Genomic DNA, 231,056 nt, shown 5'->3' on the forward strand with positions numbered 1-231,056 from the left:
CAGCAATTTGTGAGCACACCCTAAAGGCCGCCATACACATGACATAGATGTTGGATGCTCGTATGGCCAAGAACTATCGGATGTCCATCAAACTGAAATACACATTTCCAAAATCTCCTGCAAAAGTGAAAAAGTTGTACTCACTGATGATGTGAGAACAAATTAACAGTAAATAACAGTAAACCACAGCTAGCTTAAAAAAGATACATACTACACAATATATCGTGAAAGGCTTCTACCAGACAGACAACACATTTCCTCCATCTCTCTGCCGGGTGCGTCATTGTGGTGTCAGCATAGCTGAAAATTGTACTGATGGTCACAGTGTGTGTTTTTAAGTTTTGGTTCGCATATTCAGAAGCAAGCACATCTGTATAAAATGTTTCCTTAGTGGTAACATAAAGGTAGAAGTGATAAGCTATGGAACATTTCCTGTACAATAATATCATTGATGAGCAATTTTTCTTAGTCATTTTTGTAATTAAAAAAAATGCAATCTTGTTACAGGTATTAATTTAACTCATTCAATGTATGTACTGTATACTAAAAGAATGGACCTTCAGGCCTCATGTACACATAAGAGCCTGGACAGCAGCATGTGGAATCACAACGTACAGCAAAGACTGTATACTGTATACAATCTCGCCAAATAATCCTGTCATTGCTGGACTCAGCCCAGCAAAGAACAACTTTTGACATGTCAATCAGACATGTTTTGATTACATCAGGTCTCAATCCTGAGACTCGCTGCATTCCTTAATTACAGGCTGGGGAGCTGAGTGCAATGGCGCCCCCACTTCCCTGGTCTGTCATTAAGGATCGCAGTGGGTCTTAGGACTGAGATTCGCTGCCATCAACAACTTTTGTCATGTTTCATTGACTTTTTAAAAGTTGTTTTTTAATACTGTGGCCCTAACTCCTTGGTAGTCTGAATGCATAGCACTCCACCTGGCAGCAGGTTAAAGCATGAGCTGTGCTCACAGCTTACTAGCTGTGGGTACAGCTCAGACCCAACATTGCCAGGTTCGGCTGAGCCCAGGTTCGTGGGGCTCAGCTTACTCAACTCTAGTTCTTACTAACCATAACCCTTTGGGAGTTACTTGTTTTACTTTTGGAGTAATCTTGTATTCAGATCTCCCTGCCTAGGCATGTTCCCTCATGAACATGCCCTCATGTTCTTGATACATATGTGTAACTAACAGGGTTGGGGTGATGAATTTCTCTTCTTTACATTCCCCCAGATGCTTCTTTCAACCTTTAACCCTGTTATTGTATTCTTATTTTTAACTCTCTATCTTAGTTTTTCCCATGTAATATGTCTCACAGGGGCATTACAGACAATACAATGTATCACAATGTAACCCTTGGATGTGGAATTCAGGTGTTCCTTTAACTAGCCATCCATGAAGGATTGTTTCTTGACCAGAATGCTGCAAGCTGTACACCTCTTACATCTGTTCACATGTTACCGCTTGGTGGGAGAGAAATCATTTTGCAACTAGTTGTATTTTTGCAACAGCTGGAGGCACACTAGTTAGAAAACACTGGTCTTTTGAATGGAATGCAGCTCATTTGTGTTTTAATGGGTGGGGTGAATGATGTGTGGGAGGGATTAAAGGGACCTCACACTTGCAACCAAGGAACTATGGGATTTGTAGTTTGAGAGAACCAACTCCAACAGGTAAAGATTGCCACAGTATTATAGTAATCTCAAATCATAGGCATTTAGCACCAAGACAAGCAGTCATGAGCTGACACACAGAACTTTTATTTTTGCTTCACCGAACATTTTGTTTGTGTTTTTTCTTTTCATTTCAGATCCGTCTATCCTGTGGGCTACTTCAGATTTGGTAGACTACCATGACCACCGTTTTTTGTTTAATATTAACAAAATTTTGTAACGAGGGCTTTCAAGGGAGTGTTTTTTGGAATAAAAGTTTTTAAATGTGTTTTTTTTATCTACTTTACAGGCTTAGTAGTGGGAGCTGTCTTATAGACGGAGTCCATTACTAAGCCGAGGCTTAGCGTTAGCCCCAAAACCAGCTAGCGCTAACCCCCAATTATTGCCCCGGTACCCACCGCCACAGAGGTGTCGGGAAGTCTTTTTGTGTGACTTTTTGAAAATGCTGTCATAGGCAAGTTTGTAAGCCAGGTCTGACCTTGCTTACAATAGCGACTTTTTGAAGGGGGTTTGCGACTTTTATTTGCTTACGTGCTACTTCCGCAATGATAAATCCTGGACCCCTGCAAAGTAAAAACTGATTGTAAAAATTGCTTAGGTAGGGCAGATTGGTATTTTTTGTTTACCCACAAAAGCCGCACAAAAAATTGCTTAGGCGCACGTGCGACTTTTTGTGCGACTTTTGTAAGCAAAAAAAGATACTTAAATCCCTTGATAAATCTCCCTCTATGAGTTTTCAAAAGCAAGATGAAAAAAATGAAAACGCAAAATTTTTCAAAATCGCTGCATCATTAACGGATAAAAGACATGTATTCTGTGTGGGAGTACGTTCTGTTCTCTATTGGTGTTTTTTATTTGAGTCTTATTGTATCAGTGGAGCAATGGTTTGATGCAGCCATTCACTGCTGAATGTGTTCATGAAATGATTGGCTGTTTGATCTGTCAGTCATCTGATTACCTGTCAAACAAATCACATACTTACCTTGCATTGGTGATCCTTCCAGATGATTGACTGTTTAAGTTGTCAATAACCTGGTCACCTGTTAAAAGCAGCCGAGTAACCTCTGTTTCGCACTTACCTTTTCCTTTGGTATACAGGATATGTCAGGAGCCAACCGTTGGGCATTCTGTGTCTTTTGAAGAGTATTACTTTGGGACTTTGAATCTTCAAGGTGCTCTTGGCTCTAGTTTATTAAATGTTGTATTGTGTTCATGAATTGAGTCTGAATTCCCTGCACTGAAGGTGATCCTGCTGTGATCTTTGTTGGTCGACCAGTCCTGGATACAGTAATAATGGGCTTGAATTTCCTCCATTTGTACACAATCTGTCTGATTGGTGGAGTGTGAACTCTTTGGATTAATGCCCTCTTCTGAGGTTCTCAGAAATCTTCTTTGCTTATTCTATGATACTTTTTCACAAACGTGTTGTGAAGCTCAGACTTAGGCTAGGTTTCTACTTAGCAGTTTTTGAGCCAAAGATAGAAGTGGATCCCGCAGGAAGGAGATGTATAAGTCCTTACCTGTATATTTCCCATTCCTATTAAATCCATTCATAGTTTTAGCTTAAAAACTGGCAATTTGTAAAACCCAGCCCTTAGGGGGGCAATATATTATTGTACGTACACAGCTTTTTGTGTACATTTGTTGTAGGTTGCACAAAAACTGTAATTTATGTAACACCTGATTGTCAGCCCATTGATTAAAAATACCTCACTCTAATTTTACCTTTATCTCCTAATCCTAATGGTTCACATACTTTTTTCATTTACAGATATTTGATATTGCATTATTCTCCTCAATAATAGTGTTGAGCGCCAATATTCAAATTTTTACCGCAAATATCAGCACTGTGAGTTGGTGTGGGGCGTGAATATTTCGTAAATGCGAATATGCAAATATTCACGAATATTGGCACTTCCGGTGGACACTGATCCCTCCCTTCTTTTTGGTGAAAGATATAATCGTGCATGCGCACTATGACTTTTCGCAAATTTTCGCATGAAAAAAAAAAGGGAACGAACATAGCGAATATGCGAATTTCGCGAACATAGGAGGAATATTCGTCCATATATTCGCAGAATATCGTGAATTGGAATATGGCCCCTGCTGCTCATCACTACTCAATAAATAATACCAAGTCTGATATCTTTTCAGCCATTGTTTTTATTTGGTTCTCTTTATTTACTTTTAAGTCTTACGGAAGTGCAAAAAATTCTGAAGCATTCACAAACTTTCAAGAGCCACTGTAGCTAAAAATATTGATAAACATAAATATCCTTTAAAGAAAAACAGCAGCTTTACAGATTTCAGCTCTGAAGGAAATATTATTTACAGATATCATACATTTATGTCATACAAATAAGGGTATATCGACATAAGGTAGATGTGCTACATGAATGATTGCGACTGAAAATCTGTTTAATGCGTGGGAATGAGCACTTTTTAAATATTGACAGAAACCATAATATACTATGATAAGCCAAAAAACTAAATACCCAATTATTGGAACTATAAGACTGTGTAGCTATTTTTCTCCACTGATGATATATATTACCCAAAGCAGAGGCGCCCATGATTATGTACTTTGTGTGTTTTCTACTTTAGCAGGAGAGGAAGAGAAGACGCTTGCGCACCTACATTCTACTCTATAACAAACCTACCCCAATGCAGTTACCTACCCACTTTATTGTGCAAGACTTCAAGGGGGGCATTATTACAATTTGTGGCACTATAGGTGGGGAAAGGGGGCTGGAAAAGTGTGCGCTAAAGATGCTTGTCTGGCAGGATCTGAGCAGATAAGTTGTGGCTGGAAGAAATTGTCCTTTGGTCTGGGCCGAATGAGGGAGAAAAGGAACTATTGTGATAATTATATTGTGGTGGTATTATTTAGGAAATATGTAGGAGTATCATAAGTAATATCCTTTAGGTATCATTTTTTCAGTAGCAGTGCTATATTATATGTATATAAATCTTAGTCTTTAGTCTTTTTTTTTTGGCCCCTGATGTACATATATGCTTATAGTTCAAAAGACATAGGCTATTCTATCTCACCCTTGGAGTTGATAGAGGGGTTAACAGCTCCATACCCAGACACCGTTAATCTCTGAACTACCCAGGACTAGTATTCTCACCCTGGGGTTTTTAAGGGTGCATGGAGCAGGCTCAGGACCTTCAATGCTGGCTATATTAACTGTGAAGATGTCACTGTCATACAAACTGTTATATTTTGTTCAGTGGTTGGGTAAACTCCCTGCAATGGGATCTTGGGTAGCCAATTTGTTTTCATGGCTGTCCGATGTGGATTTATTAAGTCAAAGCAATGCAATTTCAAATAAAGAAATAAAAAAAAAACAAAAAAATTTAAATAAATTAACATATTCGTTTTTCACGAATGCAGAAATCTTTAAACTATTAATATATAATGTTAATTTATCCGCGTGACGAATGGTGTAAATGCAAAAAATAAAATCAACAAATATCACAATTGTTTTTTTTTTGTAACATTACATGCTACAAATAAATGGAATAAAAAGTCTGATCAATGTCACAGTGGTACTGATAAATACAAAAGATAATGTTGCAAAAAGATGACCTCCATGAAGCTTTGTATGCAAAAAAGTCAAAATGCTATAGGGATCAAAAATGGCAAATATAAACCCTTGGAGGACACGCAACATACATGTACTATGCATCACAATGAACAGTACTGTATTCGCAATCAGTAGATTGATAAAAAATTGTCCCCTACGGAGACATAAAAAATGTAAAATTAATATTTAAAAAAATGTGAATAAGCCCTTCCCCCAATAAAAAAAATTTAATTACCCCTTTTTCCAATTTTACTAAAAAAGTGTAAAAAAATGTAATCATATTTCACATCTGCATGTGCGTAAATATCTGAGCTAACAAAATATAAAAGTTAGTGGTCCCATATGGAAAATGGGGTAAACGTAAAAAAAGAAAAAATGACAAAATTGCTGCTTTGGGGTCACATCCCATCTCCAGAAAGTTAATAAAAAGTGATTAAAAGTTTCAAAAGTGGTACTGATTAACACTACAGATCATGGCAAAAAAATAAAAATAAAAAAAAATTAGCCCTCATACAGCCACATATACAGAAAAATGAGAAAGTTATAGGCTGTCAGAATAGGGCAATTTTAAACATAGAAGGGTAGTAGAAGGGTGGGTTGGCACTGCCGAAGTCAGACAACCTCACACCTGTGTACCTGGAGATCTGTCGAGACAGAAAGCTGCAGCACCTAAGTCCAGCCAGCCGGTGCTCAGTGGAGGTAGAAACTGGATAGACAACCGATGCAGGACTGGAAGAACGAAATACCACGACACTCTGTATGCTGGAACACTTGTGCTTCTTTATTCAAACATGGGGATACATAGACACCAGGAGTGGAGAAGGGAGGACGGACCAACGGCCGTTTCACTAAACACCCCTCAGTGGGTCCAGTGGAAGCCGCAGTGTGCGGCGAAATGGTCGTTGGCCTGTCCTCCCGTCTCCACTACGAGTGTCTGTGTATCAGCATGTTTGAATAAAGAAGCACAAGTGTTCCAGCATACCGAGTGCCATGGTATTTCGTTCTTCCAGTCCTGCAATTTTAAACATACTTGCTTTCTTCAAAAAGCAGTACAATAATACAACAGCATGTTTCATGGTTATTTTAATGGTTCTGACCCACAGAATAAAGAAAACATGCCAGTTTTAGATAAACCCTCCAAAATGTTCATCATTTTCCCCATACAAATAATATTCACCATAGATTTTATGGTAAAATGAGTGATATAATTACAATGTACAATTGGTCACACAAAAAACAAGCAAAAAAAGAAAATGCAAAAATGAAGTTGTCTGTCATATCCCACAAAAAATGTATGGTATTCAGTACCTAATCCTGATCATGTACATATAAATTTTTATGTGTGTAGAACCTATATTTATCTAAAAAATACCATTGAAATCAATGGGAGTCTGCTGCAGCAGAATTTACCAGCGGAATATTCCTGCAAAATTCTGCTTGGAAATTCCACGGTGTGAACATAGCCTAAAGAACATATTAAACAGTCAGTTATAGACACATATAAATCATATTCATTTCCTTCCTAAAGGGTTGAAGAATTCCAGACACAGTCTCCGTCAGATACGTTTTTAGAGTGAAATGTAGAGAAGTTAATAGCTCCTTCTGGCGCATCGGCCTCCTGTAAAGAATAAAATAGTGAAATAGTACAATTTTGTAAAAATTATCATTTAAAAGTTAATTCCTCAACTAGTTTTTTTATTTTATCAATACAGTTTACATAAATCTATGCTTACGCAGTGGAATGTCCGCACAAAAAAATTCCATGCGGACATTCCACAGATTGCTGAGTGGCAGTAGAACATGTCGGCACCAGGAATGCTCAGAAATGCATTGTATCATAGACGGCAATGCATTTTCAAGCAAAATCGGCAAAATCATTGAAAAGGTTCAATGTTTTTGCAGAATGCGGCATTTCTGCGGAAATTCTGCCATGTGAACAAAGCAGTAGAACCACATTGAAATCAATCAGACTCTGCTGCTGAATGTCTGTGCGGAATATTCATTCTGCATGGACATTCTGCTGTGTGAACATAGCTGTAAAAGGCTTGTGGGGACTCATCAGACCACCTGTGGAATAATTGTGGGTGTCCGATCACCCAGTCAAAATGGCCGCCGGAGCTCCGCTTACCAACTTCCGGCTGGCTCAGCTGATCCTTTACTCTGGTCTGCCTTCCAGAGAAGTAGATTGGCAATATTACAAATCAGTGCTAGGCCTATGCATAGCACTGAACAGTAATAGCAGTCTAATGATTGCTATAAATAGTCTTCTATGGAGACATAAAAAATGTAAAGTAGGTAACAAAAAAAAATAAAAATAAAATGGAAATAGGCTCTTCCCCAATAAAAAATAAAATCCCCCTTTTCCCATTTTCAATATATAGTGTAAACAAATAATAAACATTTATATTGTCCTGCATTACTTAGTGCCCAGTATATGGCGTACTTCAATCTTGCCAGCTGGTTGCTATGGGTGATTGGGATGACCACGGGGCAATGGCATGGTCCGAATCACCTGGAATGATGGCCAGAGGTTCCCTACCTGCCTCTTTGCCGTCCGATCTTCTCTCCGTGTTGCTCTAGCCTGCTTAGGCTAGAGCAACAGACAGCAGATAACACTGATTGATGCTGTGTAATAGCCCAGCATTGATCAGTGTTAGGAATCGAAAAACTCCATGTAATAGTCCCCTGTGGGGACTAAAAAAAAATGTTAAAAAATCATAAACAATAAAATAAAATGTGTATAACTCCTCCCCCTAATAAAAGTTAGAATCAACCCCCCTTCCCATTTTGTAAATAAAATAATGCGCATGGCAACCAATCACTTACTGAGGTGGATCCCAATTGTGCCATACCAGGGAAGGAGGCAGTCAAAATAAATCCCTGGATCAATGTTCTGTCCCTATAGATCCAGTATCCATAACCTGCAATGTTATTACTCTCCAGAACTGCATCCAGGACCCTTTTGAACTTTTTTAGTGAGTTCACTATGACCACTTCTTCTGGCAGACATTTTTGTAGTCTCACTGCTCTTACATTAAAGGGGTTATCCACCATGAGGTGATTTTAGCAGCTGCCTGGCAGACAGTAATGGACATGCTTAGGAAGGATCTGAGCTTGGCATAGCCATTTGGGTTAAATGGCTATGTTGTGAGATTACCATAATACTGTTGCTTTCTTTTTGAAAACCTCTGTATTTCCTGTTGAAGTTTTATTTTTAACTACAAATCCGAGAATTCCACTTTCCTATCTCCCACACATCAGCCACCCCACCACCCATTGAACAACAAACAACCTGGATTCAATGAAAAAGGTCAGTGCTTTCTAATCAGAGTGCCTCCAGCTGTTGATAATTCCCTGTGGTCACTCCACCCATTAAAGCAGACAGGCTCCCTGTCATCACCTGACTAGCGCTGCATGCTGGGAAATACCCGAGACAGGAGTCATTTTGTATGCTGTTAAAAATGAACATCCAGAGCAAAGATCACATAAGAATACGAGACCAGCCGTTAGAGACAGGTACAGACACTATATTATGAACTACACTAACTTTATATTATGAACTACACCAACAGCTCCTGTAGCATAATTATATAAAAGAAAAATCCTGGAATACCCCTTTAAAGAACCCCCGTCTTTGCTGGTGTAGAGACCTTCTTTCCTCTAATCGTAGAGGATGCCCCCTTGTTATAGATACAGTCCTGGGTATAAATAGATCATGGGAGAGATCTCTGTACTGTCCCCTGATATATTTATATGTAACAGGGTTTTGGTGGTGTCCACCTGTATCTCTGGGGCCCCTTGCCCTTGTTACCTCTCTGCCCTTGGCAGGCTGATTCCGCTTTCTGTGAGCTGGGGTGGTGGCATCCTGGGATGCACGGGATCCAGCAGCAGTGTGGTTAGTATTTGTTATTCCAATAGATTCCCCCTTGGGGCAATCCAATAATACCCTAATTTCCCATATACCAACTAATTCCCATAAACTTTTTTGTAAACTAATTGAAGATAACCACACATTTAAAATGTATCAGAGCAGTATCCCTTGTACTGTATCTATTGGCTTCTGGTATCTCTCTTTCTGAGATTACTTGTTAATCTTCACTGCTGAGTGTGCCTGCAGCTCACACTCTGCTTCCTCCAGGATCTGCTCTGATATGTTTAAAAACACCCTACTCAGCCCCCCCCCCCGACATGTTTCGCCACTTGCGTAGCTTTGTCAAGAGGTATGGGGCTTAGTATTAGTTAGTATTTGTTAGGATGGCATTCTGTTTAACTGGCTGGCCTCTGCTTCATATTGCACATTGCACATGCACTTTGTATAGCCAGTATGCAACTCTGCATAAAATGCAATACATAGTTCCTGATACTTAATTGCACTTATATTAACAGGCTGCATGGCTTTGTTTTTTGAATTCAGCCTTATATTGTAATATTATTTATGTATCTACACTGCTATTTATAAATTCGGCTACTTATGCCCAATATATATATATATATATATATATATATATATATATATATATATGTGTATATATATATATATATATATATATATATATATATACACATCCCAGGCTGCTGCCTTTGTTGTGTATTCTTCCTTGTTTTAATACTGCTTTTATTGTATGTCAAAATTTGTTATAATAAAGATGATTCATTTTGTAATTATTTTTGTGTAAATAGCTAAATGTTTTCATTTGGGTTGCTTTAATTAATTGGAGTTTATACCCAAGGCTTTCTATACACATAGTTGGGGCAAGCTCATAATTGTTAGCCCTTTTTGGGTAGGTTACCTTATACCTTAGTAGCCATTTATCTTTTGGCACCTTTTATATATATATAAAAAAGGCAATAAAGCCCAGGGTGTGTAGTGATCACGTGTTTGTGTTGGTGTACTTTACTAGGATTGGAGTAATCTGGTGAAGTAAACTAGTACCAGTAAATACATAATTTTTGCACCCTATATATATGCATACCTTAGAGTATACAAGTTAGTAGTTAGGTCAGTGTTCCCCTACCATTGTGCCTCCAGCTGTTACTACAAAACTACAACAACCAGCATGCCCGAAAAACCCAAGGACTGGTACCCTGTTGGTACCAAACTTTTGCCCTTTATTACCTCTTAACTGTTACACTAAATAACATATATCTGATAAATAGGGATCATAAGGTTCACAGCCTGCTGGTAGGCAATTTTGATCAACGAGGTCCAATAAAGCTGAAAAGGAAGCAAGATTCTCATTACCTTTTGAGTAGCAATTGATAAACTTGAAGGGTTTCTTGAAACTGTAAAAAATAAGTACATAAAAGCAATATTATTATTTAATTATGTACAGTAAAGCATAGAGTTGTTCCAGAAAGACAGATCAATGCAAACAAAAATATACAATTTCCAATAAAAATAAAGGGTTTGCCCATGAAAATATATTACCTTTCTAAGTTACATTATCAAAACATTAGTTTTTAATTTGGCCCATTTAAAAACAAAGCTCCTATGTGTCAATACTGCTGTTACACACTTGTTAGGGGGCCCCCTAGTGTTCTTTTGATTTCCTCTCAGAATATCCACCTAATGTGTCCAGTGTCGGTGGTCACACACCCTCAGCATCTCAGTCCCATCACTGGGATCCTCTTCTACACAGATGATGGAATGATTTCTACTATTGTGAAGACTGCTGATAAGAATTGGTGCTCCAGAACCGGCTGCTTCACACCAGCACTGGACACATTTGTTGGTCAGAAAATTAAAAGAACAGTAGACAGAGCTGTAACGTAAGTATATAACAGCATTAACATGAGAACATTCTTTGTCATAAATAATCACACACCTTTAGAAGCCAACCACAAGCACTAGCATACAAAGGTACAACATACATGCCAAGGTACAACCAAAAAAGCTTGTTTAACCCCTTAAGAATGTAGCATTTTTTTTTTTTTTGCCTTTTTGGTTTTTCCCTTTGCCTTTTAATAGCCAAAAGTCTTTCAATTTTCCATCTACTGGGTCATATGAGGAAATTAGTATCCTCTTCTGACCCCTACACCACTTAAATTTTTCTGTATATGTAGTTTTTATTGGTACCATTTTTGTTTTGAGGGGACTTTTTAAACACTTTTTATAACTTTTTTTTTCTGGTTTGTAAAGTGACCAAAATCAGCAATTTAGACTTTTTTTTTTTTTTTTTTACGTTTATGTCATTGACTTTGTGGTTTCATTAGCAGTATATTTTAATAGTTTGGACGTTTCGCCACGCGGCGATACCAAACATGTTTATGTTTTATTTTTGTGTACATAATTTTATTAGAAAAATGGGAAAAGTGGGTGATTTAAACTTTTATTAGGGTGGGTGCTTATTCTCGTTTATTAACACTAAGGCCCAGATTTATCAAACTTTGTGAGACGAAAACTGGAGAGATTTTTCCACAGCGACCAATCATAGCTCAGCTAATGAGCTCTGGTAAAGTGAAAGCTGATCTGTGATTGGTTGTTGTGGGAAAATCTCTCTACTTTTAATCTCACACAGTTTGATAAATCTAGGCCTCATAGGGGACTATAACATGCAATTTTTCGATCGCAAATCCTGTTCAGTGCTATGCAATAGCATAGCATTGATCAGTGTTATCAGCGCTCTGCTTCTTCAGCTTGCCGAAGCAGCCTGGATTCGCAGATTGACGAGTGGACGTCACAGAGGCCGGTGTGGCTGTAATGTCAGCTTATTTGGACCCTGTGATTGCGGCACAGTCTTCCCAAACAGCAAGCAATGACATTTTAAGAATTTAGATGACATTACCAACTTTAATTGCAACATCTAAATGATTAATGCTGGGCATCAGTGATTTCAGCGATGTCCAGCATTAGTGGTAAGTCCTGGCTGCTTACAAAGAATAGAGAACGCTAAGTTTGCTAGTGCGCTTAATACACTTGGACCAAGACCAGGGAGTACATGTGCGCCCTGTGTCATCTAAGGGTCACACTCATGGACCATTATTGAAAAAAATATGCCTAAATCTACAGAAGGGTAATTTGTCCATAATAGCAACATTGTAGTTGTAGACATTGCAATATTATGTTATTGTTCAGTGTAGAAAAAGATTCATAAAGATCATAAAGATTTCCACAAACCTGTTTTGTAGTGACCTTCTCCTGACAAATCCAGAACATGGTTTGTCTCCACAAGTTTTTGCTCTGGACTTAAAGGGCTAAAATATAAAACATAGAAGCGAAATGAAATGGTTGGTAACTATATCATACAGCCTTCTGATTGGGGTATAGATATAGGAAGTGCAGTGTTGACAAGCGCTCACATGCCCTGGCTTCTAAGGGGTCCATGTAAAAAGATTCCAGTATTAAAAATGGCATGTGGTAGGTGGGGTCCCTGTTACAGGTTATGCATTGAAGCTGAGTTCAAGTTAAAGGGGCACTCCAGCATTTGAAAAACATATATCCTATCTATAGAGGGTAAGTGTCTGATCGCGGGGGTCAGACCTCTGGAACCCCTCACGATTTCCAGAACGGGGGCCCGAATCTCTCCCTACTGTATGGGTCGCAGGATCAGCATGCCCTCCATTCATTCTCTAAAGGAGCACCGAAGATACAGACAACAGGTGGAAATTATAGGCAATTAGCAAGACACCCCCAATAAAGGCAACAGACCACTTATCAGTTCCTATGCTTCCTGGCTGATGTTTTGGTAACTTTTTAATGCTGGCGGTGCTTTCACCCCAGTGGTAGTATAAGACGGAGTCTACAACCCACACAAGTGGGTCAAGTAGTGCAACTCATCCAGGATGGCACATCAATGCAAGCTGTGGGAAGAAGGTTTGCTGTGTCTGTCAGTGCAGTGTCCAGAGCATGGAGGCACTACCAGGAAGACAGACCAGTACATCAGGAGACGTGGAGGAGGCCGTAGGAGGGCAACAACCCAGCAGCACAACCGCTACCTCCACCTTTGTGCAAGGAGGAGCAGGAGGAGCACTGCCAGAGCCCTGTAAAATTAACTCCAGCAGGCCACAAATGTGCATGTGTCCACTCAAACGGTCAGAAACAGACTCCATGAGGGAGGTATGAGGGCCCTACGGCCACAGGTGGGGGTTGTGCTCTTACAGCCCAACACTGTGTAGGACATTTGGCATTTTACAGAGAACACCAAGATTGGCAAATTTGCCACTGGTGCCCTGTGCTCTTCACAGATGAAAGCAGGTTCACACTGAGCACATGTGACAGACTTGACAGAGTCTGGAGATGCCGTGGAGAACGTTCTGCTGCCTGCAGCATCCTCCAGCATGAACGATTTGGCGGTGGGTCAGTGATGGTGTGGGGTGGCATTTGTTTGTGGGATCGCACAGCCCTTCATGTGCTTGCCAGAGGTAGCCTGACTGCCATTAGGTACCGAGATGAGATCCTCAGACACCTTGTGAGACCATATGCTGGTGCGGTTGGCCCTGGGTTCCTCCTAATGCAAGACAATGCTAGACCTCATGGGGCTGGAGTGTGTCAGCAGTTCCTGCAAGAGGAAGGCATTGATGCTATGGACTGGCCCGCCCATTCTCCAGGCCTGAATCAGATTAAGCACATCTGGGACATCATGTCTCGCTCCATCCACCAATGCCACGTTGCACCACAGACTGTCCAGGAGTTGGTGGATGCTTAAATCCAGGTCCAGGCCACCTCATCAGGAGCATGCCCAGGCTTTGTAGGGGGTCATATGGGCACGTGGAGGCTACACACACTACTGGGCCTCATTTTGACTTGTTTTAAGGACATTACATCAAAGTTGGATCAGCTTTTAGTGTGGTTTTCCACTTTGATTTTGAGTGTGACTCCATATCCAGACCTCCATGGGTTGATAAATTTGATTTCCATTGATAATTTTTTTGTGATTTTGTTGTCAGCACATTCAACTATGTAAAGATGAAAGTATTTCATATGATTAGCTCATTCATTCAGATCTAGGATGTGTTATCTTAGTGTTCCCTTTATTTTTTTGAGCAGTGTACAATGTAGCCACATTTCTGTACCTGTATTAAAGACACAAGTCCTAGACTGACCACAGGTCTAATGACCCAAACTGATGGCATCACAGAACACCTTCTTGTAGCTTTAATAAAGATGCAGAAATGATATTTCATGCAAAAACCAGTACAATTTGTGACAACACTATATATCAGGCTGGGTTCACATATGTCCGGCATCAAGCATAGGTGAACTCAGCCTAGATCACAATGCAACTGATTCCACAACTGATGACAACCAGCATCCATTGTTTCTAGATGGCAGACAGGAGAACACAGCAAGCTGTCCGTTGCCCTCCAACATGTCCAACCATCCGGCATCATAATTGAGACACTGGATGATTATGAACTGTCCCATTCATCTGAATGGGACCAGTTCTAGCATCAGTTTCCCTCCGGTGCACGCCAGAGGAAAACTATGCCGGACGACTGACATATGTGAACCCAGCCTAAGTGAGTTATATGTCATGGGGTGATCCTCAAGGCTCAGAGTTGGTTGTGTTCTAAAAGGGGTAAAGGGGTTTTCTCACAGTATTTATACATGTGAGTGAATAGGACCAATGTTACAGCCAATCCAAGGGTACAAACATACATAATCCACATAGGAATTTTTGCAGCAGATTATGGAGGAGATTTATCAAAACCTGTGCAGAGGAAAATTTGCCCAGTTGCCCATAGAAACCAATCAGATTGCTTCTTTTATTTTTGAATGGACCTCTTAAAAATGAAAGAAGAGATCTGATTGGTTGCTATGGGAAACTGGGCAACTTTGCCTCTGTACAGGTTTTGATAAATCTCCCCCAATGTTCTTACCCGTTGATATCAATACGTCCACAGCAAATTTGCTGCAGGATTTTCCGCTGTGGAAATTATGCAACGGAAAATCCACATATGTAATTTCTGAAGCAGATTATGCACTAGTGAATGTACACATACAGCCTTGAACCTTTGTTTTATTTACTATCACTCTATCTGTACAGCAAAAGAAGAGATTAGAGATGAGCGAATTTTTCTAAAATTTGATTCGGCTTATTCACCGAATTTTCCCAAAAACTTTGTTTCGGTCTGAATTTATTTGTGGCAAATCCCTATTAAACACCACTATTTCTGATCTACAGAGAGCCTCAATAGGGGTGTAGAACACTTTGCCTTGCTGTAACATGCATAGTGTATGTGCTGGGTTAGTGAATAAAATACTGTTATTCAGTATGATATGCAGATCAGAGGCGTCACTATTAGAATCACTGTCGCAGAGCGGCACAATGACAGAGCCTGGAGGTGGCATCAGTATGAGGAGACCATATAGTGGCTGAATGACACAGCGTGGGGGTGGTGGCAGCATGAGAAGACCATATAGTGGCTGAATGACACAGCCTGGAGTTGGTGGCAGCATATAGTGGCTGAATGGCACAGTCTGGAGTTTGCAGTAGCATGACGAGAACATATAGTAGCTGAATGACACAGCCTGGAGGTGGCGGAAGCATGAGGAGACCATATAGGGGCTGAATGACACAGCGAGGAGGTGGCGGCAACATGAGGAGAACTTATAGTGGCTGAATGACACAGCCTGGCATTGGCGGCAGCATGAGCAGACCACATAGTGTCTGAATGACACAGACTGGAGTTGGCGGCAGCATATAGTGGCTAAATGACAAAGCCTGGAGTTTGTGGCAGCATGAGGAGAACATATAGTGGCTGAATGACACAGCCTGGAGGTGGCGGAAGCATGAGGAGACTACATAGTGGCTGAATGACACAGCGTGTAGGTGGTGGCAGCATGAGGAGACCATATAGTGGCTGACTGACACAGCCTGGAGGTGGCGGAAGCATGAGGAGACCATATAGTGACTGAATGACACAGCCTGGAGTTGGCGGCAGCATGAGGAGACCACATAGTGGCTGACTGACAAAGCCTGGAGATGACGGAAGCATGAGGAGACCATATAGTGACTGAATGACACAGCCTGGAGTTGGCGGCAGCATGAGGAGACCACATAGTGGCTGAATGACACAGCCTGGAATTGGCGGCAGCATATAGTGGCTGAATGACACAGCCTGGAGTTTGCGGCAGCATGAGGAGAATATATGGTGGCAGAATGAGACAGCCTGGAGGTGGCAGCAGCATGAGGAGAACATATGGTGGCAGAATGAGACAGCCTGGAGGTGGCAGCAGCAACATCAGGAGTTCTGAAAGTGACCCAGTGACAGAGTGGTGCAGTGGGTGGCAATAGCAGTACCCTGTGACGAAGGTGGGTGAAAAAAGGAGAACTTGAAATCAGATGTGTGGCATCAGGCGGGTGCCAAGATCAGAATAGTAGCTGAGGCAGGTAGGCAGAAGAAAAAGGGTCTCTTTTGTAAAAGTGTTAGTGTGCACAAGTAAGTATTGAGGCTATGCATTATGTAAAACTTTTAATAATATGCTTAGGATAAAATATATGGCCCCAAATTATTATTTTTTGAATCAAACCAAAGGAAAGGTGTGCAAAAAACACCATGTGCCACCTACACCACCAAGTATTGATGGGATGCAAAGATCTCCAAAAGGTGGAAGGGAACAACGTATGTTCCATTGTAAGCGGTGGGGGTAAAAACTTCCCCTCTAAGGCCCTACTCTTGCATTATGAATTCCCTTCTTGGCAAGTGTTACTCACCCTATGAAGGGCGGTCCCACACAAGAACCTCTCACTATTTCCACCTGCAAACACTGCGATTTCCCAGGGTTTTTAGGTGGAAATAGGGATTGGTTCCTGTGTGGGGACACCCTTTTTAAGACGAGTAACACTTTCCTCGTGGAAGGGAACAATGTATTGTCCATTGTAGAAACTCTCCCTATTTCCACCTAAAATCCCTGGGAAATGGCAGTGTTTGAAGGGGGAAACAGAGAGAGGTTCCTGTGTGGGGTCGCCCTTTTTAGGGCGAGCAACACTTGCCAAGAAGGGAATTAATAATTTGAGAGTAGGGCATTACAGCTGAAGTTTTTACCCCCACCAGTTACAATGGACCATACGTTGTTCCCTTCCACCTTTTAGAGGTCTTTTCATCACATCAATACTTGGTGGTGTAGGTGACACATGGGGTTTTTTGCACACCTTTCCTTTTGTTTGATTTCAAAACATTTTGGGTACATATATTTTATCCGAAGAATATTATTAAAAGTTAAGTTTTACGTAATGCATATCCTCAATAATTACTTGTGGTCTGATGCTGAGAAATGTCTGTAACTGGGGAGCAGCGCCTTAAATATGTTTAGCACTATCCATATTTGAGAAGTGTTGGTGTGCCACCATGGTTAATCGTGACAACAACCTTTAGGGGTCGCCCCCAAGGGGTTAACCCTAAACTAGAAACCCCCCTTAAAACTAAATTTTATTGAATCATTTAAAATGTATGAGCTCCGGTGTTGTGATTAAAAACACAGCTAGTAGTTGCTTGAATAGTATGCTTGTATCCTATAACTTCTTTAGTAGTGATATTGTGCTTTGATGGCACTAATCTGCGGATGCCGCTATGTTGACAGAAAAGCACTGATAGCTGCTAGTTAAAATATGAATAGCCCTCTGCTTCCCGACGTTTCGTTGGATAAACCAACTTTATCAAGGTGTAGAGGCTCTATATCACTTCAGGAACCGCTTGACAACCAGAATGAACATGTGTGCCATGCAGGACGCATGTCTCAGGTTTCCTTGTGGCAGGACAGACAAGATGTTCTTCCCATTCACAGTCACCATGGTTCCCATTTCCAGTTTTCGTGGAATAAGCCATGATTCAATTTCTTGATGAATGACTTTTAGCAGTTCCTCCCCTGTGTGACTCCGTCCGCCAAGGCAAACCATGTGAAGAACAGTGTGACACTGCAGTGCCCTGCACACATGGTATGCTGGAGGGGCACTGAGACTTGTCCATGCAGTGGAGGCTGAGGACACGGTGGAGGATGAGGAGGCAGAGTCATACCGTCGCAGGACCAATGGCCGGAGAGCGTGGAGGCGGAAGCGGCGTGACCTTTCCAAGTTGCTGTTGTGGCTGTGCAGTGGTCCATAAAGGACATTTATTGTCCCTGACCATAGTTACAGCTACACGACAGCGCTGGCGTGCACTTTGGTGCATGCCGACAGGCTCAAGGACTGGCCCATCTTCTGTTCCACAAAATTGTGCAGGGCTGGTACTGCCTTCTTCGCAAAGAAATTACGGCTTGGGACTCTCCACCTCAGCTCGGCACAAGCCATCAGTTCTCTGAAAGGTGCAAAGTCCACCACTTGAAAAGGGAGGGACTGCAGCACCAGCAACTTGGGGAGGAGCACATTCAGCTTCTGCGCTGTTGGATGAGTGGGCACATACTTTTGGCTCTTGGACATGGCTTTGCCGATGGATTGCTGGCGGAATGACTGACTCAAAGTAGGAGGAGCAGGAGCATCTTGAGCGACAGAAGATGGATATGACACACGGATCCATTTGGCTGAGGTGGTGGAGGTTTGGCTGGCTGAAACAGGGAGCGGCGTGCCACTGGGTGATACAGCAGGTTGGACCACCACATCTGAGCCACGGTTCTCCCAGGCCACTTAATGGTGACGCTGCATATGTTGATGCAGGGCCGTGGTGCCAACATTGGGACCCTGGCCAAGCTTCACCTTCTGCCGACACATCTTGCATGTGGCCAGGTTAACATCCTACGGATGCTTGATGAAAAACTGCCACTTTCCACTTCTGCCACCATGCTGACTGCCAACCATGCTACGACCTTGCTGGCTCAGCTGTTGCCTCACGGGCATCCTGCAACCCTCTTCTCCTGATGAGGATGAAGCCCCTTCTTCACCCAGCTCCCAAGTGCTTCATCATCATCGAGCTTCATCATCATCGAGTTGTGTCTGTACGCCACTGATGTCCTCTTCAGGTTCCTCAAAAGTGTCTGCTTCAGGAGCCTGAATGCTCACAACACCACCTCCCATGCCACTCTCTTCATCACTACTTGCCAGCCTAGCGGACGAAGCAGCGGATGTCTCCTCTCTACTTCTTGGCTGGGCAGTAGCTGCTAACTGTCCTCTAGTAGATCGTCCTCACTAAATAATGGAGCTGAACCCACAGCATAAGATACTTCAACTGTTGACTGGGGTGTCAGATGTCACTTGTGATGAAGTGGATGACTGTGTTAACCAATCAATGACGGCAGATTGATTGCTGGTCGGGACATGACTGCTAGCTGATACTGGGAGCTCAGGCCTCTCGCTGTGACTCCTGCTGCTACTCTCCCCTAGTCTGCTGCGACCTCTGCCTGAAGAATTTAGGCCTCTGCCACTCCTCTGTGCACAACCTGGCACTTCTCTGCCTGACATAGTGCATAAATGAGGGGAGTACAATACGCTTCACTACACTTAAAACAGTATTTGTCTACAACACCAGCAGGTGTGTACTTTTGGCTGGTCTTTTACAGTATCTAGACCCTTAAGACTTTAACAGGAAATAAATAGTACACCACTTAGATGTACGTATGTGGTATGCACTTATGTGGGGAGGACAATGCGCTCCAGTACACTTAAAACAGTATTTGTCTTCATCAGCAGGTGTGTACTTTTGGCTGGCCTTTCACAGTATCTAGACCCTTAAGACTTTAACAGGATCAGAATGGTACACCACTTAGATGTACGCACAGGTTACACTTAATAGAGGACAATGTGCTTTTAGTGCTCTGCTCACTATAACTGGCTGGCTACAATTAGCTTTTCAGTTGTTGTACACACCAGTGCTGCAGCACACAGTCACTGTGTACTACACCCAAAATTGCACTCTCTCAATCTCACTCCCTTCCCTATCAGTGCTTCTAGGCTGGATTTGGGCTTGAGGTGAATCGCTGCTGTAAAAAAAGCTTTTCTGAGCAACACACTGCTCTCTGTCCCTTTCTGCAATAGAACGCTGATGTGACTGGGATGTGAATCGTTGCTGTAAAAAATGCTTTTCTGGGCAACACACACTGCTCTCTGTCCCTCTCTGCAATAGAATGCTGATGTGACTGGGAGGTGAATCGCTGCTGTAAAAATGCTTTTCTGTGCAAAACACACACTGCTGTCTGTCCCTCTCTCTCTCTCTCTCTCTCTTCAGTAAAAGGCTGAAGTGATTGGCCCCAAGCTGGCTGCTGATTATATAGGGTTGTGACATCACAGGGGTGGCTGGCTGCTGATAGGCTGCATGCTGCATGTGATTAAGGGTCATCCCACCTACCTGCCTTCCCGCCTTCCCAGGATTCCTTGCCCGCCATTTTAAATGCCCTGGAGCCTTGACCGCACTAAATGGAGTTAAATGAAGCGATTCGCGTGCAAATCGAATTCGTTGCAAATCAAATTTTTCCTGGAATTCATAACGAATTCAGATTCGTCAGATTCGATTCGTTCATCCCTACTGTTATTCAGTCTGGATGTTGGAGCAGGGTCGTGAGACCATATGGCATCACAATTGAAGAGATTAAAGAGATTTTTTAAATGTCAATTGAAGATTTTGAAGGGATTAACAAGTTTAATGTGCCAGCAGCATGAGGAGATCCCATGGCGGCACAATGACAGAGCCAGGTAATTGGAATGAGCAAATTTTATATCCTTTTTTGAGGACCTATTGGAGAGCAAGTCGGATGCCAGCAGCCACGGTAATTCCAGCTCCAATAGTGTATAATTTCTGGAGTGTAAACTATGGAAAATCTCGTACTTGTATCTTTAAATCAAGCTGGCAGTCCGCCGTGAGGCGAGCTGCGGCCTGTCCCAGCCCCTGCCTCTCAGCGCCCCCCCCCCATTGCTCATGATTGAGTGTCCTGGGTGCCCGAAGGGGCTACTATGAAAACATACTGTATTACAACAAAATAAATATAACAAGGACATCACATGGCAGCACAATGACAGAGCCTGGTAATTGGAATGAGCAAACGTTAAATCCTTTTGTGATGACCCATTGGAGAGCAAGTCTGGTGCCAGCAGCCGTGATAATTCCAGCTCCAATGGAGGTGGCAGCAGCATGACGAGACCATATTTGTAAATTACTTCTATAAAATAATCTTAAAGGGGTACTCCACTGGAAAACATTTTCTTTAAAATCAACTGGTGCCAGAAAGTTAAACAGATTTGTATATCACTTCTATTAAAAATTCCCAATCCTTCCAGTACTTATAATACACAGGAAGTACTCCCGTACTCCAGTATATAATACACAGGAAGTTCTTTTATTTTTGAATTTCCTTTCTGCTGACATCTCTGTAAATTTTAGAAGCTGTCCTGTGTAGGAGCAAATCCCCATAACAAACCTCTCTTGCTCTGGACAGTTCCTGACATAGACAGAGGTGTCAGCATAGAGCACTTGTGGTCAGGCAAAAAGGAAATTCAAAAAGAAAAGAACTTCCTGTGGAGCATACAGCAGCTGATAAGTACTAGAAGGATTGGAATTTTTTAATAGAGGTAATTTACAAATCTGTTTAACTTTTTGGCACCAGTTGATTTAAAAGAAAATGTTTTCCAGTGGAGTACCCCTTTAATCCTTCCAGTACTTGTTAGCAGCTGTATACTACAGAGGAAATTATTTTCTTTTTTTTAATTTATTTTCTGTCTGTCCACAGTGCTCTCTGCTGACACCTCTGTCTGTGTCAGGAACTGTCCAGAGCAACATAGGTTTGCTATGGGAATTTTCTCCTGCTCTGGACAGTTCCTGACATGGACTGAGGTGTCAGCAGAGAGCACTGTGGACAGACAGAAAAGAAATCCAGAAAGAAAAGAATTTCGTCTGTAGTATACAGTAGCTGATAAGTACTGGAAGAGTTAAGATTTTTTTTAATAGAAGTAACTTACAAATCTGTTTAACTTTCTGGCTCCAGTTGACTTAAAAAGACCTAAATAAAATGTTTTCCACCGGAGTACCCCTTCAACAAGTTTAATGTGCCAGCAGCATGAGGAGATCATATGGCAGCACAATGACAGAGTCTGGAGGTGGCAGCATCAGCATGAGGAGACCATATGGCAGCACAATGAAAGAGCCTGGAGGTGGCAGCATCAGCATGAGGAGACTATATGGAGGCATAATGAGAGAGCCTGGAGGTGGCAGCATCAGCATGAGGAGACCATATGGCAGCACAATGAGAGAGCCTTGAGGTGGCAGCATCAGCATGAGGAGACCATATGGCAGCACAATGACAGAGCCTGTAGGTGTCAGCCGCAGCATGAGGGCCATGCCAACTGAGGGTTGAGTCTGAGGAACCCACCGACTGTTGACTGGGAGTGTCGGATGTCATTTGTGATGAAGTGGATGACTGAGTGAACCAATCAATCATGGCTGCTGGGTTGCTGGTCGAGACACGACCGCTAGCTGACACCAGGAGCTAAGACCTCTCGCTGCGACTCCTGCTGCCACGCAACCCTAATCTGCTGCGACCTCTTCCTGTGCCTGATGAATTTAGGCCTCTGCCACTCCTCTGTGCATGGCCTGGCACTTCTCTGCCTAACATACTTGTAGAACTGCTGAGTGCGCATATTTTTCACTTTTTTACAGCAATACACTCCAGTATGGTTGCACCAGAAATAAGCGTAACAATCTAGTGCGCAAGTGTTCTAGTGCTTTTACACTAACTGCCCCTATGAGCTTTAACCAGAAAAAATTTAGAACTGCTGAGTGAGTATATATTTCACTTATTTGCGGATAATATGCCCCAAAAAGGTTGCACCAGAAATAAGTGTACTCTCTCTCACACTCTAAACTGTCCCTGCCTGTATGCAGTGATGCAGGCTTGAGGTGAATTGATTCGATGCTGTGAAGAATAAGATATGTATTGTCAGTAACACACTGTCTGCTCTGTGAAATAACAGTCCCAGAAATGCCTGTGTTCAGCAATGGCTGCCGAATATATAGGGCTGTGACATCACAGGGCTGGCTGGCTGCTGATAGGCTGCATGCCTCCATGTGATTCAGGGTGATCCCTCCTACCCACCTTCCCAAAATTCCTTGCCCCATGTCCTCATACATGTAGCCGCCATTTTAGCTCCCCTGGCCCGCACAAAATGGAATTTAATGAAGCGATTTGTTTTATCGAATCGCGACGATATTCGTAACAAATCGAATTTTCCATGAAATTTGTAATGAACTCGGATTCGTCTCATTCGATTCGCTCATCTATGTTTTTTTTTTTTTAAGCCATGCACCCTGAAGAACACTGTACCTGCAGGAGGCCGGCATTCCCTGGAGTGCTGAAAACATCCGAAAATTTTAAGCACCCCTGCAATCTGTTAGTAATCTATATTTTTTCTCTGTGACTGGATTGGATGTAACAGGATCCTATACACTCATACGTATTGATAATGCATTGACTGGTTATTGGAGTATGGTGAACTCTGGGTGTGGACTTGCAATTAAGGAGAAGGTGCCAGTAAAGTATTTCTAAGGGAAGTTCGTTCTAGCCACACAGCTGTATATTCTGTATATATGTCATAAATGTCGAAGGTGAGCATATAAATTCACTAGAACAAGAACTGCTCATAACTAGCGGTTCTCCATTTGGCTTATACAGTGGGGCCAAGGACAGTTGATTCACTCTATGATATTAATGCATTGTGAAAGAAGGTTGTCTTGATGGGACAACTCCCTTAGAAGCAGGCCTGTCAGCGGGAAAACAGGGGTGTAAATAAGCCCATGGCTTATGATCAGGAATATAGGCATAACTTTTTTTTCAACACCTAGATATGAGCCTTTTTGTTGTTAATATGTTAATTAAGCTCAAGAGTCTGGGGGTGGGGTGGGCTCTTGCCATGTTAAAGAACATTCCATTAGTTTTTAAGCCTCATTTGCATATTAACAAATAAGCTTATATTATGCCGATAAAGAGAACTAATAAAATTAGAAAGGATATTACTGGAATCATGATGACTTAACCCTGATCTTGCAGTGGTCAGACATTTCTGTTCACAAATTTTGACTATACAGTGACCCCTCGACCTATGATGGCCCCGACATAGGATAATTTCAACATGCGATGGCCTCTCAGAGGCCATCGCATGTTGAAGGCAGCATCAACATACAATGCTTTTGTATGTCGGGGCCATCGCATAAACGGCTATCCGGCAGCGCAGACTGCTTCAGCTGCCACCGGATAGCTGTTTACGGTGCCCCGTGAGCTCCGGTGATGGTCACTCACCTGTCCTCGGGGCTCCGGCGCGTCCTCTTCGGGATCCTCTGCATCAACGACGCTCTCCATCATCGTCATCACGTCGCTGCAAGTGCGTAGCGACGTGATGGCGGCGACGGAGAGCGCGGATGCCAGGGAAGCAGAGGCCTTACCCGAGCGTCGGGGACCCCTCGGGGACGTGGCAGTGATGGACAGCGACATCCTGGGCAGCGGTGACGGTCCGGAGTGGCGGGGACAAGTGAGTACAACTTCCTCTAACAGTGGTCTACAACCTGTGGACCTCCAGATGTTGCAAAACTACAACACCCAGCATGCCCGGACAGCCGTTGGCTGTCCGGGCATGCTGGGTGTTGTAGTTTTGCAGCATCTGGAGGTCCGCAGGTTGTAGACCACTGTCCTATACTTTACATTGCACGGATCCCTCAACATGCGATAGTTTCAACAAACGATGGTCCATTTGGAACTGATTACCATCGTATGTTGAGGGACCACTGTATTCAAATTCTTGTGATTTTTTTTTTAAAGCAACACGTCCTATCCCTGGATTCTCTACTATTTAAAAAAAAAATTTAAGTGGAAATATACAACTTTCTTTTTCACAGAGAGCTTTTATACCATGTTATAAATTAACTCAAATATAAAGAAGAATATGCTGTGTACTGCAGAACTTACCGTGGAGAATAAGACTTTTTTGGAGATTGATTTTCTTTCCAGTACCAGCTGCAGAAAAAAAAGAATGCTTCAATTCTAAATGCACAAAATTACACGTCAGAAAAAACAATATTAGGGTAAGTCCACACATCAGAAAACTTTCTGACATATTTTACGTATGCTTTTTTGTCCGTAATTGGCAAAAAAAGACTGTTAAAAATTGTGTTTTTTTTTTACGTACATCACTTTATTGTTTTTCTTCCCCATGAATCTGATCACTTACTGTGACCCTGCTGTTACCTTACCATGCTACAGAGCACGCACTTTTCCACAATCCCCCTTGCTTGCATACACAGTAGAGACTAACAAACAACAATATGTAGCTGAACTGAACCTGCCATATATATATATATATATATATATATGTAGTCTGTTTGTCTGTATTTTGCATTTTTCTACTTTGGGTCCTGTTCAGACATTAGGTTTGTGTCTGAACAGTTTCTGTGTTTCTTCTCCCTGGTTTGGGAAGAGTTAACCCTTCAGCACTGGGAGGATATCTAGGAGTGAGTTAGTCTTGTGTCTGTAACTGTGTTTGCTTGTATTTAGGATTTTGGTTTCCTCCTAGGCTAGTATCCTGTTCACACTGGTTAGAATGCCTGCTAGCTAGGAGCCTATTTGGCTTTAGTATTGATGTCCCTCAATAATTGGAGTGGGGTGTCCTGTGTGTTTCTTGTTCTGAGTCCAGTGTGAACAATGCCCTTGATTTACTGACCCATTTAATGTTCTTACATTCAGTTAACCTGTTCATCCCCTGCATCTCCTGGTTTTGTCTGCTGTAAACTTATCCTTATATCTAGTCTTGTTCATATCATCATATCTGCCGTTAATCTTGTTCCTGGTTCTTGAACTGTATGTTAGTATGCTATATCCTGCCTGGCATATCTGTTTGTAGCTTTTTAGCATTCCCGTTATGTTCCTGACTTGTTTCCCATCAGGTGCAGTTTGGATTGTTTTGTTTCATTCTTACGCCCATGCACTTTAGCAAAGTATAGGGTCCGTCCTCGTGGTTGTCTATCCGTGGTTTAGGGTGGATGGGCAATAGGAAGGGACAGCAGTTGTAGGGACAGTTAGGGCTCACTAACTCCCTGTCCCCTGTCCCCTTTCATGACAATAGATAGAAAGTCCAAACATAAGCAGCACATCCAAGCCAAGGTATTTCAAGATAGTGGGTGCAAGCAGCTTTAGAATCACAGTCCTCTGGTTCTCTTGAACATATAGTGGATACGATGCAGCACACCAGAGTGTTATCATGCAAAAAGTAATTTATTCCATGATGTACACAGAGACTACGTTTTGGCGGCCTCACGCCCCCATTTTCAAAATGAAAATGGCGACGAGATGTACACATAGTCTCTGTGTACATCATGGAATAAATCACTTTTTGCATGATAACACTCTGGTGTGCTGCATTGTATCTATCTATCTATCTAGAATTGAGAAAAAAAATTTTGGCAGCACACGTAGAGAAGGGGGGTGCACGCTGGATAACCCGGTCCCAGGTCCAAAGTAGTTATGCAAAGAAGCAGCGGCACACCAATTTCCAAGTGAAAAAGAATAGATGGCTTTTATTTCAACCAAACATCTATAGGAGCGACGTTTCGCCTGTCTCACACAGGCATTGTCAAGCAGTGACTGATATACAATGTGGGGTTTAAATAGTGTACAGGTGACAGCAAGTAAATCACGTGATTGTTTACAAAATACAGGGAAAACGGTATAATGTGAGGATGATCATACTATACAGGGCGATATACACACCATATCTTAACATAAGGCGCCTGGTAGTAATGAAAAATATGTGCAGACACACAAAAAAAGAAAAATATATCCGTATCCATAAATACACAAAAAAGTTATCATAAATATAAGTGTCCATGTGACATAAGTGTACCTTCCTTGTAGGAGGAGTTCCATTGCGCGCGCCACTCACAGCCCAAACACACGAGGACGCCACATCCTAAGGTTATCACTTCCGTCTTGGCTCCGATCTGAGCCGGAAATGACCTCTGTGTAAACAAATGCACGTGTGTGAGTCCGCGCTTGCGTGCACTCACTTGTTGCCATATGCACCATCTTGGATCCTGGCATCCCTATTTCCTAGCCTCTCGCTACTATATAGTGCAACTTGCTGGATATACCAGCGCATCGTGGGGGTGGGGATGTCACTTAACTCTGGAGCACTGTCTTAGAACGAGGAATCCGTTCCAACAGACATACCGGTCCTCCGCCACCACGAGTGGAGATCCATCCGGGTGTCGGTCTTCTGGTCCGCTCGCAGTAGTGTAGAGGACATCCGAGCGTCCACGTCCCCATCTTTGCGAATGTGCACATTCCTCATTGTATATCAGTCACTGCTTGACAATGCCTGTGTGAGACAGGCGAAACGTCGCTCCTATAGATGTTTGGTTGAAATAAAAGCCATCCATTCTTTTTCACTTGGAAATTGGTGTGCCGCTGCTTCTTTGCATAACTACTTTGGACCTGGGACCGGGTTATCCAGCGTGCACCCCCCTTCTCTACGTGTGCTGCCAAAATTTTTTTTCTCAATTCTAACTCGTGGTCTACTTGGAGCCTGCACACACACAGATTTATAAGGATTATCGTTTTCATCAGTACATCATTGCTTACTAATATGGCTACCTCAGCCAACACCTATTCATACACCAGCGGTGACGCTGATCGCATTCTAACAAGTATGGAAGAGGACACCTCATTTCTACTTAGACCATCTGCAAGGGACTTACAAAGGAGGTACAAACATGAATCCAAAAGACTGTTGTCCTTGAATTTGCATGCAGCGACAATGAGGGAATATCATCGCCAACAACGCATACCGAGAGGTATGCGGATACAACCTCGGGACAACAGCTACACCACTAATCCAGATTTCTGAGCACGGTATGAACAAATTTCAAACAAATACGCATTAGATTTAATCTTGTTAAATTTGGAGTATCTACATAATGACATTATGGATACTAAGAACAAAGTCACTGAATTAGAGACTCTCATCACCACTCACCTACCCCAAGAGGAGAGTGCCAAAATTCTGGAGAAACAAAAATTTTTTCTTCTAAAGATGAAATCAGAACAAGAGGAAACTAAACGCATGAAATGGGCCCGGGATCACCAGGACTATACAGAGAACAAAGTCTACCAATGGAACAGCACTCAATTCAATATGAGGCGTTTCAAGAAAAGCAAGGACTCTACCCAGGAGCCACATACATAAACCTCTCAAACAGATGAACATCCAACATCGGTTCCTTTTTTAGGTTTGGGCAACAATTCCACCACAAGACCACCAGAAGGGGCGGCAGAAAGCACAACCGACAGCATAAAGACAAGGGGACAACGCAATCAGAAAGCAACACAGCCGAAACTTTCATTCAAAAAGAAAGACACTGTGAAAACCTAGTGGTAAATATCTCTTCTACTATTCTATCAGAAACACAATTACATTTATTGTCAAAGGGCTTAAATTTCTGTCCAGCCTCCAATCAGACTGGTTTCAGCTGGAATTGGACTTGCTCCAGTTCCTCAGGAAGCTAAAACTACGTGTTTGGTTTTCTGGGGACCGGGGGGAAGAGACAATCCAGGCGACTAGAACTGAGTCAGAATGTTTCTTTCTTAAAGACTATGATATACGTGTACCAAGTGATTATACTCCTGTATTTCACTCTCCCATTTTGGACACCTATGCCACCTTAGTTAAAAAGGATATTGATCATCTTAAAAACACTTGTCCTGATTTGGTACACCCCAATTTATCTAGGGAAGAGAGGACTGCGATAGTTGAGCTTGTCCAGAGCCACAACCTGGTCATTAAACCAGCCGACAAGGGTGGGGCGGTTGTGGTTCTGGACAAGTCCAAATACATTGCGGAGGTGAATAGACAATTGGCCGATACTTCGACCTATCAAGAAACCTGTACTGATCCAAGATGGGAAGTCGAGAGAATGATCAAGTCTGTATTGCTCCCAGCACTAGAGGAGGGCCTGATTGATAAATCTCTGTTCGAATTTCTTTTTGTTAAACACCCCTTAACACCTTATTTATATATACTACCCAAGATTCACAAGTCACTACAGGACCCTCCAGGACGTCCTATCGTTTCCGGGAGGGAATCCGTGACAAGTCACATTTCGATATTCCTGGACAGAGTTCTTCGCCCCTATGCATGTAGAGCAAAATCGTATATTCGAGACACATCAGACTTTCTCGAAAAAATTCAAACCATTTTTGTACCGGAGGGTGCCATATTAGCTACACTAGATATTGTGAGCTTGTACACCTCAATCCCCCATACTGAGGGTATTGAGGCTGTGAGACAGTCGATCACGGGGGACTTCTCGGACAGACAGACAAAATTGCTCACTGATCTACTGGGGTTGGTTTTGAACAAAAACTACTTCAAGTTCAATGAGCAATTCTTCATTCAATGCACAGGGACCGCAATGGGGACAAACGTCGCACCAACATACGCAAATTTGTTTGTCGCCCGCTTGGAGGAGGATGTCGTCTATGTGTCCCACTATTTCAGCCATGTGCTGGGATGGTGGCGATACATAGACGACGTCTTCCTCGTATGGTCAGGCGACACAGACCAACTTGAGGCCTTTCCTGAATACTTGAATTCCATTCATACAACCATTAAATTCACGTTATCCTACTCTACTAGTAGTGTACATTTTCTAGACACTACAGTTGAGATACAGGAAAACTATCTGCGGACAGATTTGTTTGTCAAACCTACAGATAGCAATGCTATTCTTAGGTATGATAGCCAACATCCAAAGCATATGCTCAATTCCTTACCCACAAGCCAGATGCTTAGAGCAAAAAGGATTGTCAGTTCTGACGACAGGTTGGAAATAGCCCTCAACAAAATGGCATCAAATTTCACAAAACGGGGCTATCCCCAAAAATTGATAGAACTAAGTAGGCAAAAGATTGTGCAGACATCTCAATCCCCCACAGACATGACCAAACCAAAGAAGTCCCCACCCAGGGTCGCATTTATCTCCACTTTCTCCGATGTTTCGGGGAGGGTATTGGGAATATTGCGACGACACTGGCATATCTTAAGAGATGGTTATGACATGGTGGAGGAATTTTCATCCCCTCCACTCATGTCATACCGGAGAACAGGTAATCTCAGAGACCGCCTCGTTAAGGCAGATGTAAGTGGGAAACGCTCCAAACAAAGCTACATTACTAGTGCCAATCTGGGGTCCTTTCCCTGTAGATCGTGCGTGAACTGTTCCCTTATGCACAAGGGTAACAAGTTCATGCACCCCACTACGGGTGAGGAATTCCAGATTAAGCACTACTTGACATGTAACTCCACCTACGTGGTTTACGTACTATGGTGCCCATGTAAACTCCTGTATATAGGAGAAACTACATGGGACTTTAAAACTAGAATAAACCATCACAGATATACAATCCGGAAAAAACGGCAAGATCTCCCAGTAGCGAAACACTTTGATGAACTTGGTCATACTGAACGTGAACTACGGTTCATGTTGTTGGACCATGTCCCCCCACTGAAGAAGGGAGGGGACCGGACCAGCAAACTGAAGCGGTGTGAATTAAAGTGGATTTACACTTTAAATACTCTTAGACCGGCAGGTCTAAATATGGAATATAAAATTAGTCACAAAATATGTAACCCTTAATACCTCCATAAGTGATATCTATGCCATAGAATGCTTTCAATTGAACCTGGTGTATGTGTGATATTATTTATTAATCATTTTGTTTCTTTTCCTTCCATAGATGTGAGAGGAGTACCATTCACACGCAACCACACCTGAAACAGAGGACATCCGCGTCATTTTCTTTTTCCTTTTTTATTTTATTTCAATTTTTAACCACTTGGACACCTGAGCACCCTAATCCCATGAGGAATGTGCACATTCGCAAAGATGGGGACATGGACGCTCGGATGTCCTCTACACTACTGCGAGCGGACCAGAAGACCGACACCCGGATGGATCTCCACTCGTGGTGGCAGAGGACCGGTATGTCTGTTGGAACGTTCCTCGTTCTAAGACAGTGCTCCAGAGTTAAGTGACATCCCCACCCCCACGATGCGCTGGTATATCCAGCAAGTTGCACTATATAGTAGCGAGAGGCTAGGAAACAGGAATGCCAGGATCCAAGATGGCGCATATGGCAACAAGTGAGTGCACGCAAGCGCGGACTCACACACGTGCATTTGTTTACACAGAGGTCATTTCCGGCTCAGATTGGAGCTAAGACGGAAGTGATAACCTTAGGATGTGGCGTCCTCGTGTGTTTGGGCTGTGAGTGGCGCGCGCAATGGAACTCCTCCTACAAGGAAGGTACACTTATGTCACGTGGACACTTATATTTATGATAACTTTTTTGTGTATTTATGGATACGGATGTTTTTCTTTTTTTGTGTGTCTGCACATATTCTTCATTACTACCAGGCGCCTTATGTTAAGATATGGTGTGTATATCGCCCTGTATAGTATGATCATCCTCACATTATACCGTTTTCCCTGTATTTTGTAAACAATCACGTGATTTACTTGCTGTCACCTGTACACTATTTAAACCCCACATTGTATATCAGTCACTGCTTGACAATGCCTGTGTGAGACAGGCGAAACGTCGCTCCTATAGATGTTTGGTTGAAATAAAAGCCATCCATTCTTTTTCACTTGGAAATTGGTGTGCCACTTCTTCTTTGCATATCTATCTATCTATCTATCTATATATATATATATATATATATATACACAACCAAAGGATAAATTGGCCAGCACCATTGATCCAAACTATTGTAAAAACCTGGCTTGCAGGTGCAAGCTGCTGGGCTAAATATACAGCAACAGGAAAATACAGCAGCACACTGCTAGCACAAAGATATAGCTGAAACATGAGTATATAGATAAAACATGAGTATATAGATAGAACATGAAAAGCCATACAGCTGTAATGCAATAAATGAAGATATGAAACAATGAAAATATGAGGTACTTAGCTTGCAAATTTGGCGCCAAATAGCGTGGACCGTCCCACCACGGTAAGGTAACCACATTCTGGGACGGACCCTACACTGTGTATATGCCTCTGTGTGAACAGTACAACAGGCATTGCAAGGTCTGAAACATCCAAGGCACCTTATATACACCTAATAGAGGTGGGTGGGGTGCAGGAGCCAACATGGAGGTAGCCACTCCCCCGTATGTGTAATGGCCAGCACCATTGATCCAAACTATTGTAAAAACCTGGCTTGCACCTGCAAGCCAGGTTTTTACAATAGTTTGGATCAATGGTGCTGGCCAATTTATCCTTTGTTTGTATTACACATACGGGGGAGTGGCTACCTCCATGTTGGCTCCTGCACCCCACCCACCTCTATTAGGTGTATATAAGGTGCCTTGGATGTTTCAGACCTTGCAATGCCTGTTGTACTGTTCACACAGAGGCATATACACAGTGTAGGGTCCTTCCCAGAATGAGGTTACCTTACCGTGGTGGGACGGTCCACGCTATTTGGCACCAAATTTGCAAGCTAAGTACCTCATATTTTCATAGTTTCATATCTTCATTTATTGCATTACAGCTGTATAGCTTTTCATGTTCTATCTATATACTCATGTTTTATCTATATACTCATGTTTCAGCTATATCTTTGTGCTAGCAGTGTGCTGCTGTATTTTCCTGTTGCTGTATATTTAGCCCAGCAGCTTGCACCTGCAAGCCAGGTTTTTACAATAGTTTGGATCAATGGTGCTGGCCAATTTATCCTTTGTTTGTATTACACATACGGGGGAGTGGCTACCTCCATGTTGGCTCCTGCACCCCACCCACCTCTATTAGGTGTATATAAGGTGCCTTGGATGTTTCAGACCTTGCAATGCCTGTTGTACTGTTCACACAGAGGCATATACACAGTGTAGGGTCCTTCCCAGAATGAGGTTACCTTACCGTGGTGGGACGGTCCACGCTATTTGGCACCAAATTTGCAAGCTAAGTACCTCATATTTTCATAGTTTCATATCTTCATTTATTGCATTACAGCTGTATAGCTTTTCATGTTCTATCTATATACTCATGTTTTATCTATATACTCATGTTTCAGCTATATCTTTGTGCTAGCAGTGTGCTGCTGTATTTTCCTGTTGCTGTATATTTAGCCCAGCAGCTTGCACCTGCAAGCCAGGTTTTTACAATAGTTTGGATCAATGGTGCTGGCCAATTTATCCTTTGGTTGTATTACACATACGGGGGAGTGGCTACCTCCATGTTGGCTCCTGCACCCCACCCACCTCTATTAGGTGTATATAAGGTGCCTTGGATGTTTCAGACCTTGCAATGCCTGTTGTACTGTTCACACAGAGGCATATACACAGTGTAGGGTCCTTCCCAGAATGAGGTTACCTTACCGTGGTGGGACGGTCCACGCTATTTGGCACCAAATTTGCAAGCTAAGTACCTCATATTTTCATAGTTTCATATCTTCATTTATTGCATTACAGCTGTATAGCTTTTCATGTTCTATCTATATACTCATGTTTTATCTATATACTCATGTTTCAGCTATATCTTTGTGCTAGCAGTGTGCTGCTGTATTTTCCTGTTGCTATATATATATATATATATATATATATATATATATATATATATATATGCACTCCCTGGCCAATTTATTAGGTACATTAGCTTGTTAACACAAATAGCTAATTAACCAATTCCATGGTAGCAACTTAAAGCATTTAGGCATGTAGAAGTTGGGGACATGTTACTACACAGTCTGACACATCAATGCTAGACTGTAAGGATGTTGCTCTGGCCTTGCTGCCCACAATAAGATGCCTAGCAGTAAGATATTTAAAGGGGTTATCCAGGAATTTTTTTTTTTTTTTTATATCAACTGGCTCCAGAAAGGTAAACAGATTTGTTAATTACTTCTATTAAAAAATCTTAATCCTTTCAGTACTTATGAGCTTCTGAAGTTAAGGTTGTTCTTTTCTGTCTAAGTGCTCTCTGATGACACGTGTCTCGAGAACCGCCCAGTTTAGAAGAGGTTTTCTATGGGGATTTGCTTCTAAACTGGGCGGTCCCCGAGACACGTGTCATCAGAGAGCACTTAGACAGAAAAGAACAACCTTAACTTCAGAAGCTCATAAGTACTGAAAGGATTAAGATTTTTTAATAGAAGTAATTTACAAATCTGTTTAACTTTCAGGAGCCAGTTGATATATATATATATATATATATATATATATAAAAAAGTTTTTTCCTGGATAACTCCTTTAAATCCTTTTGACTGACATTTACCACTTTGAGTTTATTTGTGTTTGGGTAGACTATTTCCTAAATTGGCCCAGCTGTTATGCAATATATTTGGATCCAGACATATTTATCGGGCATCTTATAGAGGCTTTTCATCTCTTCTCCCCTTGATCTGATCCTCTTTTTATTGTGTACCAGTAGCTCATTGGTAGAGTGGCAATAATGCCTGTTATCATCTAGCTACTAGAACCTGATGTACTGACAATTCCCATCAAAAGGAATCTGTTCTTAACTCCCAGGCTCTATAGCTAATGCTTTGTCATCAAAGGCATTCTTACATACCTGAAACGGAAACGATTATGTCTGTTATCTATAATAAAAAATAATATCATTATCACCATTTTTGTTTTTTACAGGGCATAAATATGTCTAATAACTTCTATAAAATTATTATAACTATAAGTTCACTCTCAGGCTTTCTGTGAATGCAAGTGGTACAACTATAAATCCACCTGAATAAGAATATTCCAAAATCTAAAAAGTGTGGATAGAGGGAATATTAGTGATGGAGGCCACCAAGGAAGTATCAGAAAGGCAAAGATAAAGCCTCTGTATTAAAAATTCAGATGACATCTCAGCTGCAGGATGGCAAAGGGCACATAGGCTAAGACATAAAAAGAATCAACAGACCAGTGCTCTATAGCATAGTATGTATATACAGGGTGGGCCATTTATATAGATATACCTTAATTGGGAATGGTTGGTGATATTAACTTCCTGTTTGTGGCACATTAGTATATGTGAGGGGGGAAACTTTTCAAGATGAGTGATGACCATGGCGGCCATTTTGAAGTCAGCCATTTTGAATCCAACTTTAGTTTTGTTCAATAGGAAGAGGGTCATATGACATATCAAACTTATTGGGAATTTCACAAGAAAAACAATGATGTGCTTGGTTTTAACATAACTTTATTCTTTAATGAGTTATTTACAAGTTTCTGACGACTTATAAAATGTGTGCTGCCCATTGTGTTGGATTGTCAATGCAACCCTCTTCTCCCACTCTTCACACACTGATAGCAACACCGCAGGAGAAATGACAGCATCGGCTTCCAGTATCCGTAGTTCCAGGTGCTGCAGAATGGGCAAAACAAAAATTGGAACAGGACCCTCAGTTTACGCAGAAGATTTTGTTCAGTGATGAGGCAAATTTTTATGTGAATGGTGAAGTAAACAAACAAAACCACCGCTATTGGTCTGACACTAACCCACATTGGATAGATCCCTCCAAGACTGTTGGAACACAAAAATTGATGGTATGGTGTGGTATATGGGGTACAAAGATAGTGGGGCCATTCTTCATCAATGGAAACCTCAAGGCCACTGGATATGTGAAATTGCTACATGATGATGTGTTTCCCTCTTTATGCACTGAAGCTGGCACGTTCCCTGAGTTTTTCCAGCAAGATGGTGCACCACCACATTATGGGTGTCAGGTCCGAGCATTCCTAGATGAACAGTTTCCTGGAAAGTGGATTGGTCGTCGTGGGCCAGTTGAATGGCCCCCAAGGTTTCCCGATCTGACCCCCTTAGACTTTTATCTTTGGGGTCATCTGAAGGCAATTGTCTATGATGTGAAGATACGAGATCTGCAGCACCTGAAACTACGGATACTGGAAGCCTGTGCTAGCATTTCTCCTGCGGTGTTGCTATCAGTGTGAGAAGAGTGGGAGAAGAGGGTTGCATTGACAATCCAACACAATGGGCAGCACATTGAACACATTTTATAAGTGGTCAGAAACTTGCAAAATAACTCATGAAAGAATAAAGTTACGTTAAAACCAAGCACATCATTGTTTTTTCTTGTGAAATTCCCAATAAGTTTGATATGTCACATGACCCTCTTCCTACTGAAAAAACTAAAGTTGGATTAAAAAAGGCCGACTTCAAAATGGCCACCATGGTCCCCACCCATCTTGAAAAGTTTCCCCCCTCACATATACTAATGTGCCACAAACAGGAAGTTAATATTACCAACCATTCCCATTTTATTAAGGTGTATCCATATAAATGGCCCACCCTGTACATAGCTAGAGTAATACCATAAAACAACAGCTTAAATGCTCACCTTCTTTTGTTGTGAGGAAGGCACAACAACCATAAAGATGTGGAATATGGGTGCTTTAATAGTTTTTTAGAGGTGAAAAAGGAAAATAATGCTAATAAAGGGGTATAACTACAACATGCAATGTGTTAGCAAGTTTAATTTGTACTCCTTTGGAGAAAGAGCATATGGGAGAAATATGCCAAACACAACAATACATACTCTAGAAAAACTCTACAAACTACCTTAAAAAAGGACAACTAGAGCATGCTGCATTTTCAAAAAAAAAGAAAGAAAAAACACTGGCCAAAATATGTACCCAGAGTGTGGATAAAAGAATTATAGGAAGTTTTTATATTTCCTAATTGATTTCAGGCTAACATATGCAGCAAGATCCCCAGATGGTGGAATTTGGAGGCCAAATGAATAGAGTTAACTCTTTGTCATGCTCTTAACATAATTTCTGAACAATATTTGCGCTGTGCATGTTAGGCGATTAGGGAATACTCTATCCTTTATGGGGATGTACTTGGTCTGTAGCAATGTTTAGGTATGGGGTACATATTAAATTAACATCCACATAAATGTCAGGACCCAAAGTTTCCCAGCGGAACATCATTGCCTACAACATCAGAAATCTTCTGCCAGCTTCTGACAATTGCACCTTCATGGTGACACACACATCTACATGATGTAATAGATAATGTGACTTTTTAAAACAGACTACCTTCTTGCATAACTTCATGGTTCAGTGCTGATTCAAGTTACCATTTACCCCTTTCTGGGCCACTTTTGTTGGTTACTAACGACTGCATATCCGTTACACTCCACAAGACCTGACATTTTGGAGATACAATTTCCTAGTTGTCAAAGAAAGATAGCCCCCTATATGCAGGTAACAAATCCCACGCAGGGTAAGATATGAATACAACAAGAAAAAAGCGTTTGATGGGATTTAAAATGAACAAACTTTATTAAATGATGTTAAAAATCATATAGACATACATATAAACCCATAGACATGGGGAAAAAAGACAATTTATTGTTCTTATTTTTGCTCTTCAATTCGTATGTATTGAGCTTGCTGCTAAGTTATTGTACACTTGTACTTTCTTGTTAGACACAATGATAATGTTTGCTACTTACCTTATGTGAGCCCTCACTATGGTTCCAGTCCCTGGATTTGTCTTTTTTCCCCATGTCTATGGGTTTATATGTATGTCTATATGATTTTTCACATCATTGAATAAAGTTTGTTTATTTTAAATCCCATCAAACGCTTTTTTCTTGTTGTATTCATAATTTCCTAGTTGTCTAGCCATCACAATTTAGCCCTTTAACACTTGCCCAATTTTCTTGCATCCCACTTCAAGAATTGACTGTCCATTATCTACCTAATAAAGTCTTGACAGATGCCATTGTCGCAAGATGACTATTCTAAGCCATCACTGGTTATAATGTCAAGGATGATCCATGTTCTTTCTTTATAATCACATGTTCTGATTTAACAAATCATTGTATAACATCTATTTGTTATGTGTCGTAAGTAAGCAATATCTGTTATGTAAAGTAAGCAAAGAGCAAGATAAAGTAAGCAAAATATCTTTCATAGTCTCAATATACTTACGTTTTTTACTCTTCATATAGAACCAAAGTGCCAGGCTAAAACAGAGGAGAAGAGATACTGCTCCAATAATACCAGCTATCACTGGAGGGGTCATCATGGAGGCTTCTAAAATATACAAAAAAACTAATATATTATGGAACGCTTAAAGGGTATTCCAGGAAAAACTTTTTTTATATATCTCAACTGGCTCCAGAAAGTTAAACAGATTTGTAAATTACTTCTTTTAAAAAATCTTAATCCTTTCAGTACTTATGAGCTTCTGAAGTTAGGGTTGTTCTTTTCTGTCTAAATCCTCTCTGATGACACCTGTCTCGGGAAATGCCCAGTTTAGAAGAGGTTTGCTATGGGGATTTGCTTCTAAACTGGGCGTTTCCCGAGACAGGTGTCATCAGAGAGGATTTAGACAGAAAAGAACAACCTATTATTCAATGTAACTACCAGTCAAACATAATATTTTTTTATTTTTTTTTTAACAAAATCACTTGCTTATTTGAAGACAATTTCATTGTAGCAGAGCATAGGAAAGTCTGGAAATCTGAAATAAAGAGACTTCTCACCCTGTTGAAGAGATATCTTACTGAGTACAGTCCTCCCCTATATGTGATGGGTGTTTACCTTAGATAGGAAAAAGCTTATGAAAATGGCAATTTTTTGGGAGATATTGGGTTAAACCTTTAATTTTTTTTTTACTCTGGGATTTTCTTTTACTGCTTTAAGCATAAGAAGATGAAGTAACAGTTTCATGTGTTTTATGGGGCAAATGGAAAAACATACCTGAGAGCTGTATGAAAAGTGTTGGACTCCTTCTAGACCTAATCATTCTACCTCTCAGCTCCCTGTCATATTCACAAGTATAGGAAATATGGCTGATAAATCCCACTTTCAACTCAAAAGTAGCTGAAAAATCCGTCAAGTTGATCAAATCACTTTTTTCCGTCATGCTGAGATAGTAAAAGGTTGTGAGCAGATCATCATCCGGGGCAGAACAGTTTAGCGTTAACTTGAACCCATCCTCTTCTTTTACAATAGGACCTCCCAATGTGAGTGTTGGAGCAGGCAACGGTGCTAAGTGGGAAAAAATACATTACAATTAGTGTATTTTATCTTTTAGAATGAAAATTAAAGGGGTAGTTTAACTTTTTTTTCCAAATAACTGGTGCCAGAAAGATTTGTTAATTACTTCTATTTAAAAACCCAAGCCTGCTGAATGCCCTGGAGCAAGCCCTATAGTCTTTCCAGGTAGAGCTGTCCAAAGCAGGAGAGGTTTGCTATAAGGATTTGCTCCTACTCAGTTCCTGACATGGACAAAGGTGGCAGCAGAAAGCATTATGTCTGACTGGAAAGGCTACACAACTTCTTCCAGAGCAAATAGCAGCAAGTATGGGAAGGCTTGAACATTTCAAATATAAGCAATTAAAGTTTTTCCCCCCCCAAATCTTAAAGTGGTCACAAAAATTCAACAGAATTGTATAGGTAGGGAAAGTAATTAGTGTTTTTTGTGTAGTATAATTTTAATGTTATTTGGTTGTTTAAAACCGACTGAAGCACAATGTGGCGCTTTTATCGGTGAGCAACAATTTTCCCAAGACGTGGGTCAAATTAGTAAATCTGGTGGAAAAAAAACCAGTGAGATAAAATTCCAAAAAGGAAAATACGAAATCAGTAAAAAAGGGCCACAACATGCATTTTTTTTTGTTCAGCAGAATATCTTTCATTACAAGTTATGCAGGTTATATTTTCTGACCAAATTCCAGCTAACATAGATACCTGGATGCATAATGTGTTCAAAGGTTTAAATAATATTTTTTATTTTTAAAGATGTTTTTAAAAAGAAAAAAACAAACTGTGTGAAACCATTCTAAAATAAGAAAATCTTGCCTGCGACACCTATGTGGTGTTGGGTGAGGATAATGTGCAAATTAACCTTTTCATGACACCAGGGCACGGTTAACCTAAACACCGTCCGAAGTTGAGCCAGTTTCTCCTGGGCCAAGCATGGGGCAATAAATTCTCCAACCCAAGATTACAGATAACTGACTTTACTGAGGCAGGAAAGATGGTAAAATTTGTTACTGCTCAGATTAGTAGAAAGGGAGGTGCAGGGTAAACCTTGTTAGATTGAGGCCTCCTCAGAACACCTCACACTCTCTCATTAGACTTTCTCCAGGCTGTACCTCAGCTACTCTTTCTCCTCTCCTGAATTGAACTCTGAACTCTTACCACACTATATAAGGGGCAAATTTGGAGGATGCCCATTGGGCTGACAAGTGACCTGGTTTACCACATGCACACTCCCCTAACAGGTTTTAATAGGCTTGTAGCAACAGGTACATACAGGGGAAACTCAAAAAATTTGAATATTGTGCAAAAGTTCATTGCATTTTATTAATGCAACTTAAAAGGAAAGGAAGCATGAAGTGCTCCAAAATCTCCTGGTCGACGGATAGGTTGACCCTGGACTTAAAGGGGTACTCCGGTGAAAACCTTTTCTCTTTTAAATCAACTGGCTCCGGAAAGTTAAACAGATTTGTACATTACTTCTATTAAAAAATCTTAATCCTTCCTGTACTTATTAGCTGCTGAATACTACGGAGGAAATTCTTTTCTTTTTGGAATGCTCTCTGATGACATCACAAACACAGTGCTCTCTGCTGATGTTATTATAATAATAAGTCGTTATTTATTGTTGTCCTTAGTGGGATTTGAACCCAAGGCCCCAGCGCTGCAAGGCATCAGTGCTAACTACTAATCCACCATGCTGCCCTTAGCATACATCTGCTATGCACGGTTGCTAAAATGGAAAGAGATGTCAGCAGAGAGCACTGTGCTCATGATTCAGTGTTCCAAAAAGAAAGGAATTTCCTCTGTAGCATTCAGCAGCTAATAAGTACTGGATTAAGATTTTTTAATAGAAGTAATTTACAAATATGTTTAACTTTCTGTCACCAGTTGATTTAAAAGAAAAAAGGTTTTCACCGGAGTACCCCTTTAATGAAGAACAGTGGACCAACACCAGAAGATGACATGGCTTCCCAAATCATAGTAATTGGGGGAGGGACTTTGGGGTTTTCATGAGCTGTAAGCCATAATCATCACAATTAGGAGAAATAATGGCTTGAACTGTCTTGCTTTGCATGTAATGAGTCTCTCTCATAAATTTGTTTCACCTTTTAAGTTGCATTACTGAAAGAAATAAACTTTGCAAGATATTATAATTTTTTGAGTTTCACCTGTAGAAAATGCCAATACATTAACCATAGCATAACATTACATTATATTGAGTCCTGAGTAGTGTGGACCCAAGACGGACACTGAAGGCAACATCTGCCACACAGGATGGGCAGAATACTATATTCTGTACTGGGTCACCACACCTATCTTAAGGTGTGCCTGGGCAATCTAGGGTTACCCTATGTGCACACCTATTGTTGAAAGTAATGGGGAAATTCAGTCAGAAAACATTTATGTTATTAACAATTCTTATCCATTAAACTCATGTTAGGAAACTCACCAATTACATACATATTAACAGTATGGCTTCTGGGTGACTCCATTTGACGTCCCTTGTTATCAATGCTGTATGTACAGGTATAGTTTCCATTGTGATATAGCTGTAAGCTTGGAATTAGATGAGAGAAGTCATTCTGCAGCAGCTGGCTATCTTTATATATATTGTATTGTGCATGAAGATAGCCGACGCATGTTAAGAAGAGCCTTTCTCCGACTATGTATAATTTCTCATCTGGAACCAGCTTAAGAACAGGCGCTACAAGGGGTTCTGGAATAATTATATAAAAGGTTAAAATTAATATTTAAAACAGAGCCCTTATAAATTCAGAGGGATTATCCTGCATTGGTCAAAAATTCAAATTAATTTGAAATAACAAATAACTAATGGTACGGAGGGCTCACTGAAGTAAAGGCTTTATGTACAGTATTGGTGAAGATAATCTGTTGCTTGAATCTATTGTGTACAGGCATGCACGAAATATGAGAAAGCACAATAGATGTATGCTGCCATGTTGCAATGTTCTATAGTAAAGTGTTATTGAGAAATACATACCCTCCACAATGATGGAAATAGAGAGACTTGAATGGGAAGAAATATTTCTGCCATAAATATTGAGTGAGTACTGACACTTATATTGCCCGGTATTCTCCAGAGATAAATAAGGTACGATGTATGAGGATGTCGTCTTGGTTGTCTCAGATATTTCTTGGTTGTCTTTAAAGTACAGTATGGAGATAATCGTAGACTCCTCGGGAACCAAGCATATAATGCTGACATTTTCCCCCTTAATATAAACAGGTAGCTTAGGGTTTAGAATAATGGAAGGAACTTGGGGGATATCTGTAAGTAAGAAAAGTGACATTAGAGGTATCATATTATTGAAGAATTTGGTAGCTTGTGGGTTATACAAATAACATATTGTGACTCATTACCTAGGATGGCAAAAATAAACTGCAATACCAGATGCATGGCTGTGCTGCAATACCAGACAATATACAAAAGATATAGGTGTGCAGTGCTCCATAGAGCAATACCCAATATACACAATGGTATGTGTATAGGTCTTGGCTAAGGCCTGTTTCACCGGTCATATTTTTATTACTCTTGATGTTAGAACTGCAGCTATCAACAGTATATATGATATGACGCTCCCAGCGTTCTACGATTGTGGGGACATGCCTTCATGTCACGGTGACATACCTACTATGGTTGGACTGGTGACACTAGTGTTTTTAAACATCTTTTTGGTTATACCTTTTACCTTTATACCATTGTTTTAGAATGGGGTAATACTAAAGGTGTTTTTGATCCATGGAATGGGACTAGTTGGTTTAAGTTGTAACTAACCCTTGTCCCAGCAGGGGCATTATTTTGTAGTTGCAACAAAAGTAAACGCTAAAAAATAACCAAGGTGGCTACAGCTTGCTCAGTTATGGTACCAGACGATCTACTTCAGGAAGTGCATCCGCTCCAGGAAGCACATATCTCATTTAGAAAAAGCTGAGAGAGATAAGAAAAATCCAGAAATAGTTAACCCCTTAAGGACTCAGGGTTTTTCAGTTTTTGCACTTTCGTTTTTTCCTCCTTACCTTTTAAAAATCATAACCCTTTCAATTTTCCACCTAAAAATCCATATTATGGCTTATTGTTTGCGTCACCAATTCTACTTTGCAGTGACATCAGTCATTTTACCCAAAAATTCACGGTAAAATGGAAAAAAAATCATTGTGCGACAAAATCGAAGAAAAAACGCCATTTTGTACATTTTGGGGGATTCCGTTTCTATGCAGTGCATATTTCGGTAAAAATGACACCTTATCATTATTCTGTAGGTCCATACGATTAAAATGATACCCTACTTATATAGGTTTGATTTTGTCGTACTTCTGGAAAAAATCATAACTACATGCAGGAAAATTTATAAGTTTAAATATGTCATCTTCTGACCCCTATAACTTTTTTATTTTTCCACGTACAGGGCAGTATGAGGACTATTTTTTTGCGCCGCAATCTGAAGTTTTTATCGGTATGATTTTTGTTTTGATCGGACTTTTTGATCACTTTTTATTCATTCTCTAATGGTATAAAAAGTGACCAAAAATACGCTTTTTTGGACTTTGGAATTTTTTTGCGCGTACGCCATTGACTGTGCGGTTTAATTAATTATATATTCTTATAGTTCGGACATTTACCCACGCGGCAATATCACATATGTTTATTTTTTTTATTTACACAGTTTTATTTTTTTTTATGGGAAAAGGGGGGTGATTCAAACTTTTATTAGGGAAGGGGACCTATAACACTGCACACACTAATCTCTCATGCTGATCACTGGCGTGTATTAACACGCCTGTGATCAGTGTTATCGGCGCTTGACTGCTTCTGCCTGGATCTCAGGCACGGAGCAGTCATTCGTCGATCAGACACTGAGGAGGCAGGTAAGGGCCCTCCCGGTGTCCTGTAAGCTGTTCGGGACGCCGCGATTTCACCGCGGTGGTCCCGAACAGCCCGACTGAGCAGCCGGGATACATTCACTTTCACCTCAGACACGGCCACGTCTGAAGGGTTAATACAGGGCATCACCGCGATCGGTGATGTCCTGTATTAGCCGCGGGTCCCGCCAATTGATAGCCGGCGGGACCGACCCGATATGACATGGGGACACCGCGTGACCCCGCGGCATATCGCGGGAGCCGGCGGAGGACGTAAATATACGTCCTGCGTCGTTAAGGGGTTAAATCAGTATCAGACCATAGCTGCTGAGGACTAGTTAGGTCTATTTTATGGTCTGGATTTTTGTGAAGATAAGGGCAGGTTGGTAGTGGAATTAGTCCAGGTGTTAAGTATGACCCAGATGAGTACAGGTGCTAAACACAACTAGTTCCTGGGCTTTAATACAAGTTGTATCGCAGTCCGCAGGTTGAGGATGTAAGGAACCTGACCCTCTGATGGGAATGAGAATACTGGAGGCTACATCATCAAAACAGGAACATAGTGACTGTTGTGAGTAACATATTTGATGTGCTGGCAGTAAGCCACCTATATAGACAAGGGTCATTTCTGAGTAGTTAGTGCTGAACAAGCACAGACTAATAAAAACAGGAAAAGTCCTGTATAACCCTTACTTCCATGTCCCTGTCTCTGACTGCTATTTGAAGTTATTTCCCGGCCTACTAACCACTTGCTACGTTCCAGAGTACGCTACTGTGTCACCAGCCCTGACCTTGGCGGGCTCTGGTGACCAGTGGCCGTGGCGGGCTCTGGTGAAAACCAGCTGCACCTTAGACTCCGCTCCCTCGTACAGTCCGTGTCATCTGCCACACAGGTCCAGCAGATACACATCCACCATTGTTCCTGTCTGCTGAAATGTTACATGAGTGTTACAGTAAGATCTGGCTATGGACCCGCTGAGGTACCCCTGCCTGAAGTCGCAGATCTTCCCTCCATTGTGGTACGTCAGTCTCAGCAGTTGGCTCGACAGGTGCCGCAACTTAACCAGCTGTCTGCCATGATGCAACAGCTATTGTCCATGCAACAACAACAGCAGCAGCAACCCCAACCTGTCCCACTTCCTCCACCAGTTCCTGCAGTGTCTTCTGGCTCCCAGCTATGTCTGCCTTTACCTTCTAAGTATGATGGGGATTCCAAATTATGCAGAGGCTTCGTTACACAGTGCTCCATGCACTTGGAGCTCATGTCTGAACAGTTTCTGATGGAACATGCAAAGGTGGCCTTTATCATTAGCCTACTGTCCGGAAATGCCCTGGCCTGGGCTACACCCCTTTTGGACCGCGGTGACCCAGTATCCTCCAACTTGTCGGCTTTCTTGGCAGAATTTTGCAGTGTCTTTTGAGGAACCCGCATGTGCCTCATCAGCTGAGATGGTTTCGCTGAACCTCTGTCAGGGGAATTCTTCCGTTGGTGACTACGTGGTTCAATTCCGCACTCTAGCATCAGAACTAGCATGGAATGATGAGGCCTTGTGTGCCACATTCAAAAAAGGACTGTCAAGCAGGAATAAAGATACCCTCGCAGCACGTGATCCTCCGTCTTCTTTGACTGAACTTATTCACTTGGCCACATGTATTGATGTGCGTTTTGCTGAGAGACAGGAAGAACTGCGCTTAGAGAGGGAACTTGTCCCCACCTGGCACCCATGTTTCAACGTCCACCTCTACAGTTTCCTGTGCCTCTTGCCGATGAGGCTATGCAAGTGGATCGTTCTCGTCTTACACAACAGGAGAGGTCACGACGATGCAGTGAGAATTTGTGCTTGTATTGTGCTAGCCCAGAGCAATTCCTCAAGGACTGTATTGTTCGTCCGGGAAACGCCAGCACCTAGGGGACAGGCGTCCCTGGGTGTGAATACTACCTCTCCTTGCTTAGCTATTTCTGTACAAATCTTTGCTTCAGCCAAGTTTTACTTCAGCGCTACAGCATATTTGGATTCTGGATCCGCAGGTGACTTTATTGATGCTTCTTTGGTCCATAAGTATCATCTTCCTGTCACTCGGTTTGCCAAGCCCTTGTTCATCTCCTTGTGGACAAAATCTGGACTGTATGGTTCACTTCTGTACCGAATCTCTCGTCATGCAAGTGGAAGTATTGCATAAAGATTGAATTATGTGTACTGCCACACTGTACTTCTGAGATTCTTCTTGGTCTTCCTTGGCTGCGACGCCATTCTCTGCAACTGGATTGGAGAACTGGAGAAATGATTCGCTGGGGACAATCCTGTCAAAATCTTTGCCTCCAACCAGTTAAGCTTAAAGTTGTTACTTGTCTTTCTCCTTTACCTGGCCTGCCGCCACCTTACCAAGATTTTGCTGACGTCTTTTGCAAGAATCAGGCTGAGTCTCTGCCACTACATCGTCGTTACGACTGCCCTATAGATCTTCTGCCTGGTACTCCTCCTCCTTATGGAAGGATTTATCCTTTATCGCTTCCTGAGACCAAAGCCATGGCTGAGTATATCCAGGAGAATCTCCAAATGGGATTTATCTGTAAGTCCTCCTCTCCCGCCTGTCACGATGCCGGCTGGCAGGTAGTGGATCCTCTGTGCCAGAGAGGGATTGGCGTGGACCGTGCTAGTGGATCGGTTCTAAGTCACTACTGGTTTTCACCAGAGCCCGCCGCAAAGCGGGATGGTCTTGCTGCGGCGGTAGTGACCAGGTCGTATCCACTAGCAGCGGCTCACCTCTCTGGCTGCTGAAGATAGGCGCGGTACAAGGGAGTAGACAGAAGCAAGGTCGGACGTAGCAGAAGGTCGGGGCAGGCAGCAAGGATCGTAGTCAGGGGCAACGGCAGGAGGTCTGGAACACAGGCTAGGAACACACAAGGAAACGCTTTCACTGGCACGATGGCAACAAGATCCGGCAGGGAAGTGCACAGGTGATCAGACTAATTGGAACCACTGCGCCAATCAGCGGCGCAGTGGCCCTTTAAATCGCAAAGACCCGGCGCGCGCGCGCCCTAAGGAGCGGGGCCGCGCGCGCCGGGACAGGACCGACGGAGAGCGAGTCAGGTACGGGAGCCGGGGTGCGCATCGCGAGCGGGCGCTACCCGCATCGCGAATCGCATCCCGGCCGGAGGCAGTATCGCAGCGCCCCGGGTCAGTGGATCTGACCGGAGCGCTGCAGTGAGGAGAGTGTAGCGAGCGCTCCGGGGAGGAGCGGGGACCCGGAGCGCTCGGCGTAACAGTACCCCCCCCCTTGGGTCTCCCCCTCTTCTTAGAGCCTGAGAACCTGAGGAGCAGACTTTTGTCTAGGATATTGTCCTCAGGTTCCCAGGATCTCTCTTCTGGACCACAACCCTCCCAATCCACCAAAAAAAAGGTTTTCCCTCTGACCTTTTTTGATGCCAGGATCTCTTTGACGGAGAAGATGTCCGAGGAGCCGGAAACAGGAGTGGGAGGAACAGATTTGGGAGAGAAACGGTTGATGATGAGTGGTTTAAGAAGAGAAACGTGAAAGGCATTAGGAATACGAAGAGAAGGAGGAAGAAGAAGTTTGTAAGAGACAGGATTAATCTGGCACAAAATTTTGAAAGGACCAAGATAGCATGGTCCCAACTTGTAGCTAGGGACACGGAAGCGGACATATTTAGCGGAGAGCCATACCTTGTCTCCAGGGGAAAAAATGGGAGGAGCTCTTCTTTTCTTATCCGCGAACTTCTTCATGCGTGATGAAGCCTGTAAGAGAGAATTTTGGGTCTCTCTCCATATGATGGAAAGGTCACGAGAAATTTCATCCACAGCGGGCAGACCAGAGGGCAAGGGGGTAGGGAGGGGGGGAAGAGGGTGACGGCCGTACACCACGAAAAATGGGGATTTGGAGGAAGATTCAGAGACTCTGAAGTTATACGAGAATTCGGCCCATGGAAGGAGATCTGCCCAGTCATCCTGGCGGGAGGAAACAAAATGTCGTAAATAATCACCCAAGACCTGGTTAATTCTTTCTACTTGTCCATTGGATTGGGGATGATATGCAGAAGAAAAATTTAATTTAATCTTGAGTTGTTTACAGAGAGCCCTCCAGAATTTAGACACGAATTGGACGCCTCTATCCGAGACGATCTGCGTAGGCAACCCGTGAAGACGAAAAATGTGTACAAAAAATTGTTTAGCCAACTGAGGCGCTGAAGGAAGACCAGGAAGAGGGATGAAATGTGCCATTTTGGAGAATCGATCAACGACCACCCAAATAACCGTGTTGCCACGGGAAGGGGGTAAATCAGTAATAAAATCCATACCAATCAGAGACCAAGGCTGTTCGGGGACAGGCAGGGGATGAAGAAAACCAGCGGGCTTCTGGCGAGGAGTCTTATCCCGGGCACAGATAGTGCAGGCTCGCACAAAGTCCACAACATCCGTCTCCAAAGTCGGCCACCAATAGAAGCGGGAGATGAGTTGCACAGATTTCTTGATGCCCACATGACCTGCGAGATGGGAGGAGTGACCCCATTTGAGGATTCCGAGGCGTTGGCGTGGAGAAACAAAGGTCTTTCCTGGAGGAGTTTGCCTGATGGAGGCTGGAGAAGTGGAAATCAGGCAGTCAGGAGGAATGATGTGTTGCGGAGAGAGTTCAACTTCCGAAGCATCCGAGGAACGAGAGAGAGCATCGGCCCTAATGTTCTTATCGGCAGGCCGAAAGTGAATTTCAAAATTAAATCGGGCAAAGAACAGAGACCACCGGGCCTGGCGAGGATTCAGCCGTTGGGCAGACTGGAGGTAGGAGAGGTTCTTGTGATCGGTGTAAATAATAACTGGAAATCTTGATCCCTCCAGCAGATGCCTCCATTCCTCAAGTGCTAATTTGATGGCTAGAAGCTCTCGATCCCCGATGGAGTAGTTCCTCTCCGCGGGAGAGAAGGTCCTAGAAAAAAAACCACAAGTGACAGCATGCCCGGAAGAATTTTTTTGTAGAAGAACAGCTCCAGCTCCCACTGAGGAGGCATCAACCTCCAATAGGAAGGGTTTGGAAGGGTCAGGTCTGGAGAGCACGGGAGCCGAAGAAAAGGCAGACTTGAGTCGTTTAAAGGCGTCTTCTGCTTGAGGAGGCCAAGACTTGGGATCGGCATTTTTTTTGGTTAAAGCCACGATAGGGGCCACAACGGTAGAAAAATGTGGAATAAATTGCCTGTAATAATTGGCGAACCCCAAAAAGCGTTGGATAGCACGGAGTCCGGAGGGGCGTGGCCAATCTAAGACGGCAGAGAGTTTGTCTGGATCCATTTGTAGTCCCTGGCCAGAGACCAAGTATCCTAGAAAAGGAAGAGATTGGCATTCAAACAGACATTTCTCAATTTTGGCATAGAGTTGATTGTCACGAAGTCTCTGAAGAACCATACGGACATGCTGGCGGTGTTCTTCTAGATTGGCAGAAAAAATCAGGATATCGTCCAGATATACAACAACACAGGAGTATAAAAGATCACGAAAAATTTCATTAACAAAGTCTTGGAAGACGGCAGGGGCGTTGCACAGGCCAAAGGGCATGACCAGATACTCAAAGTGTCCATCTCTGGTGTTAAATGCCGTTTTCCATTCATCCCCCTCTCTGATGCGGATGAGATTATAAGCACCTCTTAAGTCCAGTTTAGTAAAGATGTGGGCACCTTGGAGGCGATCAAAGAGTTCAGAGATGAGGGGTAGGGGGTAGCGGTTCTTATCCGTGATTTTATTAAGACCGCGGTAGTCAATGCAAGGACGTAGGGAGCCATCTTTTTTGGACACAAAGAAAAATCCGGCTCCGGCAGGAGAGGAGGATTTACGGATAAAGCCCTTTTTCAAATTTTCCTGGACGTATTCAGACATGGCAAGAGTCTCTGGGGCGGACAGAGGATAAATTCTGCCCCGGGGTGGAGTAGCGCCCGGGAGGAGGTCGATAGGACAATCATAAGGCCTGTGAGGAGGTAGAGTCTCAGCTTGTTTTTTGCAAAAAACATCCGCAAAGTCCATATAGGCCTTAGGGAGACCGGTTACTGGAGGAACCACAGAGTCACGGCAAGGGTTACTGGGAACCAGTTTTAGACAGTCCTTGGAACAAGAGGGCCCCCAACTCTTGATCTCCCCAGTGGACCAATCCAGGGTTGGGGAATGAAGTTGAAGCCAGGGAAGTCCAAGGAGAATTTCCGAAGTGCAATTGGGGAGGACCAAAAGTTCAATCCTCTCGTGATGAGATCCGATGCTCATCAGAAGGGGCTCCGTGCGGAAACGTATGGTACAGTCCAATCTTTCATTGTTTACACAATTGATGTAAAGGGGTCTGGCGAGACTGGTCACTGGGATGTTGAACCTGTTGACGAGAGAGGCCAAAATAAAATTTCCTGCAGATCCAGAGTCCAAGAAGGCCACAGTAGAGAAGGAGAAGGCAGAGGCAGACATCCGCACAGGCACAGTAAGACGTGGAGAAGCAGAGTAGACATCAAGGACTGTCTCACCTTTGTGCGGAGTCAGCGTACGTCTTTCCAGGCGGGGAGGACGGATAGGACAATCCCTCAGGAAGTGTTCGGTACTAGCACAGTACAGGCAGAGGTTCTCCATGCGGCGTCGTGTCCTCTCTTGAGGTGTCAGGCGAGACCGGTCGACCTGCATAGCCTCCACGGCGGGAGGCACAGGAACGGATTGCAGGGGACCAGAGGAGAGAGGAGCCGAGGAGAAGAAACGCCTCGTGCGAACAGAGTCCATATCTTGGCGGAGCTCCTGACGCCTTTCGGAAAAACGCATGTCAATGCGAGTGGCTAGGTGAATGAGTTCATGTAGATTAGCAGGAATTTCTCGTGCGGCCAGAACATCTTTAATGTTGCTGGATAGGCCTTTTTTAAAGGTCGCGCAGAGGGCCTCATTATTCCAGGATAATTCTGAAGCAAGAGTACGGAATTGTACGGCATACTCGCCAACGGAAGAATTACCCTGGACCAAGTTCAACAGGGCAGTCTCAGCAGAAGAGGCTCGGGCAGGTTCCTCAAAGACACTTCGGATTTCCGAGAAGAAGGAGTGTACAGAGGCAGTGACGGGGTCATTGCGGTCCCAGAGCGGTGTGGCCCAAGACAGGGCTTTTCCAGACAGAAGGCTGACTACGAAAGCCACCTTAGACCTTTCAGTGGGAAACTGGTCCGACATCATCTCCAGATGCAGGGAACATTGGGAAAGAAAGCCACGGCAAAACTTAGAGTCCCCATCAAATTTATCCGGCAAGGATAGGCGTAGACCAGGAGCGGCCACTCGCTGCGGAGGAGGTGCAGGAGCTGGCGGAGGAGATGATTGCTGAAGCTGTGGTAGTAACTGCTGTAGCATAACGGTCAGTTGAGACAGCTGTTGGCCTTGTTGCGCTATCTGTTGTGACTGCTGGGCGACCACCGTGGTGAGGTCAGCGACAACTGGCAGAGGAACTTCAGCGGGATCCATGGCCGGATCTACTGTCACGATGCCGGCTGGCAGGTAGTGGATCCTCTGTGCCAGAGAGGGATTGGCGTGGACCGTGCTAGTGGATCGGTTCTAAGTCACTACTGGTTTTCACCAGAGCCCGCCGCAAAGCGGGATGGTCTTGCTGCGGCGGTAGTGACCAGGTCGTATCCACTAGCAGCGGCTCACCTCTCTGGCTGCTGAAGATAGGCGCGGTACAAGGGAGTAGACAGAAGCAAGGTCGGACGTAGCAGAAGGTCGGGGCAGGCAGCAAGGATCGTAGTCAGGGGCAACGGCAGGAGGTCTGGAACACAGGCTAGGAACACACAAGGAAACGCTTTCACTGGCACGATGGCAACAAGATCCGGCAGGGAAGTGCACAGGTGATCAGACTAATTGGAACCACTGCGCCAATCAGCGGCGCAGTGGCCCTTTAAATCGCAAAGACCCGGCGCGCGCGCGCCCTAAGGAGCGGGGCCGCGCGCGCCGGGACAGGACCGACGGAGAGCGAGTCAGGTACGGGAGCCGGGGTGCGCATCGCGAGCGGGCGCTACCCGCATCGCGAATCGCATCCCGGCCGGAGGCAGTATCGCAGCGCCCCGGGTCAGTGGATCTGACCGGAGCGCTGCAGTGAGGAGAGTGTAGCGAGCGCTCCGGGGAGGAGCGGGGACCCGGAGCGCTCGGCGTAACACCGCCGGAGCAGGTTTCTTCTTTGTGGGGAAGAAGGATGGCTCACTCCGTCCATGCATTGACTACCGGGGACTTAACAAAATCACTGTCAAGAATCGTTACCCATTACCTCTTATCTTTGAACTTTTTGATCATCTCCGTGGTACCAAGGTCTTCTCCAAGTTGGACTTACGCGGTGCGTATAACCTCATTCGTATCCGCAAGGGAGATGAATGGAAAACGGCCTTCAATACTCTTGATGGACATTTTGAGTATCTCATAATGCCTTTTGGTCTCTACAATGCTCCAGCCGTTTGTCAATTATTTGTCAAGAGTTTGTCAATTATATAATCTGTGATCTTCTCTACACCTGTGTTGTCGTTTACCTTGATGACATCCTGATCTTCTCTACCAACTTAGAGGAGCACCAAATTCATGTTCGTCTGGTTCTACAGCGTCTACTGAAGAATCATCTCTACGCCAAACTGGAGAAATGCCTATTTGCGAAATGTAGTCTTCCGTTTCTTGGCTACAATGTCTCTCATCAGGGCCTGAGGTGGATCCAGATAAAATGTCTGTGGTATTGGATTAGCCTCGTCCTTCTGGCCTACGTGCTATTCAACACTTTCTGGGATTCGTTATTATCGTCAATTTATCCCACACTTTTCTTCCTTGGTTGCTCCAATTGTAGCTCTCACTAAAAAGGCTTCTAATCCTAAGTCTTGGCCAGATGAATCCGAAGTGGCCTTCTACCATTTAAAGTTTGCCTTTGCCTCTGCTCCCGTGCTTACAAGACCTGATCCGGAGAGGCCCTTTGCTTTGGAGGTTGATTCCTTATATGTTGGAGCTGGTGCCGTTCTTACTCAGAAAAACGCCAAGGGCAAGAGTGTAACCTGTGGGTTCTTCTCCAAGACATTCTCTCCTGCTGAGAAGAATTACTCCATTGGAGATTGTGAAGTCCTCGCTATCAAGCTAGCTTTGCAAGAATGGTGACATTTATTGGAGGGATCTCCGGTCAGCATCTACTCTGACCATAAGAATCTTCTATACCTTCAGTCTGCTCAGCATTTGAACCCCCGCCAGGCAAGGTGGTCTCTGTTCTTTTCTAGGTTCAACTTCTTCATTCACTTCTGTCCAGCAGACAAGAACATCAGGGCTGATGCTCTCTCCAGGTCCTCTGACGTCATTGGTTTGGCCTCCAGGTGGAGAGGGTTAATCAAATTCTCGAGACTTATCTTCTGCATTTTGTTTAAGCTCAACAAGACGATTGGGTCGACCTCCTCCCCTGGGCAGAATTCTCTTATAATCATAAGGATTCCGAGTCCACGAGGTCGTCTACCTTCTTTGTTGTCTACGGACTCTATCCCCATTCACCTCTTCCACTCCTGGTGTGCCTGCTGTTGATGAGCTGGTACGTGACTTCTCCTCCATCTGGCAACAAACTCTTTAGTCGTTATCTCAGGCTTCCTCACGCATGAAGACGCAAGCTGATAAGAGTAGTAGACCTCCTCCGTCCTTCTCACCTGGTGACATGGTGTGGCTTTCCTCCAAGTACATCTGCTTCAAAATTCCCTGCTATAAGCTTGGACCTCGCTACTTTGGTCCCTTTCAGGTTCTGCAAAAAATGTATCCTGTCTCCTACAAACTCTGTCTGCCTGCTACATTACGTATTCCCAATCCCTTCCATGTCTTACTCCTAAAGCCTCTTGTCATAAACCGGCTCTTCTGACGTCTACAAGGTTAAAGAGATTCTTGCCACAAAGACCGTGAGAGGTAAACAATTTTTTCTGGTTCACTGGGAGGGTTACAGTCCTGAGGAGAGATCTTGGGAGCAAGAGGAGAATATTCTGGGCCGTGACCTTCTTAGGAGTTTTCTGAACCGTAAAAAGAGGGGGAGACCAAAATGTGTGTGTATGTGGGGGGGGGGGGGTACTGTCATGTCTAGCACTCCGGCTGCACACGCTGGCCTTGAGCGCATGGCCCCATCTCCTACTGCCGGCGGGGCTGGGATTGGCATCGTAGGACGCGCCTGCATGCAAATCCCAGCCCGTCACTCACCACCTGCGTCTCCTGCACTCTCCCCCTGCTCGCGTGTCCCTGACCCTTAGGGCGGTGTGCGCCAGAGCTCTGAAATTTAAAGGGCCAGTGCGCCCATTAATTAAGTAACACCTGTGCTCACTTAATAAATTCCTCCACCTCCCACACTTCCCTGCCGGATCTTTGTTGCCCTAGTGCCTGAGAGAAAGCATTCCAGTGCATTGCCTTGCCGTGTATGTTACCCTTTGCTCTGTGACCTGACCTTGCTCCTTTGCCTCCTGCTTACTGACCACTTGCTACGTTCCTGACTACGCTACTGTGTCGCTAGCCCTGACCTTCTGCTATCCTGACCACGAGTTGCCGTATCCTACCTGTGCCTCCAATTCCTCCGCTCCCTGGTACGGTCCGTGTCATCTGCCACACAGGTCCAGCGGATCCACATCCACTGGTGTTCCTGTCTGCTGAAATGTGAGTGTTACAGTACTTAATCCAAAAATTATCCCTTTGTTTAAAGGTATACTTTTAATAAATGTGAGTTTTAATAATAATGGATGACAGTTGTGCTTTTTATGAAAGTTTCTTGAAACACTTTGTAATAAAAACCTGGTTTCTAATTTATGTTTATGTGTTTTTGTTCATTCTTTACATCTTTGTTGTTGTATATGTCCTACGTCTTGGAACCTACAAGGACATTCCAGAAGGTGGATGACATATTGCACGTTGTGAGTTATTTTATATGGAAACACTCTTAGTTATATGGGATTGGAATTTCTTTTTGCCTTTCTCAATCAGGGAACAGTAGAGGCATTGTTTATTGACAAGGATAGTTTTCTAGGGGACCAGAAATTATCTTTGTTTTCTACTCCTGTACACCCCTATTAACCTCTTAAGGACCAAGGACGTACCGGTACGTCCTGAGTCCTTTCCCTTTCTATAACGAGAAACCATTGAACAATATAAGAGATCAGTGTGTGAAGTGTTATAGCCCCCTATGGGAGCTATAATACTGCAAAAAAAAAGGGAAAAAAAAGTGAATAAAGATCATTTAACCCCTCCCCTAATAAAAGTTTGAATCGCCCCCCTTTTCCCAATAAAAAAAAAAACAGTGTAAATAAAAATAAACATATGTGGTATCGCCGCGTGCGGAAATGTCCGAATTATAAAAATATATCATTAATCATTAATGGCGTACACGCAAAAAAAAAATTCCAAAGTCCAAAATACTGTATTTTTGGTCACTTTTTATATCATGAAAAAATGAATAAAAAGTGATCAATAAGTCCGATCAATACAAAAATGGTACCGCTAAAAACTTCAGATCACGGCGCTAAAAATAAGCCCTCATACTGCCCCATATGCAGAAAAATAAAAGTTATAGGGGTCAGAAGATGACAATTTTAAACGTATACATTTTCCTGCATGTAGTTATGATTTTTTCCAGAAGTATGACAAAATCAAACCTATAAAAGTAGGGTATCATTTTAATCATATGGACCTACATAATAAAGAGAATGTGTAATTTTTACCGAAAAATGTACGGCGTAGAAACAGATGCCCCCAAAATTTACATAATGGTGTTTTTTTTTTCCAATTTTGTCTCACAATGATTTTTTTTACCATTTCGCCGTACATTTTTGGGTAAAATGACTGATGTCATTACAAAGTAGAATTAGTGGCACAAAAAATAAGCCATCATATGGATTTTTAGGTGCAAAATTGAAAGAGTTATGATTTTTTAAAGGTAGGGAGGAAAAAATGAAAGTGCAAAAACAGAAAAACCCCTGGTCCTTAAGGAGTTAAAGGGGAACTCTGCTCTGCAGTTGTGGACCCCCACGATCTCGGCTGTGGAACCCCAGACATCCGGCGCATGGTGCGAACTTTGCTCCGAGCCGGATGACTGGTGATGGGGGGGGGGGGGGGGGGCGGAGTCTCGTGACGTCACGGCCAAGCCCCGCTCGTGACGTCACGGCCATGCCCCCCGAATCCAGGTCTATAGTTGGTGGCGTGGTGTCCATCTGTCACGCCCCCACTCATAGACTTGCATTGAGGGGGTGTGGCCGTGACATCATGAGAGTGGCGTAGCTGTGAAGTCACAAGCCTCCAGTGCTGCACCTGGTGCTCTAAATGAACGCTGGGTGCAGCAGGAAGATCGCGGGTCCCCAGCGGCTGGACCCCCGCGATCAGACATCTTATCCCCTATCCTTTGGATAGGGGATAAGATGTCTAGAGCCGAACTACCCCTTTAAGTGTAGCCTTACTAATAATAAAAAAGTTGAAAGCTGTACCTTGGCCTACCACCTATCTAGAGTTTATTTTATGTTCTTCCATATAAGACTACAACATGCTGCATAGGTTTGATTTACAATATATAAATACTTGTATGGGAAGATAACATTACTCTGCATTGGCATGACATGTAGTGATGCATACTCAGTGCCTGCACAAGTTTGCAGTTAACCCCTATCCCTAATCTTCATTTTACAGTAACACATTATACAATATAAAAGCTAAAGATTACGCAGAAATACATACCAAGAACTGAGATGGGGACAGACTGACTTGGTTTAGAAATTATTTGTCTTCCATAACGATTACACACGTAGCCACATGAATAGTTTCCTTTGTTTTCTTGGGATAAACTAGATATGACAAATAAATGCTCAAATGATCTATGAATTATTTTGTCATCTTTAAAATATTGAATGTGAACCACCTCAGAATCAGTAGGTGGAACACATTTGATACCAACAGACTCTCCTTTTGTATATACAGACATCATTGGGCTCAGTTCAATGGAGGGAGACTGTGGGATTTCTATGAAAATAAGAAAAAATGCAAAACTTAACATCATGATTCTTATTGAAGAAATACAATTCTTTGGGGTGTTTTACACTATCCAAATAGTCTTAGTATTTAACTTGTTTGTATGCAATCCTACAACCTGATAAAATCACTTTTAACACTTTAAAGAAACCCATACCTTCAACAGTGATAGAAATAGGCAGACTTCTATGGGAAGAAATCTGTCTTCCAGAATAACTCAGCCAGTACTGGCATGTATAGCTTCCTGTATTCTCCAGATATAAATTAGATAGTACGCATGTAGACATTGTTTTGATTCGCTTTGGTCTATGGATTTCTTGGCCATCCTTGAAGTATTGGATGCTGATAGCTTTAGGCCCCTCAGGAAGAGAACATGTTATGTTGACAGTCTCCCCCTTTAGATAAACAGGTTGCTTAGGTGTCAGGAAAACAGATGGTGTCTGCGGGATATCTGTAAATCAGACACATGAATTTTATTTCAAGTCATTGAACATGTTAATTTGTCATTAAAGCAGAACTCCACAGGATAGGGGGTAAGTGTCTGATCAGACGGGACCACCTGTGATCCCCTGCCTGGTGCCCCTATTTTCTGAACACTGGCTCTTCTCTCACTCGGCAGAAAAAAAGTCAAATTGTAGATAACATCTAATTTGCTATCACTGCACGGCATATGTTATACTATTGAACATTTATTATGTCACTTGTAACTCATGTACTATGTTGCAGAATGCCCAATGTATGTGATCATGTTATGTACATATTGGTTAGTTTTCAATACTTTTTCAGACCTTTTTTTTTTATTTTTTTATCTGCCTTGTGTACTATGGAGTAACTTAAAATTTTACTACAAAAAGTTGGTGTATTTCTCCTCTTCAAACCTGTGAAGAACACCACCCATGGAACTGACAGTTTCCCACAGTCCTACCATCATAGTACTTCCGGAGAGTAGGCCATTCATAAGATAATTGTTACAAAAATCTAAAAATAACCATTGTGGTACAATGTGCAATCTCTAGGAGGCAGCATCATGAAAGAAATCTTGTTTGTCTATTTGAGGTACACATCAGTATGTAGGCTTAGAATGTATAGGCTGGAAAAAACATCTATATAGATATACCTGAAAGCTGTTTAAATGGCATGAAACTGGGGATTTGTATTCAAACAATGTGTGATTATAACCCTTTCCTAATTTTATGTGGGTTTAATGTTCACTTGGACAGAACTCTGTATCATACCATTCTTTTAAGCCAAGTAGAAAGCTATGCTGTTTTTTCACATACTGATTACTTTAGGACATAGTTCAGACAAGCATATTGCATGTAAGTAAATATCACTCACAGTTGGACATATCCTTGATAGAAATCCTTCTTTTTATTTTTCTTTCATGGCATTTTCAGGATGTTTCTTATAAACAGTATTTCACTTGCTAAAGCTAGAGGTGTTATTCACACCGCCACTCCAGTCCGGATTCGATATTTCGGGGGTCTGCCCCTTCGCATGACTAAGGGGGTGGACCCCCGAAATGTTGCGTTCGGACTGGAATGAAACTGGGGGATAACAAAACAAGAGAATGACTTAAGGATTCTGGTTTCCAGTAAGCTAAGCAGTTGTATTCAATATCATGCATCAGCTGCTAAATCATATAAGATTTATGTAGTATTGCTCTTCTTTAAATTTCTTGCACGACCACATCTCAAATGTGAGATTTAGTTTTAGGCTCCACAATGTAAAAAGATAGAAGAATATAAAAAAAGTCTTTGCAAATGGAATCCTTGGTTGAATACAGTCTGCACACAATATGAGCCTGCTACCCCCATTACTATGCCATGCTGGTCCTCATCTTTTGGCAAGGATTATGCCTCTAAGTACCCAACCAACACCATGCAGCAATTGCTTGTGCCCCTTTTGTTATGTGCTAGGAACATGACTGCATATTAGACTGCTTAGGCTACCACTCATTGGGGAAGATTTATTAAAACCTGTCCAGAAGAAAAGTTGCCCAGTTGCCCATAGCAACCAATCAGATAGCTTCTTTCCTTTTTCAGAGGCCTTGTCAAAAATGAAAGATGTGATCTGATTGGTTGCTATGGGCAACTCAGCAACTTTTCCTCTGGACAGGTTTTGATAAATCTCCCCCATTTAATGTTAATACTAATTTATTATCATCTACAGGTGCTTGAATTTCCCTTTTTCTTTTTTTTTTTCTTTTTTTACCCAAGACTTACCTATAAAAGTTACTTGCACACTTTGTGAACGGGCCGATAGCTCTCTCCCATATATTGACATCAAGTATTCACAAGTATATTCTCCACTGAGCTGTGTAGTAGGGTTAGATACTGTATAACTACATTTCCTATTACAGGCTTCTTGTTTGTAAATTTGTTGTTCAGATCTGTAAAACTTGACAGATTTCAGATCACCATTAAGGTTATGAGGAACAGAGCATATGACTGCCACCGTCTCCTCTGTGGTATAGACTGGCTGTAAAGGCCCTAGTGTGATCGATGGAACTGGAGGTGGTTCTGTTTAATAGACAAATAAAGTAAGCAAACAAACGTGATAAATACAATATCAATCCATTTTAATAATGTGATTGGTGTTGATAGAACAAGTACAGTTAGTAGTGTAATCTAGAAGGTGTTTGTGCTTTTGTATACTATATTATACAGGGTGGGCCATTTATATGGATACACCTTAATAAAATTGGAATGGTTGGGGATATTAACTTCCTGTTTGTGGCACATTACTATATGTGAGGGGGAAACATTTCAAGATGGGTGGTGACCATGGCGGCCATTTTGAAGTCGGCCATTTTGAATCCAACTTTTGTTTTTTCAATAGGAAGAGGGTCATGTGACACATCAAACTTATTGGGAATTTCACAAGAAAAACAACGATGCCCTTGGCTTTAACATAACTTTATTCTTTCATGAGTTATTTACAAGTTTCTGACCACTTATAAAATGTGTTCAATGTGCTGCCCATTGTGTTGGATTGTCAATGCAACCCTCTTCTCCCACTCTTCACACACTGATAGCAACACCGCAGGAGAAATGCTAGCACAGGCTTCCAGTATCTGTAGTTTCAGATCCTGCACATCTCGTATCTTCACAGCATAGACAATTGCCTTCAGATGACCCCAAAGATAAAAGTCTAAGGGGGTCAGATCGGGAGACCTTGGGGGCCATTCAACTGGCCCACGACGACCAATCCACTTTCCAGGAAACTGTTCATCTAGGAATGCTCGACCTGACACCCATAATGTGGTGGTGCACCATCTTACTGGAAAAACTCAGGGAATGTGCCAGCTTCAGTGCATAAAGAGGGAAACACATCATCATGTAGCAATTTCGCATACCCAGTAGCCTTGAGGATTCCATTGATGAAGAATGGCCCCACTATCTTTGTACCCCATATACCACACCATACCATCAATTTTTGTGTTCCAACAGTCTTGGGGGGGATCTATCCAATGTGGGTTAGTGTCAAACCAATAGCGGTGGTTTTGTTTGTTAACTTCACCATTCACATAAAAGTTTGCCTCATCACTGAACAAAATCTTCTGCGTAAACTGAGGGTCCTGTTCCAATTTTTGTTTTGCCCATTCTGCAGCACATTGAAGACATTTTATAAGTGGTCAGAAACTTGTAAGTAGCTCATGAAAGAATAAAGTTACGTTAAAACCAAGCACATCATTGTTTTTCTTGTGAAATTCCCAATAAGTTTGATGTGTCACATGACCCCCTTCCTATTGAAAAAACAAAAGTTAGATTCAAAATGGCCGACTTCAAAATGGCCACCATGGTCACCACCCATCTTGAAAAGTTTCCCCCCTCACATATACTAATGTGCCACAAACAGGAAGTTAATATCACCAACCATTCCCATTTTACTAAGGTGTATCCATATAAGTGGCCCACCCTGTATAGTAAAGAAGAGGCAGTCAGAACTTCCCATGAGTTTGTAAGAGCATCACCGTTAGATAGAACAGCAGGTGATGAAGTATAAACCATATGGATTACATTAAATAACATTACATGACATGACATTCGCTCTGTCTTTTGGCAGATTAATAGCCAGATATAGGCTGGGTTCACACTTAGTTTTGGACATAGGGGGACCAGATCTGGCTGGGGGGGAGTGAAAACCGGGTGCTCCTGTATCCCAGTCAGACCCAGCCCCTATCTCATTCATTTGAATTAGCCGACCGGAGTCAGATAGTTACTCCGGGTGGCTCATTTTTGCACTGTATTCAGTTTTCTGACTGGACCTAAAACCGCGGGGGCCGGGTCTGGCTGGGATACTGGAGCACCCGGTTTTCACTCCCCCCAACCGGATCCGGTCCCTCGTATGTCCAAAACTTAGTGTGAACCCAGCCTTACATAGATTAATAAATAGATCAATTAAAAGCCAAATGTATTAAATGCCGGTAGACATGCATGTCCAGTAGCTAGGTTCCATTGCTTCTCCTCTTCTATAAGGATGCATTCACACGCTATTACTAGCAGCGGATTTCCTGCTGTGGGAATCCTACTGTGAGTTCCGCTACCGGAATCCTACTGTGAGTTACGCTACCATTTATTTAAATGGGTCCACAGACAGTCTGCAATAGTTTCAATAGTCTGCGGATCCACAGCGGGAAACCCGCTGCTAGATACTAGCGTGTGAACGCACCCTTAGGGTGGATGAATGATTTCTGTGGTTGGGCAGGTCAATTAATAGAAATTCCTTTCCAAGAGTCAGATTTTGCATAATCTAGCGTTTATTGAACATTTATTATGTCACTTGTAATAATGTGCTCACTGAATTGCTGTGTGTAACACATGTACTATGTTGCAGAATGCCCAATGTATGTGATCATGTTATGTACATATTGGTTAGTTTTTACTACTTATGCAGACCTTTTTTTTCATCTACCTTGTGTACTATGGAGTAACTTTAAATTTTACTACAAATATTTGGTGCATTTCTCCTCTTCCAACCTGTGAAGAACACCACCCATGGAGCTGACAGTTTCCCACAGTCCTACCATCATAGTACTTCCTGAGAGTAGGCCATTCATAAAATAATTGTTCCAAAAATCTAAAAATAACCATTGTGGTACAATGTGCAATCTCTAGGAGGAAGCATCATGAAAGAAATCTTGTTTGTCTATTTGAGGTACACATCAGTATGTAGGCTTAGAATGTATAGGCTGGAAAAAACATATATATATAGATATACCTGAAAGCTGTTTAAATGGCATGAAACTGGGGATTTGTATTCAAACAATGTGTGAATATAACCCTTTCCTAATTTTATGTGGGTTTAATGTCCACTTGGACAGAACTCTATCGGACTCTGTATCATACCATTCTTTTAAGCCAAGTAGAAAGCTATGCTGTTTTTTCACGTAGTTTTTACTTTAGGACATAGTTCAGACAAGCAAATTGCATGTAAGTAAATATGAATGGCCGGATGAAGCTCGTGTAACGAGTGAAACAGAATCTGTCGCCTACTACTTTTACCCCCCCTGCACCGTTCCCTCTCCCTGATTGCATTTCATGAATAAAGGAACCTTTTCTAAAGAGAAGACTGGTGAGTTGCCGATTCATTCTATTCCTTCATTGCCTTTTGAAGATTTGTAAATTACTTCTATTAAAAAGTCTTAATCCTTCCAGTACATTTTAGGGTCTCTATACTACAGAAGAAATGTTTTTCTTTTTGGATTTCTCTGACGTCACGACCACAGTGCTCTCTACTGACCTCTGCTGTCCATTTTTGGAACTGTCCAGATTAGGAGAAAATCCCCATAACAAACATATGCTGCTCTGGACAGTTCCTAAAATGGACAGCAGAGGTCAGCAGAGAGCACTGTGGCCGTGACATCAGAGAAATCCAAAAAGATAGGCATTTCCTCTGTAGTATACAGCCCATAAAATGTATTGGAAGTATTAAGATTTTTTAATAGAAGTAATTTACAAATCTGTCTAACTTTCTGGCACCAGTTGATTTAAAAAAAAAAAAGTTTTCCACAGGAGTACCCCTTTAAGGATTCTGGTTTCCAGTAAGCTAAGCAGTTGTATTCAATATCATGCATCAGCTGCTAAATCATATAAGATTTATGTAGTATTGCCCTTCTTTAAATTTCTTGCACGACCACATCTCAAATGTGAGATTTAGTTTTGGGCACCACAATGTAAAAAGATAGAAGAATATAAAAAAAACTCTTTGCAAATGGAATCCTTGGTTGAATACAGTCTGCACACAATATGAGCCTGCTACCCCCATTACTATGCCATGCTGGTCCTCATCTTTTGGCAAGGATTATGCCTCTAAGTACCCAACCAATACCATGCAGCAATTGCTTTTGCCCCTTTTGTTATGTGCTAGGAACATGACTGCATATTAGACTGCTTAGGCTACCACTCATTGGGGAAGATTTATTAAAACCTGTCCAGAAGAAAAGTTGCCCAGTTGCCCATAGCAACCAATCAGATAGCTTATTTCCTTTTTCGGAGGCCTTGTCAAAAATGAAAGAAGCAATCTGATTGGTTACTATGGGCAACTCAGCAACTTTTCCTCTGGACAGATTTTGATAAATCTCCCCCATTTAATGTTAATACCAATTTATTATCATCTACAGGTGCTTGAATTTCCCTTTTTATTTTTTTACCCAAGACTTACCTATAAAAGTTACTTGCACACTTTGTGAACGGGCCGATAGCTCTCTCCCATATATTGACATCAAATATTCACAAGTATATTCTCCACTGAGCTGTGTTGTAGGGTTAGATACTGTATAACTACATTTCCTTTTACAGGCTTCTTGTTTGTAAATTTGTTGTTCAGATCTGTAAAACTTGACAGATTTCAGATCACCATTAAGGTTATGAGGAACAGAGCATATGACTGCCACCGTCTCCTCTGTGGTATAGACTGGCTGTAAAGGCCCTAGTGTGATCGATGGAACTTGGGGGGGTTCTGTTGAATAGACAAATAAAGTAAACAAACAAACGTGATAAATACAATATCAATCCATTTTAATAATGTGATTGGTGTTGATAGAACAAGTACAGTTAGTAGTGTAATCTAGAAGGTGTTTGTGCTTTTGTATACTATATTATATAGTAAAGAAGAGGCAGTGAGAACTTCCCATGCGTTTGTAAGAGCATCACCGTTAGATAGAACAGCAGGTGATGAAGTATAATCCATATGGATTACATTAAATAACATTACATGACATGACATTTGCTCTGTCTTTTGGCAGATTAATAGCCAGATTTAGGCTGGGTTCACACTTTGTTTTGGACATACGGGGACCAGATCCAGCTGGGGGGAGTGAAAACCGTATCCCAGCCAGACCCAGACGCCATCTCATTCATTTGAATGAGACGACCGGAGTCAGATAGTTACTCCGGGCGGCTCATTTTTGCACCGTATCCGGTTTTCTGACCGGACCTAAAACCGCGGGGACCGGGTCTGGCTGGGATACTGGAGCACCCGGTTTTCACTCCCCCCAACCAGATCCGGTCCCCCGTATGTCCAAAACATAGTGTGAACCCAGCCTTACACAGATCAATAAATGGATCAATAAAAAGCCAAATGTATTAAATGCCAGTAGACATGCATGTCCAGTAGCTAGGTTCCACTGCTTCTCCTCTTCTATAAGGGTGGATGAATGATTTCTGTGGTTGGGCAGGTCAGTTAATAGAAATCGCCGAAAAGGGGTGTACCCCTGGCATTTTCAAGAAATTTGAGCTCTGGAAAACCCCACAGCTCAGAGCAGTTGTTAAAAAAAAAAAAAAAAAAAAAAAAAAAGCAAAACATAGGGAAAAGTGCAAAACGTAGGCAAATATTTGTAAATACTGTGAAAAAATACCTGTCGGGAATCAAAACCCACAAAGAAAACTATACTATACTTTCAGTAAATCAGGGCCATTGGCCCAGATTTATCAAACTGTGTGAGAGAAAAAATAGAGTGATTTTTCCACAACAACCAATCACAGCTCAGCTTTCACTTTACCAGAACTCATTAGCTGAGCTGTGATTGGTTGCTGTGGAAAATCACTCCACTTTTTCTCTCACACAGTTTGTATAATCTGGGCCAGTGTCTTTAGGATTGGAGGGTACATGATATTGCTTTTAAAGGGTTAATCCCAATATTATAATTTATTCCTTATCCACAAAGTAGGGAACAAGTAATTGACAATGAGAATAGTAGTCCCCTGTCCCTTAAAGGTATACTCCAATGGAAAACATTTTTTTTGTAAATCAACTGGCTCCAGAAAGATAAACCTATTTGTAAATTATTTGTGAATTATTGGAGGTTTCTTTGCCGTGCGAAAAGATTGGGAGAGCTGACGTCTTGTGCTCTATACACAATTTGTAAATTACTTCTATTTAAAAATCTTAATCCTTCCAGTACTTATTGTCACGATTCGGCTGGCTGGAGGTGGATCCTCTGTGCCAGAGAGGGATTGGCGTGGACCGTGTTGGTGGACCGGTTCTAAGTTGCTACTGGTATTCACCAGAGCCCGCCGCAAAGCGGGATGGTCTTGCAGCGGCGGTAGCAACCAGGTCGTATCCACCAGCAACGGCTCAACCTCTCTGACTGCTGAAGATAGGCGCGGTACAAGGGAGTAGACAAGAGCAAGGTCGGACGTAGCAGAAGGTCAGGGCAGGCAGCAAGGATCGTAGTCAGGGGCAACGGCAGGAGGTCTGGAACACAGGCTAGGAACACACAAGGAAACGCTTTCACTGGCACAATGGCAACAAGATCCGGCGAGGGAGTGCAGGGGAAGTGAGGAATAAGTAGGGAGTGCACAGGTGAGAATACTGATTAGGCCTGCTGCGCCAATCAGTGGCGCAGCGGCCCTTTAAATGGCTCCTTAGGGCGCGCGCGCGCCGGGACAACACAGACGGGGAACGGGTCAGGTACGGGAGCCGAGATGCGCATCGCGAGCGGGCGCGTCCCGCATCGCGAATCGCATCCCGGCTGGGAGTAATATCACAGCGCACCCGGTCAGCAGGTCTGACCGGGGTGCTGCGAATGAGAGAACGCTGCGAGCGCTCCGGGGAGGAGCGGGGACCCGGAGCGCTCGGCGTAACAGTACCCCCCCCTTGGGTCTCCCCCTCTTTTTGGAGCCTGAGAACCTGAGGATAAGACTTTTGTCCAGAATGTTGTCCTCAGGTTCCCAGGATCTCTCCTCAGGGCCGCAATTCTCCCAGTCGACCAAGAAGAATCTTTTACCTCTGACCGTCTTGGATGCTAGAATCTCCTTCACAGAAAAGACGTCAGAAGATCCGGAAACTGGAGTGGGAGAAACAACTGTGGGAGAGAAGCGGTTAAGGATGAGTGGTTTAAGGAGAGAGACATGGAAGGCATTGGGAATACGGAGAGAAGGAGGAAGAAGGAGTTTGTAAGAGACAGGGTTGATCTGGCACTTGATTTTGAAAGGACCAAGATAGCGTGGTCCCAGTTTATAACTGGGGACACGAAAGCGGACATATTTAGCGAAGAGCCATACCTTGTCTCCGGGAGCAAAAATGGGGGGAGTTCTTCTTTTTTTATCAGCAAATCTTTTCATCCGGGATGAAGCCTGTAAAAGAGAATTTTGGGTCTCTTTCCATATGGTGGAAAGATCACGAGTCACTTCATCCACAGCGGGCAAACCAGAGGGCAAGGGAGTAGGGAGGGGAGGAAGAGGGTGACGGCCGTACACCACGAAAAATGGGGATTTAGCAGAAGATTCAGAGACTCTGAAGTTGTATGAGAATTCGGCCCATGGTAGAAGATCTGCCCAGTCATCCTGGCGGGAGGAAACAAAATGCCGTAAATAGTCACCCAGGACCTGATTAACACTTTCTACTTGCCCATTGGATTGGGGATGATAAGAAGAAGAGAAGTTTAATTTGATCTTGAGCTGTTTACAGAGGGCCCTCCAGAATTTAGACACGAATTGGACGCCTCTATCTGAGACGATATGCGTGGGCAAACCGTGAAGGCGAAAAATGTGTACAAAAAATTGCTTTGCCAACTGAGGCGCTGAAGGAAGACCAGGAAGAGGAATAAAGTGTGCCATCTTGGAAAATCGATCAACGACCACCCAAACAACTGTGTTGCCATGGGATGAGGGCAAGTCCGTAATAAAGTCCATACCAATCTGTGACCAAGGCTGTTCAGGAACAGGCAGAGGATGAAGGAGACCAGCAGGCTTCTGGCGAGGAGTCTTATCCCGGGCACAGACAGTACAGGCCCGCACGAAATCAATAACATCAGTCTCCAGAGTCGGCCACCAATAAAATCGAGAGATGAGTTGCAAGGATTTTTTGATGCCCACATGGCCTGCGAGGTGGGAGGAGTGTCCCCATTTGAGAATCCCGAGACGCTGGCATGGAGAAACGAAGGTCTTCCCTGGAGGAGTTTGCCTGATGGAAGCTGGAGAAGTGGAGATCAGACAGTCCGGAGGAATGATGTGTTGCGGAGAGACCTCTACTTCAGAGGCATCAGAAGAACGAGAGAGGGCATCGGCCCTAATGTTCTTGTCAGCAGGGCGAAAATGGATTTCAAAGTTAAAACGGGCAAAGAACAACGACCACCTAGCCTGGCGAGGGTTCAGTCGTTGGGCAGACTGGAGATAGGAGAGATTCTTGTGATCAGTGTATATGATAACTGGAAATTTTGATCCCTCCAGCAGGTGCCTCCATTCCTCAAGCGCCAATTTAATGGCCAGTAGTTCTCGATCCCCGATGGAATAGTTTCTCTCCGCCGGGGAGAAGGTCCTAGAAAAAAACCCACAAGTCACAGCATGCCCGGAAGAATTTTTTTTGTAGAAGGACAGCTCCAGCTCCCACTGAGGAGGCATCTACCTCCAATAGGAAGGGTTTAGATGGGTCAGGTCTGGAGAGCACGGGAGCGGAAGAAAAGGCAGACTTGAGATGTTTAAATGCGTCTTCCGCTTGGGGGGACCAGGACTTGGGATTGGCATTTTTCTTGGTTAAAGCCACGATAGGCGCCACAATAGTGGAAAAGTGTGGAATAAACTGTCTGTAATAATTGGCGAACCCCAAAAAACATTGGATAGCACGGAGTCCGGAGGGGCGTGGCCAATCTAAGACGGCAGAGAGTTTATCTGGGTCCATTTGTAGTCCCTGGCCAGAGACCAAGTATCCTAGGAAAGGAAGAGATTGACATTCAGAGACATTTCTCCATTTTGGCATAAAGTTGATTGTCACGAAGTCTCTGAAGAACCATGCGGACATGCTGGCGTTGTTCTTCTAAGTTGGCAGAAAAAATCAGAATATCGTCCAGATAAACCACAACACAGGAATATAGGAGATCACGAAAAATTTCATTAACAAAGTCTTGGAAGACGGCAGGGGCGTTGCATAGGCCAAAGGGCATGACCAGATACTCAAAGAGTCCATCTCTGGTGTTAAATGCGGTCTTCCATTCGTCCCCCTCCCTGATGCGGATGAGATTATAAGCACCTCTTAAGTCCAGTTTGGTAAAGATGTGGGCACCTTGTAAGCGATCAAAGAGTTCCGAGATAAGAGGTAAGGGGTAGCGTTTTTTTACCGTGATTTTATTAAGTCCGCGGTAATCAATACAAGGACGTAGGGAGCCATCTTTTTTGGACACAAAAAAAATCCAGCTCCGGCAGGAGAGGAGGACTTGCGGATAAACCCCTTTTTTAAATTCTCCTGGATGTACTCCGACATGGCAAGAGTCTCTGGAGCAGACAGAGGATAGATTCTGCCCCGGGGTGGGGTAGTACCCGGGAGGAGGTCAATAGGACAGTCATAAGGCCTGTGAGGAGGCAAAGTCTCAGCTTGCTTTTTGCAAAAAACGTCAGAATAGTCCATATAAGCCTTAGGAAGACCGGATACAGGGGGAACCACAGGGTCACGGCAAGGAGTACTGGGAACCGATTTAAGACAGTCCTTGTGACAAGAAGTACCCCAGTTCTTGATTTCTCCTTTGGACCAATCAAGGGTTGGGGAATGGCGTTGAAGCCACGGTAATCCAAGAAGAATTTCAGAAGTGCAGTTGGAGAGGACCAAAAATTCAATTTTTTCGTGATGAGGTCCGATGCACATTAGGAGAGGTTCTGTGCGGTAACGCACGGTACAGTCCAATCTTTCATTGTTAACAGAATTGATGTAGAGGGGTCTGGCGAGACTGGTCACCGGGATGTTGAACCTGTTGATGAGAGAGGCCAAAATAAAATTTCCTGCAGATCCGGAATCCAAGAAGGCCGTAGCAGAGAAGAAGAAGGTAGAGGAAGATATCCACACAGGCACAGTAAGGCGTGGAGAAGCAGAGTAGACATCAAGAACTGTCTCATCTTTGTGCGGAGTCAGCATACGTCTTTCCAGGCGGGGAGGACGGACAGGACAATCTTTCAAGAAGTGTTCGGTACCGGCACAGTACAGGCATAGGTTCTCCATGCGGCGTCGTGTCCTCTCTTGAGGTGTCAAGCGAGACCGGTCAACTTGCATAGCCTCCACGGCGGGAGGCACAGGAACGGATTGCAGAGGACCAGAGGAGAGAGGAGCCGGGGAGAGAAACCGCCTCGTGCGAACAAAGTCCATATCCTGGCGGAGCTCCTGACGCCTTTCGGAAAAACGCATGTCAATGCGGGTGGCAAGATGAATAAGTTCATGCAGGTTAGCAGGAATTTCTCGTGCGGCCAGCACATCTTTAATGTTGCTGGATAGGCCTTTTTTAAAGGTCGCGCAGAGGGCCTCATTATTCCAGGATAATTCGGAGGCAAGAGTACGGAATTGGATGGCGTACTCGCCAACAGAAGAATTACCCTGGACCAGGTTCAGCAGGGCAGTCTCAGCAGAAGAGGCTCGGGCAGGTTCCTCAAAGACACTTCGGATCTCCGTGAAGAAGGAGTGTACAGAGGCAGTGACAGGGTCATTGCGGTCCCAGAGCGGTGTGGCCCATGACAGAGCTTTCCCAGACAGAAGGCTGACTACGAAAGCCACCTTAGACCTTTCAGTTGGAAACTGACATCATCTCCAAGTGCAGGGAACATTGCGAAAGAAAGCCACGGCAAAATTTAGAGTCCCCATCAAATTTATCCGGCAAGGATAATCGTAAGCCGGAAGCGGCCACTCGCTGCGGAGGAGGTGCAGGAGCTGGCGGAGGAGATTGTTGCTGGAGCTGTGGTAATAGCTGCTGTAGCATCACGGTCAGTTGAGACAGCTGGTGACCTTGTTGCGCTATCTGTTGCGACTGCTGGGCGACCACCGTGGTGAGGTCGGCGACAACTGGCAGTGGGACTTCAGCGGGATCCATGGCCGGATCTACTGTCATGATTCGGCTGGCTGGAGGTGGATCCTCTGTGCCAGAGAGGGATTGGCGTGGACCGTGTTGGTGGACCGGTTCTAAGTTGCTACTGGTATTCACCAGAGCCCGCCGCAAAGCGGGATGGTCTTGCAGTGGCGGTAGCAACCAGGTCGTATCCACCAGCAACGGCTCAACCTCTCTGACTGCTGAAGATAGGCGCGGTACAAGGGAGTAGACAAGAGCAAGGTCGGACGTAGCAGAAGGTCAGGGCAGGCAGCAAGGATCGTAGTCAGGGGCAACGGCAGGAGGTCTGGAACACAGGCTAGGAACACACAAGGAAACGCTTTCACTGGCACAATGGCAACAAGATCCGGCGAGGGAGTGCAGGGGAAGTGAGGTATAAGTAGGGAGTGCACAGGTGAGAATACTGATTAGGCCTGCTGCGCCAATCAGTGGCGCAGCGGCCCTTTAAATGGCAGAGACCCGGCGCGCGCACGCCCTAAGGAGCGGGGCCGCGCGCCGGGACAACACAGACGGGGAACGGGTCAGGTACGGGAGCCGAGATGCGCATCGCGAGCGGGCGCGTCCCGCATCGCGAATCGCATCCCGGCTGGGAGTAATATCACAGCGCACCCGGTCAGCAGGTCTGACCGGGGCGCTGCGAATGAGAGAACACTGCGAGCGCTCCGGGGAGGAGCGGGGACCCGGAGCGCTCGGCGTAACACTTATCAGCTTCTGTATGCTCCACGGGAAGTTCTTTTCTTTTTGAATTTATTTTCTGTCTGACCACAGTGCTCTCTGCTGACACCTTTGTCCAAGTCAGGAACTGTCCAGAGCAGGAGAGGTTTGCTATGGGGATTTGCTCCTGCTCTGGCAAACCTATCCTGCTCTGGACAGTTCCTTATATGGACAGAGGTGTAAGCAGAGAGCACTGTGGTCAGACAGAAAAGAAATTCAAAAAGAAAAAAACTGGAAGGATGGAAATTTTTAAACAGAAGTGATTTACAAATCTGTTTAACTTTCAGGCAACAGTTGATTTAAAAAAAAATTGTTTTCCTCCAGAGTACCCCTTTAAGTGAATGGGGCAGCAACACACAAGTTCAGCCACTGCTCCATTCAGTCTCTATGAAACTTCCAAACATACCCGAGTTTGGTGCTTGGCAATGTTTGGAATCCCATATAGAATGAATATGAGCGGTCAAGCATTTGCACTGTCCATCCATTTACTTGGGTGCATGGGGCATCCTATTTCATGATTGACAGGAGTCCAAGAGGTAGGACCCCATTCATAAGTTATCTCCTGTGAATAATGACTAACTTTTATTTGGGATAACCCCTTAAAGGGGTACTCCGCCACAAACATCTTATCCCCTATCTAAAGATGTTAGATCGTGGGGGTCCTGCGGCACCCAGTCATTTGGCGCACGGAGCGGCTCACCGTCATTTGGCGCACGGAGCGAACTCCGCTCTGTGCCTGATGACTGGCAATGCATCCGCCACGCCCCCTCCGTTCACTTTTATGGGAGGAGGCGTGACGGCTACGTCATAGCCGTCACGCCTCTTCTTATTGACATGAATTGAGGGGGCGTGGCGTGACATTGTTTGCAGCTTCCGCGTTCCTGACGCTGCCGGCATGGGGATCGTGGGGGTCCCCAGTGGCAGAATAGGGGATAAGATGTTTGAGGTGAAGTACCCCATTAACTACACTTCTTCATATTTATTGTATATCTTCTATAGGTGATGCAGTACCTGTTATACTGATTGTAACTTCATTGCTGGAATCTGAAGCAATTTTTCTACCATTTATTTTGACAGAGTACTGGCAGGTATATTTAGCAGTTGTACTGGCATTCAGTGTAGCCATAACAAATGTTTCTGTTTCTTGTAAGTTGTTCATAGGAAACAGTTCACCATTTCTGTAAAAGTTAACCTCTTCAACTGTGAAACCTGGAGGAAAGGAGCATGTAAGGGTGATAGCCTCTTCCTTGGTAAACACCGAATGTTCTGGCTTCAGAGACAAAGATGGAGCCAGTGGTACATCTGTAATAAAATTAAATGTATTATTATTATTATTTTTTACGTTTTATTTTATATATAACAACTAATAAATTACATTTAAAACACAAATAGGTAATGTACTACTAAAATAAATGAACTTACCTGTTACATTGACTGTTGTATGCTCACTGGATGATGAGTAAATTTTTCGTCCATTCTTTTCTACCCAATATTTACAATAATATTTGCCTGAAGCATCTTTGTCTGATGCAGAAATCTCATACGTTTGGTTAAGTGACTCCGCTTCATGAATTTTCTTTTCTTCTCTGTATATCTGGATTCCTCTAGCTGCTGTACGTTTAGGAGTTACACATGCCAAATGCATGGATTCCTTAGTAGTGTATACAGAGTAGGAAGGTTCCAGCATAATAGAGGGAGGCAATGGTGTGTCTGTAGCAGATATATTGGATAGAAGATACACATTCATATTAAGATTTATGTCTCCTTTTACTAAATCTAGCTTATTGTATCTCATCTCATACATTCCACCTCTGTTCTGTGTCTTATTCTCTGGTATCATGTTGACTTCACTGTAGTGCATGTGTGTGTTCTTCCTCACCTATTTTTGAGGCCAAGGAAGAACAGATCCAGGGGCGAACTGACCAGCTGATCTGATTGGACGTTGTCAGAGGGCCCGGCGGGGTACAGGGCCCACTGCTTCTGCTGCTCCTGAGGTACCAGGAAACATGTCCCAGATCCCCAGCAGACAGTGCTGCCTTCTCCTGTATGTGTGGTACACGCACACACAGGAGAAGGCATCCCCTCCGTGTGGGTCGCGTCTGCACCTACACAGAGGAGACGTGACCTCCGCCCCCCGCTGCTCAGTGCAATCGCCGATGACGTCACTCATCGATGCCTGCACTGTGGAGCAAGGAAGACGCGAGCCCTGCTGCTGAGGAAATCGTTGCGTGGGACATCAGGTGAGGATAATTTTTATTTATTTTTTTCAACCTGGGATTGCGGAGGAGGGGGGGAAAAACTCTGCTGCTTACACCTACTGTGGGGGGGGACGGACGGACCCAGCTGCTTACACCTACTGTGAGGGGACCCCGCTGCCTACATCTACTGTGGGGGGGGGACACAGCTGCCTACACCTACTGTGGGGGGATCCTGCTGCCTACACCTACGGTGAGGGGACCCCGCTGCCTACACCTACTGTGGGGGGCCCGACTGCCTGCACCTACTGTGGGGGGACCCGACTGCCTACACCTACTGTGGGGGGACCCCGCTGCCTACACCTACTGTGGGGGGACCCCTCTGCCTACACCTACTGTGGGGGGACCCGGCTGCCAACACCTACTGTGGGGGGACCCAGCTGCCTAAACCTACTGTGGGGAGACCCCGCTGCCTACACCTACTGTGGGGGGACCCTGCTGCCTACACCTACTGTGGGGGGGGAGGGGACCCTGCTGTCTACACCTAATGAGTGGGGACCCTGCTGCCTACACCTACTGTGGAGGGAACTCTGCGGCCAACACCTACTGTGGGGGGAACCTGCTGCCAACACCTACTGTGAGGCAGAGGGGTCCCCCCACAGTAGGTGTAGGCAGCGGGGTCCCCACCTATGTGCATACATCTACTGTGGGGTGTGGGGAGACCTGGCTACCTACACCTACTGTGGGGGGACCCGGCTGCCAACACCTACTGTGGGGGGACCCGGCTGCCTAAACCTACTGTGACGAGACCCCGCTGCCTACACCTACTGTGGGGGGACCCGGCTACCTACACCTACTGTGGGGGGACCCATCTGCCTAAACCTACTGTGGGGGGACCCCGCTGCCTACACCTACTGTGGGGGGACCCCGCTGCCTACACCTACTGTGGGGGGACCCTGCTGTCTACACCTAATGAGGGGGACCCTGCTGCCTACACCTACTGTGGAGGGAACTCTGCAGCCAACACCTACTGTGGGGGCCCCTGCTGCCTATATCTACTGTGAGGCAGAGGGGTCCCCCCACAGTAGGTGTAGGCAGCGGGGTCCCCACCTCTGTGGAGGGACCCCACTACCTACACCTATTGTGGGGGGATCCGGCTGCCTACACCTACTGTTGGGGGACCCGGCTGCCTACACCTACTGTTGGGGGACCTGGCTGCATACATCTACTGTGGGGGGGGGGGGGCCTGCTGCCTACACCTACTGTGAGGGAACTCTGTGGCCTACAACTACTGTGGGGGAAATCTGCTACCTACACCTATTGTGGGGGTACCCTGCTGCCTACACCTACTGTGGGAGGACCCCACTGCCTACACCTACTGTGGGGGGGTACCCGCTGCCTACACCCACTGAGGGGGGATCCTGCTTCCTACATCTAATGTGGGGGAACTGTGCTGCCTATATCTACTGTGGGGGAACTCCGCAGCCTACACCTACTGTGGGGGAACTATGCGGCCTACACCTACTGTGGGGGAACTCTGCTGCCTACACCTACTGTGGTGGAACTCTGCTGCCTACACCTAATGTGAGGGAACTTTGCTGTTTACACCTAATGTGAGGGACTATCTACTATGTTCCTGCCTAGCTAATATGGGGACAAACTACTAAACTAATAGGAGGGCTACATACTACCTAGATAGGGGTTTTTCACACAGGGGCAGCTATCTGGGGGATTTACCTACAGGGGGCATAACTTCCTACATGGGGGACATTAACTATCTAGGGGCATGATATAGTTGGGGCCACTACCTCCTGTGGACATTACCTACCTGTAACTTCCGTAAACAACACCTAGACTCTGGATCTGCGACTGGGTGGAAGGGGGTGCTGGCTACATACTTGACTAACTCCCTGGCTACCTATCTTTATACTTGGATGCCTTACAACTTACGTGCATACCTGGCTGCCTAACTACCTACCTATATATCTTGCTACATATCTTGCAGTACACCAAGGAGGGCATTATTACAGTTTTGGGGCCTATAAATGGGAAGATTGTGTAGAGGAGGTGAGGGCACTGGAAAAATGCAGAGTCTAACATGTTTGTCCTGCAGATGAGATCGACATGGCGGTCTGATCCAGATGGAGAAGAAAAGGAAAGAGGACGCCGCTGAAAATACATAATTGTGAGTCCCTTTATGTAACAGTAATCACTTATATGGTATACATATCAGGGGAGATCAAAACCTGTCCAGAGGAAAAGTTGCCCAGTTGCCCATAGCAACCAATCAGCTCGCTTCTTTCATTTCTAACAAGGCCTCTGCAAAATGAAAAAAGAGATCTGATTAGTTGCTATGGGCAACTTCTCCTAAGGACAGGTTTTGATAAATCTCCCCCAACCTGTATACAGCTGATATCTACCGCCATATGGTCCTGTATAGTATACTGGTCTGTGTATAGTGATCTTATTTATTACAGTATGGTGGTATTATCCAGTTATTGTGTGGTGGTATATATTTCCTTCTTGTAAACTGGTATTGGTCATTGAAAATTATTTTGCCTACCTTAAAGTGTTTCTTATATATAAAATTTAGTTTATTTTGTGTGTAGGGATGGTGGAGGGATTTGGGTGGAATGGGGGCAGAAGTGTGACCAGCGGAGGAGCATCGCAGGGGGCCCTTGCTTTTTTGGTCCGGGGGCCCTGAGTGTTGTCAGTCAGCCCCTGAACATATCCAGCAATTGGTAGATATGTGGTAGAATGCTTCTATATTGTGTTTTTGTTGAATGCATAAAGCACAAAGCACGGCAGGCACAGGACAAATGGCTTCAAGGGTTTCGGAGGGAGGTCTATATTTAAGGGGGCACCCTCAAAATTCATCAGACCTTTTCTCTGGTGCTTGCCATGTTTTGTGCTGTATGCTTTTGGGCTGTATGCTTTTTTTTATTTTTATAAAGCATTCCACCACAGATGTGACTATAGTGCTTGGATGGGAAAAAATTTATGTATTATTTCGTGCCTGAGTGTGATGGCTATTTTTTTGTTTCCTAAAAAAACATAAAAACAAGAAAAGCCATTTTAAAATGTACTCTCTCTCCGACTGCAATTTGCCCCTATTTACCAGGCTAATATCACAATATATATATATATATATATATATATATATATATATATATATATATATATATATTTTTTTTTTTTGTATTGGGGCCCATGAACCTTTAGCTTCACCCCTGGATAGTTGGATAATGTATCTTGTTATGTTGATAAATTTGTGTTATGTTCTCTTGGTTATCAATACCGAGGCTATAACTTTGCACAGTCCTTTTTGACTCACCCTGTAAAGCACAATAAGCAATCCCAACCTACCTGCAAATGGGATAGTGAATGGATTGCTCATATTGGATTGTACATAAGTTCCATTTTCTAGTGCTTTGGATGCACAGTAGTATGGACCAATATCTTGCTGGGTTGTTATTTTAACCATATGACTAGTACAGTTTTTGTCTTGTTCTATGGAATAAATTATCGAATCTCCTTTAAAGAATTCCAATATTTGGTGAATCAAAGAAGAGCAGCACAGAAGGGTTATATCATCACCTGCTACATAAATTGACAGTTTTTCATCTGTCTCAAGATACGGTACACCTACAAAAAAATATATATATATTTTATTAATTATTACTATTATACCACTTACAGTCTATTTGATGATCTGGAAGCTAGCAGCATACATAAATGGAATCTGCAGCAGCTGCTGCTCTGGTCAGTTAATCATGCTGTATGTTGCGCAAACTTGGCCATGTTGGGGCAAAGCTTAGCCCCGCAAAAAAAGGTGCTCAATTCAGCAAGAAGAAAGCTAATTAGCACTGCTGAGTCACACTAGTTAACTCCTTAGATGGATGTATACATTATACAGCCATCTATATGGCCGTGTGATGTATACAGTGAAGAGAGTAATACTTTCCATCTTGTCACTGGTCACAGCCTATTCTTGTGTAGCTCCACCGCCTAGTTACCTCATCTCTAGAGGCGGGGCTACACAATTAAAGGCCCAGACCAAGACAAGATGGTAAGTATCACTCTCTTCACTGTATACATTCTAGAGCAATTTAGATGGCTATATAATGTATACCCCCCCCCCCCAGGAGTTGACTATGGATCTTACAGTAAACCAGCGGGCTCGGTGGTTTACTGTAACAAAAAGAGCTAAATTACTCTGCTGAACACTTTACAAAAGTTCAGCAAGCCTGGCTTGCTCAACTCTACAGCTGAAACCCTGTTGTTATAGCTGCGATTGAAGATAACCCTTAACCTGGCTATCTATCTTCTTAGACAAGTTTGAATTACAGACATTTTAAACAGTGTGTACACTGACAGGCACTTTTACATGGTCGACACTTCCGTTGGGGGTGGTGCACGTGGTGGATCAGGTCCAGAAACAGTGTAAAGTCCCAGCTCTCACCAAGTATAATCAGGAATAAGGAGCATTATTGCATATCCTTCAAATCAATCAGGATAGGTTTCGACAGCAGACTTTCTCTGCTTCCTTTGAAACGGGGGTTTGCACAAAAATGTTGCGGCTTTTTACAGTTTGTGCGTGGAGCGCACTTTGATAACAACCCCCCCCCCCTGTTATGCCATGTGGTGTATATTAAACATGGCTGAATTTTCACTACTTATAACTGTAATACTACTTGATATACATTTTATAAAACTATTAATAACCCCCCTTATTATTTCCACTTTTTTGTAAATACCATCATTTTCATAGATGCCTACAACACTCATAGTATATACATGGTTTTTATTTTTTTCAATTGCTAAAATGCATTTACATAGCCACACATACTGTGTATGGAAACATTGTGGAACACAAATGAGATCATCTAGTGACCACCAGACTTCCTGTAAGTCACAGCAGTGAAGCAACCTGCTTTCATCAGACCTACTAAATGAAAAGCACCCTTTAGTATTTGTCAACTATGAAATGTGTTCCTACTATTCTAAGGCTATTTTGGTTGTAGATCAGTTCAATTCAGTAATTCAGATCTACATCCAGGCTATAGGTCACTAGTTTTTCAGTAACATGGACAAAGAAATGCTGATTCCATGTGTTTTTCCCACAGTTTACAATGCTGATGCTGTGTAAGAATCCACATGAAACATACCCTACACCTAAAGCTGCACTACTGAGAGATTTTAATGACAACATCATATCACCACCAACCTCACATTTCTGTGCAGAATCAAATATTAAATTGCTTGGGGATTCCGATTTTCAGTATGGGTCCCAGAGGTGGCAGCTGCATTTATTAGGCTCTTATGGCATAACCTGTGTAGATGCCATGAATGTCAGAGATAGGAATATGCCTTTAAAGGGGTACTCCTGTGGAAAACAATTTATTTTTAAATCAACTGGTGAAAGAAAGAACAGATTTCTACATTACTTCTATTTAAAAATCTTTATCTTTCCAGTACTTATCAACTGCTCTATATTACAGAGGAAGTTCTTTTATTTTTGAATTTCTTTCTAGTCTGACCGGAGTACTCTCTGCTGACACCTCTTTCCGTGTCAGGAACTGTCCAGAGCAAACCTCTCCTGCTATGGACAGTTCCTGACGTGGACAGAGGTGTCCGCAGAGAGCACTGTGGACAGACTGGAAAGAAGTATACAACTTGCTCTGTAGTATACAGCAGCTGATATGTACTGGAAGGATTAAGATATTTAAATAGAAATAATTACAAATCTCTTTAACTTTCTGGCACTAGTTGATTTAAAAAAAAAAAAAATGTTTTCCACCGGAGTACTCCTTTAACACCTTAAATGAAATGTATCACGTAGATTTTTTTTTTTTACTGATTAGAGACAGATACTGAAACCTGTTCTTTTTTTTTTTTTTTTTAATCTCTGTCTAATTTTCTCCTTGTAAGTAGGCAGAGTAGTCGAGAGGGGATCCTATTCCCTTTTATGGAAGAGTTTTTTAGGCATGCTCTGCAGAGTAGGAGGAGGCTGAGCTCTGACCATCATCTATTGTAATCCTGTTTTAGCAATGTACTAGTGACATATTTCATGGTAATCCCATTTGTCATGATAAGGACACTGTCAAAAAGTGATTTCTACAAAACAGGAAGTGTCAACTTATTATTGGGCTAGGTGGCCTGAATGAAAACTGTAAGATTTCAAGATTATTTTATAATATAGATAGTAAATTGAACATTTGATTTTTTTTTTTATATAAACAGTAGGCTGTTTTCTAAAGATAAATTCCTTTATGCATTCAGACCTATTTCAGAAAAGCCATTTTTATTTTATTTTTATTTTACATTTTTCATTGTCGCATTCCAAGAACCATACCTTTTTATTTTTCTACCAAAGTAGCTGTAGCTTTTTTTGTGTCACTACATTCTAAAGCCCACGAAACTTTAATTGTTCCATTGATACAGCCATATGTGGGTTAACACATCCTAATATTTTTCAAAAACATGGCTGACAGATCAACAAACATGATATCATTCTAAACATATAAACATACAGATACTGTATATGCTAACTTCTAGTTTTTGTTTGACCAGAATACACTTTTAAATACTGTGCAAAAAAATTAAATAAAACATGTTGTATGGATATTTTTTTTTTTGCCATCGGTGGGAGACTGTATGCTCTAAATGCAATGTGAATTTGGTGTTAGATACAAATTAAAGTTTAGCTTTAGTGAAGAGTTAAGTGAGATTTACAACTCTTGTACCTGATGTTAAGGCAGTTTGGACAAGGAGGAACAGCCCTAAAAAAAAAATAAAGAATCTTGTATTAGATAAATGCAGGACATATAGTACCATGTATAGCCATTTTTTAATGGAAGGATCACTTAATACACACATTTCACATTCCAGAACGGGTCGATGCACCACTGAGACCGCTAGGTCTTGACGGATCCTATTTACTTGAATTGGTGTCAGTCAGGGATCTAGTATTTTACTGGACTTGAGAGGAGAAAAAAAATAGGATCACCTTAAGGTGTTTCTACACCTTGATTGTAGTCACCTGTGATAAATTCAGTTGATTGGACATTAAAGTCACATGCCTGTCTACATAAGATCTCACAGCTGACTATGTGTGTCAAAGTAAAAACCAAGCCATGAAGGGGGACAAGAATGAATGTATAGCTTAAAAGGGTTCACAGGATTTTTGTGTAGCCACAGATCTGGAAAGGGTGCAAAAAATTCAGCTACACCGAAAGTTTCCAAGAGCACAGTGACCTCTTAAATTTTTTCATGAAAGAAGTTTGGAACAACCCGGACTCTTGCTTAAGCTGGCCACCTTACCAATTGGAGTAATTGGAGTAGAAGGTCCTTGGTCAGACAGGTGACCATGAGTCTACCTAATACCATGTCTACAGTGAAGAATGATGGTGGCAGCATCATATTGTGGGGGTGTTTTTCAGCAGCTTGGACAATGGGACTGGTCAGGGTTGAGTTGAATTTGGCAAAGTAAAAAAGATATTCATAATGACAATCTGACTCGGAGTGCTCTGGACTAAAGATGAGTGAATTTTTTTCAAATTCGATTTTGCCGATTTGCTGAATTTTCCAAAAAAATTGGTTTGATTTGAATTTATTTGCGGTGAATCCCTATTAAAAACAGCAATTTCTTGCCTACAGAGAGCCTCAATAGGGGTGTAGAAGACTTTGCCTTGCTGTAACATGCATGGGGTGTGTGCTGGGTTAGTGAAATAATACTGTTATTCAGTATGACATGGAGATCAGAGGCGTCGCTATTAGAATCACTGTCGCAGAGTGGCACAATGACAGAGCCTGGAGGTGGCATCAGTATGAGGAGACCATATAGTGGCTGAATGACACAGCGTGCAGGTGGCGGCAGCATGAGGAGAACATATAGTGGCTGAATGACACAGCCTGGAGGTGGCGGAAGCATGAAGAGACCATATAGTGGCTGAATGACACACTGAGGAGGTGGTGGCAGCATGAGGAGACTATATTGTGGCTGAGTGACGCAGCCTGGAGGTGGTGGCAGCATAAGGAGAATATATAGTGACTGAATGACACAGCCTGGAGTTGGCGGCAGCATGAGGAGACCACATAGTGGCTGAATGACACAGCCTGGAGTTGGCGGCAGCATACAGTGGTTGAATGACACAGCCTGGAGGTGGCGGCAGCATGAGGAGAACATATAGTGGCTGAATGACACAGCCTGGAGTTGGCGGCAGCATGGGGAGACCACATAGTGGCTGACTGACAGAGCCTGGAGTTGGCGGCAGCATATAGTGGCTAAATGACACACCCTTGAGTTTGCTGCAGCGTGAGGAGACCATATAGTTGCTGAAAGACACAGCGTGAAGGTAGCGGCAGAATGAGGAGAACATATAGTCGATGAATGACACAGCCTGGAGTTGGCGGCAGCATGAGGAGACCACATAGTGGCTGAATGACACAGCCTGGAGTTGGCGGCAGCATACAGTGGTTGAATGACACAGCCTTGAGTTTGCTGCAGCATGAGGAGACCATGTAGTGGCTGAATGACACAGCGTGATGGTGGTGGCAGCATGAGGAGAACATTTAGTGGCTGAATGACACAGCCTGGAGGTGGAAGAAGCATGAAGAGACAATATAGAGGCTGAATGACACAGCCTGGAGTGGAAGAAGCATGAAGAGACCATATAGTGGCTGAATGACACAGCCTGGAGGTGGTGGCAGCATAAGGAGAACATATAGTGGCTGAATGACACAGCCTGGAGGTGGCGGCAGCATGAGGAGAACATATAGTGGCTGAATGACACAGCCTGGAGGTGGTGGCAGCAGGAGGAGACCACATAGTGGCTGAATGACACAGCCTGGAGGTGGCGGCAGCATGAGGAGAACATATAGTGGCTGAATGACACAGCCTGGAGTTGGCGGCAGCATGGGGAGACCACATAGTGGCTGAATGACAGAGCCTGGAGTTGGCGGCAGCATGGGGAGACCACATAGTGGCTGAATGACAGAGCCTGGAGTTGGCGGCAGCATATAGTGGCTAAATGACACACCCTGGAGTTTGCTGCAGCATGAGGAGACCATATAGTGGGTGAAAGACACAGGGTGAAGGTGGCGGCAGAATTAGGAGAACATATAGTTGATGAATGACACAGCCTGGAGTTGGCGGCAGCATGAGGAGACCACATAGTGGCTGAATGACACAGCCTGGAGTTGGCGGCAGCATGGGGAGACCACATAGTGGCTGAATGACACAGCCTGGAGTTGGCGGCAGCATATAGTGGCTGAATGACACAGCCTGGAGTTTGCGGCAGCATGAGGAGAACTTATAGTGGCTGAATGACACAGCTTGGAGGTGGCGGAAGCATGAGGAGGCCATATATAGTGGCTGAATGACACAGCCTGGAGGTGGCGGCAGCATGAGGAGCACATATAGTGGCTGAATGGCACAGCCTGGAGTTGACAACAGTATGAGGAGACCACATAGTGTCTGAATGACACAGCCTGGAGCTGGCGGTAGCATGAGGAGACCACATAGTGTCTGAATGACACAGCCTGGAGTTTGCGGCAGCATGAGGAGATCATATAGTTGCTGAATGACACAGCCGAGAGGTGGTGGAAGCATGAGGAGATTATATAGTGGCGGAATGACACACTGGGCAGCTGGAAGCAGGATGAGGAGAACATATAGTGCATGACACAGACTGGAGTTTGCAGCAGCATGAAGAGACGACATAATGGCTGAATGACATAGCCTGGAGTTGGCGGCAGCATATAGTGGCTGAATGACACAGTCTGGAGTTGGCGGCAGCATGAGGAGAACATATATTGGCTGAATGACACAGCCTGGAGGTGACAGTAGCATGAGGAGAACAAATGGTGGCAGTATGAGACAGCTTGGAGTTGGCATCAGCATGAGGAGAACATATGCTGGCAGAATGAGACAGCCTAGAGCTGGCATCTGCATGAAGAGTACATATGGTGGCAGAATAAGACAGCCTGGAGGTGGTATCAGCACGAGGCGAACATATGGTGGCAGAATGAGACAGCCTGGAGGTTGCAGCAGAAGCATCATATGGCAATATCAGTACCCGTGACAAAGGTGGGTGAAAAAAGGAGAACTTGGCATCAGATGTGTGGCATCAGTGGCAGGATCAGAATAGTAGCTGAGGCAGGTAGGCAGAAGAAAATGGTCTCTTTTGTAAAAGTGTTAGTGTGCACAATTATTGTGGATATGCATTATAAAAACCTTAACTTTTAATAATATGCTTAGGATAAAATATATGGACCCAGTTTTTTTTTTTTTTTATCAAACAAAAGGAAAGGTGTTCAAGTATTGAACACTACCAAGTATTGATGTGATGCAAAGACCTCTAAACAGTGGAAGGGAACAATGTATGGGATAAGGGGATAAAAACTTCCCCTGTAAGGCCCTACTCTTGCATTATTAATTCCCTTCTTGGAAATATTACTCGCCCTAAAAAGGGCGGCCCCACACAGGAACCTCTCCCTATTTCCACCTACAAACACTGCCATTTCCCAGTGTTTATAGGTGGTTAGGGATTGGTTCCTGTGTGGGGCCGCCCTTTTTAAGATGAGTAAGACTTTCCTCGAAAAGGTGGTAGGGAACAACGTATTGTCTATTGTAGCAGATGGGGGTAAAACCTTCCCCTGTAAGGCCATACTCTCACCCTATTAATTCCCTTCTTGGCAAGTGTTACACACCCTAAAAAGGGCGACCCCACACAGGAAACTCTATTTCCACCTAAAAACCCTGGGAAATGGCAGTGTTTGTAGGGGGAAATAGGGAGAGGTTCCTGTGTGGGGCTGCCCTTTTTAGGGTGAGTAACACTTGCCAAGAAGGGAATTAATAATGTGACACAGGCCTCACAGGGGAAGTTTTTACCCCGACCGGTTACAATGGACTATACGTTTGTAACACTCACGTTTCTGAAGACAGGAACTCCAGTGTATGTGGATCCGCTGGACCTGTGTGGCAGATGACTCGGACCATGCCAGAAAGCGGAGTCTAAGGTGCCGCTGGTCTTCACCAGAGCCCGCCGCAAAGCAGGATGGACTGGCTGCTGCAGACGACACCCAGGTCGCAACCCCAGGCAACGGCTCGACCACACAGGCGACTGAGGAGATGCGAAGCACAGAAGGGATGAGACAACTCGTAGTCAGGATAGCTGTAGGTCAGGGCAGGCGGCACAGTAGCGTAGTCGGGACGTAGCAGAAGCTCAGTAGGCAGGCGGCAGAGAAGCAAGGTCAAGGTCCCAAGAGCAGGAGATCTGGTACACGGCAAGGCAATACAAAGGAACGCTTTCTCTAGGGCACAAGGCAACAAAGATCCGGCAGAGAACTGAGGAGGGTGGAGGAATTTATCAACAACACACAGGAGGTTACACTAATGAGCGTACTGGCCCTTTAAATCTTAAAGCTCCGATGCGCGCAAGCCCTGAGGGACGGGGACACTCGCACCGGAGCAGAGAGGCGGAAGCAGAGGTAGGGGAAACACCCGGAGAGTGACGGGCTGGGGCTCGCATGCGGGTGCGTCCAGCAATGCAAGTCCCAGCCCCGTCGGCAGCAGAAGGTAAGGGGACCATGCGCTCACGGCCAGCGTGTGAGGCAGGAGCGCATGGCGTAACAACGTTGTTCCCTTCCACCTTTTAGAGGTCTTTGCATAACATCAATACTTGGTGGTGTAGGTGGTACATGGTGTTTTTTTGCACACCTTTCCTTTTCTTTGATTTCAAAAATATGTTGGGTACATATATTTTATCCTAAGAAAAGTTAAGTTTTAGCTAATGCATATCCTCAATACTTACTTGTGGTCTGATGCAGAGGAATGTCTGTAACTGGGGAGCAGCACCTTAATTATGTTTTACACTCTTCCTATTTGTGAAGTGTTGGTGTGGCACCATGGTCAATCTACTCTGATGCATCAGGCATTGGTGGGTGGAAATCCTGGCTGATCCATGCCTGATTCATCTTCACAAAGGTCAGTCTCTCCACAGTTTTCACGGACAGACAAGTTCTCCTTGGGGTTACTACGGCCCCTACTGCACTAAACACCCGCTCTGATGGCGCACTACTGGCCGGGCAGGACAGCTTTTCTAGGGCAAACTCTGCTAGTTGCAGCCACAAATCAAGTTTGGCTGCCCAGAAGTCCAGTGGATCTTCAAGGTGTGTTGGCATAGTCATGTCATGGTTTGCCACCACCTGCTGGTTCAGGTCCTGCTCCAGGTCTACCTGCTGCACATGAGTTGCTTCACTATGCGGGTGAACAAAAAGCTACTCGTCAGCTACTGTAGGCTCACAGCAGCCATGGCAGTGGAAGGTGAGCGCAGAGCGTCCCCCGAGTCAGTCGTGCGAGAAGATGGATGATGGCGCATTTGACTACGTAGGATGTATCTGTCGTAGGTCAGTTTGTCCTCCCTCTCAGTGGGTGTAAAAAAGGCCCCCATTTTGTGCCGGTAGTGAGGGTCCAATAAGTTGGAGAGCCAGAAGTCATCCTGCTGCCGAATGGTGACAATTCGGAGGGACTCCCTGCCTCCATCTCCACTGCATATTGTCCTCTGTCTCACCTTCCTCATAACCCTCTAGCTCCTCTAGCTGCTCCTACTTCTCCCCTCCTGTAAGATGACTAGAAAACTGGCCATCTCACAACATTATGCGCCCACTCATCCAACAGCGAAGCAGGTGGTCTACCCTGGGCACGTTTGGCTCCAGACTTTCCACCTCTGCCCCATGCTGACTGCCAACCATGCTACCACCTTGCTTGCTCAGCTGCTGCAACCCTCTTCTCGTGATGATGAAGCCCCTTCTGCACCCGGTTTCCAAGTGCGATCGGCTTCATCATCATCATAGAGTTGTGTCTGCACGTCACTGATGTCCTCCTCAGGTTCCTCAACAGTGTCTGCTTCAGGAGCCTGAACGCTCACAACGCCACCTCCCATGCCACTCTCCTCATCACTACTTGCCTGCCTAGCGGAGGAAGTGGCGGATGTCTCCTCCACTTTTTTCTGGGCAGTAGCTGATGACTGTCCTCTAGATCGTCCTCACTAAATAGTGGAGCTGAACCCACAGCATAAGATACTTTTGTGGGGGAGGGAACAGCATAGGACAGAGGCAATGGGAGGACAGGGACTGCTCCCGGGCCATGCCAACTAAGGGTTGTGTCTGAGTAACCCACCGACTGTTGACACTTGTAATGAAGTGGATGACTGTATTAACCAATCGATGACGGCAGAAGGGTTGCTGGTTGAGACACGACCGCTAGCTGATACCGGGAGCTCAGGCCTCTCTCTGCGACTCCTGCTGCCAGTCGCCCCTAGCGTGCTGCAACCTCTGCCTGATGAATTTAGGTCTCTACCAATCCTCTGTGCACGTCCTGGCACTTCTCTGCCTGACATACTTAGTGCGTATATGATGGGAGTACAATACGCTCCACCTTGCTTAAAACAGTATTTGTGTACAACATCAGCAGGTGTGTACTTTTGTCTGGCCTTTCACAGTATCTAGGCCCTTAAGACTTTAACAGGAACAAAATAGTACACCACTTAAATGTACATATGTGGTATGCACTTATGAGAGGAGGACAATGCACTCCAGTATGATTAAAACAGTATTTGTGTACAACACCAGACGGTGTGTACTTTTGGCTGGCCTTTCACAGTATCTAGGCCCTAAAGACTTTTACAAGAACAAAATAGTACACCACTTAGCTGTACGTATGTGGTATGCACTTATGAGGGGAGCACAATGCGCTCCAATATGCTTAAAACAGTATATGTGTACAACACCAGCCAGTGTGTACTTTTGGTTGGCCTTTCACAGTATCTAGGCCCTGAAGACTTTAACAGGAACAAAATAGTACACCTCTTAGTGGTATGCACTTATGAGGGGAGGACTTAAGCACTCCAGTACGCTTAAAACAGTATTTTTGTACAACACCAGCAGTAAACACCAGTGCTGCAGCACATAGTCGCTGTGTACTACACCCAAAATTGCACTTTCTCTCTCAAACTCACTCTCTTCCCTATCAGTGCTTTTAGGCTGGATTTGGGCTTGAGGTGAATCGCTGCTGTAAACAAAGCTTTTCTGTGCAATACACTGCTCTCTATCCCTCTCTGTAATAGAACACTGTAGTGACTGGGAAGTGAATCACTGCTGGAAAAATGCTTTTCTGTGCAACACACAGCGCTGTCTGTCTCTCTCTCTGCAATAAAAGGCTGAAGTGACTGGCCGCAATATGGCTGCCGATTATATAGTGCTGTGACATCACTGGGGTGACTGCTGATAGGCTGCATGCTTTATGGGATTCAGGGTCATCCCGCCTACCCTTGTTCCCACCTTCCCAGGATTCCTTGCCCCATGTCCTCACATGTGGATCCACCATTTTACTGGTTTAAATGATTTTTATTGGTTTTTGAGAAAATTTTTAGAACAAGAAACGTTGGCTAGAGAAAACAAAGCACGGCCAAAAGAACATTACAAAACAATGTATCATATTCGTATAGAATTTGAATCGTACAAACACTATTATAGGTTTGTCTATCTAAAAAATTTAATAAAAAAATAAGGATATTGCATAGTCATATCCAGTGAAATGATATAAATTAATTTGAGTAAAAGAATTAAAGTTGCATATAATCATAATCACTAAGTATATATAATCATACTCATGATGCGTCAGCAATTGGTTTATTATTATGGATCCACCATTTTAGATGCCCTAGAGCCTTGACCGCACTAAATGGAGTTTAATGAAGCGATTCGGGCAATCGAATCGCGGCGATATTCGTATTCATTGTGAATCAAAATTTTTCAGAAATTCTTAACGAATTCGGATTCCTCAGATTCGATTCGCTCTGGACCTCAGACTGGGATGAAGGTTCACTTTCCAACAAGACAATGTGGGGTATGTATCTAACCTTTATTTTGGCTGTAGTTTGTCTCTATTTTTGGTGCAGTTACTTTTTGGAGACAAATAATTGCGACAAACTAAATAGAACATTTTTTTAACCTCTTAAGGACCCAGGACGTACTAGAACGTCCTGGCACCCTGGGCTTTAAGGACCCAGGACGTACTAGTATGTCCTAGTGTTTCTCCGATCTTTGCCGTGCCCCGGGCAGAGATCGGAAGCGGATGCCTGCTGAAATGCTTCAGCAGGCATCCAGGGCAAACGCCGAGGGGGGCCATCAGCCCGGTATCGCCGCAAATTGCTAGGGAAATCGCCCCTGCGATCTGCGGCGATACCGGGCTGATCGGGTCTCTGGGTCACAGACAGCCAGGACCATGCTAAAGTATAGGAGCGAGGTGGCAAGCCAGCCACCTCCTCCTATACCCTGCGATCCGTCGGTTAGCTAACCGACCAATCGCAGGGGGGGGCAGTTACTTCCTCCCGCCCTGCCGGCCCCTGGAAGTCCGGAGAGGACGGGAGGAAGACCGGAGGACGCAGCGGGGGACGGGGGAGTGCTGGGGACCGGCCCCGGTACTTACCTCGTCCCTGAAGACCCGGATCCCGGCGATGAAGACGGCGACGACAGGTGAGTTCCTCTTCAGCCGCGGACGGGCCCTTTACAGCAATGCACGTCGCCGTAAAGCGACATGCATTGCTGTAATGGGACCCTGTAAACTACAACTCCCAGCATGCCCAGACAGCCCTTGGCATCTGGGCATGCTGGGAGTTGTACTTTTGCAACATCTGGAGGTCCACAGTTTGGAGACCACTGTGCCCTTCCAGATGTTGCAAAACTACACATCCTCAGCATGCCCTTACTGTCCAGGCATGGTGGGAGTTGTAGTTCTGTAACATCTGGCCCTTCAGATGTTGCAGAACTACAACTCCCAGCATGCCTGGACAGTATTGGCATACTGGGAGTTGTAGTTTTGCAACATCTGGAGGGCTACAGCTTGGACACCACTACACAGTGGTCCCCAAACTGTTCTCCTCCAGCTGTTGCGTAACCACTACTCCCAATATGCCCTTCGGCTGCTTGGGCATGCTGGGAGTTGTGGTTTTGCAACAACTGGAGGCACACTGGTTGGGAAACATTGTCTGTTTCCTAACTCAGTGTTTCCCAACCCGTGTGCCTCCAGCTGTTGCAAAACTATAACTACAAGCATGCACTGATAGACCGTGCATGCTGGGAGTTGTAGTTTTGCAACAGCTGGAGGTTCCCCCCCCCCCCCTGTGAATGTACAGGGTACATTCACATGGGCAGGGGGCTTACAGTGAGTATCAGGCTGCAAGTTTGCGATGCAGCAATTTTTGCATGGCAGCTCAAACTCGCAGCGGGAAACTCGCTGTAATCCCCACGCTCGTGTAACTGTACCCTAAAAACACTACACTACACTACACTAACACAAAATAAAATAAGTAAAAAACACTACATATACACATACCCCTACACAGCCCCCCTCCCCAATAAAAATGAAAAACGTCTGGTACGCCACTGTTTCCAAAATGGAGCCTCCAGCTGTTGCAAAACAACAACTCCCAGTATTGCCGGACAGCCGTTGACTGTCCGAGCATGTTGGGAGTTTTGCAACAGCTGGAGGCACCCTGTTTGGGAATCGCTGTCGTAGAATACCCCTATGTCCACCCCTATGCAAATCCCTAATTCAGGCCTCAAATGCACATGGCACTCTCACTTCGGAGCCCTGTCGTATTTCAAGGCAACAGTTTAGGGTCACATATGGGGTATCGCCGTACTCGGGAGACATTGCCTAACAAATTTTGGGGGGGTTTTTCTCCTTTCACCCCTTATGAAAAGGGGAAGTTGGGGTCTACACCAGCATGTTAGTGTAAAAAAAAATTTTTTTTTACACTAACATGCTGGTGTTGCCCTACACTTTTCCTTTTGACAAGAGGTAAAAGGGAAAAAAGCCCCCCAAAATTTGTATTGCAGTTTCTCCCGACTACGGAGATATCCCATATGTGGGCGCAAAGTGCTCTGGGGGCGCACAACAAGGCCCAGAAGGGAGAGTGCACCATGTACATTTGTGGTGATTTGCACAGGGGTGGCTGATTGTTACAGCGGTTTTGACAAACGCAAAAAAACCAAAACCCCACATGTGACCCCATTTTGGAAACTACACCCCTCACGGAATGTAATGAGGGGTGCAGTGAGAATTTACACCGCACTGGTGTCTGACAGATCTTTGGAACAGTGTGCAAATAAAAATTTTGTACAGCCCACTGTTCAAAAGATCTGACAGACAACAGTGGGGGTAAATGCTCACTGTACCCCTTGTTACGTTCCACAAGGGGTCTAGTTTCCAAAATGGTATGCCATGTGGAGGTTATTTTGCTGTCCTGGCACCATAGGGGCTTCCTAAATGCGACATGCCCCCCAAGCAAAATTTGCTCTCAAAAAGCCAAATATGACTCCTTCTCTTCTGAGCATTGTAGTTCGGCCGTAGTGCACTTCATGTCAACTTATGGGGTACCTCCATACTCAGAAGAGATGGGGTTGCAAATTTTGGGGGTATTTTCTGCTATTAACCCTTGCAATAAGGTGAAATTTGGGGGGGGAAACACATTTTAGTGAATCTTTTTTTTTTTTACGTATGCAAAAGTCGTGAAACCCCTGTGGGGTATTAAGACTCACTTAATTCCTTATTACGTTCCTCAAGGGGTCTAGTTTCCAAAATGGTATGCCATGTGTTTTTTCTTTTGCTGTTCTGGCACCATAGGGGCTTCCTAAATGCAACATGCCCCCCAAAAACCATTTCTGAAAAACGTACTCTCCAAAATCCCCTTGTCGCTCCTTCGCTTCTGAGCCCTCTACTGCGCCCGCCGAACACTTAACACAGACATATGAGGTATGTGCTTACTCGAGAGAAATTGGGCTACAAATATAAGTATACATTTTCTCCTTTTACTCCTTGTAAAAATTCAAAAATTGGGTTTACAAGAACATGCGAGTGTAAAAAATAAAGATTGTGAATTTTCTCCTTCACTTTGCTGCTATTCCTGTGAAACACCTAAAGGGTTAAAACACTTACTGATTGTCATTTTGAATACTTTGGGGGTGTAGTTTTTATAATGGGGTCATTTGTGGGGTATTTCTAATGGGAAGACCCTTCAAATCCACTTCAAACCTGAACTGGTCTCTGAAAAAAAGCGAGGTTCAAAATTTTGTGAAAAATTGGAAAAGTGCTGCTGAACTTTGAAGCCCTCTGGTGTCTTCCAAAAGTAAAAACACGTTAATTTTATGATGCAAACATAAAGTAGACATATTGAAAATGTGAATAAAAAAAAATATTTTGAATATCCATTTTCCTTACAAGCAGAAAGCTTCAAAGTTAGAAAAATGCAACATTTTCAAATTTTTTTTATCAAATTTTGGGATTTTTCACCAAGAAAGGATGCAAGTTACCACAAAATGTTACCACTATGTTAAAGTAGAATATGTCACGAAAAAACAATCTCGGAATCAGATTGATAACTAAAAGCATTTCAGAGTTATTAATGTTTAAAGTGACAGTGGTCAGATGTGCAAAAAACGCTCTGGTCCTAAGGTGTAAAATGGCCTGGTCCTTCAGGGGTTAAAGCCAGGTCCAGACTTGTGTAGATTGGCAACAAATTGAGTGCTTTGCGACAAATTGTGTGACTTTTCTTCAAAAATCGCACATGATAAATTTATGACCACTGCAGAAAAACTATTTGATTTTGACATATGCAATCATGAAAAAATCATTTCCATGAAAAGGCACAAAGAATTTGCTAAAAAGTAACAAATTTAGAGCAAAAATATAGTATACAGTACATGCAATGATAAATTTCCCCCTATACAATTTTGCACACTCTATTAAACTAAATGGGACAATCACAGACATTTTTGCAACATATTTGCTACATGAGAATATACTTTTAGAAAACAAGTATGGTATTGACTTCTTTCCCTATCCCTACCTAGGAATAGGTCTTCCAAAACCCCATAATAGAGAATATACTAAAAAATGGTGTTCAAATTACATTTTCCACTATGCTGTACTAAAACATAATCTGCATATTTAAAGAAATGCAAAATGACTTACCAAATCTTATTGTCCTTGTCATTATCATTAATTTCCAGCAATAGAAATGAATAAGAAACACATTAGAGATGCTAAAGAAAAGTGGACAGAATGTACATAGAAAGTAATGTAGCATGTGAGAATTATAGTCAGTATATCTGGGCTAATGTTTGAAACAAGGTTACAGGAAACATGACTGGTGTGGTGAGGAGGTGTGAGGGTCTCAAAACTTTCAACCTACATGAATGTGTTTTCTGTTTAGCATATTAGCTGAACAGATCATTGAACAAAAGGAATTATGTTGTTTTATAGTTTTTGATAAAGTTGGTTGCTTGTGCATGATGTGCCTTGTGCTGTATCTCAATTCTATCTTAAAGGGGTATTACAGGATTTTTTTTTTTATTTGGCTATGCTACAGGGGCTGTAAAAATAGTGTAATTCCCAATATATTGTCTGTACCTGTGTGTGATGGTGGTCTTGCAATTCTTCTGTTATTTTTTTCCAATGTTTATTTTTCACAGAATACAAATTGTCGTCTCAGGTTTTCCCAGGTAGCAGTTTGGCCCGAGACATCACATCACTAGTCAGGTGATGGAAAGGAGCATCTCTTTGTTTCAATGGGTGGAGCACAGCCGGAGGCACCCTGGTCAGAAAACAATGGTTTATTGCATGGAAGGGAGCACAGGTGTGTATTAATGGATGGGGTGGCTGATGTGTGTGTGTGTGTGTGTGTGTGTGTGTGTGTGTGAGGGGGGGGGGGGGGGAAGTGACCTCACACTTACAAACAAGGAATCATGGGAGGGAGGGAATTACAACAGGAAATAACCATTTCACAAAAAGCTAGCCACAATATTATGGTAATCTCACATCATGGCCATTTATCCCCAAGGCAAGCACAGATCCTTCCTAAGCATGTCCATTACTGTCTGGCAGGTAAGTACTCAAATCACCTTATGGTGGATAACCTCTTTAAATCCTTGACAAAATGTAGCAATCACTTCCTGAAGGGCCACCCTGATATTTTTTTTAAACAATATAACATTATTCCCTCAAACTTTTAGCAGGAAAATTCTTAAAGGGGTTGTCTGACTTATTTTGGCAGTTGCTTAACGTTGTGTTAAATAAAAAAGAATGAATCCCCCAAAGTCTGGGCTTTGTATACATACAGTAACTATAGCAATGACATATACCCATGTCACTGCTATAGCCAATCATTGACCTCAGTGGTCTTGAGTTGTATACCAATGAGGACAGCAATTGGCTGTATCATTAGCATGGGTTTACAGGCACGTCAGTGCTGCAGATATTTAGACAAATCCCAACTAGGAAGACAAAAGTTTCAGCAATGGAAGAGTATGAAAGGGGTACTACGGTGGAATTTTTTTTTTTTTATCAGCTGGTGCAACAAAGTTGAACATATAAGTAAATTACTTTGATTAAAAAATCTTAATCCTTCCAATACTTATGAGCTGCTGTATGCTCCACATGTAGTTCTTTTCTTTTTGAATTTCTTTTCTGTCTGAATACAGTTCTCTCTGCTGACACTTCTGTCCATGTTAGGAACTGTCCAGAGCAGGAGAGGTTTGCTATGGGGATCAATTGCAGTAGCTAAATTTTCCGCCGCTAAAATTCCGTAGAGTGAATGGGCCCACGGAAGGCCCATTCACACCAATGTTAAGGCTCCCACAACGGAATTCCCGAGTGAATTCCGCATGGAAATTCCATAGTGTGAACATACCCTTAGAGCTTAATTATTTTTTTCTTATGTTGACATTCTTTTTGTGGAACAAGTAATTCTTTTTAGAATAGGGTCACATGTAGCGTATACGCTGCATATTTGACGCATGTGTACTTGATGCATATTTCAGTGCTAGAAAAATATATGGGTCTTTATTATTACTCCCATACACATTACTAGCACATGAATAGGCAGCGTCAAATAGGCATGCCCCCTCCCATAGACATGAATGAAGAGGGCGTGACTTGATGAGGGGCATGGCATGATGTCACATGACCCCTGCCGCTGGAACCCAGTGTTCTATAAATACTGTGTAGAACACCGGGTGCTGCACGGAGATCGTGGGGTGTTCCCAGCGGGGGGACACCCACAATCAGACATCTTATCCCCTATTCTTTGGATAGGGGCAGAGTACCCCCTTAAAGGGGTTCTCCACTGCCTCAACCTACTTTTGGCAGTTAGTTAGTTAGTTTATATGTTATTATGGCTTTTTTTCATGTTGCTAACGGTTCTGTATGTGGTGTTTTACTTACCTTTTTTTCAGACCCGGAAGCTGGTTTCTTCATTTGCTTCCTGCCTTGCCTCGACCACTTTGTTTCTTTTCTTCCGCCGCCATCTTGCCACAGGGACGTCACCGGGACGTCACCGGGACGTTGGAGGCCGGCCTGCCCCTCGCTCCGTACGTGCCCGCCTCCCGCGCAACGGAATCCTCGGTCGTCATCGGCGCGCACCCTCCTTACTTTCAGCTTCTTCTAAGCTGAATGTGGATTGGGCTTCTTTCTGCGAATCGGATGCCGTGATGGGCGCATGCGCAGTTGGTCCTCGCTCCGGAGGATCATCTGCGCATGTGCCATAGTGATGTCAGCATCGGGCCTGATGCGCTGGGGGTTTGTTAACCCTAACGTGGCCAGAGCTGAGTTCCGGAGCGCTGGGCTTCTCCTGAAGGTTTGCTATGGCAGTGTTTCCCAACCAGGGTGCCTCCAGCTGTTGCAAAACTACAACTCCCAGCATGCCCAGACACCCATCACGGCATCCGATTCGCCGAAAGCAGCCCAATCTGCATTCAGCTTAGAAGAAGCTGAAAGTAAAGAGGGTGCGCGCTGATGACGACAGAGGATTCCGTCGCGCGGGGGGGGGGGGGGGGGGGGGCGGGCACGTACGGAGCGAGGGGCAGGCCGGCCTCCAACACACCACCCTTCACGGTGACGTCCCGATGGCAAGATGGCGGCGGAAGAAAAGAAACAAAGTGGTCGAGGCAAGGCAGAAAGCAAATTAAGAAACCAGCTTCCGGGTCTGGAAAAAAGGTAAGTAAAACACCACATACAGAACCGTTAGCAACATGAAAAAAAGCCATAATAACATATAGCCACAGAACTAACTAACCGCCAAAAGTAGGTTAAGGCAGTGGCGAACCCCTTTAAGCAGGTGAACAATGGTTCAAACAGAAGTTCGGTACAGCAACAGGTAGGCCCATATTCTGTACACAAACATCTATGCAGGGATGTTTGAGAGTTGCCTACTGGAGTTTACATATAATTATATAGCTTATAAGGTTGAAAAAAAGAAAAAAGTCCATTAAATTCACCTATAACCCGAATGTGTTGATCCAGAGGAAGGCATAAACCTCCTCTGAGGCTGATGACAATTGTCACATAACAGAGGAAAAATTCCTTCCCAACTCCAATATGGCAGTCAGAATAAATCCCTGGATCAACGTTCTATCCACATACAGTATATCTAGTATCCATAACCTGTAATGTTATAATTTTCCAGAAAAACATCTAGGTCCCCCTTCAACTTGTTTATTGAGTCAGACATCACAACATCATGTGGCAGAGAGTTCCATAGTCTCACTGCTCTTACAGTAAAGAATCTCTGTGGTGATGATGGTGGAACCTTTTTCCTCTAGATGTAGAGGATGCCCCCTTGTCATAGTTATGGGCCTAGGTATAAAAAGATTTCTGTACTGTCTATTCATATATTTGTACATTGTGATCAAATCGCATCTAAGATGTCTTTTCTCCAAACAAAATAATCCAAACGTTTCTTATTATTTATGTAGGTCAAGAATATTTTTGGATTTATTTTTACTTTCTATGGCTATCGTTCTCTCTGTTGTAAAAAAGAGACAGAAAAGAACTTCTCTTTGGTGCGAAAAATTTTAAAAAGAGAAGATATTTTTATCTAACAATTCCCCTATGAACAAAATGATTAATTAAGCTATTAGATTCCGTATGTGCTTGAACAAGACCCTAAACCAGCTCCAGTTGCATATAATAAACCCATTATCAGTTGTAAAAGAAACAGGCTCATGACAGAATATTAACCCCTTAAGGATACAGCCCTTTTTCACCTTAAGGACTGAGTCCTTTTTCGCAATTCTGACCAACGTCGCTTTACGCATTAATAACGCGAAAACTCTTTTACCGAATATTCTGATTCTGAGATTGTTTTTTCATGACATATTCTAATTTATTTTGGTGGTAAACTTTCGGCGTTAATTGCATCCTTTTTGGTGAAAAATCCCCAAATTTCATGAAAATTTTGAAAATTTAGCATTTTTCTAACTTTGAAGCTTTCTTGTAAGGAAAATGGATATTCACAATAAATTTTATTTTTCTTCACAAATACAATATGTCCACTTTATGTTTGCATCATAAAATGGACATATTTTTGCTTTTTGAAAAAATTAGAGGGCTTCAAAGTAGAGCAGCATTTTTCAAAAATGTCATGATAATTGCTAAATCTGAAGGGACAGATGTTACAGAACTACAACTCCCAGCATGCCTGGACAGTCGAGGCATGCTGAGAGTTGTAGTTTGGCAACATCTGGAGGGCTACTGTTTGGGCACCACTGTAACAGTGGTCTCCAAACTGTGACCCTCCAGATGTTGCAAAACTACAACTCCCAGCATGCCTCGACTGCCCAGGCATGCTGGGAGTTGTAGTTCTGTAACATCTGTCCCTTCAGATTTAGCAATTTTCATGACATTTTTGAAAATTGCTGCTCTACTTTGAAGCCCTAGGGAGTTGCAGTTTGGCCCCCCTAGTGGTTGCCACAGTAAAGATCGATTTACTTTCACTTTCAATTTCCCCCCCCCCCCCCCACTGTCGATTCCCTACCTGAGCAAAGATCCAGCAGTCTACAGTTAAGATCCCGGGTCCCAGGCATCTTCTCCTGCAGGTACGGCCTCCATCTTCTTCCCAGAGCCCCTCGACATCCAGGGGCGGGCAGAACGGGGGGTTGCCATGGCAACCCCCTGTCCTGCGCTGCCATTGGTCAGAACTCCGTTCTGAGTAATGGCAGGGGATAGGAGGAGATCACAGCTTTGCGACCTCACTCCTATCCTTTAGGCTGATCGGGGCTGTTGCTGACAGCTCCGATCAGCCCTATTTTCCGGGTGATCGGGTCACCAGAGACCTGATCAGCCCGGAATTGGAGAAAATCGCATGTCTGAATTGACATGCGATTTTCTCCGATCGCCGACATGGGGGGGTCTCAGGACCCCCCTGGACGAAGTGCCAGCGTGCCTGCTGAATGATTTCAGTAGGCATCTGGCTCCGGTCCTCAACCGGCTAGCGGTGGGGACCGGATTTCCCACTGGCGTATGGATACGCCCTCGGTCCTTAAGGCCTCGGAATGCAGGGCGTATCCATACGCCCTGTGTCCTGAAGAGGTTAAAAAAAAAAGGAAAAAGAGAGCAAAAGATAATAATAATAAAAAAAAAAACTACTTTGTCAAATAATTAATTTCCAATTGGAAATTTCTGATTTTGTCTTGCAAATATATCTGTTTGGGAGGACATACAAGTGACTTAACCCCTTCATGACCCAGACCATTTTCACCTTCATGACCTGGGCATTTTTTGAAAATCTGACCACTGTCACTTTAAACATTAATAACTCTGGGATGCTTTTACTTATCATTCTGATTCCGAGATTGTTTTTTCGTGACATATTCTACTTTATGTTATTGGTAAAATTTCACTGATATTTGCATCCTTTCTTGGTAAAAAATCTAAAAATTTCATGAAAATTTTGAAAATTTAGCATTTTTCTAACTTTGAAAGTCTCTGCTTGAAAGGAAAATGGATATTCCAAATAAATTACATATTGATTCACATATACAATATGTCTACTTTGTGTTTGCATAAAAAAATTGACAAGTTTTTACTTTTGACAGACACCAGAAGGCTTCAAAGTTCCGCAGCAATTTTCCAATTTTTCTCAAGATTTTCAAAATCGTAATTTTTCAGGGCCCTGTTCAGGTTGGAAGTGGATTTTAAGGGTCTTCATATTAGAAATACCCCATAAATGACCCCATTATAAAAACTGCACCCCCCAAAGTATTCAAAATGACATTCAGTAAGTGTTTTAACCCTTTAGGTGTTTCACAGGAATAGCAGCAAAGTGAAGGAGAAAATTCTAAATCTTCATTTTTTACACTCGCATTTTCTTGTAGACCCAATTTTAGAATTTTTACAAGGGGTAAAAGGAGAGAAATCACCATAAAATTTGTAACCCAATTTCTCTAAAGTAAGGAAATACCTCATATGCATATGTCAAGTGTTCGGCGGGCGCAGTAGAGGGCTCAGAAGGGAAGGAGCGACAATGGGATTTTGGAGAGTGAGTTTTTCTGAAACGGTTTTTGAGGGGCATGTCCTATTTAGGAAGCCCCTATGGTGCCAGAACAGTGGACCCCCCCCCCACATGTGACCCCATTTTGGAAACTATACCCCTCATGGAATTTAATAAGGGGTGCAGTAAGCATTTACACCCCACTGGCGTTTGACAGATAATTGAAACAGTGGATTGTCCAAATCAAAAATTTTATTTTTCATTTTCACAGACCACTGTTCCAAAAATCTGTCATACACCAGTGGGGTGTAAATGCTCACTGCACCCCTTATCACATTCCGTGAGGGGTGTAGTTTCCAAAATGGGGTCACATATGGATATTTATTGTTTTGCGTTTGTCAGAACTGCTGTAACAATCAGCCACCCCTGTGCAAATCACCTCAAATGTACATGGTGCACTCTCCCTTCTGGGCCTTATTGTGCGCCCCCAGAGCACTTTGTGCCCACATATGGGGTATCTCCGTAGTCGGGCGAAATTGCATTACAAATTTAGAGGGTCTTTTTTCCCTTTTACCTCTTGTGAAAATGAAAAGTATAGGGCAACACCAGCATGTCAGTGTAAAAAATTTATTTTTTTACACTAACATGCTGGTGTAGACCCCAACTTCACCTTTTCATAATGGGTTAAATAAGAAAAAGCCCCCCAAAATTTATAAGGCAATTTCTCCCGAGTACGGCGATACCCCATATGTGTCCCAAAACTGTTGCCCTGAAATACGACAGGGCTCCAAAGTGAGAGAGCGCCATGCGCATTTGAGGCCTGAATTAGGGATTTGCATAGGGGTATTCTATGCCAATGATTCCCAAACAGGGTGCCTCCAGCTGTTGCAAAACTCCCAGCATGCCTGGACAGTCAATGGCTGTCCGGCAATACTGGGAGTTATTATTTTGCAACAGCTGGATGCTCCGTTTTGGAAACAGTAGCGTACCAGACGTTTTTCATTTTTTTGGAGAGGGGGGGCTGTGTAGGGATATGTTTATATGTAGTGTTTTTTACTTTTTATTTTAGGTTAGTGTTAGTGTAGTGTAGTGTTTTTAGGGTACAGTCACATGGGCAGAGGTTCACAGCAAGTTTGCCGCTGGAAGTTTGAGCTGCACCGCAAAATTTGCGCCATCTCAAACTTGCAGCACTCACTATAAACCTCCGCCCATGTGAGTGTACCCTGTACATTCACATTGGGGGGAGGGGGCAAACATCCAGCTGTTGCAAACTCCAAGCATGCCCTTTGGCTGTCCGTGCATGCTGGGAGTTGTAGTTTTGCAACAGCTGGAGGAACACTGGTTTGGAAACACTAAGTTAAGTAATAAACTTTCAAGTGTTTTGCAACCAAACTTAGTGTTTCCAAACCAGTGTGCCTCCAGCTGTTGCAAAACTACAACTCCCAGCATGCATGGTCTGTCAGTGCATGCTGGGAGTTATAGTTTTGCAACAATTGCAACAGCTGGAGGCACTGAGGTAGGAAACGGACAATGTTTCCCAACTAGTGTGCCTCCAGTTGTTGCAAAACTACAACTCCCAGCATGCCCAGACTGCCCAGGCATGCTGGAAGTTGTAGTTCGGCAATATCTGAAGGCAATATCTGAAGCCGAACTACAACTTCCAGCATGCTTGGGCAGTCTGGGCATGCTGGGAGTTGTAGTTTTGCAACATCTGGAGGTCCACAGTTTGGAGACCACTGTATAATGGTCTCCAATCTGTGCTCTTCCAGATGTTAGAGAACTACAACTCCCAGCATGCCTGGACAGACTGTGCATGCTGAGATTTGTAGTTTTGCAACATCTGGAAGAGCACAGAGTGGAGACCATTATACAGTGGTCTCCAAACTGAGGACCTCCAGATGTTGCAAAACTACAACTCCCAGCATGCCCAGAAAGCCAAAGGCTGTCTGGGCATGCTGGGAGTTGCAGTTTTGAAACTCCCAGAGGCAGCAGTGAGATCGCTTTACGGCGATCTCACTTCTGCCAATGAAGATGCCGCACTGCTGACGGAAACTCACCTCCGGGATGCAGCGCCGCCGGGACCGCATGGGGGACGTCGCTCGCGCCGGGACCGCTCGGGACACCGCTCGGACGGGTAAGTGACGCCGGGGGACGGGTCAGGGACACTTAGCAGAGCGGTGTGTGTCCCGATCCCCGTGATCGGGACTCACACACCGCGCTGCTAAGTATTTTCATAGCGAAATGCTGCTATCAGCTAGTCAGATTTGACCAGCTGATAGCAGCGATCGCTGGGGGGGGGGGGGGGGGTGATGAAACCCCCCGTGGTCGCATGGTAAGATGGCTGGCTATCAGTGATACCCACCATCTTTCCGGGCGCTGCGGGATGCCGCGAGTAGCGGAAAAATTTTCATGGCGTACCTGTATGTCATGCGTCGGGAACACCTTGCCACCCATGACGTACAGGTATGTCATAGGTCGGGAAGGGGTTAACCCCTTAAGGACGCAGGACGTAAATGTACGTCCTGGTGAGGTGGTACTTAACGCACCAGGACGTACATTTACGTCCTAAGCATAACCGCGGGCATCGGAGCGATGCCCGTGTCATGCGCGGCTGATCCCGGCTGCTGATCGCAGCCAGGGACCCGCCGGCAATGGCCGACGCCCGCGATCTCGCGGGCGTCCGCCATTAACCCCTCAGGTGCCGGGATCAATACAGATCCCAGCATCTGCGGCAGTGCGCGATTAAAATGAACGATCGGATCGCCCGCAGCGCTGCTGCGGGGATCCGATCATTCATAACGCCGCACGGAGGTCCCCTCTCCTTCCTCCGTGCGGCTCCCGGCGTCTCCTGCTCTGGTCTGTGATCGAGCAGACCAGAGCAGGAGATGACCGATAATACTGATCTGTTCTATGTCCTATACATAGAACAGATCAGTATTGGCAATCATGGTATTGCTATGAATAGTCCCCTATGGGGACTATTCAAGTGTAAAAAAAAATGTAAAAAAATGTAAAAGTAAAAGTAAAAAAAAAGTGAAAAATCCCCTCCCCCAATAAAAAAGTAAAACGTCCGTTTTTTCCTATTTTACCCCCAAAAAGCGTAAAAAACATTTTTTATAGACATATTTGGTATCGCCGCGTGCGTAAATGTCCGAACTATTAAAATAAAATGTTAATGATCCCGTACGGTGAACGGCGTGAACGAAAAAAAATTTAAAAAGTCCAAAATTCCTACTTTTTTAATACATTTTATTAAAAAAAAATTATAAAAAATGTATTAAAAGTTTTTTATATACAAATGTGGTATCAAAAAAAAGTACAGATCATGGCGCAAAAAATGAGCCCCCATACCGCCGCTTATACGGAAAAATAAAAAAGTTATAGGTCATCAAAATAAAGGGATTATAAACGTACTAATTTGGTTAAAAAGTTTGTGATTTTTTTTAAGCACAACAATAATATAAAAGTATATAATAATGGGTATCATTTTAATCGTATTGACCCTCAGAATAAAGAACACATGTCATTTTTACCAGAAATTGTACGGCGTGAAAACAAAACCTTCCAAAATTATCAAAATTGCGTTTTTCGTTTTAATTTCCCCACAAAAATAGTGTTTTTTTGGTTGCGCCATACATTTTATGATATAATGAGTGATGTCATTACAAAGGACAACTGGTCGCGCAAAAAACAAGCCCTCATACTAGTCTGTGGATGAAAATATAAAAGAGTTATGATTTTTAGAAGGCGAGGAGGAAAAAATGAAAACGTAAAAATTAAATTGTCTGAGTCCTTAAGGCCAAAATGGGCTGAGTCCTTAAGGGGTTAAAGGGGTATTCCAGGCAAAAACTTTTTTTTATATATATCAACTCGCTCCGGAAAGTTAAACAGATTTGTAAATTACTTCTATTAAAAAATCTTAATCCTTCCAATAGTTATTAGCTTCTGAAGTTTTCTGTCTAACTGCTCAATGATGAGGTCACGTCCCGGGAGCTGTGCATGATGGGAGAATATCCCCATAGGAACTGCACAGCTCCCGGGACATGAGTCATCAGAGAGCAGTTAGACAGAAAACAACAACTCAACTTCAGAAGCTAATAACTATAGGAAGGATTAAGATATATATATATATTTTTTAATAATTGTTTATTTTCACAATTTTGAAAATTTCCATAACAAAGGGAAACAGTTATACAAAAATCATATCAACAGGAAAATAACAGTAAAAAATAAGGACAATAAATAAAAAAGGAGAAGGAAGAGTATTGAGGGGAAAGAATAAGAGGTATTGAGTAGTAGACCACAGGGGGGCCTCATCATCACGTGTCCAACCGTCAAATCTCAGTAAAAAGGAGGTCTCAGGTTTATAAATAAGTCAAGCGGCATGGAAAAGATTATTCTGAATTAAGAACAGTAATGAAAGGCAAAAATAAGGAGGCAATTGTAAATTACATAAATTGAGTGATATCATCACCATTGAAAGTAGTTGCTTTTGACGGTTTTGGGGATTATAAAGCAAACCATCAGGTGAGATCAAAGTGAGACCTTGAAAAACAGTCAAGAATGTTCCACATGTATAGTCAGAAAATATGATAAATAGAAAGGATCACAAGACAGATGAGGAATGGTTAGAGGGAGATACAAACAATAGAGGCGAGTAAAGAGAAGGAAAGAGAAAAGAATAGGCCCGCGCAGGCCCGAGCCCCAGCTCCCATAACTCACAGTATTGTTTCCGATTCCAAGAATTTATCCCAAGAATCCCAAATTTCATAAAACTTTGGTAAGAGATTTTCTGTCGCCGCTGAGAGATATTCCATTGTTCTGATTAACGATATTTTGTTCTTCAGATTGTTACGCCTTGCGCTCCGGGTCCCCGCTCCTCCCCGGAGCGCTCACGGCGTCTTTCTTCCTGCAGCTCCCCGGTCGGCGCTGACCGGGAGCGCTGCTCTGCCATGCCCGTTGGGGATGCGATTCGCACAGCGGGACGCGCCCGCTCGCGAATCGCATCCCAGGTCACTTACCCGTTCCCGTCTCCTGCGGTCATGTGCTGGCGCGCGCGGCTCCGCTCTCTAGGGCGCGCGCGCGCCAGCTCCCTGAGACTTAAAGGGCCAGTGCACCAATGATTGGTGCCTGGCCCAATTAGCTTAATTGCTTCCCACCTGTTTCCTGGCTATATCTAGTCTCCTCCCTTGCACTCCCTTGCCGGATCTTGTTGCCTTGAGCCTAGTGAAAGCGTTTTTGTGTGTTTATACCCTGTGTACCAGACCTTCTGTTATCTCCCCTGACTACGAACCTTGCCGCCTGCCCCCGACCTTCTGCTACGTCCGACTTTGCTTCTGCCTACTCCCTTGTACCTCGCCTATCTTCAGCAGCCAGAGAGGTGAGCCGTTGCTAGTGGATACGACCTGGTCACTACCGCCGCAGCAAGACCATCCCGCTTTGCGGCGGGCTCTGGTGAAAACCTGTAGTGTCTTAGAACCGGTCCACTAGCACGGTCCTCGCCATCCCTCTCTGGCACAGAGGATCCACCTCCTGCCAGCCGGCATCGTGACAGTAGATCCGGCCATGGATCCCGCTGAAGTTCCTCTGCCAGGGGTCGCTGACCTCCCTACGCTGGTCGCCCAGCAAGCTCGTCAGATCGCCCAGCAGTCGCAACAGATAGCGCAACAAGATCACCAGCTGTCGTACTTGACTACCATGACACAGCAACTCCAGTCACAACTACAGCAAGTACAGTCGCAGCTACAGCAGCAACAATCATCTCCTCCGCCAGCTCCAGCACCCCTTCCGCGGCGAGTGGCCGCTCCTAGCCTCCGCCTGTCCTTGCCGGACAAATTTAATGGGGACTCTAAGTTTTGCCGTGGCTTTCTTTCGCAATGTTCCTTGCACTTAGAGATGATGTCGGATCAGTTTCCTACTGAAAGGTCTAAGGTGGCTTTCGTAGTCAGCCTTCTGTCTGGAAAAGCCCTCTCATGGGCCACACCGCTCTGGGACCGCGATGACCCCGTCACTGCCTCTGTACACTCCTTCTTCTCGGAAATTCGAAGTGTCTTTGAGGAACCTGCCCGAGCCTCTTCTGCTGAGACTGCCCTGCTGAACCTGGTCCAGGGTAATTCCTCTGTTGGCGAGTACGCCATTCAATTCCGTACTCTTGCTTCTGAACTATCCTGGAATAATGAGGCTCTCTGCGCGACCTTTAAAAAAGGCCTATCCAGCAACATTAAAGATGTTCTGGCCGCACGAGAGACTCCTGCTAACCTGCATGAACTCATTCATCTAGCCACTCGCATTGACATGCGTTTTTCTGAGAGGCATCAAGAGCTCCGCCAGGAAAAGGACTTAGATCTCTGGACACCTCTCCCACAGTCTCCACTGCAATCTGCGCCTAGGCCTCCCGCCGAGGAGGCCATGCAAGTGGATCGGTCTCGCCTGACCCTGGAAGAGAGGAATCGCCGTAAGGAAGAGAATCTTTGTCTGTACTGTGCCAGTACTGAACATTTTCTGGTGGATTGCCCAATCCGTCCTCCACGTCTGGGAAACGCACGCTCGCACTCAGCTCTCGTGGGTGTGGCGTCTCTTGATGCCAAGTCGGCTTCTCCACGTCTCACGGTACCTGTTCGGATTTCCACTTCAGCCAGCTCTCCCCTCTCAGCCGTGGCCTGCCTGGACTCTGGAGCTTCTGGGAATTTTATTCGGGAGTCCTTTGTGAATAAATTCCGTATTCCGGTGACCCGTCTTGTCAAGCCACTCCACATTTCCGCGGTCAACGGAGCCAGGTTGGACTGTACCATACGTTTCCGCACGGAGCCCCTTCTTATGAGCATCGGATCTCATCACGAGAGGATTGAACTTTTGGTCCTCCCCAATTGCACCTCGGAAATTCTCCTTGGACTTCCCTGGCTTCAACACCATTCCCCAACCCTGGATTGGTCCACTGGGGAGATCAAGAGTTGGGGTCCCTCTTGTTCCAAGGACTGCCTTCTACCGGTTCCCAGTACTCCCTGCCGTGACCCTGTGGTTCCTCCTCTATCCGGTCCCCCTAAGGTCATTAAGGACTCTGCCTGCCACAGGAAATGCCTCTCCCCCCCTCCCAGTCCCATCAGGCAAGCCCCTGTGTCCCCGCATGGCCCTCGTCCTGGTGTCACACTGCCCCGTGCCAGGTCTCGCCCTCTGCCCTCTTTCCCCATTCCTACTCCTGCGGTTCTGCCTGCCCTTGAGGAGTCCCTCCATCCTTTCCCGGTGTCCTCATCCCAGGGGAGGCAGTTACCCGATAAAGAGAAGGGGAGACCTAAGGGGGGGGGTACTGTTACGCCTTGCGCTCCGGGTCCCCGCTCCTCCCCGGAGCGCTCACGGCGTCTTTCTTCCTGCAGCTCCCCGGTCGGCGCTGACCGGGAGCGCTGCTCTGCCATGCCCGTTGGGGATGCGATTCGCACAGCGGGACGCGCCCGCTCGCGAATCGCATCCCAGGTCACTTACCCGTTCCCGTCTCCTGCGGTCATGTGCTGGCGCGCGCGGCTCCGCTCTCTAGGGCGCGCGCGCGCCAGCTCCCTGAGACTTAAAGGGCCAGTGCACCAATGATTGGTGCCTGGCCCAATTAGCTTAATTGCTTCCCACCTGTTTCCTGGCTATATCTAGTCTCCTCCCTTGCACTCCCTTGCCGGATCTTGTTGCCTTGAGCCTAGTGAAAGCGTTTTTGTGTGTTTATACCCTGTGTACCAGACCTTCTGTTATCTCCCCTGACTACGAACCTTGCCGCCTGCCCCCGACCTTCTGCTACGTCCGACTTTGCTTCTGCCTACTCCCTTGTACCTCGCCTATCTTCAGCAGCCAGAGAGGTGAGCCGTTGCTAGTGGATACGACCTGGTCACTACCGCCGCAGCAAGACCATCCCGCTTTGCGGCGGGCTCTGGTGAAAACCTGTAGTGTCTTAGAACCGGTCCACTAGCACGGTCCTCGCCATCCCTCTCTGGCACAGAGGATCCACCTCCTGCCAGCCGGCATCGTGACACAGATGTTGTAAGGTAGGTATATCCGTAGAATTCCAACGTTGAGCAATTAAGCCCTTGGCTGCAATTAAAATATAATGAAATAGTCTAGTTTAATTTCTCTGCATGCCCTTGGAAGGGAGGCTGAGGAGGTATGTTAAAGGGTGGAACGGAATGAATCTATTAATAACTGACCGTATTGTACTTCTAGCCAAAAGTGTCTAAGTGATGGACATTCCCAAAAGATATGAGGCAATGTACCTAAGCTAGCTTGGCATCTCCAGCAGCTGGAGGACACATCTGGATAGAATCGATTAAGAACCACAGGGGTATGATAACAGTGGAACAGAAGTTTATATTGTGTTTCTTTATGAGCAATGCATGAAGAGGCTTTCGCCGTTTGTGTAGGATTAAGATTTTTTAATGGAAGTAATTTAAAAATCTGTTTAATTTACGGAGCCAGTTGATATATAAAAAAACGTTTGGGCCTGGAATACCCCTTTAAGACAATTTATAACATGTAGAAGTACACATGCCTGCTTAACATGTAGAAGTTACCAAAAATACCTAAAACATTACTCCAAAAACCTCTTGCTTGCGTTGGGTGTGAGTGGAATGCCTCGCTAATGTTGGCTAAAAAATACAGGTTTTCTACTATGTACTTACCTCCCCATGTTTAAGTCCCATCTTTCCGGCCATTCAGACACTTCTGTAATGAGCCTCTGAACGAGCCTTAAAGGGATGGTGTTTTCCGCATGTCTGCTGCCACCTAGCTAATCAGAGCACTTAGAGCCATCTTTAAAGAGAAATATGTTGGCTTCAGTGCCAGCTATTGGATTTCTAGCTAGGCTTGTGTGTTACAGAGTTACAATTAACCCCTTCCCGACCTATGACATACCTGTACGTCATGGGTGGCAAGGTGTTCCCGACCCATGACATACAGGTACGTCATGAACATTTTTGCCGCTACTCGCGGAATCCCGCAGCGCCCGGAAAGATGGTGGCTATCACTGATAGCCAGCCATCTTACCATGCGACCACGGGGGGTTTCATCCCCCACCCCCCCCAGCGATCGCTGCTATCAGCTGGTCAAATCTGACTAGCTGATAGCAGCGCTGTGTGTGAGTCCCGATCACGGGGATCGGGACACACACCGCTCTGCTAAGTGTCCCTGACTCGTCTCCCGGTGTCACTTACCCGTCCGAGCGGTGTCCCGAGCGGTCCCGGCGGCGAGCGGCGCCCTCCAGACGGTCCCGGCGGCGCTGCGTCCCGGAGGTGAGTTTCCGGCAGCAGTGCGGCATCTTCATTGGCAGCAGTGAGGTCGCCGTAAAGTGATCTCACCGCTGCCTCTGAGAGTTTCAAAACTGCAACTCCCAGCATGCCCAGACAGCCTTTGGCTTTCTGGGCATGCTGGGAGTTGTAGTTTTGCAACATCTGGAGGTCCTCAGTTTGGAGACCACTGTATAATGATCTCCAATCTGTGCTCTTCCAGATGTTGCAAAACTACAAATCTCAGCATGCTCAGTCTGTCCAGGCATGCTGGGAGTTGTAGTTCTCTAACATCTGGAAGAGCACAGTTTGGAGACCATTATACAGTGGTCTCCAAACTGTGGACCTCCAGATGTTGCAAAACTACAACTCCCAGCATGCCCAGACTGTCCAAGCATGCTGGAAGTTGTAGTTCGGCAACATCTGATCCTTCAGATATTGCCGAACTACAACTTCCAGCATGCCTGGGCAGTCTGGGCATGCTGGGAGTTGTAGTTTTGCAACAACTGGAGGCACACTAGTTAGGAAACATTGTCCTTTTCCTACCTCAGTGCCTCCAGCTGTTGCAATTGTTGCAAAACTATAACTCCCAGCAGACAGACCATGCATGCTGGGAATTGTAGTTTTGCAACAGCTGGAGGCACACTGGTTTGGAAACACTAAGTTTGGTTGCAAAACACTTGAAAGTTTATTACTTAACTTAGTGTTTCCAAACCAGTGTTCCTCCAGCTGTTGCAAAACTACAACTCCCAGCATGCACGGACAGCCAAAGGGCATGCTCGGAGTTTGCAACAGCTGGATGTTTGCCCCCTCCCCCCAATGTGAATGTACAGGGTACACTCACATGGGCGGAGGTTTACAGTGAGTGCTGCAAGTTTGAGATGGGGCAAATTTTGCGCTGCAGCTCAAACTTCCAGCGGCAAACTTGCTGTGAACCTCTGCCCATGTGACTGTACCCTAAAAACACTACACTACACTGACACTAACCTAAAATAAAAAGTAAAAAACACTACATATACACATATCCCTACACAGCCCCCCCTCCCCAAAAAAATTAAAAACGTCTGGTACGCTACTGTTTCCAAAACAGAGCCTCCAGCTGTTGCAAAATAATAACTCCCAGTATTGTCGGACAGCCATTGACTGTCCAGGCATGCTGGGAGTTTTGCAACAGCTGGAGGCACCCTGTTTGGGAATCATTGGCATAGAATACCCCTATGTCCACCCCTATGCAAATCCCTAATTCAGGCCTCAAATGCGCATGGCGCTCTCTCACTTTGGAGCCCTGTCGTATTTCAGGGCAACAGTTTTGGGACACATATGGGGTATCGCCGTACTCGGGAGAAATTGCATTATAAATTTTGGGGGGCTTTTTCTTCTTTAACCCCTTATGAAAAGGTGAAGTTGGGGTCTACACCAGCATGTTAGTGTAAAAAAATAAATTTTTTACACTGACATGCTGGTGTTGCACTATACTTTTCATTTTCACAAGAGGTAAAAGGGAAAAAAGACCCTCTAAATTTGTAATGCAATTTCTCCCGAGTACGGAGATACCCCATATGTGGGCGCAAAGTGCTCTGGGGGCGCACAATAAGGCCCAGAAGTGAGAGTGCACCATGTACATTTGAGGCGATTTGCACAGGGGTGGCTGATTGTTACAGCAGTTCTGACAAACGCAAAACAATAAATATCCATATGTGACCCCATTTTGGAAACTACACCCCTCACGGAAAGTAATAAGGGGTGCAGTGAGCATTTACACCCCACTGGTGTATGACAGATTTTTGGAACAGTGGTCTGTGAAAATGAAAAATAAAATTTTTGATTTGCACAGTCCACTGTTTCAAATATCTGTCAAACGCCAGTGGGGTGTAAATGCTCACTGCACCCCTTATTACATTCCGTGAGGGGTATAGTTTCCAAAATGGGGTCACATGTGGGGGGTCCACTGTTCTGGCACCATAGGGGCTTCCTAAATGGGACATGCCCCCCAAAAACCCTTTCAGAAAAACTCACTCTCCAAAATCCCATTGTCGCTCCTTCCCTTCTGAGCCCTCTACTGCGCCCGCCGAACACTTTACATACACATATGAGGTATGTCCTTACTCGAGAGAAATTGGGTTACAAATTTTATGGTGATTTCTCTCCTTTTACCCCTTGTAAAAATTCTAAAATTGGGTCTACAAGAAAATGCGAGTGTAAAAAATGAAGATTTAGAATTTTCTCCTTCACTTTGCTGCTATTCCTGTGAAACACCTAAAGGGTTAAAACACTTACTGAATGTCATTTTGAATACTTTGGGGGGTGCAGTTTTTATAATGGGGTCATTTATGGGGTATTTCTAATATGAAGACCCTTAAAATCCATTTCCAACCTGAACTGGGCCCTGAAAAATTACGATTTGGAAAATCTTGAGAAAAATTGGAAAATTGCTGCTGAACTTTGAAGCCCTCTGATGTCTTTCAAAAGTAAAAACTTGTCAATTTTTTTATGCAAACACAAAGTAGACATATTGTATATGTGAATCAATATGTAATTTATTTGGAATATCCATTTTCCTTTCAAGCAGAGACTTTCAAAGTTAGAAAAATGCTAAATTTTCAGTGAAAGGATGCAAATATCAGTGAAATTTTACCAATAACATAAAGTAGAATATGTCACGAAAAAACTATCTCGGAATCAGAATGATAAGTAAAAGCATTCCAGAGTTATTAATGTTTAAAGTGACAGAGGTCAGATTTTCAAAAAATGCCCAGGTCCTGAAGGTGAAAATGGGCTGGGTCATGAAGGGGTTAAAGGGGTTATCCAGGGAAAAACTTTTTTGTATATATCAACTGGCTCCAGAAAGTTAAACAGATTGGTAAATTACTTCTATTAAAAAATCTTAATCCTTTCAGTACTTATGAGCTTCTGAAGTTAAGGTTGTTCTTTTCTGTCTAAGTCCTCTCTGATGACACATGTCTCAGGAAACTCCCAGTTTAGAAGCAAATCCCCATAGCAAACCTCTTCTAAACTGGGCGTATCCTGAGACAGGTGTCATCAGAGAGCACTTAGACAGAAAAGAACAACCTTAACTTCAGAAGCTCATAAGTACTGAAAGGATTGAGATTTTTTTTAATAAAAGTAATTAATAAATCTGTTTAACTTTCTGGAGCAAGTTGATACATATAAAATAGTTTTTTTTCCTGGAATACCCCTTTAATATCTGCCTCTCAATTTGACCTGGCTTGTCTGACTAACCCTCTTCCTCATCAACAACATACCGTATTTTCGTCTCCGGAACATCCGCAGTACTAAATATTGGCTTGTCTGATTACTCTTCTGAGCTACCTGCCACATATCTGTCTTTTCTACATTGCTGTATCTGGCTTATCTGAAAAAAAAGATGAGAGTTGGTGCTGTAAAAATACAGGAGATAAGTGTAGTAAGGATGATGGGGGAGATTTATCAAAACCGGTACAGAGGAAAAGTTGCTGAGTTGCCCATAGCAACCAATCATATCGCTTCTTTCATTTTTCACAGGTCTCTTTAAAAATGAAAGAAGCGATCTGATTGGTTGCTATGGGCAACTCAGCAACTTTTCCTCTGAACGGGTTTTGATAAATCTCCCCCGATACCTTTATTGGTTAACTGAGAAGATATAGATTGCAAGCTTTCAACAGCTCTCAGCTTCCTTCATCGGGCAAGTTATACCATGGACCTGAGAGCTCTTGAAAGCTTGCAATCCATATCTTCTCAGCTAGCCAATCAGTGTATCATTCTTACTCCACTTATCCACTGACTTATATCACTATAAGTTGCACTTCATCACTGGTCTGCTCTTAAATTCTGCGGACTACTTCTGCAACTGCCTGGCCACCATGTTGTTCCAACCAGCTGAATGCAAAATAGGTACACCAAAACATTAGATTTGAGTGCTTAGCCTAACACCCCAATATGGAACCAATACAAAAGACAAAAGAGAAGTGGGGAAAATAAATGGCATTGCTCATCCAGAAATACGAAATTATGAAAGAAAAATAAATCTTTATTTAAATCATAAAGACAATCAAAAACTTGTATATGAAAAAAAGGCAAGGGACCTGAACACAATAAGCCAGTCACAGGAACATAAAGTCTGCATATAAACAACAACCAAAGGAAATACATGAAATAGCAAAGTATAATCCTATACAATACAGGATTCAAGATAATAGATCACAGTTGAATACTGTCACTGAATTTCTAATCCAAATACACTATATAAAATATACGACATAGAAGTAAATATAGCATCCAGACATACCATTAATAAAATAAATGAATAACCCTGATGTATATATTCTCTGGTGTACAATGGACCTATGCCCTACCCCACCCTACACATTTTGTCAGCCAAGGTGCTAACTTCCTCAGGGGCTAAATATAATGCAAGATTAGGCCTAGGCTGGCAATAAGTGTCACAACCCACCCCTAATATTTAGGTAAAAGCAGCACAGGGGCTTCAGAAATATTGGCTCAAAATGCCATATTTGCAATGGATTTTATTGCCATAAATGCATAAGAGAATGGGCCTATATGCGTTTAAAAAATCTACCCCATATGGTTTAACTGTAGATCTCCTATGGAGAACTACGTATTGAGTTGAGTTTGACAAACTTAGTAGTTAAACATCAGTTTCCTGGCACTCATTACTATGGAATCAATGGAATGTATATGGTTTAAATCCTCAATAAGACCCCCACAGTAAATAAATGAAACACATGGAATAAAAGATATGTTTATTCACGTAAAAGTTAACATTTAAATGTGTAAAATATAAGGTTTTAAATTAGTTTTCATCTGTGGATTGCTTCTGTCTCAGATTTCTTGCGCCTGGGGAAAAAATTATGGAAAAGCAACATGTAAAAACAAAGTGAACAACAAAGAAAAATGTCTGATTCCATGTGGATCCCAAGAGTCATCTAAAGGGTATGTGCACACTCAGCAGATTTGATGCATAAGGTCCTTTGACTAAAAATCAGTTGATCTGTATAGAGATGTTCTGGTTGCAAGCAGATGGGTTTCTGCAAACCTTATTCAGAGATTTATATATATATATATATATATATATATATATATATATATATATATACAGAGACAGTTTCAAAAATGTCTGCAACAAAACTATGTGTGAACATACCATTAGGACCTGTGGCCAACCCTTCAAAAAGTAGCATTAAATAGCTTAGTGTGCACTGATCACTTATGTTTATGCAGTTTCTTGATTTAAAGGGATTGTCCAGGAATAGAAAAACAGAGCTTATTTCTTTCAAAAAATGCTCCCTGTCTGTCTCCAGGTTGTGTGTGGTATTACAACTTGGCTCCATTCACTTCAATGGAACTGAGCTTCAGAAACACACCCAACCTGGAGACAGACAGAGAGTGTTTTTTTAAAGAAATTAGCTCTGTTTTTCTATTCCTGAACAACCCCTTTAACCTTCCATTCTTGAGATATGTGGGTTTATAGCCAGAGGCTCTACAGGCATTATGGGAATTGACGTTTTGCAATAGCTGAAGGCATACTGGTTGGGAAACACTGCTTCAGAACATGTAAGAACGTTTTTAAAGCGAGTTTTAAAGTGATTTCTTTTTACTTTGCTTTTGCTTATGCTCAACATATTTATCATACTATCACAGGAGGTTGATAAATCACTTCAGAACACCACTTTGTATGTTTCCTCCTTTTCTGTGCAACTTTTCTGCAACTTTTTGTCCAGCTTTAAAAGTGCTGTTAAAAGCCAGGTCTGGGCTGGCATAGATTTTGCAGTGTTTTGGAGGGTTTGCGGCTTTTTGTGCGTAATTTGCACTTGATAAATTCGTTATCACTGAAAACTGAATTAGACTTTTGCAAGATCGTTCGTAGCTTTTTGCTTACAGCCAACAGTCGTAAAAGAAATGTTGCACGTGCGACATTTCATGTGGAAAATATCAGCAAAAACTAAATTCTAAAGACAATGATAAATCTCCCTCCATACTTCTTTTGGGTGTGGAGTGCAATAGGGTACATGACAGAGAATTACAATATATAAAAAGTATGGGACCTGAAAATTCTTGATGGTAGCTCTTAAAATAGAAAGGGGAGAAGGCGCTCTCATGTGCAGGACTCCAAGTAATCCCATAGGGAGGAGAGGGGAGGAGGAAGATGGCCTCTTCCACAGTTGGTTGTGTAACATACACAACAATGGGAAGCGCATATACAGTAGATTCCGACTATATCCGTCCTGTCAGGAGGTAGTATCAAGTAAGAAAGGACATCAGAGGAAGACAGGATCAACCGGCGCTGTCCGGAACAGGAGAAGCGGAGCCACAGATACTTCAGGTGAGTATCTTTATTGTATAAAACATGCAATGCGTTTCGCTGCGCATGGGCAGCTTCATCAGGCATTGATGAAGCTGCGCATGCACAGTGAAATGCGTTGCATGTTTTATACAATAAAGCTACTCACCTGAGGTATCCGTAGCTCTGCTTCTACTGTTCTGGACAGCGCTGGTTAATCCTGTCTTCCCCTGAAGTCCTTTCTTACTTGATGGTAGCTCTTGACACAGAAAAAAAACCTCTAGCACAGCAACACTATGTTTTAGCACTTAAGCAAGGCTTTGGAAGAGACCAGGAAACCTTATAAATCTTAAACTACCTTAATAGAAAATTATCTTCAGTTTACAATGAGTTAAATCTGGCACAACACAGCAGAGTCTCAAATACTTAGGGCAGATGACCAGAGCAGACTCGACTGAGAGACGGGATACAATACACTTTGCTTCCTATATCTACAGTAGCATGTATATATTACAGTTTGTTCGTTGCAATGAGTGCCGCGTCTTTTCTCTTTATTTGTTTCATTACAAAATAATCTTTAATGTTTAACACTTCATGCAATACAGGCCATTCGAAGGTAAACTAAAACTAGGGCACTGACATTGATAAACCGAGGCATGCATTCTAATAGGATTATTGCTTTACCATTGTGAAGGATGTTTACATGTCTGGTCTGGATGTATATATATATATATATATATATATATATATATATATATGTCCTTCATTTATATACATAACAAGGCATGAACTACGCCAAACAAAGAACTCCCTCACACCTCTGCTGTACCATGGATGTGTTGCATCATTGAAATGGTCGAATTGGTATAATGAGCAGGGCTACACGAATACCGGGAATTATTCCGGTGTCCCGCTGGGCCTGAGGCCACTTTGGGGCTGGATTAACGTAGGGCCCGGCGGCTCTCTAGTTAGGCGATATAGGCAGCCGCCTAAGGCTTCGAGCTACAGGGGGCCTCGCGTCCGCCTAAATCATGTAGTTAGAGCAGTGGTTTTGGCGAGATTTTTTTTTCAAATGTCCCGCCCCGGCCTGCGCGCGGGGGAGAAGGGAAGCCTGTGTGCGCCACAGCGTCCTCCTGCGTCCCCTGCATCCAAACCCCGCCCTCCCCCTTGCAGCGCAGTGGGCCGAAAATGGTGCCCGACGTCGGAGCAAGCTGCATTTGTGCCGGACTGCCGTGGAACTGCAAGCTGCGCGAGCCGGCTTGCTTAAGGTACCGTACATTTTCCATCCCTCCGTTACCCCTTCTTAACCCTGTCCAAACTGCCCCACTGTCACCCAGGTCCACCCTCTGCCCCCCCCCGTCACTCATGTCCACCCCCCTGTCATCCATGTCCGCCTTGCCTACCTCCCTGTCCATCCCTGTCACACATGTCTATCCCCCCCCACCCCCCTTTCACCCATGTCTACCCCCCCACCCCCCCTGTCACCCATGTCTACCCCCCCCACCTGTCACCCATGGCCATTCATTTAGTGGTATTGGGAAACCCCTTGGAGCCCTGCTGGCTCGTCGAGGATCAGGGGCCCTTTAAGTTGTGTTACTCTGGCAGCTCTGGATTTAAAAATAGCAATATAATCAATGATATAAGTACCGTATACAGTCCAGTGTTTCCCAACCAGGGTGCCTCCAGCTGTTGCAAAACTACAACTCCCAGTATGCCCGGACAGCCGAAGTCTGTCCAGGCATGCTGAGAGTTGTAGTTTTGCAACAGCTGGAGGCACCCTGGTTGGGAAACACTGATCCAGTCCATACTCATCCCACACCATGGCCAGTTAGGATGTCAGGTGTGTACACTGTCCGTAATAATGTTATAAAACATGTTCACCCTCCTGTCACCCCTGTTCACCCTCCTGCCACCCCTGTCCCCCCCCTGTCACCCATGTCCACCCCCTGTCACGCCTGTCCACCCCCGTCACCCATGCCCACCCTCCTCTCATCCCTGTCACCCATGTCCTCCCCCCTGTCACCCATGTTCACCCTCCTGTCACCCCTGTTCACCCTCCTGTCACCCCTGTTCCCCCCCTGTCACCCCTGTCCACCCCTCTGTCACCCATGCCCACCCTCCTGTCATCCCTGTCACCCATGTCCTCCCCCCTGTCACCCATGTTCACCCTCGTGTCATCCCTGTCACCCATGTCCTCCCGCCTGTCACCCATGTCCTCCCCCCTGTCACCCATGTCTACCCCCTGTCATCCCTGTCACCCATGTCCACCCCCCTGTCATCCCTGTCACCCATGTCCTCCCTCCTGTCACCCATGTCCTCCCCCCATCGCCCATGTCCTCCCCCCCGTCACCCATGTCCTCCCCCCCGTCACCCATGTCCTCCCCCTGTCACCCATGTCCTCCCCCCTGTCACCCAAGTCCTCCCCCCTGTCACCCATGTCCACCCTCCTGTCACCCATGTCCACCCTCCTGTCACCCATGTCCACCCTCCTGTCACCCATGTCCTCCCCTCTGTCACCCATGTCACCCAAGTCCTCGACCCTGTCACCCCTGTCCACCCCCCTGTCACCCATGTCCACCCCCTGTCACCCATGTCCACCCCCTGTCACCCCTGCCGACTCCCCTGTCACCCTTGTTCACCCTCCTGTCATCCCTGTCACCCATGTCCTCCCCCTGTCACCCATGTCCTCCCCCTGTCACCCATGTCCTCCCCCTGTCACCCATGTCCTCCCCCCTGTCACCCATCTCCACCCCCCTGTCACCCATGTTCTAGCCCCTGTCACCCATGTCCTCCCCCCTGTCACCCATGTCCACCCCCTGTCACCCATGTCCACCCCCCTGTCATCCATGTCCACCCCCCTGTCACCCATGTCTACCATCCCCCCACCCCCCCTGTCACCCATGACCCATGTCTACCACCCCCCCCCCGTCACCCATGTCTACCCCCCCCCCCCCCCTGTCACCCATGGCCATTCATTTTGTGGTATTGGGAAACCCCTTGGAGCCCTGCTGGCTCATCGAGGATCAGGGGCCCTTTAAGTGGTGTTACTCTGGCAGCTCTGGATTTAAATATAGCAATATAATCAATGATATAGGTATACAGTCCAGTGTTATCCAACCAGGGTGCCTCCAGCTGTTGCAAAACTACAACTCCCAGCATGCCCGGACAGCCTAAGTCTGTCCAGGCATGCTGGGAGTTGTAGTTTTGAAACAGCTGGAGGCACCCTGGTTTGGAAACACCGATCCAGTCCATACTCATCCCACACCATGGCCAGTTAGGATGTCAGGTGTGTACACTGTCCGTAATAATGTTATAAAACATGTCCACCCTCCTGTCACCCATGTCCACCCTCCTGTCACCCCTGTCCACCCCCCTGTCACCCATGTCCACCCCCCTGTCACCCCCCTGTCACCCCTGTTCACCTCCTGTCACCCCTGTTCACCCTCCTGTCACCCATGTTCACTCCCCTGTCACCCATGTCCACCCCCCCCTGTCCACCCCCCCGTCACCCCTGTCCACCCCCCCGTCACCCCTGTCCACCCCCTGTCACCCATGTCCACCCTCCTATCATCCCGTCACTCATGTCCACCCTCCTGTCATCCATGTCCGCCTTGTCCACTCCCCTGTCCATCCCTGTCACCCATGTTTAACCCGTCTACCCCCGTAGTCTACCCTGTCTCCCATGTCCACCCTCCTGTCATCCATATCCACCCCCCCATCCAACCCTCTGTCACCCCTGTCCATCCCTGTCACCCATGTACATCCTCCATTGTCCACCCCCCGTGACCACATCCTTGTCACTTATGTCTACCCCCTATTAACCCCTCTGTCACTACTGTCCACCCCTCTGTTACCACCTTGTCACTCCTGTCCACCCCTCTGTCACCCCCTATGCCCCCGTCACCCATGTTCACTCTTCTACACCCATCTGTCACCCTTGTACACTCTTCTACACCCCCTCTGCCACCCATGTACACTCCTCTACACCTCTCTGTCACCTATGTGTCACACCTCTATATCCCTCTGTCACTCCTCTATACCCCTCTGTCACCTATGTACACTCCTCTATACCCCTCTGTCACCCATGTGCACTCCTCTATACCCCTCTGTCACCCATGTACACTCCTCTATACCCCTGTCACCCATGTACACTCCTCTAAACCCCTCTGTCACCCATGTACACTCCTCTACACCCCCTCTGCCACCCATGTACACTCCTCTACACCCCTCTGTCACCCATGTACACTCCTCTACACCCCTCTGTCACCCATGTACACTCCTCTACACCCCTCTGTCACCCATGTACACTTCTCTACACCCTCTGACACCCATGTACACTCCTCTACACCCCTCTGTCACCTATGTACACTCTTCTACACCCCCTCTGTCACCCATGGGAAAAAAAAGTGCGGAGCCTAATAGGTTTGTTTTGCAGGTTTAACGGGGAAGAATTGTGCGTGGAAGAAATTGTGATAATGGCCCGGACCAAATGGAGAAGAGAAGGCAACGAAGCAAATTAGAGTAGACGTCATTGGTGAGTTGCTGTATAAAGCAGCACCTTAAACTACATACCCACTGATAAATAGATATAGTGCATTGCAGTTTTTTTTTTTCTTTTTACCATTTTATCCTTTATTTTTGCTCGTCAACCTCAGTAGGGGAGCCCCGCGGAAAAAACATCTTTTTCATTTTTTTTTCTTCTTTTTTTATTGCGCTTGGGGGGCCTCAGATATATTTTTGCCTAAGGCCTCAAAAAGTCTAGAGCCGCCTCTGCGCAGGGGCTCCAGGCCCCTACATGAAAATAGGTCCAGCGGGCTGCACAGGCGGCCCGCATAGGCCGCCTGGCACAGAGGATAAAGAGGGCTGGCCCTGCACTGTCCCAGGCCGGCCCTGCTTCTTACTTACGGCCCTGGGTGGTCGGCTGCCTGGGAGAGGCGCTTTGAACTCTGGCGTGGCGCGTTGCTGCGCTTAGACGTGAGGTCACGTCAACGTGGGGGTGACGTGACCTCACGTCTAAATGCAGCAGCGTAACGTCTGAGTTCACTGTGCCACCGATCAGTGCGCCCGCCGCCCTGGCTGCTCTCTCTCTCTCGTACCAAGCCCCGCTTGTCCTCAGGTACAGAACCTCACTTGTCCTCAGGTACAGAACCTCGCTTGCCCTCAGGTACAGAGCCCCGCTTGTCCTCAGGTACAGAGCCCTGCTTGTCCTCAGGTACAGTGCCCCGCTTGTCCTCATTGTACAGAGCCCTGCTTGTCCTCACTGTACAGAGCCCTGCTTGTCCTCAGTGTACAGAGCCCCACTTGTCCTCAAGTACAGAGCCCCGCTTGTCCTCAAGTACAGAGCCCTTCTTGTCCTCAGTGTACAGAGCCCTGCTTGTCCTCAGTGTACAGAGCCCTGCTTGTCCTCAGTGTACGGAGCCCTGCTTGTCCTCAGTGTACAGAGCCCTGCTTGTCCTCAGTGTACAGAGCCCTGCTTGTCCTCAGTGTACAGAGCCCCGCTAGTATGTCATTTTTTTCCAGGGCTGGTTTTCACACCCAGTCCGGCCCTGTTGATGAGCAATGGTTATGTGCAACTGTGCAACTGCTTTTCACACAGTTTTTATTTTTTTCTGGTGTTTTTAAAACTGTTTTTAAAAATGCCACTGCAATTTTTGCAGTCTTTGAGCCAAAACCAGAAATGGATCCAGTAGGAAGAAGTATAAGTCCTTCCTTTATATGTCCTATTCCATTTGAATACACTTCTGGCTTTGGCTCAAAAACTTGTCCTCAGTGTACAGGGCCCTGCTTGTCCTCAGTGTACAGAGCCCTGTGTGAAATAAAAACCTGTGTGAAAACAGCCCTGGCTGCTCTCTCTCTCTCGTACCAAGCCCCGCTTGTCCTCAGGTACAGAACCTCACTTGTCCTCAGGTACAGAACCTCGCTTGCCCTCAGGTACAGAGCCCCGCTTGTCCTCAGGTACAGAGCCCTGCTTGTCCTCAGGTACAGTGCCCCGCTTGTCCTCATTGTACAGAGCCCTGCTTGTCCTCACTGTACAGAGCCCTGCTTGTCCTCAGTGTACAGAGCCCCACTTGTCCTCAAGTACAGAGCCCCGCTTGTCCTCAAGTACAGAGCCCTTCTTGTCCTCAGTGTACAGAGCCCTGCTTGTCCTCAGTGTACAGAGCCCTGCTTGTCCTCAGTGTACAGAGCCCTGCTTGTCCTCAGTGTACGGAGCCCTGCTTGTCCTCAGTGTACAGAGCCCTGCTTGTCCTCAGTGTACAGAGCCCTGCTTGTCCTCAGTGTACAGAGCCCCGCTTGTCCTCAAGTACAGAGCCCCGCTTGTCCTCAAGTACAGAGCCCTGCTTGTCCTCAGTGGGGACAAACAGTGGGGGCTAGTATGTCATTTTTTTCCAGGGCTGGTTTTCACACCCAGTCCGGCCCTGTTGATGAGCAATGGTTATGTGCAACTGTGCAACTGCTTTTCACACAGTTTTTATTTTTTTCTGGTGTTTTTAAAACTGTTTTTAAAAATGCCACTGCAATTTTTGCAGTCTTTGAGCCAAAACCAGAAATGGATCCAGTAGGAAGAAGTATAAGTCCTTCCTTTATATGTCCTATTCCATTTGAATACACTTCTGGCTTTGGCTCAAAAACTTGTCCTCAGTGTACAGGGCCCTGCTTGTCCTCAGTGTACAGAGCCCTGTGTGAAATAAAAACCTGTGTGAAAACCTAGTCTTATTATTCATCAGATAAGAAAATACAATTACTCAGCAAGAATATATTTCTATTGCGAATGTACCTTATGTGAATAACGAGTAAGTAGATCCCAAAATACAGCAGAATGGAAATCAAGACGATGAGTTTACCAACGAGAACACTTCCATATAACTTGTAACCTGTGTATAAAAATGTGTTGGTAAATATGTTGGAATTTCAAGATTCACATTCAGCATGCTGGATTATAACATAGCTAATCTATAATCTGTCAAATATTAGTGAAACCTGTATAATAACCTTATCTAACATGTTTTAAAGAGACAGAAGAGAACTGGTAAATAGAGTGGTGGAGGTGCCATGGTCAGTTATAGCAGATAACATTAAGAAGCAAGTGATTTAAGAGGGCAGGTTATTTTATAGCACTTTCTGGCAAATTCTTAGAGTACCATAGTTCCTCTTATAATTTTTACCTTGTTTTGAGAGGCCATAGTCAGTTGTAGAATTTTGCACTTGACAGCTTCTTCTGTCCCGTTCTAAAAATGAGGAACTGTTCCGTTCTAAAATTAAGGAACAGAGAAAACAATTGCATAATTTGCTAGATTTGAATATAAGGCATAGGCTGTGTTCACATCAAGGGTTCATGGGTTCAGTTGTGATGTAAAATTATGATGGCAGTTTTGTAATAGAGTAACATGGCACCCAAAGGTTCCCCATTGACTTATGATGGAGTCTGTCACTGTTCCATAGTGATGTCTCTCGAAGTAACAGGAAAAATAGTTCTTTTCTTCCCACTAAGTGTAACTGGCCTGCCAACGAGTGGTGCCTTTTATGGTAGTGTGCACAGAGCCTTATTTTGTAAAAAGAAATCTTGCTCTATCAGAAGTACCAGTGGCAATACTGTAGGAAGTGCAAAGGTAGCAGTCACACTCAGGTCTTTGTTCCTGGGTTAAGCTGTGCCGTCTTCAATACAAGGACACACCACCATTGTAAATGGCCAAAAAAGAGAGTATTGTTTTGAGTATTATTTGGAGTGCCGTTCTTCCACTTTCTACGACCATTGTAAATGGCATTTGGTAAGACAGGCCCATTATAGATTTTGTATTTGGGTTCAGGAATAGAACCAAATAGTTATAGATAACCAGGTGAATAAAATGTTATAGCTTACAAGCTATCATATCTCTAGGTAGAACAATGCAATAAAGAGAAAATAGATGACGGCACTCACGTAATGTAGCAAATCTTCATATTTCTTTATTTTAAGGTATCGTGGCCATAAAACACAGAAGTGGAGGAACGGGACGACAACCGTTTCGCAGGTACTTCCTGCTTTTACTGGTCCCTACCTATATCTTTAGGTAGTTCAGTAAACTTTTAGGTGGCCACTAACAGTATACAGACTATTTTATGATGGTCTATAGTTTGTCTACAGGCTCTAAGGGAAAAACAATGTTTACATCACCTTTACATATAACCTGGCAATAAATGTATCTCACCATCTAAAGTCAAGAAGACCTCAGTGCTCTTAGGTGATAGGACCTCCTCTCCCAGTATATCTACAAAGCTTCGGCAGGAGTAGCATCCATCAAATTTCAGACTGTAGTCAATGACAAACTGATTCACATCCCTTCTTGACAAAATTTCCCCTCCGTTCCGATACAAACGATATCCATGGATTAGAGACGAGGGATCCTGTATCTCACACACAATCTCTATTTGTCCACTTTGACTCTGAACATTGTTTGCATACCTTAAAATTGGGGTTGGAGGCAGGTCTAAAAAACACAAGAAATATTTTATGATATATATAATTAGTTGTGGGCTCCAATGCATCATATAGGGGACACATCACTCCCAATAGGGAAAACAGGGGACAAAACCAGGCTTATGTGCCGGCCCTACCTTGTACACAGGGTCGCCATCAGGGGGGTACAGCCAATACCCCAGTAAGGGGCCCAGGCTCCCAGGGAGCCCAGGCCTCCACTACACACACTGCTGCTGCAGCCCCAGAACTGAAGCAGAAAACTGCTGTTTAAACAGTGGTCTCCTGCTTCTGGTCATCCGCCGGCCATATCATTCACCACCCTACTTCCCGGATCCCCTGTGCCACTTTATTCTCCCTGTACCAAATCATTCCCTTCTTTATCATCCCTTCTGCCTTTCCCCCGTGCCATTTTATTCCTCCTTTATCCCCTTGTGCCACTTTATAAAGAGCGGATGATGAATTTGCACAGAGGGTAATAAAGGGGGAATAAAATTGCACATGTGGGGATCAAGGGGAAATGATGTGGTACAGGGGGGGGGGGGAATAATTTGTAAGTCCATATTTGCCACTGTTTCATAACTGAAGTGTTCCTGTGTAACAGCATTCAATAACTGGGAGATTTTTAGAGATATAAAATGTATTAACAGTAAGTAAAGAAGGCAGAAGTTAAGAGGCATTGTGGCTAGAAAACTATAATAAAATGATTAAATGATGAAGGGTGGACCCTTTAACTAAATTCTTCTACTTGGCCCAAGGTACCCCAGTAAATATCATAATATTTCTATTGCAGGTTGTTTATTGACAGTACCTATAACAACCAAAGTCTTTTGATTGCTTAAACGAGAGTCCACTGTACGCCCTGATATGATAGTCCTATATTGACAGGTGTAGCTTCCACTATTCCTTTTTTCGGTATTTGCAATAGATAAAACTCCAAAATTATCAGCCTCATAGATTATACTTTCATTTTTGTACAGGCTGATTTCAGTAGCGCTTTGTCCTCTCTGTAGCTGACAACGTATTACCAATGATTGATTGACAACAAAGACATTTTTCTGGGGTTCAACTGATAAGGTTGGAGTGGGTGGCAGTTCTGTAAAAAGATAAGAAAAATGGTTATGAGGAACAGGTAATTTTTTTCTTATTAACATAATATGTATACAAATTATTAACCAACATGTTTTTTCTGTTCTGTTTTTCAGATATATTTGGACTATATAAGAATTAGTAAAGTATGTCGATGATGAGTTTTATATATATTCAGAATCATATGTTCAGTTTAAAAAAAAAAATATACATGTTTTATTTACCACACTTAATTACTAATTCTCACTAACAATAGGCAACGTGGGAAGACAGAGTTATTCACCAGTATGATATATAAGTAGAATAAACCCGAGTTAACTTTAATCCTGTGGTTTAACCCATTAGATGCTGCAGTCAGTAGTGGCCTTGGCATTAAAGTGGTTAGATACAAGAAGGAGTGCTCCCTGTTACCTGACTGTTCCTGTGCAACTTGACTATGGTGAGGAGTTCTCATAGGGGGCATAGTTGTTATATTTATAGCGGTGCTCTGTGTGTGTATAAATTCAGAGGTGCTGCAGGACACTGGATGATGGACATGTATACTTGATCACATTGATACCACTATTTGCTGATCTATTTATTATCATATAGGAATCATTCAATGAATTATTACACACAGGGACTGTGATTTTAAAAGTGTGACTCACAGTACAATTAATTTTAATAGTGCTTAATAAAAGCTATGTTTTAGGGATGGGATTTCAAAATAAGGGGTTTTGTATAGATTGACCCTAACCCTCTCTAGGGGTATCTGGTTCGTTTTGAGTTGTCATGGCAGTCCAGGGCCCTACAATGGCCTCCAGGCCTGTGATGTTTAGAATCATATTAGGCCCTGCCAGAGGGCCTAGGCTAATGCAGACAGGCAAAATACACTGCAATAGCATTGATCACATGCCAAAATCCCCTTTTGGGAGTAAAGTAAAAACAGAAAAAAAGCTACCCTGAATGCCGGTGTGGGTAAGGGGTGGATTTTTTATTTTAGTTGAAGCAAATACAGCTTGAAGTATTCTTCACTTATCTAGAAGGTAGACCTCAACCTAAAAACATGACAACGAACCTGTTTATATAAGTCAATAATGTCACTTTTAAGACTTTTACTAGCTGGGCATGATTGAGCATCTAAACTTTCCATTAATTCTAAAAATTAACTCATTTATGCCCACAATGGCAAGGCCACACTGCATGCACAATCACTCAACATGAAAATAAACTACTCATGTGATTTCCCACTCTTCCTTTGCAGATCACACACACTCCAGGGGTGGTCTGGCTTGTAACATTTTTTAAACATGTGACCATGGCTGAAGGAAACATGACAAACAGATATACTTACCTGGTCAGCTCCATCACCTATGATGTGCCATGAGAACAGGAAATGCCCACTCAGCATAGAAATGTCTATTCTGAGCAGGCATTTCCTGTCCGCACATCATTTCAGCGGAAGTATTTAAGAAGTTGAAGCTGCGGAGACCAGCAGCAGTGGAGGAGCAGACCAGGTATACCTGATTGTTATGTTCCCTGCAGCCTGGGACACCTACAAAAAAAAAAAAAAAACAGGCTACCCCAGGACAACCCCTTTAAGACTTTTATAACACACCTGAACTGACATGTTATAAATAGCTGTATTTCTTATATGAAAAAACACACAAGAAAATATATCCAACCGATAATTGTGTGTCTAATAAGAAGTAAATAACTAAATGAACTAAAAAACAGAGACATTTATTTCCATGGTTTCTGTTAAATTATATTAAAATATCACTAAGACAAAGAAGCCTGATCACTTTTTGCTTTACAAAAAAGGTTGAAAGAATATCATTATAAACTGTATATAAAATGGGGGTCATTTATCAAGGTATTTAGAGCCTATTATTTTGCATACAAAAGTCGCACATGCGCCTAAGCACTTTTTTGTGCGACTTTTTTGTGAGTAAGCAAAAAGTTAAACAGCCTTACCTAAGCAAATATCAGTTTTCACTTTGCAGTGGTCAGGTATTAATGATGTGAGAAAGTCGCATGTAGGCAAAAATTTTTTTTTTTAAAGTGTACCCAAGTTTGACCTGGAGTACAAAACTCCCATACGTGAGCAAATTTTAAAAGTCTCACAAAAGTCTCAGCTGCGACTTTTTTGTTTTGCTTATGTGCTCCAAATTTATCAACCCCCTGTGATAGTATGATAAATACGTCACACATAAGCAAAACTAAACCAAATGACTTCAGAACTTGCTTACCAAAACAAACAATGATAAATGTCCCTCAATGTGTATATCACTCACCAAACACTTTTAGGTCTATGTACTGGCTTTCTGTTTGTGTGCCCGCAGATGCTATGTAGTAGGTGCAAAAATAATTTCCAGCATCCGTTAAGGAAAGAGATGATATGGTCAGTCTGTTTGAGGAAGAATTGATAGCTATCGGTATGACATCTTTGAAGAAGCTGTAACCAGTGATCCTTGTTGGCATTTCAGCAATACATCTCAGTGTTAAAGATTCTCCAACAATGTACCCTGGCTGCTCAGGTTCCAGACGAAGAAAAGGTTTTTGTGCTTCTGAAAATGAACAGTGAGTTAGTTTCCTCTAGTGGGACTCATATCACCAAAGCTTTCATCTACTGTATAAAGTGATATGAACCTGAGATATCTGTTAGCAGATCAAACCAACTTTTTTGGGATCTGCCAGCAAGATTATCTGCAGATATGGTCTGCTGGGTTTCATCTTATGCCCTTTGCACCCATAGGTTATATGTTCCTTTGGATAAACAGGTAGCATGTCACCTTACCTAGCAATACATACACTTAAATAGTCACTGTAATTTGAGAAAACGTTGTATTTTTATAATGGAGGAGGCTATAAAATACATATTTGTGATTTACATCATTACATAATTGGTTAACAATAAAGTAATTCATTTATCTTTGAAAGTCTTTGCTATACTTAAGCTGGGTTCACACAATAACTATTTCAGAATGATTTGCACATTTTTTTCATAGATACTGACCAAAATACTACACGTGAACCCACCCTTATACAAGTGACATTTATCACCTATTAACAGTATGTGTGATCACTAGGAGCTAAACCATTGGTAACCCATCAATCACTAGAATAGGGTCATGAGTCCCCTCCGAACCTCCTAAGACTTGACCACATGAGGTGGAGTTTAAGGGTACATTCACACATATGCAGATTTGATGCACAGGATTTTCTGCTGCAGATTTCAATGTAAACTAAATAAATGAGCACAACTTCTAATCTGCAGTTACAAATCCTGCGCATCAAATCTGCGCAGGATCCTGTACATGTGAACGTTCTCTAAATGTAGTGGTGGTCAAGCATGTGTTGTTTTGCTTCATGAGATGTCTATGAGGGCAGAGAGAAACATACCAATGGTGAACCTGGCTGTTCCTCATAGCCCCATAAACAATGAATGGAGCAGCAGGTTGCACACCTGACCGATGTTCCATACAAGCTCCTAATATATTCATGAGGCGAAGAAGATCAGGGGGACTTAAGACTCCTGTTCTAGTGATCAATGGGTAGGGGGTCACATGTGTAGGGTCCCTAGCACATACACATATATTACCTATGCTGTGGATACGTGATATATATTGATTGTGGGAAAATGTATTTAAAACATTCTAAAGCATCAGTTGTGCATTCACTGCTACTTCCTTTCTTACTATAAATGGGTTATGTTTTCCATGTTCATAATGACGGTTTGGACATTACGTGATTAGTAAATTTAGTTCCTCTTGCAAAATATGTCAGTATGAATCATTGTTGTGCAAAGAAAACATTGCATTATGAGCTATCAAGGAACCTATCAAAAAGGTCCAACAAGGACTAGAGAACACACACAATGCATTGTCCTATCCATTTACATGTCATCACCAGTAGACATATTCATTAGTTTCATATAGGTGATTCACTAGTATGCACACATGGGGTCTGTATGTACAGGATACTGTATTTTTTTTATTAAACAAGCTTTCACATTACAGAAAAAAACATTAGCACACACATTATAAAGCAGTCCAAAAAAGCATCCATCGCCTAAGCATGACAGAGTAAAGTCACAAAAAGGCCGTGAGTTTAGACATGTCTAGCTCAACACTTACCAAAACAAAGGAAAAAGTACACCATATAGCGCGCACCCAATCAAGTATAACAATCTTTATTGAAATAACACAAGAAATAATCTACAGCATGTCTAATCAGACAAATCCCCATTAAAAACATTTAAAAGACACGTAAGTGCCCCCCCCCCACCACAGGGTGAAGCCCCTAGGGGCTTCTCCCTGTTGTGGGAGGACACTTATGCGTATTTTAAATGCTTTTAATGGGGATTATTCTGATTAGACATGCTGTAGATTATTTCTTGTGTTAATTCAATAAAGATTGTTATACTTGATTGGGTGCGTGCTATATGGTGTACTTTTTCCTTTGTTTTGGTTGTGCAATATGGTACATTGGAGCTGAGCCTGCTTGTGTTCTAGTGATTAGCTCAACACTTTAGGCAGAAAAAAGCCCAGTAGGTAGAGAAACTACAAATTCAATGAACCTTTCTGAATAACAGTGCAACCAGTACAAAAAAAACAAACAAACAAAAAACAAAAAACAGTAATATGGAAGGTAACATAGAATCACCATAGGCGGAAAAGATAAGATTGACAGACGAACAACACGGAGAGGGACTCTCTTTTTAAGGACAGTACAATAAACATGGATTTTATTTCATTTTCAAAAACACTTTCAATAGTTGTGTTTTTGCCCAGCTTGCAACTGCTGAAGTACAAGGCTCACATAAAAAAAATTTGAGATGTAGACAGAAAAAAATGGGCTTTTAATATTTTCATGTTTTCTTCCCATTGAATTCTATTGAGACACATTATCCCCTCTGTTCTTTACTGATAAGGAACAAGAACTCTGAAACAACTTTTTACAAAGAGGTTCTCTTCCTATTGGATGAGATGCTGGTTTAGCTGATTATTCCCAATCATGTTTATAAGCTCTTTTATAGGTAGAACATTGACTTATGTAGTAGCTACCTCCATTGGATGGCACAAGGGAAACAATTGTTCTTCCTTCTAGAGGATAATTAATTTGTATACCCATTTCCCAGGGACCATTGCATGACCTATAACTATGCCAATTCCTCCTCAAGGAATGTTTTCAGAGCTAGAAATCAGGGAAGATGGCTTCTCCTCTGATCATGTACAGAAGATAGAAAAAAAAATGACTAGAAAAAGAGATGTTTCAGTATCTGGTTGTAGTTCATAAAAAATACACACTTATTGACAAAAAAAAACAAAAAAACACCAGGAAGGAGTTGTTAGAATCTAATTAAACTTTACATGTGTGAATGTAAAGATGATAATATACGTAAGAGATCATGATAAATGATAGGTTTATTGGGAAAAATGTACAGCTGAAAGGACGCTCTAGTACTTTTGCACTGCCTTTAGCCTGGATACAAGACGAGATATGGCTGTACATGGAGGAATCCTGTGGCACCTTGTCCACAGATGTTGCAGCTGGGCCTGTAGATCCTGCACAGCCATAGTTTGCCAGAGCTGGCCACAATAAATGTCAGGCCAAAAAATGGTAGCAAATAGAGACTTTTCTGGGAAACCTTTGTTGTTTGTGGGAGAGCACTATCATGCTAAAAAAAACGCCAGTTGAAAGCCCTGCCATAAGAGGCAACACATGTGGCTGCAGGATGTTCTGCACATAACACTGAGCTGGTAGTGTCCCTCGTATCACTGCTCGGGGTGACTGACGGTCATATGTGATGGCTCCCAGATCATCACACCAGCAGTTGGGACAATGTGTAACTCCACAGTAAAAGCAGAATTGAAAGGCTCACCATGGGGCTTTTATACTAGAACTCGACCATTGTTGGATGCATAACTGAACATATATTCATTGTTAATGTTCCAGTTCATAGAAATTCCAGGTTTCTAATTCATGGCAAGACTACAAATGAAAGTCATGGTGGCTGGCTGTTGATGGAAAAACATGTAATGGTCCAGGCAGTGAAGGGGTTTGGAATGAAGGTGCCACCTGTATCTGGGTTATGGACAAGGAAACTGGAAACTGCTCATGCTTGTTGGTGAATCCAACATTCCTTTCTACAGGTGGTCTTTCTGGGCCATTTGGAGCCTGTTTGCTGTAAGTGTGTGCCCTCATGTGACCACTTCCTAACAGATTAATAAAAACGGCTTAGATGGTGGGTAGTTCATCGAAACGACCATTATGCTTCTCTTAGTCCAATGTTTCACCATCTCTCAAAGTTGTCAACTGGACAAAATGGCCGACATTTATCATTGTTTTTAGACAGTTTTTTGTGTCTACAAGAGGCACAAAAAGGCGCAAGCAGGGTTTATTTGCGCCTTTTTTGCGCCTTTTTGTTTACACATTTCTGCTGATTTTGAGTTGCAATCCACTGATTTTGAGTTGCGATCCACTGATTTTGGCAATACACATGATATAGAAGGGATTTATGAACTGCGCCTTTTGTAAAAAAGTGCAAAAAAGGCGCAAAGCCACTGAAAAGTCTCTAAAACTACACCAGCCCAGACCTGGCATAGCTTTTTGGTGTATGTGAAGAGAGAAATTTGAGAAAATGTGACCTGCACAAAATTTATCAAATGCTCTGTGAACATTTAATAAATTTGGTTCTCCTACACATTACCAGCACACAATAAAAAGGGTGTAAAAAAATGCTTCACTTACACCTACAATGATAAATGTGGGCCATTGTCTTTGAGTATATCGTAGCTGTGCACATTGCAGCTGTATGGCAGCTTGTAGTATCACTAATCATTGTTTGGCTTATAAAAGACTAGGTCATGTTTTTACTGTATGAGAAGAATGATACAATAGGACATGTGAATTTTCAGAGCCAGTACAAATTATAAAAATCAAACAATGCATAGACACCTGCAACATGTTTATATAGTTTTTGGTGTACCTAACCTCAACAACTATTACTATGTTGAATATTTAAATCACTTGCATGGATCGATTTTCTGTTATAAATCTTCATCAAAAAGCCCATTACCTGTATTCATCATAGCTGTGTTTCCAAGTAAAAACACTATAAAAGATAAATAACTCAGTGTTAATGTCCACACTGGTTGAAAAACTAATCAACATAAAATGTTATGAGACTGACATTCGTTGCTATGGACAACTGCTCCATTTTTTCTCTGAGAAAGGTTTGATAAATCTTTCCCATAGTTATTTAAATTTTTTAAAATTTAATTTAAATAGTCTGCACCAAAAACTGCGGCTAGTATTAGTACGCTCTTATCCCCGCTCCTGCTGTTCCCTATGATAGTTTCCTCAGGATGTGACTATAGTTATACTCTACAGTTCAGTGTCATAGGCCTAAGAGGCCTGGACTATGTACCGTATTTTTCGCCATATAAGACGCACTTTTTCTTCCCCACTGGGGAAGGGGGGGGGGGGTTTGGGGAAGTTGGTGCGTCTTATACGGCAAATACACACCAATCGTGGCGGTCCCTGCGGCCATCAACGGCTGGGATCTGCGGCTAATACAGGACATCACCGATCGCGGTGATGCCCTGTATTAACCCTTCAGGCGCGGCGATCAAAGCTGACCGCCGCGTCTGAAGCGAGAGTGACACTAACCTGGCTGCTCAGTCGGGCTGTTCGGGACTGCCGCGGTGAAATAGCGGCGTCCCGAACAGTTTACAGGACACTGTGAGGGACCTTACCTGCCTCCTCGGTGTCTGCTCCGTGCCGGGATCCCCTGCATGTCGGGTGCTCTCCTTCGACGTCATCACGTCGTCGCACACGCCGTCCCGTCATCCAATAGGAGTGGTGTGCGTAGCGACATGATGACGGCAATGGAGAGCGTGGATCCCGGGGAGACAGACGTCCAGAGCGTCGGGGACACCATTGGGACGCGGCGACAGTGATGGAGCGACATCCAGGGCAGCGGTGACAGGTCTGGAGCGGTGGGGACACGTGAGTATTACCTCCTATCCAGTGGTCTTCAACCTGCGGACCTCCAGATGTTGCAAAACTACAACTCCCAGCATGCCCGGACAGCCAATGGCTGTCCGGGCATGCTGGGAGTTTTAGTTTTGCAACATCTGGAGGTCCGCAGGTTGAAGATCACTGTTGGGTTCAGAATCTTTCTTTTCTAGATTTTGCACCTTTAAAATTGGGTGCGTCTTATGTGCCGGTGTGTCCTATAGGGTTAAAAATACGGTATACATTTATTTAGAAAGGCTAAAAATTGTGGTGTGCTGTAACTGGTAAATCCTACAACACAAATGTTTAAACATGTAGGAAATGGCCCAAACATCTTCACTAGTTGACAACATTTTGGCAAGTACACCACCGTATAGATCAGCTTCCCTTATTGACAGAATGCTGACGTATATCTACAGTGTACTGAGTAAACACAATAAGAACTCTGTGTTGCATTTGGCTTATCAGACCCACGGTCACAACATTATTTGCAGCTATAATACGAATGCAATTCTGTCTCAGAAAATCATACATTTTATGGGTGGAATCACCTATGCTTTAATATTATGCCATAAACTAAATTTACTATAAAGTCTGCGCATCATTAACGGAGAGTTGGATGGATATTTGCTGAGTAAATTTTACCTTTTACAATGCAGAAGAAGAAACATGTATCAAGTCCAGAGCAAATATGCATCATACTCTGCATATACCGTATGACACACAGACTTTGTGGTGGATATGTCCATGACTGTAGCAATGCAATTTCGTACTTTCTCTTCTTTTGTATCTCTTCAGCTTAAATACAATAAGATACACCACTCCAGTATGAATATTTAAAAGGTACCTCTCATCAAAAAAACTTTTGATATATTATAGATTAATGTATGCAGAATAACTTTACAATTGCATGTTATTAAAAAATATGCTTCTTTCTATTTAATTTTCCACTTTGAAGAAATGACCACTAGGGGTCTCCCTACCAGTCCTGGCAGCAAGCATTTCAGACTCATGCTGGAGTCCTAAACACTACGAGCTGCCAGTCTGCTTTGTTCACAAAGGAGAACACTCAGAGCTGCCAGCCTGCTTTGTTCACAGCCTGTTTGGCTGTGAACTAAGCAGGCTGGCAGCTCTGAGGGTTTAGGACTCCAGCATGAGTCAGAAATGCCTGGGACTGATCGGGAAAAATACAATAGAAAGAAGCATATTTTTCATTAACATGCTATTGGAAAGTTATTCAACATTCAGTAATCTAAAATATATCAAAAGTTTATTTGATGAGAGGTACCCTTTAAAGAAATAGCTCCTCAAGTTTCCCTGAGAATATCGGATAATACACTGGATAAGTAATATGACTATATGACGTGCTTACATTGCTTACAAGAAATGTATCTTTCAGTATGTAGATATACATTCACAGTTTACCTATGAAGATGTTGTTGGCACCAGACATGGTTTACTAAGTCTTCAGTGGAAACTTTGTCCTGAAAAATACAAGCGGTTTAGTACATTTTAACCTACTGAAGCTTGAAATAAGTATTATATAAAGCATTCCTACCATTTAATGAACTTCAAGACTGGGTCCCTATATAACCATCCCAAGGAGACCAGCTTTTTGTTCTTATGTGATAAAACAACTGATGGATGAATGTATCAGGTGTCATCGGTCTTTATCCTTTTTCTAATGAATAGTTTCAGCCCTGAATAGAAAAATGATTCAGAAGACGTTCTCCTATCCTGCTTCTGGACTAGTTAAGCATATCACATGACACTCCGGATTTAAGGAACGATCCCATTCTTCTGGCATTAGTTTCACCCAAGTATTTTACTATCTTGGCAGAGGGAAAAACTGAGCTAGATGACAATACAGTCCTAGGAGACTCTTTCCTAGGACTGTATCCACCTTTTCCAGCCCACTGGAGCACCGGAAAGCTGAACTAATTTATGCAGGAAAAGTCATCAACTGCCGAGCTGAGAAGTTCGTGACAAATCGAATTTACTGTAAGTTCGCTCATCTCTAGTATCCACATTAGAAAAAGAACTATTGGAAAAACTATTCTAAATTTGTATGTGAAAAAGAAAAAAAGAAATCTGGATAATTACCAAATGCCGATCCCATGTTTAGGATTCCCTGGTCCTCTGGCTGGTCACTGTACTTCTGGATGCAGTGATGATGTACCAATACTTATGATGCTGAAGCCTGGGACTGGCTGCAATAGTCATATGTCAATATGACCTGTCATCTGAAGAAAACAGTTAACCAAGACTGGCTGAAGAAAAACCAGAGAAGCCATTATGCTAGAGCTGCAGAAGGCTAGGAAAGTAAGTATGCTCACATTCCTTAGGGGGCGGAAGGGGGTGGGCGGAGCTTTTACAATACTCAATAGTGTATAAAACTTTTTTGAATGTTGATCAAATCCAATTGGCTTATGGAGTCATGAAGAAATATTTTCCCTCATAGAACGAATTGGCTCATAGTATAGGGGTGTTTATAATTACCTAGATCATCATGTGTAAACTAGTAGTGAACTTTCCCTATGCACTGTATTGCTGAGTGCAATTTCCCCCTTATACAGATGAAATGAAAGTCTTCTAGACATTCACTGTGTCTGTGCACTTGGCTTTAGTAGGGAAGCCTAGCAGAACGAAGGCAAGTACTTCTGTCCCATCGCAGTAGCTGGGCCCCACCGATCACTGCTGACATGTCTCTAAGGCTCCATTCACACTGCCATTGTACTCTGACTTGTTCAGGGTATGTCTGGCTTTTTTTGCGCTGAACAGACCATGAACAAGTCGGGTCACAACTGAAACCGCCAGGCCCCAGCGGATCCCATTGACTGTAGTAGGGTCCGTCAGGTGTCTGGTTTTCTACAGAAGTTGAATGCATTAGGCATGTCAGGAGTTATCTTTAGGCAGTAAGCATGTGTCTTTTTCAAGCATACTAATTATAAATTACAACTATTTAAGGGATCTGGAAAAAGTGCATGTTTGAACTTATGCTATGCTTACAACATTTTTTTAAGTAAACATGTGTATTTCTTTCTATCTCCTTCTGCCAGACTTATTATGAACTGTTTATTAAAAAGAAACATATGCAATTGTATGTCATGTAATTCATTACAGCCACCCATTGACTTTTACAGCAAATCTTTTTTCTGAAATGTATGTTTATCAGTAGTATTGAATGTATGTCAATGCCTGTGTTCAGCACATCAAAAAGAATAAACAGTACTGTATATCAACCTCAAAATGTCCTATTGGTTGTGGCTTTGTGGTGTCATGTTGCAGTGTTCCTATTGCCTTTCATTATGTCTTTTCCAAAAGCACTGTGGCCAAATGTTAAAAGGTTCCACATGCGGGTGCTGCACGGATATCACGTGGGGGTCCAAGCTGCGGCCCCCCACGATCAGACATCTTTTCCCCTATCCTTTGGATAGGGGATAAGATGTTTATATCTAGAATACTCCTTTAAATTGTTCAGGACGTGGGGCGTATGCATACGCCCATGGGAATTCCGGTCCCCGCCGCTAGCCGGTTGGGGACCAGACCGGGATTCCCGCAGGCATCCCGGCACATCGCCGAGGGGGGTCCTGAGACCCCCCCATGTCAGCGATCGCAGAAAATCGCATGTCAATTCAGACATGTGATTTTCTGCTATTACGGGCTGATCGGGACTCTGGTGAACCAATCACCCAGAAATTTGGGATGATCAGAGTTGTCAGTGACACCCCCGATCATCCTGCAGGATAGGAGCAAGGTCGCTGTTCTGCGATCTCCTCCTATGCCCTGCCATTAGTCAGAACTGAGTTCTGACCAATGGCAGCGCAGGACAGGGGGTTGCCATGGAAACTCCCCGTTCTGCCCACCCCTGGATGTCGGGCAGAACAGGGGGGAGAAGATGGAGACCGGTACCTTACCTGAAAATGGCGTGGGGACCGAAGATCATCATGGAGACTGCAGAGATCCCGGATCAGGTAGGGAAACTACGGTGGGGGGGGGGGGGAATGAAAGTGAAAGTAAAGTGATCTTTACTGTGGCAACCACTAGGAAGGCCAAACTGCAACTCCCAGCATGCCCAGAAAGCCAAAGGCTGTCTGGGCATACTGGGGGTTGTAGTTTTGCAACATCTGGAGGGTCACAGTTTGGAGACCACTGTTACAGTGGTGCCCAAATGGTAGCCCTCCAGATGTTGACAAACTACAACTCTCAGCATGCTTAGAATGCCCAGGCATGCTGGGAGTTGTAGTTCTGTAACATCTGTCCCTTCAGATTTTGCAATTTTCATGACATTTTTGAAAATTGCTGCTCTACTTTGTAGCCCTCAAATTTTTTCAAAAAGTAAAAATATGTCCATTTTATGATGCCAACATAAAAGTGGACATATTGTATTTGTGAAGAAAAATAACATTTATTTGGAATATCCATTTTCCTTACAAGTAGAGAGCTTCAAAGTTTGAAAAATGCAAAATTTTCTAAATTTTCATGAAATTTGGGGATTTTTCACCAAAAAAGGATGCAAGAAACGCCGAAAATTTAACACCAAAATAAAGTAGAATATGTCACGAAAAAACAATCTCAGAATATTCGGTAAAAGTGTTTTAGAGTTATTAATGCGTAAAGTGACGGTGGTCAGAATTGCGAAAAAGGGATCAGTCCTTAAGGTGAAAAAGGGCTGCGTCCTTAAGGGGTCAACCTTGTAGTGAACATCAAATTAAATGTTTTTGAAATTAGATTCATTTAGAAACTTATCTCCTTCTCATATTCCCTCCTGCTCCTTTCCGCGCCTTGTTCACAGTTCTAGACAATGAACTATCAACAATAGGAGGAAAGTATGTGTAGCTGCACTCACTGTGACTGTACTGCTGTGTGGGCAACAATCAGCAAACACATCTTTTAAATGAAGTCACCTGTCCCCCATTCTGTTAAAGAGCACATGTCATGATCTTGATACATTTTTTGTGCCTCCCAGTTCACTCCCCCATCATGATAAACAACTCCCTGCCTTTATTTTTATTATTTTCCAGGTTTCTACATTGATATTGTTCTGTATCTTCTGCCCAGTTCAGTGAGTTCCAAAGACTAGGAAGGGGCGTTCCCCAGCAGACGTGACATCATCTTAAGCCCTGCCTGAGAGAACTTCCTCCCTCACACTGCTACACACAGCCCAGAGCAATTCAGTGTGAGATGGGCTGTGATTGGCTGAGACCGCACACACCTCCCTCAGCTCTCTGAACTCTACTGTACACTCTATACACTGTGCTGAGCTGAGGTCACCTGATTTCCTGACTTTTATCTCTGCCAGGCTACTACAGGAGACAATCTACAAGCAGGACTGCAGACAGGACCTGAAGGAGGACCCCTGTTAGCCAAACTTTTCTAGGGGTTAATTTAACCCCTTAAGGACCAGGCCATTTTATACCTTAAGGACCGGAGCGTTTTTTGCAATTCTGACCACTGTCACTTTAAACATTAATAACTCTGGGATGCTTTTAGTTATCATTCTGATTCCGAGACTGTTTTTTCGTGACATATTCTACTTTAACTTAGTGGTAAAATTTTATGGTAACTTGCATCCTTTCTTGGTGAAAAATCCCAAAATTTTATGAAAAAAATGAAAATTTTGCATTTTTCTAACTTTGAAGCTCTCTGCTTGTAAGGAAAATGGATATTCAAAATATATTTTTTTTGGGTTCACATATACAATATGTCTACTTTATGTTTGCATCATAAAATTTATGAGTTTTTACTTTTGGAAGACACCAGAGGGCTTCAAAGTTCAGCAGCAATTTTTAAATTTTTCACAAAATTTTCAAACTCACTATTTTTCAGGGACCAGTTCAGTTTTGAAGTGGATTTGAAGGGTCTTCATATTAGAGATACCCCATAAAAGACCCCATTATAAAAACTACACCCCCCAAAGTATTCAAAATGACATTCAGTAAGTGTATTAACCCTTTAGGTGTTTCACAGGAATAGCAGCAAAGTGAAGGAGAAAATTCAAAATCTTCATTTTTTACACTCGCATGTTCTTGTAGACCCAATTTTTGAATTTTTGCAAGGGGTAAAAAGGAGAAAATTTTTACTTGTATTTGAAACCCAACTTCTCTCGAGTAAGCACATACCTCATATGTCTATGTTAATTGTTCGGCGGGCGCAGTAGAGGGCTCAGAAGGGAAGGAGCGACGAATGGTTTTTGGGGGGCATGTCGCATTTAGGAAGCCCCTATGGTGCCAGGACAGCAAAAAAAAAACACATGGCATACCATTTTGGAAACTAGACCCCTCAGGGAACGTAACAAGGGGTAAAGTGAACCTTAATACCCCACAGGTGTTTCACGACTTTTGCATATGTAAAAAAAATATATATATTTTTTACCTAAAATGCTTGGTTTCCCAAAAATTTTAAATTTTTAAAAAGGGTAATAGCAGAAAATACCCCCCAAAATTTGAAGCCCAATTTCTCCCGATACAGAAAACACCTCGCATGGGGGTGAAAAGTGCTCTGCTGGCGCACTACAGGTCTCAGAAGAGAAGGAGTCACATTTGGCTTTTTGAAAACAAATTTTGCTCTGGGGGCATGCCGCATTTAGGAAGCCCCCATGGTGCCAGAACAGCAAAAAAAAAACACATGGCATACCATTTTGGAAACTAGACCCCTCGGGGAACGTAACAAGGGGTAACGTGAACCTTAATGCCCTACAGGTGTTTCACGACTTTTGCATATGTAAAAAAAAAAAAAAATGTTTTACCTAAAATGCTTGTTTTCCCAAAATGTTTACATTTTTAAAAAGGGTAATAGCGGAAAATACCCCCCGAAATTTGAAGCCCAATTTCTCCCGATTCAGAAAACACCCCATATGGGGGTGAAAAGTGCTCTGCTGGCGCACTAGAGGTCTCAGAAGAGAAGGAGTCACATTTGGCTTTTTGAAAGCGAATTTTGCTCTGGGGGCATGCCGCATTTAGGAAGCCCCTATGGTGCCAGGACAGCAAAAAAAAAACACATGACATACCATTTTGGAAACTATACCCCTCGGGGAACGTAACAAGGGGTAATTTGAACCTTAATACCCTACAGGTGTTTCACGACTTTTTCATATGTAAAAAAATATATATATTTTTTTACCTAAAATGCTTGTTTTCCCAAAAATTGTACATTTTTTAAAATGGTAATAGCAGAAAATACCCCCCAAAATTTGTTAGGCAATTTCTCCCGAGTACGGCGATACCCCATATGTGGCCCTAAACTGTTGCCTTGAAATACGACAGGGCTCCAAAGTGAGAGCGCCATGCGCATTTGAGGCCTGAATTAGGGACTTGCATAGGGGTGGACATAGGGGTATTCTACGCCAGTGATTCCCAAACAGGGTGCCTCCAGCTGTTGTAAAACTCCCAGCATGCCTAGACAGTCAACGGCTATCTGGCAATACTGGGAGTAGTTGTTTTGCAACAGCTGGAGGCTCCGTTTTGGAAACAGTGGCGTACCAGACGTTTTTTATTTTTATTGGGGAGGGGGGTTGTATAGGGGTATGTGTATATGTAGTGTTTTTTACTTTTTATTTTATTTTGTGTTAGTGTAGTGTAGTGTTTTTAGGGTACAGTCACACGGGCGGGGGTTCACAGTAGTTTCTCGCTGGCAGTTTGAGCTGCGGCAGAAAATTTGACGCAGCTCAAACTTGCAGCCGGATACTTACTGTAATCCTCCACCCATGTGAGTGTACCCTGTACGTTCACATTGGGGGGGGGGGGGGGGGGACATCCAGCTGTTGCAAAACTACAACTCCCAGCATGTACGGTCTATCAGTGCATGCTGGGAGTTGTAGTTTTGCAACAGCTGGAGGCACACTGGTTGTGAAACACCGAGTTTGGTAACAAACTCAGTGTTTTGCAACCAGTGTGCCTTCAGCTGTTGCAAAAGCTTCAACCCCCAGCATGTACGGACAGCGGAAGGGCATGCTGGGTGTTGTAGTTATGCAACAGCTGGATGCATACTACTTTGGCTGGGGATGCTGGGGATTGTAGTTATGCAACAGCTGGAGACACACTGGTTTGCTACTTAACTCAGTGTGCCTTCAGCTGTTGCAAAACTACAACTCTCAGCAGTCACCGACAGCCAACGGGCATGCTGGGAGTTGTAGTTATGCAACTACCAGATGCAACACTACAACTCCCAGCATGTAATTTAGCTGATTGTGCAAGCTGGGAGTTGTAGTTATACAACAGCTGAAGGTACACTTTTCCATAGAAAGAATGTGCCTCCAGCTGTTGCAAAACTACAAGTCCCAGCATGACCATAAGGGAATGCTGGGAGTTGTGGTGGTCTGCCTCCTGCTGTTGCATAACTACAGCTCCCAGCATGCCCTTTTTGCATGCTGGGAGCTGTTGCTAAGCAACAGCAGGAGGCTGTCACTCACCTCCAACGATCCTCGCCGCACAGGTCAGTCCCTCGTCGTCGCCGTCGCCGCTGCTCCTGGGGCCCCGATCCCAACATTAACACCGGGGATCGGGGTCCCCAGCACCCGGGGTGCACGTCCCGCACCCGCTCACGTCCTCCGGAAGATGGGCGGAGCGGGTTGCGGGAGTGACACCCGCAGCAGGCGCCCTGATTGGTCGGCCGGTAATCCGGCCGACGAATCAGGGCGATCGTGAGGTGGCACCAGTGCCACCGCACCCCTGCTGGCTCTGGCTGTTCGGGGCCGTCTCTGACGGCCCCGATCAGCCAATAATTCCGGGTCACCGGGTCACTGGAGACCCGATTGACCCGGAATCCGCCGCAGATCGCTGGACTGAATTGTCCAGCGATCTGCGGCCATCGCCGACATGGGGGGTCATAATGACCCCCCTGGGCGATATGCCCCGATGCCTGCTGAACGATTTCAGGAGGCATCGGGCACCGGATCCGCTCCAGATGGTTGCGGGGGGCCGGTAAAACACATGATGTTCTCATACGTCATGTGTCCTTAAGGACTCGGAAATGGAGACGTATGAGAACGTCATGTGTCCTTAAGGGGTTAACTCAAATTTATAAACTTTTATTAAAAATTATATAAGAAAGGTAAATTAAATAGTCTGATCTATAACATATTAATTTTTATTACTAATGGTCAGTGCTCGGGGGGCCTAAAAGACCTTTCCTTGCATCACAGTCATGTGACCCGGATGACTCCACTGTGGCTGCGAGGACAGCTGATACACACACAGCTGATATTGGCTACCCCCACTCTCAATGTAAAGTAATGTTCTATTAGGTAGCCTACCCTGCCCTCGATGTCAAGGAATCTAGCCTAGTGATTAGGTCCACCTTCCTTGACACCACAGCACATTTCTAGCTGCCCGGAATCCTTTGGTGGGTCGCAAGGGGATAGCGGGCAATGTGTTATGCAGGCCTGCTCTAAAGTCTATGGTAAGCCTTTTTGAAATCTACTTTAAGGATTATTATTGGGGTATGCAGTCACATAAACAATGTGCAAATTTCAGGAGTCCAAAACAGGCATCAGCAACAATGCACATTAGAAGAAAAAATGAACACCTGTCCATCCAAAACAAACATAGTGTATATATCAAGTCTGACAGTATAGAGTTGCCTCCCAAAGTCACCAGGTTCTGGCTTATTCTCTGCAACACCTACATGAACAGATATATAGACTGGATATGACTATAATTCACAAATCAGTATTCAAAAATATGCAAAATTCTATGCATAACCAAAACCTAAAAAACTTGCCAAATTAATAATATCCACAATAATATCTTATCAAAATATGATGGGGAGATGAACATCACATCAACTACTGTACCAGCCACATGTTTACACTACATATGCTTTTCCATAGACTTTCAAAAGTTTTAGGAACAACACAAAGGGGGAGATTTGTCAGAGGGAGGGACACCCCACTGACCTGTGGGACACCCCACTATATTTTATCAATGCAAATGTTAAAATATTACTAGGGCCAACTTTTCCTTTCATCTTTCAATCCCTAAGATATTTTTGATGAACTGTGGGAGTTCATAGAATTTCAATATTGTTTTAGTAAATCATGCCTTAATCCAAGAAAGTTAATAACAAATCACACTCTCTGAGGATCCAATAATAAAAAAAATCCTTCAGCCCTTAGTGGAAATTGATCCTACAGACCACAGCTCTTGATGTTGGTCATTATGATCAGAGACAAAGTAAGAAATAAATATGTATACTTACAACAACTCTTCAGATGACTACTTGTTTCTCCAGATTCCAACAAACTGCTCTTTTGTCTTATATTTGTGCAATATATGAGGAGGCACAAGTTCCTTATTTTCAACATACTGCAACATATTGTGAAACATAGGACTAACAAAACAAACCATGAGAGGATTTTTTTCTGGATAGTAACATAATAAATAGCAAAATTCTGATTAGAGATGCGTAAACTGTTTAAAAGTTTGGTTCGCCAGCCCTATATAAGTTTGGTTCGCCAACCCTATATAACACAATGATAAAGGATATATACTAATGTAAAGGGGATATAAGGAACGTATATAATACTAATATAGGATATATAAATATTGTATACTATTCTTCCTTCCTTTTCCAAGTGTTAACAACTTACTCTTGTTTCCCTTTGTAAATTGTACAGTTTAAGTAATTCCCAACACAGGGTTAATAATACAAAGGTTTATTCACTAATACACTATTTAACTTTAGCTAACATATATACATATCCGTATAATATCAATGTATCTCAGTGTATACAACAATGGTAACTTCAATACATTAACATTATACTAGTCACATTACAATTTAACCCAATACAATATCTTACCCACCCACCTAATTACACACCAATACACAAGCACTCAACCCAGAACAGCTTTCTGTCCCTAGGGCTATAGGAGTTTGTGTTATACAGTTAACAGGGATGGAAGGGGTTAATGAGTCTTGGTAGAGAGGAGTGGAGAGGAATTAGTGCTTGGGATGAGAGGGTAAAGGACTAGACTATGGAAGCCAAGAGAGAGTGGAGGTTATTAAAAGAGATAGAAGTTGGGGCCAAAGTTAGAGGTTGCAAGGAGGAAAGAGGGTGAGCTGAGAAGTTTGGGGCAAAGGTAGAGGAGGAAAGAGGGTGATACTTAGAAGATTATCAGAGTGTTGGAATGTGAGGCAGGACAGCAGTCTGATGGTGGATCTTCCACTGCGTCATGGAGTTGCTCCCTCCTTGTGTTGGTGACTGCTGTCTCAGGATGACTTCCACCCTCCCATAAATCCCCACACCTCTTGTTTGAATAGTTATTGTGTAATATGTCTGATACTTGTCTTTGTTTGTACCCCATAATTGTAAGCGCTGCGGAATCTGTAGGCGCTATATAAATAAATAAATAAATATAAATAAACTTCTAGGGTCACCAATAAATGTATTCAAGTAGTTGGGTAAAGTAGTGGGTTTAAGGTTAAGTTGTGGCAACATGTGGTGGTAACCTACAGTAACTAACAGCTTCTTCAAAATACACTGGGGGACATATTCAAAACTCTTCACATCAAAATTTTGGTGCAAAAAAGTTTCCATCAGATATTCAAAGTGTTTTACATATGAATGATCCAAGGTTTACACTAGTCATGCCAGTTTTTTCAAAAGTAGGGCGTGCACACGCGCCGGCTCTGTAAAATTTAAAGGGCCAGCGCACCATTATTTGGCGCTTGTATAGTTTGACCCTATTTAACCCCGCACTTCCTTTAACCCTTGCCGGATCTTCTTGTTTTGTGCTAAGAGAATGCGTTACTTTGTGTGTGTGCCATATAGTGTTCCTGACCCTTCACTTGTGACCGGACCTTGCTCCTTTGCTGCCTGCCTCCTGACCTTGTGCCTGTGACCTGACTACGCTCCTTTGCCGCCTGCCTCCTGACCTTTTGCCTGTGACCTGACTACGTTACTTTACTCCCTGCCTCCCAACCCATGCTTCATCTGACTTTGCCTTCTTCTGTGCCAAGCATCACCTGGGCAACCTGCGGCAGGCTATGGTGAAAACCAGTGGCACCTTAGACTCCGCTCCCTGGTACGGTTCAGTCATAGTCCACACTGGACAGCGCATCCACCTCTCCTCTGCCGTTATGGTAAGAACCTTACAGTAAGATCCGGCAATGGATCCAGCCCAGGTTCCTCTGCCAAGTGTTCCCGACCTCTCTACTATTGTGGCTCGACAGTCGGCGCAGATAGAACAACAAGCGCAGTAGATGTCTCAGCTTTCTGCACTGTTGCAGCAACTCCTTGCATCGCAACAGCCTCAACCTCCGTCTGCTGGACCCTCCGCAACTCCTGCTCCCATTGTTTCAGCTGGTTCTAAGATTCGTTTGTCTCTGCCTACCAAGTATGATGGGGATCCAAAGTTGTGCAGGAGCTTCATTACTCAGTGTTCCATGCATCTTGAACTCCAAGCAGAACAGTTTCCCACTGAATGTGCCAAAGTGGCTTTTGTCATCAGCCTTCTTTTCGGGAAAGCCTTGGCCTGAGCTACCCCGCTCTGGGACCGCAATGATCCTTTGTCCTCAAATCTCCAGACTGTCGTTGCTGAATTCCGTAACGAATTTGAGGAACCGACCCGGGCTTTTTCAGCAGAGACAGCTTTACTGAATCTTAAGGAAACTTAAGGAAACTCTTTGGTGGGAGAATATGCTGTACAATTCCGCATCTTGGCCTCTGAATTGGCCTGGAATAATGAGGCTTTGTTCGCTACTTTTAAAAAGGGCCTCTCTAGTAGGATCAAGGACACCTTGGCAGCTCGGGATCTTCCTTCTTCCCTGACAGATCTCATCAACCTGGCTTCAAGTATTAATGTACGGATCTCGGAGAGACAAGAGGAGATTCGACGTGAGAGGGAACCACTCCGGTTACGACGTTATCCTCGTTTGGCCCCCATTTTTCAACGTCCTCTACAATCATATTCCACCTCACCTGCAGAAGAGCCCATGCAGGTGGACCGCATTAGACTTTCTTCTCAAGAATGAACTCGTAGATGTACTGAGAACTTAAGCCTTTATTGTGCTAGTCCTGACCACTTCCTAAAAGAGTGCACTCTTCGTCCTCAGCCTCCGAAACGCTTGCACCAAGGGCACGTAGGAGAGGCGTCCCTGGGTGAGAATAGTTCCTCTTCACGTTTTAACCATGCCCGTTCGTCTGTTCATCAACCTTTTTTTGTTGTTTATGGTCTTCATCCTCGTCCACCTCTTCCTCTACCAGACTCCTTTGGAGTGCCGGCCGTTGATTCTCTAATCAGAAATTTTGGCGCCATCTGGCAAAAGACTTGACGCTACTGTTCGCTTCATTCCAAATTAAAGGGGTTATCCAGGAAAAAACTTTTTTTTATATATCAACTGGCTCCAGAAAGTTAAACAGATTTGTAAATTACTTCTATTAAAAAATATTAATCCTTTCAGTACTTATGAGCTTCTGAAGTTAAGGTTGTTCTTTTCTGTCTAAGTGCTCTCTCTGATTACATGTGTCTCGGGAACCGCCCTGTTTAGAAGCAAATCCCCATAGCAAACCTCTCCTAAACTGGGTGGTTCCCGAGACACGTGTCATCAGAGAGCACTTAGACAGAAAGGAACAACCTTAACTTCAGAAGCTCATAAGTACTGAAAGGATTAAGATTTTTTAATAGAAGTAATTTACAAATCTGTTTAACTTTCTGGAGCCAGTTGATATATATAAAAAAAAGTTTTTTCCTGGAAAACCCCTTTAAGTCTCAAGCGGACAAGAAATTTTGTCACCATCTGGCAAAAGACTCGACGCTTGCTACTGTCCGCCTTATTCCAAATTTAGTCTCAAGCGGACAAAAAAAAGAAGACCTCCTCCATCTTCTTCTCCTGGCGACAAAGTCTCTCCTCCAGGTAGACATGCTTTAATGTTCCCAGTTACAAGTTGGGGCCTCGTTACCTGGGACAATTTGTGGTCCTTCAGAAAATCAATCCCGTCTCATACAAATTACGTCTACCCTCCTCTCTTCGCATTCCTAATTCTTTTCATGTCTCTTTGCTCAAACCCCTGGTCATTAGTCATTTCTCTCAAAAAGTCATTGCTGCCACTACTGTCTCTGGTTCTTCAGACATTTTTGAGGTGAAAGAGATCCTTGCCATGAAAACTGTGAGAGGTAAACGTTATTTTCTCGTTCACTGGAGGGAAGATCATGGGAACCCGAGGAGAATATTGTTGATGGTACCCTGGTGCAGGATTTTCTTAGACCCAAGAAGAGTGGAGACCCAAGGGGGGGGGGGTACTGTTAGGGGCAGTGCTCCGGCCACCCATCCTTGTCGTGAGAGCTCCGCCTCCTTTGCTCCTGCCCGACCCGGGACGCGCACGCATTCGAGAGGTTAATATCACTGAAACACAAATTACAGTCGTTTTTTAAATGTGTGCCCCACTGTGCTTGTGGATTATTTATGCTTTTTTAACTCTAAAGTAAAATGCAGAAAGTTTCCGTTTTTGTTAGCAGATGCCTGCCGGTGTTAAAATGTACATAGAGGTACTAGAAGATGCAATGGCTTTTTCAAAATGTTCAAAAAATTATCCCTTTTGGGAGTTGCAGCAGGACTGGTGTCCCAAAATTGTGAAGAATGAATAGCTTTTGTATAAAAAGTTAAAAAAAATTATCCCTATTTTTTGGGGGATCACAGGTTGTGTAGACCTGGCTAGTGGTAAACAAACGCTGGGTGCAGCACAGTGATTGTGGGGGTCCTAGTGACAGTACTCCTGCAATCAGACATCATATCCCCTATCCTTTCATTAGGGGATAAGATGTATAGGGGCGGAGTACCCCTGTAATGATACTTCCCCTAGTATTTAACCTTTAAGGGGAGGGTCACACACAGGGCATCCGCAGCATATTTGCTGCTGCGGATGCACTGCTGGCAGTCACAGTGAGACTGCAGAGTGAGCTCCCTGTAGCTCTGTGTGTCCACTGACACACAGAGCTTTCCAGCTGCAGCAGGGAGCTCGGTCTGCAGTAGCTCTGTGACTGCCAGCAGTGCATCCGCTCTGCTGATGCACCGTGCACCGTTTGTGACCCTATCCTAAAGGAGTTATCCAGAGATAGAAACACAGAGCTTGTTGTGTGTGGTACAGGGGCGGATCCAGAGTCGAGTCTCGGGAGGGGCACTATTAGAGTATTTTGTGTTGGTGGACAGAAAATAAGATTACGGAACTTACAATATTATTAAATGTATCATACAGCCCTAACCTTGTTTAAGACTCTTAGGACGTGCTCATATGTCAGAATAATAATCAAATATACCAATTGCCACAGAATGGGAAAGTGCTAAAGAAGTTTTTACCATTTAAAACTACAGCTCCCAGTATGACCTAAGCAGGGGTAAGGGGATGCTGGGAGTTGTTGTTTCACCCATCATAACTGCAGAACTTACAAGTAACTCTAGCTCTGATGGGACATAGTGAGGAGGATACACAATGATATCAGTGACTACAGGTGATGTGTTCTCTATAGTGAGGAGAATACACAATGATATCAGTGATTACAGGTGACGTCTCCTCTATAGTGAGGAGAATACAGAATGATATCAGTGACTACAGGTGATGTCTCCTCTATAGTGAGGAGAATACACCGTGATATCAGTGACTACAGGTGACGTCTTCTCTATAGTGAGGAGAATACACAATGATATCAGTGATTACAGGTGACGTCTTCTCTATAGTGAGGAGAATACACAATGATATCAGTGATTACAGGTGATGTCTTCTCTATAGTGAGGAGAATACAGAATATCAGTGACTACAGGTGACATCTTCTCTATAGTGAGGAGAATACACAATGATATCAGTGACTACAGGTGACGTCTTCTCTTTAGTCTTTCCTTATCTAATTCAGATGGTACATACCGCCAGGATTTGTTCCAGCTAAATCTTCTCTCTGCAGAACTTGATGCCCAGATGTCTCCTCACTATGTCAGCGCATTCTGATCCTCTATATGAAAACAATAATTATTATAATACTGCCAAACACTGTATTCTTTGAATATAATACTGGCACACACCCTCTGAATATAATTCTGACACACTGTACCTCCTGAATATACAACACACTGTACCCTCTGAATATAATACCGCCATACACTGTACCCTCTGAATATAATACTATCACACACTGCACCCTCTGAATAGAATACTATCACACACTGCACCTTCTGAATATAATACTATCACTCACTGCACCCTCTAAATATAATACTATCACACACTGTACCCACTGAATATAATACTACCACACACTGTACCCTCTAAATCACTGTACCCTCTAAATCTAATACTACCACACACTGCATTCTCTGAATATAACTTGCTGTGCAGTGCAAACACCGTAATGTATTGTGGCCCCTAAAAAACTTACCACCCCAGAAATTCCTCATAATATACACTATACTTCTGAAAGGCAAAACACTCTGTGCCTTCACATATAGTAATAATGCCCCATCTTGTGCCCCTACATATAATAATTATGACCCGTCCTGTTCCCCCCACATAATAATAATGCCCTCTGTGCTGTGCCCCTCACATATAATGCTCCTGTCATGTGCCCCACACATATAATGCCCCCTGTGCTGTGCCCTTCACATATAATGCCCCCATTCTTTGCCCCTCACATATAATGCCCCCATCATGCGCCCCTCATATATAATGCCCCCATCATGCGTCCTGCACATATAATGCCCCCATCATGCATCCCGCACATATAATGCCCCCTGTGGTGTGCCCCTTACATATAATGCCCCCTGTGCTGGGACCCTCACATATAATGCCCCCATCATGCGACCCTCACATATAATGCCCCCTGTGCTGTGCCCTTCACATATAATGCCCCCTGTCCTGTCCCCTCAGGGGGCATTATATGTGAGGGGCACAGCACAGGGGGGATTATATGTTTGGGGCACATGACAGGAGCATTATATGTGAGGGGCATAGCACAGGGGGCATTATATGTGAGGTGTGCATGATGGGGGTATTATATGTGAAGGGCACAGGGGGCATTATATGTGAGGGGCGCATGATGGGGGCATTATATGTGAGGGGCAAAGAATGGGGGCATTATATGTGAGGGGCACATGACAGGAGCATTATATGTGAGGGGCACAGCACAGAGGGCATTATATGTGAGGGGCGCATGATGGGGGCCTTATGTATGAGAGGCGCATGATGGGGCATTATATGTGAGGGGCACAGCACAGGGGGCATTATATGTGTGGGGCACAGCACAGGGGGCAATAAATGTGAGGGGCACAGTACAGGGGGCAATATATGTGAGGGGCACAGCACAGGGGGCATTATATGTGAGGGACACAGCACAGGGGGGCATTATATGATATAATGCCCCCTGTTCTGTGCCCCACACATATAATGCCCCCTGTGCCCCACACATATAATTTATATGTGTGGCACAGCACAGGGTCATTATGTGAGGGGCACAACACAGGGGACATTATATGTGAGGGGCACAGGACAGGGGACGTTATATGTGAGGGGCACAGCACAGGGGGCATTATATGTGAGGGGCACAGGACAGGGGGGCATTAAATGATATAATGCCCCCTGTTCTGTTCCCCACACATATAATGCCCCCTGTGCTGTGCTCCACACATATAATTTATATGTGGGGCACAGCACAGGGTCATTATGTGTGGGGCACAGCACAGGGGACATTATATGTGAAGGGCACAGGACAGGGGGCCCCTCTGTCATGTGCTCTTCACATATAATGCCCCCTGTGCTTTGCCCTGCAGCCCCTCATTAAATATTCCCTTTTCTCTGACCCCCCTCCTCCTAACAGTGGCGCATATCCTGTTTCCCTAATCCCCTGGGCCCTGAGCATACCCTTACTTACAGTATGCAGGCCGCGGGGACAGGTTCTCCCGGCGCGATGATGTGAAGTCATTGCGCCGGCCTTTAGTGGATCGCGTCCCCGCAACTCACACGCTGTGTACTCACAGCGTGTGTGAACGGTTAGTGAATGGTGGAGCGGGAGCTTACAGCTTCGGCTCCACCATGCTAGGGAGCGGGGGGCAGCAATCTCGGGGGGCAATTGCCCCGTTGCCCCCCCCCCTGGATCCGCCACTGGTGTGGTATTACAGCTTGGCTCTATTACCATCAATAATGGCTCAATAATTGGCTCTATTACCAAGAACTGAGCTGCAATACCACACACAACCTGAGGACAGAGGGGGTGCTATTTTTAAAAGAAATTAGCTTTGTGTTTCTATCTCTGGATAACATCTTTTACATTCCAGGAAGAAATATAAAATTATATAAACTTCGTACATCATACATATGAAAAAACAAGCTTCACAACAACTTTTTATTTCACCTCTGTGCCACTGGGCATTCTCTGTTTCTGCATTTCTGATCAGTGTATGTATATTTTCATAAAAATCTTCCTGTTGACATCATATCTGGGTCAGCTTTCTAAGCCTCCTGTGCCCTCCTCTCCAAATGTAGCTCTGCCTTTTCTACCCCTAGGCAGGGAAATACAGGAGTCTGTAGTGGAGATTCATCAAGACCTGTGCTGAGGATAAAGTTGACCAGTTGCCCATAGCTACCAAACAGATTGTCTTTTCTTAGTTTTCAGAGGCCTTCTTAAAAATAAAACAAGCAATCTGGTTGTTATGGGCAACTACTCCTCAGCACAGGTTTTGATGAATCTCCCCCTGTATTTCTATAGGGCAGCATGGTGGCTCGATGGTTAGTACTGTTGCCTTGCTGTGCTGGGGTTCTTAATCTAAATATATATTTTTATTAGTTGTTTTTTTAATATCAGGGAAATATAGGACCCTATGTATACCGAAGTTGGCACTGCCAACAGGATTGCCCTAGTGCAACATCCTGGGCCGGCTCTGCCTATAGGCAAAATAGGGCACCCTTTTGATGGGAGTGCCGCTCTGCTCGCCACAAGAAATTTAGACATCCAGCATTCCAACCACCCGCTCAACCAGCTCAGGCATAAGCACCACCATACCCCCCGGCCTGTGTCACCCCAATAGTAAGGTAATTACATAAGGAGGGGGTTTGTTAAAGTGTGTCACCCCAGTAGTAAGGAGATTACATGAGAAGGAGGTTTGTTACAGTGTGTCACTCCAGTAGTAAGGTGATTACATGAGGAGGAGGTTTGTTACAGTGTGTCACCCCAGTAATAAGGTGGGTTTGTCTAAGGGCGGGCCAATGGGCGGAGTGAAGGGACGGCAAAATGAGCTTTTCCCTTGGGTGGCAAAAATCCTTGCACCAGCCCTGGCAACATCCCTTTTTCCCGGTGTGACATATTTTTATATACACACTCTGCATATAATTACCTATACACAGCATCAGCCATGAAACTCATAAGACGTTATTCTAATATTTAATAGAGTTTCATAATAGCTCAAAGTCTTGTTATCCTATTGTTCCTCGTAGATATTCCTTGCATTAGAAAGTCACACCATAAATATGAAAGCCTATGATGGCATAATTTTAAGTATAACTGAGTGATGAGCAGCCGTGTTAAGTGGATCAGTAATATTCCACATATTCAAAGAGTTGAATGTAACACATTTCTCATAAACATTCATTTCTTCACAATAAAAAATAATGTTCCCAGAACATCATATCAGCTTTGTTTGGGGTATCTCTAGGTCCTAGCTATAAACAAAAATGTATCTATCCTTAAAATGTAACTCCTTAATTACCAAGAGAGTCTCAGGCATGATATGTGGAGTTATATATATTGCTTAATGCCCCTGCCAAAAATTATACGTTGGAAAAACGATTCAAGAACTACGGAAAAGGGTGAGCAAACATAAGTACTATATGTACAGGAGCTGATACACCACTGGCAAACCATATGCAAGCCATACATACTGAAGATCCATTTGCCATAAACTTTTGGGGACTTAGGAAGATAACAATCAGTGAGAGAAAGGGAGATATTGCAAAATTTTACTGAAAGAAGAAACGCATTGGATCTACAGACTAGACAGTCGTAGCCGAAAAGGATTAAATGAAGATTTTTCTTTCTCAGCATTTTTAGAGTGACCAACACATACTTACTAGTGAAAATTAGGCAGTGGATTCTATGTTAGTATAAGCAGGCATTAATAACTTTAACAACTATATACATTATAAGTACTAGGCATCCAGTACGTGTAAAACCATGGTAACTCTATACACTAAAAATGATCAGGTGAATGAGTTAAACGGAAAGTTGATGGTCAATTTATATCCAAAGAGGTTAATGGGGAACAATGAATTATCAAAATGTCAATAAAAATATAAAAAAATAAAAAAGCATAAATAAATATACTTACTAGGTGGAGTGGTGGATACTGGAACCATTTTGAAGTGGCGAAGTAAGTAGTCAGGCAGGAAACCTGAAAATTAAAAATCAAAAAGAAATAGCATAAGTATATAAATAATAAATAAAATTGAAATACAGACATAAATAGAGGTATCTCCCTTAAAATTTTTTATTTTTGTATATTTATTATGTTTCCCATATATCCCATGAATATGCTATCGCTAGGTACAATCATATTAAAATAAATAAGTACAGTAACACCATCCCTAAAAATAAAATTTTGTATATCTATTATGTTCCCCATATATCCTAAAATTATACTGTGTTAGACACAATTGCATCAAAATATAGACCATCATAACTGACCTGATAGATTTATACACAAATTAAAGCCAATACAGGTATTAATTAGAGATATTGAGGGACATTTATCAATGTTTGCTTATGTATTCTTTTTTTTAGTAGTTTTTTTCTTACTTTTGTTTTGCTTATGTGTGACGTATTTATCAACTGCTTTCAGCCTGTTGATAATTTTGTTTCACGTAAGCAATTTTTACTTTTTTACTTTGGTAGTAGCTTTTTCTGCTCCATGTCTGAGCTGCAGTAAATTTAGTCAATTTTTAACGCTGTTGCGACTTTTTTTTGCGCAGTTGCGACTGTCGCAGTTAATAAATACCTGACTACCCGTAGTCCATTTTAAAATTATTACTACATAGTTAATTTTTGGAAAACTTGCTTTTCTCGCTTTCCAGTCAAAATTTCGCACGAAAAATTGCGTAGTCGCAGTTGGGACAATTTTGCGACAATTATAGTAAAGAAAACCTGACTAAACCCGTTGATAAATGTCCATAATTGAGAGGTACCTTAGTGATATATAGAGTTCCACTCCATCATAAACCAAGTTTTATATTATGCACATAAAAGGATATACAGTAGATATAAGAACTGACATAGATGCTCCAGATACAAATAACAGCAAAAGCAATAAAGTTTGTAAACATGCGCAAATAACGGCAAACATGTAGACATTAAATATGCCTTAAGATATGCGCAAGTTTTCTGGCATGTGCAAAGAAAACTATAAATTGATCTAGCCCTAAGGTAGCAAAATTAAGTTCAAAGACATGCGCAATGAAAACTCAATAAAGGTTTTAGTTCTAAGTTTACTGACTGGCGTGCGTATCGGGCGCATGCGCATTAAAAGCATAGGATGCTGGAATGCATCAAGTCCTGTGCGCGTATCAGGCGCGTGCCCTTGAGAAGCATCAGATGTCCGAACATTTCAAAGTCGTCTGGCTTGTGCAGGTATCAGACGCATGCATATTAGTAGCTTGATGTGCCGAAATACACTAAGTTAAACTACATGCGCCGCACTCAATAGATGATAGGTGGAGGAGGCATCACATGAAGGAAGTGACCTCATACAAACTACAGCGTTCTATTGGAAGCCTAGCACGCCAAGCAATCAACTAATTAGATGTGTTAGTCTATAAATATCGGGTAAGCCCGCTGTACTGACATGCATAATACTTTTGAGAAAGTAATTGAATTATGGTGAAACGTTAAAGGGTACCTCTCATCAAAAAAACTTTTTATATATTATAGATTAATGTATGCAGAATAACTTTACAATTGCATGTTATTAAAAAATATGCTTCTTTCTATTTAATTTTCCACTTTGAAGAAATGACCACTAGGTGTCTCCCTACCAGTCCTGGCAGCAAGCATTTCAGACTCATGCTGGAGTCCTAAACACTACGAGCTGCCAGTCTGCTTTGTTCACAAAGGAGAACACTCAGAGCTGCCAGCCTGCTTTGTTCACAGCCTGTTTGGCTGTGAACAAAGCAGGCTGGCAGCTCTGAGTGTTTAGGACTCCAGCATGAGTCAGAAATGCTTGCTGACAGGACGAGATTGGGAAAAATACAATAGAAAGAAGCATATTTTTCATTAACATGCTATTGAAAAGTTATTCAACATTCATTAATCTAAAATATATCAAAAGTTTATTTGATGAGAGGAGGAGAGGTGTTATGTTTTAATATGACACTGTGCTAGTTCTTTGTAGTCAGAGCTCACCTGTGCTGAACTGCAGTAAGGCATTGGAGTAGAGATGAGCGAACTTTTCAAAAATTCGATTCACCGAATTTTCCGAAAAAGTTTGTTTCGACCCGAATTTATTCGCGGCGAATCTATATTAAAAAAGGCTATTTCTAGCCTACAGAGAGCCTCAATAGGAGTATAGAACACTTTGCTGTGTTCTAACATGCATAACAAACAACAAAAACGTGGTCTCAAATGGCTGGAGGTGCTCAGCCCCAAATGGGTTGTGCATTTATACTGGGGGAGCAGATCCTGCCCTTGTAGTCTGTTGCTAGGGGTGATCCCCAGCATAAAAATGCATACAATGGAGGATGCCTGCAGCGGACTACAAGTGCCACAATAGAATCCTACCCCAGATAGACGGTGTGGATGTGTAACAATTAGAATAATACAATACAGGAATATGGGTGCAATACTGTGGTAGATGTATACAATGACATTGGCTATCCCTCAACACTGATGTTAAAATTGAGACATTCGCCAGTGTATCCCTATATGAAGGACACACCAGAGCCCGCACACCAACGCCAAGGTTTCTCAAATGGCGCGGGACCTAACACTAAACCTACCTGTGCGTGATAAGCAAATCAGGGGTCAGTGGGCAATTACGGCAGCATTCGGTCGACTTACAGCGTCCTCCCAGGTACCCTCCAGCGTGGCTACAAGCACACACATACATTGGGAGGAGAGAGGCAAGCTGCAAGCCCCACCTAAGTTGGCTAATATAGGTGCATGGCCTCACAGGTGCTACCCTAATGCTGCCTGGAAGATATTCAAGGCGCATTAACATATGGAGTTCACACACCTCCAAGTATAAAATTTAAACAAACAACAAAAACGTGGTCTCAAATGGCTGGAGGTGCTCAACCCCAAATGCGGTTGTGCATTTATACTGGGGGAGCAGATCCTGCCCTTGTAGTCTGTTGCTAGGGGCGATCCCCAGCATAAAAATGCATACAATGGAGGATACCTGCAGCGGACTACAAGTGCCACAATAGAATCCTACCCCAGATAGACGGTGTGGATGTGTAACAATTAAAATAATACAATACAGGAATATGGGTGCACTACTGTGGTAGATGTATACAATGACATTGGCTATCCCTCAACACTGATGTTAACACTAACATGCATATGGAGTGTGCTGAGGTAGTGAAAGAATACTGTTATTCAGAATAACATGCAGATTACCAGCATCACTTTTAGAATCACTGCCACAGAGCGGCACAATGACAGAGCCTGGAGGTGGCATCAGTGTGAGGAGACCATATAGTGGCTGAATGACACAGCCTGGTGGTATTGGCAGGATGAGGAGACCATATAGTGGCTGAATGACACAGCATGGAGGTGTTGGCAGCATGAGGAGACCATATAGTGACTAAATGACACAGATTGGATGAGGCTGAAGCATGAGGAGACCATATAGTGGCTGAATGACACAGTGTGGAGGTGTTGGCAGCATGAGGAGACCATATAGTGGCGTAATGACACAGCATGGAGGTGTTGGCAGCATGAGGAGACCATATAGAGGCTGAATGACACAGCGTGGAGGTTTTGGCAGGATTAGGAGACCATATAGTGGCCGAATGGCACAGCTTGGATGAGGCTGAAGCATGAGGACACCATAAAGTGGCTGAATGACACAGCATGGAGGTGTTGGCAGCATGAGGAGACCATATAGTGGCTGAATGGCACAGCCAGGAGTTAGCAGCAGCGTGAGTAGACACTAGGCCTTCGCAATCCCTAAGATTAAAAGATGAATTTAGAAATTTAAACCAAAGATTTTGGATAGCTGGTGCTACCTACCAGAGCAAAATTTTTATTCCCAGACCCAGGCCCAGCAGTGGCATCAGTAAACCATATATTGCCTGAATGACACAGCCTGGAGTTGGCTGAAGCATGAGTACACACCAGAGCTTCACAATCCCCAAGAAAAAACACAAGAATTTTTAAAATTTAAAATGAAGATTTTGGATAGCTGGTGCTACCTACCACTACAACATTTTTATTCCCAGACCCAGGTACAGCAGCGGCATCAGTAAACCATATATTGCCTGAATGACACAGACTGGAGTTGGCTGAAGCATGAACACACGCCAGGGCTTCACAATCCCAAAGAAAAAACACAAGAATTTTTTACATTTTTAAAATGAAGATTTTTTATAGTTGGTGCTACCTACCATAACAAAAATTTTATTCCCAGACCCAGGCACAGCAGCGGCATCAGTAAACCATATATTGCCTGAATGACACAGACTGGAGTTGGCTGAAGCATGAGGAGACCATTGAAATGTATGATTTTTTTTATTTGAAAATGTAAATCAATTATTTTGAAATTGAACTTTTAACTCCAAAGTTTTAGTGTCCCGGACCCCAGCGTGTGGGTACAAAGGACCTAATTTAACTAGCCCCCACAGGGCTCATGTGGCCGTGAAATGTAGGTGCAACGTCTCCATTGCCCTGACCGGCCATTGTTTCCAAGACTTTTCGCCAAGGCAAACCATGTGAAGAACAGTGTCACACCGCCGTGCCCTGCACACATGGTATCCAGAAGGGCCACTGAGACTTGTCCAGGTAGTGGAGGCTGAGGACACAATGAAGGATGTGTAATCGGAGTCGCACACTGTCACAGGACCAACGGGCTGACAGAGTGGAGCAGGAAGCAGAATGAGTACACAAGAGGGGTTCACAACCCCTAAAATTAAAAGTTGAGCGTTGAAATCTCTATTGAAGATGCATGCTAGGTAGTGCTACCATCCAAAAATTTAAGGCCCAAGCCCAGAAGCATCAGTAAGCCAAGTAGTTCCTGAAAGACACAGTCAGGAAAAGGCATCAGCAGTACACAAGAGGATTTCTTAACATCTAAGATTGAAAGATCAATGTTGAAATCTCAATTAAGCATGTATGTAAGCTAGTGCAAAACATTCAAATTTAAGGCCCAAGCCCAGAAGCATCAATAAGCTAAGTAGTTCCTGAAACACACATTCAGGAGCAGGCATCAGCAGTACACAAGAGGGTTTCACAACCCCTTAGATTGAAAGATGAATGTTGAAATTTCTATTAAGCATGTATTTAGCTCATGCTAAACATCCAAAAATGTAAGGCTCAAGCCCAGAAGCATCAGCAAGCCAAGTAATTTCTGAAACACACAGAAGCAGGCATCAGCAGTACACCTGAGGGTTTCATAACCTCTTTACATTGCAAAATCAATGTTGAATTTTCAATTAAGCATGTATTTAGCTAGTGCCAAAATTTGAGGGCCAAGGCCAGAAGAAGCATTAAGTAAATTAGTTCCTGAAACAGTCAGGAAAGGGCATCTGCAGTGCACCGGGGGATTTAATAAGCAATAAGATTGAAATATCAATGTTGAAATTTCTATTAAAGGAGTAGTCCAGTGGTGACTCAGTGGTGAGCAACTTATCCCCTATCCTAAGGATAGGGGATAAGTTTGAGATCGCGGGGGTCCGACCGCTGGGGCCCCCTGCGATCTCCTGTACGGAGCCCCGACAGCCTGCGGGAAGGGGGCGAGTCGACCTCCGCACGAGGCGGCGGCCGACACGCCCCCTCAATACAACTCTATGGCAGAGCCGAAGCCATTGAGATATATTGAGGGGATGTGTCGGCCGCCGCCTCATGCGGGGGTCGACACCCGCTATCTCGGCGGAGAGCCGGGGCCCCGTACAGAGAGATCGCAGGGGGCCCCAGCGGTCGGACCCCCCGCGATCTCAAACTTATCCCCTATCCTTAGGATAGGGGATACGTTTTTCACCACTGGACTACCCCTTTAAGCACTCACGTTTGGTAGTGCTAACATCCAAACATATTAGGCACAGGCCCAGCTGCATCCCAAAACAATCTAGTTGCTGAAAGACACAGCCTGGATGTGGCAGGAGGATGCGTACATAAGAGGGCTTTAATTTAAAAATATCAAGTTTAAGTGTCCCGGGACCCAGCGTGTGGCTACAAAGGACCAAATCGAACAAGGAGCCACATGTCACATGGTGGCACACTGACAGAGCCTGGAAGTGGCATCAGTGTGAGGAGACTATATGGTGTCTGAAAGGCACATCCTTGAGGTGGCTGAAGCAATGGGAAGCCACTATGGATCACAAACATAGGAAATTGGTCCATCCAAAGAAGCAACAAGTAATTAATTCGAGGATTTTAATTATTTAAAGGGGTATTCCAGGATTTTTTTTTTATTTGACTATGCTACAGGGGCTGTAAAGTTAGCGTAGTTCATAATATAGTGTCTTTACCTGTGTGTGACGGTTTTCTCACAATTCTTATGTGATTTTCACCCCAATATTTATTTTTACCAGCATACAAAATGACTGCTGTCTCTGATTTTTCCCATCTTTCAATGCGGTCGAGACCTGACTCACTAGACAGCTGATGACAGGGAGCCAGTCTGCTTCAATAGGTGGAGAGAGCAATCTGCAAGTAATGCAAAAGCTGGAGGCACTCTTATTGAAAACCACAGGTCTGCAGCTCATTTATGTTTCAATGGGTGGGGTGGCTGATGTGTGGGAAGGAGGAAAATGGAATCATGGGATTTGTAGGCAAACAAGAAAACTGAAAACAGGAAATACAAGTTCAAAGAAAGCTAGCCACAGTATTCTGGTAATCTCACAGCATAGCCATTTAGCCCAAGACAAGTGCAGATCCTTCCTAAGCATGTCCATTACTGTCTGCCAGGTACGTACTAAAATCACCTTATGCTGGATAACCCCTTTAACTCAAGATCACCAGATAGCAGATTCTATCTCAGAAATTCAGACAGACAATCCTCTCATTAAAAGTGGATAACAGTGTTGAGTCACATGACACAGCAGTCACCTGTAGCCCAGTTCCATCAAACAAAGCCTTGCACAAAATTGAGATTCCCATAATAAAGAATTGACTGAATAAAAAAGGGTAACTTCAGTGCTCATTAAAAGGTGTACTAGAAGAAATCAATAGTTCTCTCAGTCAGAAGAAAATATTAAAGTTGTTTTAGGTATGTTGTCTGACGAAATACCTTTTTGTAAGAACAAGCGCATATCCAGGAGTCCAGAAGACTCTATAATGCAGGACGGTGGACCACAAAAAGACATTCTTCTCTAAAGTAATGTTTTCTGAAATAAAGAAGCAGAGTTCATCCCTCACCGTATTATTTTGGAAATTTTTTATTAAAAACATCAAACACAACAAGCGTTCCATGGTGTAATGGTTGGTTTAATAACCCCATACATTGCACCATAAATTTTTTAATTTAAATTAAGCATGTATGTATCCATTTAAAAAATCCAAAAATTAACCCCATAAGGACCGGGGGTTTTTCCGTTTTTGCATTTTCGTTTTTTGCTCCTTGCCTAAAAAATCATAACTCTTTCAATTTTGCACCTAAAAATCCATATGATGGCTTATTTTTTGCGCCACCAATTCTACTTTGTAATGACGTCAGTCATTTTGCCCAAAAATCTACGGTGAAATGGAAATAAATAAATCATTGTGCGACAAAATTGAAATAAAAACGCCGTTTTGTAACTTTTGGGGGCTTCCGTTTCTACGTAGTACATTTTTCGGTAAAAATGACACCTTATCTTTATTCTTTAGGTCCATACGATTAAAATGATACCCTACTTATATAGGTTTGATTTTGTCGGACTTCTGGAAAAAATCATAACTACATGCAGGAAAATTTATACGTTTAAAATTGTCATCTTCTGACCCCTGTAACTTTTTTTTTTTTCCGTGTATGGGGCGGTATGAGGGCTCATTTATTGCGCCGTGATCTGAAGTTTTTAACGGTACCATTTTTGCATTGATAGGACTTATTTATCGCTTTTTATTCATTTTTAAATGATATAAAAAGTCACCAAAAATGCACTATTTTGCACTTTGGAATTTTTTTGCGCGAACGCCATTGACCAAGCAGTTTAATTAATGATATATTTTTTTATAATTCGGACATTTCCGCACGCGGTGATACCATATATGTTTATTTTTATTTACACTGTGGTTTTTTTTTTATTGGAAAAGGGGGGTGATTCAAACTTTTAATAGAGGAGGAGTTAAATGATCTTTATTCACTTTTTTTTTTCCTCTTTTTTTTTGCACTGTTATAGGTCCCATAGGGACCTATAACACTGCACACACTGATCTTCATCATTGATCACTGGTTTCTCATAAGAAACCAGTGATCAACGATTCTGCCGCATGACTGCTCATGCATGGATCTCAGGCACTGAGCAGTCATTCGGCGATCGGACAGCGAGGAGGCAGGTAGGGGCCCTCCCGCTGTCCTGTCAGCTGTTTGGGATGGAGCGATTAGCCGCGGCTATCCCGAACAGCCCGACTGAGCTAGCCGGCCACTTTCGGTTTCGCTTTTAGCCGCGCGGCTCAGCTCTGAGCGTGCGGCTAAAAGGTTAATAGTGCGCGACGCCGCGATCGGCGCTGCGCGCTATTAGAGGCAGGTCCCGGCTTCACTATGATGCCGGGCCCGCCGTGATATGACGCGGGGTTACTGTTTAACCCCGCGTTATATCAGGAGAGCAGGACCAAGGACGTACCGGTACGTCCTTGGTCCTTAAGGGGTTAAAGGCCCAAGCCCAGAAGCATCATGAAGGCAAGTAGTTCCTGAAAGACACAGGAGCAGTCAGGAATAGGCATCAGCAGTACCCAAGAGGCTTTCATAACCCCTTACATTGCACGATCAATTTTGAAATTTCAATTAAGCATGTATGTAGCTAGTGCAAACATTAAAAAATTAAACGCCCAAGGCCAGAAGCATCAGTGAGGCAAGTAGTTCCTGAAAGACACAGGATGAGTCAGGAGCAGGCATTCGCAGTACCCAAGAGGGTTTTATAACCCCTTACATTTAAAGATCAATGTTGAAATTTTGATTAAGCATGTATTTAGCTACTGCCAATCATCCAAAAATTAAAGGCCCAAGGCCAGAAGCATCAATGAGGCAAGTAGTTCCTGAAAGACACAGGATGAGTCAGGAGCAGGCATTCGCAGTACCCAAGAGGGTTTTATAACCCCTTACATTTAAAGATCAATGTTGAAATTTTGATTAAGCATGTATTTAGCTACTGCCAATCATCCAAAAATTAAAGGCCCAAGGCCAGAAGCATCAGTGAGGCAAGTAGTTCCTGAAAGACACAGGATCAGTCAGGAGCAGGTATTCGCAGTACCCAAGAGGGTTTCATAACCCTAATTGATAACCCAAGTGTTTGTGTAGCAGCATGGTCAATCTACTCTGAGCCATCTGGCATTGGTGGGTGGAAATCCTGGATGATCCATGCCTGATTCATCTTCACAAAGGTCAGTCTCTCCACATTTTTCGTGGACAAACGAGTTTGCCTTAGGGTGACTATGGCCCCAGCTGCACTAAACACCTGCTCTTATGGCACCCTACTGGCCGGGCAGGACAGCTTTTGCAGGGCAAACTCTGCTAACTCGCGGCCGTAAATCAAGTTTGACTGCCCAGAAGTCCAGCGGATCTTCATGGTTTGTTGGCATGGCCATGTCAAGGTATGCCACCACCTGCTGGTTCAGGTCCTGCTCCATGTCTACCTGCTGCTGACGAGTTGCTTCACTATGCGGGTGAAGAAAGCTACTCATCATCGACTGTAGACTTAGGCTGTTGATAATGGAGCTGGTATTGCTCCTGACCCCCCTCCCCTCCCCAGCAGCCATGGCAGTGGAAGGTGAGCGCAGAGGGCCCCCCCGAGTCAGACCTGTGAGTGGATGGACCATGTCGCCGATAGGCAGCGGCCAACTGACTACGTAGGATCTCTCTGTAGTAGGTCAGTTTGTCCTCCCTCTCAGTGGGTGTAAAAAAGGCCCCCATTCTGGGACGGTAGCGAGGGTCCAATATGGTGAAGAGCCAGAAGTCATCCCGCTGACGAATGGTGACAATTCGGGGGTCACTAAGCCAGCAACTGAGCATGCATCGTGCCATTTGCGCCAGTGACTCGGAGGGACTCCCTGCCTCCATCTCCACTGCATACTGCCATGGTGTGCCTGGGTCCTCTGTCTCGCCTTCCTCATAATAACCCTCTAGCTCCTCTAGCTGATCATGCTCCTCCTTTCCTGTCCGATGACTAGAAACACCAGCCATCTCATCAAACCTAAACTGTGCTCCACTCTGCCCTCATCCTCCTCCTCCAGTTCAGCCCCCACAGGGCTCATGTAGCCGTGAGATGTAGGCGCAACGTCTCCATTGCCGTGACCAGCCATCGTTTTAATCATTTGTTGTAGGCAATGTAGGAGTGGAATTACGTCGTTCATCCCGTAATCCTGGCGATTTACAAATAATGTGGCTTCCTCAAAGGGCCTCAGCAAACGGCAGGCGTCACGTATGAGCTGCCACTGGTTCACATTGACGTTACACAGGGGAGTACCCCTATCTGCTTGGATGATCGAGAAATCGGTGATGGCTTTTCTTTGTTTGTCACAAAAATAGATTTGATCACTTGTGGATGTGGGGATGTCTGTACTGTATTGAACGGTGGTGCAGAATGCTGTAGACACAGGTGCGTACAATATGCATAAAGAAAACGGCAGCACAGCACTCACCCTTCCAAGCAGGACGTGGTTTATTCAGGGTCCATACAGTACATTGGGATGGGGGGGGGGGGGGAGGTGAAGGAAAAAGAGCTCAACTGAGCCCTGGAAGCTTCATGAGCTCAGTTGAGCTCTTTTTCCTTCACCTCCCCCCCCCCCCTGTCCCAATGTACTGTATGGACCCTGAATAAACCACGTCCTGTTTGGAAGGGTGAGTGCTGTGCTGCCATTTCCTTTATGCATACTTTCTTTGTTTGTATTGTCTGTCAAACATATGGAGGGTGGAATTCCAATGTGTGGCAACGTCACAAATAAGATTATGTTGTGTGATACAGTTCTGACGCTGCAGCTCAAGGAGGGCGTGCTTAGCGGTGCACGAGTGGCTGAAGTGCATGCACAGTTTCCTTCCCATTGTTAGGATGTCTTGCAAATGGGGCAAAGACTTCAGGAAGTGCTTGACAACCAGATTCAACACTTGAGCCATGCAGGGCGCATGTTTCACACTTCCTTGTCGCAGCGCGGACACAATGTTCTTCCCGTTGTCAGTCACCATGGTTCCCATTTCCAGTTTTCGTGGAGTAAGCCATACTCCGATTTCTTGACGAATAAATTTTAGCAGTTCCTCCCCTGTGTGACTCCGTTCGCCAAGGCAAACCATGTGAAGAACAGCGTGACACCGCATTGCCCTACACACATGGTACGATGAAGGGCCACTGAGATTTGTACTTGCAGTGGAGGCCGAGGACACGGTGGAGGATGAGGAGGCGGAGTCGCACACTGTCACAGGACCAACTGCCTGAGAGCGAGAGCGTGGAGGAGGAAGTGGTGTGACCTGTCATAGTTTCTGTTGTGGCTGTGCAGTAACCACATTTACCCAGTAGGCCGTAAAAGAAATGTATTGTCCCTGCCCGTAGTTACAGCTCCACACGTCGGTGCTGCCGTGCACTTTTGAATACACTGACAGGCTCAAGGACTGGCACGCCTTCTCTTGTACAAACGTATGCAGGGCTGGTACTGCCTTCTTCGCAAAGAAATGACGGCTTGGCACTCTCCACCTCGGCTCGGCACAAGCCATCAATTCTCTGAAGGGTGTAAATGCTCACTGCACCCCTTATTACATTCTGTGAGGGGTGTAGTTCCAAAATGGGGTTACATGTGTTGGGGGGCCCATTGTTCTGGCACCATGAGGGCTTTGTAAACACACATGGCCTTCAATTCAAGACACATTCTCTCTCCAAAAGACCATTGGCGCTCCTTCTCTTCTGAGCCCTGTAGTTAGCCCGCAGAGCACTTTACATCCACATATGAGGTATTTCCTTAATCAGAAGAAATGGGGTTACAAATTGTGGGTGGATTTTTTCCTATTACCCCTTGTGAAAATGAAAAATTTGGGATAACACCAGCATTTAGTGAAAAAATAAAACATTTTCATTTTCACGTCCAACTTTACCCCTGAAATACCCATGACGTATCGGTACGTCATGAGTCCACTCCGGTTCTATAATGCGGGTCCACAGGCTGGGACCCATGGCTATCTGCGCACAGTACTGATTGGGGTGCCGTGTGCTATTAACCCTTTAGACGTGGCGTTCAAAGTTGAACGCCGCGTCTAAAGTGAAAGTAAAACATTGCCGGTTAGCTCAGGGAGCTGTTCGGGATCGCCGCAGCGAAATCGCGGCATCCCGAAAAGCTGTAAGACACGAGGAGGGTCTCCTATCTTGCCTCCAGGTGTCCGATCACAGAATGACTGCTCAGTGCCTGAGATCCATGTATGAGCAGTCAAGCGGCAGAATCATTGATCACTGGTTTCCTATGAGAAACCAATGATCAGTGTAAAAGATCAGTGTGTGCAGTGTTATAGTCCCCTATGGGAGCTATAACATTGCAAAAAAAAAAAGGGAAAAAAAAGTGAATAAAGATCATTTAACCCCTTCCTTAATAAAAGTTTGATTCACCCCCCTTTTCCCATTAAAGAAAAAACTGTGTAAATAAAAATAAACGTATGTAGTATCGCCGTGTGTGGAAATGTCTGAATTATAAAAATATAAGGTTAATTAAACCTCACAGTCAATGGCGTAAGCGCAAATAAATTCCAAAGTCCAAAATATTTTTGGTCACTTTTTACATCATGAAAAAGTGAGTAAAAAGCGATAAATAAGTCCTATCAATGCAGAAATGGTACCAATAAAAACTTCAGATCACGGCACAAAAAATTACCCACATACCACCCCATATGCGGAAAAATAAAAAAGTTATAGGGGTCAGAAGATGACAATTTTAAACGTATACATTTTCCTGCATATAGTTATGATTTTTTTCAGAAGTACGACAAAATCAAACCTACATAAGTAGGGTATCATTTTAATTGTATGGACCTACAGAAAAAAGAGAAGGTGTCATTTTTACAGAAAAATGTACTGTGTAGAAACGGAAGCCCACAAAATTTACAAAATGGCGTTTTTTAAAAAAATTTGGTCTCACAATGATTTTTTTTTTCCATTTCACCGTAGATTTTTGGGAAAATGACTGACTTCATTACAAAGTAGAATTGGCACCAAAAAAAATAAGCCATCATATGGACTTTTAGGTGCAAAATTGAAAGAGTTATGATTTTTTAAAGGTAAGGAGGAAAACGAAAATGCAAAAACGGAAAACCCCCGGGTCCTTAAGGGGTTAATGAAAATTCGTCAAACACCTGTGAGATGTTAAGGCTCACTATACCCCTTTTTATGTTCCATGAGGGGTGTAGTTTCCAAAATGGGGTCTCATGTGGGTGTTTTTTTTTTGTGTTTATGTTAGAACCGCTGTAACGATCAGCCACCCCTGTGCAAATCACCTCAAATATACATGGTGCTCTCACTCCTGAGCCTTGTTGCGCGCCCGCAGAGCATTTTATGTCCACATATGGGAAATTTCCGTACTCAGGAGAAATTGCGTTACAAATTTTGGGGTTCTTTTTTTTCCCTTTTACCTCTTGTGAAAATGAAAAGTATGACCCCAACTTTACCTTTTCATCAGGGGTAAAAGGAGAAAAAGCCCCCCAAAGTTTGTTAGGCAACTTCTCCTGAGTACAGAAATACCTCATATGTGGCCCTATGCGCGTTTGAGGCCAAAATAAGGGATTTGCATAGGGACGGACCCGGATGCAAGAATTAAACTTGCCTCAGGTACCAAAAATACCCTACAGCAGTGGTTCCCAAACAGGGTGCCTCCAGCTGTTGCAAAACTTCCAGCATGCCTGGAAAGTCAATTGGCTGTCCGGCAATACTGGGAGTTGTTTTGCAACAGCTGGAGGCTCCATTTTGGAAACAGTGTCATACGATAATTTTTTGACATTTATTTTGGGGGGGGGGGGGGACGGATTGTGCAAGGGTATATGTATATGTAGTGTTTTACCCTTTATTTTGTGTAAGTGTAGTGTAGTGTTTTTAGGGCACACTCACACGGGCGGGTTCACAGCGAGATTGAGCTGCAGCAGAAAATTTGCTACATCTCAAACTTGTAGCAAGAAACTCGCTGTAAACTCACCCGTGTGAATGTACCCTGTATCTGGGGATTGTAGTTATGCAACAGCTGGAGGCACACTGGTTGCAAAACACAGAGTTTGTTACTTAACTCAGTGTTTCGCAAGCAGTGTGCCTCCAGCTGTTGCAATACTACAACTCCCAGCATGTATGGTCTATCAGTGCATGCTGGGAGTTGTAGTTTGCCACAGCTGGAGGCACACTGGTTGCGAAACACTGAGTTAGGTAACAAACTTCGCAACCAGTGTGCCTTCAGCCGTTGCAAAAACTACAACTCTCAGCATGCCGTGACAACTGAAGGGCTGTACATGGGGGTGGGGAGGGGGGAACCTCCAGCTGTTGAAAAACTACCACTACCAGTATGCCCTTTGACTGTCCGTGCATGCTGGGGATTGTAGTTATGCAACAGCTGGAGGCACATTGGTTGCAAAACTTGGTTGTTACCTAACTCAGCGTTTCCCAACCAGTGTGCCTCCATTTGTTGTAAAACTACAACTCCCAGCACGCCCAGACAGCCGAAGGACATGTTGGGAGTTGTAATTTTGCAACATCTGGTGGGCCACAGTTTGGACACCACTGTGCAGTGGTGTCCAAACTGTAGCCCTCCAGATGTTGCAAAACTTCAACTCCAAGCATGCCCATACTGTCCAGGCATGCTGGGAGTTGTAGTTCTGCAACATATGAAGGGCCAGATATTGAAGAACTACACGCCCAGCATCCCTGACTGTCTGGCCATGCTGGGGGTTGTAGTTTTGCAACATCTGGAAGGGCTACAGTTTGGACACCACTGCACAGTGGTATCCAAACTATGGCCCTCCAGATGTTGCAAAACTAGAACTCCCAGCATGCCCAGACGCCATCTTCCCTCCGCTGCTGCGTCTGCCGGTCCCGCTGCTGCCTGCCGCCGCCGGTCCTGCAGTGATCGGCGGTCCCGGCACCTGCCGAAATCTTCCCCCGCCATCTTCCCCCCGCTCTGCCCCAACATCCAGGGGCAGGCAGAGCGGGGATTTCAACTTTAACCCCCCGCCCCCCTCCTGCCATTGGTCAGTTTGTCCTAAGGATCAATGGCAGGGGATAGGAGCGAGGTGGCAGCTGCCACCTCGCTCCTATCCCTCAGGATGATCGGAGCTGTCTCTGACAGCTCCGATCATCCCTATTTTCCGGGCGATCGGGTCACAATAGACCAAATCAGCCCGGAACCCCACAAGTCCTTGTCATTAGTCAGTCACTAACTGACTGACTAATGACAACGATCAGCAGCAGGGGACCATTCTGATTGGTTCCCAGCTGCATGGTGTCATCGGTCAGCTGTTCAGAACAGCTGCAATGACGTTTCTATCACAATGCCAACGGACATGAAAGCGCCCCTGAAAAATTTGTCAGCAAAGATGACTTCATCTCCCATAAGGTACTCGGAAAAGGCGGCTATGGGACGGTTGTTTTATCTCAACTGAAAGGCAAAAATTAGTTTTTTGCTATAAAGGCCCTGAAGAAGAGAAGGGTTAAAAAGAAGGAGGCTCCAATGATAGAGAAACGTATTCTTGCGTTGTCCTGGGAACACCCCTTTCTCACTCGCCTATATTGCAGCTTCCAGACCAAGACACATCTGTTTTTTATGATGGAACTGCTGAATGGTGGAGACCTGGTCAGTCACCTGAATGACCAGCGTAAATTTGATCTGCACAGGGCTACTTTCTATGGAGCTGAAATATCATCCGGCTTACAGTTTTTGCATTCCAAGAACATTATTCATAGGGATCTGAAATTGGACAACGTAATGCTAGATAAGGAAGGCCACATCAAAATCACAGATTTTGGAATGAGCAAAGAGAACATTTCCAATGATAGAAAAGCCAACTCATTCTGTGGGACTCCAGTGTACATTGCTCCAGAGATATTGCTTAAGCAAAGCTACACTTTCTCTGTGGACTGGTGGGCCTTCGGGGTTCTTCTCTACCGTATGCTAATAGGAGAGCTGCCATTCCTTGGGTGTAACAAACATGACACGTATGAGTTGATTAACCCCTTAAGGACTGAGCCCTTTTTCACCTTCAGGACTGGGCCATTTTTTGCAATTCTAACCACTGTCACTTTAAACATTAATAACTCTGGAATGCTTTTAGTTATCATTCTGATTCCGAGACTGTTTTTTCGTGACATATTCTACTTTAACATAGTGGTAAAATTTTGTGGTAACTTGCCTCCTTTCTTGGTGAAAAATCCCAAAATTTTATGAAAAATTTGGAAATTTTGTATTTTTCTAACTTTGAAGCTCTCTGCTTGTAAGGAAAATTAATATTTCAAATAATTTTTTATTCACATTTCCAATATGTCTACTTTATGTTTGCATCATAAAATTGACGTGTTTTTACTTTTGAAAGACATCAGAGGGCTTCAAAGTTCAGCAGCAATTTTCCAATTTTTCCCAAAATTTTGAAACTCACAATTTTTCAGGGACCAGTTCAGGTTTGAAGTGGATTTGAAGGGTCTACATATTAGAAATACCCCACAAATTACCACATTATAAAAACTGCACCCCCCAAAGTATTCAAAATGACATTCAGTCAGCGTTTTAACCCTTTAGGTGTTTCACAGGAATAGCAGCAAAGTGAAGGAGAAAATTCACAATCTTCATTTTTTACACTCGCATATTCTTGTAGACCCAATTTTTTTTATTTTTGCAAGGGGTAAAAAGGAGAAAATTTTTACTTGTATTTGAAACCCAATTTTTCTCGAATAAACACATACCCCATATGTCTATGTTAATTGTTCGGCGGGCACAGTAGAGGGCACAGAAGGGAAGGAGCAACAAATGGTTTTTGGGGGGCATATCACCTTTAGGAAGCCCCTATGGTGCCAGAACAGCAAAAAAAAACAAAAAACACATGGCATACTATTTTGGAAACTAGACCCCTCGGGGAACGTAACAAGGGGTTTAGTGAACCTTTATACCCCACAGGGGTTTCACGACTTTTGCATATGTAAAAAAAAATTATTATTTTTTCCTAAAATGCTTGTTTTCCCCAAAAATGTACATTTAAAAAAAGGGTAATAGCAGAAAATACCCCCCAAAATTTGAAGCTCAATTTCTCCCGATTCAGAAAACACCCCCTATGGGGGCGAAAAGTGCTCTACTGGCGCACTACAGGTCTAAGAAGAGAAGGAGTCACATTTGGCTTTTTGAAAGCAAATTTTGCTCTGGGGGCATGCCGCATTTAGGAAGCCCCTATGGTGCCTGGACAGCAAAAAAAATAAACCCACATGGCATACTATTTTGGAAACGAGACCCCTTGGGGAACGTAACAAGGGGTTAAGTGAACCTTAATACCCCACAGGTGTTTCATGACTTTTGCATATGTAAAAAAAAAAAAATTTTTTTACCTAAAATGCTTCTTTTCCCCAAAATTTTACATTTTTAAAAAGGGTAAAAGCAGAAAATACCCCCCAAAATTTGTAACACAATTTCTCCCGAGTACGGCAATGCCCCATATGTGACCCTAAACTGTTGCCGTGAAATACGACAGGGCTCCAAAGCGAAAGAGCGCCATGCGTATTTGAGGCCTAAATTAGGGATTGCATGGGGGGGACATAGGGGTATTCTACGCCAGTAATTCCCAAACAGGGTGCCTCCAGCTGTTGTAAAACTCCCAGCATGCCTGGACAGTCAGTGGCTGTCTGGCAATACTGGGAGTAGTTGTTTTGCAACAGCTGGAGGCTCCGTTTTGGAAACAGTGGCGTACCAGATGTTTTTAATTTTAATTGGGGAGGGGAGGGGGGCTGTGTAGGGGCATGTGTATATGTAGTGTTTTTCTACTTTTTATTTTGTGTTAGTGTAGTGTTTTTAGGGTACAGTCGCACAGGCGGGGGTTCACAGTAGTTTCTCGCTGGCAGTTTGAGCTGCGGCAGAAAATTTGCCGCAGCTCAAACTTGCAGCCGGATACTTACTGTAAACCTCCGCCCATGTGAGTGTACCCTGTACATTCACATTGGGGGGGGAGAAACATCCAGCTGTTGCAAAACTACAACTCCCAGCATCTACGGTCTATCAGTACATGCTGGGAGTTGTAGTTTTGCAACAGCTGGAGGCACACTGGTTGTGAAACACCGAGTTTGGTAACAAACTCAGTGTTTTGCAACCAGTGTGCCTTCAGCTGTTGCAAAAGCTACAACCCCCAGCATGTACGGACAGCGGAAGGGCATGCTGGGTCTTGTAGTTATGCAACAGCTGGAGACACACTGGTTTGCTACTTAACTCAGTGTTTCACAACCAGTGTGCCTTCAGCTGTTGCAAAACTACAACTCTCAGCAGTCACCGACAGCCAACGGGCATGCTGGGAGTTGTAGTTATGCAACCAGCAGATGCACCACTACAACTCACAGCATGCACTTTAGCTGTTTGTGCAAGCTGGGAGTTGTAGTTATACAACAGCTGAAGGTACACTTTTCCATAGAAAAATGTGCCTCCAGCTGTTGCAAAACTATAAGTCCCAGCATGCCCATAAGGGAATGCTGGGAGTTGTGGTGGTCTGCCTCCTGCTGTTGCATAACTACAGCCCCTTTTGCATGCTGGGAGCTGTTGCTAAGCAACAGCAGGAGGCTGTCACTCACCTCCTGCTGCTGCTCCGGGACACAGGTCAGTCCCTCGCCGCCGCCGCTCCTGGGGCCCCGATCCCAACATTGACGCCGGGGATCGGGGTCCCCAGCTCCCGGGATCTTTTTCCCGCACCTGCTCACATGCTCCGGAAGAGGGGCGGAGCGGGTTGCTATAGTGACACCCGCAGCAGGCGCCCTGATTGGTCGGCCGGTAAACCGGCTGACGAATCAGGGCGATCGTGAGGTGGCACCAATGCCACCTCACCCCTGCTGGCTATGGCTGTTCGGGGCCATCAGAGACGGCCCCGAACAGCCTGTAATTCCGGGTCACTGGAGACCCGATTGACCTGGAATCTGCCGCAGATCGCTGGGCTGAATTGTCCAGCGATCTGCGGCCATCGCCGACATGGGGGGTCATCATGACCCCCCTGGGCGATATGCCGCGATGCCTGCTGAATGATTTCAGCAGGCATCGGGCACCGGCTCCCCTCCAGCTAGCGGCAGGGGGCCGGGATTTGACAGGACGTCCTCGGTCCTTAAGAACTCGGAAAAGGGGCCGTTTGAGTACGTCCTGCATCCTTAAGGGGTTAAAGACCATATGGCCTACTATCCAAGCTGGATGACTGAGGAATCAAGGGACGTCCTACAACAGCTGCTAGAGAAAGATCCAACCAAAAGATTGGGTGTGACAGAGGATTTAAGGCTTCATCCCTTTTTTAATGGTATAAACTGGACGGCACTAGAGAGGAGAGAAGTGGAGCCTCCTTTTAAGCCAAAAGTGGAATCTCCTAGTGACATCAGAATTATCCCATCAACTTCAGTGAAGACCAGATGGATTCAAAGGACGAAACAGAATTCTGCGTTTTTTCTTTTATTCACCAAAGAATGCAGGAAATAATTGACAGCTAAGAGAGATGCACAGACTGGGAGAACCACTGCAAAATTGGCTATAACAGAAAATACCGGGCATGATTTATCGGATGTGACTTTATTACTGGATATGACTTATTAATCGGATGTGACTAATTAATCGGATGTGACTTTATTACCGAATGTGACTTAAACCTGAAAAAAATTAATAAATAAAAAGAAAACATTCTTTTCGTTCTTTGTTAAATTTAAGTAAGTCTGATTCTATGTTTTACTGCGTCAGGGATTGGGCAGTTTATGGTTTTGTTCAGTGTAGGAGAGGGGGCCTGATGATAAAGAATGTCAGATAGTAGTTTGGTAAACCTTGTAATGTGCTGTATAAGGGTAAATAGGAGCGATGCACAGACCTTCATTATGTCAGAAACTGTCCAGAGCAGGATAGGTTTGCTATGGGGATTTGCTTCTGCAAACAGACAGAGGTGTCAGCAGAGAGCACTGTTGTCAGACAGCGGGTGTCGGGAGTCCACACCTGAGGCTGGGGCCCTCGATCCCCGGGATCGGGGTCCCAGGAGCAGAGTTGGCGGCGGCGATGGCAGGCAGATTCTCAGAGTGCAGCAGCAGAAGGTAAGGCTGACCTCCTGCTGTTGCTTAGCAACAACCCCCAGCATACACAAAAGTGCATGCTCGGAGTTGTTGTTATGAAACACCAGAAAGTACTACTACAACTCCCAGCATGCCCTTTGGTAGTTTGTTCATGCTGGGGGTTGTAGTTATGCAACAGCTGGAGGCACATTTTTATGTCTCCAGCTGTTGCATAACTACATCCCCCAGTATGCACAGACAGCCAAAGGGCATGCTGGGAGTTGCAGTAGTGTGCCTCTAGCTGTTGCATAACTACAAGTCCCAACATGCCCTTTGGCTGTCCGTGCATGCTGAGAGGCACATTGATTGCGAAACACTGAGTTAAGTAACTATTGGTGTTTTGCAATCAGTGTGCCTCCAGCTGTTGCATAACTAAACCCCCAGCATGCACGGACAGCCAAAGGGCATGCAGGGAGTTGCAGTTTACCACCCCCCCCCCCCCCCCCATGTGAATGTACAGGGTACATTCACATGGGCGGGGGTTTACAGTCAATTTTCCGCTGCAGCACAAACTCCCAGCTGGAGACTCGCTGTAAATCCCCGCCCGTGTGAATGTACCCTAAAAACACTACACTACACAAAATTAAAAGTAAAACACTTCATATACATATACCCCTACACAGTTCGCCACAAATAAAAAATGGAGCCTCCAGCTGTTGCAAAACAACAACTCCTGGAGCAACAGCTGGAGGCACCCTGTTTGGGAAACACTGCCGTATGGTAATTTTGGGATCGGACTGTAATTAATTCTTGCATCCAGGTCCGTCCCTCTGCAAATCCCTAATTTAGGCCTCAAATGCGAATGGCGCTCTCTTACTTCGGAGCTCTGTCGTATTTCAAGGCAACAATTTAGTGCCACATATGGGGTATTTCCATACTCGAGAGAAACCGTCTAACAAATTTTGGGGGGCTTTTTCTCCTTTTACCCCTTATGAAAAGGTAAAGTTGGGGTCTACACTTGTATGTTATTGTAAAAAAAGATATTTTTTACACTAACATGCTGGTGTTGCCCCATACAAAAAGACCCTCCAAAATTTGTAACACAATTTCTCCTGATTACGAAAATACCCATTATGTGGGCGTAAAATGTTCTTTGGGCGCACAACAGGGCTCATGAGTGAGAGCGCACTATGTACATTTGAGGCCTAAATTGGTGATTTGCACAGGGGTGGCTGATTTTACAGCAGTTCACATGTGACCCCATTTTGGAAACGAGACCCCTCTCGGAACGTAACAAAGGGTATAGTGAGCCTTAACACCCCATAGGTGTTTGACGATTTTCGTTAACGTTTAAATTTTTCACTAAAATGCTGTTGTTACCCACATTTTTTAATTTTCATAAGGGAAAATACGAAAAAAGCCCCCCAAAATTTTTAACTCCATTTCTTCAGAGTAAGAACATACCCCATATGTGGATGTTAAGCCATTGGGCTTTTGGAGAGAAAATTTGTCATGAATTGAAGGCCAAGTGTGTTTACAAAGCCCCTAAGGTGCCAGAACAATAGAACAATGCCCCCCCCCCCACAGGTGACCCTATTTTGGAAACTACACCCCTCATGTAATGTAATAATGGGTACAGTGAGCATTTACGCCCCACAGGTGTCTGACAGATGATTGGAACAGTGGTCCGTGAAAATGAAAAATGTAATTTTTCATTTGCTCAGCCCACTGTTCCAAACATCTGTCAAATGCCAGTGGGGTGTAAATACTCACTGCACCCCTTATTAAATTCTGTAAGGGGTATAGTTTCCAAAATGGGGTCACATGTGGGGGGGGGGGGGGTCAACTGTGTTGTGGCACCATGGGGCTTTGTAAATCCACATGGCCCTTGACTACCATTCCAAACAAATTCTCTCTCCAAAAGCTCAATGGCACTCCTCCTCTTCTCAGCATTGTAGTTCGACCACAGAGTAATTTACATCCACATGTGGGGTATTTCCATACTCAGAATGAATGGGGTTACAAATTGTGGGGGGCACTTTCTCCTATTACCCCTTGTAAAAATAAAAAATTTGGGGAAAAAACAGCATATTAGGGAGAAAAAAATAAATTTTCATCTACACATCCGAATTTAATGAAAAGTCGTCAAACACCTGTGGGGTGTTAAGGCTCACTGTACCCCTTGTTACATTCCTTGAGGGGTGTAGTTTCCAAAATAGTATGCCATGTGTTTTTTTTTTAATTGCTGTTCTGGCACCATAGGGGCTTCCTAAATGCGACATGCCCCCCCCCAAAAAAAAAAATCTGAAAAATCTGCTTTCCAAAAGCCAAATGTGACTTCTCTTCTGAGCATTGTAATGCACCAGCAGAGCACTTGATGTTCACACATGGGGTAATTCCATACTAGAAATGGGGTTAAACATTTTGAGGGAAATTTTCTCCTATTGCCCCTTGTAAAAATTTAAAATTTGGGTAAAAAACTGCATTTTAGTGAAAAAAAAATTAATTTACACATCCGACTTTAACCAAAAGTCTTCAAACACCTGTGGGATGTTAAGGCTCACTATAACCCTTGTTAAATTCCATGTTCCTCGGGGGATGTAGTTTCCAAAATAGTATGCCATGTGGGTTTATTTTGCTGTTCTGGCACCATAGGGGCTTCCTAAATGCGACATGCCCCCCAAAAACCATTTCAGCAAAATTGACTCTCCAAAATCCCATGGTCGCTCCTTCGCTTCTGAGCCCTCTAGTGCACACGCTGAACACTTGACATACACACATGAGGTATTTCCTTACTCGAGAGAAATTAGGTTACAAATTTTACCTCTGATAAATATTCATAAAATGGGCACTTTATATCAATGAACTGCAGCGGCTTTTGCGGTGCCAGAGACTGCTGCCGCCACCCGCTTCTCTCCCCCTGCCTGTCCTGGGGTCCTCCTGAGTCCAACTACCGCAGCTGCCCCCCTTGCCTATCCTCTGCCCAGAGACCGCCGCCGCCCGCTTCTCTCCCCCTGACGATCTTTATTTAGTCCAACCAACCACCGCCGCTGCCCCATCGCCTCCCCCACCCACGGTTTTATAATTACCTGTTCCCAGGGTCCGCATTACTTCTGGCTTCTGCGGCGTCTTGAGCTGTCAATGTGCGCACTGACGGTGACGTCGCGTTGAGGACGTCACTCGTCATTGCGCAGTGCACAACGTAACGCAGGACACCGCAGGAGCCAGAAGTAGTGCAGACCCCGGGCCGCGGGAACAAGTAATTATAAAACCGGGGATGGGGAGGTAATGGGGCAGCAGCAGCGACGGCGCGGTGCGGTTGGCGTGGGGCGGGGGGCGGTGCATTATCGGATTATCAGCAGATACCGATAATGTCCAAAATCGTGAATTTCGGCCGATAATATCGGCCAAACCGATAATTGGTCGATCCCTAATGCCAACATAAAGTAGACATATTGTATTAGTGAATCAATATATAATTTATTTGGAATGTCCATTTTGCTTACAAGCAGAAAGTTTCAAAGTTAGAAAAATGCTAAATTTTCTAAATTTTCATGAAATTTGGGGATTTTTTTTTACCAAGGAAGGATGCAAGTAACAACGAAAATTTACCAGTATGTTAAAGTGGAATATGTCACGAAAAACCATACTCGGAATAAGAGTAAAAGGTAAAAGCATCCCAGAGTTATTAATGCATAAAGCGACAGCGGTCAGAATTGCATAAAAGGACTGAGTATTCCAGGCCAAAACTTTTTTTTTATATATCAACTGGCTCCAGAAAGTTAAACAGATTTGTAAATTACTTCTATTAAAAAATCTTAATCCTTCCAATAGTTATTAGCTTCTGAAGTTGAGTTGTTGTTTTCTGTCTAACTGCTCTCTGATGACTCATGTCCCGGGAGCTGTGCAGTTCCTATGGGGATATTCTCCCATCATGCACAGCTCCCTGGACGTGACATCATCATTGAGCAGTTAGACAGAAATCTTGAGAAGCTAATAACTAATGGAAGGATTAAGATTTTTTTTTTTAATAGAAGTAATTTACAAATCTGTTGAACTTTCCGGAGCCAGTTGATATATATAAAAAAAAGGTTTTGCCTGGAATACCCCCTTTAACCCCTTAAGGACGCAGGACGTAAATGTACGTCCTGGTGAGGTGGTACTTAACGCACCAGGACGTACATTTACGTCCTAAGCATAACCGCGGGCATCGGAGCGATGCCCGTGTCATGCGCGGCTGATCCCGGCTGCTAATCGCAGCCAGGGACCCGCCGGCAATGGCCGACGCCCGCGATCTCGCGGGCGTCCGCCATTAACCCCTCAGGTGCCGGGATCAATACAGATCCCGGCATCTGCGGCGGTTCGCGATTTAAATGAATGATCGGATCGCCCGCAGCGCTGCTGCGGGGATCCAATCATTCATAACGCCGCACGGAGGTCCCCTCACCTTCCTCCGTGCGGCTCCCGGCATCTCCTGCTCTGGTCTGTGATCGAGCAGACCAGAGCAGGAGATGACCGATAATACTGATCTGTTCTATGTCCTATACATAGAACAGATCAGTATTAGCAATCATGGTATTGCTATGAATAGTCCCCTATGGGGACTATTCAAGTGTAAAAAAAAATGTAAAAAAATGTAAAGGTAAAAGTAAAAAAAAAGTGAAAAATCCCCTCCCCCAATAAAAAAGTAAAACGTCCGTTTTTTCCTATTTTACCCCCAAAAAGCGTAAAAAACATTTTTTATAGACATATTTGGTATCGCCGCGTGCGTAAATGTCCGAACTATTAAAATAAAATCTTAATGATCCCGTACGGTGAACGGCGTGAACGAAAAAAAATAAAAAAAGTCCAAAATTCCTACTTTTTTAATACATTTTATTAAAAAAAAAATTATAAAAAATGTATTAAAAGTTTTTTATATGCAAATGTGGTATAAAAAAAAAGTACAGATCATGGCGCAAAAAATGATCCCCATACCGCCACTTATACGGAAAAATAAAAAAGTTAGAGGTCATCAAAATAAAGGGATTATAAACGTACTAATTTGGTTAAAAAGTTTGTGATTTTTTTTAAGCGCAACAATAATATAAAAGTATATAATAATGGGTATCATTTTAATCGTATTGACCCTCAGAATAAAGAACACACGTCACTTTTACCATAAATTGTACGGCGTGAAAACAAAACCTTCCAAAATTAGCAAAATTGCGTTTTTCGTTTTAATTTCCCCACAAAAATAGTGTTTTTTGGTTGCGCCATACATTTTATGATATAATGAGTTATGTCATTACAAAGGACAACTGGTTGCGCAAAAAACAAGCCCCATACTAGTCTGTGGATGAAAATATAAAAGAGTTATGATTTTTAGAAGGCGAGGAGGAAAAAATGAAAACGTAAAAATTTAATTGTCTGTGTCCTTAAGGCCAAAATGGGCTGAGTCCTTAAGGGGTTAACCCCTTAAGGACATAGGGCGTATCCATACGCCCCCGTTTCCAAGTCCTTAAGGACCGAGGGCGTATGGATACGCCCTGAGCATTTCCGGCCCCCGCCACTAGCCGGAGGGGAGCCGGGGCCGGATGCCTGCTGAAATCGTTCAGCAGGCATCCCGGCATATCGCCCAGGGGGGTCATTATGTCCCCCCATGTCGGCGATTGCCGCAGATCGCTGGACAATTCAGTCCAGCGATCTGCGGCTGATTCCGGGTCAATCGGGTGTCCAGTGACCCGATGACCCGGAATTACTGGCTGATCGGGGCCATCAGAGACGGGATGTTGGGATCGGGGCCCCAGGAGCGACGGTGGCGGCGAGGGACTGACCTGTGCGGCAGCATCGTGGAGCAGCAGCAGGAGGTGAGTGACAGCCTCCTGCTGTTGCTTAGCAACAGCTCCCAGCATGCAAAAAGGGCATGCTGGGAGCTGTAGTTATGCAACAGCAGGAGGCAGACCACCACAACTACCAGCATGCCCTCATGGGCATACTGTGACTTGTAGTTTTGCAACAGCTGGAGGCACATTCTTTCTATGGAAAAGTGTACCTTCAGCTGTTGTATAACTACAACTCCCAGCTTGCACAATCAGCTAAAGTGCATGCTGGGAGTTGTAGTGGTGCATCTGGTGGTTGCATAACTACAACTCCCAGCATGCCCGTTGGCTGTCGGTGACTGCTGAGAGTTGTAGTTTTGCAACAGCTGAAGGCACACTGAGTTAAATAGCAAACCAGTGTGTCTCCAGCTGTTGCATTACTACAATCCCCAGCATCCCCAGCCAATGTAGTATGCCTCCGGCTGTTGCATAACTACAGGACCCAGCATGCCCTTATGCATGCTGGGGGTTGTAGCTTTTGCAACAGCTGAAGGCACACTGGTTGCAAAACACTGAGTTTGTTACCAAACTCGGTGTTTCACAACCTGTGTGTCTCCAGCTGTTGCAAAACTACAACTCCCAGCAAGCACTGATAGACCGTACATGCTGGGAGTTGTAGTTTTGCAACAGCTGGAGGTATTTCCCCTCCCCCACCGTGTGAACGTACAGGGTACACTCACTTGGGCGGAGGATTAAAGTAAGTATCCGGCTGCAAGTTTGAGTTGCGGCAAATTTTCTGCCGCTGCTCAAACTGCCAGCGAGAAACTACTGTGAACCCCCCGCCCGTGCGACTGTACCATAAAAACACTACACTAACACAAAATAAAATAAAAAGTAAAAAACACTACATATACACATACTCCTACACAGCCCCCCTCCCCAATAAAAATTAAAAACGTCTGGTACGCCACTGTTTCCAAAACGGAGCCTCCAGCGGTTGCAAAACTACAACTCCCAGCATCCACTGATAGACCGTACATGCTGGGAGTTGTAGTTTTGCAACAGCTGGATGTTTCCCCCCCCCCAATGTGAACGTACAGGGTACACTCACATGGGCGGAGGATTACAGTAAGTATCCGGCTGCAAGTTTGAGTTGCGGCAAATTTTCTGCTGCAGCTCAAGCTGCCAGCGAGAAACTACTGTGAACCCCCCGCCCGTGCGACTGTACCCTAAAAACACTACACTACACTAACACAAAATAAAAAGTAAAAAACACTACATATACACATACCCCTACACAGCCCCCCTCCCCAATAAAAATGAAAAACGTCTGGTACGCCACTGTTTCCAGAACGGAGCCTCCAGCTGTTGCAAAACAACTACTCCCAGCATTGCCAGATAGCCACTGACTGTCTAGGCATGCTGGGAGTTTTACAACAGCTGGAGGCACCCTGTTTGGGAATCACTGGCGTAGAATACCCCTATGTCCACCCCTATGCAAGTCCCTAATTTAGGCCTCAAATGCACATTGCGCTCTCACTTTGGAGCCCTGTCGTATTTCAAGGCAACAGTTTAGGGTCACATATGGGGTATCGCCGTACTCGGGAGAAATTGGGCTTCAAATTTTGGGGGGGGGGATTTTCTGCTATTACCCTTTTTAAAAATGTCAAATTTTTTGGGAAAACAAGCATTTTAGGTAAAAAAAATATTTTTTTTTTTACATATACAAAAGTCATGAAACACCTGTGGGGTATAAAGGTTCACTTAACCCCTTGTTACGTTCCCTGAGGGGTCTAGTTTCCAAAATGGTATGCCATGTTTTTTTTTTTTGCTGTCCTGGCACCATAGGGGCTTCCGAAATGCGACATGCCCCCAGAGCAAAATTTGCTTTCAAAAAGCCAAATGTGACTCCTTCTCTTCTGAGACCTGTAGTGCGCCAGCAGAGCAATTTTCACCCCCATATGGGGTGTTTTCTGAATCGGGAGAAATTGGGTTTCAAATTTTGGGGGGTATTTTCTGCTATTACCCTTTTTAAAAATGTAAAATTTTTGGGAAACCAAGCATTTTAGGTAAAAAAAAAATTTTTTTTTTACATATGCAAAAGTCGTGAAACACCTGTAGCGTATTAAGGTTCACTTTACCCCTTTTTACGTTCCCTGAGGGGTCTAGTTTCCAAAATGGTATGCCATGTTTTTTTTTTGCTGTCCTGGCACCATAGGGGCTTCCTAAAGGTGACATGCCCCCCAAAAACCATTTGTCGCTCCTTCCCTTCTGAGCCCTCTACTGCGCCCACTGAACAATTAACATAGACATATGAGGTATGTGCTTACTCGAGAGAAATTGGGTTTCAAATATAAGCAAAAATTTTCTCCTTTTTATCCCTTGCAAAAATTAAAAAATTGGGTCTACAAGAACATGCGAATGTAAAAAATGAAGATTTTGAATTTTCTCCTTCACTTTGCTGCTATTCCTGTGAAACACCTAAAGGGTAAATACACTTACTGAATATCATTTTGAATACTTTTGGGGGTGTAGTTTTTATAATGGGGTCCTTTATGGGGTATTTCTAATATGAAGACCCTTCAAATCCACTTCAAACCTGAACTGGTCCATGAAAAATAGCGAGTTTGAAAATTTTGTGAAAAATTGTAAAATTGCTGCTGAACTTTGAAGCCCTCTGGTGTCTTCCAAAAGTAAAAACTCATAAATTTTATGATGCAAACATAAAGTAGACAAATTGTATATGTGAACCCAAAAAAAAATTATTTTGAATATCCATTTTCCTTACAAGCAGAGAGCTTTAAAGTTAGAAAAATGCAAAATTTTCTTTTTTTTCATCAAATTTGGGGATTTTTCACCAAGAAAGGATGCAAGATACCACAAAATTTTACCACTAAGTTAAAGTAGAATATGTCACGAAAAAACAGTCTCGGAATCAGAATGATAACTAAAAGCATTCCAGAGTTATTAATGTTTAAAGTGACAGTGGTCAGAATTGCAAAAAATGCTCTGGTCCTTAAGGTGAAAAAGGGCTCGGTCCTTAAGGGGTTAAAGTTTAAAAAGAAAATAATTTCCTCTGTAGTATACAGCAGCTGATAAGTACTGGAAGGATTAAGATTTTTAAATAGAAGTCATTTACAAATCTGTTTAACGTTCTGGCACCAGTTGATTTAACCTCTTGGGGACGCAGGCATCCTGGCACATTACCGAGGGGGGTCCTGAGACCCCCCCCCCATATTGAGACTGACAATCTGTGGCGATTCCGGGTCATTCCCAATGACCCAGAAAAGGAGGATGACCAGTGGTGTAATACACCTCCATACTGTCCTGGGAGGTGTCAGTGTTGCCACCCCCCCCCCCCCCCAGGACAGCTGTGATTGGTCGGTTGTAGTGACTGTACCAATTACAGCAGTATGGGGAGGGGGAGGAGCTTGTTGCGCCTTTCTGCCCACCATTTTGTGTTCTGGTGGTTTGCAGGATGGAGCCCCGTGCTGCTTCTCCCCCCTCACAGTGTTAAAAGTGCCCCCTGGCACCCTTTCTGTGTCCCTTGGCACATTGGATTGCAGGGACAGCTTTTGTTAGGCAGGGACAGTTTCTTAGGAGTTAGAAAAAGATCCATCTGTAGGTGTCCGTGGATCCGCAGCCCCTTTAGCTACGTGACCTGGGCCCTAAAGAGTCACTGCGGTCTGCCCCCAGCGTTTTTTTTTTTTTTTTTTGCACCAGTTAGGCGGTCTGTGCCACCAGTAGCAGGCCTGTGCTGTGTGCACGGACTGTACCTGTGTGTGCGGCCTGCCCCACCACTGTCAGTGATTTATCACAGATCAGCTTTTTTTTTGGTTCAGGAGGGTGCTTTTTTGGGGTTTTGGCGTTTTTTATTTTTTCTTCGTTTTTTTGTGTCAGGGTCTGTGTATGTGCCACCAGCCACTGTTCTTGGCTGAGTGGCCGAACCCCCCACTGACTTCTGCGCCCCCTGCTGTCACCAAACGCAAATCAGTGTGCACACCACTTATTGGTAAACCCTTTTTTTTTTTTTTGGAGCAGGGCTTTTTGCGCTAGAAGTCTTTTTTATTTTTTAAATAAACTTTTGTTTTCTTTATTTTTGGTTTAGTTTTATTTTACATTTTTATATTTTTGTTCAATTTGGTTGTGGGTTAGGGAGGTTTAGGGCGGGTTAGGGTAGGGCAGGTAGTCAAGCACCCTGTGCCCCATGCTGGTATGAGTCCCGCTAGCGCTCATACTAGTCAAGCCCCCCCAAGCCAAGTTCACTGGTGCTTGGTACCAGTGAACTTATCTGGACTGAGCCCAACAGTTTGTCGCCGCAAACCGGGGCTCCTTCTTTAACTAGGCCCGGTGGAGGGTTCCCTGTCGACGCAGCCGAAATGAGGACCTTTTGGGGCCTCATGCTGCATATGGGCCTAGTTAAAAACCGAAGGTCAGGCAATACTGGAGTGGGGACTTCCTCTACCAGACCCTGCCCTACAGGCCGTTCAGAAATGTTTGCATTAAGGTGATAATGAGGCATGTCCCCCATTATTCAGGGCCAAATGTTGGGAGGCCTATGTCCCTGGAAGGGAGGTCGCTATTGATGAGTCTTTCATCAGCTTTAAGGGGAGACTCAGCTTCTGGCAATACATCCCATCCAAGCGGGCGTGGTATGGCGTGAAGATGTATAAACTTTGCAAGAGTACCTCAGGGTACACTTGCAAGTTTATAGTGTATGAGGGACGAGATTCCCGTACTGAACCCCCAGAATGTCCCCCCACTCTGGGTGTTAGCGGGAAAGTCGTTTGGGGCCTTTTGCACCCATTGCTAGATAAGGGTTACCACTTTTATGTGGATAACTTTTATACTACTATCCCTCTCTTCACATCCCTCACCGCCAGATCCACAGTCAATTGTGGGAGAGTCCGGGAGAATCAAAGAGGCCTTCCAACTTATCCCCTGCAGACTCCTATCCCTTGGGGTTAGTCCCGTGTCTTTTCCCAGGAAAACCTGTTTCTGGTCAGATAAGGTAGAAGGACAAGAGGGATGTCCTTATGCTCACCACAATTCATGGGAACGGCAGCACCTCTGTCCCTGTTCACGGATCTCTGGCACACCACACATACATGGTTGATTTGAGCATACATTCCAGAGGGGGGCATGCCAGACTCATCTTGAGTCTTCTCTAAAATCCAACAGACCACCAAACATTTTAGACAGTCGATCCTACCAAAATCGGTGGGTTTGACTGGCTTTAACGTGTATGGCCAGTTAACGTGGTACTCCACTGGAAAACATTTTCTTTTAAATCAACTGGCGCCAGAAAGTTAAACAGATTTGTAAATTACTTCTATTAAAAAAATCTTAATCCTTCCAGTACGTATCAGCTGCTGTATGTTCCAATGGAAATTTGTTTCTTTTTGAATTTCCTTTCTGTGTGACTACAATTCTCTCTGCTGACACTCTTTTTTATTATAAAAGTACAAAACACAAAACAAGTTCATTTCACTGTAACAAAATTAACAAAACTGAACATAAAAACAAACTATCCGTCTCAAAATAACAACTTAAACCTTCCTAACCGGCCAGCCCAGATAAACCAAAAATAAATGAATAAATAAATCATTACCTACTATAGTCCAACACACACACACACACATACCTAATGAACATAAATAAAGCTTTCCTCGCTTGGATCAAAAACTAAAAATATCCAAACTAGGAAACATAACCACACTCCCCCCCCCCCCCCCCCCCCCAAAAACAAAAATATGGCTAGCTGCCTTAACAAAAATAATCCAACTTGGATAACAAAATATATATATATATACCCACAAACAAAAACTAATCCACACTGGGACACAAACATAAATGTATTGTACTCTTAACACTATACTATAATAACTGAAAACTGGTCCGACTGCCTTTCTCTCAAAATAATTATGACATTATATAAATAATAAAACTTCAATAAATAAAAAAAAATAATAATAAAAAATACAAAAAAAATTCCCACTATACATAAAACCATACAGAATGTACATAACAAAAAAAACAAAACAAAAAAAATTTTTAACTCAATAACACAGAAAAACAACCTATACTAAACTATCCCACCACCCCCTCTGGACATGGGTCAGAGTCCATAGGTCACAGTTTTTGTCCACAACTGACCCATACCAGACCCCCAAAATAGTACCCACTGCAACAGTCCAGTCCTGGGTACACACCACCACCACCCCCCCCAAAAAAGAAACCCCACCCAACCAAAAATACACCCCTACCCACCTAATGTAAACAGAACAATATATACAAAACAATATATACATACTCTACAACAAAGCAATATTAACAGTACAATACACCAAAACCACAAGGCCCAAGTTTGGTTGCCTGCAAGCCCTTTACAATCCATCCATAGAAAACAAAACAAAAGGCTAAGGTGACATGCATAGCCCCCCACCAGGAAGAAGGATGGCAATCCTGATAAAATTAAATTTAAATTCCTCTCCCTATCAACCTCTAACCCTATCACTATCCCTTCATGAAACTGACCCTATACTCACCCTAAGATATATACACTATCCCTGGCCAAAATAAGGTACTTCACCTTAAGGGCCTAGTACCTAGGGCACATCAAAAGAAAAACCTCTCCATAGGAGAGAAGCCCTACTGGTACCAAGACTGCCATACTCCAAAGACCTAATCTTCCCGAGGTCACCAGTGATGTTCCTACAGACCTCCACCTCGGAGAGGACTTTCTGTTGGGTAGATACTAAGCACCGTGCATTCCACGTGTAGTACCTAACCACTAAACTAACTAAGAATAAAGTGCCCCGGTCTCGGCCACCCAGGGACCTGAATGCCCCATAAGCCCACTCCGGATAGGTAAGGCCGGCAAGTTGACTCCAGTTGATGGAAGCGCCCACCCGGTTGTAAACCCCTATATTAAAGGGACAATGAAGCAGGAAGTGGTCCATGCTTTCCAGCGTGTCCCCGCACTCTTCTCGGGGACATCCCCGGTCATCAGAGTTCCTACACTTCAGGTTGTCCCTTACATATAGCTTCCCCTGAAAGCAGCGCCAGGCCAAGTCCCAAAACTTCTGGGGGATCCTTTTCATGTTCAAAAGATACAACCCCACCCTCAGATCCTGACCTGGGCAGTCCCTGAGCGCCAGAGGCTTCTGGAAGTGGGTCAACAGAACCCGTTTGTCAAGGAACTGCCTTGACTGGGTCCTGATCTCCCACACTCCCAGACCCCACCGGCGTATCGCCTTCAGAGTCGGGGTAGCGTAAGCCGGAAGATATCCATGGGGTGTACGGAGGTCCTTCACTCGCCCTCCTCTCTCCCATTCCTGGAAGAAAGGCCGAAACCATTCCCTGCAGGAGAGTACCCACGGAGAAGCCCTCTCTGACCAGAGGTTTGCGATGTTGGCTTTCAAGAAGGTGTTCGTAAAGAACACCACAGGGTTTACCATAGATAAACCCCCTAGTCTCCTCGTGCGGTACGTAACCTCCCTCTTGACTAGGTTCATCCTGTTCCCCCATAACAGTTGGAAAAACAGGCTGTAGATCCTAGTGTAGTAAGCTTCTGGCAAGATACATACACTGCCCAGATAGATAAACAAGGGGAGCAGGTATGATTTGATCAGGTGTACCCTTTCCCTGAGGGTCATAGACCAACCCTTCCACTGGTCCACCTTCTGAGCGGCATCCTGGAGCTTACCATCCCAGTTTTTGGTGGGATAATCATCTTGGCCGAATGTGATGCCTAAGACTTTTGCTGACTCTTGGGGCCCTGGAAGGGTGTCCGGGAGATCAAACGTGGGGTCTCCCCCTCCCAGCCAGAGACTCTCACACTTATCCCGGTTGATCTTAGACCCGGATGCCTCCGAGTAGCGGTCCACCTCCGACATCACCACATCGACCTCCTCTCTTGAGGAGACGAAAATAGTGACATCGTCAGCGTACGCCACCACTCTCTGGGCGACATCAAGCTCCGCCAGACTCATCCCGACTCCCGCCAACGGCCCACAATCTACCCTCCGGACGAAGGGATCGATTGCGAACAAAAAGCGGGCTCAGAGGACAACCCTGACGGACTCCGGACCCCACCACAAAAGAGCGGCCAGACCAACCGTTCACCAGCGGGAAACTCTCTGCCCCTGCATACAAGATCTTAAGCCAATTAACAAAAGTAGTTGGTAAGCCATATCTCAGGAGGACGGACCATAGGTACTCGTGGTTCACCCGATCAAATGCTTTGGCCTGATCCAAGGACAGCAAGTACCCCTTCCAGAGACCTGCACTACTCCGCTCCACTGCCTCCCTGACACTAAGGACAGCACTTAAGGTGCTTCGGCCTGGAAAAGAGCAGTGCTGAGCCCCCGAAAGGAGCCGGGGTGCAAACTTCACCAGCCGATTAAACAATATCTTAGCCAGAAGCTTCCTGTCCGTATTGAGAAGCGCTATGGGTCTCCAATTCTCAATACGGCTAGGATCTTTACCCTTTGACAGAAGAATCAGGGCTGACCTCCTTATTGACTTCGGCAGAGTGCCCGAGGAGAGACACTCATTGAATACCTCAGTCAAGAGGGGAGCTAAAGACTCCTTAAAGGTCCTGTACCACTCGGATGTTAAGCCATCCGGACCTGGCGACTTCTTAGGGGCAAGCCCCTCGATCGCCATTCTCACTTCCTCTTCCCTGATTTCTTCTGCCAAAACATCAAGAGAGGGGTCTACTCCTGGCTCAGGAATGGTTTCAGTCAGGAAAACCGACATCCTGTCTCGATCTAGATCCTTCCTTCCCAAGAGGTGCGAGTAGAAGGATCTGACAACCTCCAAGATCCCTGATCTGGACCGATTCAGAGATCCTGTACTATCAATCAGTCCTGAAATGACTTTACTACTCACTGACATCTTACAGTTTCTGTAAGGGTCGGGCGAGCGGTACTTCCCAAAATCCCTCTCAAAAACCAAAGATGCGTGCCTATCGTACTGACACCTCATCAGCAAGGACTTCACTCTGGAGATATCCTCTCGGCTACCTCCAGTCGAGACAAGAAGCTCGAGTTTCCTCCTCAGACCCTGATACAAGCGGTACATGTTCAGAGACCTGAGGCTCGAGAGCTGGCGGAAGAACCCCGCAACCCGCTTCTTGAATATCTCCCACCACTCTGACTTACTACTACATAGGCCCAGTAAAGGTACCTGGCTCTGAAGAAAATCCTCAAAGGACTGTCTTACTTCCGCTTCCTCCAGGAGGGACGAATTCAGCTTCCAATAACCTTTTCCCATCCGGGGGGTCTCTGAAACATTCAGGGAAAACAAAATCATACAGTGATCGGAGAACTCCACCTCAACCACGGACACTACGGAAGAGACAGCTTCCTCCTTTAAATAAAACCTATCTATCCTAGACCTGCGACTACCTTGATGATAGGTGAAACCCGCGTGGCCCGAGGGGCTCCGGATGTGGGCGTCCTCTAGGCGAGCTTCTCTAGCTATGCTAATCAGTGCCACACTATCGCAAGTCAGCGGACCATTGGAGCCTCTCCTATCTTGGGACCTCGTGACATTATTGAAGTCCCCTCCAAAGATCACTTGCCGACTCGTAAAAAGAAAGGGCTTAATCCTCATAAAGAGATCTTTACGGCCCCGCGTAGATGTTAATGAGTCGGAGCTCCTGCCCCTTCATGAAGACATCTAAGATCGGGCACCTCCCCATTTCTAATTCAATAACCCGTCGGCATTCAACAGGAGCGGTAAAAAGGACCGCCACCCCACTATACGGCTCAGCCGCAAGAGACCAGTGGGAGGGACCGCGCCTCCACTCTCTTCTGGCTTTTACCAGAGAGGCTAGATCTGACAGCCTGGTCTCCTGTAAAAGGAAAATGTCGGCTTCAACACGGCCGAGAAAATCAAAGGCTGCGAATCTAGCCGTATCCGACTTTATACTGGCACAGTTAATAGATGCCAGCGTCAATGGGGTGAGTGCCGCCATACAGGGTGATTAAATTAGACGGCCACACCCTTTACTTTCTCTTTCCCTTCTTTTTTGCCCCCTCATCCCCCGAAGAAGGCGAGAGGGCAGGACCACTCTTGGATCTTTTTTTACACTCAGATTGATCCATATGGTCCCCGTCTCTGTCCGGCTCCGGTCTAGCCCTGCCCTCTGAGGAAGGTGCCTCAACAGGACAGGGCCCAGTTCCCCCCAGAGGCTCCTTCTCCCTAGGCACCCCGTCCTCACCTTCCCCCTCCAAGGAGGGGGAGGAGATGGTATCGAGGACGAGGTATCGGTTTGACAGGTCAATCAGAGGGGGGGCAGTCAGGCTTCCGTTTTGGACCTGGCCCGTAGTACAAGGAACTTCAGAGGGCTCTGACCTCTTCTTTCTCCCTTTCCTTTTGCCCTTATCTTTCTTTTTGGGCCTCACCCCACTTTCCTCATCCACACTTTCATAGTGGGAGGAATCGGAAGGGTCGGCCATATTGCCTTTCTCTCTGTGAAGTCTCCTGATCTCCTCATCCAGCACGTTCTCTTCTAGAGCTTCAGCGGTTACAGGGCCAGCTTCAGGAGCAGGGGCTGAAGCTACCCCCGTCACCTGGGCACTCTCCAGCTCCCTACTCCTTCTACGATTTTCCTCCCGCCTTAGTTTGGCAGGGCCTTTTTTCCTCCTCACTAGCCCTGGTGTGCCCCCATCCCTGCCCGTACCCTCCCCAGCCGAGGCAACTTCGCAGCTCTCCTCAGCCGGAACGGCCGCCGCACGGGCGAAGGCACTAGGACAACGGCTAAAAGGGTGCCCGAGGACACCACACAGGTGGCACCGGATCTGCCTACAGGATGCGGCCAGATGACCCACCCCACCACACAAAGCGCAGACCTGCACAGTACAGGCTGCGCTAAAGTGGGTGGGGCTGCCACACCTGTGACAGACCTTGGGTTGCCCCTGGTAGAAGACCTGGATCCTATCGCATCCAAGGAAGGCGGCTGACGGAATGTGGGCAACTGTACTCCCTGAACGCTTGAGTTTGACGGAAAACGTCCAGGCCCCGGACCAGATCCCGTGCTCATCCAAGTTTTTCTTGGGCATATCCGTCACATCCCCATACCGTCCAAGCCAGGTCATAATGTCATAACAAGAAAGTGACTCGTTACGGGTCAAAACGGTAACTTTCTTGACAGAGTTCTGACGGGAAATCGCCTTGACGGCAAAATCCCGCCAGCCGGGCTCGTTCTTTGCCACTTCGTAGTTTGACCAGAAGAGTTCGAGACCCTCTGGCCGTACGAAACTGACATCAAACTCGGATGAACCGTAGGGGTGAATGAGGGCAAAGATGTCACTTGCCCTGAATTCCATCTGAAGGAGGAGCTCAACCACTTTAGAGCGAGGTGGGCACGCATCGACCTGTCGCCCCTGCGTAGAGCCTCCAGGAGGCGCTGTTGCAAGTGGCCTCCAGAGCCGGACAGAGACGGGGACCCCCCTGAACCCCCGGCAGTGACATTGGCATAGCTCCTAGAAGCAGTCACTACCGGGGGGGCAGCCAGACCAGACCCAGACCCAGAACCGTTAGTACAGCCACTCACACCACTACTCCCATCTTTATTCCCATTCATACCCGACTTTCCACTCTTACCACTACTAGTCCCACCATCATTCACTCCACTTACACTCCCACATGCACTCCTCTCATCCACAACACTACTACACTCAGCATTCTCACATCCTCCACTTATTACCTGCCTAACAGATTCTGGGCTGGCTGGGACTTGTAGTATAGCTGGTTTAATAATGTTCTTTGCTGTCTTAGCTGTTGCTGGGGTTGACGCCAAGGGCTCCTTCTCCATGGGCGATGTCCCTTCTGGAGTCTGGAGCTGCCCCCCCGGACGCACCCCAGCTCCGCCCCCATCGTGCCAGCTGTGCCCGTCCGCACGGGCTCTGCAGCAGACTCTGACGCCCGGACACTCCCCTCCCTCACAGAGGAGTGCCCCGCAGCGCCCACAGAACATATAGTACTCGGAGGACCGCCCCCCGAGCACCTGGACCCACCATTCTCTGCCAACGGCGCCTGGACACTCCCCCCCCTCACAGGGGAGTGCCCCGCAGCGCCGGTAATGCCCACAGCACTCGGGGAACCGCCCCCCGAGCACGCGGCGGCATAGCTTGCCTCGCCACTTCCCACCATGAGCCCATCCTGCCCCTCCCTACCGGCAGGATGGGTGGGCTTCACATCTATTGCGCCTACAGCCTTTTCAGACGCCATGCTGTACCCCCCTTGCTGGCCCCGGTCCATGACAGGAACGGGGTCTGGCAGTTTGGGGGGCCCAGCAGCCTGAACCAACTTCACAGCTGGCCCAGACTGCATGAATGAATGAAAAACAAAAGATACCGTTTCCTGAACTTTCTGCTTCTTCCTTTTCTTCACTACATCATTCTTGCCAAGATCTTCACCAAAGGCAAAATCCTCAAAGCGGGTAGGTGACTCCTGCTGCACAATAGCTCTCAGCAAACCCCCACTAGCTGCGTCCTCTTCACAGCTATCCTCCATCTCCCCATCACTGGAAGGTAACGCCACTTGATAGGGCTCTGGGTAGCTATCTTGGGGGGGCTGGGGGTCACATGCACCAGGGGCAGCATCCCCCTCACTCTCCACAGCTTCACCTGACTCTCCATCACCTTCCTCCTCTCCATCTTCCTCCTCACTGCTGTCCTCATGGCTGTCTGCACATGCATGCGGGTTTTTAAATCTTTCATTGTTAGTAAGTTTTTCCTTAAAGAACCCTGCATCCTCAGCAATGTTCCTTCTGGCCTCCTCCACCTCAGCCACCTTTGCCTTAAGAGCCCGCACCTGAGCAGTAAACTTCTGCCTCTTACCTGCAGAGGCATTGTCTGCCTGGTAGCGTGAAAACTTCAGGTCTTCCCTCAGGCTCCTAAGTTTTCTTCCCAACTCTTCATACTCTGCCATCTTGGATTGGATCCGTGACCCATACATCTCCAGAGACTCCCTTGGACCCCGTACCCCCCATTGCTGGGGTTCAGGGGTAGCAGAAGGTCCGCTGTTCTTGGCTGTAGCCTTGCGTCCTTCGGGTTTGGACGGGGGAGCGGGCTCCGCATTTCTGCGGGCCCTGCTGGAACGCCTCACCCCGACCTTGGAACCGGCTGTAGATGCTATCTTCCCCCCTCTCGCCAGCCGGGAACGAGAGGTAGAAGCCCGAGACTCCCTTGGCTCCATGCAGGAAAGCTCTCCCCAGGGGCCTGCCACACCCCTGGGAAGGCAGGTGAAAAACGCTGCTTCTCTCTGTGTGGAAGTCTGGAGCTCAAAGGAGACACACCCGACAGCTTCACACACTGAAACTGCTGTGTTCACAGGATGTGCTCTCTGCTTACACCTCTGTCTATGTCAGGACAGGTCCAGAGTAGGAGCAAATCCCCATAGCAAAACTATCCTGCTCTGGACAGTTCCTGATATGGACAGAGGTGTCAGTAGAGAGCACTGTGGACAGACTGAAAAGAATTCAGAAAGGAATACAACTTCCTCTGGAACACACAGCAGCAGATAAGTACCAGAAGGATTAAGATTTTTTTATAGGAGTAATTTACAAATCTGTTTAAGTTTCTGGCACCAGTTGATTTAAAAAAATGTTTTCCAGCGGAGTAACCCTTTAAGGTCTACAGGATTCAAAGAATAGCGGTGGGATCTAGCAGATCTTCATGGCTTCTGTTATAGATGGAAGCAGTGAAGTAAGGGAGAACGCAATCTAAGCCTTCATGTACACCAAAAGGGTCTTTTCAGGTAGTTCTGTTTTTCATTAGGTAACCATAAAGCTGAAACTGACCTGGCATTTCTGGAACTCGGTTAAGGGTCACTGTGTAGTCATCCTTAAAAACTTTCTCCAAAATATATCCAAGTATGTCCGCACAGGAACGCCAGTAAGCCTGAAACCCAGAACACCATTATTAATGCAAATAAATTGGTTTACTGCTGGATCCGTGTTACATTTTTTTTCCATACGTTTACGATGAGGGATGCAATTATATATATATATATATATATATATATATATATATATATAGGACATGTCTATATTGTGAAATCATGTACCCCAACCAAGTTTTCATGACCCCCTTACTCGGCCTCAGCCACACAAAGATATCAATGACTACAGCACAGATGGAACAGAGTCAGGAGAATACACAGTGATTTAGGTGACTTACAGAAAGGGCCAGACTGGGACCAAAAATAAGCCCGGGCATTTTAAAATAAGCGTCCCATTTTTATGGGTGGGGTCCGACTGATGGGACCTCCACCAATCCCCTTTGTTCAAGTGGCTCTCCAGATGTTGGGAAGCTGCAACTCCCATCGTGTCTGAAGAGCCTCAGGATTTATGGGAGTTGTAGTTTTGCAACAGCTGGAGAGACACAGATTGGAGTATAGTGTCATCCATCATAACTACAGAACTTACAACTGACTACAGCTCTGATGGGACAGTCAGGAGAAAACACAATGATATCAGTGACTACAGCTCTGATGGGACACTCAGGAGAATACACAATGGGGGAGATTTATCAAAACCTGTCCAGAGGAAAAGTTGCTGAGTTGCTCATAGCAACCAATCAGATTGTTTCTTTCATATTTAACAAGGCCTCTGCAAAATGAAATAAGCAATCTGAATACATTTTTCCTCTGGACAGGTTTTAATAATTCTCCCCCAATGAAATCAGTGACTACAGCTCTGATGGGACAGTCAGGAGAATACACAATATCAGTGACCTGAGTGACGTCTTCGCTGTTGTCTTTCCTTTTCTTCCTCATCTGGTCCAGATGTCAAGACTTCTTCCAGTTATATCTTCTCTGCATAGTCTATCGCCCGGACATCATTGGTTCCTTAATTTGTCAGCAGATCCTCATCCTCTGTATGAAGAAAATAATCATTAGATTTCTGCCAAATACTGTACCCCCTTGAATATAATACTGCCAAATACTGTACCCCTGAATATAATACTGCCAGCCAATGTACCTCCTGAATATAACCCTGCCAGGCACTGCACCCTCTAAATATATTATTGCCACACACCGTACCCCCTGAATATACTACTGCCACACACTGTACCCCTGAATATAATACTGCCACCCACTGTACACCCTGAATATAATACTGCCATACACTGTATCCCTGAATATAAAACTGTCACACACCGGGCCCATGAAGATAATACTAGCCACACACCGGGCCCCTGAATATAATACTAGGCACACACTGAACTCTCTCAATATAATACTGTTACACACTGTACCCCTAAACACAATACTGCCACACACTGTACCCTCTAAATATATTATTGCCACACACTGTACCCCCTGAATATAATAATGCTATATGCTGTACTCTGGATATAATATAAATCTTCCTCCCGATTCCTTGGTTCCACCCTCTTTCCCCCAAGACTTGTAAGTCCTCTTCATGCTCCCCTGAACTCCCCCCTACACCCCTAAGTCCTTTCCCATGTAAATAACATCACTCTCCTACCACCAACATATAGTCCCATGTAAATAACATCACTCCTATACTACCAATATACAGTCCCATGTAAATAACATCACTCCTATACCACCAACATACAGTCCCATGTAAATAACATCACTCCCCTACCACCAATATACAGTCCCATGTAAATAACATCACTCCTATGCCACAAATATACAGTCCCATGTAAATAACATCACTCCCCTACCACCAACATACACTCCCATGTAAATAATGTCACTCCCCTACCACCAACATACAGTCCCATGTAAATAACATCACTCCCCTACCACAAACATACAGTCCCATGTAAATAACATCACTCCCCTACCACCAACATACAGTCCCATGTAAATTACATCACTCGTATACCACCAACATACAGTCCCATGTAAATAACATCACTCCTATACCACCAACATACAGTCCCATGTAAATAACATCACTCCCCTACCACCAACATACAGTCCCATGTAAATAACATCCCTCCTATACCACCAACATACAGTCCCATGTAAATAACATCACTCCCCTACCACAAACATACAGTCCCATGTAAATAACATCACTCCCCTACCACCAACATACAGTCCCATGTAAATTACATCACTCGTATACCACCAACATACAGTCTCATGTAAATAACATCACTCCTATACCACCAACAAACAGTCCCATGTAAATAACATCACTCCTATACCACCAACATACAGTCCCATGTAAATAACATCACTCCCCCACCACCAACATACAGTCCCATGTAAATAACATCACTCCCCTACCACCAACATACAGTCCCATGTAAATAACATCCCTCCCCTACCACCAACATACAGTCCCATGTAAATAACATCCCTCCTATACCACCAACATACAGTCCCATGTAAATAACATCCCTCCTATACAACCAATATACAGTCCCATGTAAATAACATCACTCCCCTAACACCAACATACAGTCCCATGTAAATAATGTCCCTCCCCTACCACCAACATACAGTCCCATGTAAATAATATCACTCCCCCACCACCAACATACAGTCCCATGTAAATAACATCACTCCTATACCACCAATATACAGTCCCATGTAAATAAAATAACATCTCTCCTATACCACCAACATACAGTCCCATGTAAATAACATCCCTCCTATACAACCAATATACAGTTCCATGTAAATAACATCACTCCCCTAACACCAACATACAGTCCCATGTAAATAATGTCACTCCCCGTCCACCAACATACAGTCCCATGTAAATAATATCACTCCCCCACCACCAACATACAGTCCCATGTAAATAACATCACTCCTATACCACCAATATACAGTCCCATGTAAATAACATCACGCCAATGCTTGTCTCCATTCCTACGGGAGGTTCCTGTTGCTTTTTCATGGCAAGAATAATGGGGGAGATTTCTCCACCCTTGTGCAGAGGAACAATAGAGCAGTCGCCCATAGCAACCAATCACATTTCAGCTTTCATTTTTCAGAGGCTGATTGGTTGCTATGGGCGACTGCTCCAGTGTTCCTCCAGCACACCCGGAAAGCCCTTCAGCTGTTGCAAAACTACAACTCTCAGCATGCCCAAGCAGCCATTGGTTGTGTGGGCATGCTGGGAGTGGTACTTTTGCAACATCTGGAGATCTGGTGTACTGGTTTGTTAGAGGAAGGCATTTTGTATAGTGAAAGCCCCCCCTCCCCTCAACTTTACACCACATCCCAAGCCCCCCTCCTCCTCATCATCATTACACCTCCCACCCCGCTCCAGTCCAGCTCTACTGACCTTCCTGAAGCGGAGCGGTGCTGCGGGGTGAAGCTGGAGAGTCTGCTGCTCCTGTCACTGACAGCTGCCAGGGATAGATCTCGCGGGGTCAGAGGCTGTGACAGGTCACGTGCCTGCACTGCTCTCATCAGCCCTCTGCCTGTCCGTATGACCCTGCTGCAGCAACAGGGCCTGGTTTTAAAAAAGTGATGGCAGCGGCGGGCCAGGGACCTGTTGCTGCAGCATATAGTATAGGGAAGTGGCAGGGGGGGGCCCTGGCTATGGGGCCCGGTCACGATTGCAACCCTTGCAACCTCTATAGCTACGCCACTGTTCAGGGATCAGTACACAGGGTTCTAAGGGTAACCCTGAAGACAAGAGAAGCTGAAGAGCGGATTGGTGGGGATAAAGTACTGATTTATTTTTTATTCATTTGATCTAGAGACTAAATAAATTTGGGGGAGACTCATGGGGGAGACTGAATCAATCTTGGGGTCTCTGAAGCAATTTAGGGTCTCATGAGAAAGAGTTTGCATTATTTTAGGGGTCACCTCTGTAGTTGGAATTAATTTAGGGTTCTCCTTAGAAGCCTGAATTAATTCAGGGGTCTCATCAGGAGTCCAAATTAATTTAGAGGTCTCCTCAGGAATCTGAATTAATTCAGATGTCACCTCAGGAATCTGAATTAATTCAGGGGTCGTCTCAGGAATCTGAATTAATTCAGGGGTCACCTCAGGAATCTGAATTAATTCAGGGGCCGCCTCAGGAATCTGAATTAATTCAGGGGTTTCCTCAGGAATCTGAATTAGTTCAGGGTTGCATTATGTTGAATTAATTCAGGAGTCATCTCAGGAATTAGAATTAATTCAGGGGTTTCCTCAGGAATCTGAATTAGTTCAGGGTTGCCTCAAGAATCTGAATTAATTCAGGGGGTCGCCTCAGGAATCTGAATTAATTCAGGGGTCGCATCAGGAATCTGAATTAATTCAGGGGTCTCCTCAGGAATCAGAATTAATTCAGGAGTTGCCTCAGGAGTCCAAGTTCATTTAGAGGTCTCCTTAGAAGCCTGAATTAATTCAGGAGTCTCATCAGGAGCCCAAATTCATTTAGAGGTCTCCTCAGGAATCTGAATTAATTCAGGGGTCTCCTCAGGAATCAGAATTAATTCAGGAGTTGCCTCAGGAATCTGAATTAATTCAGGGGTCGCCTCAGGAATCTGAATTAATTCAGGGGTCGCCTCAGGAATCTGAATTCATTCAGGGGTTGCCTCAGGAGTCCAAGTTCATTTAAGGGTCTCCTCAGGGGCCCAAATTCATTTAGGAATCTCCTCTTTTCAGCCTTTTTTCTCTTTAAAAAAAGTAATTGGTAGAGGTTCCCCAGGAGAAGCCCTGCTGCAAAACAGCCACATCTTGCAATAAACTGTAAAGAAAAAAAAACTTAACAGCGGTCCCTTAGGTCAGTGTATTTTCAACCTAGAATGACCTTTCCTGGGTTATCATGTCAGAAATTCCGACCAGAAAATTTTGCAGTGTGAATGGGTTCATGAGAGCATCAGAATGAGGAAGAAAGGGCTTTAAGGCTAGGTTCAAACTACGGAATTTCCGCCGGAATTTTCGCTTTGAAATTTCCGGCAGAAATTCCGCTTACTATAATGCATAGTGTAGTGAATGGTTTTCCGTTCACAAATTCACACTTCGGAATTTGTGAAGCGGAAATCCGGATGAAAAATCCGCTAGAAAATTTCCGCCTGATGAAAGGGGTTGCTCTTTCTATAGGAGACTGCAGTGTCCGTGCGGTCCTAGCGCAGACTAATTCAGTCAGCGCAGGCGGAACTCGGAATCTCTGGGCGAAAATTTTCTGCCCGGAGATTCCGTAGTCTGAACCTAGCCTTAGGGTTTATTGACACAGCAAAATTTCCGCTTGCGGAATTCCGCCTCAAATTAAAGTCCATAGACTTCTATGAGATTCCGCACTCCCATTCGCACTTCCAAATTTCTGCAAGCGGAAATTCAGAAGTGTGAATGGGAGTGCAGAATTCCATAGAAGTCTATGGGCTTTAATTTGAGGTGGAATTCCGCAAGTTAAGCAGAAATTCTGCCATGTGAATAGACTTTGTGTGACTTTGAACGTGCCATGGTTATCGGTCCTGGACGGGCTGGTCAGTATTTCAGAAACTGCTGATCTATTGGGATTTCCACACACAGCCATGAGCGGCAGTTGTGTGGATGAAAATGCCTTGTTGAGGTCAGAGAAGAATTGGGAGACTGGTTCAAGATGACAGAAAAGCAACAGTAACTCAAATAAAAATTGTTACAACCAAAATCTGCAGAATACCATCTCTGATCGCACAACATGGCCAATCTTGAAGCAAATGGGCTACAGCAGCAGACCACACCGGATGCCACTCCTGTCAGCTAAGAACAGAAACCTTAGGGCACAATTCACACAGGCTCACGGACATTGGACAGAGGAAGACTGGAAGATTGTTTCCTGGTCTGAGGAGTCTTGATTCCGGGGTCAGAATTTGGCATAAACAATATGAAAACATTGCTCCATCCTGCCTTCTATCAATGTTTCAGGCTGGTGGTGGTGTAATGGTGTGTGAGATATTCCTTGCATGGAGTGGTAGACGGCATGTTCTCTGTTCATTGTCTATGGGAGCGCCAGAGATTCTGGAATACAGCACTCAAGTATCTCTGGAACTTCCAGACAATGCATGGAGCCGCCTACCACTTCATCAGTCAGGCACCTCTCTGCTATCCTGTTTTTAAAGGGGATATCCAGGAAAAAACTTTATTTTAAATATCAACTGGCTCCAGAAAGATAAACAGATTTGTAAATGAGTTATATTAAAAAAAATCTTAATCCTTTCAGTACTTATGAGCTGCTGAAGTTGAGTTGTGCTTTTATGTTTAAGTGCTTTCTGATGACATGTGTCTCAGGAACTGTCCAGAGTAGAAGCAAAGCCCCATAGCAAACCTCTTCTACTGTGTGCAGTTCCCGAGACAAACAGATGTCAGCAGAGAGCACTGTTACCAGACAATAGAAGTAATATACAAATCTAGAGAAAAATAGGTATTGTGCAGCTCACAAAAAATTAGTTGAGGCTAAATGGAGAGTACTTACACCTGAGAAGTACAATTTTGTCAAAGCTATAATACCATAAAATGGTACATGATGAATTCATTGATTGAATAGAACTGTGCTTCACTTTAATGATAAAAAAATTTTTTATTTTAAAATTGCAAAAATAGAATAATAAATAATTGCAGCCTCCTTACACAGTGCCCTTGTGGGGAGATGATATATAAATCATACAATAGTATACAAATAAAACAGAACAATAAAAGCAATGTATACCGCTATAAAAATGTAACATTCCACTAATCCAACATTTGAAAGACCGGCATAGTTCACTATCCGTGATAAATGGATTACAGTCCGTCTCAGTATCTGATAAAATATTCAGGTTATAATAGAAATCACCATTTATAGTTGTCAGCTTTTGAAGATAAAGGTAGTTCGTAATGTTGAACCGTGATGCTGAAGGTCCGGGAGGTAGATGGCATATGTGACCGAGGCTGTCTAGCAGCGCTGGCGTGCGCTGAAGCGACTGGCCTGGCTGCCACAGGCCTATGGGAAGCCGCTTGTCTCGGAGGTAGATGGATTTGCTCCGGAGATGGAAGCAGCCTCGTGGAGAATACCTCAGCGTCTGACGTCAGCCAGGTAGGGAAAATTCGGCAAGAGTAAATGCTGGATTTGAAAGCTTGAAAGAATGGTGCACGGCTGTATGGTTAATGATAGCTGTCTTTCAGAGTGGTGGAAATGTGATTTAGTATTTCGGATATAGTGGATTGCGGTATTCATGCGGTATTCCTCTAAACGCGTTTCAGGGTACTTTGTTGAACGACCCTTTCCTCAGTAGAGATATCTTGTTAGTGAAGCTACAAGTCCTTTTATACATGATACCTGTTTAATTGTAACAGGTGTATTTTTTCTTTAGTCTGTCACAAATAGTGTTGCTCACGAATATTCGCAATTCGAATATTATTCGCGAATATCGCATATTCGCGAATTCGCAAATTTTGTGAATATAGCGCTATATATTCGTAATTACGAATATTCGTTTTTTGTTTTTTTTGTTTTTTTTTTCACAGTACACATCACAGTGATCACCCCTCTCTGCTTCCAGCTTGTGTGGTGTAAAGAAGGCTGTAATACTACTGTGTGAGACTGGCATGCGAAACTTCGCATATGCGAAAATTCGCACATGCTAATTTTCGCATATGCGCATTTTCGCATATGCTAATTTTGTATATGCTAATATTCACATATGTTAATTTTCGCATACGCGAATTTTCGCGTATGCGAAAATAAAGCGAGAATATAACGAATATGCGAATATTCGCGAATATATGACGAATATTCGTCCATATATTCGCGAATATTCGCGAATTCGAATATGGTCTATGCCGCTTAACACTAGTCACAAACTGCGGGATGGAACAATAGCTATGTATCTGAATGGAGTATTTAGATCTGGCAACAAAACTATATATAAGACATTGGTCACATTTATAGAAACAATGGGGGACATTCGCAAAAAAGTCACATCGCATGAAAAAACCTACTAAATTTACTCCAGCTCAGACATGGAGCAGAAAAAGCCACTACCAATGCACAAAAAGAAAAAGTGCTTAAGTGAAAGAAATTTAGCAACAGGCTGAAAGCAGTTGAGAAATAAGTCACACATAAGCAAAAAAAATAGTAAGAAAAAAATTACTAAAAAAAGGAATACATGAGCAAACATTGATAAATGTCCCCCAATGTGTATATATAAGAGTGATAATACAAAGTAAGATATGTGAAATAACTAGCACAGATATAGTAATGGACAAGACTTCATAGTACAGTGACCCCCCCCCCCCGACCTACGATGGCCCCGACATATGATCAAATCGACATACGATGGCCTCTCAGAGGCCATCGCATGTCGATGTCAGCATTGACATACGATGCTTTTTTATGTCGGAGCCATCGCATTAAGTGCTTTCCGGCAGCGCAAAATGCTTAAGCTGCTGCTGGATAGCAGCTTAATGTTCCCCGTGTGGTGCAGTAAGTATTACTTACCCCTCCACGATGCTCCGGGGTGCCCTTCGGGTCCAGCGCTGGTCTTCCGGTGTCTTCTCGGCCCTCTCCAATGACGTCAATACGCTGCTGCGCACGGTGTCCAATAGGAATGGCGTACGCAGCGGCGTAATGACGTCGCTACACAGGCACAGTAAGGCCTTGTGGAAGACAGCAGAGGACCAGAGAAGACCAGGAGAGCCCAGCAGAGGACCGGAGATGACCAGGAGAGCCCAGCGGAGGCCCGGGGTCACCATCGGGAGCGGCGGGGAAACCATCGTGAGCGACGGGGACAGGTGAGTACAGCTTCCTATACTTTACATTGCACGAATCCCTCAACATACGAGGGATTCGACAAACGATGGCTCGTTTGGAACGAATTACCATCGTATGTTGAGGGACCACTGTATACAGAGAAAACAATGAGTAACAATGCTATTATGGTGATTGTAAAGGTAATAAAAATAAATAATGTTGAAAAATAAAGTATAGAAATAAAATGGAAATAAAAATAAAATAAGGATAAAAATAGAAATAAAAATAAAATTGAAATAAATAAAAATAAACATAATAATAATAATAGTAATAATATTTCTAATGTACCAGAGAGCACAATAGTGGAACAGGAAAATGGCTTGACATGTAGGATATGTATTTTAGGGTGGGTCAAGGTATCACACAGGGGTCCCGAGACTGGAAAAGGACAAAAGACCCCCATGGGAGAACAAGATACACCCTAAAGGAAACCAAAGAGTTCGAAGTTCGAATTCAAACCTATCGGTTCCAAGGAATTGAATTCATACATTTTCTGGCTTTCAGCCTTGGACATTCTCACAATAAAGCTGCCACCTCTCCAATCTTTCCAAATTATTTGTAAGCCTGTATAGAAGTAACTGGTTAGATCTTTATTGTGACATTTTGTGAAATGAGCTGATAAAGGGTGTTTTAAATTTCCGTTTTTTTTAATGTTTGTTAAGTGTTCAGCAATTCGTTCTTTTAAGGTTCTCTTTGTCCTCCCAATGTATTGTTTCTTACATCCACATTGTATAAGATATAGGACCCCACTTGTGTGGCATGAAATATGGTCATTAATAATCCATCTAAAGTCAGAAGTACATGATGTTATATCTAGAGTTTTTTTGGGGGCATTTTACATTTAGACAGTTGGGACATATCCCACATCTGAAAAATCCTTTAGTATTTAGCCAAGCTTTGGAATTATTGTGAGTTTTAGTAGGAGGTTTGATACTGGGTGCAATTGTTATCCCTAAGTTCGGGGCTTTTGTGTACACAATAGGCGGACGGTCTGGCAGCGATCCCCCTATGTCTTTATCTTGTTTGATTATATGCCAGTGTTTATTAATAATTTGTTCTATTTTTTGCGTTCGTGATTGTAAGATAAGATCATTTTAATTTTGTGTTTGTGTTGGTAGTCTCTGTGGGGGACATGTATCAATAATGGTGTAGCAATGTGTGATTTTATGTATGTTTTTTTGCATCAAATGGAGCATATTTTCGCCAAAATTATGAATTGTCGTACGCAAGTTTGTAATTTTGGCACAAATGTAGCCCTACAAAAGGCGCAGACCCCAGAATTCCAGGCAGTAAATCTGACTTTGGGACATTCTATTGTTGAAGCTATTTTTTCATGGTGTAGATTTGCGCCTATATGAAGGTATTTGCACCTAAACTTGCGCCAAATCGAAAAGTCGCAATTAATGAATTCCAGACCAAAGAATGATTGTAACTGAAATCACGACTAACAAAGTGAAATCAGTGATTTTGTTCTAAACCATTTGGCGCAATTGTTTGTCTCAAAAAGTGACATAAAAGGAAATTTGAGACAAATCACAGTCAAAACAACAGGGTAAAATCCTTCATACATACCCCCCTGTGTCTTTTGGTGTAAAAAATGTAGCACTATCTAGAAGTTTAACTTGATTAAGTGACTGGGACAGAAGTGAGTCTGGATCCCTTTGAAGAGGGATGTCATTGTTTCTGCCTCTTCCAAAAAAATATCATCAGACGTACAATTAGGTTTCAGACGGTGAAACTGTCCTTTATATTCATTAGCCATCTAGGCAGATGGCAACTGGTATAATTGATATAGCTATACTTCGTTGTTGGTTTTGGTCAAGCCGTTTTCCTGTTCCACTATTGTGCTCTCTGGTACATTATAAATGTTATTACTATTATTATTATGTTTATTTTAATTTTTATTTATTTTAATTTTATTTTTATTTCATACTTTTTTTTTTTTTTTTTAAACAGTAGAAGTTTATTGAAGGTTTTCCAATAAATAAAAAAAAGTACAAAAAGTACAAATAATACAAACACATATGAAGGCACGTGTCTGTGTCATACACACAGGATAGGGTAAGAATCACATGTATCAATAACAGTAAGAATAATCCTGAGTATATTCAATGGAGGCTCCACAGTACGGGTAGTAAGGGACTACCCTTGCAGGTTCTTGACTGAGTAGGTTTGATGGAGCTCCACACAGAGGAGGTAAAAGGAAAGGAAAAAGGAGGGGGAGAAGGATGGACACAGAGTAGGAGGAGAGGACAAGAGAGAATGAGGAACAAGGGTATGGAAAAGAGAAGGCTTACCTCTCGACAGGGTGCACAGGCCAAGACTCTCCAACACGGCTTGTCGACATCAGGCAGTCGTTAGATAGTGTGAGGGAGAAGGGCACGAACATCCCCCAAGTTGGCAATTAACTTGGGGGATCTGGAGACTCCAGATTTATAGATCTATATTCAGGGGAGGACATGAAAGAGATCCAGGGGCCCCAGATCAGGTGGTGTTTGTCCATTGATTGTCTGGAATCCGCTATTAATTCCTATGGAGATGGAAGAGTTCCCATAGCCACGATGAGAAAGAGGGTGGGGAAGTGGATTTCCACAGCCTAGGGATGACCGTCCTAGCCGCTAGCAACATAAATCTAGCTAGATGAGTAGGCCACTTTGGGAGAAGGGGGGAAGGACGGATAGTAACAAGGGTCCCGGGTCCATATCCAATCTTATGGATGTTAACCTATGGATTACATCCAACACTTGGGTCCAAAAGGAGCAGAGCTTTGGGCATTTCAGCCACACGTGAGTCATGGTACCCCCTGACTCCCCACACCTCCAGCATACGTCGGGGTTCCCTGGGAAGAGCTTGGATAATAGAGCCGGGACCCGATACCATCTGGTTAGAATTTTGAAGTTGGTTTCCTGGGCCCTACAGGAGGTGGAAACTTTGTGGCAGTAGTGTAGGGCCCTCTTCCATTCCTCATCCGAGAATTCAGTCATCAGCTCTCGCTCCCAACCTCTCCTGTATGGCAGAGGATCCTTACTGAGTTCATCAAGGATAAGGAAGTAAATACTACTAATCAGACGGGACGGCCGAGAGCTAGATGTGCAAAACTTCTCGAACGGGAACAGGGGGCGGTGGAGATGTAGCTTATTTTGATGTTTCAAATAAAAGTGTCTCAGTTGGGTGTACTGAAAGGAATGCATAAAAGTGGGGGGTGTATCACCTAGTAGATCTTCCAAAGGTCTCAAAGCGTTATGAGTAGTGTTGAGCGGCATAGGCCATATTCGAATTCGCGAATATTCGCGAATATATGGACGAATATTCGTCATATTCGCATATTCGTAATATTCTCGTTTTATTTTCGCATATGCGAATATTCGCATGTGCGAAAATTATCATATGCGAAAATTTGCATATACAAAAAATAGCATAAGCGAAAATTCGCACATGCGAAAATTAGCATATGCAAATTTTCGTATATGCGAAAATTCGCGCACCAGTCTCACACAGTAGTATTAGAGCCTTCTTACACCACATAAGCTGGAAGTAGAGAGGGATGATCACTGTGATGTGTACTGTAAAAAAAAAAAAAAAAAAAAAAAAAAGAATATTCGTAATTACGAATATATAGCGCTATATTCGCGAATATTCGCGAATTCGCGAATATGCGATATTCGCGAATAAAATTCGAATTGCGAATATTCGCGAGCAACACTAGTTATGAGTCAGGAGAGTGAGGAAGGAAGGTGAGGAATGCTTTGCCAGGCCCAGGAATGAAGAAGTGGATGAGGTAGAGGGGAATAGCGGGCTGTCGAACACCGGAGTCAACGGGCCATCTGAGGTAAACAATCTTGATGTAGACAGATATGTGCGTCGTGTCTGAGCCATCGTGGCCAATACTGGAGGCATTTCAGTTAAGGTATAGGAGAAACGCGGTGTGGAGGGGCGCCACATGAACGTTTTAGGGTCCAGAGAACAGGAGTCACGCTCCAGGGATATCCAGAGTTTGACTGGTGTTGAGGCGTGGTAATCGAGGACTCTTGTGAGGACTGAGGCCAGGTGGTAAGCAAGGCAGTCCGGAAGGCCTAAGCCTCCCTCAGACTTGCGTCTAGACAGTATTTTGCGGGCCAGTCTCGGGCGTTTATGGATCCACACAAAGCCAGTTAGGAGCGCAGTAAGTACCCCAAAAAAGGACTTGGGCAGAAGAGGCGGCACAGTAAAGAATAAGTAGAGCAGGCGAGGGAGAACGTTCATTTTCAGAACGTTAATTCTGCCCAGCCAGGAGAAGTCCCTGCGCTCCCACCTAGCCAAGTCGGATCTCAATAGTTGTAATAGAGGTGGGTAATTAAGTGCATAAGTGTCGGTCAGGTTAGAGGGAACCTGTATTCCCAGGTATGTGATTGATCTATTGCACCATTTAAAAGGGAAGGAAGCGCGGTGCTGGGCGATTACATGAGCGGGAAGGGTGATATTAAGGGCTTCACTCTTAGACAGATTTATCTTGTAATTGCTGTATTGAGAGTATGTGCGTATGGTGGAGAGAAGAGAGGGGAGGGTAGTGATAGGAGAAGAAAGGAAAAGCAGAATGTCATCTGCAAAAGCCGAGCATTTGCAATGGCCCGAGGCGGTCTGTAATCCCCTAATATTCCAGTTATCCCGGATTGCGTTGAGTAGATGTTCCATGCTGTTACGCCGAGCGCTCCGGGCCCCTGCTCCTCCCCGGAGCGCTCGCGGCGTTACTCTCTCTGCAGCGCCCCGGTCAGACCCGCTGACCGGGAGCGCTGCACTGACACTGCCGGCGGGGATGCGATTCGCATAGCGGGATGCGCCCGCTTGCGAATCGCATCCCAAGTCACTCACCTGTCCCGGTCCCCGGCTGTCACGTCCTTAGGGCGCGCGCGCGCCAGCTCTCTAAGATTTAAAGGGCCAGTGCACCAATGATTGGTGCCTGGCCCAATCAGTCTAATTAGCCTCTACCTGCTCCCTGCTCATATAACCTCACTTCCCCTTCACTGCTTTGCCGGATCTTGTTGCCTTGTGCCAGAGAAAGCGTTTATAGTGTTTGCCTTACCAGTGTTCCTGACCTCTTGCTATCGCCATTGACTACGAAACTTGCCATCTGCCCCGACCTTCTGCTACGTCTGACCTTGCCTCTGTCTAGTCCTTCTGTCCCACGCCTTCTCAGCAGTCAGCGAGGTTGAGCCGTTGCCGGCGGATACGACCTTGTTGCTACCACCGCAGCAAGACCATCCCGCTTTGCGGCGGGCTCTGGTGAATACCAGTAGCAACCTAGAACCGGTCCACCGACACGGTCCACGCCAATCCCTCGCTGACACAGAGGATCCACATCCAGCCTGCCGAATCCTAACAGTAGATCCGGCCATGGATCCCGCTGAGGTCCCGCTGCCAGTTGTCGCTGGCCTTACCACGGTGGTCGCCCAGCAGTCTCAACAGATAGAGCAACTTGGACAACAGTTCGCCCAACAAGGACAGCAGCTGTCGCAGTTGACCGCCATGCTACAGCAACTTCTGCCACAGCTACAGCAGCAACCATCTCCTCCGCCAGCTCCTGCACCTCCTCCGCAGCGAGTGCCCGCTCCTGGCCTCCGCTTGTCCCTGCCAGACAAATTTGATGGGGACTCTAGACTTTGCCGTGGTTTCCTGTCACAATGTTCCCTACATTTGGAGATGTTGTCAGACCAATTTCCTACAGAACGGTCGAAGGTGGCTTTCGTGGTTAGTCTCCTGTCTGGGAAGGCCCTGTCATGGGCCACACCGCTCTAGGACCGCAATGATCCTGTCACTGCCACTGTACAGTCCTTCTTCGCTGAGGTTCGTAGTGTCTTCGAGGAACCAGCCCGAGCTTCTTCTGCCGAAACTGCCTTGCTGAACCTGGTCCAGGGAAATTCTTCTGTAGGAGAATACGCCATCCAATTTCGTACCCTCGCCTCTGAATTATCTTAGAACAACGAGGCCCTCTGCGCGACCTTTAAAAAAGGCCTATCCAGTAACATCAAGGATGTGCTGGCCGCACGAGAAATTCCTGCCAACCTGCATGAACTTATCCATTTGGCCACCCGCATTGACATGCGTTTTTCTGAAAGACACCAGGAGCTCCGCCAGGAAAAAGACCTTGATCTCTGGACACCTCTCTCACAGTATCCTTTGCAATCTACCCCTGTGCCTCCCGCCTAGGAGGCTATGCAAGTGGATCGGTCTCGCCTGACCCATGAAGAGAGGACTCGCCGTAGAGATAAAAATTTATGTCTGTACTGCGCTAGTACCGAACATTTCTTGGTGGATTTCGCTATTCGTCCTCCACGTCTGGGAAACGCACGCACGCACCCAGCTCACGTGGGTGTGGCGTCTCTTGGTATGAAGTCTGCTTCTCCACGTCTCACTGTTCCCGTGCGGATTTCTCCTTCTGCCAACTCTTCCTTCTCAGCTATGGCCTTCTTGGACTCTGGTTCTGCGGGAAATTTCATTTTGGCCTCTTTTGTTAATAAGTTCAACATCCCTGTGACCCGTCTCGTCAAGCCGCTCTACATTTCCTCGGTCAACGGAGTAAAGTTGGACTGCACTGTGCGTTACTGCACAGAACCCCTGCTCATGAGCAATGGACGGCATCACGAAAAAATTGAATTTTTTGTTTTGCCCAACTGCACATCTGAAGTCCTCCTCGGTCTGCCATGGCTCCAACGCCACTCTCCTACCCTTGATTGGACCACCGGGAGATCAAGAGCTAGGGTGCTTCTTGCCACAAAAAATGCCTCACGTCTGCTCCCAGTCTTGTCAGTCAAACCTCAGTGTCTCCTCCTCATAGCCCCCGTCCTGGTAACACTCTGCCCCATGCCAAGCTTCACCCTCTGCCCCCCCTTCCCATTCCCACTCCTTCTGAACTGCCTGCCGTTGATGAGTATACCCAGGACTTCTCTGTCCTCCAGAAGGAGACTCTACAATCGCTTCCAATGTCCTCGTCCCATGTGGAGCGACAACCGGACAAAAAGAGGGGGAGACCTAAGGGGGGGGGGGTACTGTTACGCCGAGCGCTCGGGGTCCCTGCTCCTCCCCGGAGCGCTCGCGGCGTTCCTCTCTCTGCAGCGCCCCGGTCAGACCCGCTGACCGGGAGCGCTGCACTGACACTGCCGGCGGGGATGCGATTCGCATAGCGGGACGCGCCCGCTCGCGAATCGCATCCCAAGTCACTCACCTGTCCCGGTCCCCGGCTGTCACGTCCTGGCGCGCGCGGCTCCGCTCCTTAGGGCGCGCGCGCGCCAGCTCTCTAAGATTTAAAGGGCCAGTGCACCAATGATTGGTGCCTGGCCCAATCAGTCTAATTAGCCTCCACCTGCTCCCTGCTCATATAACCTCACTTCCCCTTCACTGCTTTGCCGGATCTTGTTGCCTTACCAGTGTTCCTGACCTCTTGCTATCGCCATTGACTACGAACCTTGACGCCTGCCCCGACCTTCTGCTACGTCTGACCTTGCCTCTGTCTAGTCCTTCTGTCCCACGCCTTCTCAGCAGTCAGCGAGGTTGAGCCGTTGCCGGTGGATACGACCTGGTTGCTACCGCCGCAGCAAGACCATCCCGCTTTGCGGCGGGCTCTGGTGAATACCAGTAGCAACCTAGAACCGGTCCACCGACACGGTCCACGCCAATCCCTCGCTGACACAGAGGATCCACATCCAGGCTGCCGAATCCTAACACATGCAAAGCACGTAGAGGATTGGTGATAGGGGACAGCCTTGCCTCGTACCATTACGAATGTGAAATGGAGAGGATAACTGACCATTGACACGGACCTGTGCTTGGTGATTGGAGTAGAGAGCCATGACTCGAGCCTTCATCACAGGACCAAGACCTATTTGGGACAGAGTAACATCCAAGAAGTTCCAGTCCACCCGATCAAAGGCCTTCTCGGCATCTAGGGATAGTAGGAAGAGAGGACTAGCATGTTTACGAGCATAATAGATGGTGGAGAAAGCCCTCAAGGTGTTGTCTCTAGCCTCTCTCCCACGAATAAACCCGACCTGAGCCGGGTGGACAAGAGACTCCACATGAGCCGCCAGCCTGTTAACCATTAATTTTGCAAAAAGCTTGGTGTCCACATTCAAAAGTGAGATGGGACGATAATTCTGGCAAAGAGTATGGTCTTTACCCTCTTTAGGGATCACTGCGATGAAGGCTCTCAAAAAGGAGAGAGGTAGTGGTGTAGAATCGGGAATGGAGTTAAAGGCCGTGAGGAGTGTAGGCGACAGTTCTGACCGGAGGGACTTATAAAACCTGGCTGTGTACCCATCCAGGCCCGGAGATTTGCCCGCTGGTAGACCAGATATCGCCAGGTCTAGTTCCTCCGGGGAGAACGGGGATTCAAGGGAAGAGATGGCGTCTGGTGAGAGAGTGGGCAGGGCTGGGGAGTAGAAATATTGTTGCAGTGATGTGTGTGTAGGGGGGGAGGGGGGTGTAGTGGGAGGCTTTGGCAAATTATATAAGTCTGAATAGTACTGTCTAAAGGCAGATAAGATGTCTGGTGTCAGGTGAGAGAGTTTATCAGAAGAGTTTTTAATGGAGGGGACAAAAAGTGAGGACCTTTTCTCCCTTAAAGCCCTTGCTAAGAGCTTACCTGACTTATTGCCCCATTCATAAAAGTATCGACCCGTTAGTTGCTTATAGTATCTATGCTTTGAGTTCAGCACTGACAGGAGTTCCTGACGGACTCAAATCAAGTCTCTAAGTGTCCGTTCTAGCAGAGTGCGTTTATGTAAGGTTTCTAGCGCAGCAAGTTCAGCGTAGAGAGAGGCAAGTTTAGTCGAGTTCTCTCTCTTTAACCGAGCCCCATGCTTGACCAGTACGCCGCGTAGAATACATTTTAGGGCTTCCCATTTAATAAGTGGTGGGGAGTCATCATTCACATGGTCAGCCTGAAAGTTAGCAATTGAGAGTTTGAGCTCTTGGGAACACAATGTGTCCAGCAGAAGAGTCTCGTTCAGGCGCCAGATAGCATGAGGCTTGGAAAGAGAGGGTAATTGGAATGAAAAGAATGTAGGAGCATGGTCAGAGAGGGTTATAGAACCAATAGAGGCAGAAGTGACATGGGGCAGTAAGTGGTGTGAGCAGAAAGTATAATCAATACGACTATACGTTTGTCGTGGGTGGGAGAAAAAGGTGAAGTCACGGACTTGCGGGTGTCGAGTACGCCATGCATCGCTAAGTTGCAAGGAATGGAGTTTTTGGCGGATGACGCGTAGGTGTCGATAGGACAGGTAAGAGTGGCCCGTGGAAGTGTCGGCTAGTGGATGCAGGGGGATGTTAAAATCTCTGCAGAGGATAATATGTCCAACTGCAAAGGATGATAGGGTGTCAAGCGTAGTGCACAGAAATGAAGTTTGGCCCTGGTTGGGGGCATATATGGAGGCTATAGTGAACTTTTGATCTGAGATCTCGCAGTTGACAAATAGATAACGTGCGTTAGGATCGCTCACTGTGTCTAGAATTTTAATGGGTAGAGATTTATGAAATGCGAGAGCAACCCCTTTAGTTTTCGCCTCTGGGTTAACACTGTTAATCCAGATTGGATAGTATCTACAGGCGAACCGTGGTACATGTCCCTCCATAAAGTGAGTCTCCTGTAAAGCCAGGATGTGTGACCTCTGTTTATGGAGAGAATATAAGACTTGGCTACGTTTTTCGGGGGTGTTCAGCCATTTGACATTAAATGAGGCTACCTTAACGTCGACCGCCATGTGGATTAGGGAGAGGAATGAACAGTTTTACCGTCACGTTAGGAGTCCGCCTGTGCAACCACTGTCCGAGGTGTCGATGAAATTCACGAGGTATACCTAGAAGAGGGAGAAGAGGGAAAAAGGAGAAAGTTAGGGAAGAGGAGAACAGCAGCAACCTGAAGGAGATAGCTATATAGGGGCTCACAGCGGTGGTCATAAGGTCCATAAGCAAGGTCAGCACCAGTCTGACCGTGTCCCTAATGGGGGTTGAGTGGAAGGGACGCCAAAAAGGGAGCGAAACTGTCATCAACATAAGGTAACAGTGACAGTGGGGAAACCAAAGGACTCTCTACTAGAGCCAAAATGAAGTCAGATGGTAGCTCTTTGCGGGGGTCCGGAGGGAGAGCTTCATAAGGTAAGGGCTATGATTAAACAGGGGCAGCAGTAGCCACCCGTGAAAACAGTGGGCAGGGCGACATATAAGAGAAAGCTATGGAAGAACAACATTCTAACCATGTTAGGGCAGATAGCGCATGAATCACAAACATAAATGCATGTAACAGTGTCCCAAGGACTTAGAGGGGACCCGGCCGGGTCAGCATCCGTTTCCAGTGGAACTGGTCAGAGGAGCAGTCCATGGTCAAATCAAAGAAGAAGTTAAGGCACATTAAGCGCTCCAAATTCCATGGAATCAGGAAGTCAGGTTTTGCGTTTCAGTCCTTGCGGAAGGGGTGTAAATGGAGTAGTGTCCATGTTCTGTGGTGAAAACCTCTCATCTCGGGTGGGTCTAGAGCAAGCCAGGTAGGAGGGTAAGTAGAATGACTCCCAATCTGGAAGGGCAATCTGAGGGAGTTTGAAAGTGGACAAAAATTGCGGAAGGTCTCTGGGGGAGCGCAGAGTAGCAGTGGTGGAACCGTGTCTGGCGATCAGTGAAAAAGGGAACCCCCATCTGTAAAGTATACGGGCATTTTGCAAAGTGCGCAGGAGGGGTTTGAGCGAGGCCCTGAGGCGTAGGGTGCGGATAGAGAGGTCAGGGTAAAGTTGGATTGGAGTTCCGTTATAAGTCAGGTGTTTAAGATCCCTTGCTTTTCTCATGACCGCATCTTTGGTGGTGTAATGATGTACTCTGCAGATCACATCTCGGGGTTTGGACGGGTCTGGATTTTTCGCTTTCAGCGCTCTGTGGGCTCTGTCCAGCTCAATAGGATTATCGGCAGGTTTTTGCAGTACTTCATTAAAGATCCGTTGAACCACCCCCTGCATTTCTTGGGTGGACACAGATTCTGGGAGACCTTTGATTCGGACATTGTTGCGATGATTGCGATTGTCCACATCGTCCAAATGCTCAACCATAGTTGCTTGCAAGGAGTAGAGTGTTGCCGTAGCCGATTTAAGTTCTGTGATGTCAGCGAGCATTGCAGTATGAGAAGTCTCTAAGTCCTGGACTTTGTTAGTCAGGCAAGTAACCTCCGCTTGTACCGGTTCCAGGTCCTTCTGCCAAGCTGACTTTAGGTCCGCGGCCAGCGAGAGCATGTCCATCTTTGTGGGCAATAGAGCCAGGAGCGCCTGGAGTTCCGGGTGATTTTTCAGAGTGTGTATCGCCATTTCTGGCGTCGGGAGTACAGGTTCCACAGGTGAGCGGGTGGAAGGCAAATCAGCATTGAATACGGGTGGGGATGAGGACGCAGGGGACCCAGCATGGCGGCTTGGGCGATGTCCTCTCTTATGCGCTTCCTCTGAAGAAGAGTAATCTGTGTAAGCACGGAGCGATGGAGTACTCCTTTGAGGGGTCCGGTATAACTTATTTTTAGCTGGGGGACTAGCGCCCCAATATTCTGGGGGACTGTCACCCTCAGTGGAGCCTCCACTAGAGGCAGAAGTGCCAGTCTGTGTAGTTTTGAGCAGATAGTTTAGGTAGAGGGGAGGCAGCTTGAGCTGGAGGAGGTGGGGATCCAGACACCAAAGAGTTAATACTGTGTGTAGAAGGTGACTGACCAGGTTGTTTGGGGGGAAGTTGGGCAGACTGCCTCTGTGGTAATGCCGGAGAGTCCTCCCTGACTGTAGGCAACTTCAACATATCCACCTCCTCCAGCGTGTGAGGAGTAGGCTCAGCAGCCGGTGTCATAGGGGTCCCATCAGCCTGTGTAGCAGCGGCTCTCAGCGTGTGATGCTGTGGGAGGGGAGAGGAGACAGCTGAGGCAGAGCGGTCCGCCACCTTCTGAGAAGCAGCGCTCTGTGTGAGGGTCCCAGTAGCAGGTGGGTGCTCATGTCTAGGGAATGACTTACTTGCCGGTCCCTGAGGAGGGGATCTTGTAATATCCCGGCCAGTGTGTGTAGCCGTGGGTTCCGGCATTGTTGTCGGGATGGCGGGGCCTCCGTCAGGCATTTCTTCTGAGGGAGCGGGGTGTAATGGCGCCGGCGGCTGTGAGCGGGACAGCGGCTCCCGTTTGTCTGGGCTCTCTTCGGCCCGTCGGGGCTGGAAGAACGCCTTGATGGTCGCCACAGAGGTGAGGGAGTGTTGCTGCGTCTGTTGCTTGCGCTTCTGCTTATGTTTGTTGCCCATAACCGTCCTTTTTAGCCCTTAAGTTCAGCGGCTCTGCAGGAGCTCTAGTGCAAAGCAGCTATCTTCCAGCGTGCCCAAGCCATGCCCCCTTCATACTTTTATTATTATTATTCTTATTTTTTTTTTCATTTTTTTTTCTATTTTTATCCTTATTTTATTTTTATTTTCATACTTTATTTTTCAACATAATTATTTTTTTTTTACCTTTACAATCACCTTAATAGCATTGTTACTCATTGCTTTCTCTGTATACTATGAAGTCTTGGCCATTACTATATCTGTGCTTGTTATTTCACATTTCTTACTCTGTATTATCACTCTTATATATGCACAGTGTTGAGAAATTTTAAAGCACCACTGCCATCTAGTGGCTAAAACGTTAAAGCACATTGATATTTTAAAGGAAATCTGTCATCAGAATCACCCGCACTAAACCTGTTACACAGGCTTGTAGTGCGGGTGATCCTGATTAAAACGCTTCTTACCTGGTTAAAAGTGGTTCAGTGGTTCTTAAGATATCTTTATTTTTAGTTTTCTGTTATTCCCTGGCTCCGTTCTCAGTGGGAGATCTTATCATCTGGGACTCGGCCACACGTCATTCTAGCTGGGCGGAGCTTCCGCCCGGCTCATGAATATTCATGAACTTATCCTCGCGGCCCTCCCCACCAGACCTAGAAAAAGGAGTTAGACTACAAGGATAAGTTCATGAATATTCATGAGCCGGGCGGCCGCTCCGCCCAGCTAGAATGACGTGTAACAGAGTCCGAGATGATAAGACCTCCCACTGAGTCCCAAGCCAGGGAATAACAGAAAACTAAAAATAAAGATATCTGAGGAACCGCTGAACCATTTTTAACCAGGTAAGAAGCGTTTTAATCAGGATCACCCGCACTACAAGCCTGGGGAACATGTTTAGTGCGGGTGATTCTGATGACAGATTTCCTTTAACTGATCAAATAAAAGTTAAATCTTATATTATTTCTACAGGGGTTCTTTAGTCAGGGTTATCCCTGGGGGGATTTATTCCCCAGTAGGTTTGTTGAATATGTGGAGTTATAGCGCCACCTAGAAGGAATTGTATTGTCACTGTCCAGAAGGGGTTGTCTGTATCCCTTATCAAGGGATTTAGAGCTCTTTTTTTGCTCACAAAAGTTGCACGAAAAGTCGCATAAGCGCCTAAACAAATTTTTGTGTGACTTTTGGCTGTAAGCAAAAAGCTACAAAAGAGCTTATGAAAGTAAATTTCATTTTTCACTTTGCAGTGGTCAGGGATTTATAAAGTGCGAAAGTCGCACAAAAAGTTGCAACCCCTCCAAAACACCGTAAATGTAAGCCAGCCTGGACCTGACTTACAAAACGGCTTTGGAGAATAAATTTTTATATTTCCCGCTGGCAGCCATGATCATGGCTCCTGCAGGAAATATGAAATTACAAACCTATAACATAGCTTGGGCTGGCATTACTCTGCAGCCGCCTGGGCTCCGTCATATATTATACCCACTACCCTCACAATGATGGGGACACTGCTTTACATTCCCACCCACCTGCGCCGCATATCTTCCATCTGTCTGCTGCCTGTTGCAAGACTACAACTCCCAGCATGACCATACAGTGAGGGAATGCTGGGAGTTGTAGTCTTGTAGCAGATAGCGGGCGGGAGATGTGCAGTGTGGGGAGGGGGTGGGGGGGTGGTAATGTAAAGCAGTGTCCCCATCATTGTGAGGGTAGCGGGTATAATATATGACAGAGCCCAGGCGGCTGCAGAGTATGACCAGCCCGGGCTCCTTTTAACATACCACAGAGCTGCAGAGTTTCTATATCCCCTCCTGTAATTTCACATTTCCCGCTGGGTCTCGTGATTGGCCAGAACCGTGCAGCCAATCATTGTACCCGACGGGAAGTTTGATATTACAGTATGGGATAGAAAATCTCAGCAGAACGGTGGTATGTTAAAAGGAGCCCGAGCTGGCCTCACTGCAGCCGCCCGGGACTCTGTCATATATTATCCCCGCGGCGCCGTAGTAAGGAGCCCTGGCTGGCATAACTCTGCAGCCACCCCGGGACTCCCGCAGCCAGGTGGGGAGATGTGCAGGAGCCATCCCTGCCATCCATCAGTGCTGCGGTACACGCTGAGGGATGGCTGGGACGGCTCCTGCACATCTCCTGGCCTGGCTGCGGGAGTCCCGGGAGGCTGCAGTGTTATGTCAACCCGGGCTCCCTTTGCAACGGCGCCACAGAGTTTACTGTAATTTCAAATTCAGAGTTTACTGTAATTTCAGAAAAATATGAAATTACAGTGATTTTCATATCACCGCCGGCAAGAGAGTAGAGGGCATTACCACCATCTTTACTGGCTTGCACGACTACAACTCTCAGCATGCCCTTACAGTAAGGTCATGCTGGGAGTTGTAGTTGTGCAGCCGGGGAGGGTGACAAGCTTGTCACTCACACGCACATCTCCCGCACCACATGACTACAACTCCCAGCATGTCCTTATTGTAAGGGCATGCTGGGAGTTGTAGTCGTGCAGCATGGGAGATGTGCGGGTGGGTGACAATAAATGTATTAACCTATTTTTCTTTTTTTTTTTTTTCTCATTTCAGATCCGTGTTTCCTCTGGACTACTTCAGATTTGGGGGACTACGTCAATGACCAGTGTTTTTATTTTGTTTAATGTTATCAAAATGGTTAACGAGGGCTTGTGGGGGAGCGTTGTTTTGGAATAAAAATTTCTTTGAACATTGCTTTTTTATTTTATTTACTTTACAGGCTTAGTAGTGGAAGCTGTCTTATAGACGGAGTCCATTACTATGCCAGGGCTTAGTGTTAGCCACAAAAACAGCTAGTGCTAACCCCCAATTATTACCCCGGTACCCACCACCACAGGGGTGCTGGGAAGAGCCACTACCAACAGGCCCAGAGCGTCAAAAATGGCATTCCTGGGCCTAGGCGGTAAATGGCTCAATGGTAAATGGCTCAATGGCTCACCCTGGTAATCTCAGGCTGTTGCTGCTTAGTCGTTATCTGGCTGAGAATAAAAATAGGGGGAACCTTATGTGTTTTTTTTTATATTTAATTATTTATGCAAAAAAAAAAATGTGTGGGGTTCCCCAAATTTTTATTCTCAGCCCGATACCAACCAAGCTGCAACAGCCTGACGTTACCAGGGTGGGTGAGGACCATTGTTACCGGCCCTCCCAAGCCTAAATAACGGCAGCCTGTTACCGCCTAGGCCCTGAAGTGCCATTTTTGATGCTCCAGACCTGTTAGTACCAGCTCTTCCCAGAACCTCTTTGGCGGTGGGTACCGGGGTAATAATTGGGGGTTTTAGTGGCTAATGCTAAGCACCGGCTTAGTAATGGATTCCATGTATAAGACAGGCTCCCACTACTAAGCCTGTAAATAAAAAAATAACACAACACGTTTAGAAAAAAATTGATCCAAAAAAACACTCCCCCACAAGCCCTCGCTAACCATTTTATTAACATTAAAAAAAAAAAAAAATGCTGGTCATCGTACTTCTCCGAATCTAAAGTAGCCCACAGGATACATGGATCAGAAATGAGAAGTAAAAAAAAAAGTGTGTTTTATATATATATATATATATATATATATATATATATATATATATATATATATATATCACATTTTTTTCAAAGCTGCAAAGTGGTGTTTTGAAGTCATTTATTGGTTTTAGCTTATGTGTGGTAAAAAAAATGATATTCAAAAGCTATTTTTTTTTTTTTTTGCTTATGTGAGCCAAATTTATCAACCCCCTGTGATAGTATAATAAATATGTCACACATAAGCAAAACTAAAGCAAAAAATAAAATAAAAAATGACTACAGAACTCACTTACCTAAGCAACAATGATAAATGTCCCCGATAGTCTTCTTAAAAAAATGGGGCCTTCATGGGAAAGCACCATGAGGTATAAAGGTATCATGGGACAAGTCCTCTCCTAAAATTTACCTGAAATGCAATGCCATGAGGAGACAGAGAGGTCCTTTCAGATGCATCTACCGTATATACTCGAGTATAAGCCGAGTTTTTCAGCACGATTTTTCGTGAACTCTCCACCCGCAGTGGTCTTCAACCTGCGGACCTCCGGAGGTTTCAAAACTACAACTCCCAGCAAGCCCGGACAGCCGATGGCTGCCCGGGCTTGCTGGGAGTTGTAGTTTTGAAACCTCCGGAGGTCCGCAGGTTGAAGACCACTGCGGCCTTCGACATCATCCAGCCCCCTCTCACCCCCTTTAGTTCTGTACAGTACTCACCTCCGCTCGGCGCTGGTCCGGTGCCGCAGGACTGTCCGGAGAGGAGGTGGTCCGGTGGGATAGTGGTTCCGGGCTGCTATCTTCACCGGGGAGGCCTCTTCTAAGCGCTTCGGGCCCGGCCCCAGAATAGTCACGTTGCCTTGACAACGACGCAGAGGTACGTTCATTGCCAACGTACTTCTGCGTCATTGTCAAGGCAACGCCTCTATTCCGGGCCGGAAGCGCGAAGAAGAGGCGCCCCCAGTGAAGATAGCAGCCCGGAACCACTATCCCACCGGACCACCTCCTCACCGGACAGTCCTGCAGGACCGGACCAGCGCCGAGCGGAGGTGAGTACTGTACAGAACTAAAGGGGGGCGAGAGGGGGCTGGATGATGTCGAAGGCCACAGTGGTCTTCAACCTGCGGACCTCCGAAGGTTTCAAAACTACAACTCCCAGCAAGCCCGGACAGCCGATGGCTGCCCGGGCTTGCTGGGAGTTGTAGTTTTGAAACCTCTGGAGGTCCGCAGGTTGAAGACCACTCCGGGCGGATGATAACAAGAGGATGATGAAGGGGGGGGGTGGGATGATGACAAGAGGATGATGAAGGGGGGGGGGTGTGGGATGATGAAGGGGGGGTGTGGGATGATGAAGGGGGGTGTGTGGGATGATGACAAGGGGATGATGAAGGGGGGGGTGTGGGATGATTACAAGGGGATGATGAAGGGGGTGGGGATGATGACAAGGGGATGATGAAGGGGGGTGGGGATGATGAAGGGGTGTGTGTGGGATGATGATGAAGGGGGGTGGGGATGATGACAAGGGGATGATGAAGAGGGGTGTGGGATGATGACAGGTGATGATGATGATGAGGGTCTGGATGATGACAGGCGGTGATGATGATGAGGATCTCCAATCTCCACCTGTTCTTCTAGCCCATATGTTCACTTCTCCTGGATCCTGTTCTGTGCCACTTGTTGCCTAGGGCAATCGCCAATGCTGGTGGGACCAGAGGCAGACAGGGAAAGGTTAACGGGGCGGACAGCGAGACCCGCAGCAACCCCGTTCTGACCTATGGGCTAGAAGAACAGGTGGAGATTGCCGTGATCTGTTTCCCTACATAAAGATGGCTGCGGTGGAACCAATAGCTTCAAGGCGCCTGCGCAGGCAGAAGCTTACACGCAACCTAGCAAGAACTAGCGGATGTTCTAGCAGCGACGTCATCTCCGCCTCCAGAACGAACGCTGACAGGATCGGCGTTCCGTCGCCATAACACATGGCTTTTGTTTACATGCTGTCTCCTGGATCGATCTGGTGAGTGCCCGTGCCCAGACAATCAAGAATGCGCACCTGCACATGGACACATATACTTGTTTTTTTATATGTACATTGTTTTTAGATAGTTTTTAACTATTTGACACTTTAGCGTCCCGATATGGGAGGCCATAAGGATATACTTACTGCACTTTGATCATTGTTTATTATGTTTGATGAACTGTTTTGATTGTATTTTGTAATATGACGTCACTAATTGATTGGCCCTGTGCGGCCATATATACCCATCAGTTTGCACATTGTATTGCTTGATAATGGCTAGGTGAGCTAGCCGAAACGTCGCCACCTTCACGTTTGTGTGAATAAAGACCCCTTTTTTCTGCAACATATGGGAGTGCGGTTGCCTTTCGTTTTCTATTTGGAGGGATTCGTAACCGGGATCTGTAGCAACTGGACGCACCCTATCATCACTGCATTGACCCTAGGAGTGCTGCTCTCTTGGAGTTTTCTATATATATATATATATATATATATATATATATATATATATATATACACAATACTGTGGCAAATGCAAAGTATACAAAAAAGAAGGTTGCAGCAGCACTCATCCAAAATGAGGCTGCCTCCTTGTGGTTGGTGAGGGACACATTTTGATCAAAAAGTGTGCTAAGAGCCTCCATTTTTTTTTTTTTTTTTTTAACTTTATTTTAGTTTTAATTGTGTATAACAAGAACAAGAAAAGTAACACGGTCCATCCAACATCATGGTCAGAATTACATGTGCAAACATACATAGCAGGGTACATAAATTCCAAGGGTTACATGAACAGGAAACATAATACAAGGCATTATAGATCTTTGGTCCAGTCGAACCACATGTCAATACGTTGTTTAGAGAGTCCTAGGCATTTAGCTATGAGACCCTCAAGAGTAAGGTTATGGCGTATCGCTGTTTTAATAGCCTGTAGGTCCGGAACATCCGTTGACCTCCAACATTTAGCAATAGCTGTTCTAGTCACTGTGAGAACATGAAACAAAATCGTAACCTGCTTAGGAAGTAACAGGTCTACATTCATGGTCAGCAGGGCCACCTCCGGACCCCACGCGAAGGGGACCTTAAGCAAGTGATCAAGAAGGTCCTTCACCCTTCCCCACAATAGTTGCAACCTAGGGCAAGACCACCAAACATGCAGTAGTGACCCCTCTGCAGCATTGCATCTCCAGCACAGTGGTGACACCGAGGTAAATATTTTAGCAAGTCTGGCTGGGGTGTAGTACCACCTGTACATAAGTTTGCGGGAGGCCTCAAAGTGGTTAGCGCACCTAGAATGTTTTCTCGGTAGGGAAAATGCTAGCTCCCACTGTTCGTCGGAGAACATCATAGCTAAGTCTTGCTCCCACTTATTCTGAAAGGGATAACGCTCCGGGCAATCTAGTTTTAGTATCTCAGAATACCCAATTGCAATGCCTTTCTGAAATGTCTCCCCATTCGAGAAGTGGGATTCATAGGTCGTTTTAAGGGGAACCACCGGCCATTGTAGGGAGTGTATGAAATGTCTCAGTCTAAGGTATAAGAAAAAGTCCTTATTGGAGATCCCATATATGTCGACTATTCTAGAAAACGGCAGCAGTCCATCCACGTCTACCACGTCAGCCAGAATTCTAATTCCCCTAGTCACCCAGTGTCGGAAGTCAATGTCAGGAAGGAATTGGCCAATTGCTTCTATGGGAGCATCTTGTAGTCTGGGGGGAAGTAATCTAGTGCATAACTTAGACTTGCACCACAGCCGAATTGCTGCTGCTATAGTAGAATAGGGAGAGGAAGGCGAAGACGTAGGGTTGAAGCGAAGAGTCCATAGAAAATAGAGAAGTGAGTCACAGGAAAGAAGGTTAGCCTCTATATCAACCCAGTGCGGTGGGTCCACTCGCCACCACCATTTCTTCAACTGGTCCAATAAGACTGCCTGATAGTAAGCCCGTAAATTAGGTACTCCTATCCCCCCTCTCTCCACAGATTGATACAACAAGGATGCTCTCGTCCTAGGCCGCTTCCCAGCCCAAATAAAGCGGAGTATCATCCTCTGAAGCTGCGCTATGTAGGAGGCCGGTACGATCACTGGCAGATTCCTAAAAAAGTATAGAACTTTAGGCAGTATCATCATTTTAGCAGTAGCTATACGTCCGGCCCATGAAATAGGTAGTGAAACATAGTGTTCCATAACCTTCCCAATTTGCACCTTTAGAGCAGAAAAATTCATTGACACTAAGTTGTTAGGGTGAAGGGTTAATGATATGCCCAAGTAAGGGATCTGTTCTTTTGCCCAGCTAAAGGGAAACAGTAGTTTCAGCTCATTCTCCAAGTCCCCAGGAACATCAATAGCCAGTATGTTGGATTTAGAGGCATTCAGCTTATAGTAGCTAATCTTGCTGAAGCTCTCCAAGACTTCCATCACAGCTGGTAGGGAGGTTCGAGGCCGAGAAAGGCACAGGATAACGTCATCGGCAAAAAGGCCGATTCGGTGATCCGTAGGACCTATTGTTATGCCGGTGATGTTGGGCGAGTCCCTGATGTGCTGCGCAAACGGTTCCATAACTAGTGTGAAAATGACCGGGGACAGGGGGCACCCCTGTCTTGTCCCATTACTAAGAGGGAAGCTCCCGGATAAGGCACCAGACGAGAATACTCTCGCCGAAGGTGAGGCATAGAGGGCCATTATCGCTCGAATAAAAGCAGGTGGAAATCGAAACTTCTGGAGGACCGCATGCAAGTACCCCCAATGCACCCGATCGAACGCCTTCTCCGCATCCAGGGACAGGAGCAGAGAAGGCGTCCGATCAGAGCGGGCTTTAGAAATCAGGTTCAGAAGGCGTCTAGTGCCATCAAGAGTCTGACGCTGCCGTACAAAGCCCACCTGGTCTCTATTGACCAGAGATGGGAGGTATGTATTAAGTCGGGACGCCAACACCATAGCGTACAGCTTGATGTCGCTATTTAGTAGCGAGATGGGTCTATAGCTACCTGGATCATCGGGGGGTTTACCCTCCTTGGGGATAGTCACTATCAGGGCCTCCAACATCTCCCTCGGGGGGTGACCCAAGTCATTTATACTATTAAATACTCTAGTCAGGTATGGAGCTATCAGGGTGTCAAATTTTTTATAAAAGTCATTCAAAATGCCATCCGGCCCTGGGGACTTGCCTTTTTTAAGGGAGCGTATACAGGAGGCCACCTCCTCTTCAGAAAAAGGCCTATTAAGGTCTTCTGCCTGGTCCGCAGACAGGGCGGGGAGAGATACAGAAGAAAGGAAAGAAGAAATAGCCACAGCAGACGGCTGGTGAGTCAAGGGATCCAAGCGTAGAATGTACAGTTTTTCATAATAGTTAGCGAAGCAATCAGCCATGCCCTTTGGGTCAGTAAGTTTACCACCCCGAGAGTCAGTTAGATAGGCTATTCTAGATCTAGCCACTTTTTTCTTCAGTTGTTTAGCTAAAATAGAACTAGTCTTATTGCCTTGCCAATAGTACTTCATTTTGAGTCTCCTAAGTGCTAACTCGTAAGAATGTAAAGATAAAGTGTGTAGTTCAGCCTTCAGTACCTTAAGCACAGCAGCTGTCTCAGGTGAAAAGCAAACTTTATTACATCTGTGTAAGTCCGCTATCTGTTGTTGAAGGTCCAATGTGCGAGACACTCTTTTCTTTCTCTCATGTGCCGTCTGACTAATGAAGTGGCCCCTAATGGTGGCCTTAAAGGCGCACCACAACGTAGTGTCCGCTACCGTCCCATTATCATTAACCTGAAAAAAAGCAGGAATAACTGCAACGGTGCCGTCTGCATATTCTGGATTATTTAAGATCATAGAATTAAGCCGCCAGACAGAGACCGGATGATGTGTGTATGTCTCTCTAATAGTAATACTAATGGGGGAGTGGTCAGACCACTCCAGAGGCATAATTTTAGTCTGTGCTATCAAGGGGAGCAGAGACCTAGACACTAAAGTGTAGTCTATGCGTGAGTAGGATTTATGCACATTAGAGTAAAACGTAAAGTCCTTTTCAGTAGGATGTGTCACCCTCCAAGCATCATATAACCCAAAGGTAGATGCTAAAGAGAAAAAACCTGTCGGGCCTATTCTGGAAGAAGCAGCTGTAGAATCAACCTGTGGCCACATCGTCATGTTAAAATCTCCCAAAAGTACTATGTGACCTAATGCTACTGTCTCCACCTTGCGCAGGAGTGATTTAAGAAACACACACTGGCGGTGATTAAGTGCATACACGGTTACCAATGTATATTGTACCCCATTAAGCATACATGTTAAGATTATATATCTCCCATCAGCATCAATATGGGTATGTTGCACAGAGATGGCCACAGAGTCACGTATAGCAATGGACACCCCCCTCTTTTTGTGTAGGGCATGAGAGTGAAACATGTGAGGATATCTAGAATGTTTAAGACCACCAGCATCTTCTAAATTCAGATGTGTTTCTTGTAGCGAGAGAACATCGGCATCTAAACGCCTAGCCTCATCCCAAACCAGAGAGCGTTTAAATGGCGAATTCAATCCCTTAGTATTAAGGGAAACCAGCTTAAGTACCATAACAATATAAAAGGGAGCCCTGAATCATAAGTATCGACTTCATAACAACAAGCACATTCACCACCTCTGGTATCATCCGCCATTGCATACAACAAGGGCACCCTGGACTCAAAAACATGTACCCAAGAGACCCGGACTGGACAGACCAACAAACAAAGGGAAAACGCAAAGAAAAGGGGAACAAGAACAGGGGAAACACATAAACACATATGTCAATAAAGGCCATGTGGTAAGCCTCAGTGGGGGACAATAGTTCACAAAATGTCCGCAGCTGGGCCTGAGAATAAAAAAAAAAAAAAAAAAACTGAAGAGTACCTAATCAGCTCCAGAGAAAAAAGAAAAACAAGGGACATAGTAGAACAATAAAGACTGTACCGGAACCAGTCGCAGCAAGCATAGTCCATAAGATCATATGTCCAGGGCAAGGTGGGGGATCCCAGTAACTCAGTGTCACTTAGATTTCCGTTTACGGTTGGTGACCAGGTTCCATTCCTCTTCCACAGCAGGTATAGGAGAAGAACCAGGGGATCGAGTTGATGAGGCAGGAACACGCAGATTCCACTCACTGCAAAGATGCTCCAGTTCCTCTGGTGTGATCACTATCTTTTTCGAGCCATTGCGGGTAATAATCATCTTGACGGGGAAGCCCCATTTGTAAGGAATCCCATGCTCCCGCAACAGTTTGGCTCCGGTACTGAATTCCCGTCGTCTGGCCAGCGTAGCTGCTGAAAGATCTGTATACAGTTGCAGGCCGTTAAATCTGTCAGGCAAAGTGGGTGCATTACGTGCCGCTTGCATTAGTTGATCCTTTATATGGTAGAAGTGCATGCGTAAGATAACATCACGCGGCACTGAGGCCGAGAGGGACTTCGGCTTGGGCAGTCTATGCACCCGGTCCATGAGCAGATCCAATGGGCTGGCTTGAGGGAGAAGCAAGGTGAAAAAATCAGTTAAATAATCATTCAGTTCCTCGGTTTTGACCGACTCCGGCACCCCTCTAACTCTCAAGTTATTACGCCGGGAACAGTCTTCCACATCAGCAATCTTCAGTTTAAGAGCCAGTACTTCATCTTCTAAGGAGTTGGCCACATCCACCACAGTATTGTGTGAAGCCGTAAGCTCCGCCATTTTAGATTCAATATGGGAGGTACGGTTCCCTATATTAGTCAGTTCAGTTTGTATACTGGAAACTGCTTTCTGTAGGTCAGCCTGTATGGAGAGTTGCAGTTCCGTTAGCAGACCTCTCATAACATGCTCTGTAAGGGGTACCTGGTTGATCTCCTCCGTCCCACTCACAGGCAGACTCCCTGACACTTGCTTTGCCGGGGGCGCAGGGGAGAATCGTACCTGGTGCAGTGCTGGTCCGCTGGGCATGGACAGGGCCATGGGCATTGGAGCATGGAGGTATGCGCCGTTTGCTGTGGACGAGTCCGAGACCGGAGAAGTTCTCCCCGCAGATGGCGATGCAGAGCCACTTGTAGAAGGCACTCCAGGGAGCTGAGGCGGGGAGGCCGCCGCGCCATCTTGCGAGCCCTCGGCAGCGGGGAAGAACGCTGTGAGTTTCATAGGACTCTTCTTTTTGTGGCCTCTCGTACGGGTCATGGTCCCACTGGCCAGTAGTTCCCCAACCGGTGGCAGTCGGTGAGGGGATAAGTAGTTAGGTACAGATGCAGTACAGCCGCTAGCAGGCCCAGAGAATAGCGGAGCACAGAGACTATGCGACCGCCGCCATGCGCTGCAGGACACGCCCCCCCCCCGAGCCTCCATTTTTTGACCAAGAGTGCTGCTGCAACCTTCTTTTTTTATATTTTGAAATCTGCATTAAATTATATCAATTAGTACTGTATCTATGGTGAACAGTCCTTCCCTAATCTCCAGGTTTAGATTGTAGGCTTTAGAATACGGAATAGTCTCCCTTCTACTGCAGAGAATAGGGCAGAAAATATATGCATACATATATTTCATATAGCATAGTCTTTTCTTTCACCATCTAATTGACTTAAGGAAAAAATATCCACTAGGAAATAAATTTAAGTATTCCTCTAAATTTATTAAAAGAGATTATAAATCTTATATTGTACCTAAAAATGTACTACAAGATATTTCCTCCAAATTTAGTACCACAGGTACTTAAAAATATACTACCAGATGTGTATGGTTAGAAGGGCTGGAAGGTTCATACAAGTCACCTCCATTTAATATACCCAGAGATTAGATATTCTTTATATCATATGGTGTAATATTCTCTCTCAGAGTAATAACATATGATATTGAACTAACCATTGTGGTAACTGATACTATTTCTGTAACATGTAGTTTTAGTGTAACTACCAATATAAGCTTAGAATTATTCATTAATGTTTTACATATGTTCCTAACTCTTTAAGACTTAATACCATGTATATGTAAGTTACTAACCTTAGCTTATAATGCCTTACTAATCATATATATATATATGTGTTAGGCTAAATTAGCCGTATTTGTGGGAGGGGCAACTCATTCACACCGCACTCACAGGCAGCAGTCAACGTCATCCTCAATTATGTCTAATGTGCTGTGTTAGGCGTTCACACCTGTTGTGGGAGGGGCTACAGTCCCTACTTAAAGCACTCAGGTCGTCTCCTACACTGACATCATCACGGCTTGCCCCACCCGACCCACCCTTTTTTATTTATTATTTCATACTTACCTTTTTACAGGGGATACCCACTTTATAGGTGTACTTTCATTCGGCGGCTAGGGCACAATTCAAGCCGCTTATTATATATATAAGGTAAGTCTTACTCAGTCATCATGCTTGGTCAACCTCATGTCACAATTTATGCTGCATTGTAGTATAGAGGTAGTTAGGTTTGAGGCTTTCTCATAGTTGCCCTGACCATATATATTTATGGCTGGATGAAGTGTCATTCATGACGTGAAACGACTCGTTGCCTTGATTTTGGCATGCTGTCTGCTAACGTGTATGTTCCTGAATAAAAGCCTACATAGTTCCCTGGATTGGTGAGTGCGGCTCTCTTTCTTCTAAGTGTATTTGCATTTGTATCTGGATGTTCCACACCCTGCATCGGGAACCAGGTCAGATTGCCATACCTGCATATATTGTGGTGTATTGAAGAGGTCCGTGAGTGGTGCCACCGCTTATCCTTTCTCATGTTGTGCATGTATATATATATATGTGGTAGCTTGGGGGTGTAGGGTAGGTAGGGTGTAGCTGTACAGTGATGAAAGGGTGTAGCATTAACCCTTAACTGTTGTGACACCAGGGTGTGGGTTCCTCTCTGTGTATATATCCTACCGCCACCCGTCCCAGGAACGATAGGGAGGAATAAAGGATTGTCCACAACCAGAATTGTAGTAAACTGGAAATATCTTTACTGCAGATTTTATGCAGGATGCAATCAGCAAACAGTCTATACAGAGGACCGGACTTAGGCTCCTCACAGGTTGGCTGGGACTCAGTAAGGAATAAGCTTTGAATCCTTGCTTTACGCTGTCCTACTGGATTTAGGGGTTTTGTTTAGATCCAGCAGTCACGTAGGATTAACGGAATTTGGATTGAGTAGACTCACGGTTTAGTAAGACTCTGGATTGGTAGGCTTCAGGCCTAGTTTGCTTGTGTAATTATGCAGAGCTCCTCTCGCTGTCATATCCCGGAGGAAAGAGAGAGATTATTGGCTACAGCGCCCTAATATGGCAAGGGGCAGGATCAAAGCTTATTGGTCCCTTCTATCTGTCAGTCCTAACACAAAGGATTGTGGTACATCACATGACTAAATCACATGACCCAAAAGGTCCTTAAGCTTTAACATAACACAATTACCATAGATCACATGACCTGGAAGTAACCTTTATAATGTAAAATATATACAATATACACATAAAATTAAAGAAGGAAGAGGCGACTAGGGGTTATCCCATTAAGAGACTCCTATCAGAGGAACTCTGACTTTGGGGACTTATTACACAAGGTACAGTACACGTAGAGTACCGGGACACCACATATATAATTATATATGGTAAGCGCAACTATCAGAAAGCCTCGAGCCTAACTACCTCTATACGTATATTTTCCGGCAACCAGGCTCCAGGACATTGCTGCCTCTATCACCTGTACCCCAGTATCGGCAAACCCGACAATCTTTACCATAATTCACCGGATCGCAAGAAATTTACCAGAGCACACTTCCAGGGTTGTACGCATCCCGTCTGCCAGCGGACATTTCCCCGGCGAAAACCTTTTTCCGGCAACCAGGCTCCAGGACAATGCTGGTAAGAGGCACAGTGTGCCAAATCCCCAAATCCACTCAAAACTTTCCCTGTGCCGCTGGGGTAGAGTGGTCCACATTTGAGGGGCCTCCAGCGCTGCAGAGCGCAGCCTCATGCACCCACAGGATTACAATTTAGAGACTATCTATATCCCACTCACCAATCTCTATCCCTGTATCGCCAGGGTAGAGTGGGATACACACAAGGAAACCCCGGCGCCTCAGAGCCACATGCAATATCCTGACCAGATATGAGCTATACAGAGACATTGCTACTCAGACTATTTGTAATCAACCATACAAGGCACGATCTCCGTGCATACATCTGTAAGCGCTACAGACTATTTGCCACACTGGTATACCAGCACTTTTTTACCCTGTATATTATATGTATATTTTATTTTATTTCATTGTATGAATATTTCATACATTCACTACCTTGCTTATCATGGTGAATCCGATGTAAGGGCCCTGCAAAGGACACCACAAGCACTATCATTGTAATAATAAATTGTTTTAAATTAATTCATTGGATCTACATCATTTTTTACATATATTTTATATACACCCATTTATTGGTGACAATCAAGCCCAGACTTGAGGAAAGTGTACCCCCACTTTATACATTGTTTGCAGGTTGTATGGGATACACAACCTTTTTCATCCTTAGTACTAGTCTGGCAGTAATACTATTGTCCCTATTGTCGGGTTGCAACTACCTATACACATTTTTGGATATATATATATATATATATATATATATATATATATATATATATATATATATGTTAAAAGCCTAATTGGCTGCATTTGTGGGAGTGGGGTGGGGTATATAACCACCCCTCTCCCACAGGTAGGGGCGTATGTATCGTTGGCGGTTAATGCTCCTAGTAGTCTACCATGTTAGGTTGTACGTTCCCGGAGTGAGAAGTTGGTGGTTGGTGTTTTTCTATCCCCCGTCCTCTGCGAGGTGTCTCAGGGAAGGGCTGTCTCCCGGCTCTATGTGTGTCTCCATCTCCCCCCATTGCTCCCCATTTGTGCTTTGTTCTGTAGTGCAGGGTACTGCTCACCCCCAGATGGGGTCGCTTCCCTGCACTCCCAGGGTCCTGGGCCCTCCCGCCGGCTTTGCCGCCGCTACCGGGAGTCCGGGTTCCCCTGGGCAACCGCGGGGCTCCGTCCCTTACCTTCTCCTGCTCCAGTCTGTAGACACACGCCAGCCTGGGGTGAGGCGTCTTCGTGCCGGGCCCGATGCTCCGTCCCTCACTTCGCTTGCTGTCCTTGCGCGGCGGCATGGCTGTGGGGGCGGGGTTTCGCGGCCCCGGCAGATGACGTCACTCCCCCGGCGCCGCCTCGCTCACTTGCCGGGGGGGAGTCCGGCCCGGGCTCGGGCGCCGATCGTTCGTCCTCCCACCAGGCCTCGCGCTCTTCCCCCTCACGGGTCTCCTGGCATGTCTTGGACGTGACGGGGTGCTGGGGGGGCGGGGCTGCAGGGTCCCGGCGGGCGGGGCATGTACCACCGGCGCGGCTTCGGGCCGAGTCTCCCCCGACCCTCCCCGCTGCTACACGCTGTGCTGATGGAGGGGGAGTCGGCGGAGCAGTCTGGTCGGGGAGCTTGGCGGCGGAAAACGCCTCGCCGCTGGGCCCAGGCCCAGTGAAAAAAAAGAAAAAAAAAGGGTGGAAAAAGGGAGACAATGTTTAGCCATATGTATCTGCAAGCATGTTGTGTGGGCCACTGTTTCACTCTTGCCCACTGAGCAGATGCTCACCTGCACTGGGCCTCAGTGGGGTCTGTGGGTGCAGGGGGGGCTCAAGGGGGGGAATTATTCTCACTCAGGGTCTACACCTCACTCTACTACCTTCACGAGTCATGGGGAGAGGGGGGTCTCCTCACCGCCAAACCCCGAACAGAGCGCAACCCCGTACAGTCTGCATGCACACTTGCTTCTCCAGATTGTTGCTTGGTGTCCGTGGTTACCAAAGCCCCCACAAGTGGCTTTCCCTTTCAGCTTTCAGCTCAAGGTGTTGAAAAAAAAAAATTCCGTACCGCCAGTATTTGCCACACTGTTTCAAGGTCACTACTGGAGACCTCAGTGTCTGCTATGCTTCCAAATAAATTAAAACTCAAATGTCGGGTCAGTCGATGCGGCAGTTCAATGTTATTCCATGTTTTGTTTCAGATTGTCTAGTTGGTTGTCGGTGATTAGAGTTTCCCTTCAAGCGATTCCCTCTCAGCTTTCAGCTCGAGGTATACAAAAAAAAAACGTAACCCATGACCTACTCATGCCTCCCGTATTCCACGTTCACACATCCACGGGTATACACCCCGATGCCACTCACGATGCTGCTCCTGACACGCTTCAGAGCCACGTGCGTCCTCTCACACTCACCATCCAGCCTCCGGTCTGACTCCTCATTAGTCGGGGCATGGTGCACATATTGTTCCTGACTCATTCAGCGCAATATGACATAACTTACGCAGAGGATCACCTTATCTGACACGTCTTCAGTGGGGTCCTTTGCGTATGCCGTTCTGACTCTTCTTCAGCGCAACGGAGTACACATAGTCTCAACTATTACTACATTTCTTCGCACTCCACACGCTCTAGTTTATCGCACACATGTATTACGCTAATTATCTCACATAATATCCACAGCTTGAATGTCCTGCCGTGCTGTCAAGGCTCCTGTGGGTCATAACAGCTAAGGATATTCAGCAGTTCAGTGTCAACTCAGTAGCTAGGCACTGGGGTTTAGTTTGCTAAGTCACATTAGTCATCTGTTCCTTTCCCCCACCGGCACCCTTCACTGGTCCGGTTAGGTTCGGCTAGAGGCATGTCTCACCCCTCGAATATCGAGGATGCCCTCTCCATCCCGGAAACCCCTGCCAATGCTTCCGACCAAGGTAGCGTGCCATCATACCGGGCTTGGACCATACCCAGGCTGATGGAGGAATTAAGGAGGAGGGGCATCCCTTTTCCAGCCTCAGCCAGGAAGGGTGAGTTGTTTAGCCTGCTTAACGCGGATCAAGCCCTCAGGGGTAGTCAGGAAGCTGCTCAGGCTTCAAGAGCCTCTCTGTCCCAGCTCCACACAATGATGGCGGATGTCCTAGCTTCAGTCGCAGGTTTCCAGGCCAGACTGGACCGCATGGAACTTTCCAAGAGTGGCGAAGCAGCCCCAGTTGCAGCGCCTCCCACAGCTCCTACCTCTCAGGCTATGCTTTCAGGTACGCCACAACCTCCACCTAGAATCATACCTGCGGACTTCTTACCAGCGCCCATTAAGAAAGACATTCTCGAGGACAAGGATATTAACCTTGCTTCTTTGCTCATTGCCACTACCGACATCAAGGACACCAAGACTGTCGCCTGTGGTGAGCTAGCAGTCACCTTTAAAAGCAAGGACGCCAGGCTCAACAGGTCATTGAATGTCTCTGAATTCGCACTAGCTTTCAGGCTCTTCAGGGATGTTGTCTGCTCCATTAGCCCTGGCCGCAGGGGGGAGTTAGATCTATACCTCCATAGAGTAATTCAGATGTCCCACAAGTACGGGGGAACAACATTCTACGAATACCACAAGTCATTCTCGGCCAAGGCAGCGGCAGCTTACGCACAGTTTAA

The 231,056-nt window shown here is 44.7% G+C and overlaps 2 protein-coding genes and 1 pseudogene across 15 annotated transcripts; 1 reads left to right on the plus strand and 2 right to left on the minus strand.

The window, feature by feature from the left end:
- Window positions 1-6,275: 6,275 nt before the first annotated feature.
- On the minus strand, window positions 6,276-111,328 carry LOC130277318 (basement membrane-specific heparan sulfate proteoglycan core protein-like). Of its 8 annotated transcripts, XM_056527923.1 has the most exons (19): window positions 111,144-111,328; window positions 80,039-80,074; window positions 76,890-76,937; window positions 76,659-76,802; window positions 72,520-72,807; window positions 72,109-72,399; window positions 63,744-64,040; window positions 59,303-59,599; window positions 57,235-57,528; window positions 56,787-57,068; window positions 42,197-42,484; window positions 41,645-41,911; window positions 38,908-39,198; window positions 38,134-38,238; window positions 34,745-34,772; window positions 25,088-25,135; window positions 12,389-12,465; window positions 10,514-10,554; window positions 6,276-6,889 (listed from the first exon to the last, which is right to left on the minus strand). In XM_056527923.1, the coding sequence occupies exons 1-19, from the start codon at window positions 111,217-111,219 to the stop codon at window positions 6,794-6,796; spliced, it is 3,294 nt and encodes a 1,097-aa protein (XP_056383898.1). In that variant the 5' UTR covers window positions 111,220-111,328; the 3' UTR covers window positions 6,276-6,793. The 8 variants fall into 8 exon arrangements, with proteins under 8 accessions (XP_056383898.1, XP_056383878.1, XP_056383894.1 ...); XM_056527903.1 differs by having other exon boundaries at window positions 76,659-76,937; XM_056527919.1 differs by lacking the exon at window positions 111,144-111,328 and adding an exon at window positions 92,332-92,406 and having other exon boundaries at window positions 76,659-76,937.
- Window positions 111,329-111,920: 592 nt separating this feature from the next.
- Window positions 111,921-195,004, minus strand: LOC130277345 (immunoglobulin superfamily member 1-like). Of its 7 annotated transcripts, XM_056527982.1 has the most exons (14): window positions 194,869-195,004; window positions 192,795-192,935; window positions 191,860-191,959; window positions 152,028-152,090; window positions 147,583-147,667; window positions 133,282-133,423; window positions 133,149-133,207; window positions 130,783-130,818; window positions 125,996-126,268; window positions 123,442-123,726; window positions 122,365-122,643; window positions 121,342-121,428; window positions 120,954-121,050; window positions 111,921-112,734 (listed from the first exon to the last, which is right to left on the minus strand). In XM_056527982.1, exons 7-14 carry the CDS (start codon window positions 133,174-133,176, stop codon window positions 112,698-112,700), a joined length of 1,122 nt encoding a protein of 373 aa, XP_056383957.1. In that variant the 5' UTR covers window positions 133,177-133,207; window positions 133,282-133,423; window positions 147,583-147,667; window positions 152,028-152,090; window positions 191,860-191,959; window positions 192,795-192,935; window positions 194,869-195,004; the 3' UTR covers window positions 111,921-112,697. The 7 variants fall into 7 exon arrangements, with proteins under 7 accessions (XP_056383957.1, XP_056383994.1, XP_056383967.1 ...); XM_056528019.1 differs by lacking the exon at window positions 133,282-133,423; XM_056527992.1 differs by lacking the exons at window positions 147,583-147,667; window positions 152,028-152,090; window positions 191,860-191,959; window positions 192,795-192,935; window positions 194,869-195,004 and adding an exon at window positions 141,921-141,951.
- LOC130367764 (protein kinase C delta type-like) lies at window positions 144,526-171,688 on the plus strand (annotated as a pseudogene).
- Window positions 195,005-231,056: the final 36,052 nt, after the last annotated feature.

This window comes from Hyla sarda, chromosome 1 (genome assembly GCF_029499605.1).
Source record: "Hyla sarda isolate aHylSar1 chromosome 1, aHylSar1.hap1, whole genome shotgun sequence".
In the NCBI taxonomy this organism is placed as follows: domain Eukaryota; kingdom Metazoa; phylum Chordata; class Amphibia; order Anura; family Hylidae; genus Hyla; species Hyla sarda.

Coding starts and splice junctions, on each gene's coding strand:
- LOC130277318 (XM_056527903.1), bottom strand. CDS start 111,219: ATGTGGCAGGTAGCTCAGAAGAGTAATCAGACAAGCCAATATTTAGTA. Junction 38,239..38,907: donor ACTTTTCATACAGCTCTCAG/GTATGTTTTTCC, acceptor TGTATATTTTAG/AAGCCTCCATGATGACCCCT. Junction 6,890..10,513: donor TATCAATTGCTACTCAAAAG/GTAATGAGAATC, acceptor TATTCTTTACAG/GAGGCCGATGCGCCAGAAGG.
- LOC130277345 (XM_056528019.1), bottom strand. CDS start 133,176: ATGTCTGGTGCCAACAACATCTTCATAG. Junction 130,819..133,148: donor TGCCAACAACATCTTCATAG/GTAAACTGTGAA, acceptor TATCTTTTATAG/TGTTTTTACTTGGAAACACA. Junction 122,644..123,441: donor AAAGACTTTGGTTGTTATAG/GTACTGTCAATA, acceptor TGTGTTTTTTAG/ACCTGCCTCCAACCCCAATT.